The sequence below is a fragment of the Megascapheus bottae genome, chromosome 4 (genome assembly GCF_031878675.1).
Source record: "Megascapheus bottae isolate mThoBot1 chromosome 4, mThoBot2.hap1, whole genome shotgun sequence".
Lineage (NCBI taxonomy): Eukaryota > Metazoa > Chordata > Mammalia > Rodentia > Geomyidae > Megascapheus > Megascapheus bottae.
Genome location: NC_143512.1, coordinates 44,507,453 through 44,795,810, shown reverse-complemented (window position 1 = coordinate 44,795,810; position 288,358 = coordinate 44,507,453). Strand labels below are relative to the sequence as shown.

The window sequence follows — 288,358 nt, the reverse complement described above, 5'->3', positions numbered from 1 at the left end:
TATATGAAGCATTCCTCAATATAATAAAAGCTGTATATGACAGACCTGCAACCGGCATTATGCTTGATGGTGAAAAGTTAAAAACATTTCCTCAGTAAAATCAGGAAGGAGACAAGGATATCCACTCTCTCCACTCCTCTTCAATATAGTACTGGAATTCCTTGCCAGAGCAATAAGACAAAAGACAAATATAAAGGGGATCCAAATAGGGAAAGATGAAGTAAAATTCTTCCTCTTTGCAGATGACATGATCCTGTATTTAAATAACCCCATACATTCCTCTCCCAAGTTACTTGAGTTGATCCAAAACTTTGTTAAAGTAGCAGGGCAAAATTAGCCCACAAAAAGTCAGTAGTTTTAGCGGGGCATGGTGGCTCACACCTGTAATCCTAGCTACTCAGGAGGCTGAGATCTGAGAATCAAGGTTCAAAGCCAGGCCTGGCACTAAAGAACGTGGGACTCTGAGCTCAAATTAATCACTAAAAAATTGGAAGTGGGCCTGTGACTCAAGGAGTAGGGTGAGAGCCTTGAGCTGAAGAGTTCAGAGACAATGCCCAGGCCCCAAGGGGTAGGATAGTATCCTTGAGCTGAAGAGCACAGGGACAGTGCCCAGGCCCAGAGTTCAAGCTCCATGACCCACAAAAAAAAATCAATAGTTTTTCTGTATGCCAACAAAGAAAAGAGAGAGGCTGAAATCAGGAAAGCAGTTCCATTTGTAATAGCCTAAAAGAACAAAACCAAAACCAAAACCCTAGAAACTAACCAAAGCTATGAAGGATCTCTATAATGAAAACTTTAAAAATCTGACAAAAATAAATTAAAGCAGATTTAAGGAATGGAAAAACTTTCCATACTCCTGGATTGGAAGGATTAACATCATGAAAATGACAATACTGCTCAAGGCTATTTGAAAATTCAATGTAATTTGATGTAATGATATAGAGAAAGCAATCCAAAAATTCATATGGAATAATAGAAGACAACCCTTAGCAGGAAGAACAGTGTTAGAAGAATATCAATACCAAGCTTAAAACTGTATCACAAAGCCATAGCAATTAAAAAAACAAAACAGCTTGGCACAAAAATAGGCTGAGGACCAATGGAACAGAATAGCAGACCCAGAAATGAACCCATAGACCTGGAACCACCTTGTTGGGGACCGACTGTGGGGTCAATGACCTTGGACCTGACCTTGGACCTACACAACTGTATACACAAGGAAGTAACTCTGATCAGGATGACTTTAAGCAAAGTCAATCAGTTCTTATCATGATGACTTTAAGCAATGTCAATCAGTTCTTATCATGATGACTTTAAGCAATGTTAATCCTTTCTCATTTATCCTATATGTGATTTGTTTACTATTTTGTATGAATGTAGCCTCTGGCAACTCCAAGTTTTAAGAAGAGTATTTAAGGTCGGAACTTAAAATAAACGAGAGAGTCTTAGGCGGCAGTCTGGAGCTCACAGTCTTCTTGGACTGCTGACTTGGGCTGTAGTCCTCCCGAACTCCATCTGTTTGTCTCTCTTCTATTTTTTCCTAGTCCTTGCCCCTATTTCAGGAATCCCAATCCGCGAACCCTGGTTTGCTGCCGGCTGGCCCCGGCAACTGGCGCCCGAACAGGGACCTGAAAATCTGGGACAAGGTGAAGGACCCCCCCTGTGGTGAGTAACACGTCGTAGGACTATTAGGAGAGTGTATAGTCAGGAGAAAAAAAAATTATGGGTCAAGTTAATAGCTATATGTCATATTTACCGATCTTAACAGGCCTACTTGAAGCCCACGGAATGTGGGTGGAAAAAGGGGCACTTCAGAGCTTCCTACAGTTTCTCGAGGAGGCATGCCCGAGGTCTATAGAGGAGGAATTGCAAAAAGCCTGGCAGGGGATAGGAAAAAGAATTAAAGATTATTATAATGTATATGGCCCCGAAAAGACCCCAGTAGAGGCTATTGATGTATATAATTTAGTAAGTGAAGGCATAGATCCTGAACATGAGAATGCTGAATTTGAATTAAGGGAACTTTATGAATTAAAGGACCCTTCTGAAAAACCTGAGACTGAGCCATATGCCGCAGCCCAAGAGAGTCTAAGTGAGATCTTGATAAGGGAACAACAACCAGTAGATATTGAGTATCAGAATTCAAATTTTAATATGAGGGAGGAAAGTTATGATGAGCCGATGGAGGACCGGATAGCTACAATAGAAAAGAGATTAGAAGAAATGCTACATCTACTATCTAAAATGGGGATAGAGCAGAGAGCCCCTCCAGAAGTAGGAAGGAGATATGACCCTCAGGCCACTATGGTTTCTGATTCTAAATCCTATCCCTCACACCCACCGCCTCCGGCTGCAGCCTTACGGCCTCAATCCCTTTTCCAACCTTTCAAGCCTAAAGGCCCTAGCAATAAGTCCCTTTTAACAGGCACTACAACCAGGCACAGTGCATCGCAATTAAACCTGGCTCAGGCTGCTAGAGAGAGGGAAGTTATTTCAGAGCCTCGATGCTTCCCTAGTTTAGTTAATCAGGATGAACAAGTATACCATCAACCTGTTACTGTTAAACTATTGCAGGATTTAAAGAGTGCCTGCTCCCAATATGGGCCAACTGCCCCTTTTACTCAAGTAATATTAGAGGCCGCGTGTGCTGGTATTGTATGCCCAAATGACTGGAAGCGGCTTGCCAGAGCATGCCTTAGTGCGGGAGAGTACTTATTATGGGAGACAGAGTTCACTGCACAGTGTCGGGCTAAAATTGAAACAAATAGGTCTAAGAACCTGCCTTACACTTTTGATCAGTTGTTAGGAGAGGGAATCTATAAAAACACCGAAGATCAATTGGGTTATGCAAAGGAAGCCTATTTACAAATAAATGCTGCGGCGAGAGAGGCTTGGAAAAGGTTACGTAATTCCCATCGTACAAAAAATTTAGTAGAAGTTAAACAGGGACCGAATGAACCTTATCTAGAATTTTTGTCTCGATTAATGGAGACTGCAGACCACCTAGTACAAGATGAGAACGCAAGGAATATTATAGTTAGACACATAGCCTATGAAAATGCCAACGCCGCCTGTCAGGCGGCTATCAGACCCCATAGGAATAAGGGAGGAATCAATGACTTTATTTCACTATGTGCTGATATTGGACCCTCCCATGTACAAGGCCTCACTTTAGCCGCCGCTCCTCAAGGAAAGACTGCTACTGAATTTCTAAAATATAGAGGCCAGAGGCCAGAGGCCCGGGCTGCTAGACCCCCAGGGCGTTGCTTCTCTTGTGGACAAATAGGACATTGGATGACGCAATGCCCACGCCAGGCCAGGTTAAAGAGAGAAAAATTACCTGGCACATGTCCACGCTGTGGTAAAGGGAAGCACTGGGCTAAAGATTGCAGGTCAAGAACAGATCGCAATGGCCGCCCGCTTTCGGGAAACTGGAGAAGGGGCCAGCCTCTGGCCCCGCAAAACCATGGGGCAGTCCCTCCCTCTTCTCGGCCACAAGTAAATCTTCTAACAACCCCCCAAAATCAGTCTCCAGCCTCTTCCGTGCCACCCCAGGCAGCGCAGGATTGGACCTCTGTTCCTCCACCTGCTCAGTATTGACCCCAGAGATGGGGACACAAGCTCTCCCCACGGGGGTCTTCGGTCCCCTTCCCCCGGGAGTGGCTGGATTGCTGTTAGGGCGAAGTAGCTCAGCCCTTAAAGGGATACAGATTACACCTGGCAAAATTGACCAGGATTTCACTGGAGAAATCAAAGTTATGGCCTCTGCCCCGAAACACGTAGTATCAATCCCAGCCGGTCAAAAATTAGCACAACTAATACTTGTCCCTTTATCTCATGGGGAGACTGCTAATTCTTCTGCCCCATGCGGACAGAGAGGATTTGGATCCTCTGATATCTATTGGGTACAAAGCATAAAACAAGAGAGGCCTGAGATGACTATATTTATACAAGAAAAACCCTTTAAAGGAATATTAGACACAGGAGCGGATGTGTCTGTAATATCTAAAAAGCATTGGCCAGCCCAATGGCCCCTGACAACCTCTATGACTTCCCTACAGGGGATTGGGCAAGCAACTGACCCACAGCAGAGCAGTGCGATCCTTGTTTGGAGAGATGAAGAAGGGCACTCTGGTCATTTTCAGCCATTTGTCTTGGATCATCTGCCAATTAATTTATGGGGTCGTGATATCATGGAAAAAATGGGAGTGTATATGTTTAGTCCTAGTGCTGCGGTCACTAAGCAGTTACTTGATCAAGGCCTCCTCCCCTTTAGGGGACTAGGCCGAGCAGCACAGGGGGAGCTAGAGCCACTCCAACCCCAGTCTCACCCTACGAGACAAGGATTAGGATATTCTTTAACGGGGGCTGTTGTTTGTCCTGCCCCTCATGCTGATCCCATAAATTGGCTCTCGGAAGAACCGGTATGGGTCGAACAGTGGCCTCTTTCTCTAGAAAAGATCATTGCAGTTCAGCAGCTGGTACAGGAACAACTAGACTTGGGACATGTGGCCCCTTCTAACTCTCCATGGAATTCTCCAATTTTTGTTATAAAGAAAAAGTCAGGTAAATGGAGGCTGTTACAGGATCTGAGAAAGATAAATGCAACTATGGAACTGATGGGAGCCTTACAGCCCGGCTTGCCTTCCCCCATGGCAATCCCAAAGGATACTTATAAGATTATTATAGATTTGAAGGATTGTTTCTATACTATACCCCTGGCGCCTCAAGACTGTAAGCGCTTTGCCTTCAGCGTCCCCTCTGTTAATTTTAAAGAACCCATGAAGCGATATCATTGGCTTGTGCTCCCACAGGGCATGGCAAATAGCCCAACTTTATGTCAAAGTTTTGTAGCTAGAGCCATTTCTTCCACCCGTGAAAAATTCTCTTCTGTTTATATTGTTCATTATATGGACGACATCTTGTTGGCTTGTTCTGACCCTATCGTCGTACGACAAGCCTTTGGACAACTAAAGCAAGATCTGAGCCGCTTTGGCCTTATAATAGCAGCTGAAAAGGTTCAGGAACATCCCCCTTTTACGTATTTAGGCCATATATTAGGCCCACACTATTTTAAAAGCCAAAAAATACAATTAAAAACTTCACACTTAAGAACCCTTCATGATTTTCAGCAATTCTTAGGAGATATAAATTGGCTTCGTCCTTATCTAAAGCTGTCCACAGGAGAGTTAAAACCCCTCTTTGATCTCTTAAAAGGAGATACCAACCCTACATCCTTGCGCAATTTAAATCCCGACGCCGAGAGGGCCATCCAAATCGTAGAAAAGGCAATTTCCCAGCAACAAGTGAACTATTGTGACTACTCTAAACCATGGGGAGTTTACATTTTAGCTACTTCTCACTCCCCAACTGCTGTATTGTGGCAGGATGGCCCACTTTTATGGCTTTATCTACCATCAACACCTGGCAAAGTGCTGACCCCCTACTACGAATTGGTAGCTAATCTGATACATATGTGCCGAGTGGATTCCCGTAAATATTTAGGTCAGGAACCTCATTTTATCTGTGTCCCATATAATTCACAACAACAAGATTGGCTATTCGCCCATTGCGATTCTTGGGCCATTGCTTGGGCCAATTATACGGGAAAAATTTTGCATCACTACCCATCTAACAAACTCCTCCAATTTGCTACGTGTCATACGTTCCTATTTCCTTCCATAGTACGGGCCTCGCCTTTATCTTCTGCCGCTTTAGTATTTACAGACGGATCCTCTAATGGAACGGCTGCTTTGACCATTAATGGGAAAACTCAATCTTGGGTTACGGGTTTTACCTCCACCCAAGAGGTAGAGTTAGAGGCTGTTTTACAAGCACTCGTCCTGTTACAAGATGAGCCCTTTAACTTATACTCAGACAGCCAATATGTAATTCGTGCTCTTCAAGTCATAGAAACTGTTCCCTTTATTGGAACTACTAACTCCAATATCCAGACCCAATTTCGCCAAGTACAAACTTTGCTTTGTTCTCGCAACCACCCCTGTTTTTTTGGCTTCATTCGAGCTCACACTAATCTTCCTGGCCCTTTAAGTGAGGGTAACGCAGTTACTGATTCTTCCACCAGAGTTTATTTAACTCAAGTTGAACTTGCTAAGCAGTCACATGCCATCCATCATCAAAACAGCCGAGCCTTGCGCCGACAGTTTAAATTATCTAGAGAAGCGGCACGTCAAATAGTTAAAACTTGCTCCAACTGTGTGCCCTTCTCACCAGCTCCTCATTTAGGTATAAATCCACGAGGACTGCTTTCTAATCACATTTGGCAGATGGATGTCACACATGTTCCATCATTTGGCCGATTAAAATATGTTCATGTTACTGTAGATACTTATTCTAATTTTATCCTAGCCACCCCCCTTGCTGGGGAAGCTACTAAACATTGTATTTCTCACTGCATTCGATGTTTTGCTGTGATGGGGATTCCCTCGCAAATAAAAACAGATAATGGCCCTGGCTATGTAGGCCAAGCATTTCAGTCCTTCTGCCATTCTTATAATATCACTCATATTACAGGCATTCCTTACAATCCTCAAGGTCAAGGCATCGTGGAGAGAGCTAATGGATTATTAAAACATCAAATTGCTAAAATACAGAAAGGAGAGTCGTATCCCGCTACTCCTGTGAATATACTTAATCATGCTTTATTTGTTTTAAATTTTTTGAATCTGGATTCAAATAATTTATCTGCTGCTCAGCGATTCTGGGAAAAAAGAGAGCAGCGTGCTTTTGCCTTAGTAAAATGGAAGGATCCCCTAACTGGTGCTTGGCACGGACCAGATCCTGTTCTAACCTGGGGTAGAGGGCATGTATGTGTTTTCTCACAGGAAGAAAATGATGCCCGCTGGCTGCCCGAACGCTATGTTCGGATTGTGGAGAGTGACAGTGGTCATCCAAGCAGCGACCCACTGGACCTTCACCCCCAACCCTCCAGTAATGCATCCAGTAATGCAGAAAAGACCTGAATTCATGTTTTTGTGTTAAGTGTAAAAGTCTCTGTTTCTTTGTCTTGTTCATGTTACATATTTTTTCTTGTCCAGTTTTGTCTTTGAAATTGGTACCAGTTTTAAATATGGATCCTTATGTTTTTTCTAAAGTTTTGTTTTGAACCTGGTTCTCACCTGCAAGAGTAAAATTATGTTACATATTTTTTCTTGTCCAGTTTTGTCTTTGAAATTGGTACCAGTTTTAAATATGGATCCTTATGTTTTTTCTAAAGTTTTCTTTTGAACCTGGTTCTCACCTGCAAGAGTAAAATTGGCAAAGCTCTCTTGACACAAACTTCCGGAAAATGAATGGCCAATATTAATTTTGTGCACTTTAAAATCTTTGAGTATGAATGTGTGTGAATGAGTGAGTGAACATGTTCAAGGTTTAATCAAGAAAATCATTTATGTTTGAATTATTGCATTGTTTTAAAGAGGGGGGAGAATGGAATGTTAGATCAAAAAAAATGTACTTGATGATTGTATGACAGCTCTTAAGTCCCATTAAGAAGGTCGAATCAGTAGATTGGAGAGAGAACTCCGAGATCATAAAGGGAGGCACTTGGAGCAGAGAAAAGAGCCTCAAGAACCTACTAGTAAGGTCCCAGAACAGCAGAGACTGATCACGTTGAAAACGACTGCAGCTTCTGAAGAATGAGGAATTGCCAGCACTTCAGATCCACCAACAGCCAATATCAAGCCAACTGCTGTTGTTTCTACTCCAAGTAAAGTGACAACTGAAGCTATGGTTGGGAACAAATCAACACCTATGGCCAGTAGCCGTCCAATGGTCACATCTGCAACAGTCACCAATCGAACAACTCCGCAGTTCTAAGCCCCAGATGGATGAATTCCCCCCCCCCCCCCGAGAGGAATCGCAGTCAAGGATGGGATAAGAGGGGACGCTCTCTGACCAACCTAAGACAGGGCCTTCAGCTTGATCTGAAGAAGTTCCCCATGACGGGTAAGGCAGAGTCAGCGATCCACCCAACCCAAGACAAGCAAGACCGCATCTTTTAAAAGACAGACGGGGGAGATGTTGGGGACCGACTGTGGGGTCAATGACCTTGGACCTGACCTTGGACCTACACAACTGTATACACAAGGAAGTAACTCTGATCAGGATGACTTTAAGCAAAGTCAATCAGTTCTTATCATGATGACTTTAAGCAATGTCAATCAGTTCTTATCATGATGACTTTAAGCAATGTTAATCCTTTCTCATTTATCCTATATGTGATTTGTTTACTATTTTGTATGAATGTAGCCTCTGGCAACTCCAAGTTTTAAGAAGAGTATTTAAGGTCGGAACTTAAAATAAACGAGAGAGTCTTAGGCGGCAGTCTGGAGCTCACAGTCTTCTTGGACTGCTGACTTGGGCTGTAGTCCTCCCGAACTCCATCTGTTTGTCTCTCTTCTATTTTTTCCTAGTCCTTGCCCCTATTTCAGGAATCCCAATCCGCGAACCCTGGTTTGCTGCCGGCTGGCCCCGGCACCACCTAATACACAAAAACACAGGATGGAAGAAAGACAGCCTTTTCAACAAATAGTGCTGGCAGAATTGTCTATACACGTGCAAAAAACTGAAGCTACAGCTTTATATATCACCCTGCACCAGGGTGCAATTCTAAAAGGATCAAAAACCTCTCTGTAAGGCCAGATGTCATGAAAATATTACAGAAAGGGGCAGGGGAAACTAGGGTTGAAACTTCCTAAGTAGAGATCCAGACTCATAATAAATGGAAGACGGAAAGGATAAACAGGACTGCATCAAACTAAAACTAAAGAGTTTCTGCAAGGCAGAGGACATAGCTAGCAAGATAAATAGAAAGTTCCCCAGAAGGGAACATCTTTACTAGCTATGCACAATGGCCTCATATCTAAAATATACTTAGAGCTCAAAAACTTAACCTCCCTCCCCAAAAGTAAACCCTCAAAGAAACAACAATCCAGTTCATAAATGGGCTAAAGACTTAAAGAGAGACTTATCAAATGAAGAAATAAGAAGAAGTGTTCAACATCTCTGGCAATAAAAGAAATGCAAATCATCAAAACAACATTGAATGCCAGGTGCTGGTGGCTCACACCTATAATCCTAGCTGCTAAGGAGGCTGAGATCTAAGGATCATGGTTCAAAGACAGCCTGGACAGAAAAGTCACTGTGAGACTCATCTCCAATTAACCACTCAAAAACCTGAAGTACAGGGCAGGGAGTTTGGCTTAGTGGTAGAGCGCTTGCCTAGCATGCACGAAGACCTGGGTTCGATTCCTCGGTACCACATACATAGAAAAAAGCCGGAAGTGGTGCTGAGACTCAAATAGCAGAGTTCTAGCCTTGAGAAAGTCCAAGGACAGTGCTCAGACCCTGAGCTCAAGCCCAGGACTGGCGAAAAAAGAAAAAAGAAAAACATGAAGTACAGTGTAGTTTAAAGGGCTAGAGCCCTAATCTTGAGCAAAAGAGCTAGAAACAGAGCCCAGGCCTTGAGTTCAAGCCTCATGACTGGAAAAAAAAATGTAGATTCCATCTCACCAGTTAAATTGGACATTATCAAGAAAACTAAAAAGTAACAGGTGCTGGTGAGGATGTGGACAAAAGGGAACACTACTACAGTGTTGGTAGGAATGTAAACTTGTTCAACCACTCTAGAACGCAATATGGAGGTTCCTCAAAAAATTAAACATAGAGCTTCCCTATGACCCAACAACTCCACTACTGGGCATTCATCCAATTGACCACAAACCAGGCTGCCCTACCAGCTACCAGCACAACCAGCACAACCATGTTCACTGCACCATTTTTTTTATCATAGCCAAGATGTGGAATGAACCCAGATGTCCTTCAGTGGACAAATCGATCAAGAAAATGTGGTATACATAGAATTCTCTACTTCTGTCAGAAAAATGATATTGTACCATTTGTAAAGAAATGGAAGGACTTGGTAAAAATTATATTAAGCAAAGTAAGCCAGACCCAAAGACACATAGGTTGCATGGTTTCCCGCAGTTGTTTTGACTGTAAATCAATAATCAAACATAGTGAATGATAAAAGACAAAAAAAATTACACTTGGACATGATAAATTACACAGTACCCTAGACATTCACACAGTGAGACCAAAAGAGGATATTCTTAGGAGAGGATCACAAAGACTCAATAGCTATGTGCATATGATCAATATAAAATGATGTTTATTGAAATGAACTCAAGAAATGGAACCAAGAGTTTTCCGGTTATGTTGCTCTTTGTTTTGATTTTGTTTTCTCCTTTATCACTGTTTTTTTTTCTGTGCTTTATATCTTGTATGTAAGTTTATCTGTTTGGGGGAGGGTAAGACAGAAATGGAGGGACAAGGGTAAACAAATGTAGCAGTAGTACTCACTAGACACTATGTTGGAAATGAACTCTATAAAGCTGGATGTAGTGGCTCATGCCTGTAATCCTAGCTACTTAGGAGGCTGAGATATGAGGATCACGGTTCAAAGCCAAACCAGGCATAAAGAACCTAAAGAACATGAGACTCTTATCTCCAATTAACCACCAGAAAACCAGAAGTGAAGCTGTGGCTCAAGGCTGAAGAGCTCAAGAACAAGGCTCAGGTCCAGAGTTCAAGTCCAATGACCAATAAAAAAATGAACTATACAAATTGTGGAGGGTGGTAAGCAGGAGGAAAAATCTGGGGAAAACAAGGGAAGAGGTAATGCTGTTCAAAAAAATATTCATTACCTCAGTTATGTAACTACAACCCCTCAGTACAGTACCTTTATAATAACAATTTTTTTGCCAATCCTGGGGCTTGAACTCAGGGCCTGGCTATTGTCCTTGTACACTTTTTTCTCAAGGCTAGTGCTCTGCCACTTGAGCCATAGCTCCACTTCCTACTTTTTCTGTGTATGTGGTACCAAGGAATCAAACCCAGGGCTTCGTGCATGCGAGGCTAGCACTCTACCTCTAGGCCATACTTCTGGCTCCAATAACAATTTTTAAAAAAGAAAATCCTGTATTAGAAAAGATCCTAGAGTTGCTCTAAATTTCTCTGGTAAGATGCTCAAGAGAAAATGAAGTTACAAAAATAATTCTGAATCCAGATTGGTGACATTTTTTGAGATATATAGTAATAAAATCTTAACATATACTGATAACTTGGCCTTCAGAATATAGTGTAAACTATAATTCTATCAGAAGTTACATATATCTACAGATAAATGATGAATAGATGGACGGATCTACTGTACAGTTAGTCATATCCTTTCTAGCATATTAATTTTACCAATCTGGTAAAAAAATTATTAAGAACTCTCATGTTGATTAATATTTAGGTCATTTCTAATTAGATAATTTAGTTTCCTGTTCATTAGTCATAATTAATATCTTTTCATGTTTATTGGTCATTTTACATTTCTTACTCCATCAATTATCTATTAGTACCCCTAGCTTGTTGAAAAGAAAGTCTTAACTGTATTTTAAATTTGTATTCCCTGATTATTAGTTTAGCAGTCTTCCATGCTTGTCGTTTTTATTTAATATTCTGTGCATTGCCTATTCATGCCCTTTGCCATTTTGTCTGCTAGGCTGCTTGTCTTATTCTTATTAATGTTGAATTTTTAAGATTGACTGTTGTTTAAAGATGTCAAAGTGCAGCCTGTTTGCAGAAGGCAAACACAATCTAATGCCACAACGTAATTAAACTCTTGTCCAATCCAGTCCTGGGGTTAGCGTACTGCCCTGTGTCCTCAAATAAAACACAGAAATTATCCAGAAGATAAATTTCTTGGAACATGAGCTGTTCAAAAAAAGGAAGAAATAGATCATTAAAAAATTGCTGTTGCTGGGGCCGGGAGTTTGGCCTAGCGGTAGAGTGCTTGCCTAGCATGCACGCAAACCCAGGTTCAATTCCTCAGTCCCACATACATAGAAAAAAGCCAGAAGTGGTGCTGTGGCTCAAGTGGTAGAGCTCTGACTTTGAGAAAGTCCAAGGACAGGGCTCAGGCCCTGAACTGAAGCCCAGGACTGGCAAAATAATTGCTGTTGGTTTTTATCATTAAGACTAGGTAATAATCAACATCCATTTGGAGCTGGGTAACAGCATATATTGAGCCGTGATGATGGTGGCTCTTTGAGAGGAGAACCAAGAAAAATCCTACACCCTCCTAGCGAGAAGAGTGATGTCAGACCAATCCAGGTCACCAGTGAGAAAGTATCAGAAGGTCCAAGTTGAAGTGTGTATATGGGCAGTGCAATGTTCAACCAGCCTATGTGGATCCATTGACAAGTCCTAAAGGCAGAGGCAGGACCCAACATAGAGCCGACGATGTTAGGGCTCAGGGCACGGAAGGAAAGAGAGCTTTGGAGATGGTTGGTGCAAAATGGACCACCTTGATGGAGAGCTGCTATGGACTCAAAACCAGGTCTGAGCCAGGGCGTGGTGGCTTACACCTGTAATCCTTGCTACTCAGGAGGCTGAGATCTGAGGATCGAGGTTCAAAGCCAGCCCAGGCACTAAAGAACATAAGACAAGACTTGTCTCTAATTAATCACTAGAAAACAGGAGGTGGGGCTGTGGCTCAGGGGTGGGGTGGTAGTCTTGAGCTAAAGAGCTCAGGGACAGTGTCCAGGCCCAGAGTTCAAGTCCCATGACAAAAAAAAAAAAAAAAAAAAAAAAAAAACAGGCTTGAGAGGGAAATGGGAAACGGGAAATGAAACCCAAAATACTATGCCCCCAGGAAAGTACCTGATGCCTAGAAGGACATAGGGAGACAGCTGATTTAAGCAGAAGATAACATGCCCTATGTGAGGCTCCCAAGTGGCTCTGCCATGTGTCACTTTGTTTCTGTTAGAAATACAAATGGACCTGGTGTCAGTGGCTCATGCCTGTAATCTTAGCTACTCCAGAACCTGAGATCTGAGAATCATGGTTGTGGTTCAAAGCCAACTGGGGCAGGGAAGTCTATTATTGGACTCTTACCTCCACTGAACTCCAAAGGAGGAGGAGGAGGAGGAGGAGGAGCAGGAGCAGGAGCAGGAGCAGGAGCAGGAGCAGGAGCAGGAGCAGGAGCAGGAGCAGGACAGGAAGATCTGTGGCTCAAGTGGTAGAGTGTTAGCCTTGAACAAAAATTAGCTCAGGGATAGCACTCAGGCCCTGAGTTCAAGCCCCAGGACTGGTACCCCTAAAAAAAGAAATACAAGTTAATTGTTCAGGACAGAACAGCTATGGATGGATGTGCCTTAGGAAATGGCTGCAAAGGGCTGATATGGATGGATTTTTCTCCTTCCAAAATTCCTTTCTTTCAGCCCCTATCTCACAATGAGATCATAGTTGAGGGTGGAACCTTTAGGAGATAATAAGGTTAAGGAAGTTGAGGTGTCTATGGTGGGATTAGTGTCCTCCCGAGAAGAAACATCAAATGAATGGATTCTCTCTCCTCCTCACCTCCATGTCCCCACCCTATCAGAAAACAGGGGTAAAAATATGTCTGTGTGTGTGTGTGTGTGTGTGTGCATGCGTGTGCACACGCATGTGCATACCCACACAGGTGCCAGTTTGGGGGCTTGAACTTAGGCTCTGCTTGCTATCTTTTAGCTATTTTTTGTGCCAGTCCTAGGGCTTGAACTCAAGGCCTGAGCACTGTTCTTGGGCTTTCCTTAAGGTTAGTGCTCTACCACTTGAGCTGTAGCACCACGCCTGGCTTTTTCTATGTATGTGGTACCTAGGAATTGAATGCGGGTCTTTTGCATGCTAGGGAAGCACTCTACCACTTGGCCAAACTCCCAGCCCATCTTTTAGCTTTTTGGCCCAAGATAAGTGCTTTAATGATTGAGCCACAACTCCACTTCGAGCTTTTCTGCTGGTTAATTAAAGAGCCTCACAGACTTTCCTGCCTAGGCTGGCTTTGAATCACAACTTCAGATCTCAGTCTCCTAAGTAGCTAGGATTTCTAGTGAGCGACTAGCACCCAACTCCTGTTGGCATCATGACCTTCCATGCTCCAAGACTGTGGGAAACAATGGAATTCTATGCTTCCGTCAGAGAGGACGACATCGCCCCATTTGTAAGGAAATGGAAAGACTTAGAAAAACTCATATTAAGTGAAGTAAGCCAGACTCAAAGGAACTTAGGCTCAGTGTTTTCCCTCATTTGTCATAATCAGTAGAAACCTTGGGCTCTCCTAGCAGAGATTTACAATAGAACAAAACCTAGATACATAAAGCCATACAGTGTGATACTAAATGAAAAGACCTCCAGGATATAGAAACAAAAGCCATATAATGAGTGATTGTTGTCCTTAATGTACTATGTTATCTCTCATCTCTTTTGCTGTCCCTTGTTTATCTCATATTGTTTCAGTATTTCAACTGGTTATCTGATATATTGTATATATGTGTTTTTGGTTATTTGAAATTGAATAGGGAAGGGGAAAACAAGATGAGGGGCAGGGATGGGGGGAGGGAAATGGGGACCAAGACATGAGAAAGGGTATCAATGTATGTGAAGTAATGCACCCTCTATCTGTTGAATATAATGTAACCCTTCTATTAATTACAATAAAAATATATATGAAAAAACTGTATGAAAGCTAATTTTTATGATCTCAATTCCCCTTTAGGTGATATCTTGTTATCTGAGCTGAGTAATAACAGCCTTAGAGGAATAGCCCAAACTGTACACGAAATATCAGAGAGCAAGATGAGAAACATCATCAGCAGAGCTTTGGGGACCCCCACCTTTAAGGCAGGGCAGGATACAAATATCTGGAGAAGATGCAGACAAGACCCCTGAGAGACAAGGGAGAGGGGGGGAGAGGCTCCAAAAGGTAAGAGCTTTGAGGAAATTAGGAGAAGCACAATACTGGGAAAAAACACCCCATTATCCCAGCCCCACTGGGCTGAGGACATCATGAGATGCCACAGGGAGATACAGTCAGGTGAAAGAGAGAGGCACACAGCAGGTTGCAAGGAAATGTTCTGTTTTTCCTCTTCACCCTGTAGGGCTCCGTGTCTGGCTTTGGTTAGTCCAATTATAGGTCTAAGGCTGAGCTAGAAAATATCCCCAAAGCTCCTGTGTCAGCTGGTGCTGGAGCACACACTACTCCTGGAGACCACAGGAAAAGCAATTAATGCTTGCTTCCTTCACAGACTGTGTAGTAGGATTACTTAGACCTAAACGTGGTTTCACTGAGTCTGGAGGCCAGCCCCTGCTCCATCCTTTTGAATCAGGACCTCGATTTCCAGCTATCTCCTGCCATGGCCCTGTGATGCTGGTCCTTACTTGCTTGCTTCCATGCTATATTAGCTTAAGTAAGTCCCTGATTTGTACCTTGGACACCTAGCTGCAGCCAAAGGCTATTCACCATCTCCTAGAAGCTCAAAGTTCAGGCTGCCTGAGGCCTGGCTGACAGCAAGATGGGGCATGTCAGACAGAAGGCTCCCTTGCACTGTGATCTGGCCCATCTACTATGGGTCCCTGTGAGTTTCCTTTCCCTTCCTGCCTCTGCTCCATGCTAGCTCAGTCTGTTCTGTGCCCCTGCCCCTCTGCCTGGGGAGCCCCACACAGCATGAGGCCGGGGCAGTAGCACATATAACACTGTTATACGTCCCTCTTGGTCTTTCTATACACCTCCACTCTGCTACCACAACGAGTGTCCTTTCATCACTCTTCCACAATATAAACAGGCAGATCAACCCATTTATCTCAATCACCAGTCAGTAGAGAAAATGCAAACACTTAACAGTAAAGATGAGAGCTGTCTCCAGGCTGCAACCAAAGGTTTGCTGAAACAGACATCCCAAATCCCTCCACTGTATCATTCCCACCACATCCTCCCGCCCGCCCACCACAGCCCATCTCCTACCACTCCTCAGACCCTAATGGTCCCATCAGTGAATAAGCAATACGCTTGAAGCGAGGTTCCAGAACCAAGTTAAGCCCACACTGCCTGAGACCTGATCAGTGATAAATGATTGGGGATTAAGGACAATGCTGTGTCATTTATCACCCAGAGAACAGCTCTTCTTGATGTCAGCTCTTAAAAAAAGAAAATGTTTTTCAAGAAGACTTTTTTAAAAAGACCACAGGCAACACCATAGTCCAATCCTACAAAATGCTTTGATATTCCTAGACAAAAGAAGCAATCCTAGGGCCAGGAGCGTGCCTGTTAGTGGTATAGTACTCGCCTAGCATGCACAAAGCCCTGGGTTCGATTCCTCAGAACCACATCAACAGAAAAGGCTGAAAGTGGTACTGTGGCTCAAGTGGTAGAGTGTGAGCCTTGAAAAAAGCTCAAGGACTATGCCCAGGAGTAGAAGGAAGAGGAGTAGCAGGAGTAATAGGAAGAGGAGGAGGAGGAGGAGGAGGAGGAGGAGGAGGAGGAGGAGGAGGAGGAAATCCTAGCTAGTTAACCTCTGTCAACCTGAAGGTTAGACGAGTATATTGGGTCAAGTCTGCTAGATTCAGATGAGGTGGCACATAGCATCCCAAACCTGCCTGCAACTAATTTCAAGACACATTAGATGTACACTGAGTCCTCTGCCACCATCTTCCCCAAACAGGGCCAGTGTGAAACTCAAACCAGGGCCTCTGCTGACAACCTGAGTCTTCAAAAGAATTGCATCTTCTTTGGTTCTTGCATTGTTCTAAATAACTTGTTTTTCTACTGTAGCTGAGGATGTATTCAGCTTGGAGAAAATGTAGTACATGTCTCTAGTGATGATATTTTATACAGATGCCCACCCTTCTATATATTCAGTATCTTCCTCCTTCCCTTAGTTATTCAGTTCCAGAAAAACAGAACTGGTTGGGTCAGGCCAGTGATTGAAATATTTACATCTTTAAAAATGACATTTGAGGAGGCTGGGAGTTTGGCCTAGTGGTAGAGTGCTTGCCTAGCATGCACGAAAACCCAGGTTCGATTCCTCGGTACCACATACATAGAAAAAAGGCAAAAGTAGTGCTGAGGCTCAAGTGGTAGAGCTCTAGCCTTGAGAAAGTCCAAGGACAGTGCTCAGGCCCTGAGCTCAAGCCCAGGACTGGCACAAAAAAAAAAAAAAAAAAAGATGTTTAAGCCAGGCGTGGTGGCTCGATCCTCTAGACCTAGCTACTCAGGAGGTTAAGATCTGAGGATCGCAATTCAAAGCCAACCTGGGAAATAAAGACAGTGAGACTCTTATCTCCAAGTAATCACCAGAAAATGGGAAGTGAGGCTGTGGCACCAGGGGTAGGGTGGTAGCCTTGAGCTGAAGAGCTCGGGGACAGCGCCCAGGCCCAGAGTTCAAGCCCCATGACTCACCAAAATAAAAGAAAAAGAAAAAAAATGAAATGATGCTTGGACAGCTTTCTCAAAAGCCAGTCACCAGCTGGTGACTCATGTCTGTAATACTAGATATACAGGAGGCAGAAATCTGAGAATTGTGGTTCAAAGCCAGCCCAAGCAGGAAAGTACATGAGACTCTAAGTCCAATGAGCCACCAAAAATATCAGAAGTGGAGCTATGACTCAAGTAGCAGAGCACTAGCCTTGAGTGAAAAAGCTAAGGGACAGCATCTAGGCCCTGAGTTCAAGCCCTAGCCCTAGCAGAAAAAAAATTAAATAAGTAGAAAAAGCCAAGTATTACTAAGTATCGCCAATAGTCAGACCCATGGGCTTCTTCAGATTTTGCTATTGATCTTTCATGGCCCTATTTTCTTGGCCTCTTCCATAATCCTTAAATGGGTACCAGTATGCAGAAATATAGGTAACAAGACTCGTGTTGTCTGCCTTACTAAATCACAGTTGTGCACACAAACATTCCAGTTACTTTTCTGAAGTCATGGGGCCAGAGACTCATTAACAGGGAAAATGACTCAAATGATGACAGAGAACATACCGCCCACTCTCTACAGGTAACAGCTGCCAAACACCATATTACAATAGAAGGGTGTCAGAGGAACACCAAGTCCCAATCCTGATTTGTGTCCTAGAGTCATTCTGGAACCTTGTTCTCACCCTATTTCACCTAATTCCTTTGTGGCAGAGAACACTGACTGCCCATCAGATAAGGCCAGGCTGAAGAGTCCTAATGAGAGACCTGGCAGCCCTGTCTAACAGCCCTGTATAGAACAGCCTGTCCTCCCCAGCCCACATCCTCTCCTCCCCCCAGAAATACCAGCAGTCCTCCACAGGCCACTCAGAGAATACAGACACCCATAGACCTGTCAGCTAGATAGTCTGGGGCTGCTCAGATATATTGTTTCTGCTCATCGGAAGATGATGATGGTGCTTCTATTTCTACCAATGATAAGTAATTAATTTAGAATGCTTAAGATAAGCCAGACACCATCCCTTTGTTGGCAGCTTACCAAAGACAGTGATGATTACTGCATTAATATCACTGTGGTTTCATGAAGAGTTCACTTTTGGTTGTACAGACAGGCTTAAACAGCCAATGAAAATGAGTGGAGGGAATGGTTGCTGAAGATTTGTGTCTGCCAAAGAGATGGGAAAAGTTCAGCCCCAGGTCCATTTTCTGACCTTCTCTGCATTCTTCATCTTGCTTTCAGTCCCTTAATGTAAGTTTCTCAGAGACTATCCTATAGCTTGGAGCCAAGTTCAACAACGTGAGAAGCTTTAGTGCTTAGACCTGTCTGGCTTCAAGCCTTGATCCTCAGATCTCAGCCTCCTGAGTAACTAGGGCTACAGACCTGAGCCATTGACACCCAGCACAAGATACACTATACAACCTGCCAAAGAAGTGTACAGGGCAGAGTCCACCAAAGGATGGCATTTAGAGCTCAACCAATAGAATGATGGATGCCAAAGAAGGACAGTGGGATCTGAGGATTGTGGTTCAAAGCAAGCCCAGGCAGAAAAGTTCCTTTGAGGCTTGTATCTCCAACTAACTAGCAGAAAACTGGAAGTGATATTGTGGCTCATTTCTGCACCATCCATCACCATCCTTAATAATAATTTATTTTTATTCTCTGCAAGGTTATATCTTGATGACTTTTCATGTTTTTAAGTTACTGTAATAATAATGATAGCTAAAATTTGTTGATGTCCTGGCTATGTAGTCCTACTTTCTAAGTATTTAGTGAATAAACCTAGATATGGTTTATAAAAACCCTAGAAGCCAATACAGTTCTTCTCATTGTGTGTGGGAGGGCAGGTACTGGGGCTTGGCCTCAGAGCCTACTATCTCACTTGGCCTTTCCACTCAAAGTTGGATCTTTACCATTGGGGCCATACCTTGACTTCCAGTTTTTTGCTGGTTAATTGAAGTTAAGAATATTTGGGACTTTCCTAATCAGGCTGGTTTTGAATCTTGATCTTCAAATCTCAGGATGTCAAGCATGAGTCACTTAGTGCTCAGCTTAGTTCTTTTCATCTTTTAATATGAACAACACAATATAATGCTTCCTTAGACAACTTGGTTGAGATCTTGCCCAAGAACATATAGATAAGGATGTAATCTCCCATTAGCCATGTCAGGGAAGAGCAATTCAGCAGTTCATGTGATTGAATGATCCATTTCTTCAGAAATAACATGGTGAGATTATGCCCAGACGAGAAAAAGAAAAGTGGGACTCACGGAAAATTTATTAGATTTCCTTATCTAATAAATTAAAACAGCAATTGAAATTACTGCTGATGACAGAACTTCCTGACCAAAATCAATATCTATCTCAATGAGCAATGTTTGGCTATTCTCAGTCTAATCAAGACAAGCAGAAACCTGAATGACATCAGCTGTGGTCAGAGTCAAAAGAGCCCTCTGCTTCATCAGGCCCCAGGGACTCCTGCAATTTGATTCACCTTTAGCTGAGAGAAAGTTGCAGGGGCCTTTTCTCCTGCTTTCCATGGGCCTCCACCTTTCATCTTTGATCACGTAGCCTGGAGACATGACGGAATAATAGATGTCATTGATTTCCTGAAGTTGGATCTGCCTGGGATACTGAGACCACATCACCCCACAAGCACAAGCATTGCTTTGCAATTCAAAGGGGCCTGAATCATCAGTAAGCCACTTATTTCAACGATAAAAGGGTACAGGGGCTATTTAAGAAATAATAGCAAAAATTATTCAAATCTCAAGAAATAAATGAATATTTAAGTATAGGATGATCAAATGTCTCGAATTAGACTTAATGTAGAAAGATTACCCAAAAACATCTCATAATCAAACTGTCAAAAATTAAAGACAGGCCAGGTGCTGGTTATTGATACCTGCAATCCTAGCTACTCAGGAGACTGAGATCTCAGGATCATGGTTCAAAGCTAACACTGGCAGAAAAGTACTTGGGAGACTCATAGCCAATTAACCACTCAAAAATTAATTGCAGAACTGTGGTTCAAAATGGTAGAACACTAGACTTAAGCAAAAAGAGTTCAGGAACAGCACTCAGGCCCTGAGTTCAAGCCCCAACAAAAAAAATTAAAAAATTAAAAATGAAGAGAAGATACTAGAAACTGTAAAAAAAAAAAAAAAAGGTTGGGGGTGGAAAAAAACTGGGAGAACATAAGAGAAGTGGTGACATTGTCCAAAAAAATGTGCTTGTTACTTAATTTTTTTAAATAACTGAAAGAATAAAAGAACCAATTAACATATAAGGAAGGTCGAATGTACGCAGACCTCATTCAGAAACCTCACAAGTCAGGACACAGCCATTACTCATGTTGGGATTATAGAATGAAAACGGGCAGCTCCTCAACAAGGTTAAATATGGGTATGACCCAGAGCTGCCACTCAATAAGTGGAAATCGGCACATGTCCACACAAAAGCATGAAGTGAGTGTCTACCACAATACTCCCACATCAGCCAAAATAGAAACGTCCAAGTGTTTGTTAACTGAAGCTGAAGGTTATATCCATAGGATAGAATATTGAACAATAGAAAGGAATGAAGTGTTGATACATGGCCAGAACAGAAAGGAACCTTGAAAACACTGTGCTAAGTAAAATCCACATACAAACTGCCACATATTATATGATCCCATTTATATATAAAATATTCAGAACAGGCAAATCCATAGAAGCAGAAAGTAATTGAATGGTGGCCTGAGGCTGAGGAATCAAGAATGGAAAGCGGTACAGCTTTCTTTTGGGTGCTAATCAAACAATGATCATGGTGATAACTGCATAGCTCTGTGAGGATACTATCATTGAATTATTCACTTTAAACATATGGATTGAGCTGGGCACAGTAGTGTGTACTTGTCATTCTAGCTACATAGGAAAACAGGAAGCTCATGGGCCAGATTTGCCCTGGCAAAACATAAGATCTTATTCCCATTTACAAAGCAAACACCAAAAAGCGCTATGACACAGTGGTAGAATGTTTGTCTAGCAAGTTCAAAAATCTCTGAGTTTAAATCGGGGTACCACAAAAAAAGAAACTGTGAATTGCATGGTGTTGCGGTCTGAATATGTCCCCAAGAATTCATGTGCTAAAACGTAATTGTCTAACTGTAACCCCTCTATCACCTTTATTCTAACAATATAGTTAAATCATTAATTAATGGCCAATGAAACAATGTTAAGAAGGAATCTTTAGGATAAAGGCATGAGGATTGCACTTATAAGTGGGATCAATGCCCTTAAGAAAGGGCTGGAAGACTGGGTGGGCCCATTTTGACTTTCACCTTCCTGCCATGTAAAGACCCAGCAACAAAGGCCCCAACAAAGGACCATATTAAAAGCAGAGATCAGGGTTCCTACTAGACACTGAAGTTGCTGGGGCCTTTATCTTGGACTATTTGCATCCATGCCTGTGAGAAATATATTTATATTACACATTACTCAGTTTGGGATATTTTCTTATAGTAGAACTGAGCAAGACACTTGGCATATAAATCATATTCCAGTAAAAAATTCAACTAAGGGGTGGGATGTGGCCTAGTGGTAGAGTGCTTGCCTAGCACAAAGCCCTTGTTTTGATTCCTTGGTACCACATACACAGAAAATGGTGAAAGTGGTGCTGTGGCTCAAGTGATAAGAGCGTTAGCCGGGCTGGGAGTTTGGCCTAGTGGTTAAAGTGGTTGCCTAGTGTGCACGAAGACCCGGGTTCGATTCCTTGGTGCCACATACATACAAAAAAGCCGGAAGTGGTGCTGAGGCTCAAGTGGTAGAGCTCTAGCCTTGAGAAAGTCCAAGGACAGTGCTCAGGCCCTGAGCTCAAGCCCAGGACTGGCAAAAAAAAAAAAGAGCGTTAGCCTTGGGAAAGCCCAAAGACAGTGCGCAGGCCCTGAGTGTTGGTCATGGGGCTTGAACTCTGGGCCTGTGTGTTGTCCCTGAGCTCTTCAACTCAAGGCCAGCACTCTACCCTGTTGAGCCACCACACCACTTCCCATTTTCTGGTGGTTAATTGAAGAGTCTCACAGACATTTTGTGCCTGGGCTGGCTTTGAACCACAATCCTCAGATCTCAGCCACCTGAGTAGCTAAGATTCCAGGCGTGAGCCTGTAGCAGCTAAATCTTTAGCAGCTAAAACCCAAGGTATATTCCTAAATGGAACTCATTTCACTCTGCCCAAACTAGGTTGCTCCAAACCTAAGCCTCTCTTGCATTTGATATTTCCAGTTACTAATAATGGTCAGATTTCATCTGTTACTCTTAAAATTTGGTGAAGTTGACTCTTGAAACCTCAGGACAAAACCTAAGGATCCATTCCCCACCATACTGATCCCTAGTAACCAGACTACACTGCAGTGTAGAGTCCAGACCCAACCTGGAGTCTTCATGAAGGGGAGAGGTCATAGTGAGACCTAGAGGATGCATGAGCAGGAGCAGGGGGAGTCAGGGAGAATTCTCCTCCAGGATATTCGTTATTTCATGTATGTTGTCTAGAGCCCAGCAGGTGTCATTAAAATACATTCCTGGAAGACACTGCCAACCAACGAGTGTCACACTAGGACTCCCAAATCTGGGGGGTGAAAAAGATCTCCTTACAGAAGTCTGCTCCCTGAGAGAACCATCCTAGCCAGTTCTTTCCCCACTGCCCATCTCTTTTAGTTAGTCTCCATTTCTCTCTTATCCTTGACTTTCTGGATTGTTAGATTCCACCTAAAATATCATTCACGTTCTCTTGTAAACCATGCCTGCAGTTTCTCATAGTGTGCGTTCCCCGTGACCCCATTTTCTGTGTTCCTCAAATATTGCAGGACACAAAGGCACAGTGAAGGCAAGCTCGCCCTTCACCACCAGACTCAGAGAAACACAGCACATCCTTGGCCAGGCACTTAACTCCAAAACTCTGGAATTCAGCTATGAATTCTATTCCTCTTTGAAGAACCTTGAGCCATTTTAAAGTGTTTTGTCATACAATAGTCATTGCACTTACATTCCAAACATTGTGCTTCTCTCTGTATCCAGTGGTAAACAGAATAGATTGCTTAAAACAGGCTGATGACCAAAACAGAGGGAAAAAAAAAAACTAAAAACAACCCACTCATCAGGATCAAGTCCTGGCACCTTGCTAAGATGCCTCATATGGTTTGAGGAGAGTTTGTTGCAGTTTGAAAAATAAACTAAATGTTGAATCTCACTAACCAGCAGCAAGTCTGAAAACCCTTCAAGAGTTTCAAGGCCATTTCCTCTAAAGAATCATAGCTGTCTTTTATGGTACAAGTCTAGGCACACCCTACTCTGACCCACACAGTGTGGGGTTTTTTGCTTTCGTTTGCAGTGCTCGGGACTGAACTTAAGACCTTGTGAGTACCTGTCAAGCACATTAGCCTGAGCCTTTGGCTGCCTAGTGAATCTCTGGCCTCATGAAAACCAGATCCCAGATCCTACATTCTCTGCTAATGCAAGAGCTTTGTTAGGATCACAGGAGATCATAAGAAAACCAGCCCTCAGAATCCACCTGGCTGGTTTCATGGCAGACACTACACAGTTATCTCCAGCTGCAGGTATAGGTTAAGTGTGGCATAAGAGTGGCTTCCTGTGCAGGAGTCTCACTCGGTGCAGGACTTTTCCCTTGACAATATTCCCAGCTCAGTCTTCAGAAGACACCAGAGAATAATAGTTTGTGTCAAAAAGGGAATCGGAAACAAGTGAACAAAACCCCCAAACTCTACCATCTACTTGTTGAGGACTAAGGGACTCCAACAACCAGGTCCCTGTGAAGCTGAACCGTTTTGTGTTACAGGTGCAACATTTTAAGAAAAGCTCCTTTTCAGCTGGGAGTTTGGCCTAGTGGTAAAGTGCTTGCCTAGCATGCAAGAAGGTCCAGGTTCCATTCTTCGGTACCACATACATAGAAAAAAAAAGCCAGAAATGGTGCTGAGGTTCAAGTGGTAGAGCTCTAGCCTTGAGAAAGTCAAGGACAGGGCTCAGGCCCTGAGCTCAAGCCCAGGACTGGCAAGAAGAAGAAGGAGGAGGAGGAGGGGGAGAAGGAAGGAGAAGAAGAAGAAGAAGAAGAAGAAGAAGAAGAAGAAGAAGAAGAAGAAGAAGAAGAAGAGGAGGAGGAGGAGGAGGAGGAGGAGGAGGAGGAGGAGGAGGAGGAGGAGGAGGAGGAGGAGGAGGAAGAAGAAGAAGAAGAAGAAGAAGAAGAAGAAGAAGAAGAAGAAGAAGAAGGGGAGGAGGAGGAGGAGGAGGAGGAGGAGGAGGAGGAGGAGGAGGAGGAGGAGGAGGAGGAGGAGGAGGAGGAGGAAAAGGAAGGAGAAGGAGAAGGAGAAGGAGAAGGAGAAGGAGAAGGAGAAGGAGAAGAAGAAGAAGAAGAAGAAGAAGAAGAAGAAGAAGAAGAAGAAGAAGAAGAAGAAGAAGAAGAAGAAGAGCTCCTTTTCTACTGAGAGGATGTCTTAGCAAAGGTGACCCATCTCCTAGACTGGCCAGCAGCAAGCTACATGGTGGCCAAGTTGGTGACCCATCAATACCGATGCTATTTAAACCCAAATCTCTTCCTGCTTTGTTTAATCCTATTACGCCTACTTTCACTCTTCAAAGGAAGAGTTCAAAGGAATTCAAGGCAAAAACACCCACCACTGATTTACTTATGAAATATGGTCTGTCTCCACAGAGCCTGCATTGGAGGGGGAATGGCATTTTTCCCTTTTCCTAAGAGACATCATTAGCATTGTGATAATTAATGAAAGGCAGTAGCTGGAGTTAGATTATTAATGGCTTCAACCATCCAGAGGGCAGACAGCATGGAAGTGATCTGGGAAAAAAGGAATGATGGGCAGAGAAACTCTCTGTGTGTGTGTGTGTGTGTGTGTGTGTGTGTGTGTGTGTGTGTGTGTGTGTGTGTGTCTGTGTGTGTCCATCCGTCTGTCTGCCTGCCTGCCTGCCTGCCTTCTGGAGTCCACATGTACAAGTTCAGCCTTTCTTATACAAATGGGCTAAGTTTTTATTCAGAATATTTTATAGGTTAAATCTGAGAACAGGTCCCTCTTGTGAAAGGAAACTATCAGATACCTCTCCCTCACTGGCTGGCCATGTGAGAGTAAGGACAGGTTGTGGTTACTTGGCACTATGAAGTCAGAATTGTCCCTTATGACAAACACAGAGACTGAACGTCAGATCAAACTGAGAATCATATTTGCACATCATTCCTGGAGTCCGGCTGAAAAGCAGATTCCAAATGAGTTTTCAGAGGTTGGAAGCACACATCAGGACCAAGATCCACAGACAGGAGAGAAGGCCCACAGCCCTGGAATGAAAGTGCTGTGTGGAAACAGAGATCTGGACAAGCTGCCAAGGCCAGAGGACCTGACCAGCAGCGGGAACTCTTGTCCCTGAACTGTCTTGCTTCTCTGTGCTTTATTTAGGCAAAGCCTTATTGCAAAGATCACAAGCACTTTTTTTTAAGTGATTTACAGATGGGTTAGTGTTTCATTAAATAATAATATAAGGTAAAGTTAGTGGAAGGCAAAGGGATAAAGGTGTAGCAGAGGCTGGTCTCAAACTCTGATCCCCCTGCTTTATCCTCCTGTTGATTTCCAATGTGCACCACCATGGTCAGTGGCAAGCATTGTTAAGGGGGAGAACCATAAGTGTTTTCTTCTCTGTTGTATCCTTAGCATCCATTTCCATGTCTGACACAGAGTAGATACTCCAGAATGTTTGCTAAATGACAAATAATGAGATGGATAAATGGACATAGCTATCTCTCCATGCTGGACATTGGCAAAAGAAAATAAATGTCTATACACATTTGAATTAAACCACATCAATTGCTACTTTGAGTAACAAAGAACTTACCAAATAATTCATTGAAGAACAGAAACAGGTTTCTAATGCACATACACCACACACTAAGTAGCTGAACAAATGAATGCTTGGGGGCCAGGAGTTTGTCCTAGTTGTATGGTAGAATGCTTCCCTAGCATGCATGAAGACCTGGTTCAATTCCTCGGCACCATATACATAGAAAAAAGCCAGAAGTGGTGCTGTGGCTCAAGTGGTAGAGCTCTAGCCTTGAGAAAGCTCAAGGACAGTGTTCAGGCTCTGAGCTCAAGCTCAGGACTGGCACCCCCAAAATAAATACATACATACATACATGCATATTTGTAATATCTTATTCTTACCCCAAATTTCTTCTCCAGAAGGCTCCTGCATTAGTCCTGCCACAACACACAGCACAGGCTAGCTCCTCTCCATTATCTTTCCGCTTCTTCCTCCCCTTCCTCTTCATCTTCTTTCTTTTCCTTTTCCTTTTGCTCTACCCCCACCCCCTTCTCTGTCTCTTTCCCTGATTCCTAAACACAAAGGGAAATGAAATAAATAAGGGGAAAAAGGAAACTCATTCCTATGATAAGTATGATGGGACTTGATTTACAGAGTGTTTCTATATGCCAGCTCAGAGCTCTCTCTTCCTTTAGGGTCCTGGGTTGAGTTCTGAGTATTCCACTAGAGCCAGGAAGGTATGCAACAGGAAATGCTGGTACCTCACTTAACAAGAGGCTATGGGAAAATCACTGAGAAGTTGTCTGTGCCTCTGTGGCGCTCACATTCCTATACCAGAACTACAAGAAAAGGCAGTTTGAGTGAAAGATGATGGAGACTGATTGAGTGAATATTTAGATACTAAATAAAATGCAGTGGAAGGATAAAAGCATACTCTCAAGATATTTCTCCCAGAACTCTGAGGCAAAAGAAAGATCAAGGCTGAAAGATCAGGAAAAGATACCATTTATATATGAAAAGGTATTGAAATGTTTATGATAAAATAAGTATAAGAAGTTTCAGAAAAAGAACTGAGCACATAGTAGGGAAGCAATAGACAAAGAAAGTGAAACACCTACCTATGAATAAAAGGAAATCTCGAATCTTTCTTTTGAAAGGGATCGATAAGATTCAGGCTAAACCAGGCACCAGTGGCTCGTGCCTATAATCCTAGCTACTGAAGAGGCTGAGAGCTGAGGATCATGGTTCAAAGACAGTCCAGGCAGGAAAGTCCATGAGACTTTGATCTCCAATAAACTACTCATAAAAAGCCAGAAGTGGCATAATGTCTCAAGTGGTAAAACATCAATCTTGAACACAAAGAGGCTCAGGGACAGTGCTCAAGCCCTAAGTTCAAGCCCCAGGATAAAGTAAGATTACAGAGACAGATCTACAAGATCCCTAAGTAACATTAAGTTCAATGTCAAGGGACTGGAGTGACATCTATCCAGAGACTGCTAGATAACATAGGTGCAAACGTTCTAATAAGTACACGATTACAGTGAATGATTTTCCTATGTATCTGTATCTAAAAAAATTCCTTTTGAGAGAAAAAAGCTTCTTCTAATATTAATTTTTGTCCTTATTAAATATACATAAATGGCCTCCTTTGAAAACTAGATTCTAGTTTTTGAAGAAAATTATGAATAATTTCCCAAGGAAAGAATTTATATTGTTAGTAGAAAAAACTTGTATTTATCACTTTTATACACACACAGTATTACATGAATAATACATATGCATCATATGCATATATAACCTATTGTACATATGCAATCACATAGAAATGTTATAATGTATGTTAACATGGCATACTAAATATTGTCTTTGTACATAATTTAGAGGAAAATATTCTCTTTAAATTCTAAATGTTTAGGGATACTCACAAGATGGCTTAGCACATAAAAATCCAAACTTATGAAATTGAAGTGCCTTTAGGTTCATTGTGTCTTGTTAAAGCCAAAACCAATTTAAAGTCAGAACCAATTTAAGCCTGAACTTGGTTGCTTTATTTCCCATGTGCTCAAACACAGAATATTAGATATGATCAAAGTAGAACTCAGTATTAAAATCACTCAACTAGCAAGAGGTGTGGATAATCTGCCTCTCTGAAGCTGATGTCCTGCAAGATCAGACTTGCTGAGGTTACCCAGATAACCAGTGACAGAGCTGTCAGGGCTGCTCTGGACATGCGGCCACGTCTGCACTGAAGTCTGGAAGTTCCATGAAGAAGCTCTTAGACTCCAGCTTTCAGCCTTCTCCCTGTGGAAAACGTTGCCTCTTAGATGCCCTTTCTCTACCATAGAACTGCCTTCTGCTCATTCAGATTCCTCACTTTGTAGATCTCTTTGAGTCTAATGGCTTCCACGTTTTTAGATTTTCAAGATCAATAGATATTTCCATGTGAAAAGGTACCTTTGGTTTGGTCATTACCAACATCAGGAAAACACCAACTCTCTAGTAATTTTTTTTGTCAGTCATGGGGCTTGAACTCTGTACCTGGGCACTGTTCCTGATCTCTTCAGCTCAAGGCTTCTGCTCTACCCCTTGAGCCACAACACCACTTCCAGTTTTCTGGTGGTTAATTGGAGATAAGAGTCTTATGGACTTTCATGCCCAGGCTGGCTTTGAACCATGATCCTCAGATCTCAGCTTCCTGAGTAGCTAGGATTACAGGCATGAGCCACTGGTGCCCAGGGATCTTCAGTATTATTTTTTTTTCTTTTTGCCAGTCCTGGGGCTTGAACTCAGGGCCTGGGCACTGTCCTTGGGCCCTTTTTGCTCAAAGCTAGTGCCTAGCCACTTGAGTCACAGCACCACTTCAGGTTTTTTCTGAGTGTGTGGTACTGAGGAATCAAGCCCAGTGTTTCTTGTATGCTAGGTGAGCACTCTACCACTAGGCTACGCTCCTAGCCATCTCCATTTTTTTGTTGTTGTTTTTTTTGTTTTTGTGTTTGTCGGTTATGGGGCTTGAACTCTGGGCCTGGGTGTTGTCCCTAAGCTCCTCAGCTCAAGGCTACCACCCTACTGGCGAGCCATTTCCCATTTTCTAGTGGTTAATTGGAGATAAGAGTCTCACATTCTTTGGTGCCTGGGCTAACTTTGAACCGCAATCCTCATATCTCAGCCTCCTGAGTAGCTAGGATTACAGACGTGAGCCACTGTGTGTGCGGCTCAGTATTTTTTTTTTGCCAGTCCTGGGCTTGGGCTGAAGGCCTGAGCACTGTCTTTGGGTTTTCTCAAGGCTAGAGCTCTACCACTTGAGCCACAGTACCACTTCTGGCTTTTTCCTATGTAGGTGGTACCGAGGAATCAAACTGGGGTCTTCATGAATGCTAGGCAAGCACTCTACCACTAAGCCAACCTCCTGACCCTCTCCAGTATTTTTCAAAAGAACTAATAGTGAAAATGGAAGAAGCAAATGTCTCAAACAGATTTTCATCATATGTAAATTATATTTCAAAAATGTGACTTTTAATTTGCAGATAAGCTAAATTTGGCATTTATAATCATATATACATATATATATATATAAATATATATTTCAACACATCTCAAGACAAACACTTGTGGCAAGAGCCACCAGTCTGTAATCCTAGCTACTCTGGGGCATGAGAGGTGAGAATCATGGTTCAAATCCACCCTGGGAACACAAATCTGAGAGACTCTTATCTTCTGGCAAAAAGCCTTAAGTGAAATTTTGGCTCAAGTGAGATCCTGAGTTCAATCCCAGTACAAGGATACACATGTGCACACACACACACACACACATACACATATACACACACACACACAATTTATTGTATGTAGCTTTAGTCCCCACCATACCCCAATGTCATTTTACCATAGAGGAAAGAAAAATGTTACCACATACCAGAAGGCCTTAAACTCTTCTTGGATAATGACCCAGTGCTTTTGTCTACCTCACTGCCCTTGCCTGTCCACTCAGGCCCTCACCACTGCTTACTGGACTACTTGCTAGCTTCCTGCCTGGCCTTTCCATCCCAGAATCTCTGTCTCTATCTCTGACTGTCTCCCTCTCACTCTCACTTCTCAGTGTGCTAGCAAATTCAGCTTCCTCTAGTACAGCTGTAGCTCTCGAGAAAGAAGCCAGGGCCCCTCCCGCTGGCCTTCAAGGCTCTGGAGATCTGGCCTAGCCTGGGTTCTCTGCCATTTGTGTTCACCTTCTCCACCTGCACATTTATTCATACCATTTCCCACCCCTTAAAGGAATTTTCCTCAGCTTTTATCTTTGGAAATAGTTCATATCCTTCAAAGCCTACTCAAATTCTGTTTTGTCTGTAAATAATTCTTGGCAATTCACCTTTTGTGGCCTTCCAATTAAAATCTTTGACCCTATGTAGCACTTAATGAATCATGTGCTATCATGATGAAGCTGTCACTCTGAAGCAGAGGCTTGGGTATGATCAACTTCGATACTATAGGTACAACATACAATCATGATTAAAGAGCTAATTTGCTTCATCTTCCTCTCAGCAAGCCTTGGAAATCAGAATCCATAAAATAATGACCCCAACTTCCTTCTACCCCTGTACTAACTACTTCTACCTGTGGGTAACATGTGCTCTTCCCCTGCATCCACTCCCTCTCCCCCCCCCCCCGCAAGATTCTTTTTCCTGCTCTAAATCCCATCCCCTCTCCCTGCAAAGAACCTGCCCTATCAATCTCCATCCTTTTCTTTTAAATTTGCAACCTCTTCTTCGTTGCTAATTCTTCAGGTCATGGAAGCCCAGCCAGACACTGACACGCGTGTGCTGACAGATGCTCGGGTGTAGAAACCGGACAAAGTACACTCATGTTAGACAGGGAAGTCAGTCATGAACATACATTAGCCTGAGAAAAATTCTACTCACCTGTCAATTTGACAAGGAAGAATGAAAGCTGAGCCCAGGGCAACTGTCCTCTCACTGCCAGCCCTGCTCTCCCTTGAGGTGCTTTTGATCTATCAACTATCAACACAGGGTGATTCTACCTCACCTCTGATCCAGGCCCCAGGGTCCAGCTGAGGGGCCTTGTTCCTTGGTACCAACCATACATACCCTTTCCACCAAACCCTCTTTCTTTCTCTCCTACTTTCATTTGTGTCTTTTCCAAGCCTTCTTCTTCATCTTGCTGCCATTTGCTTTATAAAAGTTCTCCAGACTTTCAATCTTGTTCTTTGAACAATTCCCCTCCCTGGACTATACACTTCATGAGAACAGGGATTATGTCCCTCCCACTTGCCATTAGGTTCTGAGCATCTGGTTCATGGAAGGTACTCAGAAAAGAGAAACAGTGAATGAATTATATTAGAAACTGGCTCAGTGTTTCAGGAGCTTTAGGGGAAGAAGCTCAGCAGAACTCCCCAAAGAGCTTAAACAACACAATTCTAGATGGGTACAGTAGCACTTACTTATAATCTCAGTCCTTAGGAAATGGAAGACACATGAGTTTAAGGCTAAATTGGGCTTCAGAATTACTTGCTCTGTCTTCTTGGAAAGAAATACTTAACTCTTCCAAGAAAATCATAGAGGATTTTTACAAAATGGAGTCTTGAAGACTTGAATGCAATTGCTTGTTGATTTTCTTCCTACATTGGCCATGAGACTATGTCTAAAAAATAATAAATAAAAAAATAAATTTTGCAGCTGGGCACTGGTGGCTCACGCATGTAACCCTAGCTACTCAGGAGGCCAAGATTTGGGGATCATGGTTCAAAGCCAGCCTGGGCACAAAAAGTCTATGAGACTCTTATCACCAATTAATCATCAGAAAATAGGAAGTGGTGCTGTGGCTCAAGTGCTAAAGCATTAGCTTTGAGCTGAAGAGCTCAAGGACAACACCCAGGCCCAGAGTTCAAGCCCCACAGCTGGAAAAAATAATATTATAGTGGACACTTCTTTGAAAAATCTTGTCTATAAATAAGTAAATAAATAAATTTCACACTCCTACTCTACTCTCCCTAACTACACCCTCCATATTGTCTTAGCTTCAGAAAAGGGTAGAGGAATAGGGATGTACCATGTACTGCTCATAGCTCTCCAGAGGCTGGCTCTGGGTGAGAAGTGCAATAACCCTGATTATTGTGAAAGGGGGAATGAGGTGAGAAAAGTCAGGTCATAGCTTTCGTACCTCATCTCCAATGAGAACTGCTGCTCTAGTCCACTGTTCTATGCCTCGTAACCTTCTCCAGATCTTCAGCTTCTTGTCAACAATCAGAGCCCAAGTTTTTCAGCCATCCTCAGATAGCCTCTGAGCCCTACTTGTGTCAACTTTTCTCATTAAAACTTTCTTAATCTTTAACATTCTTTCCCCCTACCTCAGGGACCTTTAATCATTAAACATACTGAAGTATTCTATTTGAAGAAGAGGTCTACCATTAACAAAATGGGAAGGCAAGGTCACTTCTAACAAGCCACTTAAGGTTAAATGTCACTAGCAATAGTATAGAACAAGAATTCACACCATCAACTCCAAATCGAGGCCCCCCAGGCAAAATTATTGGATAAAACTTCCTCCTCCACAGATTCCGGGTGATCAACTCCTTACATCATTTTTCATTGCCTTCTTGTGTCATTAAACAAGAAAGGAGAGCTTCTACAATCTAATCTAGGGGAGCAATAGGGGAGAAGAACACAGGAAAGCATCTGTTGCTAGCCTTGAGCAAAAGAAGCTCAGGGACAGAGTCCAGACCCCCAGTTTAAGATCCAGTACTGACAAGGAAACAAAACAAGACAAAATACCAAACAAAAAAATCAATGCATATTTATTAACAAGCCAGTTGTTATGACAAAGTTCTCATTTTTCATTTTTTTTAATCTTTTGTTGACTTGTAATGCTGAAGCTCTCCGAAGAAGCCACCTCTATGTTAAAGACCTTTCAGACTGACCTCTGAGGAGTAGATCATCATCATTGTGGGTGAAATGATGAATGCCCAAACCCCAGATCATTTTGGCTACCTTTGGCTCTTTAGAAAAATACTCCCCTTTATTTTTTTTCTAATTGGAGAATCTTAATGAAATTTCTACTGCATAATAGAGGAATATGCTCCTCTATGTGTTGTGCATAGAGCAGCGGCTGCAGCACTGCTTTATGCAAATATAGCCCTTCGCATTAACTTTCAACCTTTGTATCTAACCTACCATTCTCATATCTGTTAGGGAATTCTTAGAATGTGCTGCTATGCTTAGAACACCCCTAGCAGCCACCAACCTCTAAAGCCAAGACTACTATGTGAGAGCATTGAAACCCAGGGAAAATATTTTCCTGCTTAGCTGCTTACTTAAGTGAGGCCCGATGATAGATCTGTCAAGTGTACTGACTTAAGATTTTCTTGTTCTGTGGCTGTAAAAGCCCATAGAACCTCTCCACGTCACAGCACATCATTCAAATTAACTTGAATCCATGTTTCCCAAGGCCCTGACCACTCTTAATTTGGCTAAAAATAAATAATTTGTTTCCTTTGAAACAATTTTATTATTTTACATTGATGGAGCTTACTGTTAAACTTGAGTCTAGCTAGGGATTTGAATAAACAAAATCGTATTACTTCAGATTTAATTATCTCCTCTTTCTCTTGTTTTATCTCCTTTTTATTCTACACACACACACACACACACACACACACACACACACGGCACACACTACGACAGTCAAGGAAAAATAGAGTTTACCAATGAAATGTGACTAACTCCTAATTAACTCAGAATCAAAACTCCTTGGAGCTAAGGTGTTACACTCCCAATAGACAATTATTTTTGAAACATTTCTCTTTGAAAACAACAGCATGATTAATCTCTATGCCTACTTAAGCTCCTTTGTGTAGAAACAACAATACACTCTGAGCAATTATTAAAAACACTTTATTCCGTGTCATGTGCACATGCTTCAGCTCGAGCTGCTTAGAGTGACTTCCTTCTTCCAGGGTGTGGTTGTTATCTACCAAGACTACCTAGACCTAATTTTCATTCTGCCATGCCACATACAAAAACACAATTTTCGAAGCACAGTTCCCCTTCTTTTACCCAAAGGCAGGGGAGTGTTTGTCAGACAATTAAAACGAGAAAGGAATACTTTGCACGCAAAACCACCACCGTACAAGGCAGGATCTTCACACAGCAACATCAAAGGTGTTCTTTTTATTTTTGATACAGCGGGGAAAAGAGCCCCTTCTTTACTGGTGCTAAAGCCAAACTCCAGGGACAAAGGGTGTGGGTCCTCTAGGGAAAGTGTGGGGGTGAGGGGGGAGAAGGGGAACGCCAGGAGGCGACAGCCGGCTCTTCACAAGCACTTCAACAGGAAGGAGTTGCAAGAGGTGGCCCGGGGACAGTCACACAGCTTGCCGATCCTCGCTCCTTTCCGCACTGCGCACTGCTCTCCCGCATCACACTGGAATCAGCACACCGGGTGGTCAGCGCGTCCCGGGGCCCTTCTCCCCGTCAACACACTCACTGTCACCACGGGTCTAAGTGTAGTCAGACCTGAAACACCGACTCAGAGACACGTTTATTAACGAGTTTTAAGTTCTCCTGCCTTTTTTATATATATAAAAAAAAGAAATGGAAAAGCCCCCTTCTCACTTTCGTCCATCTTAGGGAAGGCTCCTAGTTCCTTGGCTTGTTTTCTTGCTTAAGCAAAGGGAACAAGAAATAAGCAACACACCTATACTTCCTCATAACCTTTGCAACCAACCTGCTTTCCCTCTTTCTCAGCCCAGGAAGGGAGATGGAAGCGCACGTGTGTGTGTGTGTGTGTGTGTGTGTGTGTGTGTGTGTGTGTGTGTGTGTGTGTGATGTTTTACCAGTTGTCTAAGGAAGGTTACTAGCTCTGAATTTTTTCTACGTATCTATGTTATTTTACTTTTTATTAATTGTATTTTATAGTCGGGATAATGTCTGTTTTATTTTTAACCCTGATTTCTTTTTCGATCCCAGGACTTAAGAACCTGTCTCCTGGTTGTGTTCCAGGAGACAGGAAGGAACGAGGGGAGGGAGGACTGAGTGGAGTCGAGGGCTCTTCCACTCAGAAGTCTATCCTCTGGAAACACAGCCCACGGCGCACGGGATGGCCGCGGGCACCGCCCGTCCATCCTAGCGCCCTGTGCACCCGAGTCCTCGGAGACTAGGGGGCGAGGGGGCGCGGGGGGGCGGGGAAGGGGGTCCCCGAAGCCTCACCATGGGCACCTGGCCGTACTTCTTCTCGTAGATGGGAATGCGTTTACTCTTGAGCTTCTTCAAGACTTCCTGCAGCGCTTCGATCTGCAACACAACCCGCGCCCGCGCGCCGGGACCCGAAGTGGAGCCTTGGCCGGGAGCCGAGCGCAGGTGTTCCCTCGCCGCCCGGGGGACCGGGAGCCCGGGACGCGCTCACTCCGCGGCGGCGCTCCCGGATCAGGGCGGGGGACCGCGGAGTGGAGCGCCCCGCCGCTCGGGAGGACCACGGGGACGGGGCTGGGGCTGCGGGGCCGCGCGGGGCGAGGGCGATACTGACCAGCTCCTTCTCGTGGGAGGCGTCGTCCACCGCCGAGTAGAGGTCCAGGGCGCGGGGCTGCAGCTCGGCGTCCTCCTGGGCCCGGGCGCCCAGCAGGGGCAGCAGCAGCAGCAGCAGCAGGGCGGCGCCCAGGACGGGCCGCAGCCGCGGGCGGGCGCTCTCCATGGTGCTGAAAGTCCGCGTTGCCTGCCAGCCGCTGGCCTGCGGGGGGGGCCCCCCGCGCTCCCGCCTTTTATAGGGAGCGGGGAGGAGGGAGGGGGCGAGGAAGGGAGGGGGCGTGGAGGAGGGCCCGGGTCAGCCGTCTGTAGGCAGCCGCTTGACGTCAATGCCCGCCGGGCTCCGGGGCCCGGGAACGAGGCTCTGCGCACGGCTGGGCGAGGGCGCGGAGGACGAGACCCCGGCCGCCAGCCCGAGGCCGTCAGCCCCGCGGGGAGGGGCGCTCCTCCGGGGGGAGGGCCGAGGGGGGACGCGAGGGGGAGCGGCAGTGCCCAGGAAATGGAAAACGCCTTCGGGGCAGCGCGCAGGCTGAAGCGTGGCCTCCCTTCACTTCGCAGGGGTGGAAGCTTCGAGATCCACCGGCGCCGGCCCTGCGCGGCCCCGGGGCTGGCAGCGTGGTGGGGAGGGTTCCCCAGAGGCACGTTTGCTGAGCATCTTCCCGGGCATTCGGTGGGGACTGAGGAGGCAAACATGGGTACTGTCCCCGTCGTGGGTTTTTGGATGGGAGCTGCGGGATGGTAATGAAGAGGGGGGGGGAGTAAACCCGTGGTTCTAGAACGCAGTGAAGGTGGGTTGGTTCTGGACATGCGGAGAACTGGACTCTGGTCCGGCTTCTAGCTCCACCACTCACCAGCTATGGGACTTCGATCAGAAGTAATAACCTCGGTTTTTCTTCTGTAAAACCTGAGATTGAAAAGATGTAAGCAGGCTGGGGATATGCCTCAGTGGTGAGCACATGCCTTGCATGGATGAGGTCCTGGGTTCAATTCCTCTGTACCACAAAAATTTAAAAAAATACTAGCAAAAGATGTAAGCAGGCTACTAGTGTCTGTAATCCTAGTTACTTGGGAGGCTGAGATAGAGAGAATTGTGGTTCCAAGTAAGCCCAAGCAGAAAAGCCTAGAAGACTTCATCTTTAATTAACCAGAAAAATGCAAGACTGGAGACATGGCTGAAGTGACAGAGCTAGCCATGAGCTCTTAGAGGAAAAGGCCCTGAATTCAAGCCCAAGTACTGGTACACACACACACACACTCACACACACACATCTCAAGGTCAACAGGAAGCTGAAATAGAGATTGGGATTATAAAAACCCTTGGCCCCTTAGCATAACAAACTGTACGTTATATCCCAGCTTTTCCTTGGATAATTTTACCATCCACAGAATTCCTCCTACCAACTAGCTCTAGCATCCAAACAGCTTGTTGTTATTGTTGTTGGTTGTGGGGCCTGAATTTGAGCCTGGGAGTAGTGTCTAAGCTATTTTTCCTTAATGTTAGAGCTCTACCACAGCTCCATTTCCAGTTTTCTGGTGATTAAATGGAGATGAGAGTTTCATGGACTTTCCAGTCTGAGCTGAGCCTCAGCTCTCAGCCTCCTGAGTAGCTAGGACTACAGGCATGAACCACCAGCACGTGGCTTGATGCCTGCATCCCACTCTTTCCCATGACCTACCACTCTAGATTCCTCTATTCTGGTATCATGAGCATTCTTTTCCTTTTTTTTTTTTTTTTGGTGGGTCATGGGGCTTGAACTCTCGGCCTGGGTGCTGTCCCTGAACTCTTCAGCTCAAGGCTATTGCCCTACCCCTGGGCCTGGGCATTGTCCTTGAGCTCTTCAGCTCAAGGCTACCACCATACCCCTTGAGCAACAGCGCCACTTTTGGTTTTCTAGTGGTTAACCGGAGATAAGAGTCTCACCAACTTTAGCGCCCAGGCTGGCTTTGTACCGAGATCCTCAGATCTCAGACTCCTGAGTAGTTAGGATTACAGATGTCAGCCATCTCGCCCAGCTTTTTTATCTTTTAGTAGGCTAATTTCAATACTATTTTTGGTGCCTGAGCACTTAGTTTACCTGGGAATGTCTTCCTGCATCTCTAAATGGCTCACTGCTGCTTGTCCCTTAAGTCTATGACTACTCAATCTACAGTATTTACTGATTGATTCTCCCATAAATAAATTGCAATTTGGGTCAGATAGCTAGTGTATAACATGCATCTGGTTACTTCAATTATAGAGTGCATTGTGAAGCCAAGGAATAATATTTCTTCTAATAAATAGTACACATATTAGCAGCATCAAAATACTTTCCCCAGAGGCCGGGAGTTTGGCCTAGTGGTTAAAGTGCTTGCCTAGCATGCACGAAGACCCGGGTTCGATTCCTTGGTACCACATACATAGAAAAAAGCCGGAAGTGGTGCTGAGGCTCAAGTGGTAGAGCTCTAGCCTTGAGAAAGTCCAAGGACAGTGCTCAGGCCCTGAGCTCAAGCCCAGGACTGGCAAAAAAAAAAAAAAATACTTTCCCCAGCTTGAAAGTATATCTAGCATCTCTACCTTTTCATCGACCTTTTGATTCAGAACCAAACCTCACTGACGTCATATTTTCCTGTTTAAAGCTTATACAGGTCTGTTGGCACTTGCTGAGTAACTCACCTTAAAAGTTGTCTACTTCATAAGCCAGACTCAAAGGAACATAGGCCCAATAGTCTCCCTCATTTGTCATAATCAGTAGAAACCTTGGGCTTTCCTAGCAGAGATTTTCAATAGAGCAAAACCTAGATACATAAAGCCATACAGTATGACGCTAAATGAAAGGACCTCTAGAATATAAAAACAAAAGCCATATAATGAGTGATTGTTGTCCTTACTGTACTATGTAAGCTCTCATCTCTTTTGCTGTCTCTTGGTTATCTCATATTGTTACAGTATCTCACTTTGTTATCTGATATATTGGATATATTTGTATTTGGTTATTTGTAATAGGATAGGGAAGGGGGGAAAACAAGATGAGGGGTGGGGGTGGGGGGAAGGGAAATGAGGACCAAGACATGAGAAAGGGTATCAATGTATGTGAAATAATGCACCTTGTATCTGGTGAATATAATGTAACCTGTCTATTAATTACAATAAAAATATATGGAAAAAGTTGTCTACTTCAGAGTAAAAGTATACAGATACCTTCATTTCACTCCTCCATCCACTGTGGATATTCCCATTGTAACACTTCACAGTTGTATTCCCAGACATGAGTACTAGCTTTCCTTTTGTGTCGCTTACAAGTTCAAGACCTGCTGGGGCTGAGCTAGCATATCATGCTTATGTGTGAAGTACACCACCTTTAGCAGAGGCGTTCAGAATAGGACTCCTGGATAATACTGTAAAACAAGCGAGGAGCTTGTCATGAGCACACTGTCAGGCCTTCTTCCTCTGGAGCAGAAAGACTATGTAATATGTTCAGAAGAGAGCTGGGATGTAGCTCAGTGGCAAAGCATTTGTCTCACAAGTGTGACATACTGGGTTCAATCCTCAGTACCACAACTAAAGAAAAAAAATTAGAAGAAGCAGATGCAGTAAAGAATAGTCCATCTTCTTCCTCAAAACAATTTATATGACTTATGACTAGAGAAGAAACAAAAGAGACAGTTGTTACATCCTCATCAGTTGCTGTTGCTGTTTTTGGTGCTGGCACTGAGGTATGAACTCAGGGCCCAGGTACTATACTTTTATTTATTCGCTCAAGGCTGATGATGCTCTACCCACCTAAGTCATAGCTCCACCTCCAATTTTATGGTGGTTAACTGAAGATCAGAGTTTCATGGACGTTCCTGCCCACGTGGGCTTCAAACCAGGATCCTTAGATCTCAGCCTCCTGAGTAGCTAGGATTACAGGAATGAACCACAGGCACCTGGCTGACTCTTGCTACTTTGTAATATCTCTGCAGGGTCCCACTTTTGATATATATATCCTGAGCTGTAAATGAGAAATCATTATTGGGAATTTGATCACTATTTATTATCTCAGATATAGAAAAACAGGTCACTTTACAAAAGAAAAGCAACAGCTAGTCTATGTCTATAGCGATTTACTGTGTGCAAACCTCTCTTAACCCCTCCTCCCAAGATAGAGCAGGCGCTAGAGCTATTCTTTGAAGCAGTTCAAGTAGAGAAATCTCATCAGCAGAGGAAGAAGAAACCAGTTTCATGAGGCCTACTTAGGACTTACTGCAATCTCAGAGGAAAATTTAAAAGTTTTAGAAAACCTTATCTTGTGTCTATCTCTATCTTGTGAAAGGTATTGAACTTTTCACTACAAAAATAACACATTTGCCAGATGCAATGCCTCACTCCTGTAATCCTAGTTACTCAGGAGGCTGAGATCTGAGGATCAAGGTTCAAAGCCAGCTGGGGCACAGAACCTGAGACTCTTATCTCCAATTAACCTCTAGAAAATGGGAAATAGGGCTTGGCTTAAGGGTAGGGTGGTAGCCTTGAGCTGAAGAGCTCAGGGACAGCGCCCAGGCTGAATTCAAGCTCCATGACCCACAAAAATAAATAAATAACACATTCATATTTTATATATGCTTAATTGGTTATTTGAAATAGGAGAGGGAAGGGGGGAAATCAAGTTGTGCAGGGGGAGGGGGGAGGGAAATGGGGACCATGACATGAGAAAGGGTATCAATATGTGTGAAGTAATGTACCTTCTATCTGGTGAATATAATGTAACCCTTCTATTAATTAAAATAAAAAATATATGAAAAAAATAAAAAATAAATAACACATTCATTTACTTGTGACTTGAAAAAAGAACAAGGACTACTTTGTTTTAGAAAAAAAATTAATTTAGAGACTAGCCAGTTTACTACATGAGAGTTCTAGATCCCTAAGATGCTAAATGGTATTGTAACAGAATGAAATACCAAAATTAGGGTTTTCTTTAGTGCCTCCATTTCTCCTTCAATTTTGAATAATTTCCTATTTTATACTAAGAAGCACAGTGTTCACATGTGCCCAGAACACAAATATTGCACAGTAGCACTGTAAACTGCAATACACCTCTACCTTGGTCTCTACCCTTTTATGAGTCAATGTCTTTGCATACTTTGAGCCTCTTAGGTTGTCACATTGGTTATTGGTCATTAGTCACTTGGCAGGCTCTGTGATCCATTAATCCTCCTTCCACCCACTTTTCCAGCCAATTTGTACTAAACAGCAAAACTTCCTCAGATCCATTGACTTCACTAAGAATACTGAAAATGGTTTCTCTTTATTTGTGTTAGCTGCACTCCCTCCAAGTTCAACACCACTCTAATCTCTCTGGCTCACATCTGTAAACTCCGAGGCCCTGTTGTCTGTTTCCCATCCTTCCTGCTTCTAGAAGATTCATTTTCTTTGACGTTTATCTTGTTTACTTTCAATTCAGAGTTCTCCAAAGGAACTTCCACCCTTCACTCAGCTCTAACTAAACATCTTTATTACTATCTGAAAGGAAAAGAATCCACAAGTAGTAGAGTTAGAGTTGATGCAAAACTGAGAGCTGTCTGTGCGCTTTACAGACAGCCTTTGGGAGAAACAAAGTAGAGGAAATTCGACAATCCCATTCATTTTTTTAAAGTATTCAATTTAAAAGATTTTCATTTCAAAATACAATTTAAAAAATCATTGTAACCCATATGTTACAGGACTGTTAAGTATTAAGAAGCCTGATTACAGAGTCTAGACCAGCTTTTACTCTTGAGAATCTCAGGGCTGATCATGTCCATAAATGCATACAGTACAACTCGGTGAGGTGAAGGCCATCACAAAGGGAAGGGAGCCCAGACGAGTCAGAGATTATCATCTTCTGGGGAGAGGAGCGTGATGGGGGAAAAAAAATAGCACCCTTTGGTGATAGCACCCTTTGGGTGATAGAGGGCAGGTATGATTTCAACAAGAGCCTGCCATGGGACCATGAAGGCATATGAGCAGAAGGGGGAAGTTTCTCAGGCAGGGCACAGGGGAGTGAAGGGACAGTGAGTGTCCTGGGTTGCAAGATTGTAGGGTACAAGGACATGTGAGAGATGAGGAAGTATAATGGGAAATAGGACTGAAAAGAAACAAAGCCCAGAGTGGCAATGGATAGTCAGTCCTCCTTTGGATCCAATGAAAAGAAGTGCGAGCATACGTGAACCCAAAAAATTCCAACTTTTCAAAGACTAACACTTTTTTTTTTGCCAGTCCCGAGGCTTGAACTCAGGGCATGAGCACTGTCCTTGAGCTTTCTCAAGGCTAGAGTTCTACTACTTGAGCCACAGTACTATTTCTGATTTTTTCTGTGTAGGAGGTACTGAGGAATCAAATCCCACACTTCTGGCCCTAAAGGGGCTTTTTCTTAACCTCAACAAATGTAGCCTAAGAAAAATTACCCCTGTAAGATAGATAAAAAGAGATATAAAGGGCTAAAAGGCATTTTCCTCAGAACAAGAAAGCTTTCTCTGTGTGGCACCAGGGAAAAGTGGTTGGAGTGACATATCTCCATCTTCTCCTCTAGCTTCCCTGGATCCAAGCTTTGGATTTAGCAATGATGGATCTAGCACTGGCAATGAAGTAACCATTAGAGTACTCCCAGAGGATTAATGATATGACCTAATCAGGAGCCATGTGGAATCCTTCAAGATTATTCAACATGGAGAGGTTCAAATTAACTTGTCAGCATGGTGGGAAAATTTCTTATACTATGGCTCTGGATATATTACCGTTCTTATTTCCTTCTACTTTCAACCAGTCTCATAAAATGTATTTTATTTTGTGGGTATCCCATACTTATTTCTTCATTTTATGTGGAATTGGAGAAACCAGCTACATAGGTTATGCTGCTGTAAAGGAACAATCTCCAAACTTTGGTGACTTGGGGATAAAGAGTTGATGGGATGTTCAGTGCATCATGCTTACTTAGGTTCCTAAACTGACAGAGCCGCCACCATCTCTCAAGAGTCTGCTTTTGTTTCAGAGGGATCAGAGGGAAACTCTAGCTAGCACTGAATGAACAAAGCTGGAGCAGAAGTCTTGCTCTTCACTTCTCCTTCCAACTCATGAGCCCACAGTGTAAAATAGCAGTCATTCAAATATACTTCTCCCTTGAGCTCTACCCTGGTCTCTGCCTTTCCCTATGTCTCACGTGTCCTTGATATACTTTGAACATTAAAAAAAAAAAAACCTCATGTAAGCCAGGAACAGTGGCTCATACCTGTAATCCTAGCTACTCAGGAAGCTAAGATCTGAGGATCGAGGTTCAAAGCCAGCCCAGGTACTAAAGACTGTGAGACTCTTTCCTCCAATTAACCATTAGAAAACAGGAAGTGGGGCTGTGGCTCTAGAGTAGGGTGGTAGCCTTGAGCTAAAGAGCTCAGGGACAGCTCGCAGGCCCAGAGTTCAAGCCTCATGACCCCCCCCCCAAAAGAAAAAACCTCTTGTGACAAGACACACTGTCTGTAGCCTTCTTCATCTCCTGCTTCATCACACCACTAGGTATGCTTTGACTTTGCTCCCAGAGATATTTATGCATTTACTTACTTATCAGTCATGGGGCTTGCACTCAGGACATCAGCACTGCCCCTAAGCTTCTTTATTCAAGGCTAGTACTCTACCACTTTGAGCCACAGCCCCACTTCTGGTTTTTATGTGGTTAATTGGAGACAAGGGTCTCATGGACTTTCCTGTCCAGGTTGGCTTCAAACCATAATCCTCAGATCTCAGCCTCCTGAGTAGCTGGGATTGCAAGTGTGAGCCACTATCGCCCAGCTATACATGCACATACATTACCACACTGCACCTAACGCATCATATGGTGATGGTGTGTCTAAGTCACTTTCTAGCTAAGAGATCCTGAGGACAGAGAACAGCAGATCACCTTTTGTTTCCAGTGGTTATCATAAGGCCTGATACATAGATGTGCCAGAAAACTCAGTTGCCAGGAGACAAAAAATAACCTGTGGATACAAACTAGATGATAACCCAGTAAAGCACACAATTTGTCATAGAACAGATTCATGGAGCAGTTTAGAAACACTGCCTATTTACTACCATTATCATCCTTGTAACAGGAAGAAAAATGTACCAGAGAGGGCTAAAATTGCTCAACAGCTAGCCAATTTCAGAAGTAGAATTTCCTGAGTACAGACTCTAGCTTCTCTTAACGGTTCCTCTGATAACTAAATGCATTTTCCTGGCAGGATGGACTTTTTTTCCCCCAATGCACACTTGCTGTGTCACTAGGAAGAGGCAATGTTTTCGCATTGCTTTTCATTTTTCATCTTTTGTCCTGGAATTGAATCCAGGGCCTTGTACATGCTAGGCAAATGGTCTACAATTGAGCCACCTCCCTCTACCCCCCAAGACACACACATCCATACACACACACACACACACACACACACACACACACATACACACACACAATGGCGCCATAAAATAAGAAAACTAAGATCTGATCACATCCTCAGGCCTACAGTCAGTTTAAGACTGAACAACAAATACCAGAATGTTTCCATGTGTTAGACATGGCGCAGGATTCCTGTGCTGGGTTGGGGTTTGGTCTCAGTGGCATCTCAGGTCAGTTTGAAAGTCATAATTCCTAAATTCTTCTATGCTTTCTTCAGAACTCATCGAAATGAAGTTTATTTCTTTCGACATAAACTATAACCTCAAGAGAAACAGAATAGCATCTGGTGTGACGCAAAGATCATGAAGCGCCTGCAGGCAAAAGTAGAATTTATAGGAAGCAGGATCATCAAGTAAGCTCTCCTTTATATTTTATGGGCTCTCTGGCCCTTACATTTATATGCTGTGCATCAGAAGTGAAGACTATAGTTCTGGGCTTACTGATGGATCCATCCTATTAGCTTGACCTACCAGCTAAGTCAAGGTCCCAACTTCCGCTCTAGAAGCTGGATGCATTGGCTTTCATAGCTCAGTACTTCCTATCGAGTTTCCTCTCTAAAGCCTGCCTGGCAAGGCCTCTAAGATAGATGGGCTAGTGACCACTTGTTAAGCTCCTCTGATACCTGCAGAAATCCCACAGGGAGTGTGCTTATTTCTCAGGAAGGTGAGATTAGAATGGGATTTTGAGAAGATGAAAGGTGGCATGGACTGGCAGGCTCACCCAAGGTCAGGTGACGGACTTTCTTCTACTTACTGCTGAAAATTCAGTTCAACTTTATGAACAGGATTGCAGACAATAAACGTTCTTATATTTCTGTATAAAAAAGCCTTACCAGCTTAGGAAAGGAAATTCAAAGGAGGGTGCCAGATATGTGTTGACTGCATCTGGCATAGGAGAATTCTAGGAAAATGACAGTGGGGATTATGGGAATAATGAAAACCCTTGGTTTCTCCTCCTGCCTCACATCTACTAAATTTTCCACCCTCTATAGAAAAAGTAGATCTTCAATCATGTCTGCCTATTTTAGACAGGCTGCAGGGTCTCTCTCTATGCTGTATATTATGACAATCTTGACTATCACTACTTCTGACCCATTGCATAGGTGTGTGGCACAATTTTTAATTGTTCACAAATATCCAATGGCTCTCCCTGGTGGGGGCTTATATATTAGAGGCTCCATGGAACTCATAGGTGGTCATGTGACTAGCATGTCACAAACAGACATAGATGTCCTTCCCCTGGCAAACTTTCCAAGCCAATGAATACATTTTCTTCTTCCAGAATGATTCACAACATTCCAGATAGAATATCTCTGTCAACCTGGATTCTGGAGAATTCTAGAGGGAAAATATTGAGCATAGCTTCAACCAACTTTCCTTGGACACATAATGAGTAAGGAACATACTTTGAGCTTTGGGGAGGGACATTTGTTGGTGAAAAATAATTTAGCTTAAGTTGATCCACATGGGGGGGACACCTGTGTGTCCATTAACCCATCTCACAGATTAGCATTCATTACATGTTATTGCAAAAGAATGTATCCCCAAAGCTTTTGGGCTTAAAAACATTCACTTAGCATCTCACTGTTTCTGTGGGTCAGAAATACAGGCTTAGCTGGGTTCTCTTTACACTCAGCCCAGGGAGACTGCAATCACATGGTACAGACTGGGGCTGCAGTATCTCAAGGTTAGGTGGTGAAGTTCTGTCTCCATAATAACTCAGTACCACAGCCTCCATATGGGACTGAGCCTCAGTTACTTGCTGCCTCTTGACCAAGGTCTGTCCCCAAACCCATTCCCAATGTTTTTTTTTTTTTTTTTTTCCATTCGAGCAAGCACATAAGAAGAGATTGGAAAGAACACGAACAACACAGAAGTCACAGTCTCCTCTAACTTAATAGCAGAAGTAACATCCCATTACTACTTCTGCATTCTTTTTGCTGGGCCCAGCCCACATTCAAGGGAAAAGAGTCACAAAATTTTGGCACCCGGAAGCAAGGATCATTGAAACTCATGTCAGAAACAGCCTAGCACAAAATTCAGCCAAAATACTAAAATAAACCAACCAGAACTATGTAAGAAACCAAGCTTTAGTCATATGACAAGAAGAGAAATTGTAGAATGTTAAATCTGGAGATTTGAAACCACAAAAGGTCAAACCCTACCCTGAGATAAACAGAAATAAATCTAAAACTCAAATTCAGTTCACTGTTATTTCCACTAGACAGACATTAGTGAAAAATTACATAGCAATACAAGACAAATTGCATTCAACTAAAACATAAGCTAGGATATTGATTGCTAATTGAATTGTCCCATAAATCATCCAGACAGTGAGTGAATTAAAGGAACAGAGAAGACAAGCTCTTTAAGTTGAGACAATCAAAAAGGTATGCCATTACACATAAACTGTGATGGGTGTCATTTTCTCTGTTTAAACAGAGAAGAGAACGGTTTTACTGGTACCAACCAAGATAAGGATTCCTTCTTTAGGGTCACCTTCAATAGGGTCACCAGAATTTCTGGTGCTACTATTCTTCTGTCCTCAATCATAATTAATCAGATGGCATTCTCTATGATGACATGTCTCTGATGTTTTGTACATCAAATGTGAAGCCAGAAATGTAGTGTAAAGACTTAAATTTAAGCCAGACATGGTGGCTCACATCTGTAATCCTAGCTACTAAGGATGCTGAGATCTGAGGACTGAGGTTCAAAGCCAGCCCGGGCACAAAAATCAATGTGCCAGTGACTATATATAGAGATTCCCTTCTTGAATACTTGCTTGTTAAACATGACATTTGAAATATGATGTAAAAATCAATGTTAATAAATTCTTTAATAAAAGAAGTACCTTAGACTTTTACCACCAGAAAACTGGAAGTGGTGCTGTGGCTCAAGGGGTAGGAGGTAGCCTTGAGCTGAAGAGCTCAGGGATAACATCCAGGCTCAGAGTTCAAGTCCCATAACTGACAAAAAAAGACTTAAATTTACCCCTAAGGATGCGATTCCTAGCCTGAGGTGGGAACTTTAAAATCAACTGAGCATCAGTGATTCCTGCCTAAATCCCTAGTTACTCAGAAAGCTGAGATAGAAGGATCAGGTTTCAAAACCACCCATGCCAGGGTAGTGCTAGGCTTGAGTGAAAAGGGGACATTACTTAGGCCTTGAGTTCTCCAGTACTCCAGTACTGGCATGTGTGTGCACACACACACACACACACACACACACACACACACACCCCCCAACTGAAAATTTAGAGCAACTCCAATCCCAAACCCAAAATAAAAATGTTTGGGGCCAAAATCTTTACATAGAAAATAGAAATGTAACTTGAGTTGTTTGATCCTTCCTCATGATTCTGATATGACCGGTTCCCCTTATGGAACCCCACTCCTCAGGGAGATTTCTTGGCTTGCCTGGCCAAGTTCTTCCAGATTCCACCTCACTTTGCAAAAACACAAATTACTCCAAGGCTAAGCCGGTATGGCTGAGGAAAATCAAGTCACTCTGGGTTCCGCAGAGATTTACATTGTCCTCTCATTTAAGTGGACATGAATGCTGCAGCCAAGAGTGCCTGGCATGTAGCAATACCTCCCAAATAATCATCATCAGTCCCCAAGCCTTGGAGAAAGAATGCTTATCTTCACTGAGGGCAATAATGTGTTACCAGGCCTGCAGATGAGCAAAGTGACTATTCGAGCAACAAGATCCAAGTCAGGAGGCAAACAGAGGAGGCTGATCCTGATTATCTAAAAACCTCATATTTTTCTTATTTACATTGCTCTTGTCTTTTTTTAAAAATCAATTTTATCATTTTCAAATAAAAATTTTTTAAAAAAAAGGAGCAAGAGGGACAGAGAAAGTCAACCTTGCACTTAAAAGTACTGCAATAGGGCCGGGAGTTTGGCCTAGTGGTTGAGTGCTTGCCTAGCATGCACCAAGACCTGGGTTCGATTCCTCGGTACCACATACATAGAAAAAAAAAAGCCGGAAGTGGTGCTGAGGCTCAAGTGGTAGAGCTCTAGTCTTGAGAAAGTCCAAGGACAGTGCTCAGGCCCTGAGCTCAAGCCCAGGACTGGCAAAAAAAAAAAGTACTGCAATATAGGACCAGGATTTTGGCCTAATGGCAGAGTGCTTGCCTAACATGCACGAAGACCCGGACTTGATTCCTCGGTACCACATACATAGAAAAAGCCAGAAGTGGAGCTGTGGCGCAAATGGCAGAGCCCTAGCCTTGAAATAGCCCAAGGACAATGCTCAGGCTCTGAGTTCAAGCCCCAGGGCTGGCAAAAAAAAAAAGTACTGCAATATAATAAAAAGATATTCCTCAATGATCGAGATTCTCTCAAAAGCCAAGTTGTCTTTCACAGAAAACTCATGAAACATCAAATAGAGCCTGTCTCGACATGTAAGTATTGGCTCTCCAAGTTAGCAAGGGACTAGCCATTTTTGATGAAAACTTTAAACTGAGACCCACATGGGTGCCATTCAGAGATCCATTAGCCTTTGAGATCTTTGGCTAATGGAAGAGCAAAGGTCTCCCCTGCCAGACAGAAATCCTACATGCATGACTGAGGAGAATCCCTGAGGAACTACAGCTCTGAATATTTATGATTCTTTGTGCCCAGATGCAAATGCCATTCTCTGCCATTTTCATTGCTGGCCAGAGTAGCCCTGGTGGAAGGCATCACTTATGGGCTTCGCCCAGCACCCTGCAAAGGAAGTTGAAGCAGACCCTAGCACTAGCTTTGTCATAGAACCCTCAGACATCACATAGACCTCTCTCCCTCTCCCTCTCCCCCCACCCTCTCTCTCTAATACAGAAAGCCAGATACAAAATAACCTCCATCCCCAACTCTGTGCGTGCGTGTGTGTGTGTGTGTGTGTGTGTGTGTGTGTGTGTGTGTGTGTACTAATTTAATTTCTCCTTAGGGAATAAAAAAGACTTCAAAAGAAGCTGTCAAGATTGTTTTATTTTTTTATCATGTATTTTATTTCTGGAGCCAGCGTGCACATAAATGAGCACGTAGCTTTTAAATGTCATTACATGTTTCCTAGGAATCTTCAGATTTCTCATAAGAGAGTCTTGACACTCGAAGCATTTCAAAAGAAAACTTCAAAATCATTCTCTGTTCCTTGTTTATCTACTCTGTTTCCTAGCCTAGAATTCTGCAAATACACCTCTTAGCTCTGCAGGCATAGGCATAAAAGCCATAAAGCACAAGTAAGCAAGTCATAAATTGCAGGTAAGCAAGTCAGAATAAGGCAAATGGAGGTGCAAGGAAATAAATAACATAGCAACTTTGTATATAAGACTTTCTAGAATGCAAAACACAGAACTAATGCAGAGCTTCCTACCTTGGCTGTAGATTAGAACCACCCTGGTGGCTGGCAAAAAAAAAAAAAAAGTACTAATGCAGGCCCCTCCACTCTCAAACCCTGATTTACCTGGCCCAGGGCGATGTCCAGGTAAGCGTGGTTGAACACCTCCCCAGGTGGGAGCTTGAGGTATTTTGCTTTTTTTTTTTCAGTTATCACCCCAGCCCTTGTGGCACCTGTTTTGAAACACTGGCTAGGAATTTGGGTCCATTATCTTTGTTCTAGCTTTAGGATTATAATCTCAAAATCTGTAGGAGCCAGAAAGTCAGGGGGAGAGAAAGAAAGTTCAGACACATGGTAACAGAAAATGTCTCACTACCCTCACAATATCTGTTTACATTTGACCTTATTCCACAAATACTACTAAGGCCCCAGAGAGGAAAGGCATTGCATTAGTGAACTAAGGTTACTTAAGCTGCCATTCTCTAATGTTCTGTGCTGTGTCTCTTCACCAAGCCATCTCTGATTCAGACTTTCTAGTCTAGTAGAGTCACTACACATGATTTTTTAATCTTTTAAAAATAAATTTGGAGCCAGGTACAGTGGCTCACGCCTGTAATCCTAGCTATTCAGGAGGCTGAGATCTGAGGATCAAGGTTCAAAGCCAGCCCAGGCACAAAGGACCTGAGACTCTTACCTCCAGTTAACCTCTAGAAAACAGGAAGTGGGGCTTGGCTCAAGGGCCACTGAGCTGAAGAGCTCAGGGATAATGCCCCCAGAGTTCAAGCCCCATGACCCCCCCCCCAAAAAAAAATAGGGGCCAGGAGTTTGGCCTAGTGGCAGAGTGCTTGCCTACCATGCACGAAGACCTTGGTACCACATATACAGGAAAATCCAGAAGTGGTGCTGTGTCTCAAGTGGTAGAGCGGTAGCTTTGAGAAAAGCCTAAGGACAGTGCTCAGGCCCTGAATTCAGACCGTAGGACTCACAAAAATTAATTAATTAATTAATTAAAAACTCTGGGTGGGAGCCGGCACGGTGGCTCATGCCTGTAATCCTAGCTACTCAGGAGGCTAAGACTGAGGATCAAGGTTCAAAGCCAGCCCAGGCACAAAAGGACCTGATACTCTTATCTCCAATTAACCTCTAGAAAATGGGAAGTGGGACTGTGGCTCAAGGGTAGGGTGGTAGCCTTGAGCTGAAGAGCTTGGGGACATCACCCAGACCAAGTTCAATACCATGACCCACAAAAAAAAAAATATGGGAGTGAGTACTGGTAGCTGATGCCTATAATTCTAGCTACTCAGAAAGCTAAGATCTGAGGACAGAAATTCAGACCCAACCTAGGCAGGAAAGTCTGTCAGACTCTTATCTCTTATCTCCAATTAGCCAGCAAAAACTTGAAAGTGGAAGTGTAGCCCAAGTAATATTCAAAATATACATGATATTATGCGATAAATCTATATCTTAAGATATAGCAAAGCCAATTACCACATCCACATCTTTTGGTTACTCATTTTTGTAGCAAAAGCAACTATAATCTACTCATTTAGTAATAAAATCCAACTACTACATACTTCTAACTATGGGTCTTCCATCTCTAAGCAGTACCCTATATTTCTACTACTTTGTATCCTTTGACTCAGATCTATTACATTCTTCTGTTCCAGGTAATTGTGATTTATTTTCTGTTGATTGCTTATTTTTAGATTCCACATAAGAATGAAATCAGGCAATACTTTTGTTTCTGGATTATTCTTTCTAGCATAATGCCATTCCTGACAAACTGCAGGATCTGATCTATAAACTAATTTATTTTTATTTTCTTATTGTTACTATAAAAGTGATACACATCCCTTCTTGGATACTTGTTAAACATGACGTTTGAAATATGATGTAAAAAAATCAATGTTAATAAAATCTTTAAAAAAAAAAACAGGTAATGCGCAAAGGGATTGTAGTTACATAAGTCAGCTAAAGAGTACATTTCTTTTTTTTTTTTTTTTGGTCCATGGGGCTTGAACTCTGGGCCTGGGTGCTATCCCTGAGCTTATCAGCTCAAAGTTAGTGCTCTACTACTTGAGCCACAGCATCACTTCCGGTTTTCTGGTGATTAACCAGAGATAAAAGTCTCACAGACTTTAGTGCCCAGACTGGCTTAGAACTGTGATCTTCAGATCTCAGCCTCCTGAGTAACTAGAACTAGAGGCAGGACCCACCATGCCGGGCTAAGAGTATATTTCTTTTTGAACAATGCTTCCCTCTCTGTCTTCCAGTTTTTCTTTCCCATCCCTGACCAGAAGTTACACAGTTCATTTTCAACAGTGTCCAGTGAGTGCCACTGCTTCATTTGTTCACCTTTTGTCCCCCTATTTCTCAAATTGATTAATTTTAACCAAAGAACATTTTTTTTTTGTCTGTCATGGGGCCTGAACTCTGGACCTGGCCTCTGTCCCTCAGCTCTTCAGTTCAAGGCTAGCACTCTACTCCTTGAGCCACAGCACCACTTCTGGTTTTCTGATGGTTAATTAGAGATAACAGTTTCAGGAACTTTAGTGCCCAGGCTGGTTTTGAACTGCAATTGTCAGCTCTGTCTCCTGAATAACTAGGATTGCAGGCGTGAGACACCAGCGCCCAGTTCAATGAGCATTTTTTTGTACCATTGCAGAGCTTGAATTAGCTTTTTCACTCTACTTGAACCACAGCTCCACTTCTGTATTTTTTGGTGATTAATTGGAGATAAGTATCTCACTGACATTCCTGCCTAAGCTGGCTTTGAACCTCCATTCTCAGATCTGAGTCTCATGAATAGCTAGGATCACAGGCATGAGCCATCAGTGCCTGGCTTAAGCAAAGAACTTTTATGTCCAAATGAATAGCCAACAAAACAGGTGTTCTGAGTGACAGTAGATTTATATTTAGAACCCTGGCTCTATGTCCTTTCCTTCAATTCCTGGACTCCTGTTTCTTAAGAGAGGTCTTGTTGGGCTCCTTCCTCACCCCCAGTGAGTCAGCCCCACAGGCAGCCGCCAGGATGTTGGGTATAACCAGAGTGACTGAGAGTGTCAGTGAATGACTATGTGCCCGGAATGACATCACAGGTGACCTAAGCACTGGATTTTCAATGCAGCACAGCACGAGCTTCATATTAAGATCCAGGAAGGACCAATTGATGGCCCAGAATGGAATGGCTGAGCCCTCTTTCGCCAGGATCAGCTTGACTGAGCTGAATGGTGTTGCTAATACCCACTGATTGCATCTCAAGGACCACTTCCCTGAACTTAGCCCCAGTCTTGCTGTAACAAAGCTTTATTCCTGTACAGCTTCACCCACGTGGGAAATTGTAGCTCTCAAATGCATGGCATTAGAGACATGGTGGGGAAAAACACCTCTTACAATTGTATGGTGAAGAGGCAGGGAGGATTATAACTTAATTAATTTTCAGATAGCATGGAGCTATCTGAAGAAAAGATGCATTAGCTCTGTCAGGGGGTACGCTCAGTGGATTTTACACCTGAACCCTCCAGGGGGCGGGGGATATGGCTCAGTGGTAGAAGTACTTCACTCACTACGAAACAGAACTCTCACTTATGAGAGGAAGAGCCTGGAGCCCCTCACCACAGGATTCCATCAGTGCCACAGTGCCCCCTCCATGCCCAGCTTGGCACTGCTGAAACAGAACTCAGTGAAGAAGGGAAGTGACAGCCTGAACCCTCCCACAGACCCATCACTCACTCACTGCTCGGGGCTGGTGCACTCAGGGCTGCTCCCCTACTCTGAAATCAGGCCCGCAGGAGCGGTGTAGAGGACAAAGAACAGGGGGACAAAAGCCTCCAGAACCCCCACCAACTCTTGTAACCCCAACCGCCTAGGATCATGAAGGATGCCTGATGACTCACCTAGCACACACACAATTCTTAGCATTACTCACAGTGTTTATGAAACCCCGAACACTGCACTTTTTAGTAATGATCTTTTCCAAAGCCCTATAGATACCTGAGTCTAATGTTGGCCTTTTGAATAGAATCTAACACAGGGTTCCTTCCTGATATATATATATACATATACCAAGGTGCTACAATATACTACATATAATATCTACTCTATCTACTATTTACTGAGTATCTACTGTGTGTCAGTTACTTATAGACAGTTTTCTTAAGGGGGTATCAGGAATATGCGATGTACATATGCCAATGTTTTGATAGTAATTTAATAGTTACTAATATCTTTATTTTTCTTTGTGCCAGTAATGGGACTTAAACTTAAGTCCCGGATGCTATCCCTTAGTTTTTTCACTTAAGGCTGGTACTCTACCACTTGAACCACAGCTCTACTTATGACTTTTGGCTGATTAATTAGCAGTACGAGTCTCACAGACTTTCTTGCCCATACTAGTTTCAAACAGTGATCCTCAGATCTCAGCCTCCTGAGTAGTCAGGAAGAGGGTGTGAGCCACTGGCACTCAGGTATATGTATCTTAAAAGTTGTGCATGCATAACTATTAACCTATGCTTTTTTTCGATGTACATGGTACTGAAGAATCGAACCCGGGCCTTTGTGCATGCTAGGCAAGCACTCTACCAAACTCCTGGTCCCTGTTTATCTATTTTTAACCACTGGCAAATTTAACAGTTTTATGCTTTGACTATTATAGTAATTACCATGCAGCACACAGCCAGGCCGGCTATGTTCTTCTATACTCCTCCTACCAATGTCAGACTAGTAGCCATTTTGCAGAATGAAAACAAAGATGAGTAACTCCCTCAGAGCCACACAGCTCCCAGTCTAACTTTGTGGTCTCAACATGGTTTCACACGCACCCACTTAAACAATCCTCCCCCACAGTGGCTGAGGGGAGTGACTGCAACCATTTGTACACTTTCCCTGACCAAGAAAAAGGAAGCTTAGGCTGCAAGTACAAAACCAGGCAGGTTGACTTCAGAACGCACTGTCAAGGGCGCTTCTGCCAGCAAAGCATCCGGCATTATTACAGAGAGTTAGGGAGAACAGGAGGTGGCCTAGGGCCTGGGGTTAAAGGGCCATGGAAAGGGCTCCCAGTCTCCACCCACCCTGTGCCCTCTGAGCCTTGGCAAGTGCTGCATCCAGTCAGTCTGGGCCCAGCACCAAGTCTGTCTCCAGATACTGACTACCTGAAGCAGTGATGGGCAAAAACTAAATAACCAAAGGCCTTTCTTCAGGCTGCCAAAGCTGAGAAAGGCATGCAGGAAGGAGGCTGGAGATGCCCTCCACAAGAGCGCGCACACACCATCCCCACACTGGGGCTGTGAACCTGCTCCAATCATAATGGACTCCAGTTATCACCTCACCCTCACCACCTCTTTTCCTCTGTGTCCCTGTTCTTCTCCTCCTCTGTACTTTCTCACTAATTGACATTTTGAAATACTCCACCACTTGCCCAAAATGTACTCATACCATCCCATAATTCCAGAACTACTTGAAATAAGTAAGTAATAACTAAGTAGCTCTTGGCTGGTAATGGGGCTTATTATGTCAGATGGAAAAGAAATGGTGTTTCAACTCTTCTTGTTCCCATAAATCACCACTCCTCAAGCACACAGCAAATGTCTAGGATTGATGTCTGGGATGCTTATTGAATAAATTTACATTTCTTTTAAACTTGTGTAATGAACTCTAATTTTGGAGCAATAAAAACCATTTGTGTTGACAATATTACTGTAAAAAATGATCTGTTTGTCTTCATACATATCTCATTCAGCTAAGTGCTCCATGTGGATTCTTTATGTGGTGCAGAGACTTTTAATGCCTCTCCTGCCTAAGACTCCTCCAACGACTGCTGTCTCTTAGGGTCAGTGAGGGAAAAGTCTGGGAGGAATTTTTCCATTACCCCAGATTGTCAGCATCCTCCAAGTTTATTGTTTGTTTCCACATATAACTCTGTAACTAGGTACTCCATGATAATGTCTCAGCATCAAACAGGCCTGGCTCAATCTCAGTCCATAATTCCACTCTCTCAAGTACACAAAGAGCACAAGTAGATAAAGATGGAAGCATGAACTGAGGAAGAGTGAGGGAAGGGGTAACATTTTTCGAAAGAAATACATGCTCTACCTTATATAACTCCTCTATATATCACCCTTATAATAATGATAATTTTCTAAAGATGGAAGCATTGTTTTCAATGGTAAAACACAGGGAGCAACCAAAATATCCATCTCCACGAAAATGAATAACTATAGTGGCATATCATACAAGAATGAAAAGTAGTGGTTCAGATCATGACACTTGGGTAGACTCATTATCAACTGCTCATAGGAGAAAAATGGGACACATTTCTGTTCTACAGTTAGTGTTTGAGGTCCCCCCTCCCATGCAGCAAGATTGGCCATACTGCATAAGAACACAATGGGAGTCTGATGGAATTATACATCATCCACGGAGATAAACAAACTCAGGCTTTGTATTGGAAATGGAAGGCCAAAGGAATCTTTAATAACAACAACAAGCTGGGTGCCTGTGGCTGTAATCTTAGCTATTCAGAAGGCTGAGATCTAAGGGCTGCAGTTTGAAGCCAGCTCAGGCAGAAAAGTCCATGAGACTCTTATCTCCAAAAAACCACTCAAAAATGCCAGAAGTGGTTCTGTGGTTCAAGTGGTAAGCGCTAGCCTTGAACACTAAGAGGCTCAGGGACAGCGTTCAAGCTCTGGGACAAGGCTGTAGGGGTTGTGTGTGGGGAAACATGCAACACACACACACACACACACACACACACACAAACACACACAAAATAGTTACTGAGTACTTCCTGTGGCAGCCAGTATCCTAAATATTTACATGTTTTAAATCAATTAATTCTCCCTACATCCCAATAAAGTAGACACTAGTAGCATCTATATCATAGATAAATTAAGGCACAGAGGAGACAGGAACTGCCCAAGGCTACACGGTATGGTTAGGAATGAACCCCAACAGTCCAGCTCCTGAGCCTGTGATTTTAACTATCGTGAAGAAATGTCAAATAAATAAGTGGATTCTTCTTTATATAAGAAATTAGTATGGTAAACCTAAAAACACATGTGTAGATTATAAAGCCAGGTACTATTAATATATAAATGTTTTATGTAAAATTTTCCTTTTCTTTTTTTTTGGGGGGGGGGGTGTGGTTAGGGAGTTTGAACTTGGCCTGGGCATTGTCCCTGAGCTCTTCAGCTCAAGGCTACTGCCCTACCCTTGAACCAAGCCCCATTTCCCATTTTCTAGAGGTTTATTGGAGATAAGAGTCCAAGGTCCTTTTGTGCTTGGGCTGGCTTTGAACCTTGATCCTCAGATCTCAGCCTTCTGAGTAGTTAGGATTACAGATGTGAGCCACCGCACCCGGGCTCCTTTTCCTTTTCTTTTCTTTCCTTCCTTTCACCCCTACTCCCCCCTCCTGCAGTGTTGTTGTTGCTGTTGTTTTGGGGGCCAGTACTAGAGTTTGAATTCAAAGCCTAGGACTCTTGTTTAGTTTTCTTTTTGCTCAAGGCATCACCTGAAGAACACCTCCACTTCAGCTTTCTGCAGGTTAATTGGAGAACAGTGTCTCACAGATTTTCCTGCCCAGGCTAGCCTTAAATCACAATCCACAGATCTCAGCCTCTTGAGCATCTAGGATTACAGGTGTGAGCTACTAATACCTGGATTGTATAAGGATTCTTAAATAGACTGGAAGCAGCTACATTACCCCCAAGAAATGCTTCATGGGTAAAAAAAAGAAGAGGAAAATGATAAAATAGTTACCGGTCTCTCTAGCGTTTTATCATTAAAAAAAAAAAAACACAAAAATCTAGCTAGGCATGGTGGTGTCTAACCATTTTCCAGTTACTTGAGAAGCTGAGGTAAGAGGATCACTTGAATTCAGGCATTTGAGACCAGGCTGGGCGACATATAGAGACAGTCATCTTAAACAAAAAAGGAAAAAGGAAATTTTAAAAAAAGGTAATACAAATACAAATTTCTTTTTTTCCTATTTATTTATTTATTGCCATTTCTGGGACTTGAACTCAAGGGCTGGCTTTGTCCCTCTCTGTGCTCAAGGCTAGCACCCTGCCACTTGAGCCACAGTACTACTTCTGACTTTTTCTGAGTAGTTTATTGGAGGAAGATAAGAGTCTCACTGAGGAAGTGGTGCTCTGGGTCAAGGAGTAGGGTGGTAGCCTTGAGATGAAGAGCTCAGGGATAACACCCAGGCCCAGAGTTCAAGCCCATGACTGACCAAAAAAAAAAAGTCTCCCTGACTTTCATGCCCAGGCTGGCTTTGAACCGCCATGGGCCTCAGATCTGAGCCTCCTAAGTAGCTAGAATTACAGGCATGAGTCACCAGCACCTGGTTATAAATACAAATTTCTAGCAGTAAATTCTTTATAATAGAAATACAGGAGTTCATTATTTTATTCCTTGAATTTTTTTTTTCTAAATGAAAAGCTGTTTAGCAGGAAGGAACTTAAGTGAGCGACTGACCTGAGTTTTAGGTTCCTAATTTATGCAAGAAATGTTGAGGATGTTAATCTGCCTCTACCAGGTCACATGAGTGAAGTGACTTATCGGTATTAGAGAAATTAGAAACTATAAAACCCTAACTGAAAATAACTAAAACACAAAGAAATGGTGGAACAGGGAAGCAATTAGGCCCTGACTTCAAACCCTAGTGTATGTGTGTGTGTATATATATATATATATATATATATGTATATATATATATGTATATGTATATATGTATATATACATGTCTATGTATATATATGTATATATATATATTAATGACAGAGAAATGAAAAAGGAGAAGAGGAATGATCCTGTCTAGCCAGAGCCAGCACAGGGATGCAAGCAGAGAACAGAGATGCTCTGTGCTGGAAAATAGGAGAGGACAGGAGGGCACAGGAGAGGGTAGGCTCAAGGATAATGCCTAGGCCCAGAGTTCAAGCCCCATAAGCAAAAAAAAAAAAAAAAAAGCCTCCAATGGACAATGCTAATGAGTAAGCCAATTTGTGATTTGTGGCCAAATAAAACCCAATCTTTCCAAAAAGCATGTTTTTAAATCCAGGCAGCCACCAGTATATCATTCACACTGCTTAGCATTCAATAAAAAAATTCTTAGATAAGCCAGGAATTGGTGGCCCACACCTGTAATCTTAGCTACTCAGGAGGCAGAGATCTGAGGATCAAGTTTCAAAGCCAGCCCCAGCACAAAAGGACCAATTAATCTCTCCAATTAACCTCTAGAATACTGGAAGCGGGGCTTGGTTCAAGAGTAGGGTGGTAGCCTTGAGCAGAAGAGCTCAGGGACAGCACCCAGGCTGAGTTCAGTGCCCATGACCCACAAAAAAAAAAAAGATTCTTAGATATGCAGGAAACTAGAAAAATGTGACCCATAGTGAGATGAAAATTCATTCAATAAAAACAAGGCTCAAAATGACAGTGGATAAAATCCTAGTTAATAATATCCTGGTTTGTTTCCTCCCCATCCCCCAAGTCTCCTGAGTAGCTAGGATTATAGGCCTGAGCTACTCGCACCCAGCATAAAAGCTATTTTTTTTAAAGAACTTCAAAAACAACTTTCAAAATTATGTATCATGAAAAGCTTACTGGAAAGCTTAACCCCATTAAGAAACAGTGAACTTGCAGATAAGACTATTTAAACTATTCAAACTGGAACACAGAAGACATGTACGCCAAAATACCTGACAAAAGGAACAGTCTTAGGGACCTGAGGCAAAAAATACAGCAAGTGGATTAGCATATGCTCAATTAGAATGCCAGGGGAAAGGGGAAAGATATGAATACTTAAAGCAATAATGACCAAAAATGTATCCAAATTTGACTTAAAAATCTAAATCCAAAAACTTCAATATCTTCCACACATTATTAACAAAAAAGGAAATCATCAAAAAGACATTATTGCAAGACATGGTGGTACACTGCCTATAATTCTAACACTTGGGAAGCTGAGATAGGAGAATTATGAGTTCTAGGCCACGCTGCGCTATATAACAAAACATTAAAAGATAGGCTAAAAACTGCCACTAATACAATAAAAAGAGGGAAGGAGTCAAAAGAAAGAGAAATGGCATCTCTCAGGCAATAGGGAACATTATCAAGATAAAATTCTATGTGCATGAAAGCATTTCTCAAAATTATAGGTGAATAAAACCGGTAACCTGAATGAATGGAAAACTAAAGCAGATATATAAAATATGAAATAAGCCTGTGCTCTGGTGGCAGATTTCCTGAAGGAATAGAAAAGTGCTTGAATCTATCTTGCTAATGCTGATCTTATACATGAACAGAGCCCAGTGAGACGATGCTCAGAATGACACCTGGGGCACAGTCAATCACGAAGAAACAGAGCTGCAGTGGGGTCATGCATCCCATCCATGCACATGCCTTAGGTTTCATCCTGCACCCTGAAGCGCCTACCATGCACCGAGCCCAGAGGAAATGCTGCATTTCAATGTGTACATGAGGTCAACACAGTGACCTTACAGTTTTCCCAACACTCTTAAACCACTTTTCCATTCTCCCCTATAATTCTCCCTATGAGTTCCCCCAGATATAGCCTTTGATTTGTATTTCATCACTATCATCTGCATGATTAATAGAAAACTCCAATGACATTTTTAAGCTATACAATGCATAAAAGTTTGGGGAAATTAGGAAGAAAAGCAAATAGTATAAAGCAAACAAATTAGATAAATTGTACAGATTAGTTTAGAAACATAAGATTCCAATAAGCAAAAAGAAATACACTTCACTGCTATGCCACTGCCTACATTCCAAAAGATATTGTTCCAAGCTATAAGAATATATATTATGTAAATATATATATTACACACACACACACACACACACACACACACACACACACACATTAGAGAATATCAGCCAAGTGCCAGTGTTTCATGTCTAAACTCATAGCTATTCAGGAGGCTGAGATCTAAGAATTGCAGTTTGAAGCCTATCTAGGTTAGAAAAGTGAGACTTCATCTCCAGTTGACCAGCAAAAAGCCAGGTGGAGGTATGACTCAAGTGGCAGAGTGCCAGACATTGTGTAAGAAAGCTGAACAAGTACAAGGTGCTAAGTTCAAACCCTGGCACCACCTAGAAAGGAAAGAGAGAAGAAAGAAATGTATAGCAAGCATCTACAGATATATTCAGGCCTTACATTAAGACATATGTATCTATCTACCCTGTCCTGGGTAAGGTACAGCCATCACTACATGGCTTCAGCAGTGAGGATTTTTCAAATGGCTTTGAATCTCAAAGTATATCTTTGGTGGCTTTGAGAATGCTACCTGCCCTCCTAAAAATCTTGTGTCAATCACCCAATAGTTATTATATTAAAAAATACTGAATGGGCTGGGAATGTGGCTCAGTGATAGTGTGCTTGCCTAGCACACATGAAGCCCTCAGTACCACATAAAGAGAAAAGGCCAGAAATGGTGCTTTGGCTCAAGTGGTAGAGCACTAGCCTTGAGCACAGACAGGATCAAGGACAGAGCCCAGGCCCTGACTTCAAGTCCCAGGTGGTCCAAAAAAAAAAAATAGTACTGAAGCTGGGTGCCAGTGACTCACCTCTGTAATCCTAGCGAAGATCTGAGGATTAGAAGCCAGACCAGGCAGATAAGTCCATCCGTGAATCTCTTATCTCCAATGAACCACCAGAAAGTGGCACTGTGGCTCAAGTGGTAGAGTGCCAGCCATAAGAAATGAAGCTGAAAACTAGTGCCCAAACTTCAAGTTGCAGCCCCAGTGTAGGCATTAAAATATACTTTTTTAAGAGCAGCTGACATTCTTTCAGTGCCTGTGCACCCAGCAATGGAATGTTACAATGTGGGACTGGAGAAACACATACTCAAACACATTTCTTCCAACATCTCCAAAGGCCAACCAAACTTTGTCTTTTCTACCAATACTGGGGCTTGAACTCAGAGTCCAGCTTTTTGCCCTAAGCTAGCATGCTACCACTTGAGCCACTGATCCACTTCCAGATTTTTTTTTTTGTAGTTAATTGGAGATGAGGCTCACAGACTTTCCTGCTGGAGCTGGCTCTGAACAGTGACTCTCACATGTCTGCCTCCTGGGTAGCTAGGATAAAGTGTGAGCCACCAGCACCCATCTTGTGGCATATTTTATTGAAATGTATAGCAACCTCTCTCTTCCCTTACAGGAGCTGTCTGAACTGAAATCCCAGAAACTTCACAGAAGAGACAAACCCATACACTTTCACGAGCTTTCTCTCCTATCTTCTGGTTACTGTATTATTTATGTTTTATTACTACTTTCTGCTCATCAAATCTAATTAAACCTGTCATGAACACAGTGGTTCATGCAATGTTGAGAGAATGTCAAACTGTCCTAGGTTTTTATGGATTATATTATGAGAAAACAGGACAAGCTAGTTCTAAGGCAAGGCTGAAAATATACTGGGTTGTTGTTTTGTTGGTTTGTTGGTTTGTTGGTTTTTCCCTGTATGGTGAAAGCAAGTTTTTCTGGTGATGCACGCCAATTGGTGAAGTGGAAAGTATTTTCTAAGTAACTATCTGAATAGCAGGAGTCAGCAGCTATATTCACTTGCTCCCAAACCTTCAAGAACATTCTTCTAATTCTGGCTCTTCTAACTCTGCAAGGGCGATGCAGGCAGTCCCAAGAGGATGGGAGGAACAGTAGCACTTTGCATCTTCTCTTTCTTCCCCTGTAGGACTGCTTCCTCTTCAGCATCATTTCCTCCTGTGAAACTCCTTGCCAGTTTCCCCAGGCATGCATGTGGAGGCAAGTGGAGGCTCGATAGGTCTTAAAGACAGAGACATCATCTAGTAAGGCAACTAATCCAAAGGAAACAATTTCAGAATCTTCAAGGCTGAGAGTAGGTGTTCTCAGGGGTGGTTTGGCCAGGCATGGTGGTTCATACCTGTAATCTTAGCTTACGAAAAGGTTGAAATCTGAGAATCTTGGTACGAGCCAGCCCAGGAAGAAAAGAGAGACTCTCCAATGAATAAGCAAAATAACAGAAGGGGAGATGTGGCTCAAATGGTAGAGCACCAGCCTTGAACAACAACAACAACAAAAAGCTGAGCAAGAGAACGAGAAGCCCTGAGTTCAAGCTCCTAGAGGAGCAACATTTTAAAAACTAAGAGTAGTCTGTTTCAGCAAGACACACTCACAGAGAGCTAGAAATTCTAGGTCCCAAACTTCTTCACTCAGAAGTCCTCCGTTTCACCCTTTAGAAGGTCCCATTCCTTCTCATCATTGTCTTAATTCTCTCAAAAGAGACCTGGCCAGGCGTGAGTTGAGTTAAATTTTGTGATTCCTCTTCAGCAAGATTGGCTCTGTGGCTGCAAGAAGTGAGGCTATTTTAGAAACTCTAGTTTAAAAGCTCTTTTGATTTTTGAAGACTAGAGCTGAAAAGTTAAACATCTAAGATTGCCAATTTTTTTTCCTCTAAGTACTCCAAGACACCCAGAAACACTCCCCGACTTCCTACCATGTTTTCTAGTCCACAAGAGTCTCCTACAGCAGCTTACTCCCTAAAGGCATACTTTGATCACAAGTACTCAAATGAGTTTCAGCATCAAACTAAGCCAACAATACACATACACACACACACACACACCTTTCATTTGTACTCATATTTATTTATTTATTTACTTACTTACTTACTTATTTATATATTTTGCCAGTCCTGGGCTTGAGCTCAGGGCCTGAGCACTGTCCTTGGACTTTCTCAAGGCTAGAGCTCTACCACTTGCGCCTCAGCCCCACTTCCGGCTTTTTTTCTATGTATGTAGTACTGAGGAATCAAACCCAGGTCTTCGTGCATGCTAGGCAAGCACTCTACTACTAGGCCAAACTCCCAGCCCCATCATTTATATTTCAAAAGTATAGGTATCCAGGCGTTGGTGGCTCATCCCTGTAATCCTAGCTATTCAAGAGACTGAGATCTGAGGATCACAACTTGGAACCAGTCCAGTAGGAAAATCCATGCGGCTCTCAGCTTCAATTAGCCACCAAAGCCAGAAGCAGAGCTGTGGCTCTAGCCTTGAGCAAAAAAAAACACTAAGGGAAAGCACCCAGGCCCTGAGTTCAAGCTTCAGTAGGAGCACAAAAATACAAAAATAAAAGTATAAAGATTACAAATCTGTTATAACATAGCTATATTGAAGGGAGAAGGGAAAAGAGATGGGAGCTGATTGGATAAATCAGGCCTTCCCCCCCCCCCCAGTCATGGGGCTTGAACTTTGGGCTTGGACACTCACTATCCCTGAGCTCTTCAACCCAAGGATATTGCTCTACCTCTTGAGCCACAGCACCACTTCTGGTTTTCTGGAGGTTTGCTGGAAATAACCCATTCTGTGCCCAGACTGGCTTTGAATCGCAATCCTCAGATCTCAGACTCCTGAGTAGCTGGGATTACAGGCGTGAGCCACCAGTGCCCTGCAAATCAGGCATATTTTTAATGACAGCAGTAAATAAACAATTCTTAAAGTTGAAGGGTAGAGAAATAATGTAAGCAGTTAAATAAATATCATTATCACTAAAAGAATAAATAGAGAAATGGTTAAAAGTGGCTGCCCTTCCTGGACAAAGAGTGGATGAGAAAGATGAATTAGGAAATTGTTCGATCTTTTTAACACTCTACATCTCCCCTTACTCTGTCATCTCTGCTCACGAGCAACTTCAGGTCTTAGAGACATTCATTTCACTTCTCATTGCCCTTTCTAAGCTAAAGAACTATATCCTTGACATCTCATAGGATCCTGCTTCTCATGTTCTTGATTAATGGTCCCCAAACCAATATAAACATTAGAATGACCTGAGAACACTCAGGGAGGCTGAGATCTGAGGATCACTGCTCAAAGCCAGACCAGGCACAAAAGTCTGTGAGACTCTTCACTCTAGTTAACCACCAGAAAACCAGAAGTGTTGCTATAGCTCAAAGTGATAGAGCACTAGCCTTGAGCTGAAGAGCTTAGGGGCAGTGCCCAGGGAGAGTTTAAGCTCCATAACCGACCCCCCCCAAAAAAAAACAAAAACCTTGGTTACATTGGGGTTTTCATTTCTTTCTTTCTTTCTTTTTCTTTTTTTGTGGGTCATGGAACTTGAACTGGGCCTGGGCTCTGTCATTGAGCTCTTCAGCTCAAGGCTACCTCTGGGCATGGGCATTGTCCCTGAGCTCTACAGAGCAAGGGTTGGGCTACCCTCAAGCCAAGCCCTACTTCCCTACTTCCTGTTTTCTAGAAGTAATTGGAGATAAGAGTCTCAGGTCCTTTTGTGTCCGGGCTGGCTTTGAACCTTGCTCCTCAGATCTCAGCCTCCTGAGTAGCTAGGATTACAGGCATGAGCCACCACGCCCAACTTGTCCTTCCTTCCTTTTTCTTTTCTTCTCTTTCCCCTTTTCTTTTTTTCCCCAATTCCAAGGCTTGAACACAGGGCCTAGGCAATGACCTTCAGTTATTTTTGCTTAAGGCTAGTGCTCTACCACTGAGCCACAGCATCATTTCTGGCTTCTTCTGTGTATGTGGTAATGAGGACTCGAATCCAGGGCTTTGTACATGCTAGGCAAGCACTACTACTAGGCCACATTCTCAGTCCCTGATTAAATTTTATGTTATGCATATTTACATTCTTTTGTTCTGTCTTGAACTCAGGGGCTGGAAACTGCCTCTGAGCATGTTTGCTCAAAGCTGGTACCCTACCACTTGGAGCCACAGCTCTACTTTCAGTTTTTAGCTCTTTACTTAAAGATAGTCTCAGACTTTCCTGCCTGGGCTGGCTCTGAACCTCAGATCTCAGCCTCCTGAGCAGCTAAGATTACAGGTCTGAGCTACCAACTCCTGGCTTACAATTTTCTTTAAGCCAAAAAAAAGAAAGAAAAAAACCTCTCAAGTTATCACCTCCATGTAGGTGATGATGTTTCCTTTGGCAAAAGTTTAGTAATGGTTGGTTGGAAATAAGGAAGAGGTCCCTTCAGAGACCTGAACCTCCATTTAACCCAGAGCAGAAAGCAATGCCTCAGGACAATCCTGTGGAAGGAAAATGTCAAAAATGTCAGCTACTGTGATGGCCCATTACATAAGATCCTCATTTTTGCTCGTTTGCTTTTGCTCTGATCTTATTTCTGTCCATCACCATGGAGGAAGTGCATTAGAAACGTCTAGCTCTTGTGCCCACATTCAGCAGTTGGCCTGAAGTGAAGTACCATGAAGCTAGAGAAGTCAAAATGAGGCATGATTTTAATAGGCCTGTGAGCTATACCTGGAAATGTCTGCAAGTGATCGGTTGCCTCATTCTGAAGTCTACTGAAGCAGCTTCTCTGACGTAGAACCACTTGAGAGAACTCACAAAGTTACTGTTCCCCAGGTGCCCGCCGCTCACACCTGTAATCCTAGCTACTCAGGAGACTTAAACCTGAGGATCAAAGTTCAAAGCCAAGCAAGACATTTGTAAAGTCCTGGAGACCCTTGTCTCCAATTAGCTACCAAAAATCTGGAAGGGGAGCTGTGACTCAAGTGGTAGAGAACCAGCCTTGACCAAAAATAGCTCAGGGAAAGCATCCAGGCCCTGAGTTCAAGCCCCAGGACACACACATGCACACGCATACACAATGCAGCGAACTACACAACTGTTCAAAATATATACAGGCGGGCCTGGAGTTTGGCCTAGTGGTTAAAGTGCTTGCCTAGCATGCATGAAGACCCGGGTTCGATTCCTTGGTACCACATACATAGAAAAAAGCCAGAAGTGGTGCTGAGGCTCAAGTGGTAGAGCTCTAGCCTTGAGAAAGTCCAAGGACAGTGCTCAGGCCCTGATCTCAAGCCCAGGACTGGCAAAAAAAAAAAATATATATATATATATAATATATATACAGGGATTTACCCAATCTCCACTTATAGAAAATGCTATCCAGTGAGATTTGTTGCTGGTAGATTAAGTACATTAGACAAGAATGTTATAAAGATACTAGGTGACTCTGGGTCCAATGGACAACTCAGGGCCAGTCTTAATTGTCCTTTAGCTTGAGAGACAAACTGCTGACAGTACCTCAGTATGCATCCAGCTCTTGGCTAGGGCTCAGGACTCTATGAGCCTCACTCACCAAGCTGCCCAGAACAGGAGAGGGACAGCTCCCAAACAATGAGAGCAGGAACATGGTTAGTAAACGACAGAGAGCAGGGCTGAACAGATGGCTAGCTCGTGCCACTGGCTTAGATGCTGTGTAAGGACAGGGGCCAGTCCATACTTACCTCTTTATACATCCTAGAATCCAAATCACAGTAAGTCCCCAGTAAAACCTGGTTCCTTTCAATAAAAATCAACACTGAAAAAATGGGAACTAGGTCATCGTGCTAAGTTATTTTCACCATAAGTCCCACCAAACCTTCTACTACATGATTCTATGTGGAATAAAAACCAAACAAGCAACAATGCTTGTAGGCATTGGTAACTCACACCTGTAATCCTAGTTACTTAAGAGGCTGAGCTCTAAGGATCCCCATTTGAAGCCATCCCTTGCAGGAAAGTCTATGCAAACATTACTTGTAACACAAAAAGAACTTGTAGAGCAGAATTTGGCACCATGATCCACACATAAGAGATGTTCATTGCATCCACATGTGCATCCACATGTGCATCCACATGTGCATCCACATGTGCATCCACATGTGCATCCACATGTGCATCCACATGTGCATCCACACATAAGAGATGTTATACTGCAAGAGACATCAGGAATAACTCAAGTATCCAAAACCAGGAAAGCAGTTCCATCACTCATGCAATACAGAAAGTATGGAAAGCAGTCAGGTGCCTTTGGCTATTCCCATAATCCTAGCTACTCAAGTGGCTGAGATCCAGAGAATCTTAACTCAAAGCCAGCCTGGGCAGAAAAATCCAAAGACTCCATCTTTAATGAACCAGCAAAGAGCCAAGCTTGGAAGTATGGTGGCTCAAGTGGTAAAGCACCAATGGAGCAAGTGTCAGGCCCTGAGTATAAACCTTGGTGCCAACATCCCTCCCCCAGCCAAAAAAGTAAGTATAGCAGGATGAAATGCACATCGCAGAGTAAAATATGATTTTGCAAAACAATTTTCAATAGATAAAGAATAAGACACAAGAAAATATGATACTAGCGAGTTTTCGCTGGGTGAAATACTTATGGAGATTTTTTTGAGTTGGGTTTTTTTCACTTTTAATTTTGAACTTACAATGTTTTTATTTTTATTTTTTTGTTGTTGTTCGTGGGGCTTGAACTCTGGGCCTGGACATGGTCCCTGAGCTCTTCAGCTCAAGGCTACCGCCCTACCCCTGGAGCCACAGCCCCACTTTCCTGTCTTCTGGTGACTAATTGGAGTTAAGGGTCTCACAGACTTTAGTTCCCTGGGCTGGCTTTGAACTGCAATCCCCAGATCTCAGCCTCCTGAGTAGCAAGGATTACCGGCATGAGCCACCACACCCAGCTTAAAATTTTATTTATTTATTTATTTATTTATTTATTTTTGCCAGTCCTGGGCTTGAGCTCAGGCTTGAGCACTGTCCTTGGACTTTCTCAAGGCTAGAACTCTACCACATGAACCTCAGCACCACTTCCGGCTTTTTGCTATTATGTGGGGTACCGGGGAATCGAACCAGGGTCTTCGTGCATGCTAGGCAAGCACTCTACCACTAGGCCAAACTCCTGGCCCCTAAAATGTTATTTTTAATTGCCTTATAGATACAGGAAGGTGATAATTAATAGAGCTGTTTGAAAAATGTTGAATTCATTTCTTTCAGAAACCCCCACTCAGAATGCTCCAAAGTTCTACTTAACTTCTAAATCCACTTCTTAGAATTAACATTTAATTATCTGTTTAAAAAATTATTTCCATTACAGACTCATGATGTGGAATGACACAACTGCTTAGAAAGGTAAAAAGTGGAGACAAATGTCATGTAGTTTTATTCTCAGCATCCTCATTTCAGACACAAAGAAACTTGATGTATATTAAGAAAAACAAAACTAATTATTAAGTGTTTTGTAAAAGGGCATTGTCAAAACAGTGTGCACCTCGCCAATCAGTTCTTGTACTTAATGTTTTTGAGAAATGTCATAGACAACAGTTAGCTATGATTATTTAGCTCATCTTATTTAAATTCTGATTTGAAAATAAAATTTTGGGAATAACATATTTGAGAAAACAAAAATAATTGTGTCACTTTTCATTTGCTAAGTACCAAGATAAATTTAGCAGCTAACGGTATTTCTTAGAGAACTTTATGTAACTCATATCATCAAACTATTTGTAAATCACAATGCAAAAGAAATCTTCCTATTCTGGTAAAAAAAAAAAACACTTTTATTACTAAGTTATAAAAGGTGCTGGTGGTTCACAATGAGGATTATAGTTCAAACCCATTCCAGGAAGAAGTCTGTGAGACGCCTATCTTCAATTAACCACAGAAGAGCTGAAAGTGGAGCTGACATCAAGTAGACCACTAGTCTTGAGCAAATGCAGCTCAGGATCCTTGCCCAGGCCCTTAGTTCCATGCCCCAGGACCAGCACACACATCAATCAATCATTAATCAAACTTACCAGGTACAGTAACTCACAACTGTAATCCCAGCTACTTAAAAAAATATCGGAAAGACTGAGATATGAGGGCAATTCAAGCAAAAAACTCAGATCATCTTAACCATTAAAAAAAATTGGACATAGTGACATGTGCCTGTTATCATGGGTACACAGAAGTGTCAATAGTATTGCAGTCCAGCCCAGCCTGGGCATACACACAAAATGGAACTGAAGTGTTAAGGGCTGGAGCACAGCTAAAATGGTAGTGCCTACCCAGCAAGTGAGACCTTGAGGTCTAGCCCCACCACCAATGATGATATATTTAGCCTAGTACTTCTTTCCTCCTCCATCCTTTTTAAGACTGATTGCAATTTAATTTACTTACTTTTTGGTAGCATTGGGGTTTGATTTACCACTTCTTCCCCCTCTTTTCATTTTTCTGATAGGGTCTTTCCCATTTTTTCCCTAAGGCTGATCTCTGCCCTTCCTAATGAATGCCTCCCAGCAGCTGGAATTGCAGGCATGTGCCACCATGCTTAGCCCTTTTGTAATTTTTAATGGGTTTCATTATGACCTTTCCACACTGTGTTTCAATGATATTCTCCTCTAATCCTGCTGCCTTGCCCCTACCCCAATCCCTAATAATAAAGTCCCTCATTTATATTTGTGACCATTTCTTTAGATCCAGCTTCCATGATAAATATCTAAGTTTTTTTTTTTTTTAAAGCCACGTGTTTTCAGGCACAGATGGGAATTTTAATTGAAAGTGCAGTTTAATTTGAGGATATTTAATGTGGTTTTCCCAACAGGGTGCCCTGTGAAGGCTTTCTGGGGACAGGACTTTCTCAAGGCAGAGTTAACTGGAGCTGTTGTGGGGGGCCATCTTTGTTGGCTATTTGTAGGGAATGTGGAGCTCAATAGAGCACATGGTTGTTCTAAAAATGAAAGGTATTTGTGCCTAACACAAGATTAAATTTTATTTGGCCAAGCGATGTGCTTATTGCACAATAATAAGTAGGGCTGTTTTGACTCATGGCAGCAAATTAAGCAAAGGCAGAGAACTCTGGAGAAAGGTAATGGGTGCCAATGAGGACTAACATGAGTCATGCCAATTTCAGAGCAACCTTCTGCCTAAGGTCCCAAGACAGATTTCTCTTGAAGTTCTGTACCCCGAAGATTTAAGAAGTAGATATGTAAAAGTAAACTTCAAAAATTAAAAAAAAATAATGGGGTGACATTGTCCAAAAAAGAAATGCACTCTTTACTTGTAACAAACACCTTTGTATATTATCTTTATCACAATAAAAAGAAACTTAAAAAAATTAACGTGCTCCTGAAAAATTCCCAGCTTCCCCAGAACCTTGATTGTCTGCCCCAAATCAGAGGTTGGCTTTCAATACATAAACTGACTCTACTGAAATTCACACACAGATATTAGAAATGCTTGTTTTATTACGAAAACACTTGACAAGTGTACTTTGTCACAAAATCAATCGCCTAATTTTAAAAGGACATGACCTGAAGACATTGATTACAACATAGATCTTTCTTTTCTCAAGCTATTCAGGGTAAACAAGAAGGCCCTTGCTCTCACGGAGCTTACATTCTAGCACAAAGAACATTTACAGAACATGACAAATTTATGATAAATAAAAGTAAACTTAACATTTTATAAGAGCATACAGAAGGAAAGCCAGGAAACTGCCAACGAGTTCCAAAGGAAGCTATGCTTCATGGAGGAAAGTAAGAGCTTCAGTTGAAAGGCTTGAGTTCAATTAGAAGTAGATGATAATGGTTTGGACACAGGAAGCCTGGTGGACCCTAAGATGAAAAGGACTAGGAAGGATCATAAAGCTGATAGCCTAGAATGGCTGAAACCAGTCTCCTGTGAAGTGCAAATAGGGAGGCTGAAGGAGTGAAAATGAAGATCACGAATGTGGGAGGCTGGAACTTTTATAGAAACCACTTAAGGATGTTAGGAAGTATGGCTGCTCAAGGATGTACCTAAGGGGGCGGTTCTAATTCCAGAGTAGACAGGTAGGTCTATGGAAGACCAGATGCAGGAGACCACTTATGTGGTCCTTAGTGGTAAAAAACCTAAATGGCGATAATCAAGAGACAACAAAGGCAAAAGCCATAGAAGTTGATGACTGAGTGAAGCTGTTCTAAGACTACCACGTAGGTATCAGCAGACCTGCTGGGAATGCAGGAGTGAACTGGGTTAAGGACAGGTGATACTAATGGATAGATGCCATGAGTGACAGAAATGGATCAGCAGGTACAATCAAGACATAAAAACACATCCCTTAAAAATAAGGAGATGTTGCTGGCCATGGTGGCTCATGCCTGTAATCCTAGCTACTCGGGAAGCTGAGATCTGAGGATCACAGCTCAAAGCCAGCCTGGGCACTAAAGTCCGTGAGTGAGACTCTTATCTCGCATTATCTCCCAGAAAACGGGAAGTGGTGCTGTGGCTCAAGGGATAGGGTGGTAGCCTTGAGCTGAAGAGCTCAGGACCAATGCTCAGGCCCAGAGTTCAAGTCCCACAACCAACAACAACAACAAAAAAGGAGATCTTAATGCTGGTGGCTTACAAATATAATCCTAGCCACTCAGGAGGCTGAGATCTAAGAATGGGGGTTCAAAGGCAGACCTTGCAGGAAAATCTATGAGACCTTTAATTTCTTTTTGTTTTTCTTTTCTTTTCTTTTTTTTTTGCCAGTCCTGGGCTTGAGCTCAGGGCCTGAGCACTGTCCTTAGACTTTCTCAAAGCTAGCGCTCTACCACTTGAACCTCAGTACCACTTCTGGCTTTTTTCTATGTATGTGGTACTGAGGAATTGAACCCAGGTCTTCGTGCATGCTAGGCAAGCACTCTACCACTAGGTCAAACTCCCAGCCCCCCAAACCTTTTATTTCTAATTAACAAAAAAAGGTCAAATGGTAAGCCAAGTAAGAATACAAGGACCTGAGTTCCTTGCAGACTTGCAAGATGGCAGGCCCATGCTCAGCCACTCTGCTCTATCTTCCAAAATTTCACAAAGAAATCTCTATATAGACGGAGTGCTAGAGAACAAACCCCTTGGAACCACCAGCTGGTGGGAAGACAGTGAAGAGAAAAATTGAAGTGGACTCCTATACACATGGGAATGAGTCTGCTCATGACCCCTAACCACAACTACTCAAGTTAGTTTGTAAAAAGACTCAAAAGCAAGAAAAAGGAGGCAACATACGGAAGGAATTCCTTCAAATGTGCTTTACTCACATTGCTCTAGCGCCTACTTTAGGAGATACAACAGGATTCACTGTGAGAAGAAATCTTATGAATGCAATGAGTGTAGAAAAACAGAGATAGCTCACTTCTTAGCATGAAATCCTTCAAGGCAAAAATGCTACATCACAAGTAATATAATGAATGTAGCAAATCTAAGTGCTCAATCTTACTAAGCAATAAACAAATATACACTAAAGAAAACTGTTCATCTTCAGCACTCTTTCACAGACAAAAGATACAAAAGAGAAGTTTACTAGATGTAGCCAATATAGAAAACTATGAGCAACCATCTAACAGCAAGCTAAAGAATACACACTAGAGAAAAACCTTTCAAGTATGATCAATGTGGGAAAACTTTTAGAGTGAGCCTTACTCTTACTGCACACCAAAAAACCCACACTGGCAAGAAACGACATATAAGTACTCACTGTGAAAGTCTTCAGGAAATGCTCTCAGGTCTCAAAGAAACACACATATTCATAATGGTGAAAAGCCCCATTATAAACAGCATGACAAAGCTCTCCACTGTGAATCTTCCCTCAATTCTCACAGAAAAAAATACACAAGACAAAAATACAATATGAAAGTAAGAGGTGTGGGAGTTTTCAAGATTCTGTTAACTCAAAGGAGGCATGAAACTTCACCCCAAGGGAAAAAAAAGCCTTATAAATACAGTGAGTGTTACAAAGCATTTAACACAGCAGACAGGATCATTGCCACAGGAGAAGAAACACAAAATGTGCAGTGTGGAAGGCACTCCTACTGCCCGCCAGAGCATGCACATGCTGAAGAGATCCTACAGTAACACACTTCAGTCTTAAAGGACACCAAAGACATCACACAGGTGAAAAACCTGTAATCAGGGTAGGAAGGTGTTCCTGCCTCATTCCTCATAGGAGAATAATCAAAGAATGTAAATGTAAGAAATGGCTCTTTCATTTATTTAAGGAATGATAGTAATGCTTTGTTCCTAAGTTCTGTGCCCACCCACAGAAACAGCAGCAACAATCGGACTGCCAGGGCTGTGTGCTTTATATTCCCATGAGGCAACAGTATTATCTGACCAAGTATGGTCTCAAGGTGACCTAAGGTACAAGAGCATGTGTCTATAACTGAATATGCTGACCTGAGGTAGTATAGCATGTGTCTATAACTGAATATGCTGAATCATAATCCTCAGCAAGTGTGGCATCAGGACTCTCAGAGAGTTACTATGAGGAAGTCTGACTCACTCCATTTTCTTCACAGTCCATCCCTTCAGGTTCCTCACTCAACAGTCATCTTCCACCATGATTCTTTGGCAAGAAAGGCTGATCTTGGCCCCACACCAGGGAGAAGAAATCTCCCCAATGTAGTGAGTGTAGCAAAGCTTTGGGAGAACTCAGACCTCACGACATTCCCAAGCATTCACAGTGAGGAAAGCCATGAGTGCAGCGTGGGAATCTTACTTTTCCCCACAAAACATGTGCTCTTACGATTGAGGCATTTGCAATAACTCACGGTGGATAAATACCTCTCTGGTGACACAAATGCTATATACCTTTTGGTGAATGCTCTAGTTTAAAAATACATATAAGCAAATGACGAAAAATATTGTATATGAGAAGAATGTGAGAGAGTACTGGGATAAGAGTTATCCAATTACTTAAAAACCCTTTCTATAGTCATCTCTCAGAAGACCACATGGCAATTCAATGCTAGAGAGATATTTTACCTCTACAACTTGCTTCAGAAGAAAAGCAAACATTTAAAAGTTTGTTCTTGTCTTGTTCTGTGTGCCAGTGCTGGGGCCTGAACGTCAACACTTTAAACATCTAAGTTCTTCTCATTCCCAGCTGGTGCTCTATCACTTCAACAACAGCTCCACTTCTAGGTTTTGTGGTAGTTAATTGGAGGTATCTCAGATTTGTCTACCAGAGATTGCTTTGAACCTTGATCCTTAGAGCTAAGCCTCCTAAGTAGCTAAGATTCCAGGCATAAGCCACTGGTGCCAGGAAGCACCTAAAGTTTTAAGGCACCAGTGTTTTGAATGTGTGCACTAAGGATGGAGAAGTTTTCTTTCCTGACAATGTAATCAATAACCGTTGTATCTCAGATCCTGTCAGTTTTATAATTCTTACATATCAAAGGTAAGTTGAATAGAAATAAGAGAGTAAATGCATGTATCCGAGGTTTTAAAATACAAGTATACCATATGTTCCAATCATCCCACTCCTGAGTACTATTTCAGGGAAAGGATGTCAGCATCAAGAGATACTTACATGTTCATGGTTTTATGGTACTATTCAAGTAGCTACTGCAGGTAGCCATCACCAGATAAGGGTATAAAGGAAGTACAGTATGTATCTGCAATGGACTATTACTCAGTCATTAACTGATCATGCACAATGATCAATGCCATAGCTTCTATTAATTTGTGAAATTAGTATGGATAAACGAACAAATTAGTAGAAAATGTATAATTCATGGGTTAGATAAAGAATTAAATTTGCATTTGCAAATTGTCTACACATTTATAAATTCTGTGTCTCTGGGTCTTTTGTTTTCAGACCCAATGTCTGTAAGAATCTTCCTGCCAGTTTACTGATGGTTAAATTTTCCTTGCAATTCTGTATTTTTAACAATGCAGTCTTGCTTACACCTTTGAAAAATATAAGTAGTACTTAGAATTAGAATGTGTTCATATTTTAAGTAGTTTCAACCTGCTTGCTAGAAGAGAAAAGGCAAAAAACAAAAAAGAGAAGGCTAAATCTGTACCAGCTATAAAGTATGGCAGGAACCCAGTCCACTGAGAAATGGCAAACAGTTGGTATTTTCTAGTATGAGAGGAAGAGTGTCTAAAGGACACTAACATAATGGCCTGAGAAACTGGTAGAAAACCTGGACTGTCAAGCCACAAAAGCTAAGGTATGTTCAATCAACTACAAAAGGTCAGAGAATCCACTGGTTCTAGTGACACGGATGTCAATGTTAGAGAGAGCCATAGGCTATGAAAGCTGGGAAGAGGCAAGATAAGACGAGAATGGGTTAAGAGAGCCCATCGTGCCAACAATAAGGAGTCTGCCTACTATGGGAAGAAAAGAAATACATGGAAAAAAAAGGAGATAAGAAAAAAAGGAAAGAAACATGCTCTTTAAAAAGTGTGATGAAATACATCACCAAGTATAAGCAACAAAATATTTAGTGAAAATACAACATTAAATTTAAAACCCCAGTTATCCTAGAATTTTCAGATGAGGGAACTTTTCATACTGTTCGTGGAACAGAAAGGATAATTACAAATTATTTTCATTCCATGGATGATAAAAACTGAGCCACAGAAAAATTTCCTAAGGACTTTAAAATAAAGGAACTGATGCCCACCAAAAAAGTAACTTCAGTGATTTTTTTTTTAAATCACGGGGCTTGAACCAAAGGAACAAAAGGCACATGGTCTCCTTGATAAGTGGATATCAGATCCAAACAGTACAAGAGTGATGACTCAATATTCCGGTACTAAAGGTTATGGACATGGTCTTGGAGATATAAACATAACTACATGGACATAAAAATCTATGATGGGCTATATACTCCATAGATATGTTTTATTACATAGATTAATATGTATCTATGACTTATAAACCTTCAGCTTAATTTTCATTACAAGCTAAAATCTATGTGTCAGCAAATGCATATAGAGATTCCCTTCTTGAATACTTGTTTGTTATGTTTGTTGAAATATGATGTAAAAAGCAGTGTTCATAAAATCTTTCAAAAAAAATAATCATGGGGCTTGAACTCAGGGCCTGAGAGCTATCCCTAGGCTTTTTAACTCAAGGTTAGTGCTCTACTACTTTGAGCCTCAGTACTACTTCCTCAATGATTTTTTTTTTAATTTTCCAATCCTGGGGCTTGAACTAAGACCTGGGCACTGTCTCCAAGTTGCTTTTGTTCAAGAATAGCAATCTACCACTTGAGGCACAGTGCCATTTCCGGCTTTTTCTGTTTATATAGTACTAAGGAATCAAACCCAGGGCTTCACGCATGCTAGAGGCAAACACTCTACTTCTAAACTACTTTCCCAGCCCACAATTTTTTTTTTTTTGCCAGTCCTGGGGCTTGAACTCAGAGCCTAAGCACTTTCCTTGGACTTTTCTCAAGGCTAGAGCTCTACCACTTGAGCGACAGCACCATTTTTCTATGTATGTGGTAATGAGCAATTGAACCTGGGTCTTCATGCATGCTAAGCAAGCACTCTACCACTGGGCCATGCTCCTGTCCCAGTGATTTTTTTTTTAAAGGTAAAAAAGTATAATGCAAGCCAAACCCCAATGACTCTTGCCTACTGTAATCCCAGCTACTATGAGGATCATAGTTCAAAACCAGCCCAAGCAAGGAAGTCCATAACACTCTTATCTTCACCTAGCCAGCAAAAAAGCTGAGAAGTCAAGCTGTGAGTGCCAGCCTTGGGGGAAGTACAATGCAGCAGTGGACATGAATAAAGTGTAAAGTGCACGCCTATCACCTACGAGGCCCTCGTAAAGGCTCCCTTATCACATACTAGTTCCTGGGCCTCTTTCCTTCAAACTCTTGGGCTGAGAGAGAAAAAATGCACAAAACAGCTAAGAATGGTGGCACAGGAGATAATCCCAGAGCTCAAGAGGCACAAACTGAGCTACATAGCCAGCTTCAGGCCAGCCTAGTCTGGGCTACATAAAGCAAAGTCTCCAAAAAAGAAAAAAAAATCTCAAAAAGAAAACTGCACTAAGAAAAAAAAATATACTGTAACAGCTACCTATTTAAAGATTTAAAAATTGAAGGCAAACAAATATATTTTAAATATCTGGCACTTGTTCAACAGAATCCATTATATAATCTGGTTACATTCTCATGATTCCAAAGACAGTCTTCTGGATTGGTGCATTGAGGGCTGCACTAAGACTGAGACCTAGGACCAGTCTGGTGTCCACTGGATCAATAATGCCATCATCCCACAGCCTGTGAAAATAAAGAAGAAACAGGTTACGAGGAACTTGCCACCAACCATCATTTACACACTCCATTACCAGCAATGCCAAAGAGAGCTTACCTCAGGTAACACCTCAATGCTAAAATGTTCTAACAGAAATCATGCTCAAGGGAAAAGAAGAAGAGAGAGAAATAATGCAGCTTTCACCCCCAGGCCGTAAAGCCTTAAGAACTATTTACTATAAGAATCTCAAAGTAATCTCATTTTTAAATATTTATACTTTCAGGCCGGAAGTTTGGCCTAGTGGTAGAGTGCTTGCCTAGCATGCATGAAGGCCTGGGTTCAATTCCTCAGTACCACATACACAGAAAAAAGAAAAAGCCGGAAGTGGTGGTGAGGCTCAAGTGGTAGAGTTCTAGCCTTGAGAAAATCCAACGACAGTGCTCAGGCCCTGAGCTCAAGCCCAGGAATGGAAAAAAATAAAAATAAATAAATTTCTACTTTCAGGAACATTTGTTCCCTTTTGCCCCCTATTAATTTGGAGAACACCCTCTGAATTTCACTTAGACTTGAACCTTCACTGGAAAAAGTATACTGCTCATACTCTCCCAAACACAGAGTAAACTGGAGAATTACTGAATAGGCTTCAATATATTGCATTAAGAAATTAAGGGCCAAGATCATGGCCTAGTGGTAGAATGCTTGCTTGCCTAGCATGCATGAAGTCCGGGGTTCAATTCCTTGGTATTGCATACACAGAAAAAGCCAGAAGTGGTACTGTTGCTCAAGTGGTAGAGCACTAGCCTTGAGAAAAATCCAAGGATAGTACCCAGGGCCTGAGTTCAAGCCCAGGACTGGCAAAAAAGAAAAAAGAAAAGAAACTGAATACCTTTAAATAGAGCCTTTTATTTTTTGTTGTATCAGGAAATAAAACTTTCTAATGAAAGTGATTTAAAGTTACTTAAGTACAGCCTTTAGTTTTTCACTGAAAAGCTCAAATTTATAGAGAACAATGAAGGAGAAATATCACTTCTTCCATCCAGCACAGGTCACAGTTTAGTTTCCTTCAAGCAGTCTGCCTCCAGCACTTGCATATTAATGATTAGACCTTTTTACACCAAAAGGCAGCAATCAACTCTTTGCTCATAAAACTTTTCTAAAAGGGACCTTAAAGTACCAATGTCCAATATAAAGTAAAGCATGCTTAGAACCCGTTTCAAGGTGAATCAACTGCATGCTGCTCTGAAGTCTGCAGCCAGCGGCAGCATAATAATGAACTGTTTAATGGTGTTTAGGCTAGAGGGTCATATCAAATATAACAACAACTGAGCAGAAACACCCTAATAAGCAACACAGGTAACACATGAGGAAGGGCTGACAAGTGGCCCAGTGACAGACAAGGCCCTGAACTGGAAAAACAAAAACATTGGAGGGTCTAGCCACAGGTCACAACCAACTTCCTCAAGTCAGCTCTCGCATGTCATGCCGAAGCAAGCCAGGGATCAGCTAGTAAGCTAAGATTTACTAAACCAAAGATGGTCTCCAGACCACCAAATGTTTCATCAGAATTTGCAGCTGCAAATTAATAGAGAACTTTCCTATATTTCCAAAGATAAGTATGTCTTTGCCATTTACATTCCTACCTTGAATGTAATTCATTAAAATAATATTAGAATGAAAACAACAAAGGATGCAATCTTTCTCAATAGATGACTTATTTTAGCCAGGACTGAAAAATTCACTCCTCTTACAAGATAGTCCAGTTTTTCTCTCTTTATTTCTTGAGACAAGATCTTATTATATAGCCCAGGCTGGATTCAAATTTTGTTAACCTCCTATCTCAGCCTCCTGGAAGTTAAGGCTATAGATGTACACTTACCACACTTAGTAACTAATGGCCTATGTTTCATAATCTATATTTCAACTATATCTGAGTATTTCAGTCAATAACTGTATGAAAAAAATGTGGTGAGCTTATATAGTTTATATTTCTATAGTTTATTTTTTATTTTTTATTTTTTTTTGCCAGTCCTGGGCTTAAGCTCAGGGCCTGAGCGCTGTCCTTGGATTTTTCTCAAGGCTAGAGCTCTACCACTTGAGCTTCAGCACCATTTCTGGCTTTTTCTAAGTATGTGGTACCAAGGAATTGAACCCGGGTCTTCGTGCATGCTAGGCAAGCACTCTACCACTAGGCCAAACTCCCAGCCCTCTATAGTTTATTTCTATAGCTTATATTTCACTTTAAAAAGTCTCATGACTAGATATCATACTGAAAATAAATTATATAACTTGTGGGTGGAAGAAAAAACTGGGAGAGAGGAAGGGGTAACATTGCCCAAAAAGAAAATGTACTCAGTAACTTATAGCACTGCAATCTCTCTATATCAACTCTGTAATACTTTTTTTTAAAGCTGGACACCAGTGGCTCATAGGCATAACCCTAACTATTCAGGAGGCTGCAATCTAAGGATTGCTATTCAAAGATAGCCTGGGAAACAAAGTCCCTGGGACTCTTTATCTCCAATTACCCACCAGAATACTGGAAGTGGAGATGTGGCACTAGCCTTGACCAAAAGAGTTCAGGGATAATGCCCATGCCCTGAATTCCAGCTCCATGAACAAAATAAATAAATAAATAAAGTTTCACATGGCTTCCTACTGCTTCTTTATTTCTACTGTCCACTCTATAAACCTGTTGGTATAATGGCAATATGAGGAATATGTCTCTTTCGCAAGTCAAAGATTTAAAAAATTTTATTCTCAATTAAATGACCTTATCAACAAATTATACCTTAAATCTGTCTGAAAAACATACTCAGCAAGAAGACAAATGGGCTAACATTCCAGATATTACTGTTTGAACTTAAATTAAGGATGGTGTTAAAAGTCAATATGCTAGGATCAGGAGTTTGTCCTAGTGGTAGAGTGCTTGTCTAGCATGCACAAAGATCTGAGAGTTCAATTCCTCGGTACCACATACATAGAAAAGCCAGAAGTGGTGCTGTGTCTCAAGTGGTAGAGTGCTAGCCTTGAGGAAAAGTCCCAAGGACAGTTCTCAGACCCTGAGTTCAAGCCCCAGCACTGGCAAAAAAAAAAATAATAATAATAATAAAATCAGTATGCTAGTCTCTGTGCCCTGGTGCCACAAGCGATGTCACCTACAGTGGTATTAACTAAGTAACATGAACTCTTAACTTTGGATTTTCTTTTCTCCCTTCTCTCTAGTTTGCTCTCATCCATAAATAGTATAAACCATAGCATATCCTAATTTGAAAACAATAACTAGTTACTGTTTTTTTTTTCATCTTGCCCAAAAGGTGAAAGATGGGAAGCTTAAGTTTATCTTCCAAATGTAGAATACTGAAGTTGCTGGAAAAAAAAAAAATCTGAAAGCACATGCTAGCAAGTCTCTGGCTGGGGAAGGGACAGAAAGGGTAATTTATTACCTTATTATGTGGTATAGAAAACAAAGAACAGCTGCAGTGGTGCAAGAGGTGATTAGCTGGACCACATGGGAACCCTGGCTGTGAATAGTGTCACCTTTCAACTATTGGAGCCCAGCACGCACAAAGTCCTGGGCTGGATTCCTGGGTACCACATATACAGAAAAAGGTGGAATGGTGCTGTGGCTCAAGTAGAAGAGCACTAGCCCAAGAAAGCTCCAGGACAGTGTCCAGGCCCTGAGTTCAAGCACCAGGACTGGCCAAAAAAAAAAAAATAGTAATAATAATTAGAGCTGCATGACTAGAATTTACTTTTTATTTTGGGGGGAGGATTGGTTGTGGAGCTCTTCAGCTCAAGGCTACCACCCTACCTCTTGAGCTACAGCCCCACTTCCAGTTTTCTGAGAGTTAACTGGAGGTAAGAGTCTCATTGACTTTCCTGCCTTGCCTGGCTTTGAACCCCGATCCTCTGATCTCAGCCTCTTGCATAGCTAGGATTACAGGTGTGAGCCACCAGTGCCAGCTAGGAATCTACAATTTTAATCCCCCTCCCCCAAATTAATTAATCAAAGTAGCATACCCAAGAGTGTAGAGTGTGTGTGTGTGTGTGTGTGTGTGTGTGTGTGTGTGTGTGTATTTTTTTTTGGTAGGTCACGGGGCTTGAGCTCAGTCTGGGCCCTGTCCCAGAACTATTTAGCTCAAGGCTACCACCCTACCCCTGGGCCTGGGCATTGTCCCTGAATTCTTCAGCTCAAAGCTACCACCCTATCAAGGAGCCAAGCCCCACTTCTCATTTTCTGGAGGTTAGATGGAGATAAGAGTCTCTCAGGTCCTTTTGTGCCTGGACTGGCCCCATTCCTAAACTGCATAACCAAGCCAGAGGTAGGGTGTGGAGGGGTACAAAATCAAACCAATGTTAATAGATCTACAACCATGGAAAACTGGGAGGAAGGCAGCCAGTTAATATGAATGGACAATAGTACAAAGTTTGTCAAGACGTTTTGACTTTGGAGAAAGCTTATGAGCTCATGCTAGCCTCAAATGCATGTTCTTCCTGCCTTGGCCTCCCACAGCTGGGATTTCAAGTGTCTGCCATCACATGCAAGCACACTTTCTTTTTTATTCCTATGAAGGCTAACCGAGCTTAGAGCTCAGGTCTCTGTAAAGCTGCCGATCTGAAAGTCAAAATTCCCACTGGAGAGTGATAATGTTCTGGCTCCCACCTGGCGCTGGAGTAATAAGGGTTTCCTTCCTCTTCAAATCTCTTAATGATGGGCTCTTTTAGGTTTGCTTCTTCAGCACTGGAGAACTGAAAAAGAGAACATGACTAAATCAGCTTCACTAGAACAACTGAAAACACGTAGGTAACCATAAAAAAGACAGATTTCTTGAGTAAGAATAAATGCCACAACTAGCTAATTACTTAGTAAACACAGAGCCTTAAGTTCAAACCTCAGTACTGGAGAAAAAAAAAAAAAAGACTGGTACTACTAACATTTGCATGGTATGAAAAGATTTCAAATGTTGCTGACATACACAGCCTCACTGAGCCAAAGTAAGTATCGAAGCACCACAAGCTTACAATCAATCCCATTATTAGAGACAATGTCCTGAGGCATTATTATGAGGATCAAGTAATAACTGAGACATAAAAACCTATATTGAAATTTTGAAAAATATTTTCATCTTAGTTGAGGTATACCATTTGTCTAACATGCAACAGGACCTGCCCAGCACTGAAAAAAAAATCTAGCCAAAATGGTGGTACATGTCTATGATCCCCAAATTGGGAAAGTAGAAACAGAAAATTATCAATTCAAGGACAACCTGGGTTACATTAGACCTTATCTCAAAAGAGCAAATCCAAGACAAAGCAAACTTCAAAAAAGAAATTCCGGGGCCAGGAGTTTGGCCTAGTGGTAGAGTTCTTGTCTCGGATGCACAAAGACCAGGGTTCAATTCCACAGTATCACATACATAGAAAAAGCCAGAAATGGTGCTGTGGCTCAAGTGGTAGAGCTCTAGCCTTGAGAAAACCCAAGGATAGTGCTCAGGCTGAGTTCAGGCCCCAGGACTGGCAAAAAAAAGTAAAAAAAGAAATTTCACACCATAAGCTATTTATTTTTAGTGGGAAAAAGATATATATTTATAATTAGCCAGCTGGGCGCAGTTTAGGTGATCCCAATTTTGTTGGCAACATCTAGAGCATCATAGTCAGGAGCCAATGGAACATATGCCTTCTTCTCTCCATCAGGCCTGATCAGGGTATTGGCCTTAGCCACATCAATGTCAGAGCTTCTTCACAGTCTGTTTGATTTGATGCTTGTTAGCTTTGACATCCACAATGAACACAAGGGTGTTGTTGTCTTCTGTCTTCTTCATGGCTGACTCAGTGGTCAGGGGGAACTTGATAATCGCATAGGGGTCAAGCTTGTTTCTCCTCGGAGCACTCTTGCATGGAAATTTGGGCTGTCTCCAGAGCCGCAGGGTCTTGGGCCGCTGGAAGGTGGGTGAAGTGCGTGTCTTCTTCTTTTTGTGGCTGTGGATGCCTTTCAGCACTGCTTTCTTGGCTTTCAAAGCCTTTTCCTTGGCTTTGACTTTAGGAAGGGCAGGAGCTCCCTTCTTAGCTTTCAGAGCCATCTTGGTGAAAAGCCATAAGCTATTTATTTATTTGTGGGTCATGAGGCTTGAGCTCAGCCTGGGTACTTGTCCCTGAAGCTCTTCAGCTCAAGGCTATGCCCCACTTCCCATTTTCTAGAGGTAAATTGGAGCTAACAGTCTCAGGTCCTTTTGTGCTCAGGCTGGCTTTGAACCTTGATCCTCAGGTCTCAGCCTCCCGAGTAGCTAGGATTATAGGTATGAGCCACCACACCCAGCTCAAATTATTTATTTTAAGCAAATCTTAAGCTTGTTTTTGTATACAAACTTTAACAGCGTTTTACAGACCGAGAAAATGGAAGGAGAACCACTCTACTTACCTTTCATATATAAAAGGAATAATTGTACCTACATCTGCATATGGAATTAAAATTTATCAAAGAACTACTGCTTAGCAGTTCTAGGCTTCAGAGTTTAAGTGATGATTTGGAAATATCAGGTAGAACTTCATATCCCATCTATTCAACCCCACGTCCCCATCCTGAGCCCCACCCACCTGGACACATTCACATAAAAGCATTAATATGGCTGGAACAGATGGATCTATAAGCTCAATCAAAACCTTCTTGGCAAAAATAATTGAGGAGTCAAGCCATGTACTCAAGATGGCTTTCACATTATCCCAACATCACAAGCCTACCACTAAGCCGAATAATCCTGATGCCAGCTTGAAGCCTGGGAGGTAGAGCCTCTTTCACATGATGATGTGTTCCTATGAGGAGACTATTTCAGGAACACATAGTAGCCACTTTAAGGCTTGGTGCTAACCTAAAAGGTAGAAGTCATTAACTTAATAAAAAAAATTAATGCTAATCTTCAAAGAATCTCTACCCTGGACATAAACAAAAGAATCTACATAAAATGCAGCTCCCTACTAATTTGCCTTGCATGTAGCTTCCACTGCCCTTTCTAGTTTTCTCTAGTTTTTCTTTCATACACTATACTAGGGTTCAATTCACAGTAGATGACTGAGCCCTTCTACTCATGGGATCTTTACTGACAACCCAAAAGCAAAATGGACTAAATAAAATTCTGATACCTTCAGTCATAAAATCAAATAAGTAAAATGGCTTTCTCTGAATCTTATCAACTGCAAATGACTAAGCCTCAGGCACTCACCTAGACAATTTTAAAATTTTTATAAATCACCACAAAGGTAAATCAAACGAAATGGCCTGCAAAAAGGAGAAAATGCATGTGTGAGCCTGAATGCACACACAGCTTCCAGTCAACATACTCCTGCTGGTAATAACAGAATGAGGCTAGGCATGCTGCTACTGGGCTCCAGAGATTCAATGATGAAGGCCAACCCAGAAAGAAAATAAAATTACCTACCTGCTTCCCCTCCCGGGCTTTTTGGTCTCTCGTCACTGTGGCTAATACAGTGGCTGCTTGCTCTCCTCCCATCACTGAGATACGAGCATTTGGCCACATGTACAGAAATCTTGGGCTGGGAAAAAAGAATAATTAATCCAATACCCAATACAGAGGTCTTTCAGAGGCCTATTTGCCTGCTAATTTAGCAACTGTTCTTTCCAGCTACACAGTATAATCATCTGAGGGCCTTGAAAAAAAAAGCAAAGCCATGTTACCAGCATGCCTGTAATCCTAGCTACTCAGAAAACTGAGATCTGAGGACAGTGATGCAAACCCAGCAAGGAAGGAAAGCCCATCAAACTCACGTCCAATTAACCAGCAAAAAGCTGGAAGCAGAATTGTGGCTCAAGTGGTAGAATGCCAGCCTTAAGCAAAGAAGCTAAAGGGCCAGCATCCAGGCCCACAAACCAAAATAATATGAGTTGAATGTGTTGGTACATACTTGTACACCTAACTATGTAGAAAGCAAAGGTAAGAGAATCTTTGTCTACAGTTAGCCCTGAATAAAAAGCAACATGGGGGTAGGGATGTGGCTCAAGTGTGAAAGTACCTGCCAGGTAATCAAGGAAACTGAGTTCAAATCCCAGTGCTACTAAAAGCAAAAATAAAAACAAACACAACCAATGCCTAGTACCCATTACAGACCAATCTCTGAAGATGAGGCCTAACATGGATATAATTAAGTTCTCTCTATATAAAAGTATTCATAATATCATGCTATTACCTCTGCCTGCATGTTGGTGGCTAATGCCTACAATCCTATTTACTCAGAAAGAGGTCATTAGAGAGTCTAGTTTCACAGCCAGCATAAGCAGACAAATCCAGGAGATTCTTATGTTCAATTAACCAGAAGAAAGTCCAAAGTAAAGACATAGCTCAAGTGGCAGAGCTCAAGCCATGAGCAAAAAGCAGAGCAAGAATACAAGGTCTTGAACTTCAAGTACCAGCAACCCAGTACCAGCAAAAACCAAAACAGGATAAGATGGGTATGTAGAAATAGAATGATAGAAGAGGATGCACTGTACTCAAAAATTAACATGTTGAACTGAAACCCCTATGTACAACTACTTAAAAGATTAATTTTGGGGGGGGGGGCTGTCGGTCATAGAACTTGAACTCTGGGCCTGGCCATTGTCCCTGAGCTCTTCAGCTCAAAGCTACTGCCCTACCCCTTGAGCCACAGCACACTTCCAGTTTTCTGGTGGTTAATTGGAGATAAGAGTCTCACAGGCATTAGTGTCCAGGCTGGCTTTGAACTGAGATCCTTCAGATCTCAGCCTCCTGAGTAGCCAGGATTACAGGTGTAAGCCATTGTGCCTGGCTTAAAAGATAATTTTTAAAGAAAAAAATATCCAAAGCATTAACTCAAAATGGATCAAAGACCTCAATGTCAGACCAGAAACCTTGAAACTGCTACACGATAGAGTTGGAGACACTGGAACTCATAGGCACAGGCAGAAGGAACAATACCAAACTAATTTTACGAAGCTAATATTACTCTCATCCCTAAACCAGGGAAAGACCCAACAAAAAAAGAGAACTACAGACCTATCTCTCCAATGAACACAGACGCAAAACTCCTCAGTAAAATATTAGCCAACAGAATCCAGAAATAAATTTAAAAAATTATACACTACGATCAAGTAGGCTTCATCCCACAGATGCAAGGCTGGTTTAACATTCGCAAATCAATCAATGTAATTCATCACATCAATAGAGCTAAGGATAAGAATCATATGATAATTTCTCTGGATGCGGAGAAGGCATTTGACAAAATACAACATCCATTCATGTTGAAAGCACTAGAAAAAATAGGAATAAGAGGTACATTCCTTAAAATAGTGAAAACCATATATGAAAAACCTACAGGCAGTATTGTACTAAATGGTGAAAGACTGGAACCATTTACCTTAAAATCAGGGACTAAACAGGGATGTCCACTCTCTCCGCTTCTCTTCAATATAGTGTTGGAACCCTTAGCCAGAGCAATAAGACAAGAAAAGGACATCAAAGGGATCCACATAGGGAAAGAAGAAATTAAACTATCCCTATTCTCAGACGACATGATCCTCTACTTGAGTGACCCAACAAGCTCCACTCCCCAACTCCTAGAATTAATAAACCACTTTAGCAAAGTGGCAGGATACAAAATTAACTTTCAGAAGTCAATAGCCTTCTTGTACATCAACAATACACAAACAGAAGGCCAAATCAAGAAAATGATCCCATTCGCAATAGCCCCCAAAAGACTAAAATAGGGGAATTAACATAACCAAAGATGTAAAGAAATTATTTAATGAAAACTATAAAAAGCCTAACGAAAGAAATTAAAGAGGACACTAGGAAATGGAAAGACATCCCATGCTCATGGCTAGGGAGAACCAACATAGTAAAAATGGCTATACTGCCAAAATTGATATACAAATTCAATGCAATCCCCATCAAAATCCCAAAGACATTCTTTACTGAAATGGAAGATACAATCCAAAGGTTCATATGGAACAAGAAAAGACCTAGAATAGCCAAAACAATTCTAGACAAAATGAGCAATGCTAGTGGTATTACAATACCAGACTTCAAACTCTACTATAGAGCTATCATAACAAAAACCGCATGGTATTGGCACAAAAACAGACCAGAAGATCAATGGAACAGAATGGAAGAGCCAGAAACAGAACCACATACCTACAGTCAACTTGTATTTGACAAAGGAGCCAAAGATATACAGTGGAACAGAGTCTATTCAATTATTGATGCTGGCAAAACTGGGCAGCCACATGCAGAAAACTAAAAATTGACCCCAGCCTTTCGCCATGCACAAGCATTAACTCAAAGTGGATCAAAGACCTCAATGTCAGACTGGAAACCATGAGACTGCTACATGATAGAGTAGGAGAGACACTGGAACTCATAGGCACAGGCAAAAGATTCCTGAACAGAATCCCAGGGTCAAAACAGATTGGAAAGAGACTCAATAAATGGGACTACCTAAAAATAGAAGGTTTCTGCACAGATAAAAGCACAGCCACAAAAGTAGAGAGACAGCCAACCAATTGGGAAAAGATATTTACCAATAATACATCTGACAAATGCTTAACATCCAGTATCTACAGGGAACTCAAGAAACTAATCTCCCTCCCCACCATGCCCAACAAACCATTCACTAAATGGGCAAGGGAACTAAAGAGAGACTTATCAGAAGAAGAAATTAAAATGGCAAAAAAGCATATGAGAAAATGTTCATCATCCATGGTCATAAGGAATGCAAATAAAAACAACCCTAAGATACCACCTTACCCCAACAAGAATGGCCAAGATTTTGAACTCAGACAATGATAGTTGCTGGCGGGGTTGTGTAGAAAAAGGAACCCTACTGCACTGCTGATGGGATTGTAAACTAGTTCAGCCACTCTGGAAAGCAGTGTGGAGGCTTCTTAAAGAACTGAAAATTGGGCCGGGAGTTTGGCCTAGTGGTAGAGTGCTTGCTTAGCATGCACAAAGATCCAGGTTCGATTCCTCAGTACCAAATACGTAGCAAAAAGCCAGAAGTGGTGCTGTGGCTCAAGTGGTAGAGCCCTAGCCTTGAGAAAATCCAGGGACAGTGCTCAGGCCCTGAGCCCAAGCCCAGGACTGGCAAAAAAAAAAAAAAAAAAAAAGAACTGAAAATTGACCTTCCCTACGATCCCACCATACCACTTCTGGGGATCTACCCTGAACATCATAACCCAAGATATGATAAGGACATAGCTCAGCTATGTTTATCTATGCCCTATTCACAATAGCCAGGCAATGGAAACAATCCAGATGTCCTATTGCAGATGAATGGATACAGAAAATGTGGTATATATATATATATATATATATATATATATATATATATATACAATAGAATTCTACATAGCCAACAGACAAAATAATGGCATTTGCAGGGACGTGCAAGTGGATGAATTTAGAGCGAATCATGTTGAGTGAGACAAGTCAAGACTAAAGGAACAAAAGGCGCATGGTATATGTGGCTATTCGATTCAAACAGTACAAGAGTGAAGACTTAATATTTGCATACCTAACGCTATGGACATGGTACTGGAACTATAAACACAACTACATAGACATAATAATCTATGACTCTATAAACATGTTTTATTACATAGATTAATATATATCTATGACATACAAACTTCAGCCTAATTTTAATTATGTTCTAAAATCTAAGTGCCAGTGATTATATATAGATTCCCTTCTTGAATACTTGTTTGTTAAACATGTCATTTGAAATATGATGTAAAAATCAATGTTAATAAATTCTTAATAAAAAAAGTATCTAACATCCAAAAAAAGAAAAAAATCTAAGCTACCACTGTCTGTAGCCATCTTGTTCCTGCTCCAGATTGGTCATATGTGTCTTTATACTTACTTGTCCAGGTGGCTTCAAACTTTGATCCTTAGATATCAGCTTTCTAACTAGCTAGGATTATAGGCACGAAGCTCTGGTACTCCACTTTTTGCTTATACTGCTCACTGTGTTGCATTTCAACCTTACTTCTTTTCTAGGCCAAGAGATATAAGTAAAGGTCTAAATCACAATGAAAGAGCTTGGCTGTATCACAAGCCTCATGTAGAGGATTTTCATCATCAAAACTTCCTGGTTCTCCTTTTAGATTGTTTCCAAATAGTGCCACTGGCATTAAATTTAATTTCATTCTTATAGATGACATAAATTAGAATATAATCAATCAAGATTTGTGAATGCTATTCTATACCTCAAACTGATATAAACTGGCCATTTGTAATTCCCCTTACAATATTTCTGTCAGAGGAAATCATGACACTCACCTATATGCTCTGCCGCACATCCCATAGTTTCCAGCCCCATAGGACCCCCCAATGATGACCGTTATCTTTGGCACTTTGGCACAAGCGACAGCAGCCACCATTTTGGCCCCATCCTTGGCAATTCCTTCAGCTTCATACTCTCTCCCGACCATGAATCCTAGGACAGAAATACAGGCCCAGGTGATGAGATGAATGTGCAGAAATCAACACCACAGTACATCACCTTGTCTGAAATTAATTTACTACCAGTCTCTCAACCTAACAAAACACCTACATGTTTAGGACACCCCCGAAAGTGTGATTTAACAGGTAAAATAAGATTTTTTCTCTCACCACTTTTTAAAATTTCTTTAAACCACATAATTTGGATGCACACTAGGAACTTAGACAATCTGCTGTCAAGAAACCATCTCAAAGCAACAGCCTGAAGGCCAGTGACATGGCCCACTAGTAAAAAGCACTGTGAAGGTCTCCAGTCTCTCATAACCTGGTTTAAAGTGCAATTGTAGAGGGCTGCTTTAAAACTTTGATGAAATAAAAGCTGTTTCTTTAGGTGCCAATAATCCCTGCCAGACTCAATAGCAAAGTTAAAATGTTTTGTCATTATAATTAGAGGATCCTTCTTCTCTGAGCTGTAGATCCACTAAAACTGTCCTCAGGTGCACTGTGACTTCAGCTCCTCTTTACTTTAGAAAACCAAGCCAGGCTTCCTGCTTCTTCTTGTGTACCTTAGTCTCTAGGGAAGGCACTTCTTTGCCTGTGTTTGTGATCACAAAATTGAGAAGCTGCTTGACTTAAAAAAATATGGACAATTTTAATGGGCATAATTAATTCCTATAATTCCTGCATTTGGGATGCTGATGCCAGATCACATGTTCTGGGCACTGGGTTCATAATAAGCCTCTGTATGAAAACCACCTCCGTTGGAGCTGGGAATGTGGCCTAGTGGTAACAATGCTTGCCTTGCATTTATAGAGCCCTGGGTTTGGAGCCGGGAGTTTGGCCTAGTGGTTAAAGTGCTTGCCTAGCATGCATGAAGACCCGGGTTCGATTCCTTGGTACCACATATAGAAAAAAAACCAGAAGTGGTGCTGAGGTTCAAGTGGTAGAGCTCTAGCCTTGAGAAAGTCCAAGGACAGTGGTCAGGCCTGAGCTCAAGCCCAGGACTGGAAAAAATAAAAATAAATAAAGCCCTGGGTTTGATTCCTCAGTACCACATACAAAGAAAAAGCTGGAAGTGGTGCTGTGCTCAAGTGGTAGAACATTGGTCTTCAGAAAACCCAAAGAGAGTGCCTAGACCCAGGACAGGCGAAAGAAAAGAAAAGAAAGAGAAGAAAGAAAGAAGGGAAGGAAGGAAGAAAGGAAGGAAGGAAGGAAGAGAAAACCACCTCCCTTCCAAAACAGTGAAAGGATAGAGCATGTCCAAACACACAACATTTGGGAAGTAAAATGTGGATCCTTAAGCTGGGAACCAGTGGGTCACGCTTATCATCCTAGCTACTCAGGAGGCTGAGATCTGAGAATCGTGGTGCAAAGCCAGCCTGGACCTAGAAAAAAGCACATCCAAGGGAACCTCCTGGACTAGCTAGTGTTGGAGCCGCCAAGCTGACTGAGCCCTTCCTCACCAGTGATGTTCTGCAGGAACAGCAGAGGAGTATTTCTCTGGCAACACAACTGGATGAAGTGAGCACCCTAGACACAAACAAAAGAAGCCTTTTATAAAAGGACATTAAAGGTCATGATCATCACACATCCAACAAAAGGCTGCAGTTTGGGTCAAAATCAAAAATGAATAATCTGGCCAGGAGTTTGGCCTAGTGGTTAAAGTGCTTGCCTAGCATGCATGAAGACCAGGGTTCGATTCCTCGGTACCACATACATAGAAAAAAGCCGGAAGTGGTGCTGAGGCTGAAGTGGTAGAGCTCTAGCCTTGAGAAGGTCCAAGGACAGTGCTCAGGCCCTGAGCTCAAACCCAGGACTGGCAAAAAAAAAAAAAAAAATGAATAACCTTTGGCTGCTGTGTCTTTCCAACGGTGCTACCATTACAACAGCACACAAGTGAACAAGCCCTTTCATAATCACTCACTGACACATGGTAACAAGCCAACCACTGTTTAGAAATTGCTGGACTTTGTAATAAATTCTCTAATAAATCTCTGAACTCAGGGCTGCTTCATTTTTTTGCTCAAGGCTGGTACTCTACCACTTGAATCAGCTTTTTTGATGGGTAATTAGGGGTAATTAGAAATACGACTCTCATAGACTTTCCTACCAAGGATAACTCTAACCTCAATCCTCTTGAGTAGCCAGAACTACAGGTGTGTGCCACCAGTGCCTGATATTACTGGCTATTCATTCCTCCATACATTTTAATTATAACAAAATACCTATCTTTCTTACCAACATGCTCAAATAAAATGGGATGTTTAGATTAGGTGAGCACTGAAAAATTTTCAGTTTTGAGTTTAGGTTAATGACTAAATCAGTAACTACTATTCTTTCCCCTGTCTTCTAAATTCTTTACAGCAAAAAAATGTTTGTCAACCATTTCCTTTAGGCTTATTATGCTAGCTTTGCTGGACAGGTACAAAATTACAAAGTAAATGTTCAACCTCAGTATGGCTATGTTTACAGGAATGAGGAATCATAAAGACTTTGGAGCTTATTTTAGTTAAGTGAAATGCCACATAGGGGCCAAGTATAACATTTTGGGTTTATGTGTGCCAGGTGGATACATAAATGGGTGATTTATATAGTCCCACTGCAATCTGGGAAAAAGGGAGCATTTTGGGGGTAAAATTTTGCAACTTACACTATCACTTAATCTACACTCAGTCATTTTTTTGTTTTCATTGTTTGGATAGGATTGGAATTTTGCCAGAGGCTGGCCTCAAGCTGCCAATCTTCCTATCTCCATTTTCTAGATAGCTGGTATTATAATTCCTGTTTTACTACACCCACGCTGAATTTCTTCTTTTTCTTCTTCTTCTTTTTTTTTTCTTGCCAGTCCTGGGGCTTGAACTCAGGGTCTGGGCACTGTTCTTGAGCTTTCTCAAAGCTATCCCTCTACCCTCGAGCCACAGCACTACTTCTGGCTTTTTCTGTGTATGTGGTACCTAGGACTTGAACCCAAGGCTCCGTGCATGCTGGGGAAGCACTCTACCACTATGCTATGCTCCCAGCCCCAGGTGGAATTTCTTCTATTTAAATAATTATATGCCCACTAAAAATCATTTCAGGAATAATATTTGGAGAAGTACTTTATATTATTAAATGAACCTAAACCAGGCACCAATAGCTCACATCTGTAATCCTAACTACTCAGGAGGCTGAGATCTTGAGGATCTCAGTTTGAAGTAAGCCTGGGCAGGAAAGTCCAGATTATCTCCACTTAACCACCAAACACTAGAATTGGTTGTAGCTCAAGTGGTAGAGCACTATCCCAAACTTAGAGACAGCACCCAAGCTGAGTTTAAGCCCCAGGCCCAGCACTAAACAAATGAATAAACAAACAAATAATAAAGATAAGCAAAACATCCCTATGCATATTAATATCAATTTTAGGGGAGGAGGTTGGTTTATGTCTTTCCTACAAGGGATGTCAAACCTTGATTCTCCCAGTAGCCAGAACAACCTATGAACTGTTATTAAAAGGTTCTTTGTGATATGATTATAGTTGACATTAATTTTCCTTATATTTACTTTTTTTTTTTTTGCCAGTCCTGGCTTGAACTCAGGGTCTAAGCACTATCCTTAGGGTTTCTCAAGGCTAGGGCTCTACCACTTGAGGCACAGCACCACTTCCAGCTTTTTCTATGTACGTAGTACTGAAGAATCAAATCCAGGTCTTCATGCATACTAGGCAGGCACTCTACCATAGGCCATGCTCTCAGCCTTCTTTTCATTTTTTATAGTTGAGTTGAAGAAACAAGGACAGTAAAATGTAGAAACTGGTATATTAATAAATCATTTCAGGAGCTGGGAGCCTGAATCCCTACAGCATAGGAAGCCCTGAAGAACAGGCACTTTCAGGCAAGTGTTCCCTTTCTTAGGAGTACATATATACCCATTTTAGCAATTTAAGTATCCCATAAGAATTATCCTAAGATGCAAGGCTGGTGGCTCACCCCTGTAATACTAGCTACTCAGGAGGCTGAGATCTGAGGATCAAAGTTCAAAGCCAACCTCAGGAATAACACCCATGCTGAGTTCAGGCCCCATGACCCCCAAGTATATTTGATTTTTAATTGTACAACAGTACTTCTTTATGTTACATTAATATAAAACACAACAACCACTAGCACTGCACCCATGAGCACACAGTGCTCTTTGATGCTATCTGTTTAAACATCACATAGCTTGTATGTAATTCATTTTAATTCACCATGTGACCTTTGATGCTAAGATAAAACAAAATCCCCTTTTTTTTTAAACCAATACTTGCCTTTTTTGCTGATTCAGAAAAGAGAACTCCATTATTTCCAATGATGCCTACTGGATATCCAAATATCCGTGCAAACCCTCAAAAGAAAATCCAGAAAGGACTTTTCAGAGGGTTTTAAGTTCACAACAGAGATCTTTAATTTCAGACCAAAATTTAAATACAAAGAAATTTTGTCTATAATATAAAATAGTTCATGTCACAAGCTTTGATTCCTAAATAGAATGTATCTTTCACTTTTTTCCTTCTCTAAAAGGTTAATGTTACATGCAACGTAATCCATTTGTCTTTGAATAATGGTTTAATGACGGATTGTGCTCTAAAGGATATCTGAGTGTGTAGGACATATTGAATACCCAGACTGCTCTAAACAGAACATACCAAAAGATGGCATCATTTAAAACTCAACATTCAGGAGCAATTCACCAACATGGCTGAAAATGCCTATGGTAATTACAGGCCTAAGCCTTAAAAAGGATAAACTCAGCCACAGTGGCTCACGCCTGGAATCCGAGCTACTCAGGAGGCTGAGATCTGAGGATCAAGGTTCAAAGTCAGCCCAGGCACAAAAGGACCTGAGACTCTTATTTCCAATTAACCTCTAGAAAATGGGAAGTGGGGCTTGCTCAAGGGCAGGGTGGTAGCCTTGAGCTGAAGAACTCAGGGACAGCACCCAGGCCCAGAGTTCAGGCCTTCAAGCCCCAAGACCCACAAAATAAATAAACTCAAGGAAATGATTTTTCTTTTAAAAAAGCCAGAGCAGTCAAGACTAGAAATAACTAATTATAAAGCAAGAAACCCAGTTCAGCTTAGAAGAATCATTCTATCTTCATTTTCTCTACATTTGTATCTTTTCCTTACCTTTCCTTAACTGTCATTTTTCTGTGGCCATTCCAAATGAGAAAGAGGGGAGGGGGGAAGGAAGGGGAGTGGAAGGGTGGAGAGGAACAACTGTTACTTTGTGAAGCAGGCTAATTACATGGAAAAATGAGAATTTGATGAGAGGGGGAAAAAAATCTTCCTCTAGACACTTTCAATAAGGCCTACTAAAAACTAGAAATAAAGTTGGGGGCAGTGGCTCACGCCTGTAATCCTAGCTACTCAGGAGGCTGAGATCTGAGAATCATTTTTCCAAGACAGCCCAGGCACTAAAGGCAGTGAGACTCTTATCTTCAATTAACCTCTAGAAAATCGGAAGTGGTGCTGTGGCTCAAGGGGAAGGGCCGCCCTTCCCCTTGAGCTGAAGAGCTCAGGGACAACACCCTGGCCCAGGGGTGAAGAGCTCACGCACAGTGCCCAGGTGGAGTCCAAGCCTCACAACCAACAAAAAAAAAAAAAAAAAAAAAAAAACTAGAAATAAGGGCTCCATACAGGTTTATTTGATCAGTCTTGCTACCAAAGTCTCTGCAATCCTGAAATTTGCCTATTCATACTCAAGCTGTGTAGCTATGTCCATCTGTCACAACTGCTCAAGCATACTACAGAAGAAGGAACAGTTATGAGTGTGTGCACACTGATTCAGCCATAATGGCTGACTTCTTCATGTTTCTGTATTTTACCCGTGTGTGTGTGTGTGTGTGTGTGTGTGTGTGTGTGTGTGTGTGTGTGTGTGTGTGTGTGTGTGTGTGTGTGTGTGTGTGTGTGTGTGTGTGTGTGTGTGTGTGTGTGTGTGTGTGTGTGTGTGTGTGTGTGTGTGTGTGTGTGTGTGTGTGTGTGTGTGTGTGTGTGTGTGTGTGTGTTGTTCCCTGGACTTTAACTCAGGGCCTAGATTCTGTCCCTGTGCTTTTTTTACTCAAGGCTTAAGCCACAATACCACTTCTAGCTTTTTCTGAGCAATGGAGATAAAAAGTCTCACAGACTTTTCCTCCTGGTCTGGCTTCAAACCATGATCCTCAGATTTTAGCCTCCTGAGTAGCTAGGATTACAGGTGTGATCCATCAGCACCAGCTTGTTTTATTTATTTTTAAAAATTGGTATCCTTTTTTTCAGTGCAGTAAAACAGATGCTGCTGTGATGGCCACCTACATCTGACTCCTAGGCCTCAAATCCCTGGCAAAAGCTTAGGGTGGTCATCCTAAATGGCACGACAACATCTCAAGGTATATCAGGCATGGGGAAACCCTCATAAGGACAAGCAATCCATTCTGGTCCTACCCCACCCACAAAGGCAGCATTCTAGCACTCATTTGGAAGATGCTACACTTTTTTCCTTTTTTGGTGCCAGAACCAGTACTTCCATTCTGGACCTGCGCACTGTCCCTTAGCTTTCTAGATAAAGACTAAGGATCTATCACATATGCTACAGCTCTACTTCTGGCAGTTTTGGTGGTTAATTGGAGCTGAACCTTGGGCTTCTCTGCCTAAGCTGGCTTCAAATCGTGATCCTTAGATCTCAGTCTTCTGAGTAGCTAGGCTTAGAAATATGTTTCCGGTGCCCAGCGTGCTACCCTTTTAATCACCAAGATATTCAACCTCATGGCCCAGCTTGGAGAGCTCCAACATGACCCATTGTGCTGGGCACACCACTGGGGCCCATCAACTATCCAATCCAATTTGCACTTTCAAGCCAGAAAGCCAACAAATCCAAGAAACCACTGGATCCTACACATAAGAGCAAGTGCTGAGGGATGAGAAAATCCTGAAGAACTTCCCTTGTGGAGACACGGAGTCTCTGTGAAATCTGGTCTTCCGCGCACTCCTTATGCCTACTACCCCGCATCCCTCAGTTCTTATCTCTCCTCCTAATCCCAACCTTGCATGCTCCAGTTGTCTGAAGAGGTAGAAGGAAGTGGATATTATCCCCAGAATTCTGAGGACAAGAGGCCACAAGTCTTTTGGCAAGACCTGGGCACATACTTCAAAAGTGGTTGACAAGAACAGCCTATCCATCTTTAGAAAGCAGAGAAGCCCTAAACTGCTATACAACTGGGGTTATATCCTGCACCATTTGGTAACAAATCCTGTTCATATATCAAACAAAAAGTCTTAATCATTTAAATACCTAGTACAAAAACATAAATCCCACATTCAGTGTGAATCTTTTTCCTGCTCACAAATCAAACCAAGAGAAAAGTGTTAAGGTTTAGTCTTAAGCCTCAATATGTTTTTGCAATTTGGATTTTTACAGCTAGGATTTTTCCCTGCTCTGATATGTTATCTTCAGATAAACTGCTCTATTTTCAAACATTTCATAACCAAGTGTATTTCATAAGACTGGTTCTATTTGTCCAAAATTCTAAGTCTAACATCTGTATGAAATATTTTTTCTTCACAGGTCTACAAAAGTAATGTCTGAAGGCAAAACACAAAACACTTTGATATACTCAGTTTTTTTCAGACAAGGTATAACATATGAGAAGGACACCCAGCTCAGCCATCCTCACAGGAAGCAGATAGTCTGAGACAAGATTCACCTCAACATCCTCCTGGAAAGCTTAGCAGCATATGAAATTTCTCAGCTGAACTAGAGACAAAGCTGAAATCTTTAAAATAATTATGTTACCCAGAAAAGCAAAATGAACAAATATTCCCTGCTCATTTTACTATAAGAATCTTCTCATACAATGCCACAAAGTCACAGCTAAGGACCCATAACATCAGCTGTCATCATCTCCAATTCTACATCCTCAAAGTCATTCAGCTATAAATCGTCTGTAGGAAATAGCTCCATTAAAAAACTGATTCATACACTTGTAGTGCTCCAAATAACAAAGCTTGTGCCAACTGTATCGAAGCCCTGCAAAAAGAGATGACTTATTTTCAATGCAGTAGAAAACGTTCAGATTTTCCCTTCTTCACTTTTGTACCTGTAACTAATGTGTCTCCATATAAGGCTTTGAACTCATTGAATCTGCTTCCATCCACAATTCTAGCAATGACCTAAGAGAAAAAAAATAAATGTTCCTGAGTCATGATACCACAGAGAAATTTCTGCATTCAAGTTATTTATAAGGAAAATAATTTACAGTGACATAGTCTCCTTCACAAAATTTCACTGTTCATAGAAAAATGTTCCTAGAATTTTATCTGACAGACACAGTTATTAACCAGAAGATATTCTGGGCTCTAATTTTATGATAAAAGTGAGAGCTATTTCACCATAAAGCAAGAACACTATTGCATACAAGAGAAGCAGCAGTAGAGACACTGGCTACTGGTGACTGGGCTCAGCCCCTGAGACTGAGGGGGGGGGGAAGAAGCGCAAAGGAGGGAGGTCGGGGGGTGGGGTGTGACTCAGAATACAACCAGAAGCAGGGCACAGAAGAGCTTAGAATCAGAGGACATTGGCACCAATCAAACATATCACATAAAGCCTGGTGTCTCAGAACATGTCATCATTTTCAATTGTACATCCACCAAGTCATTCAGCTATAAATCGTCTGTAGGAAATAGCTCCATTAAAAAACTGATTCATACATTTGTAGTGCTCCAAATAACAAAGCTTGTGCCAACTGTATCGAAGCCTTGCAAAAAGAGATGACTTATTTTCAATGAAAAACTAGTCATAAAACGCTTAAAAGCTACATCTTAAAACTGATGTAGGCCTGTAGTAGAGCACTTGCCTAGCTTACCTAAGGCCCTGGGCTCAATCCCCAGCACTGTAAAATCAATAAATAAATGAATAACCTTAAATTCCTCTGCATCTGCCACTTCATCTTTTTTTTTTTTTTTTTTTTTGCCAGTCCTTGGACTTTCTCAAGGCTAGAACTCTACCACTTGAGACTCAGCACCACTTCCGGCTTTTTCTATACATATGGTACCAAGGAATTGAACCTGGGTCTTCATGCATGCTAGGCAAGCACTTTAACCACTAGGCCAAACTCCTGGCCCCTCTTCATCTTTTTTAAAGATAATATTTTTAAAATGCTAACTAAAGGTTACTTACTGGTTCTCATTTAAAGGGTCTATTGTTATTATCTTCTAGTTGTTTGCCTAAACATGCGAATATGCCAGTTATCTTTTTTGCTGTGTGCCTCCAGTGCTAAGCCTCTTTAACAAGCAACTGCCATTGCTCCACAGGAAAAAGCTGCTCCAAGGGCACAGCAATCAAGACCTGTTGATAGAACTGATCTTGAATCTTTCTCCTACACACAAACCACCTTAATATATCTTCATGAGAACCCAGACTTCAAGAAGTGGTATGGTACTATTCCCAGTTCAGGCAATGTCTGTACATTACAGATGTTTGTTTGAATGACCTGTGGTTAGTGGGGCAGAATCACAAACCCAGCACCCACAGATGACAGGGAAATGTAAACATGCCTTACATCAAAACGTCCAAAACTGAGGTGCTCTCTCTGGGTGGTAGAATTCGAACCATTTTAAGAAATATTTTTTTTCTACATTTTTCAGTGAGTAAATAGTTTTACAGTCAAAAAGAGAAAGCAACTTAAAATGTTAAACGTTTCTAGCAAAGAGGCCCTTAAGATGACTTAATTCAAAATTTATCTTGCCAGTAATAGTTACTGAACAAAATAAAAGCCTATATCCTCCAAGCAAACACTAAAAATTGTCACTTTAGAAAACAGAAGACTGTATCATAATCTGTAACCATAGCAACATCTCTAACTGCAATCAAGCCTACTCTTCGCTAATGTCATACTGATTTTCCTAAAGGGTTTCCAAAAGGGTTTCATCCATCTCCCACAACTGAACACTGACAAGGCACAGCTGAATACTATGATGTTGCACTAATGTTGTTCCGAATGCCTGCAGGGACGTGGAGTCCGACCTGGAATGATTCAAACTATGTGGTGCATTGAAAACATCCCAATTACTAAAGACCTCTCCGTCTCACCAGTGACACCTATATTGTGAGTTGAAAATGATACCCACAGACACTGACAGTAGGGCTGACAGCTCACAGTTCCCCTTCCACACACCTCTCGGACATCAAAGCTCCTCTTAAGGTTTGCCCCCACGATTCCGTACAATTCATCAGCAGGAAATAATGGCTCTTCAGAAGGTTCAACAGTAACCTATAAAAATTTGGAACACTGTGTCAACCTGTTTAAAGACATGATTCAGGAGGCATAAGCTACAATATTCTGCAGGAAAATAAAAGGAGAACATATCCTACATACATCCAACTTCTTGTGGAAATTGAGACTCCTCACAACCTTCCTTGTTAAGTGAAGAGCATGGTGATCATCTAAAGCATAGTGGTCAGTGACTCCAGACTTTCTACAGAGGAAAGCACAGGACAACAATTAGAACTGGGGAAAGAAAGAAATTAAGCATCTAAACCCAAATGCCTTCCTCATCTGAGGACAATTCTTACTTCCAAAACACTTCTGTAACTGTCATTTTATTAATTTCTCATAATGCCACTGGAAGATGACATGATCTTCAAAGAAGAAAGACAGAGAGACACATAGGTACCTTGCCCTAGAACTAATAGCAACAGTAGCAGAGCCTACCTCTTCTATTTCTCTTTGACTTCTGCTAGACCATGAGCCTTGCTGACAGGGCTTCTTTTATTAAGAGCTCCTGGAGCAGCTTGATACATCCTGTCCATCCACAAATGGCACACATTCACAATGTAGCAAATAACTGGGATTCTAATGAAGATACTGAACATGGTCTCCAACCTTGAACTGTTCCTCTCAAAGGAGACTGCCTGCCTAGCAAGCTCAACCTAAGGTATCATACAAGCAGGTCTAGGTTCTCAGATCTAAAAGAAATGTCTGATCCCTTTGTTCCAGTCCCAAATTTTTTCCATGTTTCCCATTTGGTAAATGAAATCAGTTCATATCATTATGTGCACCTCCTCACCTTCCTATACCCCTATACAAGATCCATCAACTAATTCTCTCTCTCCCCCTCTCCCTCCTTCTTCTCCCTCTTTCGCCAGTCCCAGGGCTTGAATTCAGGGCCTGGGCACCGTCCTTGGGCTTTTCTCAAGGCTAGAGCTCTCCCACCTGAGCCACAGCATCACTTCTGGCTTTTTCTATGTATGTAGTACCGAGAAATTGAACCCGGGTGGGTCTTCATGCATGCTAGGTAAGCACTCTTACCACTAGGCCAAACTCCTGACCCCATCAAGTCTCTTGATCAAACCTCAAAAACAAATTGTACCTTGTATATAATACATGCTCAACTGGTATTTGTTAAATAAGAAACCTAGCTCTTCAATCCTAAAACATACTGCAAAAGCTGACCGTCTAGCTTAAAAATGCAATCGTGTAAAAAACTGAACCCAAACATCAGAATGAAGGCAAGTAAATTACAGTTTAGCCTAACTAGCTAAGCACTAAGAAAAAAAAATGGTATAAGATAAATAACTCAGTCATCAATCCTAAAAGGAAATACGTGTTCCTGTTTCACCTGCAGTGAAGATCAGCACCTCCAAGATCCTCCGCAGACACCTCTTCACCAGTGGCTGCTTTAACCTACAAGGATAGAAACCCACAGTGAGATGAGGCCATGCACGATACAAAATGATTCCCTAAACAGAACTACACAACACTGGGCTTTCTCATTCCCTGCAAGCAAACCTAGAGAATACGATCACTAGTCGACAGATGAAAGACCCTAACCTAGATTCACTGAGAATATGTCCCTCGGTCCACGCACAAGTGATGAAGCCTAACTTGAGCCAAACATTTCCCATTGGAAGGAAGCTGGCGCCTCCCTACCTTGTGCTGCCTCCACGCAGGTGGCAGAGCCTTGTAAGTCTGTATTAGTTCCTCCTCCCACCTACAATCCCTTTTTGTTTCACCTATCTAGGAGTTCCCACATAGCTTGCCAGACACACACTACTTTCTCACAGTGACGGATGCCTACAGTATTAACAGAATAGTGCTTGGCAATCCAAAGTCCTGGAGAATTCTACTTACACACTTCAGTATGACCCTTGCCACACTGGATTTCAAAAATGTGCAACATCTCTGTCCTCAAGTCTATACTGTGACTTCCTTGGAGGCAGGATTTATCTTTAAGTCAATAAGCTAAAATTCCAATTACCACCTAATCTGGGTTACACCTTTACGGTGGGGAAAAAAATAATCTGCTAGACTGTTTCACACAAAAATGCAAAATATGACTAAAGACAAAGAAAACTGAAATAATAAATCAATGACTTAATTATAACCTGAGACATTATAGCAGGAAAAAAGGAAGAAAAATCATTTAATGCTAAATGACAAGCTGACCCTGTAGGAACTGTACTGATTTCTACATCCTGGGTTCATTTGTTCTTCAATAGGAAAAAAAATGTATTAGAATAAAAATCAATAAGTACAGCACAGAAATGGCTTATTATTTGCTACATCAAAATCCCTGTCTTAAATAAAGTACCTCTCTACAGGGAGAAGCAATTAAAATTTCCAATTATCCCACCTCCAGAAATCAATTATTGGTTTTCTTTCCAAAAAATTCAGTGTAAAGTAATACTAGGTTCAGATAATAACTAATTATAAGAGGTGTCTGGATATTTAAAGTGGTAAAAAGGAATAAACAACAGATATGCTATATTTATTTTCAGGGATCTGACTAATAAACTGAGTAAATAAGAATTTGTCATCAGTTAATATTTATTGAACACCCACATTTGATTCTGTGATAGGTGTAAAGATGATAAAGTTAGAGAAAATTAAAACAGCTCATATACATAACAAGTCAGAAAACAAATGAGAGGAAAACAAAGTTCCTTCAAAAGCTGGTCTTCTTACCACCATTTGCTTCTGCCATTTTCCAAGCATCTCAGAGTGTCTGCTGCTGAGCCCCACCTTCAAATCCCTTTCTCAACTTGCTATACTGTCAGCCAGGAGATGGAGGTGCTATCAAAAAGCTGAAATTGGTGCGATGGCTCAAGTGATAGAGTAGGGACAGTACCTAGGCCCTGAGTTCAATTCCTGGGATGGCACGCACACACATACACCAAAAAACAACAACAAAAACATGCTTTTATGTAAACTATTGCCATTCCTCCAATGATTGTGTTAATTTTTTTCTTGCCAGTCCTGGAACTTGAACTCAGGGCCTGGGCCCCATCCTTGGGCTTTCTCAAGGCTAGAGGCTCTACCATTAGAGCCACAGCACCACTTCTGGCTTTTTCTTTGTATGTGGTATGGAGGAACTGAACCCAGGTCATCATGCATGCTACCCAAGCACTTTACCAACTAGGCCAAATTCCTGGCCCCAATTGTGTTAATTTTTAATAACTCCTATGGAAGACAAGATGAGCCTGAATAGCTGTTGGTTAAAATGTGATAAAAGTCTCAAGGTGTACTAGAAAACAGAAAGTGTCACTGTGGCTCGGGGGTGGAGAGGATAGACTTGAGCTGAAGAGCTCAAGGGCAGTGCCCAGGCCCAGAGTTCAAGCCCCAACACGGACCCAAAAAAAAAAAAAAAAAAAAAAAAAGCTCAAGGTATTATTCAACAAGCATTCAGTACATTTATTCTTTAGGATTACTTATGTTGGATGGGACAGATATTATTGGTTAATGAGAGGAAAATGCACTCAACGTTTTTCCTTGTTATTTGTTTAATGATAGAAGGGGTAACAATAGTGATCAAAACATACTGTACTGACTAAAAGCTAGCAATTTTTAAAATTTTCCTTGTGCCAAGTCCTTAGGCTTGACTCAGGCCATTGTTCCTGAGGTTTTATGCTCAAGGCTGGCACTCTACCACTTGAACCACAGCTCCATTTCCAGTTTTGTTTTGTTTTTTTTTTTTTTATCTGGGGAGTCATGGGGCTTGAACTCTTGTCTGGGCGCTGTCCCTTAGTTCTTTGGCTCAAAGCTACTCCCTACCCCTGGACCTGGGTGCTGTCCCTGAGCTCTACAGCTCAATGCTACGGCCCTACTCTTGAGCCACAGCCCCATTTCCCATTATATAGTGATTAATTGGAGATAAGAGTCTCTGGCTGGCTTGGTAGGCTTTGTATTGCCCCAACTGGCTTAGAATCCTCAGATCTCAGCCTCTAGAGTAGGTATGATTACAGGCATGAGCTGAGCTACTGTGCCGCCTCCTGGCTCTGGATTTTTTTTCATTGGAGATGAATCTCAAAGGATTTTCTGCCTGCACTGACTTCAAACTGTGATCTTCAGATATCAGCCTCCTGAACAGTGAGGAATACAGGCTTAAGCCACTGGAACCTGACTATGTCTCTTTACCTTCAACCAATCAGCAGGAATTACATACTTACCAAGGGAGGTCCTGCCAAGAAAATGGTCCCCTGCTTGCATACAATTATGTTTTCATCAGCCATTGCAGGTACATAAGCACCTCCTGCTGTACAGGAGCCCATGACCACTGCTATCTGGAAGAGTAAAAGACACAAACAGACTATATCACCCTATTCTCTACAGTAGAATGCCAAGTTTGCCTCAAGCTATTCTAGTACTCAAAAAGGAAAACAGATAAGGAACTAGGAAAAGAGTTACAATGATGTAAGATGCTAAAAGGGACGTTTTCAAAAATAAGAACTAAACAGGCAGAACAGAGTTCCACAAAAACAATCAGAGAGCAAAAGGAGAGGAAAGAATAGTAATTGTCAGCAAGTACTCAAGAGACAAGGCTGGGGGCGGGAGGTAGGGTACAGACAAAATACCATCACACCATCTGTGATAGAATGCTTGTGTTCTCCAAATCCACATAGAAGCCATCATTCCCAATATGTTCTGAGGTGGAGCTCTGGGAGGTGAATGGGTTCAGATTAGGTTGTGCAGGTGGAGTCCCAATGGTATTAAGGCCACTAGAAATAGTTAACAAAATCTCTCTGCCAAGTGAAATCAAAACCAGGCAGAGGAGGAAGAGGAGTACCTCCCGAAGGTACCGCACTGGCTGCCTCAACTCTTTTTTATTTTGTTCTTTTTGCCAGCCCTGGGACTTGAACTCAGGGCCTGAGCATTGTCCTTGAGTTTTCTCTCAAAGCTAGCACTCTACCACTTGAGCCACAGCCCCACTTTCAGCTTTTTCTGTGTATGTGGTACGGAGGAATCAAACCCAGGGCTTCATGCATACTAGGCAAGCACTCTACTACTAGGCCACACTCCCAATTCCTATCTCAACTCTTGAGACATCCAGCCTCCAAAACAATGAAAAATAGTGTAGTTGAAGATGCCATGTCTATGGTGGTTAGAATATGTATACCATCCCTGGATCGATTTTCTTCTCAGAAACCAGAGATCCCAGAGCCAAGCAGAATACCAACTGTCCCTCTAATCCAGATCTAAGTCTAAAGATCGAACTTCAAAGCCAGCCCAGGTAACAAAGTTCCAGAGACTCTTATTTCCAATTAATCACTTAAAAGGCAAAAGTGGGGTTGTAGCTCAAGTGGAAGAGCACTAGACTTGAGCCAAAAAGCTCAGGAGCAGTGCAGGGCCCTGACCTTGAGTTCAAACCCTAGCACTGGCACGTACACACACTCAAACACACACACACCTCATATTTGAAAGAACAAATCAGTGACAGGCATCAGTGGCTCACAATTATAATCCTTATTTCCAATAAACGAGCAAAAAACAGAAGTGAAGGTAGAGTTCAAGTGGTAAAATGCCTGCTATGAACAAAATGTAAGGAAGAGTACAAAGGCCCTGAGTTCATGTCCCAGGACTGGCATTTTAAAAAAGCACTCAAGCCGGGAACGGTGGCTCACGCCTGTAATCCTAACTACTAAGGCTGTAATTCTAACTACTAGGGAAGCTGAGATCTGAGGATCGGAGTTCAAAACCAGCCCAGGCACTAAAGTCCGGTGAGACTCTATCTCCAATTAACCTCTAGAAAAGTAGAAGTGGTGGAAGTGGCACTGTGGCTCAAGGAGTAGGATGGTAACCGCTCAGGGACGACACCCAAGCCCCAGGCCCGAGTCCAAGTGCCATGATAGACCAAAAAAAAAAAAAAGCACCCAATCCAGGCACTGGTGACTCACAACTGTAATCCTAGCTACTCCGAGGCTGAGATCTGAGTATCACGGTTAAAAGTCAGCCCAGGCACAAAAGTCCATGAGACTTTTATCCTCAATTAACCACCAGAACAAACAAAAGTAGCACTGTGGCTCAAGTGGTAGAGCAAAAGCTTTGAGCTGAAAAGCTCAGGGACAGCACCCAGGCCCACAGTTCAAGCCCTATGACCAACTAAAAAAGAAAAGCACTCAAAAAGAGTGGAGTGGAAAAAGCAGGGGTAGAAAAATGAAGAGGAGAATGCAGTCAAGAATTCAATGTATATCCTAAAAACTTAAGCATGAGGAGAGGGGTAGGTAGAGGAGATGTGAGTGAGACTATTGAAAGGGGTCACAATGATAGTCACGATATCTTGAATACAATACATTTCCAAAACTGCTGTTAAGTGGCAACTCCTTTGTATAACTACTTAAAATAAAAAAAAAACACTTTATGGTTAATCTCATGTGGTTACTGTATCTGACTTTATGGTATACTGTATATTACATTTATTTGTTTATTTGAGGGAAGGGAAGGGGGAAAAACAAGATGATTTGGGAGGGGGTAGGGGAGGAAACGGGGACAAAAACACGAGAAGGGGTATCAATGTGCAAGAGGTAATGCACCTACTACCTGACAAATATAACTGTAACCCTTCTATACATGACCCCAACAATAAAAAAAGAAAAAAATTAAGAAACAGAAAATAAACACCGGGAAATGGATACTTGGAAGGAGTAGGATGAGGTCAAGGAGAGGGATAAATAAAGAAAAGGGGAGAGGAATATGCAGTTAAAAAGTCCAGTGCATATTCAGCAAAATTAAGAGGTGAAGGAAGGAGTGGGTTGGGAAGGGTGAATAAGAGTGTTGAAAGGGGTACCACTGATCAAGATGTATTACATTCACAGACTCCTTTGTGGAATGGCAACTCTGAGTAATTAAGATTACAGGCATGAGCCACAGGCACCCCATTTCTACTATGTTTTTACTCATATATCTGGGATTTATCTATGCTGATAAATGTAATTTTAGTTCATTGCTTTTTTTCTGTTTTTCAGTCATGGGGTTTGAACTCAGAGCTTGAGCACTGTCCGTGGGCTGTCTCAAGGCTAGCGCTCTACCACTTGAGCCACAGTGCCACTGGCTTTTTCTGTGTATGTGGAACCATGAAATCTACCCAGGCAAGCACTCTACCACTAGACCATGCTCACTGTCCAGTTCACTGGTTTTAAATCATTACTAATCTCACACAAATGGACACTTACATTATTGTTTCATTTTACTCTAATACTCAATGCTACTATGAACTTATCTTGCATGTATGTCTCATGTATACCAAAGTTTCATGTACAGTCCTAGAAAAATCACCTTTATTACAGAAAGAACTATTTCTATAATTAATAAAAGGTCCTAACTGAAGACAACTTAAAGATGTGGGAAAACCTTATATTGTATATTAAAACCTGTTATATTTAAGTTATCCCGGAGCACACAATTAGCAAAATTCTTGGGTGTGCAAAACAATACACTTCATTAATGAGAAATTACCTGGGTGATGTTTTTAGAAGACATAACTGCCTGATTGTAGAATATGCGGCCGAAGTGATCACGATCTGGGAATGTATCTGCCTGTCGAGGTAAGTTGGCTCCTCCCGAATCAACTGAACAAGAAAAATGAGAGAAATTACAAACATCTCTGAGTAAAATAAAAGAGACACTTGAATCAATGGCAGCATGGATTCACGAAATCTTACCCTAGCTTTTTAAATGTTCTAGTCTTTCTGTAATCCCCAAGTACAGCCCAGAGAACTTCTTTTGTTTCTTTTTTTCTTCTTTTTCATCTTTTTTTTTTTCCTGGTGGGTCATGGGGCTTGAACTCTGTTCCTGGGCACTGTCCCTGAGCTCTTCAGCTCAAGGCTACAGCCCTACCCCTTGAACCACAGCCCCCCACTTCCCATTTTCTAGTGATTAATTGGAGATAAGAGGCTTGGGCTGGCTTTGAACCTCGATCCTCAGACCTCAGCCTCCTGAATAGCTAGGATGACAGGCATGAGGCACCGCGCCTTGCCACGGTAGAGTTTTTAAAACACCAACTAAGGCCAAGCGCTGGTGGCCCAAGCCTGTAATTCTAGCTACTCATGAGTCTGAGATCGGAGGACTGCCATTCAAAGCCAGCTCAGGCAAGGAAGTCCCTGAGACATTTATCTCCAATCAACAAAAATACAGAAGTAGAACTGTGGATGGAAATAGAACAACAGACTGCAAGTTGAGCACGAAAGCTCAGGAATAGCACTGAGACCCTGAGTTCAAGTCCCATAACAAATAGACCTCCCCCAAAAATCTCATGTTGGGCATTGGTGGCTCAGACCTGTAATCCTAGCTACTCAGGAGGCTGAAATCTAAGGGTCATGGTTCAAAGCCACCCCAAGCAGGAAAGTCCATGAAACTCTTACCTCCACCTAAGTACCAAAACGCCAGAAATGACATCATGGCTCAAAGTGGTAGAGTACTAGTCTTGAGCAAAAACACCTTAGGGTCAGGCCCCAGGCCCCGATTCAAGCCCCACAACAGACAACTGACAACCACCCCCACCTCTCACCACCCAGAAAAAAAAAAAAACCACCTGATGACGTTCTACATACAGTCTGGAATTTTACCAGTCAGTAATAGTTTATTGCACAATTTGTGACTTGCCCAAGTAGATGCAGGGGAGCCTGTTCTGCAGTGCAATTTCTTGTGCCCGAACATGTTTTTTCACAGTTATTGGGTAATAGGAGCCTCCCTTGACAGTGGCATCATTGGCAACAATCATGCATTCGACTCTGTAAGGTATTAGAAAAACTGCATTGAAGGAGAATGAGATATCTCTTCAAAATTCATAACCATTCTAAGATACTAATAGAACCTTCATTTTCTACTATATATCACTAATGACTTCATTAGTAATCTTATATTACAGCAAGTTTGCACCATGATTCATATATCATTTCTACAACATAAAATGACTACTTTGAAAATGTTTACAAATTTATACTTTAAAAAAGTCACCAGCCATCTACTAGAACACACTAAGCTACAGCTCATAATGGCCTTCACACAGCTCTGAGGTCAAGGCAGGCATCAATAGTGTTTACATAGTGCCTAGCACAGTACCTGTATAATAAAGGTGATATCAAATAAAATCCATATACAAACAATCAGCATTGGGCAAACTGGATTCCTAAATCTAAACTGGTTCTCCTTCTCCAACAAACTTTTGTTGGGTTACTTGAAAGAGATTGCCACCTCAAAGGCTTCTGACTTATCAGAAGACTACCTATAAATCTGTTTTTCTAACCAGCTCATGCTAAACTGTTAGAACTACTCTCCCTACCACAGTGTTTTTCTTCTTCTCTTTTTTTTTTTTTTTTTGCCAGTCCTGAGCTTGAGCTCAGGGCCTGAGCACTGTCCTTGGACTTTCTCAAGGCTAGAGCTCTACCGCTTGAGCCTCAGCACCACTTCCGGCTTTTTTCTATGTATGCGGTACCGAGGAATCGAACCTGGGTCTTCGTGCATGGTAGGCAAGCACTCTACCACTAGGCCAAATTCCCGGCCCCCACAGTGTTTTAAAAGTTTTTCTTCTTCTTTCTCTCTCTTTTTTTTTTTTTTTTTTTGCCAGTCTTGGGCCTTGAACTCAGGGCCTGGGCACTCTTGGCTTTCTCAAGACTAGCGCTCTACCACTTGAGCCACAGTACCACCTCTGGCATTTTCTGTGTATGTGGTTTCAAGGAATCAAACCCAGGTCTTTGTAAATGCTAGGCTAGCACTCCACCACTAGGCCAAACTCCCAGCTTACCACAGTGTTTTCTAACATCAGATGTGCAAAAGACCATGAGATACCACCTGGTGAGTCTTCAGAAGTCAATATGCCAAACCCACACCTGAGGACTTCAGTGTAGCAAAGAGAACTGAATCCAGAGATTCTTACTGAGGTTTTTGTTGTTTTTGTTTTGGGCCATGGGATTTGAACAGCTTGGGTGCTGTTCCTGAGCTCTTCACCTCAAGGCTACTGCCCTACTCCGAATTCTGGGCTTGGTCCCTGAGCTTTTCAGCTCTAGGCTACTGCCCTACCCTTAAGCCAAGCCCCACTTCCCATTTTCTAGAGGTTAATTGGAGATAAGAGTCTCAGGCCCTTCTGTGCCCAGTCTGGCTATGAATTTTGAACCTCAGATCTTGGCCTCCTGAGCTAGGATTACAGGCATGAGCCACCATGTGGGGCTTCCTTGCTAAGATTTTGTTGCAGATACCAGGGTCTGAACACAGAGTCTGTCCCTTGCTCACCTTGCTTATTCGGCTGGCACTCTACCACTGGAGCCACACCTCTAGCCCAGCTTTCTGCTGGCTACTTTAGAGAATAAGTCTCTTGGATTTCTGCTTGGATTAGTCTGGAATAAAAATCCTTTAATCTCAGTCTCCTGAGCTGCTAGATTTATAGGTATGAATCATTGACTTCCAGCTGCTGAAGGTTTTTTTTTGCCCTTCTATTTTTGTCTCTGAAAATCTACAAATTATGTTAATAGAGGTTTGAGTAGGATCTCAGGACCTAAATAATATAAGGCACATAAAACTTGCATGTTGATGTACAAAGTGAGTTCTGGATTCCTACATCTTAAGAAAGTCTTCTTCCTGCCCTGCACTACTGAACACAGGTAGAATACTCACCCAGATACTCTCCCAATGCCAGTGATTATGCCACCCGCAGGGACTTCCTCATCACCATATAATTGGTACCCTGCAAACTGGGACAATTCCAGAAAGGGAGACCTAAGTGGAGGGAAGAATGTTATTGAAATTAAACTCACTATGCAGCTGTATTATAAAATTGACAAAAATGCTATCTAAACCAAAATCTGATATGGCATCTTTAGTGTTTATAGGATAGAGCCATACAATAAAATACAAGGTACTTACTTTTAAAATGTATATAAATGTGTTTATAGAGTGTCTGCCTAGCAAGCTGAGGCACTGAGGTCAAGTCCCAGAATTGCAAAAAAAAAAGAAGATGAAGAAAAGAATAGCCAACATTTACATGGTTCCACTTCTGACTTTTTCTGTTTATGTGGTACTGAGGAATTGAACCCAGGGCTTCATGTGCTAAGCAAACATTCTACCATTAAGCCACATTCCCAGCCAAGAGTTAACCAATCTTTTTTTTTTTTTTTTTTTTTTTTTTTTGCCAGTCCTGGGCTTGAGCTCAGGGCCTGAGCACTGTCCTTGGACTTTCTCAAGGCTAGAGCTCTACCACTTGAGCCTCAGCACCACTCCGGCTTTTTTGTATGTATGTGGTACCGAGGAGTTGAACCCGGGCCTTTGTGCATGCTAGGTAAGCACTCTACCACTAGGCCAAACTCTGGCCTAAGAGTTACCAATCTTAAATGAAAAAGCTAAGCAAGAGTGTGAACCCCTGAGCTCAAGCCCAATACATGCACAAAAAAAAAGCCACTTGTTGAAAGTTACATGGCTAGTTAATAGCAAACCTTGGCACCAGGCTCTTAACCATCACTGTACTGTACTGTATTGTTCCATCTCACACAAACATGTTCCAAACACATTATGTGGGGAAAAGGAAGTTCCAGAACACCACAGCTGATTACTAATCACTTTTTTAAAAAAAGTTTAAATCCCAGACCAGGAGTGTGGCCAAGTGATAGAGTGCTTACCCCAAAGCTCTGGGTTTGATTCCTCAATATCTCTGTGGTAGAAAAGCCAGAAGTGGCACTGTAGCTCAAGTGGCCGAGCACTAGCCTTGAGCAAAAAATGTCCAAGGGCAGTGCCAGGCCCTGAGTTCAAGCCCCAGGACTGGCAAAAAAAAGAAAAAAAGAAATGAAAAGAAGGTTAAAATCACTTAGCTAGGTGCCAGTGGCTCACAGCTATAATACTGTAATACTCAGGAGGCTAAAACCTAAAGATTGTATTTGGAGCCAACCAGGCAGAAAAGTCAGTAAGACCTTTTACCTCCAATTAACTATCAGAAAGTCTGAAGGAGCCAAGCACTAATAGTTCATGCCTATAATCCTAGCTACTCAGGGGAATGAGATCTAAAGATCATGGTTTGAAGCCAGCCTTCGCAGAAAAGTCCATGAGAGACTCTTATCTACCACCAAAAAAACTAGAAGTAGGGCTGTAGCTCAAATGGTAGAATGCTAACCTTAAGTAAAGCAGCTCAGGGACAGCACCCAGGCCCTGAGTTCATGCCCCAAGACTGGCACACCTAGACATAAGGAAGTCAGAAGCAGAGCTGAGATTCAAGTGGTAGAGCACAATCCTGTGTGAAAAAGCTATGTGATAGCACCTAACACCTGAGTTCTAAGTCCCAATATTGGCACGCACGCATGCACACGCACACAAGCACTTTTAAAAAAAAAAACACGGAAATATCTGGCACCTCAAAACTGGCTATAGGTTTTTGTTTTGTTGTCAGTTGTGGGGCTAGGGACTCTGGGACTGGGCGTTGTCCCTGAGCTCTTTAGCTCAAGGCTACCTCTCTACCCTTTGAGCCACAGCACCACTTCTTTTCTAGTGGTTAATTGGAGATAAGAGTCTCATGGTCATTAGTGTCCAGGTCGGGTTTGAACCTTGATCCTCAGATCTCAGCCTCCTAAGTAGCTAAGATTACAGCATGAGCCGCCCCACCTGGCTGGGCTATAGGTTTTAACAAGATTTGTCTCCAGGTTAAGGTGAGGGGGAATGTCCTAAGAAAAACTCCTGCACCCCAGACTCACCTACTCCACTGAATCCCTTGACTATGCCTTCAACATGACCTTCTAGCTGTTGTACTCTGCTGCTCAAAACAACCAACACCCCAGCCAGACCAGTCACATTTTAACTCTTAAAATACAGGGATGTATCACCCAACAACAAGGCTTCATCTGAAAAACAAGTTTGTGAGGTGATTTTGTCATCCACAAATATCACAGCTTATGTGAACAAAAATCAAGATGGACAGTGTTCACTGGGTGATATAAATGAGTGCCACTGTGAACTACTATAATCACCAAGCAATTACATGACTGCTCAAAGTCGGGATGATCATAAAATTTTCCTGTTCAAAACCCTACTTCTCTCAAGTAAGAACCAAAACTTTCCCAACAACCTATAGGACTCTGTGAAATCTGACCTGACCTCCTCCTACTCTCCATCTGCTCTACTCACACTAGCCTGCTGCTCATCACTTAAATGTATCACTCCCACCACAGTGCCTTGCACTGGCCTGTTTCCTTCTCTTAGGATAGTCCCCCCACCACCCCCACTCCCATATTTACAGGGCTCTCTTCCTCTTCCAAATCTTTGTTCAAATGTTACATTCTCAGTGAAATGTATCTTAACCACACTATGTGTAACTGTAACTTCCTGTGGTCATCCTTTCTCTCACCTTCCTCCATTTCTTTTTTCCCATAAAAGCTGTCACCTTCTTCCATACCTTAAAACTTAAGATAGTTATTAGTTTCTATTTCCCAGCTACAATGTAAGCAAGCTCCAGTAGAACAAAAATCTTGGTCTATTTGGTTCTTGTTGCTGTTGTTTCTTTGTGCCAGCCTTAGGCTTGAACTCAGGACCTGGGTGCTATCTCTGAGTTTTTTTGCTCAAGCTCTACCACTTGAGCCACATCTCTGCTTTTGGCTTTTTTGGTGGTTAGTTGGCTATAAGAGTATCACAAACCTTCCTGCCTAAGCTGGCTTTAAACCCCTATACTCAGATCTCAGCATCTAGAGTAGCTAGGATTACTGGAGTATGGCAGCAGTGCCTGGCTTCTTTGTTTTGTTCACTGATAACTCACTAGTGTATGACAGTGTAGGTGCAGTGTAGGTACTCAGTAGGTACTCACAGTAGGTACTCAGTAAATATGTGTGGCTTGGATCTTATAAGAACCAAATTCAAAATCATTTACTTAGAGATGGGCTTAATATTTAGTACATGGACTAACAAAGGGTGAACCAATTCAACATTAATACTCACTACACACTGCTGGAAATGAATTTTACAACTTTTGGGAGGGTGGTGGTCAAAATAAGAAAAAGTGAGAGAAAATGAGGGAAGGGGGTAACATATTCAAAAATAAATGTACTCATTACCTGATTTATGTAACTATAACCCCATAGAACATCACCTTTACAATAAAATTTAAATTAAAGAAGAATAGATAGACAGACAGACAGACAGACTCACACACACACACACACACACACACACACACACACACACACACACACACACATATATATCATCCTTAGTGAGTACATGTGCAGGTACCAACCCTGGGTCTATAAGATTGTCAATTCTCTCTCTGGGGAGCAGTTTTCCTCTTGCTGTGTGTCGAGCTCGAGCTTTCTCACTCCCTCCTACAATAAGAACAAGATTACATGGGATCACATGACTCAAGATAAGGCCTCCATTTAACTTAGTGGCAGAAAAGACAGAATGTACGATCTAAAATACAACACTTAAAAAGAAGAAGAAGAAGAAGTTTGCAGGGCGCAGTAGCCCACGCCTGTAATCCTAGCTGAGATCTGAGGATCGTGGTTCAAAGTCAGCCCGAGCATTAAAGACCCTGAGATTCTTATCTCCAATTAACCACTAGAAAACTGGAAGTGGTGCTGTGGATCAAAGGGTAGGGTGAGGAGCTGAAGAGCTCAGGGACAGCGCCCAGGCCCAGAGTCCAACCCCTACAACTGGCAAAAAAAAAAAAAGTTGAGGCCGGGAGTATGGCCTAGTGGTAGAGTGCTTGCCTAGCATGCACAAAGACCCGGGTTCAATTCCTCAGTACCATATACACAGAAAAAGCCAAAAGTGGTGCTATGCCTCAAGTGGTAGAACACAAGCCATGAGAAAGCTCAAAGATAGTGCCCAGGCCCTGAGTTCAAGTCCCAGGACTGGCCAAAAAAAAAAAGTTGTATGTGTGTGAGAAACAGCTAATTCTTCAGATTATTCACTTATAACCTGCCAACAATCTTTTGAAGAAACTCAGTGTTTTTTAATAATAATAATAATAATAATAAAGCTCTTTCTGATTCTTGAGTATATTACACGTTTGATTACTAACAGTTACCTAAAGAAATTACAGCCAGGCACTGGTGGCTCACCCCATAATTCCAGCTATTCAGGAGGCTGACATCTGGAGGTCATGGTTCAAAGCCACTTCTAGCAGAAAAGTCCTCAAGATCCTATCTCCAATTAACCACTAAAATGCAGGACTGGAGGTATATATGACTCAAGTAGCAAAAGCAGCAGCCCTAAAACCTGAGTGAGAGCTAAGCGCCAGTGGCTCACACCTATAATCCTAACCACTCAGGAGGCTGAGATCAGAGGATCACAGTTCAAAGCCACCCCGATCAGTAAAGTCCATGATACTCGAATCTCCAGTTAACCACCAGAAAACTGGAAGTGGCTCAAAGTGGTAGAGCACTATCCTTGAGCACAAAGAGGTTCAGGGACAGCACCCAGGCCCAGAATCAACCACAAACAATAACAACAACAAAAAATGAGATTGTAAGGCCCAGAGTTCAAGCCCAGATATTAACACAAAAAATAAAATAAGCTGAGGCACTACAAAGAAAGAGATGAAAAGGGAGAGGGGAGATTTCAAACAGTATCATTCCTTCTTAGTTATGCCAGGAGACTGACCTTATGAGCTGTAGCAGCTAGTGAATTCAATTTCATAAGGAAGAAGGAAAAGGTTGATTTTCTTTGATGCAGACGCGTCAATGAATGAAGCTCCCTGTTATTTAAACTGACAAAATTTGGAGCACCACAATATGGCATGGCAGAGCACCTTAGTCAAGGCTGTTCTGGAACACATCATTTCCATTCCCACAGATGCTATGCCAGCAAAGTCTTCCATTCTCTCTTAACCCCACATTTCTACTAAGTCATCATCACGTTTACTTCATTTCATCAGTCTTAATAATGTTCACATTTCAGAATCCTTGAAATCAGGAAGTGGGGACAGTCACCCCCCAGCTAGGCCTTGGCTGCACTACAGACTAGGTACTACTTTTACTGTGCTATGTATGCATATGAACTTTGTATTTCAGTTTAAAATGTCTCGAAAAGACTATACAGCCTTATCTCTGGGTCATTAAAACCCCTCTGCTTCTACCCAAACCATTTCTGCTTTCTTTTATATCTATGAAGTTATTAAATAAAAACAAAGTACTTCTGAACTAAACAAAACACATCCCTGTTTTGATAAATTAATTTATATTAATCAAAATCCTCAGCATTGGGTATTACAAATGCCACTACAGGGATAATCCACTTCTCAGCTACAGAAATGACTTCACTCCTCTTGTAAGTCCACCTGTTCAAACAGGGACAAAGGAGATCAAAGATTATAGAGAGCTGGAAGAAACCTGAACTGAAGACAGCAAAGAGCAACAAAGAAAATAACACAAAAGACGACGAGAGTCACCTTAATTATTGTCAACCTTATCCCAAGTTCTCACCAGTGAAAAACTTCAAAGGTTCCTTCTGAAACAAACATCCTACTCCTTCATTCTGTCTGAAAACCACCTAGAACTCCTATTTGGTATAAGAGTATTTTACTATCCTAAGTATGATCTTTGCATGTCTACAGGACAGGCTCCCCTTAGAGAAATGAAAATATCTTTACTATTCTTTTTCTCTGAGGACTTTTCATAAAGGCAAGGTAACTGAGTAGTGGCAGGTGAAATGAGGTCATCTAAAGCTGCCTGTTCACTGGTGGACTGGATAAGGAGGAAGCTTAGTCTTGGTCTTGTATAGAATTTCGAGAGTGGTTTGGACTGGTTTGTTGTTTTAATACCAATGAATTGTAGTTAAATCATATAATCACTCCAGTAATTTTCTAGTTAAGTTTTTGGTCCACACTTAAACTTCACTTGAACTTAGTGAGTTTGTGAAGTATAGTTATTCTCTTAAAACACATTATTTCAGTCTTCTTTCGTTTGAATTAATAGATTATCTAGAATAGGGAAAAAGACAAAGTAAGGATATTTAGAATATCATGGTCTCTTTTTTGTTTTATTTTTGCAAGTCCTGGGGCATGAACTCTTGGCCTGGGTGCTGTCCCTGAGATCTTTAGCTCAAGGTTATCATCCTACCCCTGGGCCTGGGCATATTGTCCCTGAGCTCTTCAGCTCAAGGCTACTGCCCTCCCCCAGGAGCCACAGCCCCACTTCCCGTTTTCTAGTGGTTAATTGAAAATAAGAGTCTCTCGGACTTCAGTGCCAGGGCTCTGAACTGGGATCCTCAGTTCTCAGCCTCCTGAGCAGGTAGGATTACAGGCATGAGCTATCATGCCCAGCTCACTTATGGCTTTTTCTATATATGTGGTACCAAGGAATCGAATCCAGGTTTTTGTGCATGCTAGGCAAGCACTATCCCACTTGGCCACACTCTTGATCTCTACCTTAGGTTCTTAAAATACAGCACACCTGTTCCTGGCTACTCAGGAGGCTGACCTGAGGATCACGGTTCAAAGCCAATCCACTCTAAGTCCAATAAGACTTCAATTAAGCAACAAAAAGCCTGAAGAGGAGCCATGGCTCAAGTGGTAGAGTGTCAGCCTTGAACGAAAAAGGCTAAGGGACAGTGCCCAAACACTGAGTTCAAACCCCAGAACTGGCACAAACACACACAGAAAAAGTATGCAGGAGAATATGTGTAAGCCACATGCAAACACCACCTCATTTTACATAAAGAACTTGACCAAGGACCAGCAGTGTGGCCTAGTCATAGAGTGCTTGCCTAGCATGCAAGAAGCCCTGGGCTGGATTCCTCAGTATACATAACAAAAGCCAGAATGATGCTGTGGCTCAAGGGGTAGAGCTCTAGCCTTGAGAAAGCTCACCGACAGTGCCCAGGACCTGAGTTCAAGTACCAGGACTGGCAAAAAAAGAAAAAAAGAACTTGACCAGGGTAGATTCTGGTATCTTTGGGCTGTCTTGTGAATCTCTCATAGTCACTAAGGGTAGATTGTACTAACTAAAACTAAAATACTTAATCAAAAGCCTAATGCTACCAGTTTTTTTCCTAAAACGAGCATTTCAGGGAACAGCTTAATTAAAAGCATATACTGAAGAATGCTGTGCTCACCAAGTCGAATATACTGAGCGCGTTCATGGAGTTGAGTCACTAGTGCCTTCATCTGCTCGTAGTTCTCCTATAACAGAGAGAAGGAAAACACAACTTCTAGAAAACAATACCAAAATAAAGGTCAAGGGGCGGGAGCATGGCTTAGTGGTAGAGTGCTTACCTACCATGCACAAAGCCCGAGTTTGATTCCTCAGTACTATATACGCACACAAAAAGCTGGAAGTGATGCTCTGGCTCAAGTGGTAGAGCCATATCCTTGAGAAAGCTCAAGGACAGTGCCCAGGCCCTGAGTACAAGCCCCAAGACTGGCAAAATAAATAAAAGTAAAGGTCAAGAAACACACCAAGGATGAAGGTATAGTCAGTGGTAGAATGCTTGCCTGGCATGGCAAGGCTCCAGATTCTGCCTCATGCACTGAAGGAAAGAACAGGAAGAATGCAAAGGGAAGGAAGATAGGAAAAACATGGAGGAAAAGAATGAGGAAAGGAAGTAGCGATGAAGGGAAAGAAACACACCAATCTGTGCCATGTCTGGGTGACCCACACCCAAAACCACCTCTCTAACCACCCAGCCCTCACACTAGGATGCTCCATCCTGTAGAAAAGACTAATTCTTGCACATCTTTAATTGATCTCTTCCCCACCTCCCCACCCACTGTGGTCCATCTCTCAGAATCTTACCTTTCTTCTAATGCTGGACAGAGCTCGAGTCATTCTATCAACTCCAAGCAGAAGCTTTAGAGGAAACAAGTGTTTCCAAATTATGTGACTTTGCCTTCCTCTGCAAAGGGCATCCCCCTTCAGCTTGGTCCCAAGAATAAGAAACAAGTACAGCAGACCTGGGATTGCTTCAAACAGACCTTCCAGAACCAAGCCTTTGTAAATTTGTTGTGAATTTGTCCTTTGAAAGTCATTAGCTGATCTAGAGTTTAAGATTTAGCTGTTGTAATTTTATCCTCTGAAAAGTCATAGTAGCTGACCTAGTCTCTAATACATAAAAGTAGCACCGGTGACTATTTGTTCAGAGGTGAGTATAACTGACAGGGGAGTTGGAGCTATTGATGCTTTTAAATTGTTACGAAGCACATCCTAATAGAACAATCCACAAATATCTTCACTCCCTTTTATCTGATCTTCTCAACTTCTATGTATCTATCTTTGGGACTGTCCTTTACATCAATACTGTTTTCAGCTTGGAACCTCATAATCATCTGAGTTTCAGTTCTTCCTTCTCTCTCAGCCATTAATTCCCACTCCTCCAACAGACAGCCTAGTGCTAAGCTCTAGAAATCTCAAGACTCAAGTCCTACAACTTGCCACCTAACTTTAGTCTCTTGCCTCCACCAATCCATCCTCCACTTGCCACATTAGCAAGGCTACCACATCTAAGGAACATGTCACTTCTCTATGTAAAAAAAACCCTCAATCTAAGTGCCACTTTTGCACGCTAGGTCCTCTTTTATCTGGCCCCTCATACATCCCATCTGGCCACTATTCCATGAATTCTGTGTCCAGTCCAAGACCTCATACTTACCATAAACTATTTTTTAATGGAATTTTGGTATGTTGCTCAGGTTTCCCTCAACCTCCGGGCTTAAAAAGATTCTCCTATGTCTGTTGCCTCTCGGCTGGAACTATAGGCACATACCATCAAGTCCTGTTTACACACTTCAGTATTCATTTTGTGGTGTTGGGCATCAAATCCAAGACCTTGGGCATGCTAGGCAAACACTAGTAGCATTATATCCTCAGGTTTATGTACTTTAATAACCTAAGTAGGAATGTATCAGCTTCTCTTGATTTCTTGTCTCACTTCCATCCTTACCCTGAACTTGGAAACCTCTTTGCTAACCACGATCCACTCACCCATACCTTCCTACCTACACAGCTGTCTATATACACATCTTCAAGAGGTAAGATGCCTCTTACCACATGGAGCTATCAATTTTGTTATTCCCCATCCAAAATTGTAAGCTTCATCCTTACACATCTATACTACTCAAAGTAGTGCTTAGATCACAGCAATTGGTGTATAAATTGGTATTTGTTTTGTCTTTTGATTTACTCAGAACCTAGACACTGTCCCTGAGCTTCCTTTGCTTAAGGCTAGTACTATTTGAGTCACAGTGCCACTTCCTGCTTTTTCTGTGGTACTGAGGAATCTACAGCTTCATGTATGCTAGGCAATCACTCTACCACTAAGCCACATTCCCTGTCCTGTATAGATTGAGTCAAACATTCTCAAATTACTGTGCTGATTACAAAATTTAGATGTTATCTGCATAGAATTAGAAATTGTAGGACAAACTGAAATTTTCTAGCTCTCATTTCACAATCTGTGAGCTGCCTTTGACCTTGTGAAACTGTATTGTTTCAAAAGAAGTCCTGTGGGATAGACATTTTATTAATGCCTCACTCCCCCAGATTGGAACTCAGACTAGGTATGACATTTTCACTCATTGGTTAACCCTCTACCACCTGAGTCACACCTCCAACTCCCCCCCCCCATCTATTATCTTTTTAATTAAAGCCTGGTAAGCACAGCCCAGTATAAACTTGCACTGATGGTTCCCAAAGTTGGCTGCCAGTAGTCCCCTAAAGGAACTGTTTGGCAAGGTAAACACCAAGTCCTAGTTCTAGAGAACCTGAAGATGAAGGGTGGTGCTCTGGCAGTTGTATATTCAACAAGCTCCCCAGGTGATAATGAAGACAGATTGAGTACTATTGATTTTCTTTTTTGGGGGGGGGGGGTGGGATGGAAAATGCTAGTACCGGGCCTTGAACTTTGGGTTTTGCACTCTCTCTTGGCTTTTCCGCTTAAGGTTGGCGCTTTACCACTTGAGGGACTTCAGTTCCGACTAACCGGGTAACTTGAAATGCGACTCTCCAGAATTTCCCTGCGGGGACTGGTTTTAAACCTTTACACCTCCAATTCGGCTTCCAAAGTAGTTAAGATTACAGGTATGAGCTACTTGAGCCAGGCTGGGAACCACTGATTTCAAAGTAAACTCAAACTTCACTGGAACTCCTGTCTCTTAACAATTTCAGTGTTGGAGCACTGGTGGCTCACGCCTGTAATCCTAGCTCCTCAGGGCTGAGAGCTGAGGATCGCGGGTTCAAAGCCAGTCAGGGCACGAAAGACCTGAGACTCTCCAGTTAACCACCAGAAACCCGGACATGGCACTGTGGCTCGAGGGGTAGGGCGCTTTAGTCTTGAGCTGAAGAGCTCAGGGACAGCGCCCAAGCCCAGAGGCCCCACGAGTGACAAAAAAATAACAAGTCCTTTTACTCTCGCTCCTCCCAGCTAAAAAGTCCTCTTAAATTCAACCGACCAGCAGGGGGTGGGGGGGTGGGGAGGGCAGAGGCTGCCGCCTGGAGGTCCTCGCTACCCAGGAGGGATGAGAATGTAAGGATCGCGGTTCAAAGCCACCCGGGGGAGACTCTCAGACAATTAGACGAAAGTGGGGGTGTGGCTGAGGTGGCGGCGCACCCGGGACAAGCCCCAGTGCCGCCAGAAAAAAAGAATAAGGTAAGCCCTCCCTCGGGCTGTTCCCCACTCCGGCCAGTGCCCGGTCCCCGCCGGCGGTGGCGCAGCCAGCCTACCCGGTACACCGCAGAGTCCGAGTCCAGACGGGTGGCCAGCGAGGCCACCGCGTCCCCGTGGTAGGAGCGCAGCCTGCGGGCAGCGGCAGGGAAGCAGGGCCGCAGGGAGAGCTTCCAGGCGGCCCACATGGCGAGGAGAGCGGCCGCGTCCTCCGGAACCGACCCCTCGAAGGCCCCCGTGGGCCCCCGCGTCTGCCGGAACCAGACACTCGGAGAGAGCGGAGGGGGCCGTGTCTTCCGGAGCAGAGTTCACGACCAGAGCCTGGGCAACTCGCGACTTCCGGGGTCGGATCGTTGCCGATCGCCCGCTCGGAACTCGCTTTCCTACAGTCGGGCGTGCTGCCCACACAACCCCCCCGCACTACCTGCGCCCGCCGCCTGCCATTGGCCAGTGGGGTACGCCGCGCCTCCCAATCCACCCAATCAGGGCAGAGGCACAGCCCGTGCGATCCGGTTACCCCTCCCCCCGCCCCCCGAGTGCTAGGCCGCTGGGGCAAAGCGGTTGCTATGCATAACTGGAAGCGCGGCCAGCACAGTTGGAACGGTAATAGTACTGCACTTAAGGATTAGTACAGTCATGGCAGCGGCTGTGTGGAGGACGAAGTATCTGATCATGAAAGTACAGACAACACGACAAGCCCCTAGCACCTTCACCGGAGATGTTTCATTAGCATGCATTTCTCGAGGAGGAATAACTAACAGTACACAGGATACACTGAACAACTTTGCCCTGTTAGCTTCCTAGTATCTTTCTCTTTTCGGGGGAAGGGCTATCCTGGGGTTTGAACTTACTAGGCAGGAAATCTGTTACTTGAGCCACACTTGCAGCTTCTCTAAAAGTTCTTAACGATAATTTTAAATATATGATAAATAGCCAGGCACAGGTGGTTCACGCCTGTAATCCTAGTTACTCCAAAGGCTGAGTTGAGGATGGTAGTTCAGAGCCAACCAGGCCAGGAAAGTCTGTGAGATTCTTCTTGCCAGTTACCTGCCGAAGAACCACAAGTGGAGCTGTGGCTCAAGTGGTAGAGCACCAACCTTGAGCAAAAAACTCAGGAACTGGGCCGACCCAACAACCGGCGCGCGCGCGCGCACACACACACACACACACACACACACACACACACACACACACGCACGAAAAAAGAAATGACAAGAACAACTATGTTGTAGAAAAGTATCCACAAATGTTCCTCCTAGCAAAGGTTTTTGATCAACTACTAGACTTGGTTACATATGCCTGGTTCCCTGAGATACATGAGACACTTTTAAACATGTGATAAATAGCTGGGCACAGGTGGCTCACGCCTGTTATTGTAAGACTTGAACTCAGGGATTTACACTCTCACTTTCATTTCTTTTTTGTTTTTGTTTTGTTGTTGGTTTTTGTTTTTTGCAGAGGCTTGAATTCAGGGCCTGAGCACTGTCCTTGGGCTTCCTCAAGGCTAAAGCTCTAACACTTGAGTCACAGTATCACTCCGCTTTTTCTATGCATGTGGTACCAAGGAATCCGAACCCTGGGTCTTCGTGCATGCTAGGTAAGTACTTTACCACTAGGCCAAACTCCCGACCCTCTCACCTGGTAGGCTGGTGCTCTACCACTTGGGCCAAATCTCCACTTCTAGCTCTTCTTGATGTTAAATTGAATATGAGTCTTATGGGAACTTTTCTGACCAAATTAACAAACTGCAATCCTCATATTTCAGCCTGAGAAGCTAGGATTATATGCATAAGCTACTGGTGCTGGACTGCGCTTGGTTCTTTTATTTTTCATGCTAGTCTCAGGGCTTGAACTCAGGGCTTAAAAGCTGTCCTTGGGCTTTCTCAAGGCTAGAACTCTTCCGCTTGAGCCACGACATCATTTTTTGTTTTTTTCTATGTATGTGGTACCAAAGAATTGAACCCAGGTCTTTGTGCATTCTAGGCAAGCACTCTATCACTAGGCCAAACTCCCAGTTCCCACTTGGTTTTTTTGTTGTTGTTGTTTGTTTTTTTGGTGGGTCATGGGGCTTGAACTCTGGGCCTAGGCGTTGTCCCTGAGCTCTTCAGATCAAGGCTAATGCCCTATCCCTTGAGTCACAGCCCCACTTCCCATTTTTTAGTGATCAATTAGAGGTAAGAGACTCCAGGTTCTTTAGTGCCCGGGATGGCTTTGAACCAGGATCCTCAGATCTCAGCCTCCTGAGTAGCTAGAATTACAGTCACCACGCCCGGCTTTGCTTGGTTCTTATATGTAAAAATTCATTAAATGGGGGCTAGGAGTTTGGCCTAGTGGTTAAAGTGCTTGCCTAGCATGCATGAAGACCCCGGTTGGATTTCTCGGTACCACATACATAGAAAAAAGCCGGAAGTGGTGCTGAGGCTCAAGTGGTAGAGCTCTAGCCTTGAGAAAGTCCAAGGACAGTGCCCAGGCCCTGAGCTCAAGCCCAGGACTGGCAAAAAAAACAAACAAACAAAAAAATTCATTAAATGAGGAATGAAAAAACAAAAAGCAAGCAGTATTTCAAATGTGCAAGGAAGTCACTTATTCTTGCAAAATCAAAATAATTTATTCATAACAATTAATTCTTCCAATTATATTCTATTTTATGGAAAGTACAGACTACATGTTAAAACAATTACCAGTTAACTGAACAAAATATCTTGTTATTTTTTTTAAAAAGAACACAATAAATGGTATAAAATAACTTTTATTTACATAATTTATATCTATAGAACATAACTGCTTTCTTTAGAACAAGAAAATTTACAAATGACAGATATTGCTTCTTTTGTCAAAGATGTCTATATAGCAAGCTAATATACATAGTCACTTCTATTTAACATGGTGGTAAATGGTAGATACTAATCTTTTCATCTATGCATCAATCACTTATCAACAATTACAGACTTTTAAACCATTATATTGGTCACTTGCTAAGATGTAAGTGTTCAGAAGGGAAAGACAAGAAAAGACAGACTTTACATCGCATCTCTTAAGCTTTCTAAAATAAATCCTTGCAATATCTTCCTTACATCAATTAGACTTAACAGATCTTCCTCCATTACAAGGCAAATACACTGATTAAGCTTCTTTTTCTCCCAAGATCTGTTTTAAGGATCTAACAATAGGAAAATCTGTTGACTAATTGATTCTCCACACAATAAATGGCCCTGTACTCTTTATACAGTAAGAAACTGCATCTTCCAGAAAACTGGTTTATTATATATGAATAAGAGACACGTGAACAAAGACAAAAATAAATACTATAAAGGGATTAAACAATAGTTTAGTCATAGCAACCTAATATCCCAACTAACATTACTTATATAATTAATCCAAACACGAAGTTTTAAAAATTTTTTACAAAAATGACATTAAAATAGCAAAGTGATTTCCTATCATGATTTTTGTGACATAAGTCACAGGAGATAAATATAAATTTATTACTTCCACTTGGATTTATGTTTCCCCTTCATGACAATAAAAAAAAGAACAAAACCCAAATATCCTAAATTTCACTAGAAGGCAATCAATAAGAAATGCTCTAATCCCAGATATTAACCAATTAGCATCACGATTACACCTGCTGAGCCATATCCCCTTTTACTAAAGAAGGTGAAAACTGGTCACCTCTTTTTCTATGTACAAACACTAATATTATCTAGAGTTTAAAATGTTTTCCCCACTGAAATACTGATGATTTCATAATGCATTCCACAGTTTTTTAGGCACAACTGACAACTTCAATAACAAATAACTCATACATAAAGACATCAGCACCTTGTGGCAAAAAACTACCGTTGAAAGTAGGAATCAAATTTAACATACAGCCGGGGATGTAGCTCAGTGGCAAAGCGCTTGCCTAGCAAGAGCAACATCCTGGGTTTACTCCCCAATACCAAAAAAAGCAAAGACCAAAAAAAATAATAATAATAATACAACCCAGGTGTGGCTCTTTAGGGAAGTACTCTGCTCTCCAATGCAACTGAAGGATTCCAGCAGTAGTTTCAGAAAAAAAAAAGTTTCCAACTCCCAAAGTAATATCAAAAGATTTTTCAACTAAAAACAAATACATTCTCTGAGAAATTTTCATTTGAACTGAAAAAAATTTACTTGGGTAGACTGCATACATCTATATGTACATACACATGTAATTATATATGTAAATCAGCAAATCTCAAAATCATTAAACACTTAAATTCATATTGATGATAATCACTGACATTATAAAGTCTTTTTTTTTTTTTTTTGGTGCCAGTCCTGGGGCTTGAACTCAGAACCTAAGCACTGTCCCTGAGCTTTTGTGCTCAAGACCAGTGCTCTACCACTTGAGCCACAACTCTACTTCTAGCTTAATTGGAGATAAGAGTCTCATAGACTTTCCTGCCTGAACTGGCTTCAAACTATGATCCTCAGATCTCAGTATCCTGAGCAGCTAGTGTTACAGGCATGAGACACCAGTGCCTGGCGCATTTTAATTATCTTTAAAATTAAACAAGGAAAAGGAGACAAACAAATTTGTTAACATTTCTTTAGCCACAATCTGAGAGGTGAAAATTAAAACTGAATATTCTTTAAAATAAGAAAATTTTAAATAAATAAAACTCTTTGATGAGCTATCTTTATAAATAAATTTAAGTACTACCTCTCCAGTTAGTAACGTTATATCACCAAAAATTAGAAAAATACATATTTCCAGTCACACAAATATCCGATAATAAGAAAGTTTCTAACTTTACCATGCTAAAATGGAGTTTCAATCTGCTTTTATGTTCTTACAGGCAACTGAAAAGGCCTTCAACATATCTCCAGAAAGCAAATTAAAAAACAAAAATACTTTACAAAAGAAATTCACTATACGTTAAATATATCAAATGCTAAATATGCCAGGGCTGTAATGTATACACTTATTCACAACATTCTCATAGGTACAGATGCTCCAGTATAGGAAGAGTCAAAATGTAAACAAGAGTTGTTATTTCTGTCTAAGAAAGCAGTCTTTTTTCTTTCCTTCTTTCTTATTTCTTTATTATTATTACTATTATTATTATTATTTTGGTGGGTTTGTTTTGTTTTGTTTTGTGTGATGGTCCTGAGGCTTGAATTCTGAGCCTGGGCATTCTCCGAGCTTTTCTTCTGCTCAAGGCTAGTACTCTACCACTTGAGCCACAGCTTCACTTCTGGCTTTTTTGGTGCTTAATTGGAGATGAGTCTCACAGACTTTCCTGGCTTCAAACTGTGATCCTGAAATCGCAGCCTCCTGCGCAGCCATCTGTGCCCAGTAAGGATAGCAGTCTTAATTATTAGCTAATTTCCAAAATGCTGACTCAATCAAAATAAGCTTCAGCAATATTTTTCACTGATTACAAAGGTTTTCAATTAAGCTTACTAAATATTCAAAATTGACCTAAGTTAAAATAGACAGTGATATGTTATTTGCAATACTGCATTAATACTGACCCTAATAAAACTCCCAAGCTTAAAAAAAGAAAGAAAAAACAAAATAATTATTTTATACTATTTCATCCATTTCAATGAATATATCACCAAAAAAATATTCAGAGACTGTGGGTGGCTCATCTTCAGGTGCCCGTTTTTGGCCACTTTTACATTCTCTTTTCAGTGAGGGTTGATCACTACAAACCTAAAAAAGGTAACAAAAATAAATATTGTATAAATATTTACGTAACTATTAATAGTGAGGGTTGGGTATGTAGCACAGTGTTATTTGATTGCTTAGCATGAACAAAGCCCTGAGTTTAATCCCCAGCCCTGGAAGAAAAAAAGTATATAATCCTAAACATAGTAAGAATTTCAAAATTAACTGTAGTCACAATTATAATAATAAAATTGGATGTATTCTAAATATATTATATTACATCTGTCTATCTATGATAACTTCACCTTAGTTCCAATTAATTTTTTGAAATACACAAAAATAAAAACTGTATATATGTATCACAGAGAGACAGAGACAGAGGCACTGGGATTTGAACTGATTACACTTCTGCACCCAGCTACTTCCAGCTTTTTGGTGTTTAATTGGAGATAAAAACCTCATGGACATTTCTGCACTGCCTGGATTCAAACCTTGATGCTCAGATTTCAGCAGCCTGAGCAGCTAGATTTATAGGTCTGAGCCACTGTCACCCAGCTAAAACATTTTTTTTTTTTTTGCCAGTCCTGGGCTTGAGCTCAGGGCCTGAGCACCGTCCTTGGGCTTTCCTCAAGGCTAGTATTCTACCCTGAGCCACAGCACCACTTCCAGCTTTTTTTCTATGTATGTGGTACTGAGGAATTGAACCCAGGTCTTCGTGCATGCTAGGCAAGCACTCTACAACTAGGCCAAACTCCCAGCCCCCAGCTAAAACATTCTTAAATCTATAAAATTAAAACATTTATTCAGGTATAAAAACAAAGTGACACATGAAACAGAATAGTGCTCAAAGAAAATAGCATAAATCAAAAGGATGCTATTATATTAAAAAATTATCACATTCCTAAATCTGTAAAAAGAAAAATTGCTAATGTTCTGGTTCAAGTGATAGAAAGCATGAGGATCTGAATTCAAACAATAGTACCATCAAGAGAAAAAAAAAATAAGATAGCTAGTTACTGACATAGGAACAAACATAAAGCTAAAAATAAATCTCAACATATGTGAAAATTTAGTGTCTGATGAAAATTACAAATCAAAGCTGGACACAGTGGCTCATGCCTGTAATCCTAGCTACTCAGGAGGCTGAGATCTGAGGAGCAAGGTTCCAAGCCAGCCAGGGCAGAAAAGGACCTGAGACTCTTATCTCCAATTACTTCTAAGAAACAGGAAGTAGGGAAGAAGGGCTTGGCTCAAGGGTAGGGCAGTAGCCTTGAGGAGATGAAGAGCTCAGAGACAACGCTGAGGCCCAGGAGCAGGGCAGTAGCCTTGAGCTGAAGAACTCAGGGACAGCGCCTAGCAGTTCGCCCGGCAGTTCGAGCCCCATAACCCACAAAAAAAAAAGTTAAAAATCAAACCAACAATGAGTAAAGATTATTACTCAATACATGATGCAGGACAATTCCATAAATTTTCTAAGAAACATTGGCAGACATATATTCCATCAAAATTCCAAATGAATCAAATACTTAAATAACATTAAGACAGTAAAACCTACTATAATGTACCATTATTAATCCTGGGTGAGAAGGAGAGGGTATCTTTTCAAAAACCCTAAAGTCAGAAGCCATCAAAGAAAAAGATTGCTATAAGGACATGGAAAGACTTAGAAAAAATCATATTAAGTGAAATAAGCCAGACCCAAAGAAACATAGGCTCCATGGTTTCCCTCATTTGTAATAATTAGTACACACCTAGGATTCTCCTAGCTGAGGATCATAATAGCTCAACAGCTATGTACATACGATCATAAAGAATGAGGTTAACGAATTGAACTCTAGGTTATGGAAAAAAGATGTTTACCTTTGTGATTGTTGTTCTTAATGTACTATGTGAAGTTATTTCTCTTTTCTTTCCACTTATGGCTAAATCTCATGTGGTTACTGTATCTGACTTTGTTACCTGTTATACTGTATATACACTTGTTTGTTTATTTGAAAAGGGGAAGGGAAGGGAAGGGGAAAAACAAGATGCCTGGGATGGGAGGGGACAGGGAAAGGAGGACGAAAACATGAAGAAGGAGTATCAAGGTTGGAGAAGTAATGTTCCCTCTACGTGACAAATGTAACTATAACCCCTCTATACATTATCCCAACAGTAAAATACAATGAAAAAAAAAAGAAAAAGATTGCTAAATTCACCTAAATAAAAGCAAAATATGTCTAACAGCAAAAGCAACAATAAAATAAACTAATGACATGTTTGGGATAAAGCTGTAACTTGTATCAGAAGTGGAGTTTTTTCACTCTTAATAAGTACTTCTACAGGGCCGGGAGTTTGACCTGATGGTAGAGTGCTTGCCTTACATGAACAAAGACCCGGGTTTGATTCCTTGGTACCACATAACGTAGGAAAAAGCTGGAAATGGTGCTGTGGCTCAAGTGGTAGAGCTCTAGCCTTAAGAAAGCCCAAGGACAGTGTTCAAGCCCTGAGTACAAGCCCCAGGACTGGTTAAAATAATAATAATAATAATAATAATAATAATAATAATAATAATAATAAGTACTTCCACAAATCAAAAGGAAAAAGACAACGCATTTTTAAGTCAAATGATAGGAAAAGGTGCTTCACAGAAATACAACATGAATGACTCAGACATGAACTTCACATGTTAAGAATATGTACGGCTGGGAATGTGGCTTAGTGGTGGAGTGCTTGCCTAGCATGCATGAAGCTTTGGGTTTGATTTCTCAGTTCCACATAAACAGAAAAGCCAGAAGAGGTGTTGTAGCTAAAGTGGTAGAGTGCTAGCCTTGAGCGAAAGAAGCTCAGGGCAAGCCCAAGCCAAGTTCAAGCCCTAGGACTGGCCAAAAAAAAGTGCTCATTTAAAAAATTTGTAAGGACTCAAAAAGGAAAAGAACGCTTTACACATTAGTGTGAAAAAAAGACCTTAAGAGTAAAACTGATATAATTTCCCTGGAAAACAATCGGGCAGTACTTACCTAAAGAATAATCACTGCTTTTCACTAAGCAATTCTATTTCTGGGACTATAGATGTATGTCCTAGACTCATTTTGAAGTTGGCTATTAACATTTTGTCATAGCTTTGCAGAGCAAACACTCTACTATTCAAGCCATGTCCCCAGCACCAATAAAACTTTATATCAAAGCCGGGCATGGAAGCTCACTCCTATAACCCTAGCAGATATCTGAGGATTGAGGTTCAAAGCCAGCCCAGGCACTAAAAAGTCCTTGAGACTCCAATTAAACACCAGAAAACCGCTGTGGCTCAAGAGGTAGGGTGCTAGCCAAGAGCTGAAGAGCTCAGGGACAATGCCCAGGCCCAGAGTTCAAGTCCCACTGACCAACACACACACACACACACACACACACACACACACACACACACACACACACACACACACACACACACACCCTTTATATCAATTCTGAATCATGCCTATAATCCTTGCTACACACACACACACACACTTTATATTAATTCTGAATCATGCCTATAATCCTTGCTATTCAGAAGTTGAATTCTGAGGCGCAAGCGGTAGAGTACTGACCTTGAACAAAAACGCTCAAATGGTGCTGTGGCTCAAGTGGTAGGGTTCTAGCCTTGAGAAAACCGAAGGACAGTTCTCAGGCCCTGAGCTCAAGCCCAGGATTGGCAAAAAAAAAAAAAAAAAAAAAAAGTGCAGAATAAACATTGAAAAGCAAATTAAACCAACAAAATAATATTTTCATTCCATCCACCATTGTATTTGATAGAAAATGGAATTAACGTGAAGCACTTCTATCTAATGTAGGCAAGTACATGATTAATCTGGTACTGCCTACCAACTGTTCTGCAACATAATTTGGCAACGATAGGTCACAGATATATGTTCACAGCTTACTTGCCTTGAGTACATAGAAGTGAAAAACAAACAAATCCTAGTTTTATGGCTCCTGAATTTTTAGAGTTAGACCATTTTCCTAATGCAAATAAAATGCAAACAGTGCTTTATTTTGCTTCCATGAGTCATATGATATTTTTGCATTAAAGGATTAGCAGTTAAGTATTCTCTGATGGCTAGTTCAGTGGCTCTGTAGTAAGAGCCTTGTCAGTCCTGGGGCTTAGGCTCGGCCTGGGCGTTATTCCTGAGCTCTTCAGTTCAAAGCTAGCACCCTACTCCTTGAGCCACAGCACTTCTGGTTTTCTAGAGATTAATTGGAGGTAAGAGTCTCACAGTCTTTAGTGCCCCGGTTGGCTTTGAACCTTGATCCTCAGATCTCAGCCTCCTGAGTAGCTAGGATTATAGGCGTGAGTCACTGCACCAGGCTTTAACTTTCTAACCCAATACTATACTTGTATTTTCTTCTGAATGAAGTTTTGATAAGGAAGAAATGGATAAAAGTTGTTACAAAATAATTTCTGATATCTAAATGAAAATCATCAGGTTTTTCTCTAGATGAGTATGATGTCCAACTCATTTTAACAATCAAACTTAGGAGTTACCACATACCTGAGTTGCTGAACTGCCAGTATCCTGGGACTGAGAATTAATAGTTGTAAGCACATCAGATGATTCTTGATGCTTCTTCTGGCCTTCTTTAAGTGGATTTGATTTTTTCAAATTTCGTCTTGATACAGGTATAATAGGTTTTAGGCGCTTCTTACTATGGACCTGTGCCGGTTCATCAGACTCCACACTATTCTTTGGACATATTAAAGACAAAAATCCCAGGGGTCTTCTACCAGGTCTAGAAATATAAAAATATTCAAGAATACCAAGTAAGACATATTCTTCTTTCATTTTTTTGTATTTGTGTGTGTGGGTACATGCATGCATGCATACACTGGGGCTACATTGGAGCTATATATCAGGGGCTGAAAACTATCCCTTATCCTTTTTTGCTTAAGGCCAAGACTTTACTAATGAGTCATGGATCCACTTCTGGCTTTTTGCTACTTAATTGGAAATTAAAAGTATCTCATGGACTTTCCCATCCAGGCTGACTTTGGATTCTCAGATCTCAGCTTTCTGAGTAGCCCAGATTACAGGCATGAGCCATTAGTGCACGGCTAAGACACATCCTTATACTGTCTTATTTCAATTTGTTTCCTTAATTTTATTTTCAGTACATAAAGATGGTGTTCTATGAAATTTAAATAATTGAAAAATTGATTACATAAAATTACTTAACATATACATGGCCTTTCTCTTAGTAGATTGCTAACATACACTAACTCCTAAAATTCATCATGTTAAAGTTTTAACATTGCTAATAAGCCAATAATTATTGATAACTCGGAAGATTTGTTTCTGGATTATGAAAAAAAAAAAACTGTGGAAAAAGTTGACTGTAGGCCTAAATTTCACCTATTTGTATAGAAAGGAGGCCATGGTTTACCTCACTGGTATGTTTCAGTGGAAGAAAATTATGTATTAATGGGAATTTAATAAAACAACTTCTAGCAGGAACCAGTGGCTCATGCCTATAATCCTAGCCACTCAGGAAGTAGAGATCTGAGGATCGCAGTTCAAAACCAGCCCAGGCAAGAAAGTCAATGAGACTCATCTCCAATTAACCACCAGAAAAACCACAAGTGATATTGTGGCTCAAAGTGGTAGTACACTAGCCATGAGCTGAAGAGCTCAAAGACAAGGACCAGGCCCAGAGTCCAAACCCCACAACCTACAAAAAAAAGTAAAAAAATAAAACAACTTCCAGTACTGTCTGACATCAGCTCTACATTCCCCATTATCTACATGTAGTGTCTAATACGACAAAATATAAAATAAATATAAAACTGAGGCCAGGAGTTTGGCCTAGTGCTTGCCTAGCATACATCAAGACCTACATACACATACCACATACACAGAAAAAGCCAGAAGTGGTGCTGTGGTTCAAGCGGTAGAGCTCTATCTAGCCTTGAAAAGTCCAAGGACAGTGCCCAGGCCCTGAGTTCAAGCCCCAGGACTGGCCAAAAAAAAAAAAAAAAAAAAAAAATCAAACAAATCACTATACTATATGCAAAAAAGGGTGCCAACCTTTCCAAGAATTATCTGTCTTAAATAGCTAAAGCTTAAATACATTTATTTCATGGAATATGTTTATCTAGAACACTACTATGTTTTCTTTGCCAAAATGTCTTTCCTTTACATTGTTGATAAAGGATATATTTATAAAACACCAACCTCGGCACTCAACTTACTCTATATTACATATATTCATCTAGATTGCACTTAATGAGTGACTAAAGGAGATACTTATTAAAGAGTTTCTCATGATACCTGGATAGTGGGGCTTTTGAAGGCAATGGTCCTTTATCTGTCTGTTCAGATTTAGAAGCAGTGTTAGTTCTTTCTTCTTTATCAGACACAATCACTTCATCTTGAGGCAACTCAACCATGCTCCTTTCTACACAAAGATCTCTTATACTGTCATGAGGAGACATGGTATTCTGAAAAGTTGGTTCAGGTTCTTCTCTTTGAGGTTCTTGAATTGTATGTGTGCTTCCAGAGGCAGGAGAAATGCCTTGCCCTTGGAAAGATGCCCCTTAAAAAAAAAAAGAGCAAATGGTAAACATGCCATTATATCAAAAGTAACAAACTCAAGTGCAGTATTTGAAGGGAAAAGAAAATTAGTATTCATTACAGACCTACTTTAAAAAGAGAAAGCTTCGTTATAATTAAGGGAGTTATTTGGATTTAGAATACCTAGTTAAAAGCTATGACGGGGGTGGGGAGGGAGATCTGGAAAGGAGAAAATCAAAGAAAAAACAAGGGAAGAGGTGACTGCTGGTGGGAATGTAAACTAGTACAGCCACTCTGGAAGGCCGTTTGGATGTTTCTTCAAAAAATGAAATAGACCCCACGATCCCGCCATTCTACCCTGAGCATTATAAACCCAGGATATGATAAGGACACCTGCTCAGCCATGTTCAACTCTGCACTATTTACAATAGCCAAGTGATGGAAACAACCCAGATGCCCTACTGCAGATGAATGGATATAAAAAATGTAGTGTGTGTGTGTGTGTGTGTGTGTGTGCATATATATATATATATATATATATAAATATATATATATATATATATATATATATAATGCAATTCTACATAGCCAACAGACAAGATAAAATAATGGTATTTGCTGGGAAGTGGGTGAAACAAATAATGTTGAGTGAGATAAATCAAGACCAAAGGAACAAAAGGCACATGGCCTCTTTATTTATTTATTTATTTATTTTTTGCCAGTCCTGGGCTTGAGCTCAGGGCCTGAGCACTGTCCTTGGACTTTCTCAAGGCTAGAGCTCTACCACTTGAGACTCAGCACCACTTCTGGCTTTTTTCTATGTATGTGGTACCGAGGTATCGAACCCGGGTCTTCATGCATGCTAGGCAAGCACTTTAACCACTAGGGCAAACTCCCGGCCCCCACATGGCCTCTTTAATATGTGGATATTATAGATCCAATCAGTACAAGAGCAATGACTCAATATTTGGACCCAAAGTTATGGACATGGTCTTGGAGATATAAACATAACTACATAGACATAAAAATCTATGATGGGCTACATAATCTATAGATATAATGTTTTATTATAGATTAATATGTATCTAAGACATATAAATCCTCAGCTTAATTTTAATTATGTATATAGAGATTCTCTTCTTGAATACTTGTTTATTAAACATGACACTTAAAATATGATATAAAAACCAAAGTTAGGGGCCGGGAGTTTGGCCTAGTGGTTAAAGTGCCTAGCATGCATGAAGACCCGGGTTTGATTCCTCGGTACCACATATGTAGAAAAAAGCCGGAAGTGGTGCTGAGGCTCAAGTGGTAGAGCTCTAGCCTTGAGAAATCCAAGGACAGTGCTCAGGCCCTGAGCTCAAGCCCAGGACTGGCAAAAAAAAATAATAATAATAATTGCCTTTATATTTAGATTCTAATTTGTAAAATGCAAATATTGAGCTATACAGCCAAATTTTTTCATTAACTACAAGATGAAAGGAGCTTCTTTTGGCTATAGATGTGCTAAGGTCTGAAACCTTAGAAAGAAAGAATTGTTCAAGGGTGGGGAGTTTGGCATAGTGGTAGAGGGTTTGCCTACCATGTACAAAGACCCGGGTTCAATTCCTCAATACCACATACACAGAAAAAACCAGAAGTGGTGCTATGGCTCAAGTGGTAGAGTTCTAGCCTTGAGAAAGCCAGTGCTCATGCCCTAAGTCCAAGTCCCAGAACTGGCCAAAAAAAAATTTTTTTTTTCATAACAAAAGAGAAAAGTGAAGCAGAATTCTACCTCAAGCTTGATCGAGATGCATCAGAACTATTTAGAAGAGAAAAAAAAGAATCAAAAGTTCCTAGCAAAATACAGCCGTGTAATGTTTAGTTCACTCACCAGTTTCCTCAGAAACATCCGATTCCTTTGAACACACCTGTTTGTAAAAAATGTTCAAATATATTTTAGAAATTCTCTTAGTAAATAAAATTAAAATTCAATTGTCCTCTTCCTTCCTTTCTTCCCTATAAAGAAAAGGGCCATATATCTTATAATAATTCAACCATTTATGAAAAGATATTGCTATTAGTATTTAAACTGATCTTGAGCACACTGAAAGAGGCAGAGCTGTCAAATACTAATTACCTCAGGCACAATTCTGCTATCAACTGAGCTAACACTAACACGAAGGGTAAGGGGTCAAATACTCAAATTTTTAAGTGTTTGGAGCCAGGAGCTTAAAAACGTTAAGCAGGTTCTCTACCACGACTGATGTTCCTCCCCAACACCTCAAATGAAATTAGTGCAAGCAGCAAGTCAACAGATTAATCAAGAGAAAATAATGTGTTCCTAGAATGCAAAGATTTATCATCATAAAATCTAGTCAATAGAGCTAAGGGGAAAAAATTGTATCTATTTATACTATTCACTTTTAGACAAAGTTTAACCCAATGTACTAGATTTAATTTTTTCCCCAGATAAAGTGTCAATATGCTGCCCAGACTGGTCTGGAACTTGTAGGGAATTGTGCTGTCCAATGTTACTGAATTTTGGTTTTCTTTCTTTCTGGTCCCTCTCACCTCAGTACTAGTTGAGCTTTTTTTTTTTGCTTGTGTGGTTTTAATTTAGAGCCTCATAATCTACTACTTTGTTTTTCACACAGGATCTCGTATTTTTGCCACAGTCTGCTCAAAAAGGAATATTCCTACCTATGTTTTTAATAACTTCCATTACAAGTATTTAACACCACACTGTTAGTTTTGTTGAGATATAGTCTTAGTAACATTTTTTTTGCCCAAGTAGACTTCTAATTGCAATTACCCTACCTCTATCTCTCATAGATTTTAGATAGAAGCCATCATACCCGTCATTTAACAACACTGAAGTACATCCATTATAGTTAGTAATAAGAAAAAGATACCAACTTTTAGCACTACTTTTAAACATTTCCAAAGTCCATGAGAATTTTCTCTCTAATTAACCACCAAAAAAGCCAGAAATGCAGTTTCGGCTCAATTGGTAAAGTGCCAGCTATGATTGAAAAACCCAAGCAAGGGCCAAAGGTCTGGAATTTAATCCCTAGTACCAATGCATGCGCCCTCCCTCCCCCCTCCTCTCTCCTTCCCTCCCTCTCTCTCTTTCATGCTCCTGAGTAGCTTAGAACTGTAGGTATGAATCATATGAATACACAATAGTATAGTTACAAATTTGAGTGGTATCACAAAAAGCAACAAGAGGCCGGGAGTTTGGCCTAGTGGTTAAAGTGCTTGCCTAGTATGCATGAAGACCTGGGTTCGATTCCTTGGTACCACATATATAGAAAAAGCTGGAAGTGGTGCTGAGGCTCGAGTGGTAGAGCTCCAGCCTTGAGAAAGTCCAAGGACAGTGCTCAGGCCCTGAGCTCAAGCCCAGGACTGGCAAAAAAAAAAAGCAACAAGAGTGCACTAGAAAAACTGTAAAAGTGAAGAGTGACCAAACCTACATAGTCAAGTTAGACTTACTTTCCATAAGAAGTAACTGAAAATGTTTGTAATGTTTCAGAAGGGAATGATTTAAAAGGGAGAACAAATGAAATGCCTTAGAACATGAAGAATTACAATATATTCACAAATTGAAAGATGACATGAAGCTACAAAGACAGATTTAGCACAAAATAAGACTAGAGACAGAAATGAAGCAGACCATAGAAGATCTGGTTTTATTCCTACGAGCAATGGACTTTATACCTAATTTTTCCTTCGTTTTTAATCTGTGTCTGTATTGGGGTTTGAACTCAAGTCTAAAGTTCTATCATGTGAGCCACAGCTCCACTTGGAGAAAAGGGTCTCACAAACTTTCCTGCCTAAGCTGGCTCTGAACTACAATTCTTGGATCTTCAACTCCTGAATTGCTAGGATTATCGGCATGAGGACCAGTACATTATAATGATGCTATCTATGAAGTACACATTAGAAACTGATTAAGAAAGGAAAGTGTTTCATGTACAGTCCCACAGCTATCAGGGAGCACAGCCAAGATCCAGATATACAAAATGCTTTTTGTCTATATTTAGGCACTGCCACAGAGTTAATCATTGATTTCCTGATTAATGAATATCAAACATTCACTTAGAATAGGTTCAAATAGTAATTCCAAACTGTGTTGGTACAGATTATTTATGATGAGAAAGGTCAGATTATACTGAAATACATGATATAAATCTATAAAAATGTCATAACATGATTATTTTATGTATCTATATAAAGATTTATAGACTCTGAATGAAATCATAGATTAGCTATGTTGTGATAGTGCCATCTCAGTTGCTTAATGATTCTCTAACTTACCTCAGAAGTATATTCTGACGGGAATGAACATTTTTTGGCAAGAGGAACATGATCACTTTCATCATATCTGCAATGAAATCTCTTCCTAGACACAAGATTCAAATTAGCAGGAGGCTTTGCAGAACCATCTCTTCCACAATTAGATAAACATGTGGCATCTTGAACAATGGGAGTTAATGGAAAATTCAAACTGCACAAGAAATAAATATATGTAAAACCAGGAAATTAGAAATTATTTAGTGAAATTCAAGCCCAAGCTCTGCCAATTAAAGTGTCAACAGAACCAAAATTGCAAAGTAGAAAACCAATGGCCATGAAAATAAAAATGATAGCTTGAGGTACATACGTACTCAAAGACCCACAACTTAAATTGCACAATATTGAATTAAATCTGAGATATTCATACAATATTTCTCTCATCTGTAAAGTTAAGTTTTCTTTTCTTTTCTTTGGTAGGGGGAGTTAGAGCTGGTCTTTTGAATACAGTGCCTCATGCTTGGTAGGAACTCTACCCCTTGAGCCAAATTCAAGTACTGAACTTTCAATCTAAAATATTCCTTTCTAATATATTAGGTTTATTTTCAACTTGATATGCAATTGCTTTAAATGAGATCACTTTAAATACAAGCTAATAATTCTAAAATAAAGAAGTCAAATGAAAATATCAACAATATATAAAAATGGAGGTGATATGAACAGACATAAAAAAGTATAATGAAACTCATTATTTTGTGACATTAATAAATACTAATGAAAAACTTTTAAAAGAAAGTTCTGTGAGGCTCTTTTTTTTTTTTTTTTTTTTTGGCCAGTTGTGGGGCTTGAACTCAGGACCTGAGCACTGTCATTGGACACTTTTTGCTCAAGGATAGTGCTCGGCCACTTGAGCCACAGCACCACTTCCAGGTTTTTCTGTGTATGTGGTATTGAGAAATCAAACCCAGGGCTTTATGCATGCTGGGGGAGCTCCCACTCCAGACCACACTCCCAGCCCCTGTGAGGCTCTTACCTCTAATTAGCCAAAACAAACAACCAAACAAAAAAGCTGGAACCTGTGGCAGGGAAGGGATAGAAAATCTGGAGAAAAGTGACAAAAGGAATAATATTGTCCAAAAAAAGAAGTAGATTAAAGACCAACAGTGTGGCCTCATGATGGAGTGATTATCATTAGAAGTGGTGCTAGCCTTGAGAAAGCCCAAGGACAGTGCCCAGCCCCTAAGTTCAAGCCCCAGGACTGGCAAAAGAAAAAAGAAAAAAAGAAAAGAAATGTATTCATTACCCAATTTATTAAACTATAACATCTCTATACAATGTTTTAATAACATATATATATGATTTTTTTCTTTGTTTTCAAAAGAAAAGCTGAAGGTAAAGCTGTGACTCAAGTATAGAATGCTAGTCTTGAATACAAAAAACAGGGATAGCATCCAGGCCCTGTGTTCAAACCCCAAAACTGACACACACACACACACACACACACACACACACACACACACACACAAATTTATTCTAGACATGTACCTATGGCTCACATCTGTAATCCTAGCTACTCAGGTGGCTGAAATCTTCAGGTTTATAGTTCAAAGTCAACTAGGGCAAAAAACTATTCCATCTCCAACATAACCAGGAAAAAAGTTGAGCAAGAAACTTGATTCAAATGGTAGAGATCCAGCTGAGCAAGCAAGCAAGCCAGGCAAATGCCTCTTTGGAGTTTAAACCCCAGTTACACCAAAAACATTGTAACAATGGCCCTACTACCAAAAGTGATCTATAAATCTAATTCAATCCTTATTTTAAAAAAAAATGCCGATGTATTCTTTACAGAAAAAGGAAAACACACCAAGCACTGATGGCTCATACCCGTAATCCTAACTACTCAGGAGGCTGAGATCTGAGGATCACAGTTCAAAAGCCAGCCCAGGCAGACAAATTCCATGAGGCTCTTATCTCCAATTAACCATCAGAAAACTAGAAGGGGCACTACAGCACAAAGTAGTAGAATGCTACTCTTGACAAAGAGTTCAGAGGCATTGTCCAGGCCCTGAGCTCAAGTCCTTCAACCCACAAAACAATGAAAGAAGAAAGGGGCAGGGGGGGGGGGGAGAGGGAAGGAAAGAAACAATCACAAGGGAAAGGGTGACACTGTCCAAAAGAAAGGTATCCTCTTTTTCTTTTCTTTTTTTTTTTTGGGGGGGGGGGCTTGAACTCTGAGCCTAGGCGCTGTCCCTCAGCCCTCCAGCTCAAAGTTATCACCCTATGTCAGGGCCTGGGAGTTGTCCCTGAGTTCTTTAGCTCAAGGCTATAAACCCCTTGAGCCACAGTCCCACTTCCCCTTTTTTGTTTTGTTTTTCCTAGTGATTAATTAGAGATAAGAGTCTCAAAGTCTTTAGAGGTCTTTAGTGCCCGGGCTGGCTTTGAACCATAATCCTCAGATCTCAGCCTTCTGAGTATCTAAGATTACAGGCGTGAGCTGCCATGCCTGGAAAGAAATGTACTTAATCTGACTTATGTAATCTCTCTGTACATCACCTTTATAATAACATTAAAAAAAAAGTTTAAGGGCCAGGAGAGTAGCCTAGTGGTAGAGTGCTTGCTCAGCATGCACGAAGCCCTAGGCCAGATTCCTTGATACCACATATACAGAACAAGCCAGAAGTACACTTTGGCTCATGTGGCAGAGCACTAACCATGCTTGGACTAGCAAAAAGAAGGAAGGAAAGAAGGAAGGGAGGGAGGAAAGGAGGGAGGGAGGGAGGGAGGAAGGAAGGGAAGGAGGAAGGTTAAAAAAAATTTTAAAGAAACAACAGACCAAGGAGACACTTAAAATATAAGAAAAATCTTCGCTAGTAGCTAGGATTATAGGCGTAAGCCACTGGCCCCGTTTCTAGTTATCTTTGGAGACAGAGTCTGGTGAACTTCTCTTCCTAGGCTAGCTTCAAACCACACCCCTCTAGATCTCAGCCCCTCAGGGAGCTAACATAGGCATAAGCCAACAACATAAGCATCATAATGAACTCTCCACCTAAAAACAATAATCGGTCTAAATTGTTCTTTACCTCAAGTCATTTCTTTCTTCAGTTTTCCCGGCCTTGACCAATATCGGGGCTGGTAGTAGAGTGCTTGGCATTGACTGCACAGAAGCACCAGCAAAGTCTTCTGCTTCACTCGTTGGGATTTCCACCAGAGTTAAAATGACTGCTTGTTCATCATCCCCGTCTTGATGTATATTCCCAAACAGATTCACTATAAAAGTTTAAAAATAATGAGAGCTCAGACTGGCAATCTGGCTTAGTGGTAGAGTGCTTGGCTAGCATGCATGAAGCCCAGAGTTCAATGCCTCAGTACCACATTCACAGAAAAAAACTTCCAGTGGTACTGTGACTCAAGTGGTAGAGTGCTAGCCTTGAGCAAAAGAAGTTCAGGGACAGTGCCCATGCTTTGAGTTCAAGCTCCAGGACTAATAATAACAATAACAATAATAATAATAAACAATAAACTAAGACACACAATAACACAAACCATTATTTCTTCTCAAAAAACCCAAAATATCATGACAACTTATCATAACCAAAAGACTGAATTTCATAAAGAGTAAGCATAAGTTATCACAGAAAGATTTGTTTTGCATTGTTTTCCCTTGAAATTAAAAACACCATCAACACTGAAGCAGACTGTCATACCTGCTAGATCTTGAGGACTGATTACATTTTCTTGTTGGACTTCTGGAATACAAGTTGGTGTACACTGCCATAAAAATTAAAAGAATAAGGCTTGAACGTTTTCCAGAAAACGTAATACATAGTAAAGTGATATTGTTTCAAAACTTATCTTAAATATACACAATTTTCCAAGTACTTGAAAGACTGTGCCAATAAACTGTTAAATGATTTGATGGAGTGATTATATTATTTTTATTATATACTATATCACTATATATATAGACACATATACATATATTATTTTAATAGGATGTGTCAGGATAGAAACTGATTCCCCACTCCTGGCACACCAGCTACTCCATAAGTAGGTGATATGTGGATGAAGATACACTTCACTTTATTCCCAGTATCCTTCCCTCAAATCTGTTTTCCATAATATATTGTAATCCATAATATCCTATTAATATTCTAATTCTCTAATCCTTAAAACTGCAAAACTTGGCTGGGAATTTGGCCTAGTGGTTAAAGTGCTTGCCTAGCATGCATGAAGACCCAGGTTCGATTCGTCGGTACCACATACATAGAAAAAAGCCAAAAGTGGTGCTGAGGCTCAAGTGGTAGAGCTCTAGCCTTGAGAAAGTCCAAGGACAGTGCTCAGGCCCTGAGCTCAAGCCCAGGACTGGCAAAAAAAAAAAACAGGTGGCTCACACCTGTAATCCTAGCTACTCAGTTGAGATCTAAGGGTCAAGGTTCAAAGCCAGCCCAGGCATTAAAGTCCCTGAGACTCTTATCTCCAGTTAACCACCAGAAAACTGAAAGTGGTACAGTGGCTCAAGGGGTAGGGTGGTAGGCTTAAACTGAAGAGCTCGGGGAAAATGCCCAGGCCCAGGGGTAGGGCTGCAGCCTTGGGCTGGAGAGCTCAGGAACAGCACCCAGGCCGAGCCCAAGCCCCATGACCCACAAAAAAAAAAAGCAAAACTTTCACTTTCATTTCTACATTTCAATGATGTTGATAATTGAACAGGCAAGATAGAGATATACTAATGGATACCAAAAGTATTGGATGACAAGTTGCTAGAACTCACTGGCCAAATTACTAATACAAAGAGAAAGGATGTCCTTATAATGAAGAAACTGGAAGGGCAAGGTCAAGCGATCAGTGATCACTCAACATCAGCAGTAACAGTAACTTGACCTGATGCAAAAAGGAAGAACAAAGCTTCTTGGTGGCTCACTAGAAGTAAAAATCCTACAGACTGTCCTGCTCAGGATGGTTTCAAACAGCAATCCTCAGATCTCAGGCTCCTGAGTAGCTAAAATTACAGTTTTGAGTCATAGGCACTCAGGATCTACATCAATTTTTTTTTTGTTGTTTTTTTTGTTTTTTGTTTTTGCCAGTCCTGGGCTTGAGCTCAGGGCTTGAGCACTGTCCTTGGACTTTCTCAAGGCTAGAGCTGTACCACTTGAGCCTTAGCACCACTTCCGGCTTTTTTCTATGTATGTGGTACCAAGGAATTGCATGCTAGGCAAGCACTTTAACCACTAGGCCAAACTCCCAGCCCCTTACACCAATTTTTTAATGCATGTTATTCTCCCTTTAGCCCTTCCTTAATTTATACTCAAGACCAAACATTTTCCCACCTAGAGAATGCTTCAAAGAAAATGTTAATGCCTTGGCCATATTCACAGATTAATATGACTAGGTAGAAGACAACTCCTGCAGAGCCTTGTTTATCTCAGCCACGTAGTGGCTCATGCCTGTAATCTTAGCTACTCTGGAGGCTTTGATCTGAGGATCGAGGTTCAAATCCAGCCAGGGCATTAAGGAAGACACTAAGGAACGTGAGAATCTTATCTCTAATTAACCACTAGAAAAGGGGAAGTGGGCCTGTGGCTCAAAGGGTAGGGCAGCTTGAGCTAAAGAGCTTAGGGACAGTGCCCAGACCCAGAGTTCAAGCTCCAAGACCCACAAAAAAAACAAAAAACAAAACAAAACAAGAAAACCTCTATCTCACTTGTCAAATTGAGTTTGACTATTCTTTCTCTACTCTATCCAGTACTTTATTCTTTTTTACCAGTCCTGGGGCTCAAACTCTGGGCTTGAAAATGTCTCTGAGCTTCTTTGAGTCATAGTACCACTTCTGACTTTTTTCTCTAACTGGAGGTAAAGAATCTCAAGGACTTTCCTGCCTAGACTGGCTTTGAATTGTGATCCTCAGATCTCATCCTCCTGAGCAGTTAAGATTAGAAACATGAGCCACAGGCACTCAGCCATAACATTCTTTTATTTTATTGTGTTATCCATGCTGGCTTCAAATTCCTGAACTCTGTGATCTTTCTGTCTCCCAAATAGCTAAGAAAACAGGCATATGCGATCACACCCAGTTCAACAACATTTTCTTGCTAAGACAATACTATAGGAAAAGTGGATCAGTGATGATCAGGAGCCAAGAAAAGGCAAAGAAACTATTTATTTAATAAAAATAAAAATAAAAAAAAGCAAGCTGTGTGCCAATAGCTCACATCTATAATCATAGCTACTCAGGAGACAGAGATCTGAGGATCACAGTTCAGAGAGAGCCCAGGCAGGAAAGTTATGACATTCATCTCCAACTAACCACCAGAAAACCAGAAGTAGCACAGTGGTAGAGTGCTAGCCTTGAGGAAAAAAGCTCAGGAAGGGGCCAGTTTAGCCTAGTGGTAGATTGCTTGCCTAGCTGCACTAGGACCCAGGAATTCGATTCCTTGGTACCACATACATAGAAAAAAGCTGGAAGTGGTGCTGTGGCTCAAGTGGTAGAGTGCTAGCTTTGAGGAAAAACCCAAGGACTGTGCTCAGGCCCTGAGTTCAAGCCCCATGACTGGGGTTAGGGGGAGCAACCTCTTCAAATTTTGCCCAGCACAAGGAGTACATCAGTACTCCTTGATGTACTCTGAACATTACAAAAACCTCATGTGAGCTGGGCACAGTGGCTCACACCTGTAATCCTAGCTACTCAAGAGGCTGAGATCTGAGGGTCGTGGTTGAAAGCCAGCCTGGAGTTCTAAAAACCAAGAAACTCTTATCTCCAATTAACTACTAGAAAACCAGAAGTGGAGCTGTGGCTCAAGAGGTAGGGTGGAGCCTTGAGTTGAAAAACTCAGGCCCAAGCCCAGAGTCCATGCCCCACAACCAACCAAAAAAGAAAAAAAGAAAAAAAAAAAAAAAAAAAAAAAACACCTGGGGAATTATTGAGGTGCTAGGCTATTCGAGGATTGTTTGCAATAGTCTGAACACTGGCACAAACATGTTAAACTACAAAGGACAAAGTCTATTGTATATAAATCATACTTTAATTTTTATTGTAAAATGGGGGGAAAAAAATCTTCTGGTTATAGTCTGTATTCTTTTACCTCTGGTGCATGAAATGTAATCACGCTTTCTCCAGTAGAGTCCTTTCTCAAGGTCTCTTCCATAGAACCCTCATCAAGACCATAAGTGGAACCAAGTGTGTGAGGAACTGCCTCAGGAGAAACAACTGAAGTAACCGACAGAACCTGAGCCACCTCAGCTCTCTCTTCTTCCTCTTCATTTCTGAAAAAGAATTTCATTATTGGAAATCAGAAAACCAGGGAATTATCTTTAGAACTATATGCATCTGAGATTATATAATTTATCAGGTTTTGGGGTTTTCTGTTTGTTTTTTTGCTGTCCTGGGGCTTGAACTCAGGGCCTGGGCACTGTCCTTGGATACATTTTACTCAAGACTCGCTCTCTACAACTTGAGCCACAGCACCACTTCAGGCTTTTCCTGTATATATGGTACCCAGGAATCCAACCCCAGGGCTTCGTGCATGCTAAGTGAGCACTACCACTAGGCTATGCTCTGGGCCCCAATTGATCAGTTTTTAATCTATTTTTTGTCAATCAAGGGGCATGAACTCAGGGCCTGGGAGCTGTCCCTGAGCATTTTTGCTAATGGTTAGTGCTCTACCACTTAAAGGCACAGCTCCACTTTGGGTTTTTAGATGGGTAATTGGATTTAAGAGTCTTGTGGTCTTTCCTGCCTAGATCTTCAAACCAAGATCCTCAGATCTTAGCCATCTGAGTAGTTAGGATTAAAGGCATGGACCACCAGAGCCCACGGTTTTCAGTCTTATGGTTAAAGCTGTAAAGTTATAGTTATAGTAAAACTGAATGTCAATAAATCGTTTTGATTTTTACCTTTTTGTTAGGTTTGCTTCTAGTGGAATATTGGTCCCTTGGGCACCATGGATACTTGTCAGTTGGTTCTGTTCCTTATTCTCTGCTGCTGTAAATGGCCCAAGGGTTTTATCTTCTAATTCTGTTGCTTTGGAAACATTTTGCTCAGTTTCTTAAATAAAAAATACATGTAAGAAATTGTTCAAAAATAAATTTCGGATATACTACAGTTAAAATATGTGTACGTTAAAAATATATTCTCTTGAAAAAAGACAGGTTGCTATATGTGACTCCTTCCAAACATCTCTTAATCCAAAAGTCAAGTAATTCACATAGCAAAAGAATGGTCCTTGCCAAGAAGATTTTTCAATATAAGAGAGAAGAGTAATAAACCCTGTACTACATATATTTCACTCCTGACTACCAAAGCAACTGTATTCCCACTTTCTGATAACAGTGATATGGTACCATAATTAAATATGGTATTATAATTTTAGCTGGGTGCGGTGGCTCATGCCTGTAATCCTAGCTACTCAATCTGAGGATTGAGGTTCAAAGCCAGCCCAGGCACTAAAGATCATGAGCCTCTTCAATCAACCACCAAAAAAATTAAAGTGCCGCTGTGGCTTAAGGGATAGGGTAGTAGCCTTGAGCTGAAGAGCTTAGGGACAGCACCCAGGCCCAGAGTTCAAGCCCCACACTGGACAAAAATATGTGTGTGTGTGTGGTGCATATATATATATTAGAGAGAGACTATACATATATACATATATATATATATATATTACTATAAATTTAAAGTTCCATCCAAAAAAGCCTAGAAGCAACTATATTTGAAATCTGGATAGATCTATATTTAGATCTTAGAGAAAAAAAAAAAAAAAACATTACTGAGGGCTAGGAGTTTAACCGAGTGGTAGAGTACTTGCCTAGCATGCACAAAGACCTGGGTTCAATTCCTCAGTACCACATACATAGAAAAGCCAGAAATGGTGCTGTAGCTCAAGTGGTAGAGTGCTAGTCTTGAGGAAAAAGCCCAAGGACAGTGCTCAGGCCCTGAGTTCAAGCCCTAGGACTGACAAAATAATAATAATGATGATGATGATGATGGTGAAGGGACAGCACCCAGACTTCAAGTTTAAACTCTAGTACCAGCACAAAAAATTAATGAATACGGGGCTGGGAGTTTGGCCTAGTGGTTAAAGTGCTTGCCTAGCATGCATGAACACCAGGGTTCGATTCCTCAGTACCACATACATAGAAAAAAGCCAGAAATGGTGCTGAGGCTCAAGAGCTAGAGCTCTAGCCTTGAGAAAGTCCAAGGACAGTGCTCAGTCCCTGAGCTCAAGCCCACAACTGGCAAAAAAATAAAATAAAAAAATTAAAAAAATTAATGAATACAAGAAAGTATTCACAAATGCTACTATAGGGATGAATCCTGGAAACACAATGATAGGGGAATAGTTGAAGCTGGACGAGAACACATAGCATATGGTTTTATTTAGAAGAATAGTCAAGAATAGGCAAACCAATAAAGACAGTAGAGTTGTGGTTGCTTAAGGTTGAAAAGAGCTAGAGGTAAACTACACTGGGAAAAACACTTTGGAGAACTACATGGTATCAATTATATCTCTCACTAAAGCTGCTTAAAAATACTCTTGTAAGGTAGGATTTTGTTATGTAGTCTAGGCTGACCTCTGACACAAACCTCCAGCCTCCACATTACACACATGCTCCATTATATCTGTGTGTTCTGCTCCTGGTGGTGGAATTCAGGATCTGGATGCTACTTTTTAGCTTTCTGCACTCAACACTGGTGCTCTACTACTTGAACCACACTTACACTTCTGGCTTTTTGCTAACTAACTGGAGATTAGAGTATCACAGACTTTTCCGCCTGAGCTGGCTTTGAACTTCAATCATCAGATCTCAGCCTCCAGAGTAGCTAGAATTATAGGTATGTGCCATTAGAACACAGCAAAACTTGTTTTAATTAATATAGCATTGTATTTTTCCTGTGTGTATGTTTTGAAATATATATATATAAATTAAAAACAACTTTTGCTGTGCTCTATTGGCTCATACCTATAACACACACACACACACACACACACACACACACACACACACACACACCCCAGAATGATTAAGTCCAGTGAATTAACAAATACATCACCTCATGATCATCTTTTTAGTTATATCAACACACAATATGCATGCTTCACCTTTTTTTTTTAGTGGTATTGGGGTTTAAAGTCCTGTGCTTGTTAGGCAGGCACTCTACCACTTAGCTATGTCCCCAGCACTTTCTGCTTAAGTTATCACTCAGTTTTATATTGTCGTTATAAGTGTTGTTTTGTTGGTCATGGGGCTGGAACTCAGGGCCTAGGTACTGCCCTTAGTTTTTACACTCAAGGCTAATGGTCTACTATTTTGAGCCATAGCAATATTGGTTTTCTATTAATTAACTAGAGATAAGATTCTCACATACTAGGGCTGGGAGCGTGGCCTAGTGACAGAGTGCTTGCCTAGCATGCATGAAGCCCTGAGTTCAATTCCTCAGTAACACATACACCGAAAAAGCCAGAAGTGGTGCTGTGGCTCAAGTGGTAGTGTACTAGCATTGTGAAAGCACAATAACAGAACCCAAGCCCTGAGTCCAAGCCCCAGGACTGCCAAAAAAAAAAAAAAAAGATTCTCACAGACTTTCCTGCCCAGGCTGGCATTGATTCTCATACCTCAGAGCTCAGGCTCCTCAGTAAGCTAGGAATACAAGCATAGCCATCAGCACAATAAATACTTTTGTTGGGAATGGTCAAGGTCTGCCCGCCCCCCACCATATAGCTGGGAACATAAGCATGTAGCACACATCCAACTTTTTTGTTGTTTTGTTTTGTTCTGATGCCAATCCTGGGGCTTGAACTCAGGGCCTGAGCACTGTCCTTGGGCTTTTTCTTCAAGACTAGCACTCTACCACAGCACCACTTCCGTCTTTTCTATGTATGTAGTACTGAGGAAACGAACCCAAGTCTTCATGCACGCTAGGCAAGCACTCTACCACTAGGCCAAAATCCTGGCCCACACTCAACTTTTTTTTTTTCTTCTACCAGTCATGGGACTTGGACTCTGGGCCTAGGTGCTGTCCCTGAGCTCTTCAGTTCATAGTGCCACTTCCGGTTTTCTAGTGGTTAACTGAAAATAAGAGTCTCATGTTTAGCTACTCAGGCTGGCTTTGAACCAAGATCCTTAGATCTTAGCCTCATGAGTAGCTAAGAAGTACAGCCGCACCCAACTTTTTTTTTTTTCTTTTTTTTTTTTTTTTTGATGGGTCATGGGGCTTCACCTGTCATGGACGCTGTCCCTGAGCTCTTCAGATCAAGGCTATCGCCCTACCCCTGGGCCTGGGTGCTGTCCCTGAAATCTACAGCTCAAGGCTACCGCCCTACATCATTCACATGTACTCCTACACATGGAAATACTGAAGTCTCAACTCAGGGTCTGCAGCGTGCTAGAGAGGTACTCTACCACATAAGCCATAGTCTCTAGTCCCTTTGCTTTCAGTTTGTTTTTTGTTAAGATATCTAGCTTTTGCTCAAGCTACCCTCAGATCCCAATCCCGTTTCTGCCTCGAGAATAATTGGGATTACTGATATAAACCAACATATCCAGCTTGTTTATAGAGATGAGATCTCACCAAAATTTGTCATAGCTAACTTAAAACACACAATCCTCATTCTGCTCTAGAGTCAATGGGATTATACAGGCATGTAACATCTCATTCAGCCTTCGTGTATACCTTTCTAATAGATGCATATACACACATACACAGACATTGATCAGGCAAACATAGCAAGAAAAATAGTATCAATGACTGAAATCAGATCTGTGAATATTTCTTTTATAGATCATTTTACCTTTTTGTAATATTTAAAATTTTTTATATAGAATGAGCCTCTGAATATTCCTTTGAAATGATAATGTTACTTTTTAGGTCAATGTAATTTTGCAATTTCTGAAAACAATGAAATTTACCTCTTTGACTCTGTATTTTTTCCCCTTCAGTTATACAAAAACTGGGGATTTCCTGATGAGCATCAAACCGGCTAGTCTCTGAAATCTCAAAATTTGATTTAGGCTTAACAAATCTACTCCGCATTCTTGAATTGCCGATCACTTCAGAAACTGCATTTCTGGGCATAAAGAAATAAGAGAACAATCAACACACCATTTTCTTTTTTTTCCTTTTTCCTTTTTTTTTTTTTGGTCGGTTGTGGGACTTGAACTCTGGGACTGGGTGTTGTCCCTGAGCCCAGTTTTCTAGTGGTTAATTGGAGTCTCAGGACGTTAGTGCCTGGCTGGCTTTGAACTGTGATCTTCAGATCTCAGCCTCCTGATTAGCTAGGGTTACAAGCATGAGCCACTGTGTGCTGGCTTCAATGTAACATTTATTAAGTACCACATTGTATATGAATGTTCTCTTTTTTATTTATTTTTTTATGCCTACACTGGGACTTGAACTCAGGACCTGAAAGGTCCTTAATAATAGTGCTCTAGGTGCTGAAGTTTGGACTAGTGGTAGAGTGCTTGCCTAGCATGCACGAAGACCTGGAATTGATTCCTGGGTACCACACACATAGAAAAGGCCGGATGTGGTGCTGTGACTAAGTGGTAGAGCTCTAACCTTGAGAAAGCCCAAGGACAGAGCTCAGGCCCTGAGCCCAAACCCAGGACTGGCATTAAAAATAATAATAAAAATAATAATAATAATAATAACAATGCTCTACCACTTAAGCCACAGGTCCACTTTCAACTTCTTGGAAATGAGTCCAACAGGCTTTTTTGCCTGGCCATGCTCTCAGATCTCAGCCTCCCAAATATCTAGGATACCAGGCATAAACCACTGGCACATGGCTCTCTTTCCAAAACAAAAGAAAAACAAAAGCTAATTCCTTAACTAGACCTCAAACTGTCAATCCTTCTGTCCCAGGCTTACAAGTACCAGATTACAGGCACAGTAAATACTAATTTCTTAATGCTTAAGTTGTAAGATACTAAAGATATTAGGGGAAAAAAATCTAGACAATATCCATAAAACAAAGTAAATTTATATAAATCAACTTTTTTGAAGCTATATCACAATAAGACCAATGAAATCAGGCAAATATTAATTAAATGAGTAAGAAATAAGTATTGCCTACTTAATTGAATACTAAAGTAATAAACCTGATTGGTGTAGTTTCCTTTATTTCCTCCATTAAACCAACTTCTTCTCTAATACTCTGTTCCTCAGACACAATCTTGTCTTCCAATGATGCAGTAGATACACTTGTGACAAGTGAAGTAAGCTCCTGATATTCATCAGCAGGTTTGTGATTTATGTTATCTGTGCTAAAAGGAATATGACTCCCATCCTCTGAATGAAATACGCACACACCTACTGCACAAAGAAAAGAAAATTAAAAATGAACCCAATGTGAATCAGTATCTGCATAAGGCTTCAAAATTCAGTAATGGTCAAATTCTAATTATTATTTAATTAAAGTTAGTTCTCTTTAGCTCTACATTTAAATTCACGACTGAACATTTGATGACTGGATTTGATCTGTAATAGGCTCATAATGAAAATTTTATGTTATCTGAATTAACAGTCATTTGTTACTTTCAATAATGACATAACCACAGATTAAACTTCCCTCATTATTTAAGGTGTGTGGGGTACTATTATGGTTTGAATCAAGGCCACATGCTTGCTATGCAATTGTCTTACCACTGAAATAACACCTCCAGCTTTTTCTTGATTATTCAGATAGGATTTTGTGTTTTGTCCATGGTCAAGCTCTTAAAACTCTATTACTTATACTTCCTACACAGCTGGATTACAGGAATGAACCACTACACCTGACATCTTTGCTAAGAAGGGGTCTGGAAGGTAGGTGCTAGTGGCTCATATCTGTAATTTTAGCTAATTAGGAGGCAGAGATCTGAGAATTGACATTCAAAGCCAGCCTGCACAAGAAAGTCCTCTTTTCTCCAATTAACTACTAAGCAAGCTCAAAGTAGAGCTGTGACTCTAGTGGTAGAGTGCTAGCCTTGAGCAAAAAAGCTTAGGAATAGCAACCAGGGCTGGAGCCTCAGGACCAGCAATTAAAAAGGGGTAAGGGAGGGTCTGGCTAATTTATTGCCTAGAATGACCTTGAACCTCAATCCTCTTGCTTTTCACCTTATTACCTAGGAATAGAGGCATGTGCATCCATGCCTAACTTTCACTTATTCATTTTTAGAACCATTACTTTATGTCCCATGCAACTATGACAGACTCTACTGCAAGACTTTGCTGAGAAAGAAACTTATTTTTAATTTTAATTTGGGGGGTCTTGGGTGCTGACCCTGAGCTTTTATGCTCAAGGCTAGTGCACTACTAGTTGAGCCACAGCTCTACTTCCTCCTTTTTTTGGTAGTTTAGTGGAGATAAATATCTCACAGATTTTCCTGCCCGGGATGGCTTCAAATTGTGATCCTTAGATTTCAGCTTCCTTGAGTAGCTGAGATTACAGGCATGTGCCCACCAGTGCATGGCCACAAACTTTTTTTCTTTTGTCTTTTCTTTATTTGGTCAGTCATGGGGCTTCAATTCTGGGCCTGGGCACTCTTCCTGAATTGTTCAGCTCAAGGTTACTGCTGTACCACTTGAGCCACTGTGCCACTTCCAGTTTTCTGGAGATTAGTTCGAGATAAGAGTCTCATGGACACTCATGCCTGGGCTGGCTTTGAACCGAAATATTTAGATCTCAGCCTACTGAGTCGTTAGGATTCCAGGTGTGAGCCACCGGCTCCTGGTGAATTTTTTTTTTTTTGTAAATATAGGATTATGAGCTTAAAATCTAAGCACTAAAATGAACATCAAGATAGTAAAACAATTATCAAGAAACAGAATGTGAAACCAGGCACTGATGGCTCACACCTGTAATCCTAGCTACTGGGGAGAATTGAAATCTGAGGTTCAACTTTCAAAGCCTTCAAAGAAAGTCTGTGAAACTCATGTCCGATTAACCACCAAAAAACAGGAAGTGGAATAGTAGCCCAAAGTGGTAGAATACTAGCCTTGAGTAAAAACCAACTCAAAGACTGGAAATGTGGCTTTGTGGTAACTGCTATCCTAGCATGCATGAAGTCCTGATTCAATTCCTCAGTACCATATAAACAGAAAAGACTGAAGTGGTGCTGTGGCTCAAGTGTTATTAGCCTTGAGTAAAAAAAGCAGAAACAGTGCCAAGGCCCTGAGTTCAAGTCCATGTCCAATCAAAAACAAACAAATAATAAATGAAATGTGAAGTTACTTTATGTAAAGACAATGGAACAGTAAAAATCATAGCTTGTAGTTCAGCCTAACATACTAAAAATCACTGAGGCATAGATCAAATGGTAGAGTGCCAGTCTACTAAAAGTAAGAAGCCCTGAGTTCAAACCTTCTTATCAGCAAGTTCAATGCCAACAGCTCACACCTGAAAATTTACCTACTCATGAGAGAGATTACAGGACCACAGTTCAAAGCCAGCCTGGTCAAAAAAGTCCAAAAGACTATGTTTTCAATTAACCAGAAAAATGCAGACTAAAAGTGTGGCTCAAGTTTTAGAGTACCAGCTATGAGAAAGAAAGACAATGGAGAGCTCAAGATCCTGAGCTCAGGGCTGGGAGCTTTGCCTAGTGGTAGAGTGCTTGCCTAGCATGCATGAAGACCCGGGTTTGATTCCTCAGTATCACATACATAGTAAAAAGCCGGAAGTGGTGCTGAGGCTCAAGTGGTAGAGTGCTAGCCTTGAGAAAGTCCAAGGACAGTGCTCAGGCCCTGAGCCCAAGCCCAGGACTGGCAAAAAAAAAAAAAAAAAAAGATCCTGAGCTCAAGTACTAACAGTCACCAAAAGAATAAGTAAAAATAGGCTGGCCTATGTGTTGGCACTTTCCAAACTATCGGAACAGTTAAAATTATCTCAATGTCTAAATTATCACTACTTGAGAGAACATTTGCGCTTTAAGCAGCAACTCTTTTGCTGAAGAAAAATATATTGTTATATCAATTAACCAATGTTTAAAATGACAAAAGTAAGAGAATTCACTGGAAAAAAGCCATAAAGATCTTTTTTTTTCTTTTTGGTTGGTTGTGGGACTTAGACTCTGGGCCTGGGCTGTCCCTGAGCTCCTCGGCTCGACACTACGGCCCTACCCCTGAGCCTGGGTGTTGACCCAGAGCTCTTCAGCTCAAGGCTACCATCCCACCCCTTGAGCCACACTGCCATTTCCCACATCCAGTTTTCTAGTGGTTAACTGGAGATAAAAGTCTCATGTTCTTTGGTTGCCCTATCCTCAGCCTCCTGAGTAGTTAGGATTACAGGCATGAGCCACCATACCTGGCAAGAAATACTTTCTTGATTAACCAAATACACTATCTTTATCTATCACAATAGATAAAGGGATAAATCAAATAGTGTATGGATCAATGTACAAATAATATTGTTTCTAATAAACAACAGAATGCTCGTTTCAAATATAAGAGGCCGATCACTACTCCCAGTGTGGTGTATGAGTTCTTAGCAGATAGTTTGAAGATTAGTATTGCTTTTACACTCTTACCATCACCCTGCTCAGTACTGATCTCTGACTGCAGGACTATATCTCCCATTGTCAGCAAAGTTATGGCAGCTTCAGTGCTTCCATCACTGAGACCTTGAGGAAAGAAGCAATAAACAGAATAAATCTAGAAATGGGTTTACTTAGAACAGATTGTGTGTGTATGTGTGTGTGTCTGTCTGTCTGTCTGTCTGTCTGCCTGTGTCTCACATGCTCACCAGTGCTAGAGCCTACTAAACTCAGGGCCCTGTGCTTTTTTGCTTAGCTTCTTTGCTCAAGGCTGGCACTCTACACACTCACACTACACTTCCACCTCCAGCTTTTACTGGTTGGTTAGGGAGTTTTTCAAATTTGTCTACCTCAGGTCACAAACTCCTAAGTAATTGAAGATGAGCTCAGGCATGAGCAACTGGCACCTTAAAATAGCTATTTTACTCAGGTTTTTAAAATCCTCAGGTGATGGGTTTCAATATCCTCTATACCACTATTCCTTACTCATGTGAGTATAGACTGAAGTATAATTATAAACTATGAATTTCAGATTAAACACTGCAGATTTTTTTTTTTTTTTTGTTGTTGTTGTTGTTTTGCCAGTCCTGGGGCTTGAACTCAGGCCTGGGCACATTATTGCTCAAACCTAACGCCCTGCCATGTGAGCCACAGCAACACTTCTGGCTTTTTCCGTGTGTATGGAAGGAACTGAGCCCAGGGATTCATGAATGTTAGGCGAGCACTCTATCACTAGGCCAAACTCCAGGCCCTGCAAATCTTTTTTTTGATGCATCATTATTAGCTTTTATTTTGACGGGGGCAGGTGAGGTGGGAGGGATGCAAGTCCTATGCTTGAATTTAGGTCCCTGGGCTTTTTTGCTCAAGGCTAGTGCTCTACCACTTAACCACTGCTCCACTTCTAGCTTTTTAGTGATTAGTGGAGATAGAGTCTTACAGACTTCCTAGCCTGAGCTGGCTTCCAACCATGATCCTCAGATCTCAGCTTCCTGAGAAGTTAGGATTACATGTATATGACACTGGCACCCAGGCTCATTTGTTGGCTTTTACTTAATGACAAAACTTTCTTCTCGGGCCGGGAGTTTGACCTAGTGGTTAAAGTGCTTGCCTAGCATGCATGAAGACCAGGGTTCGATTCCTCGGCACCACATACATAGAAAAAAGCCAGAAGTGGTGCTGAGGCTCAAGTGGTAGAGCTCTAGCCTTGAGAAAGTGCAAGGACAGTGCTCAGGCCCTGAGCTCAAGCCCAGGACTGGTAAAAAAAAAAAAAAAAAAAAAAACTTTCTTCCCATTATATACTGCCTTCAACAAAAAAATGTTCTCTGGTATGCAGACCCAGGGGAAATCTACAGTTCTTTAACACTTAAAACTCAACTCATAGCTGGACAAGGTGGCTCACGCCTATAATCCTAGCTACACAGGAGGTTGAGATCTAAGGGTTAAGGTTCAAAGCCACCCCGAGCATTAAAAACCAAGAGACTCTTATCTCCAATTAACCACTAGAAAACTGGAAGTGATGCTGTGGCTCAAGGGGCAGGGTGATAGCCTTGAGCTGAAGAGCTCAGGGACTGTGCCCGGGCCCAAAGTCTAAGCCCTAGGACCGCAAAAATGCAAAAACGCAAAAAAAAAACCAAAAACAAAAACAAAAAACAAAACCTCATCTCACACAGTTACATCCAAGAATCTAATTTCTCATGAAGATAACATATTTACAACTTGAATCTTTTTGTCCAGCTTTCTACCCATTACAGTAATTGCTACTACAAATAAGAATAACAGATTTAAATACTAATAACAATTACCTGCTATACTTGGAGCCTGTGCACTTGAAGCCATTTCCTAAAAAAAAAAAAAAAAAAGATAAAAATAACATCTTCAGTTTCTTCCAAATACTTTTCTAAAAAGCACTGCATTATAAAGTTTTCCCTTAATTTCACTTATAAAAATAGAGCTTATTTTTTCTTAATTGGTAAATTTTTATACAATTCCAAAACTAAAAGACAAATTCTTTAAATCTTGCTCTGGTTTTGCCTTTTCTCACATGCAAAATTCATCTCTAAGCACTTGCTATGTACATCTAACCATATTAATTCACTTCCAGCCCCCCAACTACATCAAATCTACTTGTACATAACGAGAATAATTTGAAGATTGTCCCAATTTTTATGCCACTAGGTGAAATAAGACAAAATTAATTTTAATAAATGAAAAATTACAGAATCAATGTCTGAGTTGTTATCTGCTTTCCAGTGGTATTGGTGAAAATAATCTTAAAAATAAAACATTTAAATCCTATGGGCAAAAACTAAATAATAAAACACGCATTCAAGAAATATCTACCAAAATTCAGTAGTTATACAAGCATGTGTGTGAATCATAACTGCTCAATCGCTTCTTCCACCTCACTTACAGAGGCAGAGAATCCACCTCAGACTACTGTAGTCAAAAAACAGTCCCCATTTCCCATAGGCTGCAGTTGGAAAATGTTATTTCCCACATGAACAGGACTTCAATACCTGAATATCTATTATGAATATTAACAATGAAATCTTCAGCTATGCATTTTGGCTCATGATTATAATCCTAGCAACTAAGGAGGTAGAGGATGGAAAAATTCAAGGTTAGAGGACCGTTCAGGCAAAAGTTAACAAGACTGCTGGACACAGTGGCTCATGCCTGTAATCCGAGCTACTCAGGAGGCTGAAATCTGAGGGTCAAGGTTCAAAGCCAGACCCAGCACAAAAGGACCTGAGGCTCTTATCTCCAATTAACCTCTAGAAAATGGGAAGTGGGACTTGGCTCTAGTATACGGTGGTAGCCTTGAGCTGAAGAGCTCAGGGACAGCACCCAGGCCGAGTTCAAGCCCCATGACCCACAAAAAAAATAAAATAAATAAATAAAAAATAACAAGACTGGTTTAAACAAAAAAAGCCACACATGGACACACAGTGGTGTCTGCTTATAATCCTGTTATTCAGCATGACTATGGTCAGTGGCTGGCTGACCCAAGATACAGAATGGAAGATCTTTACCAGCCATATATCCAACAAGGGAATATTCAAAATATACAAGAAGCTCAAGAAGCTAAACTTCCCCCAAAATCATTAACTCAATTAATAAATGGGCAAAGGGTGAAACAGAAACTTCTCAGAAGAATAGCCAATAAACACATGAAAAAATGGTCAACATCACTGGCCATAATTCAAATGCAAATCAAAACACTGAGATTGTACCTCACCCAAATAAGACTAGCCATAATCAAGAACAAGCCCAGTACTGGTAGCTTACACTTGTAATCCTAGCCACTCAGGAGCCAGAGATCTGAAGATCACAGTTCACAGCCAGCCCAGGTATAAAAATCTGGGAAATTTATTTCCAATTAACCACCAGAAAACTAGAAGTACAGCTGTGGCTCAAAGTAGTAGAGTACTAGCACTGAGCAAAAATGGCAAACATTTAAAAGTGAGCAAATTTTTATATTCATATTAACAGCTCCCTACCTGAGATACATCATCTGATAGAAAACCTAAAAATATCAAATAATGGCCGGGAGTTTGGCCTTGTGGTTAAAGTGCTTGCCTAGCATGCACGAAGACCCAGGTTCGATTCCTTGGTACCACATATATAGAAAAGGCCGGAAGTGGTGCTGAGATTCAAGTGGTAGAGCTTGAGAAAGTCCAAGGACAGTGCTCAGGCCCTGAGCTCAAGCCCAGGACTGGCAAAAAAAAAAAAAAAAAAGAAATCAAATAATCTTTTAGCCTATTTTTTTTCTGGTCAGTCATGGAGCTTGAATGCTCTCTTTGAGCTCTTCAACTCAAGGCTATCAGTCTACCACTTTTGAGCCTGACTCTAGCATTCTAAGTATATGCAAATAATAAAAAACCATTGGGGCTGGGAATTTTGGCCTAGTGATAGAGTGCTTGCCTAGCATGCATGAAGACCTGGGTTCAATTCCTCAGTACCACATACATAGAAAAAGCCAGAAATGGTAGATCTCTAGCTTTGAGAAACGACAAGGACAGTGCTCAGGCCCTGAGTTCCAGCCCCGGGGGGGGGGGGGGGGGTAGAGGAGACATTCAAATGGATACTTACAAATGATGATGTATACAAATCTTTTCCTTGCTTCATTTCCTTAGTAGTCACATCTATGTTTGAAAGCTGGTGTTCAACAACAGTTACACATCCTACATCTGCAACATTCTCAGTGATTTCAAGCTGTCAAAATGAAGGTTCATCATTTTCGTCTTCATTATCATTTCATTTTCTTTTATATACATCAAAATACAATCTCATTTTCAACTGAATAAGTAACACTGAATGTTAGAATGAGGAAATAATACACATTCACTTATAATTTCAAAAAAGAAATACAGTAGTTCAAACTGACAACTATTTGACAAAAGTAGTATGTTTAAGATTTTTGAGGGATCTGTGACTATTACAACCAGTAAAAATTTCTAGGACCATACATTTGTGATTTTTTCAATTTTTATTTTATTTTTTTGCCAGTCCTGGGGCTTGAACTCAGGGCCTGGGCATTGTCCTTGAGCTTTCTCAAGGCTAGCACTCAACCACTTGTGCCACAGCATCCTTTCAGCATTTTCTGTGTATGTGGTACTGAAGAATAGAACCCAGCAGCCACATGCATGCTACATAAGCACTCTACCCCTAGACAACAGTACTGGCCCCTACCAGTGAACATTTCTAAGGCTACTCTTTAGTGCCTGGAACCTCATCACCCATTCTCCCCACTGTGTCTCTACTCCGGCTCAAATTCTTTGTTCCATCTATTAAAAGTTAGCTAGTGGAGCTGGGAGTTTGGCCTAGTGGTAGAGTGCTTGCCTAGCATGCACGAATATCCTGGTTCGATTCCTCAGTACCACATACATAGAAAAAAGCTGGAAGTGGTGCTGAGGCTCAAGTGGTAGAGCTCTAGCCTTGAGAAAGTCCAAGGACAGTGTCCAGGCCCTGAGCCCAAGCCCAAGACTGGCAAAAAAAAAAAAAGTTAGCTAGTACTTTCTGAAAACTAAATGAATAAGGGCACAAGGACATAACATTAAATAAGATGGATCTGAACACATAATCAACTAACTATACACTGTCTATAAATACTTTAATAGCGAGTATAACAGTCCACTCCCATAGTCCCAATGTGTGTGTGATTCTTGACACTTCAAACAGCAGGTCGACAGACTTACTCTTCATTTAGCAGCCCTAATAGTCAAGTCCAATAATGGGCAGCTAACTAAACATAAATCTCCTAAAATAATCACATAGTACTTGGCTTCTATTATCATAATAACAGAAAAAGGAATATAAAATGCTATATTATTGGTAGAAACTAGAAGTAAAAAGAAAATCAAGTCTCTTTAAATGAATTGAAATAGAAAAAAATTACATCTCACAATACTGCTTTGAAGCACATGTATTACAGTAACACGTGTGTATTCTGATATCTCAGATGCAAAGAGAAAAAATTTACTACTAATCAATGGAGCATCAAAAAATTTTTGAATTCCAATGATTTAAAATATTTTTAGCAGGGTGCCAATAGTTCATGACTAAAATCCTAGTTACTCCAGAGGCTGATATCTAATGATTACAGTTCAAAGCCAGACAGGGCAGGGAAGTCCATGCGATTCTGACTCCAATTAACAACCAGAAACCTGAAGTGGTGCTATGGCTCAAAGTAGTAGAGCATTAGCCTAGAGTGGAAAAGCTCAGAGACAGATCCTAAGCACTGAGTTTCAGCTCCAAAAACCAACAAAGAATATAAAATATTTTCACAAAAGTAGTGACTATGTGGGGGAAACTAATATTCTAGAATCTAAAAAAGACATCATTACACACTATATAGCTTCAATACTTCAGTCACTACAATGCTGAAATACAATTCACATACCATGTATTCACATACACACACACACACATTTTCTGAATTGGTGATCAAATCTAATGTCTACTATAAGGTAAGCAAAAGCTGTATCATTCAGCTACACTTCACTCTTCAATTTATCCACATAAAGTGGAAAACCGCATGCATTTAGGAACATTATACAGGTACATGCAACCATCACCACATTCTATTTGAGAACATTTTCATTGTCTCAAAAACAAATCCCATGGGCTAAGATGTAGCTCAGTGGCAGAGCACTTGCTAGCAAGTGCAACGGCCTGGGTTCAATCTCTAGTACCCCTCCCCCCCAAAATAATAAATAACAAATCCCATATCACTTAGAGATTACACTTTTAACCTCTCCATCTCCCAATTCCTAAACAACCATTCATCTATGTTTTTGTCTCTACTGACTTCCCTGTTTTGGACATTTTATATTGATGGAATCATTAATGCAATTTTGTGACTGCCTTCTTTCACTTAACAATGTTTTTGAGATTATCTTTATCGCAGTATACACCAATACTTTAGATTTCCTTATGACTAAAAAACATTCCATTGCAGGGCACTGATGACTGAGGAATAAGGTTTAAAGCCAGCCCGGGTAGCAAAGTCCGTGAGACTCTTTTCTCCAATTAACTACCCAAAGTAGCACTTTGGCTCAAAGTTGTAAGAGCACTAGCCTTGAGATGAAGAGCTCAGAGTTCAAGCACCAAGACTGACCCCCCCCCCCCCAAAAAAAACCTATTATAATATGTTGGTACTAGTGCTTAAAATCAGGGTTTCATGTTCTAATTCTTACTTGGCTTTTTGCTCAGTACTAGTGTTTCACCATCTGATCCATACATCAACTTCTGGGTTTTTTCCCTGGTGAACTAGAGTGCAGTCTCTTGAATTTTCTGCTTGGAATGGCTTCAAAAAATAGCTAGGGACCAGGAGTTTGGCCTAGTGGTAGTGTTTACCTAGCATGCAAGAAGACCTGGGTTCGATTCCTCCATACCACATACGTAGAAAAGGCTGGAAGTGGTGTTGTGGCTCAAGTGGTAGAGTGCTATCCTTGAGAAGGCCCATGACAGTTCTGGGGAAAGCCCTAGGCTGAGTTCAAGCCCAGGACTGTCAACAACAACAACAAAAAAAAAAACAAAGCAGGAGGAAGAGGAAGATGAAGAAGGAGGAGGAAGAGGAGGAAGAGAAACTGGCATTATAGGTATGAGCCATTACTACCTGGTTTCTATCATGAGAGTTTCTTTTTCTATTCCTGCCCTCCCTCCCTGTCCTGGGGCTTGAACTCAGGGCCTGAGCACTGTCCTTGGCCTTTTCTAGGCCAGACCTCTACAACTTGAGCCACAGCACTACTTCTTGCTTTTTCTATGTGTGTGGTACTAAGGAATCAAACCTGGGTCATCTGGCATGCTAGGCAAGCACTCTATCACTAGGCCAAACTCCCAGCCCTTTATAATAATTTTTTTTTTTTTTTTTTTTTTTGCCAGTCCTGGGCTTGAGCTCAGGGCCTGAGCACTGTCCTTGGACTTTCTCAAGGCTAGAGCTCTACCACTTGAGCCTCAGCACCACTTCCGGCTTTTTTCTGTGTATGTGGTACCGAGGAATCGAACCCGGGTCTTCATGCATGCTAGGCAAGCACTTTAACCACTAGGCCAAACTCCCGGCCCCCTTTATAATAAATTTTATTTTTTTTTTATTTATATTTTGTGACAGTAGTAGGGCCTGAACTCAGCCTGGGGCTTTCCCCATGATTTCTCACTCAAGGCTGGAACTACCTTGAGCCACAAGCTCCACTTCCAACTTTCTTTCTTTTTTTGTGGGTCATGGGGCTTGAACTTAGCCTGGGCGCTGTCCCTGAGCTCTTCAGCTCAAGCTTAGGATGGTAGCCTTAATTAGAGATAAGAATCTCAGGTTCCTTCGTGCCCGGGCTGGCTTTGAACCTTGATCCTCATATCTCAGCCTCCCGAGTATCTAGGATTACAGATGTGAGCCACCTTGCTGCACTTCCCACTTTTTGATTGTTAACTGGAAATAAAAAGTCTCACAAATTCATCTGCCTGGGCTGGTAGCTCTCAGCTCCTGAGAAGGTGGGGTTACAGGCATAAGCCACTGGCACCCAGCTAATTTCTGATATATTCATTAACAATCTGCCTTCACCTAAAGAAAGAATATAAAATACATAACTAAATGACCTTAGAGTATGAATTAGTTGTCTTACCATAAAAATTAACTTTTGCAATTTTTTTGGTTTCACTAAAACTTAGAGTTCACAAAACCCCGTATCAATCAATAAAAGGCTAAGTGAGCCAGTATGTACCTGCCATTCCATTATGGAAAGTATAAATAGAAGGATCAAGACAAAGTTTTTCTCATCTCTTTTGTTGCCCCTTGGTTAATTTCATATTGTTACAGTATCTGACCTTGTTATCGGGTATATTATATATACCTTTATTTGTCTATTTTAAATAGGAAAGGGAAAGGGGGGAACAAGATGAGGGGAGAGAGTGGGGGGAAGAAAATACGGGAAAAAAAACATAAGAAGAGTTATCAATGTGTGAGAAATAATGCACCATCTATCTGGCAAATATAATAGTAACCCCTCTATTAATTACAATTTTTTAAAAAAGACAAAGTTGAGGGGGGAGAAGGGAAATGGGGACCATGACATGAGAAAGGGTATCAGTATCAATGTTTGTGAAGTAATGCGCCTTCTATCTGGTAAATATAATGTAACCCTTCTATTAATTACAATAAAAAAATATATGGGGGAAAAAAAGACAAAGTTGACACAAATAAAGGTAAAATGCCTGCTCAGTAAATTTCAGGCCCTGAGTTCAAATTTCTGCATCACACAAAGTGGGTGGAGGGAGAAAAGGAATGAGAAAGGTAAGATAGCTACTAATTTATTACTTTAAAACACTTAACATGTTATTATTAACAGTGAATAAAACAAAGGTAGGTTTTGACTTTGAATTGCAAATATAACTTTACAGAGGCAATCCATTACATTTTTTTTTGGACAGTCATTCATGGAGGATGCACATGGGGCAATGACCCTCAGTTCTTTGCTCAAGGCTAGCATTCTACCACTTGGAGCCACAGAGCCACTTTTGGTTTTCTGGTGGTTAACAGGAAATACCAGTCTCATAGACTTTCCTGCCTGGGCTGGCTTTGAACCACAAACCTCAGATCTCAACCTCCAGAGTAGCTAGGATTATAACCATGAGCCACCAGCATCCAGCTCAATCCATTACTTCTTTTTTTTTTTTTTCTATCAGTCATAGGACTTGAACTCTGGGCCTGGGCATGTCCCTGAGCTATTCAGCTCAAGGCTACTGCTCTACCTCATTGAGCCACAGAGCCACTTCCAGTTTTCTGGTAGTTAATTGGAGATAACAGTCTCATGGACTTTTGTGCCCGGGCTAGCTTTGAACCGCAATCTTGGGATCTCAGCCTCCTGAGAAGTTAGGATTACAGGCATGAGCCACAGGGGCTAGGCCCATTACTTCTTAAATAAACTGGTTTCTTGTTGTTTTGGGGTTTTTTTTTGCCGGTTCTGGAGCTTTAACTCAAGATCTGAGCACTGTTCTTTCTCAAATCTAGTACTCTACCACTTGAGCAACAGCATCACTTTGGGCTTTTTCTGTGTATGTGATACACAGAAATTGAACCCAGGGCTTTATGCATGCTAGGCAACTCTACCTCTAGGCCATGCTCTGGGCCCTCTAAACGGTTTTGTTTCTGTTTCTTTAGTTATCATCATTCTTAGCTAGTGCCTGATTTTTTTAAATTACTCAAATTATTATGAATTTCTACATAAAAGTGTTATATGGCTGCATGCAGAAGAACAGATAACTCTGAAATTATCAAACGAATACTAGATCACAAGAATAAGGAAATATGTTTTTCTCTACCTGAGACACATTAGGAAGGTTACCATTATTTTTAAAAATTATGATAGAAAGCTGGGGATATGACTCCGTTGTAAATTAACTGCCTTGTAAGTCTGAGGTCTTGGGTTCAATCACCAGTACTACAAAGAAGAAAAAAGAAAGAGTGCCATGACTGTGACCTAGTGGCAGAGTGCTCACCTAGCATGCACAAAGTCCTGGATCCAATTCCTTGGTACCACATACACAGAAAAAGCTGGAAGAGGCACTTAGCTCAGGTGGCAGAGTGCTAGCCTTGAACAAAAAGTGTTCAAGGACAGTGCCCAGGATCTGAGTTCAAGCCCCAGGACCAACAAAATAAGAAAAAAAATAATTAAAAAAAAAAAAAAAAAAGGAGAAGAAGGAAGGAAGGAAGGAAAAGAGTATGATATACAATCCTTGAACACTAGGCAGAGAAAAATACCTTTGGAAAAACTTTCAAAAGAGTGGGTGAGTTGGCTCATGTCTACAATCCTAGCTATTCAGGTAGTTGTGATCTGAGGATCATGGTTCAAAGCCCAGGCACTAAAGATCGTGTGGGACTCTTATCTCCTATTAATCACCAGAAAACCAGAAGTGGTGCTGTGGCTCAAGGGGTAGGGCGGTAGCCTTGAGCTGAAGAGCTCAGGGACAGCACCCAGGCCTAGAGTTCAAACTCCACACCTGACCAAAAAAAAAAAAAAAAAAAAAAAAAAGAAAAGAAAAAGAAAAAGAAAGTGGCAGGTAAGTGCTGGTGGCTCAGAACTGTAATTCGAGCTACTCTTGGGAGGATTAAATCTGAGAATTACAGTTCAGAGCCAGTCAGAATAGACAAATAAAAGCCAAAAGTGGACTTGTGCCTCACCTTGTGCCTCACGTGCAAATGTGCCAGTCATGAAACAAAAAGCCAAGTGAGAATGACAGGCCTGGAGTTAAAAGCTCCAGTCCCAGGATACCTCACACAATACACACACCCACAAATTAGAATGGTGGTTACCAAGGTCTAGAGAGTGGAGAAATGGTGTTTTATTACCAGAATCTAGTTTTGGAGGATGAAGAATTCTATGGACAAAGTGGTGATGAACATAGCACTGAATTATACATTTAAAATTGATCAATGTGGCAAATTTTGTGATATGTTTAGTTTACAACTATTTGGGTTAGGGGAGAGGAAAAGAGGGGAGGGGAGGGGAGGGGAGCGGAGGGGAGGGGAGGGGAGGGGAGGGGAGGGGAGGGGAGGGGAGGGAAGAGAGACAGAAAGAGATAGAGAAAAAGAAAGGAGAGAAGGAAAAGAAAGAAAAAGAAAGAGAGAGATTAAGCAGCATCCAAATATAAACAAAATGGTTTCTGTCATTATTGTTATGAGTCCCTTGCCTGACATGGGGGGAAAGGGCTAAGTGACCACAAGAGATTAAACATAGTTACTACTATGGATTCATTAATTCATTAAGGCCTCAAATCAATTATATCTGGTAACAGATATTTAAGAGAATTAACTCTTCAAATCTTAATAATTACTAAAATGGAAATAAGGACCTAGTAAAACAAAAACAAAGAAAAAACAAGTATGATAAAGTGACAAGGATTCCAATAAACAAACTACCTCTTCCATTGTTTCCTCAATCTGAGCAGAAACAGGTTCTGGGGATCTGAGACCAACAGGTACAAACACTGGTGCTTTGTTTAATTCTTCTGGGGCAAGATGATAGGTTTCTTCTTCATAATCAGGTTCAAAATCCTCAGCATCATCTTCATCCTCTTCCTGGGAAGCCCGAAGAGTCACCAGCATGGACTTGGAAGCTCTAGGTTCCTTCTTAGCAGTCTTACCTCGAATTCGTTTTGATCCTCGCCCTTTGGTGACATTTGGTTTGCTCTTCCTATGTGTTCTCTTCCCATTATGATCTATTGCACACTCAGATGCAGAAGAGGCCGTTGCTTTCTGATCCAAATTAATTTTAGAGTAATTTGATCGTTTCAATGGTTGTGGATGACTAGATGTTTAAGCAAAACAATTATTGTCACATATGCACCAGAATATTCTAATATCAACCAAACTGCTGCCAGGTGCTAATGGCTCAGGCCTGTAATCCTAGCTACTCAGGAGTCTGAGAAGTAAGGATGGGTAATTCAGTAACAGCTTGGGCAGTAAAGTCCTCAAGGCTCTTTATTCCAATAAACCACTCAGAAAGTCAGAAATGGCACTGTGGCTCAAATGGCAGAGCACTAGCCTTGAGCACAGAGTCTCAGGGACAGTACCCAGGTCCTGAGTTTAAGTCCTAGAACAGAAAGGGAGGAGGAACTGCTATAATAAATAAAATCTCCCACAATCTTTGTTTTTCCTCTTTTTTTTTTTTTTGTATTTTTTTGAGGGGGAGTGGGTCACAGGGCTTGAACTCTGCCTGGGCGATGTCCCTGAGCTCTGCAGGTCAAGGCTACTGCCCTACCCTTAAGCCAAGCTTCACTTCCCATTTTCAGAGGTTAATTAGAGAAAAGAGTCTCAGGTCCTCTTGTGCCCAGGCTGGCTTTGATTCTTGATCCTCAGATCTCAGCGTCCAGAGTAGCTAGGGTTACAGGTGTGAGCTACCGTGCCCAGCTTTTCTCATTTTTTTTGTCCCCTACCCTTCCCACAAAATCTTTTCTTGAAAAAAAAAGTAAATAATTTTAAATGTCCAATACAGAGAAATGGATAAAGATACAGTGTGTATGTACACATATAAATGTATATATAGCTGTGTGTTACATATACATATATTTGTATGTATATTACATTATCAGCCATAAAGAAAAATGAAACTGTTGCAGGAAAATGGATGAAATTGGAGGACATCTTATTGAACAAAACAAGATAACCTGGAAAAGAAAGAAAGAAAAGAAAAGAAGAAAAAGAAAAAGAAAGAAAAGGTTTTCACTCATATGTGAAGCTATATCTAAAAGACTTATAGGACTGGGAATGTGGCTTAGTGGTAGAATGCTGCCTAGCATGCATAAAGCCCTGGGTTCAATTCCTCAGTATCACAGAAAAAGCCAGAAGTGAATAACGTCATGAATGGTTACATTCCTGGATACCACATACATAGCATTCAGGCCCTAAGTTCAAGACCCAGGATTGGCAAAAAAAAAAAAAAGCCAGTGGTTCAGGTGGTAAAGTGTTACTCAAAAAACAAGCTCAGGGAGCTGGGAGTTTGGCCTAGTGGTAGAGTGCTTGCCTAGCATGCACGAAGACCTGGGTTCGATTCCTTGGTACCACATACATAGCAAAAAGCCAGAAGTGGTGCTGTGGCTCAAGTGGTAGAGCCCTATCCTTGAGAAAATCCAGGGATAGTGCTCAGACCCTGAGCCCAAGCCCAGGACTGGCAAAAAAAAAAAAAAAAAAATCTCAGGGGGCCAGGAGTTTGGCCTAGTGGTTGAGTGTTTGTGCTTGCCTGGCAGGCACGAAGACCCGGGTTCGATTCCTTGGTACCACATACATAGAAAAAAGGGGTGCTGAGGTTCAAGTGGTAGAGCTCTAGCCTTGAGAATGTCTAAGGACAGTGCTCAAGATCTGAGCTCAAGCCCAGGACGGGCAAAAAAAAAACCCAAAAAAACAAAAAAACAAGCTCAAGGACAGTGACCAGGCCCACAATTCAAGCCCCAAGACTGGCAAAAATAAATATAAATAAAAGACATGTGCATCCCACTGACATATACATAAGTATATACACCTACACACATAATTATATAGTGGATAAGCAGAATATAAATCTATTAAGAGGCTACTTGGAGAAGAAGAAGGAAAACAAAGATAAAGTGGCTCATGCCTATAATGCTAGCTACTCAGGAGGCTGAGATCTGAGGATCAAGGTTCAATGTCAGCCCTGGCACAAAGGGACCTGAGACTTTTATTTCCAATTAACCTCTAGAAAATGGGAAGTGGGGCTTGGCTCAAGGGTAGGGTAGTAGCCTTGAGCTGAGAAGCTCAGTGACAATACCCAGGCCCAGGGGTAGGGCAGTAGCCTTGAGCTGAAGAGCTCAGGGACAGCGCCCAAGCAGAGTTTAAGCCCCATGACCCACAGGAAAAAAAAAAAAAAAAAGGTGATTGTTTTTAAATACATTGCAACTATACACTGAAACAGCATAAATAACTTCAATGAATGCTGTTGATCCATAGGAGATGCAGGAGAAAAAAATGGGCTTTTATTGGAGGGGTACTATATGAAGGAAGCTGGGATAACAAGGAGAATAAATGAAGATGAAGATGGTGAAAGCAGGTCATTTCCATGTATGAAAATAGGACAATGAAACCTGTTAAAATGTCTTAGAAAGGAAGAAAAGGAAAATGATAGAGAGGGTGAGATTGACTGATACACTGCATACATGAGAGGAAATGTCCCACACTTCCCCACTAAGTAATACATGGCAACAACAACAAAAAAAAATATGACATCAACATAAAGTAAAAAAACAAGTGCTAGTGGCTCATGCTCATAATCCTAGTTACTCAGAAAGCTGAGATTTGAGGATTATACTTCAAAGCAAGTCTGGACTAAAAAGCCCCTGAGACTCTTATCTCTAACCAGCAAAAGTCAGAAATAGAGCTGTGGCTCAAGCAGTAAATTGCCAGCACTGAGTGAAAAAAGGGAGAACACAAGAACAAGTTCAAGCTCCTAATCCCCCAACACACACATAATCCATACTTTCTCGCTCACAGTTCTTAAATATCCACCCACAAATTTTACATATTTTTTTTAATTTTGGGCGCATTTTAAATGATCTGATGAAAGAGATTTAAAAACTGGATTATTTTAACAAAAACCAGGTTAGAACAATAGATAAAGAATATGGCATTAAAAAGTGAGCTTAGTTGATTTATTAGGTGTCAGTAAGGTAAAAGAAAAAGAAAGGGCCAGGAACTTGGCCTAGTGGTTAAAGTGCTTGCCTAGCATGCACAAAGACCCGGGTTCGATTCCTTGGTACCACATATATAGAAAAAGCTGGAAGTGGTGCTGAGGCTCAAGTGGTAGAGCTCTAGCCTTGAGAAAGTCCAAGGACAGTGCTCAGGCCCTGAGCTAAAGCCCAGGACTGGCAAAAAAAAAAAAAGAAAAAGAAAAAGAAAGATAGGGCCGGGAGTTTGGCCTAGTGGTGGAGTGCTTGCCTAGCATGCATGAAGACCCAGGTTCAATTCCTCAGTACCACATACATAGAAAAAAGCTGGAAGTGGTGCTGAGGCTCAAGTGGTAGAGCTCTAGCCTTGAGAAAATCCAAGGACAGTGCTCAGGCCCTGAGCTCAAACCCAGGACTGGCGCAAAAAAAAAAGAAAGAAAAAGAAAGATACTGAAAACACGGTTTTCTTTCCTGTTTCTCTGAAACTGATGGGTGCACTCTTCATTTCTGCTCATAACCCCTTTCTATAATACTAATCATTTAGTTAAACCATACTGCTTTTCAGACTGTCTTATAATTTTTGATACACTCAATATTCAGAAATTTGAAACCTGGGAAAGAAAAATCTTCCAAAGAAAATCGGAAAAAAAGGGGGGGAGAGGAAAAGGGGGACAAAAACATGAGAAGGGGTATCAAGGTTCAAGAAGTAATGCACACATTACCTGACAAATGTAACTGTAACCCCTCTATACAATATCCCGACAATAAAATACAATTTTTAAAAAGGGGGTGCTGGCAGTGTGGCCTAGTGGTAGTGTGCTCCCCTAGCATGCAGGAAGCCCTGAGTTCAATTCCCTGGAACTACATACACAGAAAAGGCTGGAAGTGGCGCTGTGGCTCAAGTGGCAGATTGCTAGCCTTGAAAAGTGTCCAAGGACAGTGCCCAGGCCCTGAGTTCAAGCCTCAGGACTGGACAAAGAGAGAGGCGGGGGGAGAGGGTTAAGAACAGGAAAGAAGGAAAGAAGGAAGGAAGGAAGGAAGGAAGGAAGGAAGGAAGGTAGGTTGGTTGTAGTAAATGAAAGTCAAAAGTAACCAAGAGCTGGTGGCTCACACCTGTAATCCTAGGTATGTAGGAGGCTGAGATCTGAAATCATAGCCTGGGCACGAGAGACCATGAGACTCTTACGTCCAATTAACCATCAGAAAGCTATTAGTGGTGCTGTAGCTAAAAGTATAGAGTACTAGCCTTGAATAAAAGAAAACTCAGGGAGGGCTGGGTACGTATCCTAGTGGTAGAGTGCTCACCTAGCACGCATGAAACCCTGGGTTCAGTTACTCGGTTCTACATTCACAAAAAAAGCCAGAAGTGGCACTGTGGCTTAAGTGGCAGAGTGCTAGCCTTGAGCAAAAAGTGTCTAACTATAGTGCCCAGGCCCTGAATTCAACCCTCAGGCCGGGAGGGAGGGAGGGAGGGAGGGAGGGAGGGAGGGAGGGAGGGAGGGAGGGAGGGAGGGAGGGAAGGAGGAAGGAAGGAAGGAAGGAAGGAAGGAGAAAGAAGAGAGAGAAGAGAAAGAAGAGAAAGAGGAGAAAGAGGAAGGGGAGGGGGAGGGAGAGGGAGAGAGGGAGAGGGGGGAGAGGGGGAGAGGGAAGGAGAGGGGGAGGCAGGGAGGCAGGGAGGCAGGGAGGCAGGGAGGCAGGGAGGCAGGGAGGGGAAAACACGCAGCTAAGGGATATCTACCAAGCCCTGAATTCAAGCCCTACAACTGACCCACCCCCCCAAAAAAAAATCAAAAGTAGCCAAGCACTGGTGGCTCAACCTGTAATCCTAGCTACTCAGGTGATTAGGTAGTTAAAATATGAGGATTGTGGCTCAGAGTCAACTGAGGCATGAAAGTTCATAAGACACTTATCCTCAGTTAATTACTGGAAAACTGGCAGTGGCGCTGTGGCTCAAAGTAGCAGAGTACTAGCCTTGAACAAAAAGATCTCAGAGACAGTGCCTAGTCCCTGAATTCAAGACCCATAACCACCACCAAAAAAAAAAAAATTGTAAAGGCTGAGTGCGATGACTAACACCACTAATCCCAGTTACTCAGAAGGATGAGATCTGGACAATCACAGTTCAAGGCCAGCTCAGACAAGAAACTTCTTAAGACCTTATATGTCAAACCTAAAAAGCTAAACATCCTTGCTATAAATAAACACAAGAAGGAAGCATAAACACAAGATTGAGACAGGTCTAAATGAGCACAAAATGAGACTTTTAGAAAAATACTTAAAAGTAAAAAAGGTTTGCTTAGCAAATGTTAAGGCCCTGAGTTCAAGCCTCAGTACCACCAAGAATACAAAAGACACAAGACTTGTAAGTAAAAAACTGCCTGCACTTCCAAAAGCCATTTTCTATTTTGCTTTATTATTATTATTCCATAAGGAATAATAAAAATTTACTTCCCATTCTATTTGTTAAATAAAATGTTACCTGGTAGGTTTACTGAGATGTTGCTCCTCAACAACGGAAGATACAGAATTATCTCTTCCTGTTTCCTCTTCAACACTTCTTGATAGTCCAACATCTAATTGAGCATATTTTTGAGCCGAACTGCTGTCTTCAGAACCTACAAAATCCTTTCTTGCTGAAACTTCCAGAGACGTCAAAATCTCTGTCTTTTCCTTAAATTTAAGAAGAAACAGCTAATATTTCCAGGGTCAATTTCTTTATAAATTTGGTTTTAGCAGTTTGGTTGTATCTTCGAGTTTATACACATATACAAGTGAACAGTTTCTAAATTGTTGGAATAATGGGAAGTCATACATTTTCACGAAAATATTTCCAGTAAAAATCTAAAACTGACTTTACTATTTGTTTTCCTTTATGATCCTGACAAAACAGAGTTCACCAACAACCACAATGTTCTCTGAACTTACTTTCACAAGTGGAGTGTCAGATTCTCCTTGCTGCAGCAAATTATCTTCTAGCTTGCATACCTTGCTCTCATCTGTTGTGTCCTTTTTCATACATGTTTTCTTTTTACTGTTTGCTCTGCCCAAATTAGGTTTAGGCTTTTGGAAGAACCTTCTTATCAATTGTGCTGGACTAGGAACATGCAACTTATTTTCTTCACATCTAGAATGAAGTATAAATTATGGCGAAGAACAAAATCAGAACTTCTTGATGTAGTAACTCCTAAGCAATTTTGGGGGGGGAAATGGTTCAAAGGACTATGTATAAAATGGTGATAATCCCAAGCATGGAAAATGAAACCATACACAGATAGCAAAGGAACAAAGCTTAATTTTATTTTTTGTGCCAGTACAGGGACTTGAACTTTGTGTCTCACTTTTTCACTGATGGTTTTTCCCCACCTCAAAGATGGTACTCTACCATTGAAGCACACCTCCACTTCCTAGAGAAGATTTTTGTTGTTGTTTTGTTTTGCCAGTCCTAGGGTTTGAATTCAGGGCCTGAGCATGGTCCTTCAGCTTTCTCAAGAATAGAACTCTACCACTTGAGTCATAGCACCACTTCTGGCTTTTTCTAGGTATGTGGTACTGAGGAATCAAACCCTTCATACACTCTACCCCTAGGCCAAACCCCCGGCCCTAGAAAACTTTTTTCAGCTTCTTTTTCTGCATAGCCTAAGAACAGGTGTAATAATAATCTTTTCCACTGTGACTAATTTATTCTAAATAAGTTTCAAAGAAATAACTAGATATGCCAAAATTATCAGTAGGTAAAAGTTTCACAGTAGCCCTTTAAACAAATGCCTTCAATTGGGCTGCAAAGCATGTGTTCTACACATGGTCTCAACACCTGATCTGGTTCAAGAGTAGGTCTTAAAAGCAAGTCTATTCTGCTACCACAGGCCTAATCCAGAATAAAATCCATAAAATTCAGTTACATAAAAGCACAACATTTATCTTTGTAAAGTGTTGTGCTTTTCTAATTAAAAACAACTGGTGACTCACATCTGAGATCTGAGGACTGGGATTCAAAGCCAGCCTGCACAGGAAAGTATCTGAGACTTTTTTTTTTTTTTTTTTTGCCAGTCCTGGGCTTGAGCTCAGGGCCTGAGCACTGTCCTTGGACTTTCTCAAGGCTAGAACTCTACCACTTGAGCCTCAGCACCACTTCCGGCTTTTTCTATATTTGTGGTACCAAGGAATCAAACCCGGGTCTTCGTGCATGCTAGGCAAGCACTTTAACCACTAGGCCAAACTCCCGGCCAATATCTGAGACTTTTATCTCCAATTAACCACTAGAAAACCAGAAGTAGTGCTGTGGTTCAAATGGGTAGAACTAGCCTTAAGCAACAGAGCTCTGGGTAAGTGCCCAGGCCCTGAAGAAGCCCCACAACCAACAAAAACAGAAAAACAACAAAAAAGACAATCTTACCTCATCTTTTCCTCCAAAATATTGCTTTTGTCAATATGAAGGCTTCCTTCAGGAACCACCTGACTTTCATTTTCATCCATTCTGCATTCCGAAACTTTGGAGGATACAACTTCAATTTCCGTTTCTAGTTCAGCATTTGACTAAAAGGTAAAAACCACATTTTCTTTCTTTTTGTACCAACATCTACTTTCTAAAATATTATGACCATAAAACAGGATATTTATTTTTACTTCCTTCTTTTTCTTTTTTTCTTTTATTGTCAGTTGTGGGGCTTGAACTCAGGGCCTGGGCACTGTCCCTGAAATCTTTAGCTCAAAGCTAGCACTCTATCACATAGAGCCAAAACACCACTTTCAGTTTTCTGGTGGTTAACTGGAGGTAAATCTCATGGACCCAGGGCCAGGAATGTGGCCTAGTGGTAAAGTGCTTGTCTAGCATGCACAAAGCCCTGGGTCCAATTCCTCAGTAGCACATACACAGAAAAAGATGGAAGTGGTGCTATGCCTTAAGTGAAAAAGTCCACGAACAGTGCTCAGACCGAGTTCAAGCACCAAGACCAGGGAGGGGGAGAATCCAGAATAGTAAATCTGCAACAAAATTAAAAAGAGTATGTACTAAGTAGGGAGTAAGATAAATTACATAGTAACCCAAGTCTTTGCTATCCTCTCTCCCTGTCCCCCCACCCCTCCCTCTCTCTCACCTTGGTGCAGGAGACAATACTGGGGTTTGAACTAGGGAACTGGGGTTCCCTAGTCAGGTACTCTATCAGCTGGCATCTCCTAGTCCCTTTTAAAAATATTTTCATGGTTCTGCCCAAGCCAGCCTAAACAGTAATGTTATTTTCTTTTCCCAAATAGCTGCAATCAGAGGAATGGTCAACTGTAGCCAGCTTATTGGATGAAATAAGAACACTTATCCAAGCTAAGCTCAAACCTCAATACCCCCTTATCTTCACCTCCCAAGTAGCTAGGATTCCATGTGTAAGCCATCCAGCTAATCCAATGTTTTGATACTTTACTATGCACGAAAAGGCTCAATTAAGTTACATAAAAATAACACACCACAGCTAGGGATTTCTTCATTTCATCTGTTTGTGCTATTGTTCCTTCTTCCTCAATTTTATCTTCAGCTTGAATTTTTTCCATGGTTTGCCGCTGTCTAGCCTTTCGTACATTTGGTTTTGGTCTCTGAAACCTGGCCCTTAGTGGTAGAGCAGTTTGGATAACACTTTCCTTTGTTCCTTGTTGTAAATCATTTTGTTTTTGACTCCTAGAAAAAGAAGAAAGACAGGGAGCTATTGATTGTAAAACACTGAAAACTACAATAAAAATACATAATTTAAGTTTCATCAATAGACTGAAAAGATATTTTTTTTTATTTTTGCCAGCCCTGGGGCTCAGGGTCTGAGCACTGTCCTTGGGCTTTTTCAAGGCTAGAGCTCTGCCACTTGAGCCACAGCATCACTTACAGCTTTTTCTGTGTATGTGGTACCAAGGAATCAAACCCTGGTCTTTATGCATGCTAGGCAAGCACTCTACCACTAGGCCAAACTCCTGGCCCTGAAGAGATTTTTTTTTTTCTAATCACTTAATGAACAGTCTGATTACAAAAATATTTTACAGAGGAAGTTATTTTGGACTCACATGTGTGAGTCCTTGGATTTCACCCCTATAACTGCAAAAGGGCAGAAAAGGAGAGGAAAGAGGAAGAAGGAAGGAAGTTAGGAAGTTAGGAAGGGCAAAAAGTAGAGAGGGGGGAAGGGAAGAAAAGGAAGAAGTTACTCCAATTCTTATAACAGAAATAAACATTTATGATGTTCCCAATTTTATAGAAAAAGAAAATGGTGGGTGGTTGCCAGACCATGGAAAAAGAGGGTAATGGAACTTAGTGTTTAATGGGTAGAGTATTTCCATTTGGGGAAATTAAAGTTTTTTTGTAGAGATGCACAACAATGTGAATAGACCAAGAGATTGTTTAGCTACAAGTGGTTCAATTGGCAAATTTTAGATTAGACATATTTTATAGATTTTTAAAGTAATGAATATACAGCATATACATAGATCTATCTACATGTAAGTATAGACATATCTATTTATCTATGGATATATCTAGTTTGAGTGTATTGTGTTCTATAAATTTTAAAATTCCAACAATAAACAAAAGTCAGAAAGCATTGAAAGTGCCTACTTCAACCTTCTTTTTTTATCTTAGGTACATCATGTATCAAAATAAATCAAGGCCGGGTGCGGTGGCTCACACCTGTAATACTACTTACTCAGGAGGCTGAGATCTGAGGATCTCAATTGAAAGCCACCATGGGCACTAAAAACCAAGAGACTCTTATCCCCAATTAACCATCAGAAAACTGGAAATGGTGCTATGGCTCAAGGAGTAGGGTGATAGCCTTGAGATGAAGAGCTCAGAAAAGCACCTAGGCCCAGAGTTCAAGCCCACAAACGACAAGAAAGTAAAAGCAAAAAATTTAATAAAATAAAATAAACCAAGAGTGAGATGCAGCTCAGTGGCAAAGCGTTCACATATCATGTACAATGTTCTGGGTTCGATTCCCAGTATCAGAAAAGACAAAAAAAAAATTAAATAAACCAAGTATTCTTTCAGCTTTTAAAATATACTAATGTGTTTTTTTTTTTAAATCCCCAATTAACCACCAAAAACCCAGAAGTGGAGCTGTGGCTCAAGCAGTAGAGGACCAGCCTGAAGACAAAAGCTATATAGCACCACAACTCTCAGTTTAAACCCTAGTACCAGCAGTAAGAAGGAAAACAATTTCAAGTCTAACTTATTTTAGATTGTTGTTTACCCCAGAAAGATAACTAAGTCATTTTCCTGGGTTTGTGTAAACTGAGATTCCTCTTTAGTTTGGTAAGAATTTGAAGGTGAAGGATCCTTTCCAGTCTGTGTATGTGGCACTATTTCAGCCTCCTCATGAACTGATTTGTCTTTTTCTCTTGATGTTGTTAGAGAATCCTAGGAGATTAAAAAAAAAATTCATTAAGGGTAGATAAACATATTGAAAAATAATAGCTGCCACATATATTTAATTTCTAAAAGCTTAACTTCTACAAATTCATCTCATAAAAACAGCCAAAGAGGGCCGGGCATTTGGCCTATGGTTAAAGTGCTTGCCTAGCATGCATGAAGACCCGGGTTCGATTCCTCGGTACCACATGTAGAAAAAAGCCGGAAGTGGTGCTGAGGCTCAAGTGGTAGAGCTCTAGCCTTGAGAAAGTCCAAGGACAGTGCTCAGGCCCTGAGCTCAAGCCCCTGACTGGCAAAAAAAAAAAAAAACAACACCCAAAGAGGCCGGGAGTTTGGCCTAGTGGTAGAGTGCTTGCCTAGCATGCACGAAGATCTAGGTTCGATTCCTCGGTACCCACATACATAGAAAAAAGCCGGAAGTGGTGCCTGTAGCTCAAGTGGTAGAGCTCTAGCCTTGAAAAAGTCCAAGGGCTGTGCTCAGGCCCTGAGCTCAAGCCCAGGACTGGCAAAAAATAAATAAATAAATAAATAAATAAAATAAAAACAGCCAAAGAATGACCAGGAACATGGCCTACTGGTAGAGTGCTTGCCTAGCATGCTTGAAGCCCTGGGTTCAATTCCTTGGTACTAAATACACCAAAACAGCTAGAAGTGATTGATGCTGTGGGTCAAGCTCTGCCATGAGAAAGCCCAAGGACAGTGCCTAGGCCCTGAGTTCAAGCCCAGGACTTCCCCACCCCCCAAAAAAGCCAAAGAAGTAGGTAGATGTATATAAGCTAGGACATTTATGACAGCAAATAAATAGCTCTCCAAAAACATATCAGTAAATCAGTAAAGGATTAAAAAAAAACCTGCCCAAAAAGAAAAGACAATGAACACAATGGAAATAAGGCAAAACTACCAAAGGAAGACTTTTATCTTCTGCTAGTCCTAGGACTTAAACTCAGAGCTTGAACACTGTCCTTGAGCTTCTTTTTTTTTCCCCATATATTTTTTATTGTAATTAATAGAAGGGTTACATTATATTCATCAGATAGAAGGTGCATTACTTCACAAACATTGATACCCTTTCTCATGTCTTGGTCCCCATTTCCCTCCCCCCATCCTCCTTGAGCTTCTTTTGCTTAAGGCTAACACTTTACCACTTGAGCCACAGCACCACTTCCAGCTTTTTCGGTTTATCTGGTACTGAAGAATCAAACTCAGGGCTTCATGAATGCTAGGCAAACACTACCATTTAGCTACATCCCAGACCTTGATGTATGCTAGTAACTAATCTAGTTCTATAAAGCACTTTATATGCATAAAACTCAATTAATGAAAATTAGCATTCCATTTCAAAGTTTCTGATGTATCAAATAATTATAAGCCAAATTAGTAAAATAAATGTCTGCTTTCGTTTTCAAGCATTTAATTTTTTATTTCACTTTCAAACTAGAATGCAGTAATTACTATCAAGTAACTAGGAACATCAACTGGCTATTACTACACAGCCAGAAATTCCACTTCAGTCCAGAATTCCTAAATAATCTTTCCATAATACAACACATTACCCATGTGCCTATCAGACATCCAGGATTTTTTTTTTCCCTGTCAATTGCGGGGCTTGAACTCTGGGCCTGGGCACTGTTCCCTGCCTGAGCTCTCCAGCTGAAGAGCTCAGGGGAAACTCCCAGGCCCAGCTAGAGGCTACTGCCCTACCCCTGGAGTCACAGCACCACTTCCAGTTTTCTAGTGGTCAACTGGAGATGAGAGTCTCCCAGACTTTAGTGCCCGGGCTGGCTTTGAACAGTGATCCTCAGATCTCAGCCTCCCAAGTACCTAGGATTACAGGTGTGAGCCACCATGCCCAGCAAAGCTATTGCTCTACCACTTGAGTCACAACGCCATTTCCGGCTTTTTCTGTGTATTTGGTATGGAGGAATCAAACCCAGGGCTTCATGCATGCTAAGCAAGCCTCTACGACCTGGCCACGCTCCCAGTCCCCAAATTTTTAAATAAACTACATTAATGCTCTGGTATATTGTTGATGCAGTTTATGTAAGTGTATGATCAGTATCACACATAGTAAACATTAAATGAATTTGGAAAACTTTAGTAACACAAAAACCCAAAACGTTCTACTTAAGTTATCACTCACATGCTGAAAAGAGAGAATACTAGTTGGCTCACTGTCTTGTTGAACGACAATGTTCTCTATTTCATTTGTTTCTGATTTCTTCTCAGGCACATGTTTTTCTGAGTCTGTAGTCTCTCTCTTTAAAGATGCTCTTACCAAGTTCGGTTTTGGTCTTTTGAATCGACTTCTCACAACTGGTGCCTGTTTACTTTCAATTGGCTTCTGTTCTTGAGGAAGAGATTTGCTTTTGGAACAAGGATTATCAAACTTTAGAATGAACTGAAATGACTGAATCTATGCTAATCTTAAGAGATTGATAGTACACATGTAATTGGGGGGGAGAATGAAGGGGAGAAGGGGGGTTCAAAAATGTTGAGCTTGTGCCTGTGCTCTTGCTAAATAAGCAGTTTATCACTTCAACCACATTCCCAGTCCTTCTACTCTGATAGAAGCAAAATGGTTTCCTGCTTTTGCCCAAGCTGACCTCAGCTAATAATTCTAATTCTTCACAGGAATATAAATCAAACTAAGATATGGTTCAAGTAGTAGGGTGCCTGCATAGCAACTGCAGAACTTGAGATCAATTCCCAGTACCAACAAAAATAAGGTGGCCAGGAGCATAGCCTAGTGGTAGAGTGCTTTCCTAGCATGCACATAGCTCTGGGTTCGACTCCTCGGTACCACATACTCAGAAAAAGCTGGAGGTGGCGCTGTGGCTCAAGTGGCAGAGCACTACCCTTCTGCGAAAGTGTCTAAGGACACTGGTCTAAGGACCAGGCCCTGAGTTCAAGCTCCAGGAATGGCAAAAAAAAAAAAAAAGAAAAAGAAAAAAAAAAAGAAAATACAGTAAACTATTTGATGGACCCCTTAAAACAGAGTGGTTAGCTGGGTGCCAGTGGCTCACAACAGTAATCCAGAATTTTTATATTGGACTTTTTAATATTGGGTCATTAATTATAGCAAATGTACCATATATAAGATTCTAATAATAGGAGAAATGGTATATGTATACATAAGAGTTTCTATCCATCTTTATGTACAGTGACTTACATATTGTTTCTAAAATAAACATTGAGGAATTTTGAACTACATGTACATGTACACATACACACGCACACCTCCCCTACCCCAACTTGTACCTTAAGTTACTATCTGATAACTGCTCTGCATTATCTGTCGGTTGTACCACCTGATCTGCTTCACAAAGCTCAGGACTCTGTGAACATTTCTTCAAATGGCATATATGACTTGAGACTTCCTTTTCAACATTTTCTTTTTCTTTTGTAGACACACCCATCCCTAAGGCTGCTTCAGTTCTAATGTTCTAGAACAAAAACCAAAGTAAAACAAAATATATACAACTTCCAAAAACATTTCAATCAAAGCCTATAATTTTCTAGACACAATCTTTTAAAAAGTTAAAAGTTTGTTAACTTTTAAATAAGATGCACTATAAATGTTAAAACATAAAATTCCAGAATATCTTCCTTTTATATTACATCTAAATATTACTCCAAATCACAAATGCCACATCTAAAACTTTTTTTTTAGAGATAGGACCAAGAGTTTGGCTTAGTGGTAGAGTGCTTGCCTAGCATGCACGAAGACCTAGATTTGATTCCTCGGTACCACATACGTAGAAAAAAGCCATAAGTGGTGCTGAGGCTCAAGTGATAGAATTCTAGCCTTGAGAAAATCCAAGGACAGTGCTCAGGCCCTGAGCTTAAGCCCAAGACTGACACACACACAAAAAAAAAAAAAAAATTATAGAAATAGTGGCCAGACCCAGGCACAGTGGCTCACACCTGTAATCCTAGTTAGTGGCAGAATATTCGCCTAGCATGCACAAAGCTCTGGGTTCAATTCTTCTACACCACATACACAGAAAAAGCCAGAAGTAGCACCGTGGCTCAAGTGTCAGAGGGCTAAAACTGAGCAAAAAAAAAGTGCCCAAGGACAGTTCTCAGGCCCTGAGTTCAAGCCCCAGGACTGGCTGAAAAAAAAAAAAAAAAAGGTTTAGCCAGGCTCCAAGGCTGGTGCCTATAATCTCAGCTACTAAGGATACTGAGATCTGAGGATCAAGGTTTAAAGTCAGCCCAGTCACAAAAGGATCAGAGACTCTTAGCTCCAATTAACCTTGAGAAAATGGGAAGTGCTCTGGGGCTCAAGGGTAGGGCAGCAGCTTTGAGCTGAAGAGCTCAGGGACAGAGCCCAGGCCAAGTTCAAGCCCCATGACCCGCCCCCCCCACCACAACACACACAAAAAAAGTTTTAAGTATATGAACTTAAATAAGGGAATTGTCAAGAAAAAGAAACTTTTTATTAAGTGTAGAGAATGGCGTAGGGAAGTAAATAAAGGGAGAAACATATGATGGGCAAGAGAAATAATTCTAGCTTCTTAAAGTTAGTACATATCCAGTCCAATTTTATGTATTTCTTATATCTAAATGAGTAATATCAAACTGCCATGAGTACACACTTAAGCTTTTGTTTGCTTTGTTTTTAAAGAATATATAACCTGTGTTGGGCACTGGTGGCTCACACCTATAATCCGAGCTACTCAGGAGGTTGTGATCTGAGGATCACAATTTGAAGAAAGCCCAGACAAATCTGTGGCACACTAATTTCCAATTAAATGGCAAAAAGTCAGAAGTAGAGATGCGGATCAAATGGTAGAACACCAGTCTTGAGTGAAAAAGCAAAACAAGAGCACAAGACCATGAGTTTAAATCCCAATACTGGTATATGCATGTGTGCACACATACACAAATGTCGTTAACAGTCCTGGAGCAGAAATTTCAGGCTAGAAAAGCCTCCAGATTTTCAGAGACTTAAAGTGTTGTTGGACTTCAGGGCAATAATCATGAAATGTCAGGGTATTTTGGCAACTTTTCTCTGAAAAAGAATTCAAAATATTTACTTTTATTTATTTTTGTGGGTCATGGGGCTAGAACTTAGCCTGGGCATTGTCCCTGAGTTCTTCAGCTCAAGACTACCGCCCTAACCCTGGAGCCACAGCTCTACCTCCAGTTTTCTAGTGGTTAATTGGAGATTAGAGTCTTAGTGACTTGGCTGGCTTTGAACCTTGAGCCTCAGATCTCAGCCTCCTGAGTTGCTAGGATTACAGGCATGAGCCACGCACTTGCACTTGGCTGAAACATTTTTAAAGAAAAGAAAAATACATACTTTCATATCACAGGAAGGTATAGGACTGCAGTCACCACTACTGCTCTGTGATACATCTGTCTCAATTTGTCTTGAAGTATCAGATTCTTCTACTGCATTTTCCTTTGAAGAAATGCCTATATATCCAGATTTTTCTAAGTCCAACATTACTTCTTTAGTGATACTGATCTTTTCAGAAATTTCTCTTCCTGTGTCTTTGAAATCTGCCTCAGTTTCTTCAATGGCAGTCAACCTTTCTGTCTCCATCAGAGAAATGTCTTCATTTCTAGTTTCTTTGACATCAATCGCCCTTTCCTCAACTAGTGGGGCCTTTCCTCTTTGGGATGATTCTCCTCCCATTTCTTTCAAACACATTTTCATTTCAACTATAGTTGTGGCCTCCTGTTGGGCCTTTCCCAGTGCAGATCTTTCTCTTCCCTCAGTTTCTTCTACATCTCTTTTGTCAGTGTCAGTCATTTCTGATGTCTTCTCTTCTCCAGTTTCTTTCAAGCATATCTCCATCTCAACTACAGGCCTGTCTGGATCGGGGCCATTTTCCTGTGGAACTATTTCTCTCCCACTTTCTTCCAAATTTGTGTCATTTTCCTCAGTAGTATCAGTCAATTCAGGTACTATCTCTTCTGAAGAAACCTCTTTCCCAGCTGAACTCAACACAGTCTTTGTTTCCACAGTGCTATCAATCAATTCTTGTACCATTTCTTTTGAGGAAATCTCTCTTTCAATTCCTTTCAAATCTATCTCCATTTCCCCAGTGATGTCAGTCATTTCCAGCATACTGTCACTGGGAGGGATATCACTTCTTCCAGTTGCTTTTAAATCTGAGTCCAATTCCTTACTATTAGCAGTTACATTTGGTAACTTCTCCTTGGGTGAAGTATCTAGTCTTACAGTTTCTCTCAAAGTTGCTGTTTGTTCTCCAGAGACAAGAACCTCCTCTGGTACCTCTCCCTTTGAGGAAATTTCTCCTTTTCCATTTCTTCTTCCTATATTTGGTTTTGGCTTCTGAAATCGAGTTCTTTTAATTGAGACTTGTTTGCATACATTTGTTTCATTATCCTCTCGATTGCTTTTATGAGGGGAAAAAAAGGACAAATCTTAAATCAGACTGAAAGTTGAAAATATAAGTGAGAAATAACTATGGAAACCCAAGAAATCCTAAACTACAAACTATAAAATCAGTCATAGTGATGTACACCTGCAATTTCAGCATTCAAGACACTGAAGTAGGAGGAGACTGAGTTTAAGGCCAATATAAGCTGCAAAAGGAGACTCTTAAGTATGAGTAAATATATCAATGGAAGGGAGGGAGGGAAGAAGAGAGGGAGGAAGAGAGCAATCTCAGGAGGCTGAGGTTTGAGAATAAAGGTTCAAGGACTGAAGTTAACTTAGGCAGAAAATCAATGGGATTCGTTTGCCCAGTTAACCTCCAAAAAGCCAGAAGTGGAACTGTTGCTCAACATTGGCCTCAACTGAGAGAAAGGGCTAAGGCACAGAGCCAAGGCCCTGAATTCAGTACTAGCACAAAAGAAAAAGAAAAACAAAAATGGAGTTCATAAAACTTCATACAAACATTTTAAATTACATAACCAATAAAATAAGATTTACCTTAAATTTTGATTAAGACCTTTGGGCTCATCTGGCTGCACATTTTGAAAAGGATTGTCATTCTTCTCAGGTATTGATACAGTATCTTCACATTGGAATGTACATGTCTGATCTGTTGTTTGTTGAATAATCTTAATAACAAACAAAAACGTTACTGCTTTAGATTTCACCATGAATACTATAGGTATTATTTAAGGGACATGAGCCTTGCCTTTGTGAGGTCCTAGGTTCAATGATCCCAGAATATAAAAACAAAAACAAATGTGCATCAAAAGAAGTAAATTTGGAGCCAGGAGTTTGGCCTAGTGGTAGAGTGCCTGCCTAGCATGCACGAAGACCCAGGTTCAATTCCTCGGTACCACATACATAGAAAAAGGCTGGAAGTGGTGCTGTGGCTCAAGTGGTAGAGCTCCAGCCTTGAGAAAAGCCCAAGAACAGTGCTCAGGCCCTGAGCTCAAGCCCAGGACTGACAAAAAAAAAAAAAAAAAAAAAGAAGTAAATTTGAAAATTTTCAATGAAAATTATTACTTAGTCAAGCCTGGTTGTACACTTATAAATCCAATTACTTGGGAGTAGAAGACCAAGAGGAACAAATTTGTCAATTAAAAAAATGACATCGCCTGTCAACAAGTAAGTCTTGATATGGTGGCCCATGTCTGTAATCTTGAGACTAAGACTAAGCAAATAGATTATGATCCAAGTGCAGCACAGGGCAAAAAAGATATGGTTCCGGGCCAGGAGTTTGGCCTAGTGGTAGAGTACTTACCTAGCAGGAAAAAAGACCCAGGTTCCATTCCTTGGTAACACATAAAAAAAATAGCTGGAAATGGTGCTGTGGCTCAAGTGGTAGAGCTCTAGCCTTGAGAAAGTCCAAGGACAGCGCTCAGGCCATAAGTTTAAGCCCCATGACTGGCAAAAAAAAAAAAAGATATGGTTCAAGTGGCAAAACTGCTACCTAGAAAACAGATGGAATAAAATTCAAACCCAGGGCCTGGGAGTTTGGCCTAGTGATAGTGTGCTTACCTAGCACACACAAAGCCCTGGGTTCAAGCCCTGGTACCACATTCATAGAAAAAGCCAGAAGTGAAGTGGCAGAGAGTTAGCCTTGAGCAAAATAAAAATCCAAGGACAGTGGCCAGGCATTAAATTCAAGCCTCAGGATTGGTTAAATGTGTGTGTGTGTGTGTGTGTGTGTGTGTGTGTGTGTGTGTGTGTGTATTCAAACCCCCAAAAAAAGTTCTTCCTTAATTGAATATAATAAAAATATCAAACATTCAAAGTTTGTAATTATAAAATGAGACTCAAAGAATGCTTTGTAATGTTTTTGTTTTTGGCTTTCCCCATTAGGTACTTAAGAAAATTTCCTAAGGCACAACTGTATCTCAAAGCTCCCAAAGGAAAGCAATGTTTCAGTCTCATCTATTTCAGTCTCATCTTCAGAATTACACCATGGTTCATCTTTCGAATTCTTCTAATCATTATAATTATGTTACAGACGACTGGAATTACACCATAAAGAAATCCTCGTAAGCCAAAGATATAGCACAGTAGTGAAGTACTTGCATAGTACATGAAAGGCCTGGAATTCAATTCCCATCAGCACATACAGAAAACCAAAGCAAAATTCATAATCTTGTCCTTAGAATTTTGCTTACTGGGAAGCTTTTAACATTTTAAATTTGTTTAAGACACATAATAAAAGCTCACATAATTACCTATCTCATTTTATGAGGTAAGGGTAGTGACTCAGTAGTACAGTACCTCCCTAGATACATAAGACTTTGGTTTTGATCCCCAGTACCTCAAAAGGGACAGTTAATTCACAAATATACTTAATGACTAAGAAAAGCAAGCCCAAGTATGAATTCAGGGAAAGCAAATTAACAATCATGTAAAATGCTCAGCCTTAAAATTAGCAAAGCTGCTAAGAGATATTAACTACAAATACATTATATTCACACAAATTATATAGCAACGTTGTTTTTAAAAGGCTAAAAAGTTTATGGTAAGTCTTATATATTTAGTAAAATGTGAGATAGAATCAAAGTACTTACATCTCTATCAACACAACATTCATTTCCATTCTTCTCTATATTGACCACAATTTTATCCTGTGGTGGACTAATTTCTTTTCTTTCTGAAGCTTTCCCTACATTTGGTTTTGGTCGTTGAAATCGGCCTCGCATTAGTCGTACAGGTTTGCAAGCCTTTGGCTGATTATCTTCCTGCAGACAAGTTTTTTCACTCAAACTAGAACCACAAAAAGGAAAAAAAAAAATGCTTATTCAAATGTAACAAAGCAGCTTTTCTTTCAGTATTTACTTCTCCCTGGTTTTAGGAATAACTAAAGTAGGTGGAAGATAATTCTCAAGAGACCTCAAGAACATTTTCAAAAATATTCATATACTGATATAGTACTATTTTGAAAATATGTAATTCTGAAACTTGACTAAAATATTTGTATCCCAGACAAATACAGCGGCTGACATCAGTATGTCTAGCTAGTAGGGAGGTGAAGAATGAATAGCAAGTTCATTATTTGAGGCCAGTCCAGAGTTAATATTCATAAAATCCCATTATTAATAGAAAAGAAACTCAAACGTGGTAACAGATGCTACATGGGAAACATAAATAGGAGGGTCCCAGTCTAAACTAGCCTAAGCATACAATACAATATTCTATCTGAAAAACAATAAAAGTAAAAAGGGCTAGGGGCATGGCTAAAATGCTAGCAAGCACATGGCTAAAAGCTAGCAAGCACATGGCCCTGAAATCAAAGGCTAGTACTACCAGGCATGGGTGCCTCACACCTGTAATCCTAGCTACTCAGAAGGTTGAGATCCGAGGATCAGAATTCAAGGCCAGCCCAGGGGAGCGAGAATTTGGCCTAGCAGTAAAAGTGCTTGCCCAGCATGCACAAAAACCCGAGTTGAATTCCTCGGTACCACATACACAGAAAAAGCCAGAAGTGGTGTTGTGCCTCAAGTGGTAGAGCGCTAGCCTTGGGAAAGGACCAAGGACAGTGCCCAGGCCCTGAGTTCAAGCCCCAGGAGAGGCAAAAAAAAGGTCAGTGGGGGGGGGGGCCTGGGGGGCTAGGAATGTGGCTTAGTGGTAGAGCTTGCCTGACATACACAAAACCCTAGGTTCAATTTCCTTAGTACTACATAAACAGAAAAATCCAGAAATATTGCTGTGGCTCAAGTGGCAGAGTACTAGTCGTGAGCAAAAGAAGTTCAAGGACATTGCCCAGGCCTGAGTTCAAGCCCCAGTATCAGCATAAAAATAAAAGAAAGAAAACAATTATGATAGTCATTCCAGTAAGTTACTCCTTTTACATTCCTTTGCAAGTACTTACGTAGATACAGTGTCACTTTCTGAGTCCTCTCTTCTTGAGCTCTCTATTTCTGAACTATCAATTACATTTATCTTCTCCTTTACCATAGAATCCTATGAATTTAATTTTTCACACTTTAGTTTCTTTTTCATAAAAAGTAGAGAAAAGACAGTACAAAGATAGTATTCAGATGTAATCTTTTCAAATTTATACTAAGTAATTATTTTGTAGGTTAATGTGTATTTATGTCATAATAAAACATACCTTGTAATAATAATGAATACACTGTGGCTCAAATGATAGAGCTCTAGCATTGAGAAAACCCAAGGACACAAACATTTGGAACTACCATTTTATATGAAAAAAAAGGAAGGTAAATTTAATAACACAGACTCTTTCAAACAACATGTCCTACATCTAGTAAGCACACAGACAGGAAACTAGTAGATAAGAAATCTAGTGTTTAATGCCTTAACATTTTGCATTCATTTAACTATTATTTAACAGCAGTTTGTAAATATTTTTATACACTTAGGAAACATTTTTATAATTTTAATATCCATGAAATAAAAATTTTTACCATACCTTTTCAACTGAATTGTCTGACAATGAACTCCTATTTTCAGCATCTGTTTTCACTGATTTTTTTCCAACTGCCCTGGACAGATTAGGTTTAGGTCGCTGGTGCCGAACTCTCAACAATGGTTTGACATTTTCTGCTTGACCATTTTCCCTTAAAAAAAAGTTAGTACTACTTAAAATTGAGAACAATATCCGGTCGTAAACAAATAAAACCATAAAATACTCGGGATGAAAATGTAGCTCAACAGTAGAGCATTTGAAAAAGGCCATGAGTTCAATCCTTAGCACCATCAAAAACAAAACCAAAGAACCCATGAAAATAACCCTCTCAGAATCTTTAAAAAAAATTATTAAGGGCCGGGAGTTTGGCCTAGTGGTTAAAGTGCTTGCCTAGCATGCATGAAGACCCGGGTTCGATTCCTCGGTACCACATACATAGAAAAAAAGCTGGAAGTGGTGCTGAGGCTCAAGTGGTAGAGCTCTAGCCTTGAGAAAGTCCAAGGACAGTGCTCAGGCCCTGAGCTCAAGCCCAGGACTGGCAAAAAAAAAAAAAAAAAAATTATTAATAGCCCCCTTACTATAATACCAAAGGGAACTGAAAAATAAGACTAGATGGAGTCAAAGTTGTTCTTATAAATCGTTATCATCTAATTAGACTCATGGTTCAAGTGGTAGGATGCCCCAATAAGCATAAAGCATGAGACACCAAGTTTAAGTCCCAACCACTCACCAAAAATAGAATGACAACACGCATGAAGACCAGGGTTTGATTTCTTGGTACCACATACATAGAAAAAGTCAGAAGTGGTACTGTGGCCCAAGAGCTCTACCCTTGAGAAAAGCCCCAGGACAGTGTTCAGGCCCTGAGCTCAAGACCAGGACTGGCAAAAAAAAAAAAAAAGTTACAATCATCTCTCATTAAAAAACTACCAAGGAGTTAGAGACATGAACTCTAGGCATTCACACACAATGAGATCAAAGGAGTCTAGTCTTAAGGGAGGAAAACAAAGGCAAAATGCCCGTAAAAGTAATATTATCAAAATGAATTCAAGTAAATAGAAAAAAGAGATTTTATCTTTGTTGGGTTTTTTTCTTTTCCTTTTTGTGTTACTTGTTTATCTGTCTTAGGGAAGGTAAGGGGATCACGGAAATGAAGGACAAAGGATGAACAAATGCATTAGTACAGCGATACTCACTAGACACTGTGTTGAAAATGAACTATATAACTTGTGGGTATAATGGGAGAGAAAAACTGGGAGAGAGCAAAGAAAGGGATGAATTGCATAACCATAACCAATTTGTACATCATACCTTTATAATAACAATAATTTGGGGAGGGGCAGTCGTGAGGCTTGAACTCAGGCCTAGGCTCTGTCCCTGAGCTCTTCAGATCAAGGCTGGTGCTCTACGGCTTGAACCACAGCATCACTTCAGATTTTCTGGTGGTTAACTGGAGATAAGACTCTCACAGACTTTTGGGCCCGGACTGGTTTTGAACTGAGATCCTCAGATTACAGCCTCCTGAGTAGCTAGGATTACAGGCATGAGCTACTGGTCCCTGGCCAAAAATAATAATAATAATAATTTTTTGAAACTACCCAGGGGAGCCTGGAGCATAGCCTAGTGGTAGAATATTTACCTAGCATGCAAGAAGCCCTGAGTTTGATTTCTCAGTACCACAAACACAGAAAAAGCCAGAAATGGTACTGTGGCTTAAGTAAAAGAGTATTAGCCTTGAGAAAGCCCAAGGACATTGCGAAGGCCCTGAGTTCAAGCCCTTGGACTGGCACCAAAACAACAACAACAAAAAAAAACCTACCCAGGAGAGGTGTGGCTCGGTTGACAGTGCACTAGCCACTGTGAAAGCATCCGGTACCAAGTTCAAGTCCCCATCTCAAATCTAAAAAATTTTAAACCTACCCAAAGCTGAGGGTGTAGCTCAGTACAACACTTGCCTAGCGTGTGTAACACTCTGGATTTGACTTGTAACATCACAGGACAGGGGAGCTGGGAAATGTTTAAGAACAAATCTGTGAAAAAAAATCTTACCATGTAAAATACTTACAATGATGTTTTCTCTAAGTCAACATGTTTTTCTTCGGTGCAACTGCTCTCAGAATTATTCACTTCATCTGATATTTTCTCTAAGTCAACATGTTTTTCTTCTGTGCAACTACTCTCAGAATTATGCACTTCATCTAATAGTACAACTCCAACTTCTGATGGTGATAAATCTGAAGTGCTTGATTCTGAAGACTTAGGAGCTACTGGCATGGTATCTGGTTGCTTACTAAGTAAAAGAGATTAAAATAATTATCACAGCAAAGAATTCCAAGTAAAACATGTTTTTATATTTGATTTTATATATTATACATATAAATATATGTATTTATACATTTACATATATAGGTATTTGTATATACACATATATTTGTGTATGTGGAAAAAAAATATATATATATGGCAAGGAGTTTGGCCTACTGATAGAGTGCTTGCCTAGCATGCATAAAGACATGGGTTAAATTCCTTGGTACCTCATACATAGAAAAAGCCCAAAGTGTTACTTGGCCCAAGTGGTAGGGCTCTAGCTTTGAAAAGCTTCTGCCTTGAGTTCAAGTCCCAGGACTGGCAATAAATAAATAAATAAATAAATAAAACACATATATTATGTATTTTATAATTTATATATTTTATATAATACATATATTGATATATGTATGTTATATATTTATATATTTATACATTTGTAATACTAACTACTCAGGAGGCTGACCATTAAGGAACATGGCTCAAAATTAGCCCAGAAAAATATAAGCAAAAATGATGGAAGTAAAAAATCTAAGAGAAATCATAAGGCCTTGAGTTCAAGCCCTAAATACCATTTTACACACACACACACGCACACCATATGAAGTACAATTCATACAAGCACAAGTTGAAATCAGGAATAACTATACTATGAAATAGTTCCACAAATAATAAAAAGTGATGGCCATACACCATGACTATATCATCATACAAACAGATCTAGTCATACTTCCTTTGCTTATGTCTTTCTTCTACTATTTGCCTTTCATCAGCATTGCAACATGAATATTTATTGGTAAGAGAAGGTACCAAAAGTATACTATAGGAAAAGAAACAGTCTCTCTTCAACAAATGTTACTAGAAAAACTTAAAATTATGCAAGAATAAATTTTATCATTTATTTTATACCACACACAAAAATCAACTAAAATTATTAAAGATTTACATGTGAAATTTGAAACTATGAAATCTCTACAAGAAGCCAGGAGCTACTGGTTCAGGACTGTAATCCCAACTACTTAGGAAGCTGAGCTCTAAAGCAAGTCCCCCAAAATAACTTCAGAATCTTATGTCCAATCAACCACCAAAAAGTCAGAAGTGGAGGTGTGGCCTAAGTGGTGAAGTGTCATCCTTGAGCAAAAAAGCCAAGAGAGATTGTGAGGCCCTAATTTCAAGTCCCAGGACAGGCAAAAAAATACAAAACAAACAAACAAACAAAAAAAACCCGCTGATTTATCAGCTATTAAAAATAGTATGCCGGGCGGGGAGTTTGGCTTAGTGGTAGAATGCTTGCCTAGTATGCATGAAGACCCAGGTTCAATTCCTTGGTACCACATACATAGAAAAAAAGCCAGATGTGGTGCTATGGCTCAAGTGGTAAAGCGCTAGCTTTGAGAAAATCCAAGGACAGTGCTCAGGCCCTGAGCCTACGCCAAGGACTGGCAAAAAAAAAAAAAAAAAAAAAATAGTATGCCAAATCTATCCTGAGCAACATAACCCAGGATATAATAAGGACACCTGCTCAGCCATGTTCATCTCTGTACCATTCACAATAACCAAGCGATGGAAACAACCTATATGCTCTAATGCAGATGAATGGATACAAAAAATGTAATATATATATATATATATATACACAAACACACACACACATATATATATGGTATATATATATATATACATATACATATATGGCATATGTGTGGCATATGTGTATATATATGGTATATATATGGTATATGCGTGTATATATATACACTGTATGTATGTATGTATGTATGTATGTATGTATGTATGTATGTTTGTATGTATGTTTGTATGTATACATACCATATATGTGTGTGTGTGTATAGACAGATAGATACACATATATATACATACATACAATGGATTTCTATAGACAGGACAAATGGCATTCGCTGGGAAATGGATGAAACTACAGTGAATCATGTTGAGTGAGATAAGTCAAGACCAAAGGAAGAAAAGGTACATGGTATCTTTAATATGTGGATATTAGATCCAAACTGTACAAGAGCAATGACTCAATATTTGGGTACCCAAGGTTAGATTATGGACATAGTCTTGGAGATATAAACATAACTACGTAAACATAAAAATCTATGATGGGCTATATACTCCACAATGTTTTACTACATAGATTAATATGTATCTATGACATACAAACCCTCAGTCTAATTTTAATTATGATCTAAAATCTATGTATAGAGATTCCTTCCTTTCTTAAATACTTGTTTGTTAAACATGACATTTGAAAGATGATGTAAAAATCAATGTTAATAATTCTTTAATTTAAAAAAAATACAGTATGCCAAGACTGCTCACGCCAATAATCCTAGCTACTCAGGAGGCTGAGATCTGAGGATCAAGGTTCAAAGCCAGCCTAGGCACAAAAGGCCTTGAGATTCTTTCTCTAATTAACCTCTAGAAAATGGAAAATGGGCTTGGCTCAATGGTAGAGTAGCAGCCTTGAACTGAAGAGCTCAGGGGCAACACAAAGGCCCAGAACTTAAGCACTATTATCCACAGGAGGAAAAAAAAAGGGTGAAAGATGAAGACCCTGGTCCAAAGACAGCCCAGGTAGGTAAATCAGAGAGTTGTGAGGGGTGGGAGAAAAAGAATCCATAGGGGATCAGGGGAGGGAGAGGAACCAGGAATGTAAATCAGAGAGGTTGTGTGCATGTTTGCATGTGTGTGTATATGTGTTGTTCCTGGGGCTTGAACTCATGGCCTGGGAGCTATCTCTGCCATTTCCAGTTATTTTGATGCTTAACTGAAGATAAGAGTCTCAGATTTTCCTGCCCAGTATAACTTCAAATGGCAATCCTCAGATCTCAGCCTCTTCAGTAGCTAGGATTAGAGGTGTGAGCTACCAGTGCCCAGATGAGAATCTTCTTTTATTTTTAGTTTTTTGTTGGTCATGGGGCTTGAACTCTGGACCTGGGTGCTATCCCTAAGCTTTCAGCTCAAGGCTAGCACTCTACCACTTGAGCTACAGCACCACTTCTGGGTTTTTGGTAGTTAATTTGAGATAAGAGTCTCAAGGACTTTCATGCCTGGACCAGCTTTGAACCATGTTCCTCAACTCTCAGCCTCTTGAGTAGCTAGGATTATAGGTGTGAACCACTAGCAACAAACCAGGATGAGAATCTTATCTCCAATTAAAACCAAACTGTAAAAAACTGAGTTGTGGTTTTAAGTGTCAGAGTACCATTCTTGAGCAAAAAAGTTAAGCGAAGGAAGATGGCAGCTTACTGGTAGGTAGAGTTATGCCTACCATGCATGAAGCACTGGTTTTGATTCCTCATTACCACTTAAACAGAAATGGCTTGAAGTGGTGCTGTGACTCAAGTGGTAGAGTACTGGACTTGAGCAAAAGAAGCGCAGAGAGAGTGCCAAAGCTTGAGTTAAAACTCCAGGACTGGCCAAAAAAAAAAAAAAAAAAAAAGTTAAGCAAGAACTCATAGCTGGGAGTTTGGCCTAGTGATAGAGTGCTTGCCTAGCATGCACGAAGACCCGGGTTCGATTCTTTGGTACCACATACTTAGAAAAAGCCGGAAGTGGTACTGAGGCTGAAGTGGTAGAGCTCTAGCTTTGAGAAAAATCCAAGGACAGGGCTCAGGCCCTGAGCCTAAACCCAGGACTGGCAAAAAAAAAAAAAAAAAAAAAAAAAAAAAAAAAAAAAAAAGAAGAAGAACTCATGATCCCGAGTTTAAGCCCCAGTAACAATAAGTATAAACAAATACAGGGGCCAGGAGTGTGGCTTAGTGGTAAAGTGCTTGCCTAGCACACATGAAGCCCTCGCTTTGATTACTCAATACCACATCTAGAGAAAAGGCTAGAAGTGATTCTGTGGCTCAAATGGTAGAGAGGTAGCCTTGAGAAAGCTCAACAACAGTGCCCAGGCCTGGAATTCAAGCCCCAGGACTGACAAAAATAAAATAAAATAAAATAATGAAAAATAAACTCGGGCACAGTGGCACATGTCTATAATCCTAGCTACTCAGGAGGCTGAGATCTGAGAGTTTCGGTTCAAAGCCAGTACAAACACTGAAGAACATGAGACTCTTACTGCCAATTAATCACTACGGGGGGGAGGGGGGGAAATGCGGCTGCAGCTCCAGGGGAAGGGTGGTAGCCTTGAGCTTCAGAGCTCAGGGACAGGGCCCAGGGCCAGAATTCAAGCCTCAAGACCCAGAAAAAATAATAATAAACGTAAAAATAAAAATAGGGCTGGGGGCTGGGAGTTTGGCCTAGTGGCAGAGTGCTTGCCTAGCATGCACAAAGACCTGGGTTTGATTCCTTAGTATCACATACATAGAAAAGACTGGAACTGGTGCCAAGGCTAACTATGAGAAAGTCCAAGGACAGTGCTCAGGCCCTGAGCTCAAGCCCAGGACTGGCAAAAGAAAAAAAAAAAAGGAGAAACACAAATCTACTATTGACAGTTGGAAACTATAATACATCCTTTCTCAGTAACCAGCAAAAGATGTAGACAAAGCCAATAAAAACTTACAAATACAGGGGCTGGGGTTTGGCCTAGTGGTAGAGTGCTTGCCTACCATGGACAAAGACCCAAGTTCAATTCCTCAGTACCACATACAGAGAAAAAAGCCAGAAAATGGTACTGTGGCTCAAGTGGTAGAGCTCTGGCCTTGAGAAAGCCCAAGGAGAGTGCTCAGGCCCTGAGTTCAAGCCAGGAATGGCAAAAACAACAACAACAACAACAACTTACAAATACCTTGGTGTAAGGATGGGGTCAGTTCTCTTCTCAACGATTTCATTAGACGCTAATTCCACAACTTCATCTATGCTTTCCAGACAGGAAAGCTGTTGTTTATTACATTCATCTTCACTTGCCTCAGGACATAAAACTGGACTATAACCTAAGAATATAAGTTGTATATTATTCTAAAATTCAAATTCCATATAAAGCCTATTCTGTCTATATTTTTCTATTTTCTTTCTCTTTAGATTATCATTATCATTAGTATTATTAATGAGTGAACCCAAGCACTTAAACATGCTAAGTACACAGTCTGACACTAAGTTATATCTTCAGCCAGAATCTATTTTAAGTAATCTATATAAGTGAACTGATAAGAAAAAAGACAAAGCCTTTCCCTCAACTTCATCATCATCTCCTAGCAATTCATAAATACATTTGCATTCTAAGAGTAAAAATGAAAGAATGACAAAGTCAACTAATTATTTTACAAATTAAAGTAACTATGAGTTCATAGAAATACTCCATACAGGTACATCATGAAAAGCTGTAATTTATTAACAAACATTATTTTTAATTTAACAATCATTTTTAATGGCAAAATTAAACCAGGCTCTGATGGCTCATGCTTATAATTTGGCCTACTCTGATTTAAGGATTAAGGCACAAAGTCAACACAGATAAACAAATCCTTGAGTATCTTATCTCAAATTAACCAGCAAGGAGTCAGAAGGCGGGCCGGGAATTTGGCCTAGTGGTACAGTGCTTCTTGCCTAGCATGCACAAAGACCCGGGTTCGATTCCTTGGTACCACATACTTAGAAAAAGCCAGAAGTGATGCTGAGACTCAAGTGGTAGAGTTCTAGCCTTTAGGAAAAATCCAAGGACAGTGCTCAGGCCCTGAGCTTAAACCCAGGACTGGCAAAAAAAAAAAGTCGGAAGGCAAAATGTGAATCAAGTGACAAAGTACAAGCCTTGAGCAGAAAAAGCCAAGGAAGCATATAAGGCTTTGAGATCAAGTGATGGCATTTTACAAACAGAGAGGGAAGGGAGGGAGGGAGAGTAAGGAGGAGGGGGGAGGGAAGGAGAGGGAGGGGGAGAAGGAGGAGGAGGGGGAGGAGGGAGGAGAGGAAGGGGAGGGGAGAAGAGGGGGGGGAGGGAGAGAGGGAGAGACCTACTAAGTAATACATCTCAGAAACACATAATAGAGGCAGGCAAAGTGGCTCACACCTGAAATCCTAGCTACTCAGGAGGCTGAGATCTGAGGATCAAGGTTCAAAGCCAGCCCAGTGACAAAAGGACCTGAAACTCTCCCTCTAGAAAATGGGAAGTGGGACTAGGCTCAAGGGTAGGATGGTAGCCTTGAGCTAAACAGCTCAGGGACAGTGCCCAGGCCGAGTTCAAGCCCCATGACCCACCACACACACAAAAAAAGAAAAATGTATCAACTTTTGCTCTTTTAATAAATTCTTTCAGGACAGGATCATGGCCTACTGGTAGAGCACTCGCCATGCACGCACAAAGCTCTGGATTTAATTCCTCCGTACCACATACACAGAAAAGGCCAGAAGTGATTCTGTGGCTCAAGTGGTAAAGTGTCAGCCTTGAGAAAGCCCAAGGACAGTGCCCAGGCCCTGAATTCAACCACCAGGACTGGCAAAAATAAAAACAATAAATTAATTTATTACTACAAAAAGTTATTTTACACAGTATTATTAGTAGTATGCATTACTAATTGCTAGAATATATAAATATGGTATGTACCATATTACTTTCAAGTAAATGGAGGCTTTTAGAATGCATAATAATAAACTTACTCTTGTGTAAATCACTTTCAGATGGACTTGAATGAACAGTGACATTTCCTACAATGTTTTCTACTTCCTGTTCATTAGCTTCATCTTGATTCTTCCTTTTCCTTTTATTTTGATGTTGGTCTTGTTCTAATACAACTTGTTCTGAATCCTGTCCTGATGAAATCAGACATTCCTCTTCTTCAAGTGCCTGAACATCCTTCAGAGATCTTTCAGTATCTGAATTTTTAGTACTCACAGATTCATCTGGATCATCATTAACTCCTTCACTAGTAACTTTTTTCCCTAAAACAAAAGAATTAGACATAAATATAGGAACAACCTGTAGAAACATTTTTGTTTGCTTTGTTTTCTATGTTTTTCTTGTGCCAGTACTAACGTTTGAACTCAGGGCCTGGGCACTGTTCCTTAGCTTTTTCACTCATAGCTGGCACTCTTATCACTAGAGCCATACTCTATTTCTGGCTTTTTTTGGGGGGCGGGAGGAGATAAGTCTCATGAACCTTTCAAATGGAAATCCTCAGATCTCAGCTTCCTGAGCAACTAGGATAACAGCGTGAGCCACAGGCGTCTAGCCAGAAAAACTCCTAAAGGGGAAAAAGATAGATATTTAAGGGTGTCCTCTGTAATAAAAAAAGTTGAAGTCAGGCACAGTGGCACACGCCTGTAATCCTAGCTACTCAGAAGACTGAGATCTGAGGCTCACAGTTCGAAGCCAGCCCGGGCACTAAAGGGCATTAAAATCTGTCTTATCTCTAATTAACCATCAGAAACTGGAAGTGGAGCTGTGGGTCAAGGGACAGGCAGCTAGCCTTGAGCTGAAGACCTCAGGGACAGCACCCAGACACAGAGGTCAAGCCCCAAGACCAACGAACAAAAAAAAAAAAAAAAAATGGGAGAGGCCAGGGGCATAGCCTAGAGGTAGAGAGCCTAGCATGCATGAAGCCCTGGGTTCAATTCCTTCCCACCATAGACACTGAAAAGGCTGAAATGGTGTTATAGCTCAGCTCTAGCCTTGAGAAAGTCCAGAGACAGTGCTCAGGACCTGAGTTCAAGCCCCAGGAATGGCAGAAAGAAAGAGAGAGAGAGAGAGAGAGAGAGAGAGAGAGAGAGAGAGAGAGAGAGAGAGAGAGAGAGAAATCAAAGAGAAATGAAAATAGGAATGATAAATTTTAATACTCTCATGAAATGTTCTTATTATCATGTACCAGGTGTTACAAGTTCTATGTCAAGACATATTCTTTTAAGTTTTAAAAATCTATACAGGCATTAACATGTATTATATATATATATGCAGCTATAGCTGCATACACGTACATATATACACACAGATACTCGTACCTAAACACACATACTACTGTTTCATATGTGTATATATACTATATATATATGAAATATATAAGAAAGATTTCAGCCAGGTACTAGTGGCTCATGCCTGTAATTCTAGCTACTCAGGAGGCTGAGATCTGAGGAAAGTAGTTCAAAGCCAGCTAGGACAGGAAAGTCCATGAGAATATTGTTACCAATAAACTACCAAATAGCCAGAAATGAAGATGTGGCTCAAGTCGTAGAGTGCCAGCCTTGAAAAAATGATGCTCAGTGGTCGGGAGTTTGGCCTAGTGATAGAGCACTTGCCTAGCATGCACAGAGACCCGGGTTTGATTCCTTGGTACCACATACATAGAAAAAAGCCAGAAGTGATGCTGTGGTTCAAGTGGTAGAGGTCTGTCATTGAGAAAACCCAAGGACAGTGCTCAGGCCCTGGACTCAAGCCCAGGACTGGTGCCCACCCCCCCAAAAAAAAAAGATCCTCAGAGAGAGAACCAGGCCCTAAGTTCAAGCAACCAGGACTAGTGTGCAAATTTCTTATTACTGAAGCCAGGCACAGTGGCTCAAAACTGCAATTCTAACTATTCAGGAGGCTGAGATCTGAGCGTCTCCGTTCAAAGCCAAGCCAGGCACTAAAATCCGTGAGATTCTTATCTCCAATTAACCATCGGAAAACTGGAAATGGGGCTGTGGCTCAATGGGTAGGCAGTAGCCTTGAGCTGAAGAATTCAAGGACAATACCTGGTCCAGGGTTAAGGAGGTAGCCTTGAACTGAAGAACTAAGGGAGAGCGCCCAGACCCAGAGTACAAGCCCCATGAAAAAAAAAAAAATTATTGGTATGAAGTGGGTATGGATTAAGTGGTAGAAAACCTGCCTAGAGGGTCAGGAGTTTAGCCTAGTTATACAGTACTTGCCTAGCATGCACAAAGACCCGGGTTTAATTACTCAGTACCATATACATAGAAAAAAGCCAGAAGTGGTACTGTGGCTCAAGTGGTAGAGTTCTAGCCTTGATAAAGCCCAAGGACAATTCCCCTGAGTTTCCCTAAGTTCAAGGCCCGAGACTGGCCAAAAGAAAAAAACAAACCTGAGGCCAGGAGTTTGACCTAATGGAAGAGTGCTTGCCTAGCATACACTAAGACCTGGGTTAGATTCCTCAGTATCACATACATAGAAAAAAAAAGCCAGAAATGGTACTGTGGCTCAAGTGATAGAGGTCTAGCCTTGAGAAAGCCCAAGGACAGTGTCCAGGCTCTGAGTTCTGGTCCCAGAACTGACAAAAGTCTCAGGAAAAAAAAAGAAAACCTGCCTAGCAAAGCCATGTGTATGGCAACTTAATAATAATAATAACAACTGGGCCGGGAGTTTGGCCTAGTGGTTAAAGTGCTTGTCTAGCATGCATGAAGACCCGGGTTCGATTCCTCGATTCCACATACATAGAAAAAAGCCGGAAGTGGTGCTGAGGCTCAAGTGGTAGAGCTCTAGCCTTGAGAAAGTCCAAGGACAGTGCTCAGGCCCTGCGCTCAAGCCCAGGACTGGCAAAAAAAAAAAAAATAATAATAATAATAATAATAATAATAGGGCCGGGAGTTTGGCCTAGTGGTTAAAGTGCTTGCCTAGCATGCATGAAGACCCGGGTTCGATTCCTTGGTACCACATATATAGAAAAAGCCGGAAGTGGTGCTGAGGCTCAAGTGGTAGAGCTCTAGCCTTGAGAAAGTCCAAGGACAGTGCTCAGGCCCTGAGCTCAAGCCCAGGACTGGCAAAAAAAAAATAAAATAAAATAATAATAATAATAACAACTGTATTTTTTTAAACACCAGTACTTTTTGGAATATAGCTCAAATGATAGGAGCACCAACCTAACAAATATATGACCGTTACTTCAAACCCCAATACCAGCAAAATTAAAAAAAAAAAAAAAAAAGAATGAAAGAATGAATACCTTTTACATTTTTCCGTGGTTTGGAAGACTTTTCCTTCAAACTCTGATTTTTAACAGATTTTTGTTTTCTTTTCTCTTCTTCAGCAAGAACTTTCTGAAGCAAATGAGCAAAAAAATCGAAGTCAAAAGGACGTTTTTCCTCTGTTTAAAAAAAAAATAAAAGGAAAATAACCTTCAAGTTATTTTTAAAAAATAGAAAAGAACTTGGTCATTTGTAAAGAATCACACATCAAAAACAAATGGACTTATCACTAAGACAATGGGTAAATAAGTAGATAACAGAACACCAGTCAGCAATAAAAGAAAAAATTGCATTGGAGATGCAATGGAGATGATATTGGAAATATAAACACAACTACATAGTCATAAAAACTTATGACTATAGACATAATGTTTTATTTCATAGATTATTATATATCTATGACATATAAACCCTCAGCCTAATTTTGATTATGTTCTAAAATCTAAGTGACAGTGATTGTATACAGAGATTCCCTTCTTTAATTCCTGTTTGCTAAACACGTCATTTGAAATATGATGTAAAAATCAATGTTACTAAATTCTTTAATTTAAAAAAAATCCAAGTCAAAAGGACATTTTTCCTCTGTTTAAAAAAAAAATAAAAGGAAAATAACCTTCAAGCCATTTTTTAAAAATAGAAAAGAACTTGGTCGGACCGGGAGTTTGGCCTAGTGGTTAAAGTGCTTGCCTAGCATGCTTGAAGACCCAGGTTCAATTCTTTGGCACCACATACATAGAAAAAAGCCGGAAGTGGTGCTGAGGCTCAAGTGGTAGAGCTCTAGCCTTGAGAAAGTCCAAGGACAGGGCTCAAGCCCTGAGCTCAAGCCCAGGACTGGCAAAAAAAAAAAAAAAAAAGAACTTGGTCATTTATAAAGAATCACACATCAAAAACAAATGGACTTATCACTAAGACAATGGGTAAACAGTATTGCTGACACCAGTCAGCAATAAAAGAAAAAATTGCACTGGAGATATAGTTCAGATGCAGAGCCTTGTCTGGCATGTGCAGGAACTTTGGTTGCAGAACATGCTAAGTTAATCTGTGGGAATTCAAATAAAAATAGTGGGTTGCCGAGCTGGTAGTCTGACTTAGGGGTAGAGTGCTTGCCTAGCACTGAGTACCACATACATAGGAAAAGCCAAAAGTGGTACAGTGGCTCAAGTGGAAGAGTGCTAGCCTTGAGAAAGCTCAAGGTCAGTGCTCAGGCCCTGAGCCCAAGCCCAGGACTGGCAAAAAATAAATAAACAAATAAATAAATAATCAGTGGGTTGCCTTGGACCTATAGGATAGAATTTGCTTGACTGGAACAGAATCCAAGAAATTTTCTGAAATGTTCATATATGATTTGGGGTGATGGTTATACATTTGTATTTGTCAGTTTGAAACTATATTCTGAACTGCACTATCAGTAACAGTACTCATTCTTATTAGCCAGTACAAAAGGCACTGGGTTTAATCTCCCAATCAAATAACAAAAAAGTGAAGATGATTAAATCTTCAAAATGCCTATATATATATATACACATATTTAATCATTTCATTATTCCCTTCCCAAATAGCAGTAAAGTAGGAAGTAACTATAAAATGTTAATCAATTCAAAAGACTCAGGAACACATTTAAATACTCAGCAGCAGCACATCAAAAAGAATAATCAAGGGCTGGGAGGATGGCCTAGTGGTAGCATGCTTGCTTACCATGTATGAAGCCCTGGGTTCAATTCCCCAAAACCACATACACAGAAAAAGCCAGAAGTGTACTGTGGCTCAAGTTGCAGAGTGCTAGCCTGAGCAAAAAGCATTTAAGACAAAAACGATGACTCAATACTCAGGTACTCAAGGTCACTGACATGAACTTGAAGATATAAATATAACTATATAGACATATAGATCTATGATGGGATATATACTCTATAGACAATGATATAAAGATATAGATTTATGACATATCAACTCTCAGCTTAGTTTTAATTTTGTTCTTAAATTTATGTGCCAGTGATTGCATATAAAGATTCCAATCTTAAATACTTGTTACACGTGATATTGGAAATATAATGTAAAAAAAAAAATCAGTGTTAATAAAATCTTTTAATTAAAAAAACAAAATGTGCAAGGACAGTGCCCATGCACTGAATTCAAGCCCCAGGACTGGCCAAAAAAAAAAAAAAAAGAGGGCCGGGAGTTTGGGTAGTGGCAGAGTGCTTGCTAGCATGCACAAAGACCCAGGTTCAATTCCTCAGTACCACATAAATAGACATAGCTGGAAGTGGTGCCGTGGCTCAAGTGGTAGAGCTCTAGGACTAACTAGCCAAAAAAAAAAAAGAATAATCAAGCCAGGCACCCAGTGGCTCACGCCTGAAATCCTAGCTACTTAGAATGCTGAGATCTGAGGAACACAGTTCAAAGCCAGCCAGGGCAGGAAACCATGAAACTCCTACCTCCAATTAACTACCAAAAAGCTGGAAGTCAAGCTGTGGCTCCAGTAGTGGAGCACTAACCTTAAGCATAAAAGCTCAGGAACAATGTTAGGAAAAGTTCAATCCCCAGGCATATTCACACACTGTCAGTAGGATTCTCAACACACTGTACAATTCTCAACTGCCCCACTGCCCAATTGCCACAATATCTCTAGCACTTAATAGAATGACGTACACAGAGAAGGTGGTCAGTGCTGTTGAAAGAACTGATGAGTTGACAGCAGGAAGGATCCATCCATAGTGTTCTATTTTCCAGAAATAGTTCCATAAACATAGTCTATCACAATCAACACCTAGGAGTGATACTAACAGACCCGTGATAATCTCTTGCCTGGACTCTTAAATCTGCTTCTGGATATTTTTTTTTGTGGGTCATGGGGCTTGAACTTGGCCTGGACGCTATCCCTGAGCAATTCAGCCCAAGGCCACCCCCTACCCCTGGGCCTGGGCGCTGTCCCTGACCTCTTTTGAGCTAAATCCCATTTCTCATTTTCTAGGGGTAATTGGAAATAAGAGTCTCAGGTCCTTTTGGTGCCCAGGCTGGCTTTGAACCTTGATCCTCAGATCTCAGCCTCCTGAGTAGCTAGGATTACAGGCGTGAGCCACCACACCCAGCTACTTCTGGATATTTTAACTAATCCTTTGTCTATGGATTTGTAGCAATTACTAAATACAGAATGCTAAATAGAAAATTTCCAGTCTTATACCAATATAAATACAAATCTAGAATACACTAAAGCCTAAAAAAAAATGGGACATTTTTAGCCTCTCCAAATGATCGATGAAGTCATTATTACTTACGGAATGCTTTGTCTATTCTCCATCCATTTGTTTTCTCTTCACGTTTAAATTTATTCTGTTAACAAAAAAAAAGTTAAGAAGTGTAGCAATTTTCCTCAAATTATTGAAGAATATCTGGAGGTTCATACTTATAATTATAGATACTAAGGAGGCTGAGATCTGAGGAGTGAGATTCAAAGGCAGCTAGAGCAGAAAAGTCCATAAGATTATTTTTTTTTTCTTTTTTTTTTGCCAGTCCTGGGCTTGGGATCAGAGCCTGAGCACTGTCCTTGGACTTTCTCAAGGCTTAGCACTCTACCACTTGAGCCTCAGCACCACTTCCAGCTTTTTTCTATGTATGTGGTATTGAGGAATCAAACTCGGGTCTTCGTGCATGCTAGGCAAGCACTCAACCATTAGGCCAAACTCCCAGCCCAGTCCAAAAGATTATTATCATCAATTAACCACCAAAAAGCTGGAGGTGGAGCTATGGCTCAAGTGACAGAACACTAGTCTTAGGCACAAAAGTTCAGAAACCACATCCAGGCCTTGAATTAAAGCCCCAGGACTAAAAATATAGGTACAAATATCTGTAGTTACAAAAATCTGATTTATTTTGATAATATTCACAAAATAATGTAATATTAATAGATATTTCTCCCATATTTCTAGTAAAATTAATGTTTGATGAGCCAGGAGTGTGGCTTAGTAGAGTGTTTGTCTAGCATGCACAAAGCCTTGTGTTCAATTCCTCAGTGGCAGAGCACTAGCCTTGAGAAAGCCTAAGGACAGTGCCCAGGCCCTGAGTTCAAGCCCCAGGACTAGCAAGGAAGGAAGGAAGGAAGGAAGGAAGGAAGGAAGGAAGGAAGGAAGGAAGGAAGGAAGGAAGGAAGGAAGGAAGGAAGGAAAGGAGGGAGGGAGGGAGGGAGGGAGGGAGGGAGGGAGGGAAGAAAGCAAGAAAGCAAGAAAGAAAGAAAGAGAGAAAGAAAGAGAGAGAAGGCAGGCAGGCAAGAAAGCAAGCAAGCTAGTGGGGGTGGTGGGGAGGGAAATGGGGACCAAGACATAGAAAGGGTATCAATGTATGTGAATTAATGCACCTTCTATCTGGCGAACATAATGTAACCCTTCTATTAATTACAATAAAAAATATATGAAAAAAAAGAAAGCAAGCTAACTTGAGGGATTATAGAGATGATGGTTGTATTTGACTGATGCACAAATGAACAAATGACACTTAACCACACTAAACTGTATAATTTTTTTTAACGTTTTGAAAAAGAAACTGCTACAACTAAAAGAAAAGAAAAGCTGATGTGGTACCATATGGATATTATTTATAAAGATCTAACAGGAGGGATGAAAATCCCTGAGTTATTTTGCTCAAGGCTGATACTCTATCACTTCAGCCACAGCTCTTCTATGACATTTTAGTGGTCCACTGAAGTTAAGAGTTTCAGGGACTTTCCTGACCAAACTGTCTTCAAACCACGACGCTCAGATTGTCATCCTCCTGTGTAACCATGACTGCATCCAGCTATTTGTTATTTTTCACTAATATAATTGAACATTATGGGGTGGGAAATGACGAGCACAGATCTTGTCATGAATCTGGAATACAGTACAGCAATATAACAAGAGAAAGTTTGCCAGCAAAGAAACTTTGATATATCCTCTCAGATACATCTTAACTATAACTGGCTTCACTTCTGTTGTTCAGAGGAAATGATCACTCCCAAAGTTAAGATGGAAATAGAAAATCAAGGTACTTTAGTTATATGGAACTCAGTATTCTTGTTATATATCCTTCTAGAAAATTCAGAAATATTTCTTTGTTCAAAAATTATTCTTCTCCTTGGTGCTACTGGTTCATACCTGTAATCCTAACTACTCAGGAGGCTGAAATCTTTGATGGTTCAAAGCAAGCCGCCCAGGCAGGAAAGTCCCAAGAGATTCTTATCTCCAATTAACCAACAGAAAACCAGACATGGTGCTGTGGCTCAACATGGTAGAGTGCTAGTCTTGAGTGGAAGACCTCAGATACAGCACCAAAGCACTGAATTCCAGCCCCATGAGCAATCAAAAAGAAAATTATTATTCAAAATATTCTGGCACGGGGGTGGGGGGGAGGGTAATGGGTACCAAGACATGTGAAAGGGTATCAATGTATGTGAATTAATGCACCTTCTATCTGGCAAATATCATGTAATCCTTTTATTAATTACAATAAAAAAATTAAAAATAAAAATAAAAATAAATATTCTGGCACATGTATCTTCTCAGCACTTAAGTTCAGTGTCTTTATCAAACATATTTGAGACATAAGACTAACAGAGATGTATCTATATTCAGATTGAGAAACCTTACTTGTTTTTGAAGTATTAAAGGAGAAATAGTGAAGGGGGAAACAACTGGCACTGGGCCCTGTGTCTCACATCTGTAATCCTGGCTACTCAGGAAACAGATCTGAGGATTGTAGTTCAAAGCCTGAATGGGCAGAAAAGTCCCCATGAGATTTCTATCTTATCTCCAATAAACTACTCAGAAAAAGCCAGAAGAGGAGCTGTAGCGCAAGTGGTAGAGTACTAACCTTGAGCAAAAAAAAGGCTTAGGGACAGTGCCCATGCCAGAGTTCAAGCCCCAGGACTGGCAAAAACAAAGCAAAACAACAAAAGAACAAACCTGCCATTTAAACCAAAGGCGTATATTTATGTATATATATTTATCTTTTTATATAAAATATATTTTATGTTACATATAAAGTAATATATATGTGTACATGTGTACACACACACACACACACACACATACATGCATACACACATACCTGCACACAAACATACATACACACACTTAAAACTTTGCAAATTGTTTCCAGCCAACAAGCATGTTAAGTTTATGTTACCTTAATTTCTATTCTTGCTCTGTGAGGGAAAAGTTGTCCAATCATAGAAAAGTCCGTTCCTACCATGCTGATGGCTAAAAAAAACATATCTGTTTCTGTAAAAATAAAAGATTTAAAATAACTGAAAAATGATCTTTGTAAAGAACAAAGAAAATTAAGAGAAATACTATGTATGAGTCTAAGCCGGCACAGTGGCTTATGCCTGTAAGCTCAGGAGGCTGAGATCTGAGAATCATGCTTCAAAGCCAACCCAGGCAATTACAATTAATTACAATTACAAAGCTGTGAGACTCTTATCTCCAATTAATCAATAAAAAATGGAAAGTGGGGCTATGGCTCAAGGGTAGGGCGGTAGCGGTAGCCTTGAGCTGAAGAGCTCCCAGAGAGCACCCCGGACCAGGGTAGGGCCGTTGAGCTGAAGAACTCAGGGACAGCACCCGAGCCAGAGTTCAAGCCCCATGATGCCCCCAAATACTATATATGAGTTTTTAAAAATTCACAATATTTCATTTTATGGGGTAGAACCTGAGGGGATATACAAAAGCATTTTTTTAGAGAGGGAGGGGTCACCATAGGGCTTGAATTCAGGATCTAGGTCCTGTCCCTGAGCTCTTTTTGGTCAAGGATAGGGCTCTACCACTTTGAACCACACAGTCACTTCCAGTTTTCTGGTGGCTAATGGGAGTTAAGAGTCTCATGGACTTTTGTGCATGGGTTGGCTTTGAACTACAAGCCTCAGATCTCAGCCTCCTGAATAGCTAGAATTAGAGGTGTGAGTCACAAAAGCATGTTAAACAACCCAAAAAAATGGCATACGCAATTTTTTATGTTCATACAAAGCAGCTAATTTTTTTTTTTAAGTTTCTGTTATCTGCTCTCACTTTAAATGCCTTTAAAAGATTGCCATCTATGGGACCAGGAGTTTGGCCTAGTACTTAATTCCTCAGTACCACAAACATAGAAAAAGCTGAAGTGGTACTGTGGCTCAAGTGGTAGAGCTCTAGCCTTGAGAAAGCCCAAGGACAGTGCTCAAGCCCCAGGACTGGCCAAAAAAAAAAAAAAAAAGATTACCATCTATGGCCAGCACTGAATTACGTACCCAAGTAAGATGAGCTAAACTACATAAGGAGAAAGTAGCTAAGGATGGGACTGACAGTGCATGCCTAAAATCCCAGTACTCAGGAGGCAGAGGAGGATTCTGAGTTTAAAGCCATCTAAACTGCATAGAGAGAGCCTGTCAAAAAGACAAAAAGAAACCTGGGTGCTGGTAGCTCATGCCTATAATCCTAGCTACTCAGGAAGCTGAGATCAGAGGATCCTGGCTTGAAGCTTGCCCAGGTAAGAAAGACCTGGAGTCTCTTATCTCCTCAAATTAACCACCAGAAAACTAGAATTAGTATTGTGGATCAAAGTGGTTAAGATCAGAGCTTTGCGTGAAAGAGCTTCAGGAACAGTGCCTATACCCTCAGTTCAAGCGCCATGACTGACAAAAGAAAAGAAAAAGAAAAAGATCAGGGGACACACACCTGTAATGCTAGCTACTCAGAACACTGAGATCTGAGGATCATAGCTTGAAGTCAGCCTGGGCAAAAAACCCTTATCCCCACTAAACTACAAAAAACAAGGGGGAGGGGCCGGGAGTTTGGCCTAGTGGTTAAAGTGCTTGCCTAGCATTCATGAAGACCCGGGTTCAATTCCTCGGTACCACATACATAGAAAAAAGCCGGAAATGGTGCTGAGGCTCAAGTGGTAGAGCACTAGCCTTGAGAAAGTCCAAGGACAGTGCTCAGGCCTGAGCTCAAGCCCAGGACTGGCAAAAAAAAAAAAAAAAAAAAAAAAAGCCAGAAGTAGAGCTGTGGCTCAAGTGCTAGTCTTTAGCACAAAAGCTCAGGGACCGTGCCCAGATCCAGAATTCAAGCCCCAGGACAGGCCAAAAAAAGGGAGGAGAAAGACAGCAGGGAAGGGAGGAAGAGAGAGAGAGAGAGGAGAAAGGAAGGAGAGACAGGGAAGGAGTTTGAGTGTAAAATGAAGTAGGAGCCGGGTGCTGTGGCTCACGCCAGTAATCCCAGCTACCCAGGAGGCTGAGATCTGAGGATGGAGGTTCTAAACCAGCTTGGGTACTAAGGGCACTAAAGTCCATGAGACTTGTATCTCCAATTAATCACTAGAAAAGGGGAATTGGGGCTTGGCTCAAGGGTAGGGCGGTAGACTTGAGCTTAAGAACTCAGGGACAGTGCCCAGACCTAGAGTTCAAGCCCCATGACCCACCAAAAAAAAAAAGGTAAGAGTCTAATGGAGTTTCCTAACTAGGCTGACTTCAAACTTTGATGCTCAGATCTTAGCATCCTTAATAGCTAGGTTTACAAAAGTAAGCCACTGGTGCCCAGTTCCAATCTCAATTCTCATAAATCAGCCTTCTGAGGAGCTAGGCTATAAGGTGTAAATAACCAGCATCTGGCTTCTACTGCTTGTAGCTAATGCCCTAGAGCCATAGCACCACTTCCAGTTTTCTGGTGGTTAATTGGAGATAAGAGTCTCTTTGACTTCAGTGGCTGGGCTGGCTTTGAACAATGATCCTCAGATTTCAGCCTCCCAAGCAGCTAGGATTATAGGCATGAGTCATGGCACCCAACCCGAATTTCTATTTTAGTTGCTAGGATTACAGACAAGTGTTACTACAACGCTAGGTTAAGTAGTATAATTTGTACCTACACAGACTTTATTATACAATACTATCTGAAAAAGAACATGACTTTAGAAATGTTAATTTTCCATTTAATGCTTTTTGTGTGTTAGGGGTGGGTCATGGGGCTTGAACTCTGGTCCTGGGCACTGTCCTTGAGCTCTTCAGCTCAAGCCCTACCCCCTGAGCCACAGCCCTACTTGCACTTTTCTAGTGATTAATTGGAGATAAGACTCTCAGAATCTTTGGCTTTGAACTGTGATCCTCAGATCTCAGCCTCCAGAGTAGTTAGGATTACAGGCACGAACCACTGCACCAGGCTTTAATGCTATTTCTTTATAGAAGGATTTGACAGAAGACGATTCTAGCCAAACTAACCAAAAATCTAATTCTAAATAAGATCTTTAAGGACACAGAGATATAGCTGCACAGGTATAGATAGAAAGTGCCAATAATATTAGCTAGAGAGAAAACAACTTGTTAATATACATATTACTTAAGAAATCTAATTAATAATTTTAATGGAAATTAAATTACCTTTATTTGACCACGGTTTAGAATAACAGTTTTTTCTAAAGCTGGAATAGGTAGTTGTAGAGCCTCGCTCAAATATAGGGTCATTTTCCTCAACAACACAGGGGCCTTTTGTCCTTAAAACCTCTACAGTTAAACTGGAAAAAAAAAAGTTTTCAAATAGATTCACATTAAAAATATCTGAAAAAATAAACAGTAAATTAGATTTAAATACTTAGATGTTAAATTTACAAGAGAAGTTACATAAAAAGTACACAAATATACCTTTGAAAAAATAGGTATATTTAAATATGTATGTTCAAAATATCTACTAATTTCCACATAAATGTCATGCCCAAAATATAGAAGTAAGTGTAAACCTAGCAAGAATGCTTGCTTAACATACATGAGGCCCTGATTCAATTCTTCTGGACCACATTAAGTAAAAAATAACAAAATAAAATTTAAAAAGAAATGTAAACCCATTCTTAAAAAAATCCATTAGCAATGTGAAATTGTGGAAAAAGAGGAAACCTACTGCACTGCTGGAGAGAACATAAACTAGTTCAGCCGCTCTGGAAGGCAGTTTTGAGGTTTCTTAAAAAAATGAAAATAGGCCGGGAGTTTAGCCTAGTGGTAGAGTACTTGCCTAGCATGCACAAAGACTAGGGTTCGATTCCTCGGTACCACATATATAGAAAAAAAAAGCCAGAAGTGGTACTGAGGCTCTAGTGATAGAGCTTTAGCCTTGAGAAAGCCTAAGAGCCCAAGGACAGTGCCCAAGCCCTGAGTTCAAGGCCCAGGACTGGCAAAAGAAAAAAGAAAAAAAAAAAGTAATTAGACCTTCCCTATGATCCTGTCATACCACTTCTGGGCATCTACCCCGAGCATCATAACCCAGGATATGATACGGACACCTGCTCAGCCATGTACATCTCTGTACTATTCACAATAGCGAAGCAATGGAAGCAATCCAGATGCCCTACTGCAGATGAATGGATACAAAAAATGTGGTACATACATACAATAGAATTCTACACAGCCCACAGACAAGATAAAATAATGGCATTTGGGGGCCAGGAGTTTGGCCTAGTGGTTAAAGTGCTTGCCTAGCATGCACAAAGACCCGGGTTCGATTCCTTGGTACCACATACATAGAAAAAAGCCGGAAGTGGTACTGAGGCTCAAGTGGAAGAGCTCTAGCCTTGAGAAAAAGTCCAAGGACAGTGCTCAGGCCCTGAGCTCAAGCCCAGGACTGGAAAAAAAAAAAAATAATAATAATAATAATAATAATGGCATTTGCTGGGAAGTGAATGAAACTAGAGTGAATCATGTTGAGTGAGATAAGTCAAGACCAAAGGAACAAAAGACGCATGGTATCCTTAATATGTAGATATTAGATCCAAACAGTACAAGAGCAATGACTCAATATTTGGGTACCCAAGGTTATGGACATGGTCTTGGAGATATAAACATAACTACACAGACATAAAAATCTATGATGGGCTATATACTCTATAGATATAATGTTTTATTACATAGTTTAATATGTATATATGACATACACACCTTCAGCTTAATTTTAATTATGTTCTAAAATCTATGTGCCAGTGGTTGTATATAGATCACTTTTTTGAATAATTGTTTAACATGACATTTGAAATATGATGTAAAAATCAATGTTAATAAAAATTTTTTTAAATCCATGAGCAAGCTGGGGATGGCAGCTCCTGCCTGTAATCCTAGCTACTCAGGAGGCTGAGATCTAATGATCTGACTCAAAACCAGCCTGGGCACTAAAGTCCCTGAGACTCTTATCTCCAATTAACCAGTAGAAAAACAGAACTGTCTCTCTGGCTCCAGGGGTAGGATGGTAGCCTTGAACTAAAAAAAACTCAGGAACAACACCCAGACCCAGGGTAGAATGGTAACCTTCAGCTGAAGAGCTCAGGGAAAGTGCTCAGGCCCAGAGTTCAAGCCCACGAACCCCTCCCACATACACAGAAAAATCCATTAACAATGTGAAATTTATAAAACATTCTCTCATTATATAAAAAATATGTGTTTTATGCCGGGTGTCAATGGCTCAAACCTGCAATCCTAGCTATAAAGAAGACTGAAATACAAGGAACACAGTTTGAAGCCAGCGAGTAAAGAAGGTCAATGAGACTTTTATCTCCAATTGATCACCACAACACTAGAAATGGAGCTGTGGCTTAGGTGGTACAGCAACAGCCTTAACCAAAAAAATCTCAGGGAAAGGAACTATGCCCTGGGTTCAAGTCCTAGGACCAGCCCCCAAAATAAATAAAAGTGCTTTGTTCATATGTCATCTATTAAATATAGACAGACACACTGCTATACACTATAGGAATTGTGAAAATTATTTCTTTTCTTTTTTTTTTTTTTTGGCCATTCCTGGGGCTTGAACTCAGGGCTTTGGCAGTATCCTTAAGCTTTCCCAAGGCTAGCACTCTACCACTGGAGCCACATCACCACTGCCAGCTTTTTTCTGTGTATGTGTTACCAAGGAATCAAACATAGGGCCTCATGCATGCTAGGCAAGCACTCTACCACTAGGCTACATTCTCAGCCCTTCCCCTCACTCCACCTCCCCAGTCCTGGGGCTTGAACTCAGGACTTGAGCACTGTCCTTGGGCTTTCATCAAGGCTAGCACTCTAGCACTTGAGTCACAGCACTACTCCTGGCTTTTCTATGCATATTGTACTGAGGACTTGAATCCAGGTCTTTGTGCATGCTAAAGGAAGCACTCTACCATTAGGCCAAACTCCCAGCTCCTATATGTGTATTATTTATAGCTTACATTCCTACAGACAGTTAAAATATGTTTTTACCTATTTAAGGACCAGTGAAATCATAATCACAAAAAAAGAACAGATTAAAGGCTAGTGGCCCATGCCTATAATCCTAACTAGTTAAGAAAATGAGATTTTTAACTCCTAATAATTTTGCCTCATTCTCCTCTAGATTACTCATGCATGCCACCATAACCAACAAGAGCCTGAAATTTGAGAATTGAGGCTCAAAGCCAGCCAGTCAAATCCAAGACTGTTATCTCCAATTAACCAGGAAAAAGCTAGAAATAGAAGTGTGGCTCAAATAGCAGATTACAAGCAGTAATGGATAGAACAAGCGTTTTGAAGTTGAAGCACCAATACCAGAAAAATACAAAACAACAGGGGTATTATAGTATATAGTATACAGTACGTAGTATTATATTTACATATCCTTATCATCAAAGTTTAATGCTATTTATTAATAAAACTGTCAGCCATGAGTTTGACCTAGTGGTAGAATGCTTGCCTAGCATGCATGAAGACCTGGATTTGATTCCTTGGTACCATCTACATAGAAAAGCCAGAAGTGGTGCTATAACTCAAGTGGTAGAACACTAGCCTTGAGAAAGCCAAGGGCAGTGCTCAGGCCCTGAGTCCAAGTTCCAGGACTGGTGAAATAGATCAGTCAAAGGGCTAGAGGTATAGTGCAATTAGTAGAGTACCTGCCCAGCAAACTTGAGGCTCTGAGTACAATCCCGAATGCAATCAAAAAGCAAAAATAAACTAGCAAAGATTTTTCATTTCTTGATTTCCCTATTCATCTATTTTTTTTCTTTTTTTCTTTTTTCTAGGCGTTGTCCCTGAACTCTTCAGTTCTACGGGACTGCCCTACCCCTGGAGATGCAATTGGAGATAAGAGTCCCATGGTCTTTAGTGCCAGGGATGGCTTTGAACTGTGATCCTCAGATCTCAGCCTGTGAGGAGCTAGGATTACAGACGTGAGCCACAGCACCCATTTTTTTTTTTTTTTTTTTTTTTTTTTGGCCAGTTCTGAGCTTCAACTCTGGGCTTAGGCACTGTCCTTGGACTTTCTCAAGGCTAGATCTCTACCAATTGAGCCACAGCATCACTTCTGGCTTTTTCTACATATGTGGTACCTGGGTCTTCGTGCTTGCTAGCCAGGCACTCCAACTAGGCCAAATTCCCAGCCTCTATTTATCTATTTTTTAAAATGTTCTTAAGGGGGAAGCAAGATGGCACTGAAACAATAGGGACCCAGCCTAGCTCTCTCCCACAAAATGTAGTTAATAGTAGAGGACCAGAAATAGGATCTTCCTCTTTAGACACAGAAAATTTGTTATTATGAAACCAACATCTTTTCAACTTCTCTTTCTCCAACTTATCTACCCACTGTCACATTCTATTACTTCTAACTTACCTTTCTTCATCCAAAATAATAGAGCCATCTTCAGCCACTTTTACACGAGGGACCAGCAATGGCCCATCATCTGTCTCTTCTTCCATTTCTTCATTTTCATCAACATCAGGAGTACCCCTATTTTCTTGCCTACTAAATACAAAGGCAAATTAATCCACGCAACTATAAGTATTTCCTAGGGCAGGAGAGTTCAAATACAGGCTAAACTACATAGTAAAACTAGAAGAGCAGGAGTATGAGGGGGAAGGGGGAGAAGGGATAGAGGAGACTGAGAAGGAGGAGGAAGGAAGGAAAGAAGGGAGGGAAGGAGGGAGGGAGGGAGGAAGGAAGAGGAAGAGGAGGAAGGAAGAAGAAAGAAGGAAGAAGAAAAGAACGATGAGGAGAAGGAGGAGAAAGAGGAGAAGAAGAAAGGAGGACAAGGAAGAGGAAGCAGCAGCAGCCACTGCTGCCTCCACCACCTAGCACTGATGACTCACAACTATAATCCTAGCTACTAAGATGGCTAACCATCTAAGGATCACAGTCCAAAGCCAAACCAAGCAGGAAAAGTCCATGAGACTCTTAGCCTCAATTAACAAAATATTAACAAAAAAATATTGGCAAAAAGCCAGAATGAAAATGGGGCTCAAATGAGAGAGTGACAGCTTTAAGCAAAAACACCTAAACAGAGTATTAGGCCAAGTTCAATCCCCAATACTGGCACCAAAAAAAAATAAAATAAAATAAGTCAGGCAACAGTGACTCTTAGCTACTCGTGGACAGCACCCAGGCTTTGAATTCCCAGCCTCAGCATAAAAAACAAAAAAGGAAGGTGCCTGTAACCCTAGCTACTCAGAAGCTGAGATCTGAGGATCTTGGTTCAAAGCCAGTCTGGGCACTAAAGTCCGTAAGACTCTTATCTCCAACTAACCATCAGAAAACCAGAAGTGGCATCTTATGTCAAGGAACAGGGCGGCAGCCTTGAGGTGAAGGGCTCAGGGACAACATCCAAGCCCCACAACCAACAACAAAAAAAGGACGGGAGGGAGGGAGAAAAGGAGGGACCAAAAGAAGAAAAATCCCAGTGCAAGTAGCTCTTGCCTATAATCCTAGCTACTCAAGAGGCTGGGATCTGAGGATTATTGTTTGAAGCCAGTATGAGCAGAGAAGTCCCCATGAGATTGTTATCTCCGTTACACTACTCAAAAAAGCCATAAGTGGCACTATGACTCAAGTGGTAGAGTACTAGCCTTGAGCATAGAGGCTCAGAGACAGTGCCTAGCCCCTCAGTTCAAGCCCAGATATGGGCCAAAAAAAAAAAAACAGAAGCAATCTGTAATAGGAAATACCACTGATTTTATTTTTCAAAATGAGAAGAAAATGGATGTAGTTTAATATGTATGATGGACCCAGAAGCATAGCCTATAGCCTAGTAATAAGAGTGCTCGCCTCACATGAAGCTCTTGGTTCAATTCTTCAGTTACCACATAAACAGAAAAAGACAGTAGTGGTGCTGTGGTTCAAGTGGCAGAGCACTACTCTTGAGCAAAATGTGTTGAAGGACAGTGCCCAGGCCCTGAGTTCAAGCCCCAGAACTGGCCAAAACGAAAATAATACAATGTATGTGAGGCTCTAACTTTGATTCCCAGTACTGAGAAAGAAATAGAAAAATACACATGACAGAATAAGAGGTACTTACTCTCTTGGTTGAACTGAAGTCAATGATTTTTCATTTTTCTTTTCTTGTTCCAGTGAAGAACTATTAAACACAAATTAAAAAAATCTTAGGGCTGGGAATGTGGCTTAGTGGTAGAATGCATGCCTAGCATGCAAGAAGCCCTGGATTCAATTCCTCAGTACCACACAGACAGAAAAGGCAGTTCAGTGGCTCAAGTGTTAGAGTGCCAGGCTTAGAGTGCCAGGCTGAAGGAAAAAGCCCAGGCTCCAAGTTTTTGCCCACGGACAGGCAAAAAAAAAAAAATTATAAAGTTTAGTAATTTTTTTTTCCAGTCATGGGGCTTGAACTCGGGGCCTGAGCCCTGTCCCTAAGCAATTCATCTCTTGAGCCACAGCCCCATTTCCAGTATTCTGGTGGTTAATTGGTGAAAGTCTCGAAAACTTTCATGCCCATGCTGGCTTTCAACTGTGATCCTCAGATCTCAGCCTCCTGCGTAGCTATGATTACAGGCATGAGCCTCTGGAACCAGGCAATAAATTATTAATTTACATTTTATCAATTCTTCCTGCTGGCCAGAGGGAAATTGTCTTAACTTTCTTGTTTGTTTTTTAATATGGTATGCTACAACACTTCAATTTTGCAGTTATAACCAGAGAAATTAGCTCAGTTTGTTTACCATGCACAGCTTAGGATTTTATCCCCCAGCACCAAAATAGCTGGGCACTAGTGGTTGGTTCACATCTATAATACCAGCTACTCAGGAAGCTAAGAACTGAGGATCAGTTCAAAACCAGCAAAACCAGAGCTAACAGGAAAACCCAAGAGACTCTTATTTCCAGTTAGCCAGCAAAAAGACAAAGTAGGGGCCGGGAGTTTGGCCTACTGATAGAGTGCTTGCCTAGCATGCACGAAGACCCGGGTTCGATTCCTCAGTACCCTACATACATAGCAAAAAGCTGGAAGTGGTGCTGAGGCTCAAGTGGTAGAGTGCCAGCCATGAGAAAGTCCAAGGACAGTGCTCAAGCCCTGAGTCCAAGCCCAGGACTGGCAAAAAAAAAAAAAAAAGCCAAAGTAGAGGTATGGCTCAAGTAGCCTTGAGGAAAAGATTATGCCCAGGCCCTGAGTTTTTTTACCCAGGATGGTAAAAAAAAAAAAAGTAACAAATCCTGCTAAGAACCACGATGGAAAGCAGTGTGGCGGTTCCTCAAAAGACTAAACATAGATCTCCCCTATGACACAGCAATTCCACTACTTAGCCTTTACCCAATCATCCAGAAACAAGGACATACTAAAGCCACTAACACAATGATGTTCACTGCAGCACTATTTACCATAGCAAAGATATGGAACCAACCCAGATGCCCCTCAGTAGATGATTGGATCACGAAGATAGGGTATTTATATACAATGGAATTCTATGCTGCCATTAGAATGACACCGCCCCAGTTGTAAGGAAATGGGAAATATTTGGAAAAAATCATATTAAGTGAAGTAAGCCAGACCCAAAGGAACATAGGCTCAATGGTTTCCCTCATTTGTAATAATGAGCACAACCAGGGCTCTCCTAGCAGAGGATTACAGTAGCTCAAAACCTAGATACATAAGACCATATAGAATGAGGCTAAATTAATGGACCTCCAGGACATGGGAACAAGAGCTTAATTATAAGTGACTGTTGTTCTTAATGTACTATGTTTTTTTCTCTTCTCTTTTGTTGCCCTTTGGTTAATCTCACATTGTTACAGTATCTTTGTTACCTGCTATATTGTATATATGTGTGTGTATATATATTTATTTGTTTGTTTGAAATAGAAAAGGGAAGGGGGAAAATGAGGGGAGGAGATGGGGGGAGGGAAAAGGGGACAAAAACATGGGAAGGGGTATCAATATGTGAGAAGTAATACACCTTCTATCTGGTGAATATAACTGCAACCCCTCTATATATTAAAAAAAAAAGAATCCTGGTATGTATCTACGATCTAACTGTATATTCATTGTTACATGTCCCATATGCATGTAACATAGTTTAAGTTTACCCTCTGCACTATATTTAATTACAATGTAGGACATAAAAACTAGACCATCTGGGTGGCAGTAGAGTGTTCCCCTAGCACAAAGCCCTGGGTTCAATTCCTCGGTATCACATACACAGAAAAAGCCGAAAAATGATGCTGTAGCTCAAGTGGTAGAGCGCTAGCCATAAGAAAAAGCCGGGCTGGAAATTTGGCCTAGTGGTTAAAGTGCTTGCCTAGCATGCATGAAGACCCGGGTTCAATTCCTCGGTACCACATACATAGAAAAAAGCCAGAAGTGGTGCTGAGGCTCAAGTAGTAGAGCTCTAGCCTTTAGAAAGTCCAAGGACAGTGCTCAGACCCTGAGCTCAAGCCCAGGACTGGCAAAAAAAAAAAAAAAAAAGAAGAAGAAGAAAAAGCCAGGCCCTGAGTTCAAGACCATTTCTGCCTCTTCATAATATACAGGGACCTGAAGCATGGTCTACTGGTAGAGTGCATGCATGAAGCCCTGGGTTTGATTCCTTAGCACCACATACACAGAAAAGGCCAGTAGTGGTGCTGTTGCTCAAATGGTAGAGCACTAGCCTGAGAAAAATCAAGGACAGTACGAAGGCCCTGAGTGCAAGGCCCAGGCAAAAAAAAAAAAAATATATATATATATATATATATATATATATATATATATACGTGTGTGTGTATATGTATATATATATAATATATATTTGCATATATATTATATAGAGAGACAGCATAATACTATAAATCATACCAAAATGCTTTAGAAAATAAGGAACTTTAAGAACAAATTTTACTTACGCCATAGGATTTTTATCTGGAAGATAATATATGAAGTCTCTCATTGTCATTTTTGAACGATCTGCCATTTTCTGGCTTTCAGTTATACCATATTTGTTTTTCCATTGTTTCTACATAAGCAAACATAGACACATTTTTATAAACCGAAAAAAAAATCAAATGCATTACGTTCACTATTACTCCCAAAGAATGTATATAATAGTCATTAAAACTGTAGCAAAGCTAGGCACTGATGGCTCATCCCTATAATCCCGGCTATGAAGGAGGCACAACCGACTATGAGGCTCTTATCTCAAATTATCGACCAGAAAACTGGAAGTGATGCTGTGTCTCAACTAGTAGGGTGCTAGCCTTAAGCTGAAGAGCTCAGAAACAGTGCCCAAGCCGAGAGTTCAAGTGCCACAAGTGGGAAAAAAAAAATTACTATATCAGATGGAAAAAACAGTTGATGAGGTCCACTGTTTTTTTTTTAATCATTGTACTAACAGGAGGAATTTTTATAACATAAGAGGATTATTTGCCTTTGTTTCTCTAATAATACAGATGCCTATTTCCTTTTCCAAAATATGACATACTAACCTAAAAAACAGAAATCTAACAGGCAACATCAAAATTCTGATTTTCCTCACCTTCTCTTTTCTCAATTCTTCCTTTAACATCTCCCTGAGTTTCTGGGCTTTATATATTCGATATCTGTCTGAACATGGCTGTTTCTCTCTTGTTGGAATGGGGTTTGGCTGTGAAGTATCTTGATTAACTGTAGATAAGGGATGAGATTGTGAAGGAACACTGACACTAGGTTTCACTAGACTATTAGTACTTGATACTCGTTTTCTTCTCTGTGAAACAGTAGTAGACACGTTAGTGGATTCTTCAACCTTTCGTTCATCACCAGTCTTTTCATCCCTGTTGAAAGTAAAAGGGAAAAAAGGCACTGTGACTCTTCTTTTAAACGTGTTAATTTTAGAATCTAGCTTGGCAAAATATTCAAAACAGTAAAGCTGAGCACAAGTGGCTCATACCCATAATCTTTTTTTTTTTTTTTTGCCAGGTCTGGGGCTTGAACTCAGGGCCTGGAAACTGTCCTTGGATGCATTTTGCTCAAGGCTAGAATTCTGCCACTTGAACCACAGCACCACTTCCAGCTTTTTCTGTGCCCATAATACTAGAAACTGAACTCAAGGCTTCATGCATGTTAGGCAAGCACTCTGTCACTAGGATACACTCCCAACCCATCATACCTCTAACCCTAGCTACTTAGGAGATTGAGATCTGAGGTTCACAATTTGAAGGTAGCCCAGGTAAGAAAGTCCTGGAGACTCTTATCTCCCATTAACCACCAGAAAATAGAAAGTGGCACTGTGGCTCAAAGTAATAGAGTGCTAGTCTTGAGCAAAAATAGCTCAAGGGCAGCACAGGACCCAGAGTTCAAGCCCTACAACTAATAAGTTAAAAATTAACAGTTAGGGGCTGGGAGTTTGGCCTAGTGGTAGAGTGCTTGCCTAGCATGCATGAAGACCCGGGTTCGATTCCTCGGTACCACATACCTAGCAAAAAGCCAGAAGTGGTGCTGAGGCTCAAGTGGTAGAGTGCTAGCCTTGAGAAAGTCCAAGGACAGTGCTCAAGCCCTGAGCCCAAGCCCAGGACTGGCAAAAAAAAAAAAAAAAATTAACAGTTGGGGAGGAGTTTAGCCTAGTGGTAGAGTACTTGCCTAACATGCATGAAGACCGGGGTTCAATTCCTCAATACCATATACATAGAAAAAAAGCTGGAAGTGGTGCTGAGGCTCAAGTAGCCCTACTCCTGGGCTTGGGTGTTGTCCCTGGGCTCTTCAGCTCAAGGTTACAACCCTACCCCTTGAGACACAGCTCCACTTCTGGTTTTGTGGTGGTTAATTGAGGATAAGAGTCTCAGAGACTTTCTTACTTTCTTGCCTGGGTTGGTTTTGAACCCTGGTCCTCAGATCTCAGCCTTCTGAGTAGCTAGGATTACAAGCCTGAGCCACAGTGCCTGGCCCCATAGATTCTTATCTCCAATTAACCACAAGAAAACCAGAAGTGGCCCTGTAGGTCAAAGTAGTAAAACATATCCTTGAGGGAAAGAGCTCAGGAACAGTGTCCAGGCCCCAAGTTCAAACCCCACCACCAAACAAAAAGAAAAAGAAAAAAAAATTCCTTAGCTGACTTATAAAGTGGTAGCCCTACTGTTCAATCAATAGCTTAATAATAACTTTTTTTTTTTTTTGGTCGATGGTGTAGCTTGAATTCAGGGCCTGGGCGCTAACCCTGAGCCTATGTTGAAAGCTAGCACTCTACCAATTTAGCGACAGAGCCACTCAGGTTTTTAAGTGGTTAACTGGAGTTAAGAATCTCATGGGAACTTGCCTGCCTAGACTGGCTTTGAACCACAATCCTCAGATGTCAGCCTCCTGAGTAGCTAGGATTACGGATGTGAGCCACTGACACCTGGCTAAAAAATTTATTAACAGTAATCAATTGAGCACCTTCATTTTGACCCAAAATTCTGAAATGGGTTCATGTAAAACTCAGAAATTACTGAGCACGGCTGAAATAATAAAGCAACAATATTCCCAGCACCATTTCAGGCCAAAGGGGAAATTACACCCCCCTCCTCAAAAACTTTTTTTTTCAGTGGCTGAGTGTGCCCTAGGGGTGGAATGCCTGTCTAGCATTCGCAAAGCCCTGGGTTTGATCCCCTGGTACCACAAACACACACACACAAAAAAAGCCGGAAATGATACTGTGGTTCAAGTGGTAGAGTGCAAGCATTGAAAAAGTTCAAGGACAGTACCCTGGTCCTAAGTTTAAGACTAAGAAGAAAGAAAGGCGGGGGGGGGGGGGGGGAGGAGAAGAGGAGCATACTTCAAACCAATCCAAGCAGCCTGACTCTCTCCTTCGCACTGACAAAAGTGAGCAGCATCAAAGCAAGGCTAAGAATGAAGCTCCGCGGCAAAAGCGCGCTTGCTTAGCACTTACGGAGGGGTTTGATTTCCCAGCACCGGAAGGCAAAGGATGACGAGGGGAACCAGTAAAAGTACCCAAAGTAAATTAAATTTTCATATGATAACTTAGCTATTCTTGTCTTCAAGATTTTTTTTTCCGCCACTTCTGAGCTTTGAATTCAGGTCCTTGAACACTTTTTAATGCTCAACGCTAGTTCTCTACACATTACCCGTCCGAGAAGAGATAAACTGCAGTTGGGAGTGGTTTCATCAGACTGACAGGAAAGGCTGACGCTACAAGCGAGGAATGACTCCCACAATTAAAGTTCATGTGTTCAGCTTCAAACTCCCCACATAAGCGCTTACCTGCTCTCTGGAGCCTTTTCCTGGGGCTCCGATCCCCCGGAATCCACCGCCGGCACATGTGTGGACTCCGCAGTCTTTGGAGCGGACTCGACTGCAGGCTCCGGTGGCTTGAGAGACTCCCGTCCACGCTGGGGTTGGGGTGCAGTGGTGCCCCTGGCGCCTACACCAGGCCTGACATTCGGCTTCACGCTTAGGCGTGCCCTGCGGAACATGGCGGAGCCAGGGGGCCCCGGGACGCGGCTTCCACCGCCGCGCCCAGCGCAGAGCCCCAAGCACGGCCGGAAACCGCGTTAGGACCTCCGCCCTCCCCACAAAGCCAGACCAAAGCCAGCGGCCGCTACCGCAGTTTTGCGCCCCTACCGCCGCCTCCTTTCTCCCGCCGCCGCCTCTTCTTCATGACCCTGCCACACGAATGCCTAAATTTCTCCCTCCTCCCGGATCCCGGCCCCGTAGAGGGCGCAGGCACCGTCGCGTAATCATTCGGCGCCCAGCGATGACGTCTGACCACGGCGCCGGGAGCCATGGTAACTGCGAGCGCCTCGGTTAGGTTACCTGCACGCCGGAAGTGGAGGCGCAGAGGCGTGCGCTCTGCCGTCCCCTGTGCCTTTCAGCCGTGGCTGAGAGGAAAGGAAGCAGTAGCCCGGTCATTAGCTTTAACTTACTTAATTTTTTTTTCCTTCTCGATATTTGAAGACTCCAACTCAGCGTCTCCCGCATGCAGACTACATTCTAACCACTGAGCTGCGCACACACTATGAACTCACACCCGAGACAAGCCGTTAAAATCGCTGCTACATTTTTGGTGTTTGCTAGGTTGGAGCTCAGGATCTACGCCTAGTCCCGCAGTTTTGTTTTGTGGGGGTTACTGTTGTTTGTTTTTTGACTTTTGTGTTGGTCCTGGAAGTGGAGCCTTTGCTCAAGGGATAGGGCTGTGGCCTTGAGCTGAAGAGCTCAGGGACAGTGCCCAGGCCGAGTTCAAGCCCCATAACCCACAAAAAGAGAAAATAAAAATGTGTTGGTCCTAGGCTTGAACGCCAAACCTGGACGCTCACCCTGAACTTTTACCCTCAAAGCTAGAACCCTACCACTTGATTCACAGCTCCACTTCCGGATTTCTGATGGTTAATTGGAGGTGACAATCTCGTAGACTTTCCTGCCAACAGTGGCTTAGAACCAGAAACCTTAGAGCTCAGCCTCCTATGTAGCTGGAATTGCAGGCATAAGTTATCATGCCAGGCCTAATCCCTTAGATTTTTGCTTAAAGCTAGTGCTCTACTCTTGGAACCACAGCTCCATTTCTGACTTTTTGTTGCTTAATCAAAGATGAGAGTTTCACAGACTTTCCTGCCCAGACTGGCTCCAAACTGTGATCCTCAGATGTCAGCCTCCTAATAACTAGGATTAAAAGCAAGAGCTACCTGCCCTTGGCTTAACTGCGTGTAAAAACCCTTAAAAAATGACTTGGAATATGGTTTAGTGATAGAGTGGGAGCCTTGAGCAAAAGAAGCACAGGGACAGCACCTATGACCTGAGTTCAAATCGTGAGACTTGCACTGGTGCACACACACACACACACACACACACACACTGCCAAATTAATAACAAATCATGAAAAGAATAAAATCCTGAACTGAATGGAAAGGTGGATCATCTGGAAGGAAAAAGTCCTCTCAAAAGTAGGAAAGCAAGGGTGAAAGAGAGAAGAGAGAGCCAGGCACAGTGGCTCACACCTGTAATCCTAGCTACTGGAGATAGAGATCTGAGGATCACTGTTCTAAGACAGCTCTGGCACTAAATAATGTGAGACTCTCAATCTCTAGAAAATGGGAAGTAGGGCTGAGGTTCAAGGGATAAGGGGTGGGGGGGTAACCTTGAGCTAAAGAGCTCAGGGACAATGCCCATGCCCAAAGGTGGTAGCTACGAGGTGAATAGCTCAGGGACAGCGCCCAGACCAAGTTCAAGCCCCATGACCCACTGGGACAGAGAGAGAGAAAGAGAGAGAGAGAGAGAGAGAGAGAGAGAGAGAGAGAGAGAGAGAGAGAGAGAGAGAGAGAGAGTGAGAGCGCAAAAGAAACTAAGTCTGTGCTCCTTTCAGTAATCTAGAAAGAGAAATTAACGTGTGTTTGTGTGTGTGTGTGTGTGAGTGTGTGTGTGTGTGTGTGTGTATTTAAAGCTCAAGAGCTCAGTGCCTAGGACATGAAAAATCTCTGAGTCTAATGAGAAAAAGAAGGCCATGGAAGGAAGGGAAAAAAGGAAGGACATGATTGAAAAAAAAAACACAGTACTGAAGATGTCTCAGGAATCCTGAAGCAACTGCCAGGAGGATGTAACTAGGAGAGTATGAATAGGGTTTTTTTGGGGGGTGGGCAGGGGGCAGTATTGGGGCTGAGATCTGAGAATCATGGTTCAAAGCCAACCCAGGCCAGCAAGTTTGTGAGACTCTTATCTCCAATTAACCAGCAAAATGCTAGTGGAGCTGTAATTAAAGTGATAGGAACTTATCTTTGTGAAAAACTTAAGGGATAGCACCCAGGCCCTGAAGTACTAGTACCAGTACTAGTACTAGTGCCGCTAAATTAAAAAAAAAAAAAAAACAGGTTCACTAAGCAGAAACAGACATTTGGAGTGTAAATAGTATTGAGGAAGGAGGAGGGGCACAGGAATAGGAAAGCAAGGTAAGAGTAACTATAATAGCTTAATACATTAAGAGCTACCATGTGTGGGCTGGAAGCCTTTTTTGCCATTCCCAGAGCTTGAACTCAGGGCCTGAGCTCAGTCCTTGGGCTTTCTCAAGGCTAGAGCTCTACTACGTGATCCTACCACTTCCAACTTTTTCTGTGTATGTGGTACCGAGGAATGAAACCTGGATCTTTGTGCATGCTAGGCAAGCACTCTTACCACTAGGCCAAACTCCCAGCCTGGGCAGGAAGCTATTTTATGTGTGTGCCAGTACTGAGACTTGAAGTTGGGTCTCAGGCCTGGCTTTTCTCTGCTCAATGCTGGTGCTCTACCTCTTGAACCACACCCCGTTTCCAGCTTTCTGCTGGTTAATTGGATTATTCTTCTGGGGCTGGCTTCAAACTTGAGCCCTAAATAGCTAGGATTATAGATGTGAGCCACTGGCCCCCAAATAAGGCAAGAAGCTTATTTGTGTGTGGGGGGGATTGATAGTCCCAGAGCTTTGTGTTCAAGGCTAGTGTTCTAACACCTGAACTATAGCTCTACTTCAGCTTTCCTGTGGTTAATTGGAGGTAAGGGTCTGACGGACTTTCCTGACCAAGCTGGCTTTGAACCATATCATCACATCTCAGTCTCCTAAACAGGTAGGGTTATAGGCAGGAGCTATCCAGCTCAGGAAGCTTTTAACATAGTGAAATAAGTGTGTCTAAGCTCACACAGCAGCTAATTTATAAAGCTTGACTTTTAACCCAGACACCCTATATCCAATTTCTTCCACCTTTTTTTTTCAGTTGTGGAACAACCTGGGTGCTGTCTCTGAGCTCTTTTGGTGGTTAGTTGGAGATAAGAGTCTCACAGACTTTCTGGCTATCACCTTTTATAAAAATATAACAATTTTGAAGTCTGATAATATGTACTTGGGGATACATTTCTACTTTTTGGGGGGAAAGGGGCCAGTTAAATCAAGCATCCGTCCAGCTTACCTGTACTTTTATATATTTTTAATATTCTGATGGGTGCTGCTAGCTCACGCCTGTAGTCCTAGCTACTCAGGAGGTTGAGATCTGAGTCTCATGGCTCCAAGTCAGCCACAGCAGGAAAAGTTCAAAGTGAGACTCTTACCGCCAATTAACCATCAGAAAACTTGAAATGGAGTTGTAGCTTTGAACAGAAGCGCTTAGGGACAGCACCCAGGCCCAGAGTTCAAATCCGATGACCAACAAAAATAAATATTCCATAAGAAATACTCTCGGGAAAAAAAAATGGCAAGCAAAGGGGTGCTGTTGTCTGAGGGAGCTGAAACTCGAGAATGGACGTTCAAAATAAGTTCAGGCAGGAAAGCCTGTGAGACTAGTATCCAATTAACCAAAGTCATAAGTGGAGTGTGGATCAAGGGATGGAGTGACAGCTAGGTGCAGAAAAATCTGATAGGCGGAATTCAAGCTCCAACACCACCGCCCCCCCTCAAAAAAAAAACCCACAAAGCCAATCAAACAAGAAGCCACCAGGTAAGTGTCCATGAGCGGGCCAGCTCTCCAGCCTTCCTGGCAGCTGGTCCGATTCTGGTTAATCCAGAATCTGACACTTCCGAATCCGCCCGCCCCGCGACTTTTTGTGGTTGGTCTTGGTCTTGGGGCTTGTGAGTAAGCAACCAACCACTGGAGCGACCGCGTCCCCCGTGACAAAGGGTGCAACAGGACATGCAAGCACTGGGCTCCTCGTCAACTTCGACGGCCACCTCCGCCAGGTCCTACTTGTTAGGGTTCTGCAGAAGGAGACCCACGGAACCCTACCTCTCAGGGCGCGTGCTGGACTGAGGGAGGAAAACACACGGGACCCCCCACGCCCACCCGCACAGTGAACGCCCAGGGTGTCCAGGCGTCTCGTCCTCCCCCCCCCCCCGTCCGCCCCTGCAAGCAGTCCACGGTGGAGAAGTTAGGTCGTGTTTACTGTCGCTTGTCACTAAAAGCTGCAGGTAGGGCTCCGGAGCGTGGATCGCCCTAAGGAAGAGCTGTCGTCGCCGCCGCCGCCGCCTTCTGCGCGCCCCGAGGTCTCCGAACCGCAGCAGGGGTGCGCACAAGCCCGGGAGGGGCGTGGCCGACTCCCGCCCGGCGTCCGCCCCGCCCCCGGAGCGCGCACGCGCCGTGGCTCTCCGGCCACGCCGCCGCTGTTGTCAGGCCCGTGGGCGGGGCCGCGAAGCTGACCCGGCCGCGGAGTCGCCCGCCGGAGGCCCCTCGCGGGCTCAGCCTGGCATATCCCGGGGCCCACCGCAGCCCAGCGTACAGAGGCAGCCGTTGCTTTTCCGAGTCGCTGTCCCTCAAGATCCGTCGGGTGATCGGCATGGCCCGTGAGTATTCCAGGCTCGGGGATGCCGTGGGACCCGTCCCACCGCCGAGAATGACCGTCCGCACCCGACTCAGCCTGGGGCGGTGGCGCTGCTCGGCGTGCGCCTGGGGGGTGGACGGGTGGCGCCCGCTACTGTCGGCCGAAGCGAGGACCCGGGCTGCTGTCAGCAGCGGGCGGGGCTGTTGGCCCCGGCCTGCACGGGTCCCTGCCCCTCAGGCGAGGCACACACCCCAGGGTGGCAGGTGGGGCCTGTCCGCCCGGGATGGGCCCTGGTGCGGGCTCAGCTCCAGGCTGGCACCTAAAGTCTGAGGGCCTAACGAGGAAGCGGGGTCCGCCTAGTGTTCTCCCGAGTTCTTTTGTTTGGCGCTCGCTCCCAGGTGATGCTTTCTAAGCCTCTGCATTTGCTAGCTGTACTTGCCCAACGTGTGTGACCCGTATCTGCCTTGTTCCTTTCCAGACATCCCTCAGAAGCCCGATTTTACCTTATTAGACTGGCTAGCATGGACATACCACCGGGGTGACTGTTTCAAGTACTGGCTCACACCCGTAATCCTAGCTACTCAGGAGACTGAGATCTTAGGATCGAGCTTTGAAGCCAGCTGGAGCAGAAAAGTCCTCATGAGACTCCTATCTCCAACTGATCACTCAAAAACCATAAGTAGAACTGTGGCTCAAGTGGAAGAGCACTAGCCTTGAGCTCAAAGAGGCTAAGGGACAGCAGGAGGCCCTGAGTCCAACCACCACAATCGACAAAAAAAAAAAAAATCGATTAGTTAATTAATGGAAGACCTGGTTTTTGAGAGTAGGGGAGGGAATGCTTGAACTGGGCCTGAGCGCAGTCCCTGAGCTCTTCAGCTCAAGGCTAGTACTCTGCGACTCTGAGCCACAGCCCCACTTCCTGCTTTCTGGTGATTAATTGGAATTAGTCTCATTTGACAGTCACTTGGTTGGGGCAGGGGTGGGGGGTTGAAGGCAATTGAGAACAATGAGTAAAAAGGAATCCCTCCAGGGTAAAAGAAAATGTCATCAACTTCAAGAGAAATTATAATTGAAAACTGTGGGTTTTGTTCTTCCTCTGCTGCCTTTCTTCCTTCCCTCCATAGGCTGAGACATGGCTGTTGTCCATCACCCTCTGTTTAGTAGGTGGCTGACATGGGAACATCCTTTTTCAGCAGCCCTCATGCTTGCTTTATGTTTGTGTGGAGGGCTCTGACAGCCAGGCTGCTAGGCAAAGATGAACATCTGAACTTCAAGGTCATCCGAATAGGAATAGTTGCTAGCCCACATCCTTCTGACAAAGTGACTTCACTGACACATTACAATAATAAATGCACTTCCTTGTTATGTCATTTTCAGGTGACTCTATAAAACATTTTTCCATTGTAAGGTTAGGATGTTCTTACTAATAATATAACCCATTTTCAATAAATGCTAAAATAAAAGAAATAACCATAAAACTACAGTTTAATTTTTTTTTAAAAAGTCACAGACTTTAGTGCCCAGGCTGGCTTTGAACTGCGATCCTCAGATCTCAGCCTCCTGAGTGCAAGGATTACAAGCTGGAGCCTTCAGTGCCCAGCTTAGAAATACTCTTAAATCAATGTTTACCAAGCTCCCTCAACTTCATATCTATGCAGTAATCTACTAGTTTATTAAAAGAATAACTTGGGCCCAGGAGTTTGGCCTAGTGGTAGAGTGCTTGCCTAGCATGAACGAAAACCGGGGCTGGATTCCTTGGTACCACATACATAGAAAAAGCTGGAAATGATACTATGGCTCAAGTGGTAGGGCTCTATCTACCCTTAGAAAGCCCAAGGACAGTGCTCAGGCCTGAGCTCAAACCCCAGGACTGGCAAAAAAAAAAAAAAAAAAGATTTTTTTTTTTTTTTTGTGGGTAATGGGCTTGGGCTTGAACTCAGCCTAGGAGCCCTAACCTTGAGCCAAGGCCCACTTCCTGTTTTCTAGAGGTTAATTGGAGATAAGAGTCTTGGGTCCTTTTGTGCCCAGGCTGGCTTTGAACCGTGATCCTCAGATCTCAGCCTCCTGAGTAGCTAGGATTACAGGCATGAGTCACCAATTCTTTTTATAGGTGGAAATCAACGAGAGCTTGCCCGCCAGAAAAACATGAAAAAAACCCAGGAAATAAGCAAGGGAAAAAGAAAAGAGGATAGCTTGACTACCTCTCAGAGAAAGCAAAGGTGAGTATACTAAAACAAATTTTGATTGAAGCCAAATTTTAGAACATGAAAATCATTTTATTTTTAATGGTGCTATGGTTTGATGCTGGTGCTTTAAGCCTTATTTGCCAGGTGCTCTACCACTTGAGTCACAACCCTACCCTAAAAAGCATTTTGAAACCTTGGCTTGAAACCAGACCTAACAGTAAAGTCCATAAAATTCTCCAGTTAACCAGCAAAATGTCAGAAGTAGAGGTTTAGCTCAAGGGGTAGATCACATTCCCAAGATAGTCTTAAGAATGTGTGAGGGGGCTGGGAGTTTGGCCTAGTGGTAGAGTGCTTGCCTAGCATGCACAAAAGACCTGGGTTTGATTCCTTGGTACCACATACATAGAAAAAAAAAGCCAGAAGTGTTGCTGTGGCTCATGTGGTAGGGATCTAGCCTTGAGAAAGTCCAAGGACAATGCTCAGGGCCTGAGCTCAAACCCTATTTACCTGTACACACACATACACACACACACACACACACACACACACACACACACACACACGCGCGCGCACGCGTGCGCATGCAGGTGGGGGGTGAGGGGAAGCTCCCTGATGAGACTCACAGTTTCATAGGTTCACAGTTTTCAAAGCCAGCCTGGGCAGAAAATTCACAAAACCCCATTTCAAGCAAAAAAAAAAAAAAAAGGCAGGGTGAAATTAGGCACTGTTGGCTTATGCCTTTAACCCTACCTACTCAGGAGCCTGAGATCTGAGGATGTCAGTGCAAAGCCAGCCCAGGGAGGAAAGCGTGTAAGACTTTTATCTCCAATTAGCCACCAGAAATTAGAAATGGCTCCGTGCATCAATGTGGTAGAGTGGGGCGGGAGTGTTGCCTAGTGGAAAAAATGCTCTCCTAGCATGCACAAAGTCCTGAGTTCCATTCCTCAGTACCACATACACAGAAAAGGCTGAAAGTGGTGCTGTGGCTCAAGTGGCAGAGCGCTAGCCTTGAGCAAAAAGTGTCCATAGACAGTGCCCAGGCCCTGAGTTCAAACCCTAGGACTGACAGAAAAAAAAAATTTAAAGATGGTATAGGTGTGGGAGTACAGCCTAATGGTAAAATGCTTGCCTATCATACATGAAGCCCCGGGTTCAATTCCTCAGTACCACATACATGGAAAAAAAGCTGAAAGCGGTGCTGTGGTTCAGAGGGGTAGACTTCTAGCCTTGAGAAAGACCAAGGACAGTGCCCAGGCCCTGGGTTCAAGCTCCAAGACTGGCAAAAAAAGAGGGGGTTGTAGAGTGCTAGCCTTGACCAAAAGGAGCTCAGGGACAGTACCCAGGACTTGAGTGCAAACTCCACAACAGGAAGGAAGAAAGGAAAGAAGAAAGGAAGAGAAAGAGAGCGAGAGCGAGAGCGAGAGCGAGAGCGAGAGAGAGAGAGAGAGAGAGGAGCAAGCAGGCTGAGTAGCGCATGCTGGTCATCCCGACTATGAAGGAAGCATCCTGGGTCAGTGTCTGACCTAGGTATAATACAAGTGATAGAACTGTGCTTAGCAAGCACGAGGCTCTAAGATGAAACTCTAGTATTGCTGAAAAGAAATGAATAGCATAGAAAAGAAAAGAATACAATAAATATTACTTTACTGTCAATGACAGTGATTATTAAACTGATGACCTTTGCCTGAAATGTCTGTTTACTCGCCCTGAATAAAAATACTATAAATCAATGGCCCAGCAACACTCTCAGCTCTTTTCTTGGTTCAGAAATGGCCATTGTGTGCTTAATACTCAAACCTCATAAAGGCTGTTGTTAGACATTCCATATAATTTCTTGAAAAGTGGTCTTTGCACCAGTGTATGAATTAGGAAACCCTGTTTGAGACAGGGTTTTGCTATGTGTGGTATCCCAGGCTGGTTTTGAACATGGGATCTTTGTGCCTTAGCCTCCCTCCCCAGTGCTAGGATCACACTCAGATTATAGCTCTTAAATAATATTTCTAAAGTTTCACTGCCAGAAAAACATATTACATCTCTAAACACAAAAGTAACAATCAGGTCCAGGATCAGAGTCTAGTGGTAGAGTGCTTGCCTAGCATGCATGAAACCCTGGGTTCCCTTCTTCAGTACTGTGGCTCAGAGCCACAGTGGCAGAGCACTAGCCTTGAGCAAAAAGTGTCCAAGGACAGTGCCCAGCCCTGAGTTCAAGCCTCAGAACTGCCCCCCCCCAAAAAAAGAAAAGAAAAGTAACAGTCACTGTTTTTTTTTTCCATTAAACTCGTTTTCTAATTTTTCTTCCTTCTGCTTCTTCTTTGTTGTTGTTGTTGCGATTGGTGTTGCCAGTTCTAGGGCTTGAACTCAGGGCCTAGTATCTGTCTCTGAGCTTTTGTGCTCAAAGCTAGCATGCTACCACTTGAGCCATAGCTCCACTTCTGGTCTTTTAGTGGTTAAATGGAGGTAAAAGTCTTTTTTTCAGACACACACACACACACACACACACACACACACACACATGCACGCAACTATGATATGTTTTCCACCAATTTTGAAAGAGCTTTGAGATTATTCCAAGGTAACAATAGGGTTATCATCAGATAGACATCAAGCTTTTCCATTCTGCCTCCATCCCTAAAAGCTGACACTTGAGTGTTTACATCTCCTTTCCAATTATCTTTTAATGCAATGAGTAGACTATGGATAGATAACAAATGGAAATAGGAAAATCTGTTATTAAAGCCTTTTCCCCATTCTAGGGACTCTGAGATCATGCAGCAAAAGCAGAAGGCAGCTAATGAGAAGAAGTCAATGCAGACAAGAGAAAAATGATGACTGGCTCGTTGGAAAACCTGGGTGCTACTGCCATTGGGGTGCATCATAAGCTCTAAGATCAAGATTTCTTAAGTAAACACTCATTACCTGTGTTATAAAACTGTCTATTTTAAACTTTGCTTCTCAATTTGACTAAGTGTTATGCATTAAAACCATTCTTCAAAAATAAAACACTGACCATGCATGTATCCTACTGGTGAATGTTATTTTTATCAGCAGTGAAACTTAATATGTAATTTATTAGATAGATAATGAGAATGAGAGTCGAAACTCTTATGGATTTTATTAAAACAGATCTTTCAAAGTAAAGCTTATCATTAGGGTAGATGTGGAACTCTGCCGCAGAAACCTTGCCTAGCATGAGTGCTGCCTTGGCTAACCTCCCAGCACCACACAAACACACAATTATTGTCTAAAAGAATTTTAAGGTCCATTTTTTGCAATCAATTCATTTGCTTGAAAAATTAACAGTCAGCCTAAACCATTTTGCAAGCCAACTAAACTAAATGGATATAAACTACATAAGAGGGCTCAGTAAGAATTGGACTTGTGACTTTAAAAGAAAATTGCTAGGTACCAGTGGCTAACATCTATAATCTTAGCTACTCAGGAGGCTGAGATCTGAGGATCTGTTTAAAACCAGCCTGGGCAGCCAAGTTTGTGAGACTTATCTGCAGTTAATCACGAAAACCCAGCAGTGGTGCTGTAGCTGAAGTGGTATAGTCTTGAGCCAAAAACTAAGGGATGGCAGCCCTTAGCTTTGAGTTTGAACTGCAGAACAAGCACCCCCCCAAAAAAAATCACTTTTCTGAGACATGATCTCACTATGTACTCCTGGCTGACCTCAAACTCTTGATCCTCTTGCTTCAGCCTCCCAGTGTTAGGAAAATAGGGATTCAATACCATAAAATTAATTGTGTTATATTTTAGTCTACTCTGAGTTTCTTTTCAAAAAAAAGTTTTAGCCTGGTGCCAGTAATCCTACCTATTCAGGAGGCTGAGATTTGAGGATCATATCTGAAGACAGTGCAGGTAGGAGAGTCTGTAAGAATATCTTTAGATATCCAAAAAGTTGGATAAGTGTTTCTTAAGTGGTAGAGTTCTAGCTTTGAGCAAAAAAGGTCAGACAACACTCAAATCTTGAGTTTAAGCACCATGATTGATCAAGAAAAAAACTGGGGGGGCCGGGGAAGGTGGCTGGGAGTTTGGCCTAGTGTTAGAGTGCTTGCCTAGCATGCACAAAGCCCTGGGTTTGATTCTCCATACCACATACATAGAAAAAGCTGGAAGTGGTGCTGTGGCTCAAGTGGCAGAGTGCTAGCCTTGAGCAAAATAAAGTCCATGGACAGTGCCCAGTCCTTGAGTTCAAGCCCCAGGACAGGCAACAAAAAACAAAAACAAACAAAAAAAATGTAACTTGTCAATTTGGCCTGGGTGTCATTCAAGTGGTGGAACATTTAGGGAATAGCATGCTTGAGGGTTCAATCCCCAGCAAAACCAAACCAAAACAACTACAGAATCTTTGCACAGAGAAATAAGCAAGAACACAAAAACTTTTTTTTTTTTTTTGCCAATCCTGGGCTTGAGCTCAGGGTCTGAGCACTGTCCTTGGATTTTCTCAAGACTAGAGCTCTACCACCTGACCCACAGCACCACTTCTTTTTCTGTTTATGTGGTACCGAGGAATCGAATCCGGGTCTTCGTGCTTGCTAGGCAAGCACTCTACTGCTAGGCCAAACTCCCGGCCCTCACAAAAACTTTTATGTAATAAGTTGTATTTGCTTTTGTTTTGGGTTTTGGTTTTTGGGGTTTTTTTTGTTGGTTGGATAGTTTAGCGTGATTGGGTTTGAGTCTGCAATTTCTAGGGATTGAATTCAGGGTTGTAACTGGCAAAGAGGCAAGAGCTATGTACCACTTGAGCCATATTTCTAGCCCTGCTTTTCATGGTTTTGGGTTTTTATGGGGGGCAGGGTGCTGGTTCTATGGCTTGAACTCTATGCCTGGGCCTTGAGCCTTTGTGCTCAAGACTAACAATTGGCCACTTGAGCCACAGTTCCACTTCTGGAACTGTGAGAGTCTCAAGGACTTTCCTTTCTGGCTGGCTTTGAACTGTAAACAGATCCCAGCTCCTTGAGTTGCTAGGATTATAGGTAGAAGTCACTTTTATCCTGAGATAGTCACATTTTGAATGTTAGTGATAATTCTGAAACCTATTTCCTTGTCTTCAGGACATTGTACTAGAGTACCATGTGAAGTACAACAGAAAAGATAACCAAATCATTTTTCCTATATTGTTGTTGTTGTTGTTACTTTGTCAGTCATGGGGCTTGACCTCTGGGCCTGGGCTCTGTCCCTGAACTCTTCAGCTCAAGGCTAGTGCTCTACCACTTGATTCACAGCACCACTTCTGGCTGGTTTACTGGTTAATTGGAAATGAAAGTCTCATAGACCTTCATGCCTGTGGTGGCTTTGAACCCTGATCCTCAGATCTCAGTCTCTTGAGTAGTTCGGCTACAGGGGTGAGTCACTGACGTGTGGCTTTTCTATATTATTTACAACCATCTTAAATGTTATTAGGGTCAATATTTGAAATCTTCTGTTTTGTATTTTACATAAATATATCTTTATGTAAAAAAAATACTTCAGATCTTAGCCTCCTGAGTAGCTAGGTTTATTGGTGTGAGCCACCATCACTCAACTGGAAGATATTCTTATTTTTATTTATATATTTATTTACTTTGTGAGTCCTGAGGCTTAAACTCTGGGTGTGGGCACTCTCCCTGAGCTTCTTTTGCTTAAGGCTAGCCCTCTACCACTTTTGCCACAGTGCCACTTCTGACATTCTCTGTTTATTCGGCACTGAGGAATTGAACCCAAGCACTCTACTACTAAGTCACATTCCCAGTTACAGGTAACTTTGTGTGTGGGAGGGGGGGATGGGTCATAGGGCTTGAACTCTGGGCCTGGGAGCTGACCCTGAGCTCTTCAGCTTAAGTCTACCACCCTACCCCTGGGCCTGGGCATTGTCCCTGAGCTCTTCAGCTCACGGCTAGTGCCCAACCCTTGAGCCAAGCCCCACTTGCCATTTTCTAGAGGTTCATTGGAGATAAGAGTCTCAGGTCTTTTGTGCCCGGGCTGGCTTTGAACCCTGATCCTCAGATCTCAGCCTCTTGAGCAGCTAGGAGTACAGGCATCAGCCACTGTGCCTGGCTCCAATATTCATTTTAAAAAGTAATGCATGGCTGGGAGTTTGGCCTGGTGGTAGAGTGCTTGCTTATCATGCACGAAGACCCTGGTTTGATTCCTCGGTACCACATGCATTGTAGTGCAGTGTAAATACTTAGTACCTCATCATGTGTGTGTGTTCACAGGAATTCATAGATCCGCCTGCCCCTAATAAGGTTGTAAGAAGAAAATTTACATAAAGCTCTTCAAAGCATGTTAAAGAATGGTGGCTTTAATACTGATTATCTTCCAGCTGCCCATTTTATTGTTTACCTCTATTTTTAAATAATATTATCTCAACATCGCTTAGGAAGAAAACTGCCATTCAACAAAGCAGTCGGTGACTGCAACGTGTTTACTTTTATTTTCTGAATTACAATTAGTAACTTCTAAGGAAATGTAGTGTTCCAACCGTCATAGAATCATGTTAATAAAGTATAACAAAGAGAAGTGATAGAAGAGGAAGAAGAAAAAGAGAAAAAAGGAGGAGGAGGAAGAGGAAGAAGAAAGGAAGCACGTGTAGCAGACGTAAAAAGCGGAAACCTTCGCGGAGAGCGTGGTGTCCGCCCACGAGCCTCTTCCGGTCCCAGAAGCCCCCGGCGCGGAAGTCGTCATCCGGCGGCGACGCGGCGACGGACGCTGTGCCAAGCATCCGACTGGGGACCCAACATGGCGATGAGCAGCGGCGGCGGCGGCGGCGTCTCGGAGCAGGAAGACTCGGTGCTGTTCCGGCGTGGCACCGGCCAGGTGAGGTCGGGGTCCGAGCAGCCTCGGCATTAGCGCCCCGCGCTCACGTTCGCTGTCCCAGGCGGCAAAACCCCGGCACTTGACTCGAGGCTGCGGACCGCATGCCCATGCTCCTTTTCCCGCGTCCTCCCCAGGGCCCCGGTCTCGGCTCCTCTGGGCGGACTCGGGTGCCACGACGACCTCGAGATGACGCCGTGGGGGCTCTCGATGTGTCCACCCATCTCTGAAGAAGGTCGAAAACAGGAATAGGGAGAAGAACCAGTTGAGAGACTTGAAGTGATCCTGACGCAGACGACGGTGTTAGCGTCAGGTTTTAAATTTAGATTGTGGATATTCTTTATAATCGGACATTCGGGATTTTTCAGATGGATTAAAAAAATGCCTCCGCTAGAACCTGAACCCAGTGCCGGGCGCTCTCGCAGGCTTTGCGTGTTCAGGACTGGTAGTAGGCACGCCCTTCAGCCTGGCTTTTTACTGGTTAGTTTGGACGTGGATTCAGATTTTTGGGGGGCCCGGGCTAGCTTCTAACTGTGACCCACGAGATCTTAACACTCTGAGAAACTAAGATTGCAGACGTTTTCCATTTTTCCCTCCCCCCCCCCCCCGCCCCCAGCTTAGAAAAGTCAAAAGTAAGTGTAAGGTTGTCCCGAAGACTTGGAAAGATGAAGTTTTTTTTTTTACTATATTATAGTAAGATAGAGAAGAAAGCAACTACCAATACCAAAATCATCAGAGAGGGAGTTTCACATTCCATTTAACAGTGTATAAAGAGGTCCATTTCCTCCCACATATTTGTGAGCATTGGGTATGGTCAGTCTTTAAAATTTTTAAATGTAGTACATAGATGTGTGGTGGCATCTTGCAGTTTCAAAGAGCAGTCCCATATTGACAAATGATGATCCTGCCAATCCCTGCTTCCTGGATTGGTTCAAATCACAGTGTCCATTCTATCGACTGTATACATATACACTCAAGCTTTTAAAATTTTTGTTTATTTCCTTTGTTGGCCATGGTGCTTAAACTCAGGGCCTGGGCAGTGTCCCTGAGCTTTTTTACTCAAGGTCAATGCTTTACCAGTTTGAGCTACAGCACCATTTCTGGTTTTCTGGTACTTAATTGAAAATAGGAATCTCAGCTGGGAGTGTGGCTTAGTGGTAGAGTGCTTGCCTTGCATAAACAAAGACCTGGGTTTGATTCCTTGGTACCACATACATAGAAAAAAGCCAGAAATGGTGCTGTGGCTCAAGTGGTAGAGCTCTATCCTTGAGAAAAACCCAAGGACAGTGCTCAGGCCCTGAGCCCAAGCCCAGGACTGGCAAAAAAAAAGAAAATAGGAATCTCATGGACTTTCCTGCCCACGCTGGCTTTGAACTGCATTCCTCAGATCTCAGCCTCCTCAGGTAGGATTATAGGTGTGAGCCATTGATGCCCAGATAAATATATTTAAATTTTTATTTTACACTATTTTAAAATTTTAAAATGATATTAGGGTTTGAATTCAGACTCTTGTACTTGAGCTCTTCTACTTGAATCACACCCTCAGCCCAAATATATACTTTAGGTGAAACCTATCAATATAAATTGTTTTTATTCTTTTCCCTTCCCAGAGTGACGATTCTGACATCTGGGATGATACAGCATTGATAAAAGCTTATGATAAAGCTGTGGCTTCCTTTAAGGTATGAAATGTTCAATCAGTTTTCTTTATTTCATCACATTAATCTTTTGGACAAACATTAAAGCATGGGCCGGGAGTTTGGCCTAGTGGTAGAATGCTTGCCTAGCATGCATGAAGACCTGGGTTCGATTCCTTGGTACCACATACATAGATAAAAGCCAAAAGTGGTGCTGTGGCTCAAGTGGTAGAGCTCTAGCCTTGAGAAGGCCCAAGGACAGTGGTCAGGCCCTGAGCTCAAGCCCAGGACTGGCAAAAAACAGTAAAGCATAATTGCAGCATTAAAGTTTACTTAACTTAGTTTTCTTTTTGAGGTTTGAATAATACTATTGTTTAAATCATGTATCTTTTAGAAGTTAATAGTTCTTATGTCAACACTGTTACCGAGGTAATTTAAAATTCTTTAAACATTCCTTTTAGTACTTTACTATACAAAATATACTCAGATTATTAAGAAAGAAGTCTGAATTTTAGACAATAAAGCTTTTGAAAATAATGGTGGGGTAAATAGGTGTAGAAATACAGTAATTAATGCTTCTAGATGTTGACAATATATGCTTGTGTAGTTTTTAGCATTTTTATGTACATATTTATGGTGTGTGTGTGTGTCTTGGGGGCGGGGGGAGTTGAGCTTAGGGCCTGGATGCTCTTTGTGCTCAAGGCTAGAGTTCTACCACTTGAGCCACAGCACCACTTGCAGTTTTTTGTTTTGCCAGTGGTAGGTATTGAACTCAGGACTTGGATGGGAACTGAATTGCAGCTTCTTTTCAAGGCTGGTGCTCTACTACATGAGACGTACCATCAATTCCAGTTCTTTCTATTTATGTGGTACTGAAGAATGAAACCCAGTGTTTCATGCATGCTAGGCAAGCACTCTACCACCAAGCCATATTCCCAGTTTTTGAGTAATTTGTTGGAGATAAAAGTCTTACGGAGATTTGTCTAATCAGGCTGGCTTCAAACCACTATCCTCAGATTTCAGCCTCCTGAGTAACTAGGATTGCAGGTGTGAGCCACTGATACCTGGCTTAATTTTGTAGTTTTGACCCTTTGCATATGCTAGGGAAGTGGGTCAGCCATTATGCTACTACCCTAGTCCAGTGAAATTTTTTCCTTTATCCTCTGAAATGGGTGCTAAATTAAACATTTTGATAATGAGGCTATCCACATCCTTTACCAGATATTCTGTGGCCCGCAAAAGATATTTATGCACCTTCCCTCCTATCTGAGATGTTTTAGTCTTATTAAGCACCCTGAGCTACTAGTCATCCAGGTTAGGGTGAGGGCATAGTGTACACTCGTAGAAGGAATTCATTTCCTTCTCATGATCTTTGTTTTAGTGTGAGAGAGTGATCCCACCTCTGCATCATTTCTGCAGCCAAGTTCCAGATTTTGTCATTTACTTTCCATTATATCCTGAACCTATAATTCAGCTAAGGAAGAGTTATCTAGAGGCTTTTTGAAAACATAGATAACATCATTAAATCTAAGAATATCATATAATTTCTGTGTGTAGGATTAAACATACTTAGGAGAGAGAAAAATCTGTTATGGTGGGAAAGAACTGATTTGTAGGAAAGATAGTTTAATTTTAATTCTCTTAATGTAAATTAAGAGGTCAGGTAGAGTGCCATAATCATGTAATCCTACATACTTAGAAGCCAGAGACAGATCATGGTCCAAGGCCAGTGTCGGCAAAAGCATAAGGCTTTATCTGAAAAAAGACTAAAAGCGAAAGTATTGGGGACATTGCTCAGATGGTGTGTGGAACATTTCCCTAGCAAGTGTGAAGCCCCGACTTCAAGCCTAAGTACTACTTTAAAAAAAAAAAATGTGAATTAGAAATGTTGAATCAGAAATGATGAATCAAACTGAGGAGAAATTTCAGAGCTGGAAAACAGCTTTCGAAGTCCATTTTTGTGCAGGTTATAATTGAAGTACTAATAGAAGGCCTTTAGCAGGTCAAGATGGTCAACTCTTATAATGCTAACTCTAAGACTTGGTCAGTAACAAAAGCATGGGGCCCAATGTTCCTGTGCATCTTCAGTGTCACGATGTCAAGAATGAAGAGGTTGTTGGGCACATTAACACCACATTTGTGATCCTAGCTACTTGGGAGGCAGAAATCATGGCTTGATATCAATCAAGGCAAAAAAAAGATTTTCTCAGATCCTATCACAGTGAAGGATTAGATACAGTGAGGCACATCTCTCACCCCAGTTTTGATGTAAAATAGGAGGGTCTCAGTCCCAGCAAGCTAAGCACATCGTTTTAAGCCTGTAATCCTAGCTACTTTGGAAGAGCAGATGGGGGATCACTGTTCAAGACCAGCCTTGGCCACAAAATATTCACAAAGCTTTACCTCAGCCAATCACTAGACACAGTGTCTGGCATCTAATATCCCAGCTACAGGAGAAGCATTGGAATGGCTGGTTCCAGTGCATGTGTGTACTACCCAGCAACACGGGGAAGCATAGGTTGGAGGAATGAGGTTCCCCTAGGCCTTAGCCTGAGCATAAGGCAAGACTCCTGCTAGGAAATAATCATGACACCAAGCATTGGTGGCTCATACTTGCAATGCTAATCACTCAGATGGCTGAGATCAGAGGATTGTGGTTCAACGCCAGCCTAGGAAGGAAAGTCTGTAAGACTCTTATCTCCAGTTAACCAACATAAAGCTGAAAGTGTGAGTAGTCAAGAGGGGCCTTAGGTTAACTTGTAATAGTAAAGTTATACAGTTTTTTAATGTATTTCCACATAATGTGTTTCTCTTCATGTTCTTGTAGCATGCTTTAAAGAATGGTGACATTTGTGAAACTCCAGATAAGCCAAAAAACACCCCCAGAAGAAAACCCATTAAGAAGAATAAAAGTCAAAGGAAGAATAACACAACTCCTTTGAAACAGGTTATTATTATTTTTTAATCTACAGATAGGATAGCCAACCCATAACTATTTTTTCTGTCAGTCATGGGGCTTGAACTCTGTGGCTGGGCGCTGTCCCTGAGCTCTTCAGCTCAAGGTTAGTGCTCTAACACTTTAAGCCACAGCATCACTTCCAGTTTCTGATGGTTAACTGAAGATAAGAGGGTCATAGACTTTTGTGTGTGGGCTGGCTTTGAACCATGATCCTCAGATCTCAGCCTCCTGAGTAGCTAGGATCACAGGCTGAGCCACTGGTGCTGGGCTGAGAATTAGCATTTGAAGAGCACTTTTTTTGATGTGAAGTCATAGGTACTTACTTCATACAAGTTCTCTTCTTATTCTTTATGAATGTCATTCAGCAGATGGAGAAGACGATTCAAAGCTAATCTCTGTTCATGAACCTGTCTGTAACTATTGGCCTCTAAGGCTTTTTCACTATATCATTCTGTGTATGGAATCAGTTAATTGGAGATTATCCCTTTCATCCTACCTCCTGTCCTAATAAGATTAGTTTGCTCTGGTTAAAACAAATGATGTATTTATGTATGTATCTTTGATTTCTTTTGCAGTGGAAGGTTGGTGACAAATGTTCTGCTGTTTGGTCAGAAGATGGCTGCATTTACCCAGCTACCATTGCTTCAGTTGATTTAAAGAGAGGAACCTGTGTGGTGGTATACACTGGATATGGAAATAGAGAGGAGCAAAGCCTATCTGATTTACTTTCCCCAACCTCTGAAGTAGCAAATAATATAGAACAGAATGCTCAGGAGGTAAGACTAGAAAACACTTCAATTTCTAGAAGTAGTAGAACAAGGTGTAGTTTGGGAATACTAAATGATTTTTTTTCTTTTTTTTTTTTTTTGCACTCTTGTATATGCCCTCTCTCCATCCCTCCTTCCCTAGTTCCTTTCTCTCCAATACTAGGAATTAAACCCTGGGGCCTTGCAAATGTTACTTATGTGTACCCCTGAGCTATAACTCTAACCTGAAAGTTTCTTTTAGAGAACTTTATTGTTGCATATTGTTAAAATCTTGAGGATTTGAATTTGGGATCTCACTGAGCTAGGCAGGTGCTGTTCTACCCATTAATGTCCTAGCTCATGCTATCTTTGTAACAATAATTTCTATCTTTTCTTTTACAGAATGAACATGAAAGTCAAGTTTCAACAGATGAAAGTGAAAGCTCCAGGTCTCCTGGAAATAAGCTAAATAACAATAAATCAAAAGCTGCTCCATGGAACTCTTTTCTCCCTCCACCACCCCCAATGCCAGGATCAGGATTGGGACCAGGAAAGGTGAACGTCCTGTCTTAGAAAAGATTTCTAAGAAAAATAATCAATACTGGGACATTCAACCCTTTCTTAAAAGTCATTTGTAGCTTTCCCACGACCCTGTATAGATACGATAAACAAATGCATGAATTCTTTGAAAGAAAAGGATAATGTTGAATGCTGGTGACTCATGCCTGTAATCCTAGCTATTCATGAAGGTGAGATCTAAGGGTGGTTCAAAGCCACTTAGAATAAGACAGACCTGAGATTCTTATCTCCAGTTAACCACTAGAAAATAAGAAATAGAACTGTGTTTCAAAGTGGTAGAGTGCTAGCCTTGAGCAAAAAAGCTCAGTAACAGTCCCCATGGACCTGAGTTGATGTCCTATGACCAACAAAAGAAGATAATAACCTGCAAGTTGTCTTTTTTTTTTTGGTCCGTCATGGGGCTTGAACTCTGGGCCTGGGCACTATCCCTGAACTCTTCATCTCTAAGCTACCACCCTACTCCTGAGTCTGGGTATTGTACCTGAGCTCTTTAGCTCCAGGCTACCATCCTACCCCCTGAGCCACAGCCCCACTTCCCGATTTCTAGTGATTAATTAGATATGAGTCTCATGGTCTTTAGTGCCTGGCTGGCATTGAACCTTGATCCTCAGATCTCATTTGAGTAGCCAGGATTACAGTCATCAGACACCAAGCCTTGCTGAAGGTTGTCTTTTCACTTAATCTATTGGACTTCCAGTTTTGTTACATGATATTCCATTTAATTTTTCTGATATGTATTAATACCTATATCATGAATAATTAAGTTTTTTTTGGTTTTGAATGCTGTTCCTACTTTTCATTGACGTTAATGAGTTAATTTTCCTTTTCAATGTCCTTTGCAGCCAGGTCTAAAATTCAATGGTCCACCACCACCACCTCCACCACCCCACTTCCTGTCACGTTGGATGCCTCCATTTCCTTCTGGACCTCCAGTGAGTTTAAAAAGAAAAACAACAAAAAAACAAGTTTTGCTGTCATATTTGGTTTAGGAATTAGCAGAATAAAAGGGATTAGAAAATTATGGGGCCTGAAGTTTGGCCTAGTGGTAGATTGCTTGCCTAGAATGCACAAAGACCGGGGTTCAATTCCTTGGTACCACATAAACAAAAAGAAGTGTTGCTGTTTGTCAGGTGATAGAGTTCTAACTTTGAGAAAGCCCAAGGGCATTGCTCAGGTCCTGAGTTCAAGCCCCAGGACTGGCAAAAAGAAAGCAAAAAAACAAAATTTCATCTTGAACGTTCTCAAGACTAAATTCTACTGGGTTAAATTTTTTCCTTCCAGTCTTGGGGCCTGAACTCAGGGTCTGGGCTCTGTCCTTGGGTTTTCTCAAAGCTAAAGTTCTACCACTTGAGCCACAGCACCACTTCTGGCTTTTCCTATATGTGTAATATCAAGGAATCAAACCTGGGTCTTCATGCATGCTAGGCAAGCACTCTACCATGAGGCCAAATGCCTGCCCCTGGGTAAAGTTAAAACTGAACTTCAGCAGGTGCCCGGTGCTTCATGCCTGTAATTCTAGCTACTCAGGAGGCTGAGATCTGAGGATCGAGGTTCAAAGCCAGCTCGGTCACTAAAGTTTGTGAGACTTTTTTTGTGTGTGGGGGTGGGGGTGGGGGTCAGGGGCTTGATCTTGGCCTGGACACTGTCCCTGAGCTCTTTAGCTCAAGGCTACCACCCTACCCCTGGGCCTGGGTTTGTCCCTGAGCCCTTCAGCTCAAGGCTACCACCTTACTCTTGAGCCAAGCCCCGCTTCCCATTTTCTAGAGGTTAATTGGAGATAAGAATCTCAGGTCCTTTTGTGTCCAAGGTGGCTTTGATTCTTGATCCTCAGATCTCAGCCTCCTGAGTAGCTAGAATTACAGGTGTGAGCCACCGCTAAAAATGTTTACTGTTTTATGTCACTTCTTTTGATCCTTGTCATGTTCAATGATTTTTTTCGGGGGTAGGGGGAGTCTTTTGTCATTGATAGGCTTCCTTCAGATGATAGGACTGTTTTGTTGGTTTTAAATTTTGTTCTACTGGGCATTGAACCCAGGTCTTATGCTCTTATGTATGTTTTCCTAAATGTCATGATGTAGAGAATTAATATCTGAAATACTATGTATAAAATTAATCTGAAGACTTGACATTTTTCTTTATTGCATTTAAGCCACATCTCTTTCCATTTCCAGATAATCCCTCCCCCACCTCCCATATGTCCAGACTCTCTTGATGACACTGATGCTCTGGGAAGTATGTTAATCTCATGGTACATGAGTGGCTACCATACTGGCTATTATATGGTAAGAATCACTGGGGTTTTCTTTGTGGTTAAGTGACTGGCTATCCATTCCTTTGATGTGATTTGTGAACTGGGGGACTAACCCAAGGTATCACACATGCTAGGCAAGCGCTGTACAGCTAAATCATACCCCTAACTCTGGTGTGACTTCTTTTTTTGCAATTAAAATGTTATTTGTGGGTTGGGAGTTTGGCTTTGTGATAGAGTGCTTGCCTAGGCATGTACAAAGGCCTGGATTTGATACCTCTGTACCACATACATAGAAAAAAGCCGAAGTACTGCTGTGGCTTAAGTGGTAGAGCTCTGGCCGTGAGAAAGCCCAAGGACATGCTTATGCACTGAGTTCAAGCCCCAGAACTGGTCAAAAAAGAAAAAAACAAAGTTAATATCAACACTAACAGTTAGAAGTTGCCTTATGGAGATAAGTATCTCATAGACAGTTCCGTCTGCGATGGCTTCAAATCCTGATCCCTAGAACTCAACCTCTTAAGTAGCTAGGGTGCCTAGCTACCAGTGCCTAGCTTGTTATTCTCACTCTCATTCATAGTCAGATAGAGAAAGCCTCTACACTGTCACCTTGTACCCATTTTTCTGTTTTCCTTTTCTTTCTTTCTTTCTTTCTTTCTTTCTTTCTTTCTTTTTTTTTTTTTGCCAGTCCTGGCTTGAGCTCTGTATGTGATACTGAGGAATCTAACCCGAGTCTTTGTGCATGCTAGGCAAGCATTCTCCCACTAGGCTAAACTCCTGGCCTCTGTTTTCTTTAGACAAAGTCTTAATATGTAGTCCAAGCTGGCCTCAAACCCTTAATCCTCTTGCCTTAGGCTCCCACATGCTAGGATTAGGAGCATACATCCATGCCCAACTTAAAATGCTTATTGTTACATATGTACATTATTCTCACAACTTATTTTTGTTTTCTCTGTAGGGTTTCAGACAAAATCAGAAAGAAGGGAGGAGTTCACATTTCAATTAAGGAGTAAGTCTGCTGTCATAAAAATGAATCTTTGGTATCAATTTTTTGTTTGCTTTATTGTCGGGGTAATGTATAGACTGGTTATAGTTATATTCGTCAGGTAGTGGGTGCATTGCTTCTCACACATTGATACCCCTTCTCATGTTTTTGTCCCTGTTTCCCACCCCCCACCTTCTTTTGTATCACTTTTAAAGTTTGTGGAAAACAAATGTTTTGGATATTTTTTTTTTTTAAATGAAAAGTTAAAAGCAATGCAAAAGTCAAGTGCTGGTTCCTTATTCCTGTAATCCTAACTAAGAGACTGAGATCTGAGGATCGCAGTTCCAAGTCAGCCTGGACAGGAAAATCAGTCTGTGGACTCTTATCTCCAGTTAACTACTGAAATGCCAGATGGAGAAGTGTGGCTCCTGCAGCTCAGCGCCAGCATTGGGTGGAAAAAGACAAGTGAGAGTTCAAGGCCCTGAATTAAAGCCTCCATACAAGCATCAAAAGAAGACTAAGAAGGGGCCGGGAGTACGGCCTAGTGGTAGAGTGTTTGCCTAGCATTCTTGAAGCCCTGGGTTCGATTCCTTAGTACCACATAGAAAAAGCCAGATGTGCCAGGAGTTTGGCTTGGTGGTAGTGCTTGCCTAGTATGCACAAAGACGCTGGTTCGATTCCTTGGTACTACATACATAGAAAAAGCCAAAAGTGGTGCTATGGCTCAAGTAGTAGAGTTCTAGCCTTGAGAAAAAAACCCAAGGATAGTACTTGGCCCTGAGTCAAGGCCCAGGAGTGCCAAAAAGAAAAGAAAAAGCGAGAGGTGGCACTATGGCTTAAGTCGCAGAGCATTAACTCTGAGCATAAAGTGTCCAAAGGCAATGCCCAGGACCTGAGTTCAAGCCCCATGACTGACAAAAATAAAAATAAAAAAGGGGCTATAATGAATAAATGTTCTAGATTAAAAAGTGACATAAGAATTAAAAGAGTAAGAGTTAAGAGATAATCACTTAATGCAATGGATTGGATTTAAGAAGTATATTCCTAATGTGATTGGGGATGGGGGAGCAAGCAGGTCGTGTGGCTTAAACTCTGGGCCTGGGAGTTATCCCTGAGCTCTTCAGCTCAAGCTAGCGCTCTACCACTTGAGTGCCACTCTACTGTGAGGTTCTCTTTGTGTGTGTGTGTGTGTGTGTGTGTGTATTAGTATCAGTGTGGGGCTTGGACTCTGGGCCTGGGAGCTGTTTGTCCCTGAGTTCTTTAGTTCAAGTCTACTGACTTACCCCTTAAGCCACAGTGCCACTTCTAGTTTTCTAGAGGTTAATTGGAGATAAGAGTCTCGTAGTCTTTAGTGCCCAGGCTGGCTTTGAACCTTGATCCTCAGATTTCCTCCTCCTAAGTAGTTAGGATTTCAGCCATGAGCCACCATGCCTAGCTTCTAATGGTTGGACTGTGGAAAAGCTGGAAATGGAATTGTGTCTAAAGTGGTAGAGCACTATCCTTGAGCAGAAAAGCTCAGGGACAGCACCAAGGTCCTGAGCCCCAGGACCAACACACCCACTCACTGCTTTTGTGTTTTGGAACTGTACTTAAGACTTTTTTTCTTGTACCCAGGCGTTCTGCTCTCTCCCAGGAAGAAGGGTGGCAGTATTCCCTGGCGATATGAACAGAAGGTTTCTGGTTGTCTTCATGGACAGGAAGGACATCCTCCCCAGTTCCTGAGTGTCCATGTCAGGCCCCAGTGGTGTTCTTGGGGCATAATGAGCGAGAGTGATTCGACAGTGGAAACGTGAGTCCTTGAAACTCAAGGTTACATTCAGTACATGAGTTGGTCTGTCAAAATTGTGACGCAGAACTTAGTATAATTGTAACTCTTAGTAAATACGTTAAGCTTTTTATTAATGTCTTTTGAAATAAAAGAAACTTTTTTTTTGAAACCTTGAGCATATGAAGTTGAGTCTGCTGAAAGATACAACAACTCAGGCTTACTTGGGTCAAGGGTAATATTGCAAAGATAGAGTGAATTAATTCCTGGGTGCCTTAAGCTCACGTTTATAATCCTTGCTACTCAGGATGCTGATATCTAAGGATCACAGTTCAAAGCCAGCCTGGGCAGGAAGCCCGTAAGACTCTTTATCTCCAGTTAATCACAGAAAAATCCATAAGTGGAGCTGTGGTTCAAGTGATAGAGTGCTCGCCTTGGGCTAAAGGAGCTTAGGGACAGCATCCAGGCCCAGAGTTCAAGCCCCCAGGACCTCTCCCTCTTCCACACCTCCCAAAAGGCATTCTTCTTGCTAGTATAAGCTTAGGAAACAAGAGGTTTGGGAGTTACTAGGGGCTTATAAGGACTAGACTAGCTAGTCAGGAACCAAGGCAATGCTCTGTTCCTTTGAAATATTTACTATGTAGCACAGTCTGGCCTTAAATTTGATGGCCTGCTTCAGCCTCCCAAGTGCTGAGATTATAGGCATGTGCCACCATACCCATCCTTGTTCTGTTGTTCAGGAGTGTCATTCTATGCACCTTCCTTTGTGTTCTTCCCCTTGCCTGACATTTATTTATTTATTTATTTGGTTGGTTGTGTGGCTTGAACTCTGGGCTTGGGCACTGCCCCTGAGCTCTTCAGATCAAGGATAATATCCTACCCCTAGAGACACAGAACCACAGTGACATTTCCCATTTCCTAGTAGTTAATTGGAGATAAGACTCTCACAGTCTTTAGTGCCCAGGCTGGCTTTGAACATTGATCCTCAGACCACTGCCTCCTGAGTAGCTATGATTACAGGCATGAGCCACCTCACCTGGCCTTGCCTGACTTCTTTAGGTCCTCATGTATACTGTCCAAGCCAGTTGCTCAGGCACATCTCTATACCTTGATGTACCATTTAACTATAGAGGAATGGGTAAGTGGTAAGTGCTACTAGGCTGGGGTGCTAAGGATATGGAGCTATGTTAGAATGCTTGCCTAGCATGCCTAAGGCTCTGGGTTTGTTCCACCTCTAGCTCTGCAAACACATACACACACCCTTTGATGCATGAGCCATGTCCAGATCATAGCAACGGAAAAACTCCCAGGTAAAGGAAATAAAGGAGGAAGCTGGTGCTGATGGCTTACAACTGTAATCCTTTGTACTCAGGAGGCTAAAATCTGAGGATCACTGTTCAAAGACAACCCAGACAGGAAAGTCCATGAGACTGTCCCCCCATGCCCTGGGGCATAAACTCAGGGCCTAGTGGGCACTGTCCTTGAACACTTGCTCAAGGCTAGCACTCTACCACTTGAGCTACAGCATAACTTCCAGCTCTTTATGTGGATGTATCACCAAGGAATCAAACCCAGTGCTTCCTGCATGCTAGGCAAGCACACCAGGGCTATACTCCTGGACCTTCTTGAGACTCTTTATCTTCAATTAACCAAATGCTAGCCCCCAGACACTCCTCCCACCCCACCCACATACACACCAATGAAAGCACAAAAGTCCTTATACTAGAGCATGTTCAGGTTATTTAAGGATCTAGTAGCAGGTGCTGGTGAGAGGAAGGACAAATTAAGGAGAAAGGAAATAAGGGCCCTATGAAAGTCACTGTAAGGTCTTCAGCATTAATCTTGAACTGGGAGGGTCTGGTGGAGATTTTCCAGGAAAAGCCTATGAAGCATTAATACTCAGAAGCAGTGTCTTCTACAGACTTCACCTTAAGACTGGGATGTCCTAGCTTTAGGTGAGTAGCTTAAAGTTTGTTCCAAGTTCTCTATTCCTCATTGCCCAATCCCTGTTCTATCTAACTCAATCTTTTCTTTCTCTGTATTAGCTAATTATGTGGTACTAGGGCTTAAACTCAAGGCCCAAAACTTGCTAGGCTTTTATATCCACATAGAGCTTCACATTTTTTGTTTGTACTATGGGGGAGGTGTACTGAGGCTTAATCTTGGCCTGGATACTGTCTTCTGGCTTTTTCATTCAAGGATGCCTTTTTACCACTTTATCTACAGCTCTATTTACAAGCTTTTCTTTTTTCCTTTTTTTTTGGGGGGGGGCAGTCAGTCATGGGACTTAAACTCTGGGCTTGGGCATTGTTCCTGAGCTCTTCAGCTACCACCATGCCCCTTGAGCCACAGTTCCACTTCCAGTTTTCTGGTGATTAATTGGAGACAAGAATCTTAAGGACTATTTAATACCTGGGCTGGCTTTGAATTGCAATCCTCAGATCTCAGCCTCCAGAGTAGCTGGGATTACAGACGTGAGCCACTGCACCATTTACAAGCATTTTATTCAAAGTAATAAATGACAAAAATTTTGCTAGTTTAAGATGTACCAACATTAGCGCACTGTCTGTTTTGATACATATTGTGATATAATAAATGATATGACAAATTAGCTAATTAGTATATTCAAATATTCTTAACATGGGCCCACTTGCCACTGCAAAAGAAGTCAAAGATAAACACATCATTTATTTTAGCAGACAAATCTTATTAGGATAGGAGGTAGGATGAAAGGGATAATCTCCAATTAACTGGTTTCGTACAGAGAATGATATAGTGAAAAAGCCTTAGAGGCAAACAGTCACAGACAGGTTCATGAACAGAGATTAGCTTTGAGACTTCTCCATCTGCTGAATGGCATTCACAAAAAATAAGAAAAGAAATTGTATGAAGTACCTAATACTCTGACATCATGCCAAAAAAAGTGCTCTTCAAATGCTAATTCTCAGCCCAGCACCAGTGGCTCAGCCTGTGATTCTAGCTACTCAGGAGGCTGAGATCTGAGGATCATGGTTTAGCCCAGGCACTAAAGACTGTGAAACTCATCTTCAGTTAACAATAGACAAGGGGAAGTGGGGCTGTGGCTCAAAGAGTAGGGAGGTAGCTTTGAGCTGAAGAGCTCAGGGACAGTGCCCAGGCCCAGAGTTCAAGCCCCTCGACCAAAAAAAAAAAAAAAAAAAAAAAAAAATCTTACCACAGGGCCAGGAGTTTAGCTTAGTGGTAGAGCTACCCTAGCATGCACCAAGATGTTGGTTCGATGCCTCGGTATCACATACGTAGAAAAAGCTGAAACTGATTCTTTGGCTCAAATGGTAGTACTCTAACCTTGAGAAAGCCCAAGGACAGTACTCAGGTCCTCAGTACAAGCACCAGAACTGGCCAAAAAAAAAAAAAAAAAAGAAAAGAAAATCTTAAGGTATCTGGGCCTGTTTGGTTTTCTTAAAACCCATGGGTTTGCACCATGGATAGTGAGTAGAGTGATTTTTTTTTCTTCCAGATAGAAAAGAGTTCGTTATAGAACATACTTCATGCTAAGTAGAGTAAATTCTTAAAAAAAAAAAAATTAAAGCCATGGTCCCATGGTAAATTCCTCAAAGCCATTGGAATAAAAGCAGTTTTCCCTAGGCATTATTTGTTATTCCCATTGGCAGTGAGTAAAAAGATGTTGGCAACTCTGGTCAAATACAGGAAGAGGTCCTATACAGGTAAAGCAGTAGCTTAGAAAAGATGCATGCAGATCTCAGGTAAGATCCACTCTTACTTAATCTGTGCAAGCTATTTCTCTACTGGTAATATCCATTTCCAGGCTATAGTGAAATGTTTAGATTGAGGATGTCTTTCTTTCATGGCATTGAGGAGTTTGATGTCCTCTGTGTCCAGGAGCCAACTTTTCATGTTTAGTGTGATGAGACTAGGCAGGCGAAGCACACACTGGCTCAGCGCCTTCACTGTGGTGGCTTGAACTTTGATGCAGTGTGTGAAGTACCTGGAGATGTCCAGCTCTTGCAAAGCTGGCAAGTTATCCAGTGCCTGGAAGAAAGTTCTGTATCCTTCTTCTGTGATCTTGTGATTAAGTGAAAGGTTTAACTCCTCAAGTTTCTGGTAACCTCCACTGATTGCTGCTTTGGCTACAAAGATAAACATTCATGAGATCAAAATCTTGAGGACTTCTTTTGGTAGACCTCTTCTCCAACCACTACCACTGATCAAAGGGAGACGTGTCCAATATAATTCATGTTTGTTTGGTTTGATTTTGTCTTCTTGTGCCAGTATTGGCTTAAATCCAGAACCTTGCACCCTCATTTAGCTTTTTGAGAAAATTAATAATAATAAAGGTTTTTTTTGGTAGGTTATGGGTCTTGAACTCCCCATGGGCACTGAGCTCTTCAGCTCAATGCTTTTGCCCTACCCCTGGGCCTGGGCATTGGCCCTGAGCCTTTCAGCTCAAGGCTCCTGCCCTACCCTTTAGCCAAGCCCCACTTCCCATTTTCTAGAGGTTAATTGGAGATAAGAATTTCAGGTCCTTTTGTGTCCAAGCTGACTTTGATTCTTGATCCTCAGATCTCAGCCTCCTGAGTAGCTAGGATTACAGGCATGCCTGGCTAATAAATAATATTTTTAAAAAAGCAAAAGGGATTAGGGGCCGGAACTTTGGCTTGCTGGTAGAGTGCTTGCCTAGCATACACGAAGATCTAGGTTCATTTCCTTGGTACCACATAATAGAAAGATCCAGAAGTGGTGCTGTGGCTTAAGCTCTAGACTTGAGAAAGTCCAAGGACAGTGCTCAGGCCTTGAGTTGAAGCCCCAGGACTGGCCAAAAAAAAAAAGCATGGCATAAGCAGTGGAGTAGTTTCATCAGAAACAAGGCTCGGAGTTCAATTCTGGTTACACATATACACACAGAACACAAAGTAACACTTACTAAAGCTGAAAGTTGTAGTAGGTTTTGTTGTATTTTGTTTCCTAGTACCAGGTTTTAACTCCAGTACCTTATATTTCCCTTACTTGCTTTGGAATGTTCTACCACTTGAGTAGTTCCTCCTTTCCCTCACACTCTCTCCCCACTTAAGGGGGCTGAGATCTAATGATTGCAGTTCAAATCCATTCTGGAGAAATGCTTGTCTGTACCCACTCTTTATCCACTTGCGACATCAGCCCAACCTGTGTTTATTGAATGCCTCCCTAAGAGCCCCTATTTTTCCATAGCTGGGTGACCCTGGACAACAGGTCCAGAATGTAATAGGGAAGGCTAATCTTGAATTAACCACTAAAAAGCTAGAAGTGGAGCAGTGGTTCAGGTGATAAGAGCGCTAGCCTTGAGTGGAAAAGCTCAGGGACACTGTCAGGCCCTGAGTTCAAGCCCAGGATTGGCACAAACACAAATACACACATACATTTTCCCCCCCAGTCTTGGGGTTTGAACTCAGGGCCTGGGCACTGTCCTTGGTCTTTGTCATCACAAGTGCTCTACCACTTGAGCCACAGCACCACTTTTCAGCTTTTTCTGTGTATGTGGTACTGAGGAATCAAACCCAGAGTTTCGTGCATGTTAGGCAAGAACTATACCACTTGGCCACACTCCCAGCCCACACTGTTGTCTTACTTTTTTCCCTTTTTTTATGCGTGCGGGGCTTGAACCCTGGGCCCAGCCACTGTCGTTAAGCTCTTCAGCTCAAGGCTAGCATCCTACCACTTTGAGCCACAGCACCACTTCCATACACACACATTTAATGGGCAAAATCTAACCTGTGGTAAAAGAAAGCAACATAGTAGTTACCTAGGGTGCCATGGGGACTGGAGATGCTCTACCTTCTAATCTGGTTGACTTCCCTTAAAACTCTAACAAATTCATAACAAAAGGCCAGCATGGTGGTTCCCCCTGTAATCCTATCTACTCGGGAGGCTGAGATCTGAGGATCAAGGTCCAAAGCCAGCCTAGGCACAAAAGGACCTGAGACTCTTATCTCCAGTTAACCTCTAGAAAATAGAAAGTAGGGTTAGCCTCAAGGGTAGGACAGTAGACTAGAGCTGAAGGGCTCTGGGACAACACCCAGGCCCAAGCCCTATGACCCACAAAAAAAAAAAAAAAAAGTCAAATATTCATTGATTTTTATATTGATTTATGTGTATATTCATCTTTAATTGTTAAAAAAACAAATACTTGTTTAGGTGTCTAAACAGAGACTTGAATGGGACGTAGTTTGATAACAGAGTTGGCCTAGCATATAAATTCAATCCTCGGTGCCACAAGAAAGAGAGGTGGGGGAGGGAAGGGAAGGAAGTCCTTTAAAGATAGCTTACCAATTTCCATGACACTGTCATCACTCAACGTCTGGAAGAAGGAGAGGACTCTGAGATTTGGAAGCTGTTGACACTGCTGGACAATCAGTTTGCCTACTTGTTGAATTCCATCCCCAGTGGGTAGGTTCAGTTCTTCCAGGTTAGTAAGAGAACCTAAGGTGGAAGCTGTCAAAGGAGATTTTTGAGAAGTGGGGAGGGGGAAAAGCACAGTAACAGTGACAGAAGGTAATGGGTGTACACTGCATCTATATGTGAAAATATCACAACTCTCCCTTGCTCCTTCAATTTAAGCATAATAATAAAAACTTACATCTCTTATGAATGGTAATGCACAGTTTTTATTGTCGTTACTACTTTTCTAAAAATGAAAATTTTAAATTGTTAAAATGATGTACCAAGGGGTTATAGTTATATAACTTAGGTCAAGACTTTTTCTCTCTGGATATATATTTGTCTGCCTGTCTCTATCCATCTATATCATTTTTCTTTGTGGGTTGTGGGGCTTGAACATGGGGCCTCAACACCATTTTTTCCCCCCAGCCCTGGCACTTGAACTCAGGATCTGAGTACTGTCTTTGGGCTTTTTCCTCTAAGTGCTCTGCCATTTGAGTCACAGCACCACTTCTGGCTTTTCTATGTATGTAGTACCAAGGAACTGGTAGTACCAGCGAACTGAACCCACATCTTCGTGCATGCTAGGCAAGCATTCTATCAGTAGGCCAAACTCCCGACCCCTCAGCACCATTCTATTTTGCTCAAGGGTAGTGCTCTACCACTTCGAGCCACAGTATTACTTCTGGTTTTCTGGAGGTTAACTGGAGATAAAAGTCTCATGCACTTTCCTGCCCAGGCTAGAATTGAACCATGATCTTTAGATCACAGCCTCCTGAGTAACTAGGATTACAGGTGAGAGCCACTGGCACCTAGTTTAACAGTACATTTCTTTTTTACTTTTTCTTTCTTTTCCTTTTTTTTTTTTTTTTTTGTGTGTGTGTGTGTGTGTGAGTCGGTCTTGGGATTTGGGAGCTGGGCCTGGGAGCTGTCCCTGAGCTTTTCAACTCAAGGCCTACTGCCCTACCCTTGGCCTGGGCGTTGTCCTTGAGCCTTTCAGCTCAAGGCTACCACCCTACCCCTTAAGCCACAACACTGATTCTGGTTTTCTGGTGGTTAATTGAAGATAAGGAGTCTCAGACTTTATTTTCTGGGCTGGCTTTGAACAGATCCTCAGATCTCAGCCTCCTGAGTAGGTAGGATTACAAGCATGAAACACCGCACCCATCTGAGGAGTGATAAATTTCTTTTTGGACATGTCACCCCTTCCCTGGCTCTTTCTGTTTGTCCTTCCTATTCCCATCCACAAGCCATGTAGCCCATTTTCAACATGGTGTCTAGTGAGTGCTGTCATATTTTTCCCTCAGTTTCTATGCTCACCCTCACCCTCTGAACGACAGATAAGCAAACAAACTAGCTTTTGCCATTGCTTCTAAGTGGTACCATGTAACCACTGTATATACAGCATTTACATCTACAGATGGCTTAAAGTACCTAGGAAAGTGTTATATGCAAACACAAAACCATTCTATAGAAAGGGAGAAGAGAGTCCTAGAAGCAATCTCCAGGGATATTGAGGGACAACTGTATGTATATACCTTGCTTTCTTGTGGCTAATAGTAAAAAAGGGACTTTGTGTGTCTGGACCATGCAGGAATAGGAATAAACACAGCTTTGTAAACATACCAAATTTTTCTGATGTTTCTTTATCAGGAAAATATTGTAGGTCAAGATTTAATATCTTCAGGGAAGTAAAATTTGGCAAAATGGTGACTGTGGGAGAAAAATGAAAATTTAGTTATGATATCCTTGTAACAAAGGGTAATATTTTTAACAAACAGTCTTGTAAAAATGACGTTAAAATTCACAATGAGGGGCTGGGAGTTTGGTTTAGTGGTAGAGTGTGTGCCTAGCATGCATGAAGACCATGGTTCGAGTCCCATGACTGCCAAATTAAAAATAGGACTGAGTGCCAATGGGTCACATCTGAAATCCTAGCTTACTTAAGAAGCTGAGACCTGAGGATTGAGGTTCAAAGCCAGCCTGGCCAAGAAAAACCATGAGCTTTTTAATCTCTAGTTACTCAGCGAAAGCTAGAAGTTCTCTGACCATAATTGTATTTTTACTGCCAGTCCTGAGGTTTGAAGTTAGGATCTAGGCACTGTCCCCGAGCTATTTATTTATGTTTGCCAGTCCTAGGCTTAAGCTCAGAGGCTAAGCACTGTTATTGGACTTTCTCAAGGCTAGAGCTCTACCCCTTGAGCATCAGCACCACTTCTGGCTTTTTTCTATGCATGTGGTATTGAGGAATCGAACCCCGGTCTTCGTGCATGCTAGGCAGGCACTCTACCACTAGGCCAAACTCCTGGCTCTGTCCCTGAGCTTTTGTGCTCAAAGATTAGTACCCTACCACCTTCAGCCACAGTTCTCATAGCTTTCTCTGTCTTGCTTTGAGTGTACTCAATTCTCAGTATTATCTCAGTCTCTTGTGTAGCTAAGATTATAGACATGAGCCACAAGTATCTGACAATTGTATTTTTATTTATTTTATTTATTTTTATATCATTACTGGGGCTTTAACTCAGAACCTTGTGTTCTCATTCAACCTTTTTGCTCATGGCTGCACTCTACCACTTAAGTCACCTCAGGGTTGCTTTTTTTTTTTCTTTGATGTTTTTGTTTTTGCCAGTCTTGGGCCTTGAACTCAGGCCTGGGCACTGTCCTTGGGCTTTCTCAAGGCTAGAGCTCTACCACTTGAGCCATATCACCACTTCCGGCTTTTTCTATATATGTGGCATGCTAGGTAAGCACTCTATCACTAGGCCAAACTTTTGGCCCCCACCTCCAGGCTCTTTTGCTAAACTGGAGATAAGAGTATGGCAGATTTGCTGCTTGCGCTTTCTTTTCACTAAGATGCTCAGATCTCAACCACTGAGTAACATATAACATTATAGTCATAGGTGTGAACAATTAGTATCCAGAAACAATTTCATTTCTGTTCTGAATTCTGACTTTTTAGGTTACTTGATAAGGCTTTATCCACAGAGCATTTTAAACCAAAAATTTAATATTGTTTATTCTTACCAAATGGGGTGACTTCAAAACAACGTCCAGAAAACTGAATTTCTTCAAGTTTCTTACATGAAACAAGTGCATTTGCAAGAGACTCAAAGTCCGATAAAACATAACTTTTAAAATAGAAAACTCGAAGGTCTGGAGAATTCTGAATCAATTGAACTGTAAAACATGAGGTTGTGGGATGTTGGAGAAAACTAAATTTCTATCACAAATTTATCATTCATGTTTTTTCCCCAACTATAGAAGTTTAAACAAGGCACCATAAATGTAATGATTTAAAGAATCATGCTACTTTGGGTATGTTCAGGTTCTACAGCTCAGAAGTAAGCACCATGAACTTGGATAAATTCCTGATCCTCTCTGGGGATCAGTTCTCTATTCTATAAATTATGGGTTCAGTAATATCATCTTTAGCTTTAACAATGTGTCTGTGTTGGTAGCTTGCATCTGTAGACTAAGAATGCTATAAAAGGACAAAGGTTGGGCTGGGCGCTGGTGGCTCACATCTGTAATCCTAGCTACTCAGGAGGCTGAGGTCCAAGGATCACGGTTCAAAGTCAGCCCAGGAACAAAAAGTCCATGAGACTTTTTTTTTTTTTGCCAGTCCTGGGCCTTGAACTCAGGGCTTGAGCACTGTCCCTGTACTCTTTCCTCAAGGCTAACACCACTTCTGGCTTTTCTATGTATATAGTACATACATAGAGTGCTCAGCAGGCACTCAGCCACCAGGCCAAACTCCTGGCCCTTCCATGAGACTCTTATTTCCAGTTGACCCCTAGAAAACTGGAAGTGGGGCTGTGACTCAAGCAGAGCGATAGCCTTAAGCTGAAGTGCTCAGTGACGATACCCAGATCTAGAGTTCACGCCCCACGACTGACAAGAAAGGGAAGGAAAAGAAGAGGAGAGAGAACGAAAGAATCGGGGAAGGAAGGGCAAAGGAATAAGCTAGTCTGTTGCTGTAGTTCACATGGTAGAGCGTCACTCTAGAAAGCAAGTAAGGGAAATGCAAGGGCCTGAGTTAGAGCCTGGTATTAGGAAATAAGCAAACAACAACAAAACCCACTACAACTTTCAGCTTTAGTAAATGTTGGTTTGTGTTCCTGTGTGTGTGTGTGTGTGTGTGTGTGTACATGTGTAACTAGCATTAAACTCAGAGCTTTATGTTTCCTATGAAACTGTTCTACCACTTGTGCCATGCTTTTTTGCTTTTTAGTGGTTTTTTGCTTGCTTGCTTGAGCAAGCTCCCCACCCCCCCTAAAATGTCAGTCCCGGCTTGGACTAAGGGCCTGAGCACTGTCCTTGGGTTTTTTTTCCTCAAGGCTAGAGCTCTACCCCTTGAGCTTCAGCACCATTTCTGGCTTTTTTTTTTTCTACGTATGCGGTACTGAGGAATTGAACCTAGGTCTTCATGCATGCTAGGTAAGCCCTCTACCTCTAGGCCAAACTCCCGGCCCCCTTTCTTTCTTTTTCCTTCTTGTTGGTCATGTGGCTTGAACTCTGGGCCTGTGTACTATCCCTGTAATGCTCAGGGATATCTCAAGGCTAGTGCTCTACCACTTAAGCCACAGTGCCACTTCCAGTTTTCTGGTGGTTAATTGGAGAGTCTCACAGACTTTCATGGCCAGGCTGGCTTTGAACTATGATCCTCAGCTCTCAGCCTCCTCAGTAGCTAGGGTTACAGGTGTGAGCCACCGTCACCCAGGCTTGAACAAGCATTTTCTTAAGCAGAAAAGCTAGGTGATGGTACCCAGATTCTGAAGACAAGCTGTGGTCTCTAGGAGTGGGGAAGGGTAGGAAGGGGGGAAGAATTGAAAATTTGGAGTCATAATTTGTTTGTGAACCTACGTGTCCTGTGTTGAATGAATTTGAACAAATGACTTCACCCTGTTTGCCTCAGTTTCCTCAGCTATAAAATAGTTACCTTAAAGATGTGAAGATGATGGCCGGGAGTTTGGCCTAGTGGTTAAAGTGCTTGCCTAGCATGCATGAAGACCCGGGTTCGATTCCTTGGTACCACATACATAGAAAAAAGCCAGAAGTGGTGCTGAGGCTCAAGTGGTAGAGCTCTAACCTTGAGAAAGTCCAAGGACAGTGCTCAGGCCCTGAGCTCAAGCCCAGGACTGGCAAAAAAAAAAAAAAAAAGATGTGAAGATGAAGACTTCATGACAAGCTTATAACAGTCATAGCTCTCTACTTTCCTAATGTGTTATTCCCACAAAGTATACAATATAGGCTATACCAAATCACAGAAGTTTAACTACTAAATAAATTATTGGTCAAATAACTCCCAAATGACACAAAAATAAGTCAGTTTCATTCTCACCAAGTCTGGAGGAATCTTTCTCAGATAAAACTTGAATCCATAATTTCTTCATATGATGGAACATTGGGAATTCTTCAGGAATGACTGAAAACACATCTTGTTGATTGTCTAATTTCACAGATAGTTCTTTAAGGCATGGGAACTTGTCCAAGTTAGCTAAGATTTGATCTGCAAAGCAACACAGTTTATTTTGGTTCATAAGCTATTCTGGTTAGCTTTTTTGCACTGGTCCTGGGGCTTGAACTAGGCCTAGACACTGTCCCTGAGGTTTTTTTTTTTTTTTTTTGCCAGTCCTGGGCTTGAGCTCAGGGCCTGAGCACTGTCCTTGGACTTTCTCAAGGCTAGAGCTCTACCACTTGAGCCTCAGCACCACTTCTGGCTTTTTTCTATGTATGTGGTACTGAGGAATTGAACCCGGGTCTTCATGCATGCTAGGCAAGCACTTTAACCACTAGGCCAAACTCCCGGCCCTGTCCCAGAGGTTTTTGCCCAAGATCAGTACTCTACCACTTGAGCCACAGCTCTACTAACAGCTTTTTTTTGTTGTTGTTTGTTTGTTTTAATTGATCGTGGGGCTTGAACTCTGGACCAGGGCACTGTCCTGGAACTCTTCAGCTCAGGGCTACTGCCCTACCTTTGAGCCACTGTGTCATTTCCAGTTTTCTGGTGGTTAATTGGAGATTAGAATCTCACTGGCTTTGTAGTGCCTGGTAGGCTTTGAACCTTAATCCTCAGATCTCAGCTTCCTGAGTAGCTAGGATTACAGGTGTGAGCCATGGTGCCTGGCTCTACCTTTTTTGATTGTTTAGTGGAGATTAGAGTCTCACAGACTTTCTTGCTGGGCTGTCTTCCAGTCATGATCCTGCTCTGTATCAGTCTCCTGAGTAGCTAGGATTATAGGCATGAACCACCAGTACTAGAAGAGTAAAGTCTTAGTATTCGTACCTCCAGTTAATCAGCAAAAAGCTAGAATAAGCTGGGCACTGGTGGGCCTGCAGTCCTAGCTGCTTGGGAGGTTGACAGCCAGAAGATTGAGGTTCAAAACCAGCCTAGGCAGAAAAGTCCTCAAGATTCTACCTCCAAAATAATCAGCAAACAGTGAGGCAATGAGGCTATAGATGATACAGCACCATCTGAGTAAGCAAGGCAAGAGAGTGTGAGGCCCTAGGTTCAAGTTACAGTATCCACAAAATAAATGCCTCTAGCTAGCGTAACTTTATGAGAATAAAGGAAGAGCAAGGGGAGGAGAAATAAGATTGATGAGGATGTGGAGACCTTGAAACCCTTGCACATTTCTTCTGGGAATGTAAAATGGTGTAACCACTGTGGAATAGTTTAGAATGGCTGACTCATAAACCATATGAGCCAGCAATTCCACTCCTAGGTATATATCCCACACAGTTTAAAACAAGGACTCAAACAGGTATTTAGAACCCTGTGGTGCATTCCAATATGATTCACAAAAGCCAGTGATAGAAACAATCCCAGCTGTCTATGGACAAATGAATGGAGATAGCATGATGGCTCACACCTGTAATCGCAGTTACTTAGAAGGTAGAGACAGGAAGATAAGGGTTTGAAGCCATCTTGGGCAAAAACCTTTCCATGATGTTATCTCAAAGAATGAGTCAGGTGTGGTGGGTTCATTGAGAACACATGGCAACAACATGGCTGAAGCAGTAAGCAGCCTAGCAAGCATAAGCCCTGAGTTTAAACCCCAGTACCATATACAAAAAAAAGCTATCCAAAATATATTCAAGGATACCGTGTCGCTGGACTGTCTCCGAGATATGAAGAGATTCCAAGAAAGGCAGGGTGAGAAGCAGATCTTGCTCTGTGGCACTGAGCTCAAGGTGGTCTATGGAACACTTGGTGACAGAGGCCCTGTGCTGCTCCAGGGCTGGGCAGATGCTTTCCAGGAAGCTGCTGCTGTTTGTCAAACAGATTTCAATGCGTTGAGAAGCTGCGAAAACAGTCGTGAGAACTTGGAGCATCTCCTGGTCGGCAGTATCCATATTGCTCACCTGGATTTGCAGCAGGGGGATCTTGTGGGGCGGGGGAGACAGTTTCCAGTAGCCGCCTCTGATGTCTGGGAGCCTGATGATTTTCGTGTTCATATGCCTGTGTATGTTCTCTCGTTTCTCAGCAATGTTTTGCTCAATTTCCTTCAGAGACTCAAAGGCAGCTGCGTAGTCTGGATCTACAGCTGGTATCTGTGATTTGTTATAACATGCTTCCAGGTCTGGCGTACATGGTCGGGGTGGTGATTTCTTCCCATTTAGGGTGACTTTGATGCTCCTCAATACTAACAAGCTTTCTGGATATTCAAAGAAGTACTCTGATGCAAGTTCTTTCAAATCTAGTGTTCTTCCTTGAAAAAACTGCAGGAAAAATGGAGAACACGCAGCCATCGTATTGCTATGATAAGCGACTTTTAGAGCAAGATCCAGCAATCGCAATGAAGCATATGCAAAGAAAGTCTCTGGATAGATCTTCCACATATCCCACATTAACTGCATGGGCGGCGAACTTTCCAGCTGGAACTGCAGGTACTCATCATTTTCGGGTATACTCTGCAGTGAGTCATTATGATCCAACAACTGCAACAAATGAGATACCAGTTTTGGTCCCACCTTTGTTGAAGGTTGGCTAGAGACATAAATCAAAAACTTCTTATAGAGAAATACAGCCTTCAAGGAGGAGTTAATTTCTTTCAAAAAATTAAGTCCCAACTCTTGCTCATCCTGCTGATCTGAATCCAGGAGTTCAATCAGTTTCATCCCAGCAAGGAATTCTTGGAAAGCTGGATTTAAAAAGCGATAGACTGGTCTTAGTCGCTGGGCAGTAAACTTGCTCAGGAAGCATGTGGTTAGACTTTCATCTTCATCCAGTCCTATTTCTATGAGGTCATCACCATTAAACTCAAAGCGAGATGCAAAAAGCCCTTTCAAGGCCAGCTGGCCACAGGAGGACACTGTTGCTTTCAGAAGTTCGGTGTTCTTTTGTTCCCTAGAGGAAACATGTTCCATATAGGACTTGAAAACTGCCACATCATCAAAAAACTGGTCTAAAGGGTGCTGAGACCAATTAGCCCAGAGGGCTGCTAAGAACAGTGGAGTCTTCTGAATTCCCTGTAAATCTTGGTTGGTTTTAAAATAAATCATAAACTTTACCAGACGGATAAAATTATATGGGCAAAGAGTCCGTAATATACACAGAGTGTTATAGAAGGGAAAATCTTGAATGTCAAGAATAGTATGGAGGTATCGGCGAACGTCCCGGGTTCTGTTTCTATGGGTTGCAATCAGTAAGCAGGTCCGTGATGTGTGGTTTCTGAGAATCAGCTTCTGTATGGCCTGAGGGATTGAGTACATTTCACTATAGTCATCCAGAAGGAATAGCACCTGGTTCTTGAGCTGCTGGATGATGTTCCTCAGGGACTCTTCTTCAGTAAGAGCATCTTCTGTCCCTAGGAGCTGGTCATGAATGATGTCGGCCAGTCCCTGGTCTTGTCTGATAGAGCGGAGGGAGAGGTAGAAGACCAGCCGGAACCTATATAGCAGGGGACAGCATCCTGATGCCCAGAGAAAAGCGATTTTCTTCAGAAAGACTGTCTTCCCACTCCCCATATCTCCCTCCACACACATGATGGAGTTCAGATTGGCCAAGACCTCAGGCATCATCAGGGTTTCTTGGGTTGTGCTGCTGATGTGCTTAGAGACAATGGACAGATCACAACCCAGAAATCTGTCAGTGGGTTGATTGGGAGAGATCCCAAGTAAAGACATGTGGCGAAAACTAGCTTTGATGTAGGCTGCCCTCAGTTGCTCACTCAGTCTTTTTGCCTCTCTCAACCACCTCGGTGCTCCCTCTGTGGAGAAAGAGAGGCACAGTTAGAGTCACACTTACATCTCTCCAGTCCTAAAGACATGCTTTTGATACTGCATGATTCCATCACCATCTGAGACCTCTAGCTTGAGACCTTCTCTTAGCTCTCTCAGCAAAACCAGAACATAGGGACCATGTGCTCAGGTCTACGGCTTTCCATGGGGAATAAGACCCTATCCTTTCCCACTTAAAAATCTAGAAGAAGCTGGGTACAGTGTCTTTAAATCTCGGCTTATTTAAATCTGAGACTTGTGCACTGTGGGTTCAAACCTGCACTAAGCCTGGAGATGTCCTAGGAACTTCGGCTTTCTCTCCCATACATCCACAATCCAGTGCCCCTCCTCTCTGGACAATTATGAATACCCTTCCTTTTCCAACTCCTATATACAAATGTATTTACACATACATATAATCTCATGTACTGCTGGGCACCAGTGGCTCACGCCTGTTATCTTAGCATCTCAGGAGGCTGAGATCCAAGGATCAAGGTTCAAAGCCAGCCCAGGAAAGAAAGGCTCAGACTCTTTATCTTCAATAAACTACCAAAATAAAAAAGCTGGAAATGGACTTGTTGCTCAAGTGGTACAGCAAAGGAAACTCAGGACAGCCCCAAGACCAACACACACACACACACACACACCAGCTTGTGTTACTTCCAAGATTTTACCTGGCACTGTAGAATTAACTGCTTCTGAATCTTGCAGATTGCTTGTCTTTGTGGCTTCCTTTGAATACAATTAGGTTCCTTATTAATTAAAATTTGTATCAGAATGAAATATCATTAAGGACCATACATCTTCTAAACACAGATCACCCCAAAATAGCTTTACCCTTGAGGAATACCTCCAGTTCTGACTTTCTGCTGGTCAAACGAAACTAAGAGTTTCATGGATTTATCTATCTGGGATGGCTTCAAATCACAATCTTTGGGTCTCAGCTTTGACTAATTAGTATCATAAGAATGAGCTATCAGGGCCATGAGTTTGGCCTAATGGTAGAGTGCTTGCCTAGCATGCACGAAGACCCGGGTCCAATTCCTCGGCACCACATACATAGAAAAAGCCGGAAGTGGTGCTGAGGCTCAAGTGGTAGAGCTCTAGCCTTGAGAAAGTCCAAGGACAGTGCTCAGACCCTGAGCTCAAGCCCAGGACTGGCAAAAAAAAAAAAAAAAAAAAAGAATGAGCTATCAGTACCCAGCTTCCATGCATCTCTCTCCTCTCCTCTCTCTCTCTGTCTCCCTCTCTCATTCCTTCCTTTATTTTGTTCACCCAGCTTCCATGCATCTCTCTCTGTCTCTCTCATTCCTTCCCCTCCCCCTGCTTTTTTTTTGATTGCTTCATGGGTTCATGGGGCTTGAACTCTGGGCCTGGGCACTGTCCCTGGGCCCTTCAGCTCAAGGCTAGCACTCTACCACTTGAGCCACAGCGCTGCTTCCAGTTTTCTGGTGGTCAGTTGGAGATAAGAGTCGCCAGACAACCAGAAGTAGCGCTGTGGCAAAAGTCTCCTGGACTTTTGTGTATGAGCTGGCTTTGAACCATGATCCTCATAGCTCCACTTCCAGAGCAGCTGGGATTAGACACAGCCACTGGTGCCTCACATACACATACACTCTCTCTCTCTCTCTCTCTCTCTCTCTCTCTCTCTCTCTCTCTCTCTCTCTCTCTCTCTCTCTCTCTCTTTCCCTCTCTTCTGCCTCTCTTTCCCCTCCCTTTTTTTCTTTATTTTTTGCTTGAATTCCTGACCTGGGTGCTGTCCCTAAGCTCTTTTGTTCTAGGCTAGTGCTTTACAACTATAAGCTGCAGCACTACTTCTTGTTTTCTGGAGATAACCGTCTCATAGACTTTCCTGCCTGGGCGGTCTTTGAATGGTGATCTTTAGATCACTAAAGAATTTGGACTCATATCCAATTAATCACTATTTAAAAAAAAAACTGGAAGTGGGGCTGTGGCTCAGGGGTAGGTTGGTAGCCTTGAGCTGTAGAGCTCAGGGAAAACTCCTCGGTCCAGTGTTCCAAGTTGCATGACTGACCAAAGGGGGAAAAAAAAGAATCACATGGGGGAAGTGGTGTTGTGGCTCAAGTGGTAGAGCGATAGCTGTGAGCTGAAAAGCTCAGGGGCTTAGGGACAACTCCTAGGCCCAGAGTTCAAGCCCCACAAAGCAGAGGGAGGGGAGAAAAATCATATGGAATGTTTTGCCTGAAATGGCTTTGATCCTCAGATCTCAGCCTCCTGAGTAGCTAGGATTACTGGTGTGAGCCCAGGTGCCTGGAAGGCCTGATGCTTGTTGTTGTTGTTAGGGGCTACAGTTACACACATAAAACAGTGAGTACATTTCTTCTTGAACACTGTTCTCCCCTCTCATATTTTTCTCCCACTTTGCCTCCCTGACAACCCCTAAGATCTGATTTTCTTTTTTTCTTTTTGCCAGTCCTGGGGCTTGAACTCAGGGCCTGAGCATTGTCCTTAGACTTTCTCAAGGCTAGAGCTCTACCATTTGAGCCATAACACCACTTGCAGCTTTTTCTATGTATATGGTACTAAGGAATCAAACCTGGGTCTTTGTTCATGCTAGGCAAGCACTCTATCACTAGGCCAAACTCCTGGCCCAAGACCTAACACTTGTTTGAAAGTTTTCAATCACATGACTATGGAGTGCTAGAACAGAAACAGTGTTTGGGTTCATTACCTCGACTTCAGAATGTTCACAGTGACTCCGAGGGTCTGCCATCTTTTCTGTAGATTTCATATTTTGGAGAAATAGACAACTAGGAATAAAAGTTAAAAGTTATAATAATAGTTATATGCAGTATTGCATGCAATGAAGCATTTGTGCTAGGTTTTACAAAACACAGTTTCAGTGACATGATTAATTATAAAATAAACACTTTTGGTCAGAATCAATGTCATTTGCCACAAAGGATTCTCAACCATTGACATGTGCATGGTTTGAAAAGTGATGACATTCAGGGAATTGGATGGGACAACTGTATGTTTAACTCATGTAGATGAAAACCAACTGAAATTAATGTAAAAGGATTAAAAGTAAGCCAAGGGTCTGAGAATGTGGCTTAGTGGTAGAATGCTTGCCTAGCATACACAAAAACCTGGGTTCCATTCCTCAGTACCACATAAACAGAAAAAGCCTGAAGTTGTGCTGTGGCTCAAGTGGTAGAATGCTAGCATTGAGCAAAAAACTGCTCAGGAATAGCACCCAGACCCAGGACTGGCCAAAAAAAAACCCCAAAAAACAAAGTCAGGTGCTAGTGGGAAGAATAATAGGAGAATCACAGCCTAGACTAGGCTAGGCATATACACAGGACTCTTATCTAAAAAAAAAAAAAAACCCTTTAAAAAAGGCTAGAGCCATAGCTTAAGTGGTAGAGCACCTGCCTGGCAACTACATGGCCCTGAGTTCAAACCCCAGCACTGAAAAAAAATTAAAGCAAATTTTCATTACAAAATTGAAAAAAAGCTGGGTGGTAGCTCACACCTGTAATCCTAGCTATTCAGGAGGCTGAGATCTGAGATCAAGAATCAAAGCCAGCTCTGGCACAAAAGGACCTGAGACTCTTATTTCCAATTTACCCCAAGAAAATGGGAAGTGGGGTTTAGCTCAAGGGTAGGGTGGTAGCCTTCAGCTGAAGAGCACGGGGACAATGCCCAGCCCAGGGATAGGATAGTAGCCTTCAGCTGAGGAGCTCAGGGACAGCACCCAGGCCCCATGACCCACAAAAAAAAAAAAAAAAAAAAAAAAAAAAAAAGGGCTGGGAGTTTGGCCTCATGGTAAGAGTGCTCACCTAGCATGCATGAAGACCCAGGTTCAATTCCTCAGCTAGAAGTGGTGCTGTAGTTAAAGCTCTAGCCTTGAGCAAAATATGGCCAACGACAGTGCCCAGGCCCTGAGTTCAAGCACCAGGACTGGCAAAAAAAAAAAAAAAAAAAAAAAAAAACATTTAAAAAAATCAGCTATGTACCAGTGGCTCAAAGAGGCTGAGATCTGAAGACCACAGTTCAAAGCCAGATGGGCAGGAGTCTGTGACACTCTTATCTCCAATAAACCACCAAAAAAGCTAAAAGTACAGCTGTGCTTCAAGTGGTAAGAGTGTTAGTCTTCAGTAAATCAAGTTCAGAGACAGTGCCTAATACATGATCTAACCATATGATACTATTATTCCTCCTTCAGTCATTTAGGATACCATTGTAAACTGTATAACTTCAGAATTCCCAAATTCTGATAAAGTACTTCCTTAACTAGCCAAAATGTATCATCAGATTCCCACTGAACCAAAGCTGTTATAGATCTTCAAATAAACTATTTTAAGGTGCTTAATATAAATAAAACTGTACATATATACGCATTAACTATTCATTACCCAAGACATTGTTACAAGTCTTGTTTAGGACAGGTCCTGGTAGCTCATGCCTATAATCCTAATTACTCAGGAGGCTGAAATATAAGGATCATGGTTAGAAGCCAGTCTGGGCAGGAAAGTCTGTGAGACTCGTATCTCCAATTAACTAGCAGAAAAGCAGAAATGGAGCTGTGGATCAATGTGATAGAGTGCTAGCCTTGAGCAAATGAGCTCAGGGACAGAAAATGAAAATGATGGAATAGGGGTTGGGAGTTTGGCCTCGTAGTAAAGTGCTTACCTGAAGAACTGGGTTTGAGTCCTTGGTACCACATAGGGAAAAAAAAAAAAAAGCCAGAAATGGTGCTGTGGCTCAAGTGGCAGAGCTCTAGCGTTAAGAAAGCCTAAGGACAGTGCAGGTAAGGTGGCTCACACCTGTAATCCTAGCTACTCAGGAGGCTGAGATCTAAAGATTGTGATTCAAAGCCAGTCTGGGCACTAGTCCTTGAGACTCTTATCTCCAATTAACTACCAGAAAACTAGAAATGGCGTAATGGCTCAAGTGGTAGGGCAGTAGTCTTGAGCTGAAGAGCTCAGGGCCAATGCCCAGGACCAGAGGTAGGGCAGTAGCCTTGAGCTGAAGAGCTCAGGGACAGTACCCAGGTCCAGAGTTCAAGTCTCATGACAGAAAAAAAAGTTTATGAGTGTATTTCACATAACCAAAAACACATAAATATACATACAGATAACTTTATACAATCTGAATCAAAGGAGGTAAAGATGTCTTCCACAAAATGGGTAAGTCATTGACGTGCATTCAGTCATAAGACTCTAGCCCTTCATTCTATTCACCTGGGAGAATATCTGATGTGATCTTTCATTGGGTCATCATCTTCTTTCCATTCCTTCATACACAATCCACAGGAAAAACAATGCACAATGTCCTTAATTTCTAGAAGAAAGCAAATTTTATTTGTGCCCATGACACATGCATTCATCACTTCACAAGCAGATGATAATCCTTATTACATCTTCAGTAGCATTTTGTTTCAAAATGTAAGCTGACTGGTCACTCAGGAGGCCCACAAGATAGTTTAGTCATGGACTAAGTCCAGTGAAAGGTGAATGGGATTGGAGTCACTGGATATTCTTCCTCCTGCACTGAATAGCGTTCTTAAGAGGACTTTCTTGAGCCTGGGCATTGTCCCTGAGCTTTTTGTTGTTGGTGTTGCTATGGATCATGGGGTTTGAACTGGGCCTGGGCCCTGTCTCTGAGCTCTTCAGCTCAAGGCTACCACCCTACCCTCCAGCCAAACCCCACTTTCCATTTTCTAGAGGTTAATTGGAGATAAAGAGTCTCAGGGTCTTTTGTGCCCAGGCTGGCTTTGAACCTTGATCTTCAGATCTTAGCCTCCTGAGTAGCTAGGATTACAGGCATGAGCCACCATGCCTGCCTTTTTTTTTTTTTTTTTTAAATTAAAGAATTGCAGTCCAGGGCTGGGAGTTTGGCCTAGTGGGAGAGTGCTTGCCTTGCATGCATGAAGAGCCCGTTCCATTTCTCGGTACCACATACGTAGAAAATCCAGAAGTAGTGCTGTGGCTCAAGTGGTAGAGCTCTAGCCTTTGACAGTGCTTAAGCCCTGTGTTTAAGCCCCAGGACGGGCAAAATAAATAGATAGATAGATAGATAGATAGATAGATAGATAGATAGATAGATAGATCGATAGACAGACAGACAGATAGAATTGCAGTCTATCCCTTGATCCACAGCTCTGCTTCTGGCTTTTTGGTGGCTAACTGGAGATAAAGAGTATCTTGGACTTTCCTCCCTGATCTGACCTTGAATTGCGATCTTAGGATCTCAGCCTCCTGAGTTGCTGGGATTATAGGTATGCACCATCAGCACTGGGTGAGACTGGTTTTTTTTGTCAGTCATGGGACTTGAACTCTGGGCTTGGGCATTGTCTCTGAGTTCTTCAGCTCAAGGCTACCACCCTACCCCTTGAGCCACAGTGCCACTTGGAATTTTCTGGTGATTAATTAGAGATAAGAGTCTCAGGGTCTTTAGTGCCCAGACTGGCTTTGAACTGTGATCCTCAAATCTCAGCCTCCTAAGTAGCTAGAATTACAGGTGTGAGCCACAGTGCCTAGCTTTTTGGGAGCTTTCCTCAAGGCTCTACCACTTGAGCCACAGCACCACTTCCAGCTTTTGTATGTGTGTGGTACCAAGTAATTATGCATGTTAGGCAAGCACTCTACCACTAGGCCAAACTCCCGGCCCTGACACTCTTTTTTTTTTTTTGTCAGTCATGGGGCTTAAACTCTGGGCCTCGACACTGTCTTTGAGCTCTTCAGCTCAAGGATAGTGCTCTGCTACTATAAGCCAGAGCACCACTGCCTAGACTGTATTTCTTTAGAAAGAAATGAGTATGGAAATAATAGGCCCATCATTTTCCTTGCTCTCTTAGACATGGCTGAACTGGGGCAGAGGAAAGGAACCTTCACACTGGGCCAAACATTTCACTTCCAGAGCTTGCAGGATGAGTAGGCTCTCGAGGAGAGATGGAGTAGGTAAGCACTTTGGAGAGAAGCCTCGGGGAAGGCTGGCAAGAAAACACAATAACGAGTTGGGAGAAAGAAAAGAACACTCTTTTCTCAAATGTTTGTTGTGTTAATGGCCTATATCTTTTCTTTTTTTTTTTTTTTTTTTTTTTTGCCAGTCCTGGGCTTGGGCTCAGGGCCTGAGCACTGTCCTTGGACTTTCTCAAGGCTAGAGCTCTACCACTTGAGCCTCAGCACCACTTCCGGCTTTTTTTTTTTTCTATAAATGTGGTACCAAGGAATTGAACCCAGGTCCTCATGCATGCTAGGCAAGCACTTTAACCACTAGGCCAAACTCCCGGCCCCTGGACTATATCTTTTTAGGCAGGTTAATAAAGTTCATCCCTTATCTTGAATTGCTTTGACGTATTTGTGAGACCTACAAAATTACTCAGTTAAAAAGCTAGATGCGGGGCCAGGAGTGTGCATAAAGCCCTGGGTTCAATTTCTTGCTAACACATACACAGAAAAAGCTGGAAGTGCTGTGGCTCAGGTGGTAGAGTGCTAGTTTTGAGCAAAAAAAAAAAAAAAAACAGGACAGTGCCCAGTGTCCAGGTGCTGAGTTCAAGTCCCAGGATTACAATGTTGCGTTTCTCAGCTCCTATATAAACAGTTGTGGCCATCTCACTAGGACCTAGTTAAGATATATGATCAAGGAAAAAGAAGGAAAGGAGGGACGATACATAAGCATCCTGAGTTTCCAAGAATATTGTCTTGGCGTGTAGGAACAAGGGAAAGAAATGCGAATCATTCCAAACCCATTACTTGTAGTCACTGTTGGTCTGGGTCTCAAGACTTCAAGTTCAAAGACTGACAACTAAGGAAAGAATGAAAACCTAGGAGGTGATTTATTTTATTGCCAGTCCTGGCCTTGAACTCAGAGCATGGACACCACCCTTGGGTTTCTCACAGCTAGAGCCACAGCACCACTTCTGGCTTTTTTCTATGTATGTGGTACCAAGGAATCGAACCCGGGTCTTTGTGCATGGTAGGCAAGCACTCTACAACTCCCAGCCCCCTAATAATTTTTTTTAAAGCCCAGTGAAGGAATGTTAAACAAAGCAGACTCTTGTGTGCAGACTTATGTAAGCTCAAGATCATACCATCACATGAGGTTTAGCTGGTGACACATGGGAGGAAGTACTGCCTGTTGACTCACCTGTAAAGATGAGGCCTGCCTTGGCCAGAAGAGGAACTCCCCCAGGGTACTTGTGGGGCCAGTTCTTAAAAGTGTCTATGCGTAGTTCTTCATTAGCGAAGACACTGTCATTATCGTAAGCTTGAATAAAAAGTGTAGAGTGAGATCAGCAGACTTTGATATTGCCCAGTTCAAGCTATCTCTCCCTATTTACAAATGGAATATAAGGTATGGACTTGGTGTCAAAAAATATTGGAGTGGTTAGAAAACAAGCAGGAATTTAGATAAAATAAGACTGATCATGAGTTGCTGGAAGAGTGACTGCAAAACACCATGTCTTGTCATGCACTGATAGACATGTCCACCATGTCAATGAATTCTCATAAACTCTATGCCCAGGATAATCTTAACTACAATCCCCGAATTTCTACCTTCCAGGGAGATTACAGATTGAGCCAATATATTTGGCATCTTTTGGTCTTTGTCAGTCATGGAGCTTAAACTCTGGGCCTGGGTGTTGTCCCTGAGCTCTTCAGCTCAAGGCAACTGTCCTACCCCTTGAGCCAAAGCCCTACTTTCCATTTTCTAGTGGTTGTGTTGAAAGTTTCTAGGTCTTTAGTGCCCTGACTGTCTTTGAACCTCGATCCTCAGATCTCAGCCTCCTTGAATACTAAGGATTACAGACGTGAGCCATCATATCAGACTTCATATTTTATTTTTGAGACAGTAATGGTTTTGACCATAATGGTTTTGAACTCTCAATTCTTTTGCCTATACTTCCCAAGTAGCTGAGATTACAGAGATGTACAACTACACCTTTTGGGGGCCGAGTAATTCCATTCTAATAACTTTCTGCTGAGACCTGCAGTAGGGGTAAACAAGTGGGCCTCTTTATCCTGCCCACCTGTTGTGCTGATAGGCTCCCGCACCCAATATAAGGAGGGGAGTTTTAGAGAGAGAGAGAGATTCCTGCCTTGAGGAAGCTGCGTGGCGTCTCTGTTCCTGCTCCAGAGAAGCAAGGCTGAGTGCGGGAGGACAGTGGGCCCTCTCCTCTCGCGGCTTGGACTGGTTGGGGTGTGTTTTTCCCATCCCTCCTCAAGAGGGACTGGGGATGAAGGACCCCGACATACACCCATCCAGTATTTTGTATGTCTAGGTCAAGCAAGTGTGAAGTCCAAATCCTGACACCAGCAAAAACAAAACCTACAGAGTTCAGACTGACCCTGAAGTGCTAGTGTTACCAGTGTATGCTACTATACTTGGAACTAATACTAGGTTTCTTGTTATTAATTAATTTATTTATTTTTACCAGTCATGGGCTTGAGCTCAGGGCCTGAGCACTGTCCTTGGATTTTCTCAAGGTTAGAGCTCTACCATTTGAGCCTCAGCACCATTTCTGGCTTTTTTCTATGTATGTGGTACCAAGGAATCGAACCCGGGTCTTCGTGCATGCTAGGCAAGCACTCTACCACTAGGCCAAACTCCTGGCCCTACTTTATTTTTAGGTTTGTGCTAGTACTGAGGCTTAAACTCAAGGCCTACGTGCTCTTAGCTTTTTTTTTTTTGCCAGCTGGGGCTTGGACTCAGGGCCTGAGCACTGTCCTTGGGCTTTCTCAAGGCTAGAGCTCTACCACTTGAGCCTCAGCACTACTTACGGCTTTTTTTTTCTATGTATGTGGTACCAAGAATTGAACCTGGGTCTTCGTGCATGCGAGGCAAGCACTTTAACCACTAGGCCAAATTCCTGGCCCAGCTTTTTTTTTTTTTTTTTTTAATGCTGGTGCTCTACCACTTCAGCTTTTTGGTGGCTAATTGGAGATAACAGTATCTCAGATATGAGCCAGTCGAGGTGGGTCATGTATGTAATCCTAGCTACTTAGGAGGCTGAGATCTGAGGATCGAGATTCAAAACCAGCCAGGCTACTACAAAGCCCGGTGCCCATGAGACTCTTATCTCCAATTAATCACCAGAAAACTGGAAGTGGCGCTATGGCTCAAGGGGTAAGATGGTAGCCTTGAGCTGAAGAGCCTAGAGACAGTGCCCAGGTCCAGAGTTTAAGTTCCAAGACTGATCTTAAGGAAAAAAAAAAAAGCATCTCATATCATCTACACAGCTGGGTTTCAAATTGAGATTCTCAGATCCCAAGACTGGCTAGGATTAGAAGTATAAGTAACTAGTACCAGGCTATTACTTCTATTTTTAAGTCTGTATTATTTAATTCCTTAATTGAGTCATTTAAAAACAATTTCAAGCTGGCATGGAACCTCTCACCTGTAACCCCAGCTAATCACGAAGTAGAGTTCCGGAAGACCTCCGATTCAAGGCCAGCTTGGGCAAAAGGTAAGTGACTCCATTTCAACAAATTAATTTGGCTTTACAGTGATTACAAGTACATATTCCATCACACAAATGTCTGAGAGCTTAGATCTCCAATTAACTAGAAAAATACTGAACTGGCTATACAGCTAGGCTGAGTTCAAGACAAGGGCCTGGAATAAGAAACAATCTCTGAGCTTCTCGCATCTTGGCATGAAGGCTACTGTGGTTTGTTGTAATTCTCAGAGCACAGTTGATCATGTTTTGAAATACAAAATCTAATTACTATTGAGCACAATGGAAAAACGGGGAATATCTTTTAAAAGTGAAACACTTTTTATATGAATGGCTAATCTAGACACATTCTTTCTATTCCCACAAAAGAATAAAATCTTCAGTGTTTAAAGGGACAAAAAGCATAAGAACAACTAAACACAGCAAAACCATTGGGATATGTCTGAGTTTTCACCTGATGCCATAGGTAATTCTCTCTGGATCCAGGAATTCACAAAATGATCTCCCTGAGGAAAATAAAATACATGTTATAGATGGTTTGATGTATAACATGGATATCTGGAGAAAGAATTTCTCCCAAAAGGGAGGAGCCTTATTAGACAGTAGCAGAGCTGCCATAGAAACATTTTTTTTTTTTTTTGGCCAGTCTTGGGTTGAACTTGGCCTGAGCACAGTTCTTGAGCTTTCTTTTTTCTTTTTCTTTTTTTTTTGCCAGTCCTGGGCTTGAGTTTAGGGCCTGAGCACTGTCCTTAGACTTTCTCAAGGCTAGAGCTCAACCATTTGAGCCTCAGCACCACTTCTGGCTTTTTTCTATGTATGTGGTACCGAGGAATCGAACCCAGGTCTTTGTGCATGCTAGGCAAGCACTCTACCACTGTACCATTCTCCTGGCTCATCATTTGAATTTTGAATCCTAGTGTTGGAAAGGTTTTCTCGTGTGTATATGTGTGCTAGTACTGGGACTCAAAATCAGGACTTCATGCTCTAGCTTTGTTTTTTTAACTCAAGGCTCATGCTCTAGCACTTGAGCCATATCTCCATTTCTGGCATTTTGCTTGCTCTTTGGAGATAAGTATCTCTCAGATTTGCCAAGCATGGTGGCTCACACCTGTAATCCTAGCTACTCAGGAAGATGAGCTCTGAGGATCAAGGTTCAAAGCCAGCCCAGGTGCAAGAAGACCTGAGAGTCTTACCTAGTTAATATTTAGAAAACAGGAAGTGAGTCTTGGCTCAAGGGTACAGCGGCAGTCTTGAGCTGAAGAGCTCAGGGACAGCAGCCAGGCTGAGTTCAAGCCCCAGGACCCACAAAAAAAATAGTCTCAGTCTGGTTTCCAACTTAAATTCTCACATATTTCAGCCACCCAAGTAACTTGAATAACTGGTGTTAGTGAGTCACCAGTACCTGGCTCTGGAAAGGTTTTTGGAACAGAGTAAAGAATAAAGGGTGACATTATCCCCAAAGAAATGTACTCTCAGGCTGGGAGTGTGGCCTAGTGGAGAGTGCTTGCCTAGCATAATGAAGCCCTGGGTTCGATTCCTTGAACTGGATTAAAAAAAAACCAGAAACAAAAAAAAGAAAAGAAAAAAGAAATGTACTCTCAGCGTGACACTGGTGGCATAAGACTGTACTCCTAGTTATTCATGAGGCTAAGATTTGAGGATTGTGGTTACAAGCTAGCCTAGATAAGAAAGTCTGTGAGACTCTTATTTTTAATTAACTACCAGAAAACTGGAAATGTAGCTGCAGCTGTATATGGTAGAACACTAGCCTTGAGGAGAAAAGCTTAAGGACAGCCCAATAGGAGACCTAGGCCCCCCCCCTTTTTGCCAGTCCTGGGGCATGGGCTTGGGTATGGGCACTGTTCTTGAGCATTCTCAAAGCTAGAGCTCTACCACTTGATCCACAGCTCCATTTTTGGTTTCCTGTCAGGAACAGGTAAACCTTCAGTACAATTTTGCTCTGCTTGTTTTTTTTCCCCTATTTTTAAAAATTATTATAAATGTAATATATAGGGGGTTGGGTTACAGATACATAAGTCAGGTAAAGAGTGCATTATTATACAGGAAAAAGAGGTGCTAGGGGGCCAGGAGTGTGGCCTAGTAGTAGAGTTCTTGCCTAACATGCACTAAGCCCTTCTGTGTATATGGTACTGAGGAACTGAACTCAGGGCTTAGTGCATGTTAGGCAAATATTCTACCACTAGGCCACATTCCTGGTTTCCCTAGCACCTCTTTTTCACACTGAGTGTAAAAAATTTGTATCTGATCCCACAGATGTAGTTTAATAAGGACTTAAGAAACATAAAAAGTAACTATATTTAGGATACAAAAAATGTGGTACAATGGAATTCTACACAGTCTACAGACAAGATAAAATAGTGGCATTCACTGGGAAGTGGATGAAATTAGAGCAAACCATGTTGAGTGAGATAAGTCGGTATCAAAAGAACAAAAGACACATGGTCTCCTTGATATGTGGATATTAGATCCAAGCAGTACAAAAGCAATGACTCGGGTACTCAAGGTTATTGACACAGTCTGGGAGATATAACTGCATAGACATAAAAATCTGTGATGGGGGGTGGGGTGGGGGGAGGGTAATGGGTACCAAGACATATGAAAGGGTAGCAATGTATGTGAATTAATGCACCTGCTATCTGGCAAATATCATGTAACCCTTTTATTAATTACAATAAAAATATATTAAAAAAATCTGTGACGGGATATATACTCTATAGACATAGTTATATAGAAAGAAAAAAAAGAAGGGCTGGGAGTTTGGTCTACTGGTAGAGTGCTTGCCTAGCATGCATGAAAATCCAGGTTTGATTCCTAGGTACCACACACACAGAAATAGCTGGAAATGGTGCCATGGCTCAAGTGGTAGAGCTCTAGCCTTGAAAAAGCCCAAGGGCATTGCTCAGGCCCTGAATTCAAACCCAAGGATTGGAAAAAAATGAAAATTAAAAAGTACATTCAGACTGCACATAATCTTGAGTAAGTCATCCACCTGGGGTGACTGCACTCAGATTTTTCCTGAGAAAACCCCCCTCCTCTCTAGTCCACGCTTCTACATGGTCTGATCTGAAGGGTCATGACCAATCCATTCTTTCTCTTTGCTCCCCTCTCCCTCTCTCTCTCCCCCACCTCCCTCTCTCTCTTTGTCTGGGACTCAAACTGGCTATCTGGTGCTTTTGGCTAAGTGGCAGCCACCCTACCACTTGAGCCACGCCTCCAACCACTCCATTGTCTTCTTTGCTTAAGCCTATTTTGGGTTACATTTCCTGTTACTTTCACTAGGAAGTCCTTACTGGTGCAGTCTCATAACTAGTGGAGAGGAGCCATATGGGGAAGAGCCAGGTGAGAAGACTTAGGCAGGCCTTCAGAAGGGGACATGCATTTTTATTATTTAGTTATTTAGTTGGTTGTGGGCCCTGAACTTGGCCGGGGCGCTGTCCCTGAGCTCTTCAGCTCAAGACTATCATCCTACCCCTTAAGCCACAGTACCACTTCTGGTTTTCTGGTGGTTAAATGGAGATGAGTCTCACAGACTAGTACTTGGACTGGCTTCAAACTGTGATCCTCTGATCTCAGCCTCCTAAGTAGCTAGGATTATAGGCGTGAGCCACTGTACCTAGCTTGCTTTTTTATTTTTGAGAGGCAGAGTAATAAAAGGAGAAAGGAAAAAATAGAATCTATGACAGAAAAAGTGTTGATCTGACATGTCATTAAAAATCAAGTGGAGAAAAAAGTTTGCTGTTTATTAATTACCGTTATGTCAATAAATCCCTTGTAGCTTTGAATATACTGGGCAATTTCCTCGGAGGATTTCTTACTTCGAAGAAATTCACATCTACAATGAAAAATATATTTTATATTTACTCCACTATTGTAATAGAGATGTCCTATCTCACAATAAATATTTGTCAAAAATGTATTAATTTTTGTTGCTGTTATTGACCATGGGCTTTAACTCTGGGTCTAGGTTCTGGCCCTAAGCTCTTCAGCTCAAGGCTAATGCTCCACCACCTTGAGCCACAGAATCATTTTCAAACAATGTATTAACTTTTATACTTCAATAAAACTGCCCAGACTGGGTGCCAGTGGCTTACGCCTGTAACCCTAGCTACTCAAAAGGCTAAGATGGGAGGACTATGGTTCAAGCCAGTCTGGACAGGAAAGTCTGTGAGGATCTTATCACCTATAAAGTATTTGGAAAAAGCTGGAAATGGGGCTGTGGCTCAAGTGGCAGAGTGCTGGCCTTCAGTAAAAGAAGCTCAGGGACAGTGCCCAGCCCTCCAGTTCATGCCTCAGGACTGGCCACACACACACACACACACACACACTAAATCCACTTACTTGGGAAACCACTTGGCATGCTCCTTCCAAGGGTCATCTCCTGCCTCCCAATTTCCTAAGCATCCACCACAGGAGACACACTGCACAGTGTCCCTTTTACCTACAAAGGGAGGAAAACATTGTGTGTGATTATTTTGTGGATGACCAACACACGTTCTCTTGCAACCATTAGACTGAGTCTTTATCCACAGGCTGCTTCCCCTAATGGTTACTTTCTGAGCATGGACCCCCATCCCTCATCCATGGACCAGTGTCACTTCCAGATCTCTAAACTTCTGCAGTCAGTATGTGTGCTCTAGGGACTTCCCAGAGCTCACATGATGTTCTCTGAGCTTTCAGGACAACAGTAATGACAGCTGACACACGCTATGACTGCCTATAGTGAGTCAGTTAGGAGACCCCCATACTTGTTTAAAGTGATAGCAGACCACTTCATACTTGCCAATCACATCTGCCAAGCAGGCACTCTACCATTTGAATCATGCTCCCATTCCTCGTTTCCTTTCACTATTTTTTTTTCCAGGTAGGATCTTTTATGTTTGCCCAGGATTGGCCTTGCATCTGTCCTCCTACCTTTGCCTCCCGCATTGCCAGAATTATAGACATGTACCACATACCTGGCTAGCTATAGATAGTATTTTCTTTCTTTTTTCTTTTTTTTTTTTGTCGGTCATGGGGCTTGAACTTTGGGCCTGGGCACTGTCCCTGAGCTCTTCAGCTCAAGGCTATTGCCCTATGCCTTGAGCAACAGTGCCACTTCCAGTTTTCTAGTAGTTAATTGGAGATGAGTCTCACAGTCTTTAGTGCCCGACCTGGCTTTGAACCATGATCCTCAGAGCTCAGCCTCCTGACTAGCTAGGATTATAGGTGTGAGCCACCATGCCTGGCTTACACAGTATTTTCTAAGATTTAAATTTAAGGACAAATAACCTTAATCTCTACATAGTTGGAGTTATACATGCTACTCCTAAAATAAATTAAAATCTGGTGCCAGTTGTTACATCCTAACTATTCAAGAAGCTGAGATCTGAAGATCACTTTTCTGCCAACCTGGGCAGAAAAGTCTGTGAGACTGTTATTTCCAATTAACCACAAAAAGATTAAGTAAAGCTGTGGTTCAATTGCTATAGCACTAAGCCTTGAGTGAAAATCCTTGGAGATGGTGCCCTAGTACTGGTATATTCAACACACACACACATACACACACTGAAAACCAAAGTAAAATCAATGAATTTGAATTTTCATTTCTTTATTTTTGCCAGTCCTGGGGCTTGAACTTAGGACCTGGTTACTATCCTTGGACTTTCTCAAGGGTAGAGCTCTACTATTTGAGCCACAGCACCACTTCCAGCTTTTTCTATGTATGTGGTACCAAGGAATGGAATCTGGGTCTTCATGCATGCTAGGCACGCTAATCTCCCGGCCTCTGAAGTTGAATTTTTTTTTTTTTTTTGGCGGGTCATGGGGCTTGAACTCTGGGCCTAGGTGCTGTCCCTGAGCTCTTCAGCTCAACACTACGACCCTAATCCTTGAGCCATAGCCCCACTTCCCATGAAGTTGAATTTTAATAAGGTAAACAGAACACAATGAACAAATGAGAGACAAATCACAAAATATTATAAAAAGCAACCAAACTATGCTATCTAAAAGATAGCACAGAAATCATTCAGAAAAGGGTTTCAAGATACCTGTGAAGGCGAAGCCAGCTGCAGAGAGTCCCTGAGGGGATATTCCCTGGACGTAAAATGGCCAGTTCTGGAAGGATTCCAGTCTGGCCTCCTCTTCTTGATACTTGGCTTTGTCCCCTCTCAGCCCACAGGCTGAGCTCTTCACTCTTATGTCATACTTGGAAACGTTGCCAACGTCTTTGCCCAAAAGGAAGTCACAATCTGGTTGAAATTTCTTGTGTTCTCCTAGGGGAAGTTTTCTGAGGGAGGTGCCAAAGAGGATTAAACTACAACAGAAGCATCGGATCTCAGATTTTATGCCAGTGAAGTAAAAGCCAGCAGCTGCCATCTCCTGGGGTGTCCAGCAACTGTCCAAGTTATAAGTCATAAAAGTCTTCAACCGCTTTTCTTCACTACGCATGTGCGCGTTAAAATCTTTCTGAACCTCTCTGTGGGCTCTGTACCGCTCTTCTTTTGCTTTCTTTGCAAGTTGAACTAGATCTGTGCCCAGAAAGCCAGAAAAGGCTGAGAGCAAGTCATAATCATAGTGGGAAGTCATCTCCTCAGGGGCCTTCTCCTCACTAGCCATCTTGTAAAAAAGTAGGGAAAGGGAAGGTTACTGGGGATATTAACATTTTTATTATAAAGAACATGTTTTGACTGTTCATGATGAAGGTAGAAGGAGAAGGAAGACCCAAATTTTCTCATTTACCTGATGAAAACAGAGGTAGAAGACTTGGATTCTTCTTTCTTTCATTTTTGTCTCTCTCTCTTTTTTTTGCCAGTACTGGGGACTGAACTGAGGGCCTGAGCACTGTCCTTGGGCTTTCTCAAACCTAGAGCACTACCACTTGAGCCACAGCACCCCTCCTGGCTTTTTGTGGATGTGGTACTGAGGAATAGGACCCGGCTCTTCATGCATGCTAGGCAAGCACTCCACCACCAGGCCAAACTCCTGGTCCCTCTTTTTACTTTCTTTCCTTCCCTCTATCTCTTTCTTTTGTTCCTGTGCCAGTCCTAGGGCTTGAATTCAGAGCCTGGGGCTTGAACTCAGGGTCTGAACACTATCCTTGGGCTTTCCTCTACCACCTGAGCCACAGCACCACTTCTGGCTTTTTTTTATGTATGTGGTACTGAGGAATTGAACCTGGGTCTTCGTACATCTAGGCAATCACTCTACCACTAGGCCAAATTCCCAGCCTTGAACTTTTTTTTGCTCAAGGCTTGCACTACACCACTTGAGCCACACGAGTGGCTAATTTTATTGGCTAATTGGAGATAAGAGTCTCACAGAGTGTTCTGCCAGAGCTCCCTTGTAACTGGGATGGATCCTCAGATTATAGCCTTCCTAGTTGCTAGGACTACAGGTGTGAGCCACCAGAGCCTACTAGGAGATAGGATTTAAACCTCTCTTCAACTCTGTTCTTATTCCCTTCCCTCCAGAGAAGCAAGAGCCAAGTATGCCAGGGGTAGGCAATGACATACCTTGAACTTTATCAGCGTCCCAGACCAACAGAAGGAAGCAAATGCAAGCTAAAGCATTGAGGTTTTCTCTTTTATGGCAAGCACTGACAAAATATTTGAGGAAGTAAAAGTGAAAACCAATTTTAGAGAAGTTACCAGTAAATGCCTGAAGTATTGCAACAATGAGGTTGCCAAGACTTGAAAGTTATAAAAACAAACTGTAGAATCCCATAATAGGAAATATCTGATTTAAATTCCCAATAATATAAATATATCATATATAAACATATATTGCATATATTAAAAACTTAAAAAATTGGGAGTTGGGCCTAGCAGTAGAGTGCTTGTCTAGCATGCACCAAGACCCCGTTCCTTGGCACCATACATAGAAAGAGCCAGAAGTGGATCTGTGACTCAAGTAGCAGAGCTCTAGCCTTGAGAAAGCCCAAGGACAGTGCTCACGCCCTGTGGTTAAGCCCCAAGAATGGCAAAAAAAAATAAAAAACGAGGGCCGGGAGTTTGGCCTAGTGGTTAAAGTGCTTGCCTAGCATGCATGAAGACCCGGGTTCGATTCCTCGGTACCACATACATAGAAAAAAAAGCCGGAAGTGGTGCTGAGGCTCAAGTGGTAGAGTGCTAGCCTTGAGAAAATCCAAGGACAGTGCTCAAGCCCTGAGCCCAAGCCCAGGACTGGCAAAAAAAAAATAATAAATAAAAATAAAAAACAATGGGCCTTGGGTCATACACGAAGAAAAAGCCAGTAGTACTGAGGCTCAAGTGGCAGAGCACTAGCCTTGAGCAAAAAGTGTTGAAGGACAGTGTCCAGGTGCTGAATCAAGCCCCTGAACTGGCAAAAAGAAAAAAAAAATGGCCTGGGCTCTGTCCCTGAGCTTTTTGCTCAAGGCTAGCATTCTACCATTTAGAGGTAGAGCTCCACTTCCAGTTTTCTGGTGGTTGCCTGGAGATGTGTTTCATGGACTTTCCTACTCTGGTTAGCTTTCTCCTTAGATCTCAGCCTTTGGAAGTAGGACTACAGGCAAGTGCCACCTGTGCCCACATAGTCATGTGTCTTCTTTGATATTAAAATCTTTTGCTCATTTTAAAATTAGGTTGTTGGAAACAGAGGTAGTGGGCCAGTCTTGAACAAAACACTAAGGGAGAAAGCCAGGTGCTGGTGTCTCATGTCTATAATCCTAGTACTCAAGATGCTCAGATCAGAGAATCATAGTTCAAAGCCAGCTAGGCAGGAAAGTCCATCAGACTCTTTTTTTTCTGGTGGTGGGGGTATGTCATGGGTCTTGACCTCTGGGTCTACGCCCTGTCCCTGAACTCTTCAGCTCAAGGTCAGTGCTCTACCACTTTGAGACACAGCTCCACTTCAGGTTTTCTGGTGGTTAATTGGAGATAACTCACATTTTCCTGCCCCGGGTGGCTTTGAACCTCGATCCTTAGACCTCAGCCTTCTGAGTAGGTAGGATTACAGGCATGAGCCAGTGGCGCCCAGCAGCTTCCATTACTCTTCAATAATTATCCACCAAAAAAACTGGAAGTGAAGCTGTCTCAAAGTGGTAGCACACTAACCTTTAGCATGAATCCCAGAGTTTTTGTGTCAGTACCAACACCAAAATAACTAAATAAAACTTAGGCTGTTTACTTTTTTTTTTTTTTTTTTTGCCAGTCCTGGGCTTGGGCTCAGGGCCTGAGCACTGCCCTTGGACTTTCTCAAGGCTAGAGCTCTACCACTTGAGCCTCAGCACCACTTCCAGCTTTTTTCTATGTATGTGGTACTTAGGAATCGAACCTGGGGCTTTGTGTATGCTAGGCAAGCACTCAACCACTAGGCCAAACTCCCGGCCCCGCTGTTTACTGTTTTTTGGTGTGAAAGTGGTAATAAGATTTGAACTTGAGCAATGCTTCAAAGTGATTGGTAGCCATATTTATAGAATTACCAAGAATTTTTTCTATATTTTGGATACCAATCCTGTGGTACGTATGTTGCAAATATATTCTGTGATTTAAGTTTTCATCTTCTTGATAGTATCTATGAACAGAAGTATTTGATTTATTCTAATTTTAATGTTTCTTTTATGGTTGCTCCTCTTCTTCCTCTTCTTCTTCCACTAGGCCAAACTCCTGGCCTGTTCTTCTTCTTTTCTTTTTTTGCAAGTCCTGGGGTTTGGACTCAGGGCTTGAGCACTATCCTTGGGCTTTCTTTAGGCTGGCACTCTACCACTTGAGCCAGAGCACCAGTTTTGGCTTTTTTTTTTCTTGTGGGTCATGGGGCTTGAACAGGTGTCAGCCACCATACCCAGCCACTTCCAGCTTTTTCTATGTATGTGGTACCAAGGAATTGAACGTGGGTCTTCCTGCATGCTAGGCAAGCACTCTACCACTAGGCCAAACTCCCCCTGTCCTTTTTTTCTACTCTTGGGACTTGAACTTGGGGCCTGGGTGCTGCCTCAGAGTTTCTTTTTGCTCAAGCCTAGTGCTCTACCACTTGAGCAACAATCAGCTTTTTCTGAGTAGTTTATTAGAAATAAGAGTCTCATGCATGGACTTTCCGGCCCAGGCTGGCTTCTGAACTACAATCCTCAGATCTGTCTCATGAATACCTAGGATTAGAGGTGAGTCATCGGCACCTGGCTGATTGATACTTTTTGCATCCTAAGAAATCACAGCCTAACAACATTGTATAAGCCTGCATAGGTGTCAGTGGCTAAGGCTTTCATTTTAGCTACTCAGAAGGCTGAGGTCTGGAGGTTTGTGGATTAAAATGTCAGGTCAGTGCAGGAGGAGAAGCCCATGAGACTCCATATCTCTCTCTCTCTCTCTCTCTCTCTCTCTCTCTCTCTCTCTCTCTCTCTCTCTCTCTCTCTCTCTCTCTCACACACACACACACACACACACAGGCACCCACAAGCTAGGGCAGAGGTGTGGATCAAGTGGTAGAGTACCAGCTGAGTGAGCCAGCAGAACAAGAGTAAGGTCCTGGGTTCAAATCCTGGTACCCCCCCCCCCCGCCCCCTTCAAAAGCTCCCACAATAACTAAAACTAGCACAAATCCTTCATTGTGGGTTGAGCAACTGGATATCTTCATATATATTTTGTGGAAAAAGTAGTTTAGCAGTGTCATAAAAAGTAAAGTGTAATCTTGGTGCCAGTGGGTCACGCCTGTAATTCTAGCCACACAGGAGACTGAGATCTGGGAACTGAAAGCCAGCCCAGGCAGGAAAGGCAGCAAGACTCTTCTTCAAAAATGTGAGAAGTGACTCTGTGGCTTAAGAGATAGACTGCTAGCCTCCCGGGGTCAGCATCCAGACCTAGAGTTCAAACCCCAAGAGGGAAAAATGTGAAGTATTTACTTAACCTTTCATCTACCAATTCCATTTCCATGTAGGCACCTAAAAAAAATGAAAATGGGCTGGGAATTTGGCCTACTGGTAGCTGGGAATTTGGCCTAGTGGTAGAGTGCTTCCTTAACACATACGAACCCCAAGCTGGATTCCCCCGTAACACATACACAGAAAAAGCCGGAAGTGGTACTGTGGACTGGCAAAAAGAAAAAAGAAAAAAGAAAAGAAAACATGAATACACAGAGCTTTGTAAAGAAATGCTTGTAGCAACTTTATTCAAACAGTCATGAAAACAAACAATTCCAATATCCACTAGGGATAAACAAAGTAACAATGAACTAGCAATGGTGGTACTGTGCTCGAACTCAAGGCCTTGCTCCTGTCAGGCAGGCGCTCTACCACTTGAGCCATGCTCTCAAGTGCTCAAAGTATTGATATGATGGAATATTTCACATAAGCAGCAAAAAAGGAACACACTATTCAAATATACAGAATATAAATAAATCTCAGAAATATAAGCAAAAGAAGGAATATAAAGTGTATAACTTTTACAATAATTATAATAACTCCTACATAACTGGCAAAAACCATACAGTGATAAAAATAGAGATGAATGTTTCCCAGTATGGGAAGTCCTTGTACATGCTGACTGCAAAGGAGCCCTTTGGGGGTGACGAAATGTTTTCTCCCTTGATAGTTATTACATGAGTATATACATTTGTCACAAGGCATAGAGTTACTTCCTTAAGTCAGGAACATTTTAATTTATATTAATTAAAACAATATCAATATTTTAGGGTTTTTTTTGTTTGGTTGTGGGGCCTGGGTGCAGTCCTTGAGCTCTTTTGCTCAAGGATGGCACTCTATTACTTTTAGCCACAGGTCCACTTCCAGTTTTTGTTAATTAGAGATGAGTCTCTCAGGGACTTTTCTGTTTGGATTGGCTTCAAACTGCAACCCCTACATCTCAGCCTCCTGAGTAGCTAGGATTACAGGCATGAGCTACCAGCACTTGGTAATACCAACGTTTTTATTTTGTTTTATTTTGTGGGCCATGGAGCTTGAAATGTACTGGGGGCCTGGATGGTGTCCCTGAGTTCTTCAGCTCAAGGTTACTGACCTACCCTTAGAGCCACAGCCCTACTTCCCATTTTCTAATGATTAATTGGAGATAAGAGTCTCAAGATCTTTTGTGCCCAGGCTGGCTTTGAACCTTGATCCCCAGATCTCAGCCTCCTGAGTAGCTAGGATTACAGGCATGAGCCACCACACCTGGCATAACAATGTTTTTTGTTTTTTGTTTTTTTTAAACTGCAAATACATACAACAAAGGAAACATGAACTTCATGTTTGGGATCTTTTCCATAAAGGTACATACATGAGTTAAGCTTTCTGAAAGTTCAATACAATTCCATTATCAGGATCTATTTATTTTTTTAGAGATGAAGTCTCACTAGGTTGTCCAGGCTGGTCTTGAACTCTTGAGTTCCAGTGATCCTGAAGATGTTTTAAGCTGCCTAAATATCTCTGCAATATGTTTAGTAGCATTTACCTACAGTCTCAGAAGGAAAAAGATAAGCTGTGACTGAATAATGCTTATGTCGTTTAATAAGCTTTTATTTTATTGGAATAAGCAATAACTGTATATGCATAAAGATCAAAAAGAAAAATCCCTCCCTGGCTTAGCATCTGAGGCCTTCCTTAGATGTGACAAATTCTTTTCAGAACTTACCCCTATGTTAAGAAGCCCCTGACTCACCTGCCTTCCCTGCCTGGGCCCAGATGGCAGATCTTCCTTTCCAGTGCTACACTTGACACAGCATTAGCACCTCCACAGAGTCTCCTGCATAGGTCTGCTTGTGGTTTTTGGGCTTTTTGCTTATTGTTGTTTCTAGTGGCACTTGAGTTTGAATTTAGGGCTTTATGCTTGCTATTGAACTCTTTTACCTCTTGAGCTACTCTTCTATACATGGATCTGCTTTATTTTTAGGTGGTGGTTCATACATAGACTGGGTTAAGGCATATGTAGCCTTTTGTCAGATTTATAGCTGATGGACAAGATTTGTTAAGTGAACAATGAATGAATAAAGAATTTGCACCGGGCACAGTGGCTATTCATGTGGCTGAGATCTGAGGGCCAAGGTTCAAAGCCAGCCCTGGCACAAAAGGACTTAAAAATTCTTATCTCCAATTCACCTCTAGGAAACAGAAATGAGCTGTCTCTCAAGGGTAGGGAGCAGAGGAGGTCAGGAACAATGCCTGGGACCAGGGGTAGGGCGGTAGCCTTGAGCTGAAGAGCTCAGAGACAGTGCGCCCAGGCCCACAGTACAAGCCCCATGACCCACAAAAAAAAAAAAAAAAAAAAAAAAAAGATCTTGTGTACTGTTTTTGGCCTGTGATATGACTGAATAGCAAATTGGTGAGGTGAACAGAGTCCCCAGCAAATTCTGTTAAAATTTCTCCCAGGAAATGAATTAGACAGACTGGGAAAGTGGCCTGTCTAGTGGTAGAGTGCTTGCCTAGTGTGAATGATGCCTTGGCTTCAATTTCTCAGTACCACATACACAGAAAAAGCCAGAAGTGGTATTGTGGCTCAAGTTGTAGAGTGAGCAAAAGAAGCTCAGGGACAGGGCCCAGGCCCTGAGTTCAAGCCCTAGGACTGGCAAAAATAAAACCAAACAGACAAAAATGTAAACAACATGCAATTAATGAATTCTCTACCCTTATAGAATGGGACCCAAAAGGAGTTCTAGGGCATTGCATTCTTAAGACTAATTCTGGAATGTGTGACCACTTCATGTGCCCTTCTCTTCTCTGCTCCAAGCCTCAGGGACTAAAACTACTTGCCTTTTCTTCTAAACTGCCACTCAGGAAGGCCACCAATCTACAACCCAACCTCTGCTTGTACCTCTTTGTTCCTCTTCGATCAATCAACCTGTTTACCATGTTAGAGACAGAGAACCAAACACAAATATGAGGAAGTTACAAACTACTAAGTAAGTAATCTTTCAAAATCCCATAGTTACTTCCAGTTGCCACTGGGACCAGCAGTAACCTGACCCCATTTTGATATGTTAGTGTTTTATTTATTAAAACAACTAACAAGCTGAGTACTAGTGTTTCAGACCTATAATCCTACTACTCATAAGGCTACTCACGAGGCTGAGATCTGAGGACTATAGTTTGAGGCCAGACTAAGCAGGAAAATCTGTGCAATTCTTATCTCCAATTAAGCATAAAAATTAAAAATTCGGAAGTGGCATTGTGGTTCAAGGGGTAGGGCCGTATCCTTGAACTGAAGAGCTCAGGGACAGCGCCCAGGCCCAGAGTTCAAGTCCCACGACCAACAAAAAAAAAAAAAAAAAAAAAATTAAAAAGTCACAGTGGCTCAAGTGTAAGAGTACACCAGTTTTGAGCAAAAAAAAAAAAAAAAAAAAAAGCCAAATAAAAGCTGGAGGACCTTAATTCAAACCCAGGACACACACTATTTTAATCACTGTGCCTTTTTTTGTTTTGTTTTTGTTATGGGCTTGAACTCTGGGCATGGGTGCTGTCCCTGAGCTCTTCAGCTCAAGGCTACAATCTGACCCCTGGGCCTGGGCTGTCCCTGAACTCTTCAGCTCAAGTCTACTGACTTACCCTGGAGCCACAGTGCCACTTCTCTTTTTCTAGAGGTTAACTGGAGGTAAGAGTCTCATGGTTGTAGTGCCTAAGCTGGCTTTGAACCTCAATCCTGGGGTCTCAACCTCCTGAGTAGCTAGGATTACAGGCATGAGCCACTCTGCCTGGCACTCTCTGTGCCTATTTTTACAGATATTTCTTCCTCTTCCATATTGGGGAAGCAACCCAGAGCCTAATTTCTGGTAAGCCAGTGCTCTACCACTCAGTAACATTCCCAGCCTTCATTTTTTTTTTTTTTTTGGGTGGGTCATAGGGCTTCAACTGGGCCTGGGCGTGGTCAGTGAGCACCTCAACTTCAGCGGACTATTGCTCTACCCCTGGGACTAGATGTTGTCAAAGCTACCACTCTACCCTTGAGCCAAGCCTCACTTCCCGTTTTCTGGAGGTTATCTGGAGATAAGAGTCTCAGGTCCTTTTAGGTCCTGGCTGGCTTTGAACCTTGATCCTCAGATCTCAGCCTCCAGAGTGGCTAGGATTACAGGTATGAGCCACAGCCTGGCTCAGACTTCATTTTTAAATCCTTATACAAACTCTTTATTGGAGATAGAGTCTCATGAACTTTCTGGCTGATTGCCTTCAAACTGCGATTCTCAGCTCTCAGCCTTCTGAATAGCTAGGATTAGTCATAAGCCACCAGTGCATTCTTGTTTATACAAATTTCATAGTAGAACTCAAATCTTTAGTGACTCAAGTATACAGATATAAAATACACATACCTTTGCTACGGAAGCTTTATTCATTCAATAGAGTATACCTGGAAAGGCGTCCTGCCAATTATGAGACATCTGCACTGAACCTAAAACACAGACTTCATCATATATTCTTATCTAAGGTTTTTTTTTTTGATGATTCAGGTAGTAAAGTTGAAAAGGGAAAATTGAACAATCTCTGGAGATGATACTAAGCAAGGCTAGCTGGGACAGAGAGCACACCTTTACCTTCATTAAGACTGAATGAAAATAGAAGAGCAAAATATTGGAATCAGATTTAAGTAAAATATTTTAAGCTATAAGCTTAGCATATAAGAGTGCAAGACTTAGATGAGACTTGACCTCACTGCATCTGGATCTTAAATTCAGCTAGCCTTCAAGCTGTGTTGGCAGTAACAGATAAAGGTAAAAATGTCACCCTCATTTTTAAAGGACTCTTGATTACAAAACTTTATGTGGACATCTAACATGGCCACTTCATTTGCTACCAGCAGCCAAATGGCTGTTTCCATTTCATCTGTTTTTGACTAAACTGGTGTGGCCAGCCAATAATAATTTCAGATATATTAACTTTATAGGGCTGAGAGTTTGGCCTAGTGGCAGAGTACTTGCCTAGCAGGCACGAAGACCTGGGTTCGATTCCTCAGTACCACATACATAAAAAAAGATGGAAGTATTGCTGTGGCTCAAGTAGTAGAGTGCTAGCCTTGAGAAAGCCCAAGGACAGTGCTCAGGCCCTGAGTTCAAGCCCCAGGACTAGCAAAACAAACAAAAACCCCACAAGCTTTTTGATTCCAAATATTTAAATGTGCTAGTATATCCTTTCATATGTATTAATACATAACTATGGATTAACTTCCACCTTACACTAAGCCTTAATATACTTAATTTTTCCTAAGTTCCCTTAATTTTTATTAAATCAGTACATTAAAAAAATCATAGGTTCTGAATTTCCTCCAATTATAAAACAGTGAGATTATTATGTCCATATTATCATACTATTTACACAAAATAATGCCTAATGACCAAAAAACATAAGACTTAAAATAAAATTAGATGGGTTCTAAGCATTTCTGTGACAGCACACAAATAAAAAATATGTATTTTCTTGATAACAAGTTATAGATGGACAGGGTGGCTTATGCCTGTAATCCTAGCTACTCAGGAGGCTGAGATCTGAAGATCAAGGTTCAAAGTCAGCCCCATGACAAAAGGACCTGAGACTCTTATCTCCAATTAAACTCTAGAAAAGGGGAAGTGAGTCTTGGCTCAAGGGTAGGGTGGTAGCCTTGAGCTAAAGAGCTCAGGGACAGTTCCCTGAGTTC

General features: G+C 41.7%; 7 protein-coding genes and 1 pseudogene across 20 annotated transcripts in view; 2 read left to right on the top strand and 6 right to left on the bottom strand.

Annotated features, from left to right (window-relative positions):
* Positions 1-34,010: 34,010 nt before the first annotated feature.
* Cartpt (CART prepropeptide) lies at positions 34,011-36,059 on the bottom strand. Its single transcript, XM_090331126.1, has 3 exons — positions 35,627-36,059; positions 35,311-35,394; positions 34,011-34,525 (listed from the first exon to the last, which is right to left on the bottom strand). The coding sequence occupies exons 1-3, from the start codon at positions 35,789-35,791 to the stop codon at positions 34,418-34,420; spliced, it is 357 nt and encodes a 118-aa protein (XP_090187252.1). The 5' UTR covers positions 35,792-36,059; the 3' UTR covers positions 34,011-34,417.
* Positions 36,060-70,357: 34,298 nt separating this feature from the next.
* Positions 70,358-122,401, bottom strand: Mccc2 (methylcrotonyl-CoA carboxylase subunit 2). 2 transcript variants are annotated; one of them, XM_090331804.1, is made up of 17 exons: positions 122,292-122,401; positions 117,898-117,964; positions 114,080-114,164; positions 110,488-110,589; positions 108,481-108,608; positions 107,335-107,447; positions 104,052-104,165; positions 101,225-101,289; positions 99,982-100,081; positions 99,781-99,876; positions 97,705-97,777; positions 93,902-93,978; positions 91,083-91,149; positions 89,458-89,614; positions 84,583-84,697; positions 81,813-81,898; positions 70,358-77,175 (listed from the first exon to the last, which is right to left on the bottom strand). In XM_090331804.1, the coding sequence occupies exons 2-17, from the start codon at positions 117,947-117,949 to the stop codon at positions 77,058-77,060; spliced, it is 1,548 nt and encodes a 515-aa protein (XP_090187930.1). In that variant the 5' UTR covers positions 117,950-117,964; positions 122,292-122,401; the 3' UTR covers positions 70,358-77,057. The 2 variants fall into 2 exon arrangements, with proteins under 2 accessions (XP_090187930.1, XP_090187929.1); XM_090331803.1 differs by lacking the exon at positions 122,292-122,401 and adding an exon at positions 121,500-121,805.
* On the bottom strand, positions 82,790-83,229 carry LOC150064373 (large ribosomal subunit protein uL23 pseudogene; annotated as a pseudogene).
* A 1,716-nt stretch (positions 122,402-124,117) lies between the features above and the next one.
* Positions 124,118-221,272, bottom strand: Bdp1 (BDP1 general transcription factor IIIB subunit). 5 transcript variants are annotated; one of them, XM_090331801.1, is made up of 39 exons: positions 220,834-221,272; positions 218,135-218,411; positions 217,506-217,615; positions 214,699-214,758; positions 213,021-213,152; positions 208,808-208,941; positions 205,588-205,682; positions 202,707-202,761; positions 199,410-199,550; positions 196,138-196,419; positions 194,336-194,480; positions 189,335-189,559; positions 187,273-187,420; positions 186,709-186,800; positions 185,408-185,603; positions 183,354-183,484; positions 181,749-182,814; positions 179,702-179,886; positions 178,584-178,806; positions 176,265-176,431; positions 174,505-174,712; positions 173,444-173,583; positions 171,976-172,174; positions 171,530-171,720; positions 165,794-166,181; positions 158,476-158,598; positions 156,186-156,222; positions 154,378-154,470; positions 150,973-151,186; positions 149,782-149,939; positions 145,771-145,921; positions 144,960-145,140; positions 141,588-141,651; positions 140,964-141,150; positions 137,908-138,097; positions 135,482-135,518; positions 133,366-133,630; positions 131,593-131,830; positions 124,118-126,754 (listed from the first exon to the last, which is right to left on the bottom strand). In XM_090331801.1, the coding sequence occupies exons 1-39, from the start codon at positions 221,043-221,045 to the stop codon at positions 126,629-126,631; spliced, it is 7,266 nt and encodes a 2,421-aa protein (XP_090187927.1). In that variant the 5' UTR covers positions 221,046-221,272; the 3' UTR covers positions 124,118-126,628. The 5 variants fall into 5 exon arrangements, with proteins under 5 accessions (XP_090187927.1, XP_090187923.1, XP_090187924.1 ...); XM_090331797.1 differs by having other exon boundaries at positions 126,663-127,126; XM_090331798.1 differs by having other exon boundaries at positions 126,663-127,126; positions 150,973-151,183.
* A 4,415-nt stretch (positions 221,273-225,687) lies between these two features.
* Serf1b (small EDRK-rich factor 1B) lies at positions 225,688-231,040 on the top strand. The gene is made up of 3 exons (XM_090331796.1): positions 225,688-225,859; positions 227,948-228,056; positions 230,777-231,040. The coding sequence occupies exons 1-3, from the start codon at positions 225,853-225,855 to the stop codon at positions 230,847-230,849; spliced, it is 189 nt and encodes a 62-aa protein (XP_090187922.1). The 5' UTR covers positions 225,688-225,852; the 3' UTR covers positions 230,850-231,040.
* A 3,538-nt stretch (positions 231,041-234,578) lies between these two features.
* On the top strand, positions 234,579-245,912 carry LOC150064369 (survival motor neuron protein). 5 transcript variants are annotated; one of them, XM_090331792.1, is made up of 9 exons: positions 234,580-234,824; positions 236,432-236,503; positions 239,286-239,405; positions 239,993-240,193; positions 240,566-240,718; positions 241,585-241,674; positions 242,914-243,024; positions 243,949-243,999; positions 245,590-245,912. In XM_090331792.1, the coding sequence occupies exons 1-8, from the start codon at positions 234,747-234,749 to the stop codon at positions 243,994-243,996; spliced, it is 873 nt and encodes a 290-aa protein (XP_090187918.1). In that variant the 5' UTR covers positions 234,580-234,746; the 3' UTR covers positions 243,997-243,999; positions 245,590-245,912. The 5 variants fall into 5 exon arrangements, with proteins under 5 accessions (XP_090187919.1, XP_090187921.1, XP_090187918.1 ...); XM_090331791.1 differs by lacking the exon at positions 234,580-234,824 and adding an exon at positions 235,187-235,301; XM_090331793.1 differs by lacking the exon at positions 236,432-236,503 and having other exon boundaries at positions 234,579-234,824.
* A 3,063-nt stretch (positions 245,913-248,975) lies between these two features.
* Naip (NLR family apoptosis inhibitory protein) lies at positions 248,976-278,611 on the bottom strand. Its single transcript, XM_090331817.1, has 15 exons — positions 278,538-278,611; positions 277,847-278,414; positions 276,159-276,258; positions 275,571-275,652; positions 272,254-272,305; positions 269,489-269,608; positions 266,581-266,680; positions 264,066-264,144; positions 262,048-262,105; positions 259,258-261,363; positions 257,493-257,660; positions 255,176-255,328; positions 253,778-253,864; positions 252,041-252,205; positions 248,976-249,867 (listed from the first exon to the last, which is right to left on the bottom strand). The coding sequence occupies exons 1-15, from the start codon at positions 278,580-278,582 to the stop codon at positions 249,515-249,517; spliced, it is 4,236 nt and encodes a 1,411-aa protein (XP_090187943.1). The 5' UTR covers positions 278,583-278,611; the 3' UTR covers positions 248,976-249,514.
* A 4,732-nt stretch (positions 278,612-283,343) lies between these two features.
* Positions 283,344-288,358, bottom strand: part of Gtf2h2 (general transcription factor IIH subunit 2) — a 25,765-nt gene continuing 20,750 nt past the window's right edge. For 3 of the 5 annotated variants that reach the window (XM_090331787.1, XM_090331784.1, XM_090331790.1), the window contains 2 exons: positions 287,040-287,119; positions 284,756-285,577 (listed from right to left, as the gene is read on the bottom strand). In XM_090331787.1, the coding sequence (XP_090187913.1) occupies positions 287,064-287,119 (56 nt within the window). In that variant the 3' untranslated portion in view covers positions 284,756-285,577; positions 287,040-287,063. Of the gene's footprint in view, positions 284,195-284,755; positions 285,578-287,039; positions 287,120-288,358 lie in introns of those variants that run through there. The other 2 variants (XM_090331786.1, XM_090331789.1) reach the window with 2 other exon arrangements.

Coding starts and splice junctions, on each gene's coding strand:
- Cartpt (XM_090331126.1), bottom strand. CDS start 35,791: ATGGAGAGCGCCCGCCCGCGGCTGCGGCCCGTCCTGGGCGCCGCCCTG. Junction 35,395..35,626: donor CCTCCCACGAGAAGGAGCTG/GTCAGTATCGCC, acceptor GTTGTGTTGCAG/ATCGAAGCGCTGCAGGAAGT. Junction 34,526..35,310: donor AGTACGGCCAGGTGCCCATG/GTGAGGCTTCGG, acceptor TGCTGATTCCAG/TGTGATGCGGGAGAGCAGTG.
- LOC150064369 (XM_090331791.1), top strand. CDS start 235,203: ATGCCTCCGCTAGAACCTGAACCCAGTGCCGGGCGCTCTCGCAGGCTT. Junction 239,406..239,992: donor ACACAACTCCTTTGAAACAG/GTTATTATTATT, acceptor TTTCTTTTGCAG/TGGAAGGTTGGTGACAAATG. Junction 240,719..241,584: donor CAGGATTGGGACCAGGAAAG/GTGAACGTCCTG, acceptor TGTCCTTTGCAG/CCAGGTCTAAAATTCAATGG.
- Serf1b (XM_090331796.1), top strand. Junction 228,057..230,776: donor ACCTCTCAGAGAAAGCAAAG/GTGAGTATACTA, acceptor TCCCCATTCTAG/GGACTCTGAGATCATGCAGC.
- Mccc2 (XM_090331803.1), bottom strand. CDS start 121,628: ATGTGGGCCGCCTGGAAGCTCTCCCTGCGGCCCTGCTTCCCTGCCGCT. Junction 117,965..121,499: donor CGGACTCTGCGGTGTACCGG/GTAGGCTGGCTG, acceptor TCTCTGTTATAG/GAGAACTACGAGCAGATGAA. Junction 108,609..110,487: donor GGCATTGGGAGAGTATCTGG/GTGAGTATTCTA, acceptor AATACCTTACAG/AGTCGAATGCATGATTGTTG.
- Bdp1 (XM_090331797.1), bottom strand. CDS start 221,045: ATGTTCCGCAGGGCACGCCTAAGCGTGAAGCCGAATGTCAGGCCTGGT. Junction 172,175..173,443: donor ATTTTGGAGGAAAAGATGAG/GTAAGATTGTCT, acceptor ACTTCATTCTAG/ATGTGAAGAAAATAAGTTGC. Junction 138,098..140,963: donor GAAGAAAGAAATGACTTGAG/GTAAAGAACAAT, acceptor TTTCTTGTGCAG/TTTGAATTTTCCATTAACTC.
- Naip (XM_090331817.1), bottom strand. CDS start 278,582: ATGAAAGAAAGAAGAATCCAAGTCTTCTACCTCTGTTTTCATCAG. Junction 276,259..277,846: donor AGCTGGCTTCGCCTTCACAG/GTATCTTGAAAC, acceptor CTCCCTTTGTAG/GTAAAAGGGACACTGTGCAG. Junction 269,609..272,253: donor AGAATTACCTATGGCATCAG/GTGAAAACTCAG, acceptor TTTTTATTCAAG/CTTACGATAATGACAGTGTC.